This window comes from Mobula birostris, chromosome 2 (assembly GCF_030028105.1).
Source record: "Mobula birostris isolate sMobBir1 chromosome 2, sMobBir1.hap1, whole genome shotgun sequence".
Classification (NCBI taxonomy): Eukaryota; Metazoa; Chordata; class Chondrichthyes; order Myliobatiformes; family Myliobatidae; genus Mobula; species Mobula birostris.
The window spans coordinates 71,844,654-72,133,011 of NC_092371.1; the positions used below are offsets into that span (position 1 = coordinate 71,844,654).

General features: G+C 42.2%; 1 long non-coding RNA gene across 2 annotated transcripts; it reads left to right on the top strand.

Moving 5' to 3' along the window:
* Positions 1-121,486: 121,486 nt before the first annotated feature.
* LOC140208532 (uncharacterized) lies at positions 121,487-228,037 on the top strand. 2 transcript variants are annotated; one of them, XR_011888811.1, is made up of 4 exons: positions 121,487-121,567; positions 152,441-152,547; positions 189,776-189,948; positions 227,518-228,037. It is a non-coding gene; the product is annotated as an uncharacterized lncRNA (long non-coding RNA). The 2 variants fall into 2 exon arrangements; XR_011888810.1 differs by lacking the exon at positions 227,518-228,037 and having other exon boundaries at positions 189,776-190,249.
* The last annotated feature ends 60,321 nt before the right edge of the window (positions 228,038-288,358 follow it).

Consider the following 288,358-nt stretch of genomic DNA (forward strand, 5'->3'; position numbering starts at 1 on the left):
GTGCCTCTCATGTAAATTGCCACTGGCCTCAGCTTGCACTCCATTGGATCAGCTGCCTCAACACTATGCTTTGGACAGCAGAACTCTTCGGAGACACAAGTGCCGCTTGTGTCACTTGTGCCTGCTAGAAGTCTGGAGAAGACTCAGTGGAGGAACTCAATGAGCCAAGCAGCATCCTTGGAAGGAAATGGACAAGCAATGTTTCAGGTCATGACCCTTCATCTCGAGAGGTAGATAGATGGGAGCTAGCTAGTATAAAGAAGTGGAAGGAAGGGGTCAAGTAAGAACTGCCAGGCAATCGGTGGAAGAAGGTGTGACTGTCATAAGCAAATGAGTTGAGGTGTGGGGTAGTGGGTATAAATATTGGGAATCAGTGACTTCTCGCCAAGATTCCATTCCCATTCTTCACTTGCTCGTCTGCTTAACAGAACTCCTCAGCCAAATTTCTATCTCCTGCACTCAATAGGTTCTCTTTGGGCTCCTGGACTTCTTTTTTTCTATTATTATATATTGCATTGTACTGCTACCACAAAGACGACAAACTTCACAACATATGCCGATGATATTAAACCTGATTCTGATTCTGATAATAAAATTTCTGTTTATACTGAAATTTCCCCTAGATTCCCTTGTTTTTCCTTTGCTTGTTCCATTGCCTCTTTTTGCCTTTTTCTTTCCCCATTACTTAATGATTTAATCTTTTCTGCTTTCCATCTTATCACATACATTTTTCGTTGTTTTTTTGTTGTTTGGTCCTTATGCTCCCCCTCCAACTCTATCCCTAAAACTTGTCCTGAAACATTAGCTCTTCCCCACTCTCCATGGTTGTAGCCTGACCTATTGAGTATTTCCTGCCTTTTCTGTTTTTACAATTGCAAGATCATCTCATTTTCTGCCAATTTATCATCAGATTTCTTTGCTTTCTAATATGTTAATACATTTAATTTCTCCCTTCCTGCTTTCCAAAAAATATTTTCATGCTGTGAAACTATTGAATTTTTTTTTTTTGTTCGGCTAAGGAAGTCTTTTGGGAAATCCCTGTCAATATGCCAATATTTTCAGCAGGGTTCTTGGGAGTATCTTTATATCTGCAGGGAATTCCCAACATCTCTGCTCCAAGTAACAGAAGTCTACACAGATATCCAAGAATTTGATTAACTCCATCAGTTATTAAGAGACACTATCTCCGTCAGTGAGGAGTGGCTTAGCTGTACGCATGCACTCAAGTCTTATTCCAGGAACTTCACCCCAAATGTTTAAACTGATATTCCAAGCAGCACTGAGGAGTTCTGCGTTCTAGTTTGTCAGCCGAGATGTTAAGCTGAGATCCACCGCCTGTCACTGCAAATTCTGTTGAAGAAGAATATTGTTCTATGCCAGATGCTATCTCCCTATCAATAGCATGAAACAAATTACCTTCTACTTCCTCCTCTTCTTCACCTCCTTTGTTTCCTTCTCCTTCTCTCCTTCTCCTTTTTCTTCTTCTCCACATCTCCTCATTTTTCTTCTTCTCCCCTTCTTCTTCCTCTCCTCTTCCTTCTCCTACTTCTCTCCTTCTCCTCTTTCTTCTTTTCTTTCTCCATCTTCTTCTCCTTTTGCCTTGTCTCCTCCTTCTCCATCTCCTCCTTTTTCTTCTTCCTGTTCTTCTGCTCTTCCTTTTCCTTTTTATCCTTTCCTTCTCCTTCTCTTTCTCCCTCTCTCCCTCTTCTTCTCCTTATCCTTCTTTCTCTTAATCTTCTTCCTCCTCATAGTCCCTTAGAATTGTAAATGGCTTACTTGTATTTCTGAGTTTTGAAGCTAATGTAGGAAGCACAGAGTCTTTCATAAGTAAAGGAGGAGATGCCTGACAGGTGGCTAGTGAGTAGGTTGTAAGGCTGTGCACTTTTTGGATTGCATTACAAGGTTCTCAATACTACCCTGAATATTTCTTCTCCACTTTGAGTTATCCTGTGTTCACAGTTTCCTGAAGTCACTGGGAATGATGCATTTCTTCAAGGAGTCTTTGAACACAGCTGGACTATTTGCCTTTATACTCTAGAAAGTCTATTCACATGCAGTGTGACATTATTATAGCTTAGGGCATCAGAGTTCAGAGTTCAAATCAGATATCATCTTTAAGAAGTCTTTTTGTCCTTCCCATGCAATGCATGGGTTTTCTCCAGGTGCTTCAGTTTCCTCGCACAGTCCAAAGAGGTGCTGGTTAGTAGATTTACTGGTCATTATAAATTGCCTGTGACCCTCAACCATCAGGCTCTTGAACCAAAGGGGATAACTTCTCCTAACTTCACTTGCCCTATCATTGAAGTGTTCCCACATCCTATGGACTCTCTTTCAAGGATTCTTCATCTTATGCTGTTGATATCTATTGCTTATTTATTTTTTATTATTTCTTCTTTTTTGTGTTTGCAGTTTGTTGTCTTTTGCCCTCTGGTTGAAAGCCCAGGTTGTCGTGCTCTTTCATTGATTCTGCTATGGTTATTATTCTATTACAGTTTTAATGTGTATGCCTGCAGGAAAATGAATCTCACCATTGTATATGGTGGCATATATGTACTTTGATAATAAATTTACTTTGAATTTTGAAATTTGATCTTGTCTGAGTTCCTCCATCAATTTGTGTGAGGTGCCTCTGGATTTCTGTAGGATCTCTTATGTTCATGATTCACATTTTTACTTCCTCCTAAAGCATGGTGCCCTGACTTGGATGAAATATTCCAAATCAGGGAGAAGTAATGTCTTATATAGATTAATCATTATTTCCTGGCTCTCTTACTCTGTGCCTCTACTTACAAAGCAAGGGATTTCATAAGCTAATTCTTCCTTTTCAAACGCTTGTATTTTTGAGTTATGTTATTGTCTCTGCCTCCATGGGCACTTGTGGTAAAACATTCCTGGTTCTAATAATTCATTATTTAATAAACTTTTCTTGTTGTTCCTCCAGCAATGACCCATAACCTTATGTCCTCTCATTACTTATTTACAAGCCAGCAAAAACAATCTTTTGCTATTTATTTCCTTACTTCCAGAACTTTAGAAAATCTACTTTAATCTCCTCATTGTCTTGTACACACAATGTTGATCTGGCATCTTTTTTCCTATGTCTTACTCTGTTAACTCAGGTTCTACCTGAAGCGGTTCCAGGAGCCTATTACCAAGTCAGGTGAACGGTTTGTAGGAGTCAAAACTTGACAATTGTTCTGAGAGGACGGTACATGAATCTACACTCAGTGGTTCCTTCATTAGGTACACCAGTCCAGCTGCTCGTTAAAGCAAATATCTAGTCAGCCAGTCATGTGGCAGCAACTCAATGCATAAAAGCATGCAGACACGGTCAAGAGGTTCAGTTGTTGTTCAGACCAAACAACAAAATGGGGAAGATATGTGATCTAAGTGATTATCACTCTAGAATAATTGTTGGTGTCAGATGCCGTGGTTTGTGTATCTCAGAAACTGCTGATCTCCTGGGGTTTTCATGCACAACAGCCTTTAGAATTTACAGAGGATGGTGATGAAAAACAAAATGAAGCAGCCAATGAGTGGAAGTTCTCTGGGCGAAAAAGTGTTGTCAATGAGAGTGGGCAGAGGAAAATGGCCAAACAACAACAACAAAATAAATCAACAACAGCAAAACAAGCCCTTTTCCCTCCCATTCACTCACTCACACATATTGGTAGTCCCCAGTTCCTGACCTGGGCTAGCAGACTCACAAACCACCAACCTCCAGAACACCAACCTAGGGGTGTTGACCTTTAGACCTCAGTCTCTGGACTCACCGACTATGGTCTTCGACCTTCACACTTTGGCCTCTGGACTCGCCAATTATGGTATTTGACCTTCACACTTTGACCTCTGGACTTGCTGATCCTTGGACTTCAACCTCTGGCTTTGAACTCTGGATTTTACCGATCTCTGGGGATCGATGCCAAGACTCATCAGTCATGGGAATTTGACCTCTGGGTCTCAACCTCTGGGCATATATCGGCCTTCCCCAGCCTGGGTTCACCAGTCTGGGTGTTCTCTGGCCACTGTGTCTCCTGGCTGCATAGATCTCCAATCCCGGAACTCTCCATCCTATTGGACCCCATCCACGGGGCATGCCGACTTCAACAACCGACCACAGGTATTGCTGGTCTCCTGAGACTACTGAGGGCGCTAGACACTACTGGTTCACAAATGTATCCCAGTTGAACTTCCAAATGTGGAGACTAACTAAACTGTGACATATAGCAGCCAGAATCCTGCCTCTCTGACAGTGCGGTTCAACCTCAGCATTCCCCTTCCACAGTACCACACTACTGCTCCAAGAATGTGTCAATTTTTCAACAACTTCCCTCAGTCCCTCTGTCTGTACTGTGCAGCGTACCCTCAGTACTGAGCTTTGCATGCCTTTCCTTCAGATAGTATGGCACTTACTTAAAACTGTTTCTGCACAGTACTGCACTCCCTGTGTACCGGGCCAGGAGCCGCCTGGCTCGGGTCCTGTGTTCCAAGCGTGGAGGAACTGCAGCTGCCTCAGGCTCGTCCAGAGGTGCAGTGACATGCTCATGGCTGTGTTGTGTCTCCAGAGGTATGGCAGAGGAATACTCCAAACCTTGGTGATCTACTGAGGGTGCTACCATTGTGTTCCGGGGCAAATATGACTGGCCACATCTGTCACCTCACTTGCACAAATATGTTTGGATGATTATTGTGGTGGATAGCTCCCCATGACCTTGTCCCAACTTGAACTTTTCCTGTGGGCAAGTAACAAAAGCAAATTCTTTCTCTTTTGCACATTGTTTCTTTGCCAGTCTTTGTTTATACTGTATGTAGTTTTTCTGTAAATTCTATTGTTTCTTTATTTTCCTGTAAATGGCTGCAAGAAAATGAATCTCAATATAGTATATAGTCATAGTCATACTTTATTGATCCTGAGGGAGATTGGTTTTCGTTACAGTTGCACCATAAATAATTAAATAGTAATAGAACCATAAATAATTAAATAGTAATATGTAAATTATGCCAGGAAATGTCCAGGACCAGCCTATTGGCTCAGGGTGTCTGACCCTCCAAGGGAGGAGTTGTAAAGTTTGATAGCCACAGGCAGGAATAACCTCCAATGACACTCAGTGTTGCACCTCAGTGGAATGAGTCTCTGGCTGAATGTACTCCTGTGCCCACCCAGTCCATTATGTAGTGGATGGGAGACATTGTCCAAGATGGCATGCAACTTGGACAGCATCCTCTTTTCAGACACCACCGTCAGACAGTCCAGTTCCATCCCCACAACATCACTGGCCTTACAGATGAGTTATGGTGATATATATGTACTTTGATAATGAACCTTGACCTTGATTTTCTGTGTGATCATGTTGATATTAATTGTCTGTAAGACCCTGTATGTTCTCCCCTTGAACTTGTGGGTGCCCTGGGTACTCTGGTTTCTTCCCACACTCCAAAGATGTATGCGTTGGTAGGTTAATTCGTCACATGAGTGTATTTGGGGGGCTCAGCACATTGGGCTGGAAGGACCTATTACCGTGCTGTATTGCTAAATACAAACGTTTGTAAATAAATAAATAGTGCATTTTAAGAAGTTGCTTAGGAACATATAGACGAGAAAAGTGAATTCTTCATACCATTAGACACTTAATTTTGAAACCATGATTCTCGTGAAAGATGGTTGCTATTTTAAACACTGATATGCTATTTGATTAAAAAAAGGAATTACAATCTAACACTTTCCCTTTTCTCCTTTGTCTGCAACTGCCATTTAGACAGCAGGCCACTTTCACTGTACTAGTAACTTTTGGCACAGCAATCCCTGCCCACCTTTCATTTCTCAGGTTGCTGCCTGAAAGCGATTGACTCTTGGTAGACATTTAACATCCTGAGATGTTCTCTCTCTTTTACCCCTGAGGCACCAGTACCAATTTGGCTAATACCTCTTCAGAAATAGGTTTAGCTTGTCTATTTTTATAACCTCTCTGAGATTTACTTTTTTGTTTTACATTCTTTTCTCCTTTTTATTGGCACAAATAATGTTAGACCTACTTACAAGAGCCAAGGGGGTTTACTTCCATGCTGTAAAATTCATTCATTAGCTTGATTTGTAGCAGATTAAAACGGATAGTCATATCCAACTGCAAGGTTGTGACTCAAAAATAATTGCTTTGGAATTTCAATAGATTTACTGCCTGGAGAATTCTAGATTGAATATAAAAAAAAGCAAGCTTTTTTTTATTTCTGAAAGAACTTTTCAAATAAAGAGACAAAGAACTACTAAATTATATAAAAATACTTCTTTTATTTCTCAATCTTGCAGGTGTCACTGGAAAGATTGGCCTTCACTTCCATCCCCAGTCGCCTTAAGAATGTGGTAATGACTAAATACTCCTGGCCAGTGAGTTCAGGCAAACTGCCGACAGTCTCAACAACTCCACACCCATTCTGTGATCAAATTGAGGCCTGAGTCTTTATAAATGTTGACTGAAGTAGGAACTGCAACACCAGTGGAAATACACTCAGTGCCTACTTTATTAGGTACCTCTTGTACATACACTCAGTAGGGAACATATACCCCACTGAGTATACAGTATGTTTGTGGTCTTCTGCTGCTGTAGCCCATCCGCTTCAAGGTCCGATGTTCTTCTGCACACCACTTTTGTAATACGTGGTGATTTGAATTACTGTCCCATTCCTGTCAGCCTGAGCCACTTTGGCTATTCTCTCACTAACAAGGCATTTTCACCCGCTGCTGCTACTCGCTGGATTTCTTTATTTGCTTTTCAGAGCATTCTTTGTAAACTCTGGAGACCGCGGTGTGTGAAAACCCCAGGAGATCAGCAGTTTCTGAGATACTCAAACCACCCCATCAGATTCCAACAATCATTCCATAGTCAAAGTCACTTAGATCACATTTCTTCCCCATTCTGATGTTTTGTCTGGACAACAGATGAACATCTTGACCATGCCTGCATGCTTTTTGGCACTGAGTTGCTGTCACACAATTGGGTGATTAGATATTTGTGGTTAGATAATGAGCAGGTGTGCAAGTGTAACTAATAAATTGCCCTTTTACTGTAATAGAAATTCTATTTTAGCTGGTACCGAAAGACTTGCCATTGAATGTATTTTATTTGTTCAGTAGATGGGACTGTTATTTGGCTAATGTATTTCCAAATGCATCTTGTTTTAAGTTATTATTTTGTGTCCTTTGGGTTTTATATTGCTGTTTTGGATGACAATGTTGAATGCATGCTTTTCATTATCTGTCAAATTACACAAGAATCAAAAGAGCATGTCGAAGAGACGGGCGAATCTCTCATCCTAGCCCAGATGTTCAAATATGATTTATGCAAAACATTCTCTCCTGCAGATAAGTTAGCATTGTCTATGCACTTCTGAAGAAATCACCCTGCTTGGGGCTAAGAGAATAGCGATATCAAAGGACTCCTATTTAATATTTCAAGTAAAAAAAAATCCTTGCTCTTTATCACCCAAAAGAATGGATGATTAGAAATTGGTACTTTTGTCTCTGAAAATTACAAAAATAAAACCAACACTTCATAATTGATACACGATTAAAAATCAATTAAATAAGACCATCCCATGCAATGTAGTCTATACTTACTGAATATTCAGGATCTCATGTTGCTTGACCATGGTCACAAATAAGGCTCTCCCATGAGATTGTAATGACCTGGATTGCCTCTTCCAATTTTGGGGAATCGGATGTCCCAACTTTGTGTATGTGACTGGAAATCAATTCAAAAAGTCTATTGGAGTCACTAGAATTGAAATGTTTCTGATTGTCACAACATAATTATATTAATCATAATCAAATACGCTCACAGAACAATCAAGAATTAAATATTTTTTATCTCATCTCTGGTGGTGTTCAGTCAGAAAAGTATGAACCATTTCCTATAACTTGGAAAGATTATGGAAGCCAGTCAGTATATTTAATATGTTCCATTATTCAGACATTTCTTCATGTCTAATGAATATTTTACATGACCATTCCTCATTTCAAGGGTATGCCTTGGCATTCTCTTTTAATCTTCCTCACTACCTCTGTACAAAAAAAAGTATAAAGTAAGTATTAGAACCATTTGAATTTGAGGTTGTTGAAATAGTGTTTGCCTATTGGAAAGGAACAAAATTAATTTGTCCGAATCAGGGCTCTGATTCTTAGTGACCTTCACTATAGATTGTACATGACTTTCCCTTTTATTTCAGATCTGCATTTGAAGAGTAATGCACAAAAAAATTGGAGAAACTCAGCAGGTCAGGCATCATCTATAGAGGAAAATTGACAGTCAATATTTCTCGTCAAGAACTTTCATCTGGCTTCAGATCTATGTCCAAATGAAGGGTCTTGACTTGAAATGTTAACTGTCTATCTCCTTCTGTAGATGCTGCGTGACCCAGTAAGTTCCCTTGATGATTTTTCTGTGTGTTGTTCAACTTTCAGCATCTGCAGTCATTCATGTCTGTATTCAACTGAGTTGCTGTGAATCTGAGTTTGATATTTCAGAATCAAAATCAGGTTTAATATCACCAGCATATGTTGTGAAATTTGTTGACTTTGTAGCAGTAGTACAATGAAATACGTAATAATAGAGGGAAAAAAATGGAATTACAGTATATATATATATAAAATCATTAAATTACTTAAGTAGTGCAAAAATAGAAATAAACAAAGCAGTGGGTTCAATGTCCATTGAGATTTAACTTCAAGTAAGGCATATGGTTACAGGGAACCCAACCTTATTTCCACATTGTGTCTGTCTGATAAGCAACTTTCTTTCTTAGAACACCGAATACCGAATATATATGTGGGCACCGCAGGAACAGGCCTGTTAGACCAATGATGTTATGCTGAACTAATTAATCTAGAAAATAAACATATAACTAAACTAATCTCTTCTGCCTACACAATTCCTTTATCGATCCATTCTCTGTACATTTATCTGCCTATCTAAGAGTCTTCCAAATATCTCTGTCATATATGCTTCCACTACCAGCCCTGACAGCCCAGTTAGTCCTCTTTCAGTTAGTCCTGACGAAGGGTCTCGGCCCGAAACGTCGACTGTACCTCTTCCTAGAGATGCTGCCTGATCTGCTGTGTTCACCAGCAACTTTGATGTGTGTTGCTTGAAATTCCAGCATCTGCAGATTTCCTCGCGTTTAAATAACTTCCTGATCCTTGTCATGACCAATAAAAAAAATGTGTGCTAAATGTCTTCTTTATCACACAATCAACATGTACAGCCACTTGTAGGGAGACTTCTTTATAAAGGTTAATGGGTGTGTACTCATCATCCTGTTCAGAGAAAGCATAAAACACTCATTATTACTAATCCTACAGTAACCAGGGGCACCACGGTAGCATGGTAGTCAGTGCGACCCTATTACAGCTTGGCATGTCGGAGTTTGAAGATCAACTCTGGCGCCATCTATAAGAAGTTTATACGTCCTACCCGTGAGTGCGTGGCTTTCTTCCAGGTGCACCAGTTTTCTCTCACGTTCCAGAGATGCTCCGGTTAGTAACAGAATCAGAATTAGGTTCAGTGTCACCAGCAAACGTTGTGACTTGGTTAACTTTGTGACAGCAGACATTGTGTACATGACAAAATTTAAAATATGTGAATTACAATAGGTATATATACTATATATATTTGTGTGTATATAAATTAAATTAAATTAAATAACAAGTGCAAAAGCAGAAATAAAAAAAGTAGTGAGGTTCATGGGTTCAATGACCATTCAGAAATTGGATGGCAGAGGGGAAGAAACTGTTCCTGTCTCATTGTGTGCATGCCTTCAAGCTCCCGTGCCTCCTTCCTGATGGTAACAATAAGAAGAGGACATGTCCTTGGTGATAGGGGTCCTTAATGAGGGACACCGCCTTCTTGAGGCACTGCTCCTTGAAGATATCTTGGATGCTATGGAGGCTAGTGCCCATGATGTAGCTGACTAATTGTATAACTCTCTCCAACTTACGATCTTGTGCAGTAGCCACCACCCAGCCCCCCTTCCAGATGGTGAAGCAGCCAGTCAGAATGCTCTCCATGGCGTATCAGTAGAAATTTGTGAGTGTTTCAGGAGACACTCCAGTCTTCTCAAAATCCAAATGAAATATAGCTGCTGTCTTTCCTTCTTTATAGCTGCATTGATATGTTGGGACCAGGTTAGGTCCTTAGAGATATTGACATCCAGGAACTTGAACTTGCTCACTCTCTCCACTTCTGATCCCTCTATGAGGACTGGTGTAATGAGCAGGTTAACTGGTCATTGTAAATTGTCCTGCAATTAGGTTGCTGGGCTGTGTGGCTCATTGGGCTGGAAGGGCCTGTTCCTCACTGTATCTCTAACTAAATAAAAATAATTTCATTTTCTACTCCCTTCACCTCCCCCACTGATGATTGGCAACAATTATACCAGTGCCTAAGAAGAATAACGTGAGCTGCCTTAATGACTATCATCCCATAGCACTCACATCTACAGTGATGAAGTGTTTTGAGAGGTTGGTCACGACAAGACTGAACTCCTGCCTCAGCAAGAACCTGGACCCGTTGCACTTTGCCTATCGCCACAATAGGTCAATGGCAGATGGAATCTCAATGGCTTTTCACACGGCCTTAGACCACCTGAACAATACAGACATCTATGTCAGGATGCTTTTCATTGACTATAACTCAGCATTTAATACCATCATTCCCACAATCCTGATTGAGAAGTTACAGAACCTGGGCTTCTGTACCTCGCTCTGCAATTGAACCCTTGACTTCCTAACCAGATGACCACAATCTGTGCAGATTGGTGATAATATCTCCTCCTCGCTGACGATCAACACTGCTGCACCTCAGGGGTGTGTGCTTAGTCCACTGCTCTACTCTCTCTACCCCCATGACCGTGTGCTTAGGCATCACTCAAATACTATCCATAAATTTACTGATGATACAACTATTATTGATAGAAGCTCAGATGGAGATGAGAGGGCATACAGGAGAGAGATATGCCAATTGGTGGAGTGGTGTCACAGCAACAACCTTGAACTCAATGTCAGTAAGACGAAAGAGCTGATTGTGGACTTCATGAAGGGTAAGACTTCACAGAGGGATCAGAGGTGGAGAAAGTGAGTTCCTGGGTGTCAAGATCGCTGAGGACCTAACCTGGTCCCAACATATCGATGCAGTTATAAAGAAGGCAAGGCAACAACTATATTTTACAAGGAGTTTGAAGAGATTTGGTATGTCAAAAAATACACACAAAAACATCCATAGATGTACCATGGAGAGCCTTCTCACAGGCAGCATCACTGTCTGGTATGGAGAGGCTACTGCACAGGACCGAAAGAAGCTGCAGAGGGTTATAAATCTAGTCAGCTCCATCTTGGGTACTAGCCTACAAAGTATCCAGGACATCTTCGAGAAGTGATGTCTCAGAAAGGCAGCGACCATTATTAAAGACCTGCAGTACCCAGGGCTTGTCCTTTTCTCACTGTTACCATCAAGTAGGAGGTACAGAAGCCTGAAGGCACACACTCAGCGATTCAGAAACAGCCCTCTACCATCCGATTCCTGTATGAACATTGAACCCATGAACACTACCTCATATTTTTAATATATATTTCTGTGTTTTGCATGTTTTTTAACTATTCAATATGCATATAGTGTCATTTATTTATTTATTATTATGAGTTTTCCTTCTGCTTCTGTATTATGTATTGCATTGAACTGCTGCTGCTAAGTTAACATATTTCACGACAGACGCCGGTGATAATAAACCTGATTCTGATTCTGAGATTCTTCCAGAAATCTCTGCACCAGCAGTTGTTTACAGTAGTCAGTTGGTTAACCGATGCGATGTGAGAGGAACATAGATAGTACTGTTTTCAATACTTTGTCCTATCACATTCAGTACTGATCCCTCTTTAGTTGTAACCTTTAGTGATAGGTCCCGGAATCTATGTTGTAATATTGGCACTAAAAGAAACATGGGTTTTGTCAGACTCTGTGTGGTTCCATCAATTCCACCAAGTACAACAAATAGCCTCCAGGAGTGAAACATATGCAACATGTATTCTGAACAAGGAGATGTGAATTGTTTCAGCTTGCATCCCTTAGCACTTGTTTGTTTTAGAGATTTTGTGGGTAAAAGGCCCCCAAGACACATTGCAGATTGCAATCATTTATCACTTCTAAAGTGCTTCCACATGCTTTGGGATGTTGATAAGTCCCTGACCAAGCTGAGGACCTTGCCATTTTTTGACCCAGCCCATCCATCCAGGACAGTGTATTGGCTGTAAACAGTATGTGGATGAAATTCTAAAGGGTTCCCATTTAGATCTGGCAGTGAGGATGTGGGCTGTTTCAGGAAATGAGATCCTCAGTCACTACATAAAACAATCAAATCTATCAAAGCTGTTGGCATGTCTTCAATATCTCAAGTGGTGTCATATTTTTATTTGAAAGCTGCTGTATAAAAGGTGAAACAAATGCGTACGCATTCTGTTGGATGCATGCTGCTGACTTCATTAATAACATGAGGAATGTCAAGTCACATAATTTTTGTTAAAAGAAATATAGCTTCAAGCTACAAATTCTTCATTCCCTTCCAACTTTGTAATCGTATATTAAGAAAAATATGAACTAGAATCACATGTGTAGTGTAAATATTCTTAATTTTATTTTGGTATGAGCAAATTTATTTTTTATTTGCTTCCTCAGCTCTTCATAGTGATTAACCTTGACATCATCTGACAGCAGCCTCTGGAGAATGAAATGTGTATTGGATGGAGGTCTTTATTGTTCTGGCCATCAGTGCATCTTCAAAGATGAATGAATGGGATATGTGTCTTCCTATGTGAGAGAAAGATGAAGTTCTCTTCCTTTGAAACAGTGCAAACTTTTAATTGCTCTTCAGTTTGGAAAAGGTAACTACAGATACTGACTAACCTGCAGGTAGAGTAGGTAGCGAAGAAGCCAAAAGCAATGTTAAAATTCTTTTCGGGAGGACTAGAATACAATAACAAGGACGTAATGCTGAGGCTTTATAAGGCACTGGTCAGACCATGACTGGAACATTGTGAGCAGTCTTGGGCCACTTATCTGCGAAAAGGAGTGGTAGCATTAGAGAGGGTCCAGAGGAGGTTCACGAGAATGATCCTGGTAATGAAAGGGTTAATGTTTGAGGATTATTTGAATTCTGGGGGCATTATACTCACTGCAGTTTAGAAGAACGAGGTGGAATCTCATTGAAACTTATCGAATGTTGAAAGGCCTAGATGTTTGTTGTTGTTGTTGTTGTTGTTCGTCCTTCGTAGTCGAAGATGACCATGACTTCAAAGTCAAATGGGAGATTGGTGGCTGTGGGTCCGGAGGTGACTGATGAGGCCAATCCGGGCCCTGAAGGCTCGCCCGCATGTGGGACACAAATGGGTGGGTGCTGTCGTGGCAGTGGATGCTGCTCAGGCTTTGTGCACAGCACGCTTTCGTTGCACCTCGATGATGCCTTGATGTTATCTCGCAGAGTTCTCACGTTCCATGAGCCAAGGTTGAGCACCATCACTTTCTTCTTCACTGTTGTAGGTCGACCGCTATGAGGGATCCCCACCAGCCGCGGTAAGCTGGCCAGGGTGAAGTGAAGCGGACTATGTTTGGGGCACCTTTTCCAGCCCTTCTCCCATGGAGGTGAGCAGAGCGATCCTAAAGAGGGCTGCTCAGACACCTAAGGGGCTGCCGAACTCAACTGCTGCTTCGGTCCAGTAGAGAGCGACTCTATGCCCTGGGCCGCCTGTGTGCAGGTTTGTGACTACAGCTTCCAGTGTATCCGTACCTGCTGCTTCGCCACTCCCCCATCGCCACAGGACTTTAGGCTGCGCGTTGGGCTTGAAGTCATGACTTGCGCTTGACTTGGATTAAAGTGAGGGAGAGTTGCGCAGGTCGTCAGCCTCAATCTCTCATCCCGGCCTATCTGGACCCAGTAGCAAGACATAGTCGAGATGGCTGGAGATAGGTCAGGATGCAGTGGATGGCCAGCAGTGTTCTGTGTGTCTCACCGTGCCCTCTTAGCGCTCCACGACGCATTGCTGAGAATCACCTTTCTGCCCGTTGAACCAGTGATGGTTTCTTCCGCCCAGTCCGCCGAATTCAGGCTTTACAAGGTGATCATCCCAACGGCGGAGCAGGCGGAAGAGGAGACATCTCCCAACGGCTGCAAAGGCGGATGAGGATGCCCAACAATGGGTAGGGAGGCTTGCGAGCACGCCGCAAGAACTGCCGTAGACCCACAACACTCAGGGAAAGGCCTAGATAGACTGGACACGGAGGGGATATTTCCAATAGTGGGGGAGTCTAGGATCAGCCCAGAATACAAAGATATCCATCTTGAACCGAAATGGGGAGGAGTTTCTTACGCTGCAGGATGGTGAATTGTGGAATTCATTGCCAAAGATGGTGGTGGAGATCAAGTCACTGGGGATATTTAAAGCAGTGGTTGTTAGGTTCTTAATAGTAAAGGTGTCAAAGGCTACAGGGAGAAGGGAGGAGAATGGGTTTGAGAGAGAAAGTGAATTAGCCATGAACAGACTCAATGGGCCAAAAAGCCTAATTCTGCTCCTCTGCCTTATGGTCTTATGGAAAGGTTTGGACTGCTGGAGAATTCAAATTTTGGGACTTTGAATCTGGGTCCTTTTCTCATGGCATAAAGGAATTCACCCAATTTGGAATTGTTTGGTTTGGGAAAATAAGTTGAACTTAGATTGAGGAACGTTTGTTTTACTGCACTTTGGGTAGGATTCCTGGGATGTGAAAGTCATATTCAGTCCAATGTGTTAAGCAGCGCTTTCAAAACTCAGCTCTGCTGAATCAATGACACTAAGTTTCATAAGATGAGTGCAGTGCATAAATAGAGATGGTATATGCAGAAGGATGAATTGCTGCCTTTTTGTCCAATTATTTTTCTATATCCATATTTAGTGTTTTCTTTATTATTTCATTATTTCCACAGTTTCCTGTTTCCTCAGTTACATTTTTTTGTCAATAGAATTTGTAATAGTTGTACATATCTCAGTTATCATTTGGCTAGAACATAGAACAGTACAAAACAAGAACAGACCCTCTGGAAATGCGTGAACATCACTCTGACTTACACTAATTCTATTATGCCTGTCCATGATCTATATCCTTCTATTCCCTGCATCTTCACATATCTATCTGAGGCCACTGCTGCATCTACTTCCACCACTCCCTCCAGAAGACCGTTCTCGCTACCTACCACTCTGTGTGGAAAAACCTGTCCCCTATATATTTAAATTTCCCACTGCTAACCCCCCAAAGAAAGCTGCTAAGTGTTCTCCCAATTTCCTCTTCCTGAGGTCCTGAATCAATTCATTGGTCTTACTGACATTGAGTGTAATGTTGTTGTGACACCTCTCAAACAACTGATCTATCTCACTCCTGTAGATCTATTCATCACCATCTGACTTGAAGGCCTTACTTTTTTATAAACAGTAGATTCCTTGGAAAACACTGTATTATACCATATTATACAGAAACAGCTTGGCCAAAGATGCAACCACTTCTGGAACAAGAGTCTTTGATATTCCATCTAGTCCTAAGGCCTTTGTTAATCTAGATTTCTCAGCCATTTCTTGATACCATGTGAAGTGAATCAGCTTGGCTGCTTTTCTCTAAGGACGAAGTCAAGGGGGATCATCTACCCAGCACTTTCAGCTGAACATGATTGTAACTGCTTCAACATTTTGTTTAGTGTTTGCATGTTGGACTCTGCAATCGCTGAGGGTGCAGACTTTCTTGAAGTTTCCTCCTCTTCTGAATGGTTTAAATGTCCTCTGCTATTCATGATCAAATGTAATAGGATGGCATTTCTAATGTCTAACTCATCTGCTGGGGTTCTTAGTGATGCAATTAGTAAAATAAACAAGGGGGACCTGATAGGATACAGTATTTGGTGGTGTCTTTGTATTTACAGAAGGCATTCAATGAGATTCCACACAACAGATTGATCAACCAAAACAAAGATTCAAAATTGAAGATTGTTTAATGTCACCTCCAATGCACAAGAGCAAAGGAGAATTAATTAATTGTTACTCTGGATCCGAAGAAGCACAAAAACCACAAGATAAGGAACATAATAATAATAATAATAATAATAATAATAACAATAATAACAATAAATATAAATAATTAAGATAGCTTATATGCATAGATTGCTTGCATGTCCAGAAAGTGATGCTAGGTATAGAAGTGGCTGTGCATAAGGAGACTGAAAAGAAATGAATGTGGTTGAGGATGTGGAGGGGTGGGTTAGGGAGTGGAGGTGCTGATCAGCCTTACTGCTTGGGGAAAGTAATTGTTTTTGAGTCTGAAGATCCTGGAGTGGATGCTATGTAGCCTCCTCCATGATGAAGGTGGGACAAGCAGACCATGGAATGTGGGGGTCCTTCATGATGTTACTGGTCCTTTTCCACCACCTTTCTGTATATAAGACCATAAGACATAGGAGCAGAATTGAGCCATTTGGCCCATCGAGTCTGCTCTGCCATTTAATCATAGCTGATCTTTTATTCCCATCCTCAGCCCCACTCCCCAGCCTTCTCCCTGCAACCTTCAACACCGTGTCCAATCAAGAACCTATCAAGCTCTGCATTAAGTACCTCCAAAGACCTAGCCTCTACGGTTGCCTGTGGTAAAAAGTTGCACAAGTTCACCACCTTCTGGCTAAAGAAGTTTCTCCGCATCTCTGTTTTAAATGAGTGCCCCTCTATCCTGAGGCTGTGCCCTCTTGTCCTTGACTCCCCCATCATGGGAAACATCCTTTCTACATTTACTCTGTCTAAGCCACTCAACATTTGAAAGATATCAGTGAGATCCTCCCCTCTTCCTTCCAAATTCCTGTGAGTATATGTCCTTGATAGCGATATGATACTGGTGATGCTCGGGCAGATTTGATTACCCGTTGCAGAGCCTTCCTGACTGCCGTAGTGCAGTTTCCGTACCATGTAGTGATGCAACTTGTTAGGGTGCTCCCTACTGCGCATCTGTGGAATGGCATGAGTATAAATGTATATAGTCCAGCACTCTGCAGCCTCCTCAGAAAGTAGAGGCATAGGTGAGCTTTCCTTTTAGTGCATAACGTTTTCTGGGATCTTGAGAGATTGTAGGTTGTGTGTGATGTACGCTCCCAGGGGTTTGAAACTGCTTGCAGTTTCCACTGCTGTTCCACCAATGTAAAGGCGGGTGTGAGTTAGTGTGAGTTCTCATGATGACAATGACTACCTCCTTTGTCTTGTTGACATTGAGGAAGAGGTTATTTGCCTGGCACCAGGCCTCAAGCTCTTTCATCTCCTCTCTGCAGGCTGTCTCGTCATTGTTGGTGATGAGCCTCCCTATTGTCCTGTCATCAGTGAGCTTGACAATGTGATTACTCAGGTGTTTGGCCGTGCAGTCATGTGTGAGAGGAGTGGAGAGCAATGGACTCAGTACTCATCCGTGGGAGGCACCTGTGTTGAGGATGATGGGGAGGGAGAGGTGGTTGGGCATCCTGACTACCTGAGGGCTGTTGGTTAGGAAATCCAACACCCAGTTGCACAATGGTATATTTAGACCCAGGAGTAGGAGTTTGTTCACCAAGCTCCATGGGATAGTAGTGTTGGATGCGGAACTGAAATCCAGAAGCAGCATTCTGACATAAGTGTCCTTGTCTAGGTGTGTCAGGACCAGCTACATGACAGACAATATGGCATCTGTCGTAGAGCGGTACTGTCAGGAAGCATAATAGTGAGTGTGCAAAGAGGCAGGAATAAAGTTTCTGATAACTGCCATTACCAGCTGTTTGAAGCACTTCCTGATGATTGTGCCACTGAGTGGTAGTCATTTAGTTCTGAAGGTGTAGAAGTTATTTGGTACGGGGATGACTGGTGGCTTTGAAGCATGTGGGTACAGCAGCCTGGATGAGCGATATATCGAAGATGTCCATGAAGATATCAGTGAGCTGGTGTGTCCAGTCCCTGAGAACTGGGATTCCACATCCCATTCCCATTCTGATATGTCTATCCATGGCCTCCTCTACTGTAAAGATGAAGCCACACTCAGGTTGGAGGAACAACACCTTATATTCCGTCTGCGTAGCCTCCAACCTGATGGCATGAACATTGACTTCTCTAACTTCTGTTAATGCCCCACCTCCCCCTCATACCCCATCCATTATTGCCCATCCTCCCCCTTTCTTTCTCCCTAGGCCTCCCGTATCCTCTCATACCCCTTTTGCCAATCAACTGTCCAGATCTTGGCTCCATCCCTCCCCCTCCTGTCTTCTCCTATCATTTTGGATCTCCCCCTCCCCCTCCCACTTTCAAATCTCTTACTAACTCTTCCTTCAGTTAGTCCTGACGAAGGATCTCGGCCCGAAACGTCGACTGTACCTCTTCCTATAGATGCTGCCTGGCTTGCTGCGTTCACCAGCAACTTTAATGTGTGTTGTAGTCAGTCCAGCAGCTTTACAGTGATTGACTCTCTGCAGGGTCCTTCTCACATCTCCTGCTGTTACAGGTGGTTGCTCACCTGGGAGAGGAGTAGCTTTCATGGCTGGCCTTGTGTTACATGCCTCAAAGTGTGTTTAAATGTTGCTCAGAACATCAGGGAAGGAGGCGTCACTGTTTTTCCTTGTCTCGTCGGCATTGCCTTTGATGCCCAACCACATATGCTGGGGATCATTATCAGACAGGTGTTCTTGAATTTTTTTGTGCATAGGTGGCCTTTGTCCTCTTAATGCCCAAGATGAGGTTTCACCTGGCTGCTGTGAGAGCTGTTCTATCAGCAGACTTGAAGGCAGCATCCTGGGGTTTTAGTAGGGAGCACACCTCAGTGTATAGTTACCATAGATAGAGTGTAGTAAAGATTCCCAAGTCTTGTTCCAGGGATAGCAGATTTATCAATAGAAGATAGATTGAAATAACTGAAAGTGATTTTGAGGCTAGATGGAAGGAGGATGTTTAATTTCATTTCGGAGTTGGGATCTAGTGGTGCGATCTCTGGATAAGTAGCAGGTTTTATAGAACTAAGAAATTTCTTCACTCAGAGATGGGGAGAAGAAGTGTGGAGCTGTAGAATTTTCTGCACTGAAGGACTGTGGAGGCTAATTACTGTATTCATTCAAAAATGAACAGAAGGTGTATACAAAATTATGAGGGGTATGGATAGAGCTGTAACAGAGAGGAAGCCTCTGATATGATGAAGGAAGAGCAACACACACAAAATGCTATCTAGCCTGTTGTGTTCCTCCAGCATTTTGTGTGTGTCTCTCAGATTTCCAGCATCTGCAGATTTTCTCTTGTTTGTGATGATGAAGGAAGCCCTGAACACCATTAGAGATGAACGACTTTCAGTGCTACCTAAATGCCAGTAGCATAATGAGCAGTAAGTAAGAAGATAGAGCTATACAAAATCTTGAGGAGTATAGATATAAGGTACTCAGAATTATGAGGGGTATAGATCAGATTAAGAAACTAAGTCATTGAATATGTTTACGGTGGAGGTTGATAGGTCCTTGAATAGTAAGGGTGTCAAAGGTTACGGGGAGAAGGCATGAGAATGGATTGAGGTGGAAAATAAATCAGCTATGATTGAATAGTGGAGCAGATTCAATAGACCAAATGACCTAATTCAACTCCTATGTCTTGCAGTCTTATGTTCTAAAACAGGGATTGACAGATTTATGGAGATTAAGGGAAAATTGCATCATGGCCATGAGCTTGATGAAGAGTAGGGCAATTTTGTGTGGCTGAATGCTGTTCACCTGCCATAGTTTCTGAAGACAAATTTCTGCCCATGAATTAGATAGGTTTTTACAATAATGGTCAGCATCACTGAGACTTTTCTTTCAAATTCATGTTTTGGCTAAATTTAAATTCTATGGTGGGATTTGAAACCAAAATATTTGTTCATAGTTTCTGCACCTGCTCTAATCACCATACCTCTACTGCCAGTTCATTTAATAAAATGGCTTGAAAACTAATTGAATTCTCTCCTAAATGACTGTAAGCAGAGAAGAACCATTCACTCAAAAAGAGCATGAAGAAAATTGAAAAATAAATAAGTCCTCCGAATCATCTCCTACAGTTCTTGAAACAGACTCATAAAACAATATTGGCATTCACCTACTGTACAACCAGGATAGACCATGGTTTAAGTGTTATTGAAAAGCAAGAACAGAATTGTGGAGTTTGGAATTCTGAAATAAAACAGAGATTTGTTCTGTATTTGATATTTCAATAATATTTGAGTAATCTTGTATATATATTGTTTGATTAAATATTTTTGTTCATTTAAATAATTAATTACAGGTTATATGTATAAATACGTTAAATGCATACATTATCACGCTACCACATGATACGCGTGCACCTCATTTAAAGTAAAGACAAAGATACACCTGCATTCCCGAACTCTGGTGTTTTTCTTTGAATGAGTTTAATGTTTTGAAGTACAGGACATAGCAGAAATACTCAGCAGTCAGGCAGGATCTGTGGAGAAAGAGAGGGAGGCATGCTGAACAGCATGCACTAATGTAAAAATTCAGAAGGAAGAGATTATTAATAAATTACTGTAGATATGGTTATATTTATTTGCAAGCATTGCTACTAATTTTTGGTTAAAGCTATGAACAAAATGAAGAGGCTTTTATATGTTGTTATTAATTTATTTGCACTGTTTGATACTGGCTCTGCAGGTGTGTGTCTGAATTACTAAGCCACATATGCTTTTCATTAAGGAGCAGATGTCTGCCAGCTTTACTGCTGTAAGTCATAACCCTCCTGGTTAGAGAGTTAACCCTCTGCTGACTAGATTACTACAGACTCAAAAATATAAAATGACGATTGTAATGGTGACACTTTTTGTCCAAATGTGTGCTCTGAAATTCTCACGTGAGGACCTTACTCTCATATACACTTGATGATAGTCCACAAGTATACTTACAATGAAATATATTGTCCTATAAGGTCTCCTACCGGACCTAATTTTAACTCCTACTGCAATCTCCCATTTATGCTCTGGAAGATGGTCAGTGATCAGAAACCAGGAGAGGGGAGTGGGGCAGCTGAACAGATGAAATCGCATATTATGGTGAACTCTGATCGATGTCCCATCTCATCCCAGTTTCCACAACTCATTCTGTAATTTGTTAGCATCATTTAGATGAAAATTATTCACTTTGCCAATTCTCCACCCACTTAATATAGAAATACCAGACAGCTGTCAATTAATCAAAACTGAGCATGATGACAGAGCAGTTCTGCTCTCCCTTAGGTCTGGACTGTTGACGCTATCATAATCACTCTTAAAATTCATGAAATCATAAAGTGGTACTTCCACAGAGGAGGCCGGTTGACTTAAATCCATGACAGCTCCTTGTAGAGCAATCTTGTCAGTCACAATTCCCTGCTCTCTTCTCATCCTGCAAATGATTTTCTCTCCAATTCTAACCCAATTCCCTTTTGAATCCCTGACAGATGACTTCCACCAACCTATAGTCAGTGAACACCTTTTCATCACTACTCCCTGCATTAAGAACAATACCCACACTCCCTTTGTATCTTTTGCCCGAAGTTTTATGTCTATTCTCTTTGGTCCCTGAACCATTTACTAATGGCAGCAGCTGCTTTCTATCTGCACAATCTAAACCAGTCACAGTGAGGTCCGCCTCCATCAAATCTCTGCTCGACCTTCTTTGCTCCCCAAACTCAGCTTCTCTTGTCTAATTTGCAAGCTGAAATCCCTCTTTGCAGGAACCAAGAAAACTACCTTTAAATAGAATGAGCGATTTCGATGAACAGATTATCATGTTTGAAACCTGAAAGCAAGATGAATGTATTTCAATTTGGACCTTAAGTTAAAACTACATCTGCTAACTGTATTGGATGCAACAAATCTCATTACGCCATCCAATAAAAGCATAAAAGGGAGGTCTGTTGACATGGTTAACTTTTATTTTTCAACTAACACTACACCACAAAAATAGATTAATCACTTATATATTTTTCAGGTTTGAAACACCCTATGTGAGTTTGACACGTGTTTTTTTGAAGGGAGGGGGCCCTCCATTGGTCAGGATTGACCATGGGTGTTCAGTCCTAGCTGTAGACGCTGTTGGTGCAACGCCAATTCATACGTAAGCCAGTATGCAGGCCAGGGCAGTGCGATATTGAGAGCAAGCTGTTGCCCGTGCAGCAGCTCCCCCTCTCCACACAGCTGATGAATCCAAAGGAATGGCAGAGACAGATGCAGTTTGGCACCAGCAGCATCACAGGAGTTGGTTGAACTCAACTTAGGACTGCCTTAGGGACTCCAGCTCTGGATTTTTCCTTGGTGTTTACTACCAAAGCTTTCCCTGTAAAGGCAGCAGAGATTTGAGATCAGAGTTTTCCTGTAGTTAAATTTCAAATGCAATTAAAAGGCAATCAGAAATTTTCATACATCTCAAAATTTGATGGGCACTTTAAAAATATAAGATTCCCTAGCCCTCAGTTATAACCTCAGACAAAGAGAAATGTATTATGCATATGTGAAGCATTAATTTCCCAATGTTGCCAGCAGTGTCTCCAATTCCTAATGCTCTTTCTTTTGATGGGGTTGAAATCTATTTTCTTCCCATTGTGCCTGTGGCCTTTTCATGTTGAGAGTCGTTAATCTGCTATTCTGCTGATTACTCTTGAGGTGTTTAAGTATTTCTTTAAGTGTCCTAGGATGCCCCATTTTCCAAAGCCTTTTGTTTCCACAATTATTTCAAGTTGTGGAATTTTGGCACAATGCTATCAATTCATTATTTTTAACAGTATTGTGGAACTTTTCATAAATTTGTGCACTGCCAGATATGAAAGGTCCCGGAAGGTCAGTATCCGTTCTACTTTCCAACATAAAGAAAGAGACGTAACACTTAAATCCTTTGTAGGCGTCTTTATTGTATAGTGAAAATGTTGAAGCCACGCTTCAGTTCTGGCCCTTAAATTCTGTGTCAGGCAATTAAGTGCCATGTGAGCTTGTAGTCTTTTAGATCCATTCTTTTTGCCAGTGGAGGGACAGCTGATCAAAGACCCTCTGCCTTCTTTTAAACTATCTTTACATCTGACTTCGACTCCACAGTCAATATCAAAAGTTTGGAAAATTCTTTGTAATTTAATAGTTCAAAAACAAAGTAATCGGTTTTGCAGAAGCTTGAGCAGTTTGGACCCAGGCATGAGGTTGTATTCACACATTCTCTCAGAACTAGATTTGCTTGATCTCAGTGCCAGCTCGCTAAATCTTATTTGGCCCAGTTCATCACGGGTATAAGTAACTCCCCCCACCCACCATTGAGCACATCTACACGGAGTGCTCTTGCAGGAAAGCAGCAACCATCATCAGGAACCCACACATAACAGTCATGCTCCCTTCTCGCTGTTGCCATTAGGAAGAAGCAAGAGGAAACTTCAGAATCACACCAACAAGTTCAGGAATAGTTATTACCCCTCGACCATTAGGTTCCTGAACCAGAGGGGATAACTTTACTCAAGTTCACTTGCCCCATCACTGAACTGTTCCCACAACCAATGAACTCACTTTCAAGGACTTTTCATCTCATGTTCTTGATATTTATTGTTTATTTATTTATTTATCTAATTATTTATTATTATTTATTTTTTCTTTCTTTTTGTATTTGCACAGTCTGTTGTCTTTTGCACTGGTTGTCCACCCTGTAGATGGTTGCCTTTAATTGGAGGCCTGTGATGAGTGCTGTGCCAGAGGGAGCAGTGCTGGGTCCATTGTTATTTGTCATCTATATCAATGATCTGGATGAGAACGTGGTAAACTGGATCAACAAAGTTGCGGATGACACCAAGGTTGAGGGTGTAGTAGACAGTGAAGACTATCAAAGCTTGCAGTAGAATCTGGACCAGATGGAAAAAAATAGACTGAAAAGTGGCAGATGGAATATGATGCAGACAAGTCTGAGTTGTTACTCTTTGGAAGGACCAACTAGAGTAGGTCTCATACGGTGAGCAGTAGGACACTGAGGAGTTGTGGTAGAACAGAGGGATCTGGGAATACAGATCCATAATCCTTGAAAGTGATGTCACAGGACGAAAGGATCATAAGGAAAGCTTTTGCCATATTGGCTTTCATAAATCAATATATTGTATTCATGAGTTGAGATGTTAAGTAGAAATTGTATAAGACATTGGTGAGGCCTAACTTGGTGCATTGTGCGCAGTTCTAGTCACCTACAAGTACCTACAGGACAGAAAATATGATTGAAAGAGTGAAGAGAAAATTTACGTTGCTGGGACTTGAGGACCTGAGTTTTAGGAAAGGTTGAATAGGTTAGGACTATTCCCTAGAATGTGGATAAATGAAGGGAGATTTGATCGAGGTATTCAAAATCATGAAGGGTAAATGTAAGGGTAAATGTAAGTAGGATTTTTCTATGGAGGTTTGGTTGGGTTACAACTAGTGGTCATGGGTTAAGGGTGAAAGGTGAAATGTTTAAGGTGAATTTGGGGGAGAACTTCTTCACGCAGAGGGTGGTGAACAAGCTGCCAGCACAAGTAGTGCATGTGGGTTTGATTTCAACATTTAACGGGATTTGGATAGGTATATGGATGGGAGGGGTATGGAGGACTATGGTCCGTGTGGAGATTAATGGGATAAGGTAGATTAATGATTTGGCATGGACCGGATGAGTAGAAGGGCCTATTTCTGTGCTGTGGTGTTCTATGACTCTGTGAATCTGTGACAACCTACGGACTCATTTTGAAAGACTCTGCAACTTAAGTTCTCAGTATTATTTATTCACTTACTTATTCAATATTATTATTACTTTTTTAGATTTGCACAGATTGTTACCTTTTGAACATTGGTTACATAACAGTCTTTGGGTGTAGTTTCCATAGATGCTATTGCATTTCTTTGTTCTACTGTGAGTGGCTGCAAGAAAATGAATCACAGGGTAGTATATAGTGACATAGACATACTTTAATAATAAATCTACTTTGAACTTGAAGTTTGACTCATGGTGCTAGGGTGGAATAGACAATGTAACAAAATGCTTTCAGTGTTTTAGTCAGTTACTTTAATGGGAAGCTCTGTTAACCTTCCCAAACTAATTGTCATGAATCTGGCAGTAACTTTTGAATGTCAAATCCATGCTTGAAAGGAAGGAAACCTTTTGTGTAGATTCATGGCTGGAATTGTAACTTGAGCTAGGTGCAGCTGAATCAGCAAGAGGAAACTGTCAGGATTCAAAATGCTATTTATATTGAAATACAAGAAGTCATATCACTTTTATTTGCAACATATAGATTAATCTGCCAAGTTATATAGCAAGATATGGTATATTTATTTTGCATATGTTATATAGTAAAATATAAACACAAGAGATTCTTAAGATGCTGGAAATCCAGAGTAACACACCCAAAATGCTGGAGGAGCTCAGCAGATCAGGCAGCTTCTACAGAGAGAAATACAAGTCGGACATAGTGTCCTGATGAAGGGTCTCAGCTTGAAATGTCAATTCTTTTCTCAGATGCTGCCTGACCTGCTGAGTTGCTCCAACATTTTGTGTGTGTTATATACAGTAGCAGGATATAATTATGTTACATACCCAGTCTAGAAGCTACAGTATAGACCCTCACCCTGAACATCCTTTGCCCTTTCATAAGCCATTGGGTAATTTCACATAAGAGGCTCTAATCTAATGGTGTCTCGACGAATTGAGAATCTAATCCTTTACTGAATAAATCAAAGTTGACAGTCAAATAAGATTCCAAAAAAAAAGAAAATCAGTCAGGGCAAGCCAGATGTTAAATTCTTTGGGTAAGGGCAGAGTGAATAAACTGTTCAGGTCCTTTGGGCAGGGAACTTGGCACACTGAACATCTTACTTTAATGCTTGAGTTTCATATTGTTTTTGCTTATCCAGGTGAGGTTTTTGAATAATTGGGAATGGAACACACTCAGTGCCAAGCATTCCCCTGTTAGTTTCATCACAGCTGCCTATTCTGACTGCGCAAATGTATTACAGCTGTGGCTGAGTTGATTATCGCTTGGTTCTGAATTAGAGAGTTAAGGTTTAAATCCCACTCCACACAATTGCTGGTGAAATGTTTACTCCCAACTCACATTAAGTGAGTATGAAATGTACAGGCAGTGACTATTTTACCAGCTACCTCCTGTACACCTGCTCGTTAGTGCAGATATCTAATCAGCCAATCAAGTGGCAGCAACTCAGTGAATAAAACCATGCAGACATGGTCAAGTGGTTCAGTTGTTGTTCAGACCAAACATCAGAATAGGGAGGAGCAACACACAAAATGCTAGAGGAACTCAGAAGGTTGACCAGCATCTATAGGAGAGAAATAAACTGTCAATATTTCAGGCTGAGACCCTTCATCAGGAATGGAAAGGAAGAGAGGAGAAGCCAGAATAAGAAGGTGGGGGGAGGGGGAATGAGTACAAGCTAGAAGGTGATAGGTGAAACCAGGTGGGTGTGGGAGGGGGAGGGGTAAGGAAGTAAGAAGCTTGCAGGTGATAGGTGAGTAAGGTTAAAGGCTAGAGAAAAAGGAATCTGATAGGAGAGGATGGTGGACCATGGGAGAAAGGGAAAGAGGAGGGTACCAGGGGGACATGAAGGTCAGGGGAGGAGAAGAGAAGAGGTAAGAAGGAGGTCAGAGAGGGAAATTTAAAAAGAGGAAAGGGGGAGGCGGAAAAATTACCAGAAGTTGGAGAAATCGATGTTCGTGCCATCCTACCCGGACAGAACATGAGGTGTTGCTTCTCCAACCAAAGATTAGCCTCATCGTGGCAGTAGAGGAGGTCTTGTCAGAATGGGAATGGGGAATGGAATTAAAATGGTTGGTCATCAGGAAATCCTGCTTTTTGTGGAAAGAGCAAAGGTGCTCAACAGAGCAGTTTCCCAATCTATGTCTGCAATCCCCATTCCCAGAACATTAAGGATGTTCTTAAAGTCTTTTTGAAAGTCTGGAAAACCCATTGACTCATGGGAATCCCTTGTTCATAACTTATCAAAGTAGAAAAGAATACTGTACTAGAGAAAGATTTGGGGATTTCAAGTTTCCTCAATGGGATTGCTGTAACTGTGAATGAAATCACCAGAGAAATGTAGCTGGTAGATATTAAAGTCTTTACTTGTGACACACACAAGTTGACAGCCTTTTTTAGTCACTAGACAGAGACAGGCAGACAGGGAGATAGAAGCATAATTAGACAGAGAAAGGGAGACTTCCCGACCCAACATTATAGCACATTTTTATATGTTAAAGAAGAAAGGTAACAGGACAATTTCTACAGTAATAATGCCCACTTAATGCTTCATTTGAGTTACATGTAATTTTTTCAAATTCCTGGGTCTTCCCACCAACACACCCAGAATAAATGCTAATTACTGTGGTCTCTGAGTTTGTATTCATGCAATGGGATGTTGATTGCCTGCATGAACATGCACACATGTATCAGTCAATTTGATGTTCGCTGATCAGCAATTTACTGTTCCGAGCTGCATTCTAAATTCAATCTACAATCCATATTCAGATCTGAAGGTTGGTTGCTGTAGAAATTATTATTTGTTATATACGCTAACTCCAGATATGCCCTTACAAGGATTACACAGAAACTCAGAGAAGATGGTGGAAGGAGCCTATTACCTCCCAAATTACACTCAGGACTGTTCCAGCAAGCAGCATTTGGTAGCTCCTGTAGCACCTGTAGCACCCCTCCTATCGCACAGTCTTTGGGTCCCCTCCCCCAAACTCCACAGAATTGGAATGGGAGCAAATCATCCTCGAAGCTGAGATAAAAGAGGATGGAATTTCACCTCTGATTCAGAAGTTCATGGGTTAGAAACAAACACAAATGTGAGCACAAAGGAAGCAAAAGTTTGGTTGTCTTTTAGATGTGACATAAAATTGAGGTCCTTTGAGAAATTTTGCAGATATATAGATATATTGTGACTATCCAAAGAAGAGCCAACAAGCTCTTTTGACGAGCTGGTTAAGGCTTTTTGCTTAGCACAAAGGAAGAAAATAGCATATTTGATTATCAGCTTCACTATTATTTGTGGGATCTTGCATTGCATAAGTTGGATACCTTGTTGCCCCATGCTCTCAGACAAACTTCATTTAAGAACCAGTCATTAAGATGCACACCACTTTGAGATAATGATCTTTGAGTAATGCAATGAAATATTTAGGTGAATTTTCAACTCTGGGTTTGGAAGTCTGTCAGTAAGGATAGGGCATAAATCCTCAGTTTTAGATTTCACAGCACACTGAACTCGCCTTTCTTTTTCTCTCTTGAGCAGTAGATGGAAATCAAATATTTGGCTAAGAGCCTTGTTTTTGTTATTCTCCCTGCAAAATGTCTTATGTTTCTTTTTTGGGCAGTGACCAAGTGTGGAGCTCCATTGTAGATAGACCACATGTTGACTTCTGTGAAAAATCATTCAATCATACGTTACCAACATCAGAGGATGGTTATTTACTCCCCTTGTGACCTTTTCTACAGTGTGGACTGGAATCTGGTGGAGAACTTAACCAGATTGCTCGCCCTGGGACTATTTCCCATATACTTGCATCAGTCTAGAGTTTCAAAATAATTTGGCTCTAATACAAAAATCATCCCTTTAGAGATTATTTTTTCTTTTACGTTGCAACTTTAACTTTTAGCATTGAACACACATTGTGGTGTAATTAACGTGACATGATAATCTACAATTGCTGGCTATTATTATAAACTTAACTCTGCAGTTGTAGAGATTTTCTGTTTTTGTTGATGAGATTGTAGGGAAGGCAGATTTTATGCTGATGGAATTTTATAGGTCACTTAAGAGTTCAGCTCAGCGGTATTTTGTCAGTTCTTAATGTGACCATGAAAATCTATATAATTTTGTTTTGATTTTCATGATCAAATAAATATTCAGAGCAAAGATTTATTACTTAGCCAAAAGCACTAAGAAAGAAATAAATTATATTATTATCCAACTGGATATTATAAAGCTTAAGAAAGAAATATGCTGATCGCTATTATGGGGTCCATATCCACAAATCCCTCAAAATTGCCACACAAGTTGTTAAGAAGACATATGGAGTGTTGGCCTTCATTATTCAGGACTTGAGTTCAAGAATGAAGGGGTAATGTGGTAGCTCTATAAAGCCTGGGTTAGACCACACTTGTTTTCAGTACTGGTAGCCTCACTATAGGAAGTATGTAGAAACTTTAGAGAAGGTGCAATGAGATTTACTAGGATGCTACCTGGATTGAAGAGCACGTCCAATGAGGATAGACTAAGTAAGCTAGGGCTTTTTCTCTTGGGAGTGAAGGAGGATGAGGGATGACTTAATAGAGGTGTTGAAGCTGATAAGATTTTAAGTGGACAGCTAGAAATTTTTTCACAAGGGTGGGAATGATTAATATGAGATGGCATAAATTTAAGGTGATTGGAGGAAAGTATAGGGAGGATGGTGGGTAGTAGATGTGTGGAATGTGCCAGCAGGGCTGGTTCTAGAGGCAAATACTTGAGGAACATTTACAAGACTCTTAGACAGGCACGTGAATGATAGAAAAATGTGGGCAAGATGGGCTAGATTGATCTTAGACTAGGCTAAAAGGTCGTCACAATATTGTGGACCAAAAGGCCTGCAATGTGCTGTACTGTTCTTTGTTCTATGTGCTATGTCCTATTTTCTATGTTAAAGGCAAAGAAGCCTGCCCAGATTTTCTCTCTGTCCAAAGCTCTGAGGAAACAAACAGCACAACACAGACAAAGGTCTAGCTGCACTGAAATCTCAGCATCAGACTCAAGGGTGTGGGGGAACAACAAGGTTGATTTTCTGCATCCAGACCAGATGAGTTCAGATGAACAGGAACTCCATATAAGGATACACAAAGCACTTTCTAGATAAGGAAGCTGTTTGGACTGGGGGTAACTTATAAGAGTTGCAAAACATAGCAGTTGACTTGTACATAACAAGATCTCACAAAGGGTAAGTGACCACAAGAACTATTTTTATAAGATTTATTGAGGAGAAATTGGCCAGGAAACTATGAAGAACTCCCTGTTCTTTTAGGAGATAATATGCTAGAATCATTTATGTTCATCTGAAATGGTCTCACATCTCAGCTCCCAGTACAGCAGATCTCATTAGTGAATTGACATATCAATCTACATTATGTGAGCCTGATCAAAGACTGAATCTCCTAATTTATAGGACAAGAGCATCAGTATTGAGTCTGGACTAATCCTAACAAACTAATCAGTTAAAGCATTCAGCTGCTTGGGAAGTCTAAGATTACTTTACTTTATTGCTGCCAAACAATTGATACTAGAGCATACAATCATCACAGCGATATTTGATTCTGCGCTTCACATTTCCTGGAGTACAAATCGATAGTAAATAGTAAAAATTTAAATTATAAATCATAAATAAAAAATAGAAAAGGGAAAGTAAAGTAGTGCAAAAAAACCAAGAGGCAGGTCCAGATATTTGGAGGGTACAGCTCAGATCCGGGTCAGGATCCGTTCAGCAGTCTTACCACAATTGGAAAGAAGCTGTTCCCAAATCTGGCCGTACGAGTCTTCAAGCTCCTGAGCCTTCTCCCGGAGGAAAGAGGGACGAAACGTGTATTGGCTGGGTGGGTCGTGTCCTTGATTATCCTGGCAGCACTGCTCCGATAGCGTGCGGTGTAAAGTGAGTCCAAGGACGGAAGATTGGTTTGTGTGATGTGCTGGGCTGTGTTCACGATCTTCTGCAGCTTTGTCTGGTCTTGGACAGAACAACTTCCATACCAGGTTGTGATGCACCCTAGAAGAATGCTTTCTACGGTGCATCTATAAAAATTAGTGAGGGTTTTAGGGGACAGGCCAAATTTCTTTACCTTTCTCAGGAAGTAAAGGCGGTGGTGGGCCTTCTTGACAGTAGACTCTGCTTGGTTGGACTAAGTCAGGTCATTTGTGATATTGACCCCAAGGGACTTAAAGCTTTTGACCTGTTCCACTTGCGCACACTGATGTAAATGGGGTCCTGCGGTCCGCTACTCCTTCTGAAGTCAACAACAAATTCTTTCGTCTTACTGACGTTGAGGGATAGGTTATTGTCTTCGCCCCACGCCACCAGGTTCTTAATTTCCTCTCTGTACTCAAACTCATCATTACCCGAGATACGGCCTGCAATTGTGGTGTCATCAGCAAACTTATATATTGAGTTTGATGGAAACTTGGCTGCACAATCATGGGTGTACAGTGAGTACAACAGGAGGCTGAGTACACAGCCTTGTGGGGCACTGGTGCTCAGAGTGATTGCAGAGGAGAGCTTGTCCCCTATTTTTACAGCTTGGGTCCTGTCTGTGAGGAAATGGAAGATCCAGCTGCAGATCTGAGTGCTAAGGCCCAGATTCCGGAGCTTAGGAATCAGTTTAGGGCGTAAGCATCAGCCGTCACTTGTACAGGAGTGAAGTTCAAGGAAGACATCTACATAGAGCATGAGGTAAAAATCCAGTGATTTCTTCTGTAACTAGCCATTATCCTTGGATGTTCATTCATTTTAAATCAATGGATATAGAGTCATAGAGCACTGCAGCACAGAAAGAGGCCTTTCAGCCCATTTTGACCCTGCTGTAATATTATTCTACCTAGTCCCATCGATCCGCATACAATAGTTCTCCATACTCCTCCCATCCATGCACTTATCCAAATTTCTCTAAAGTGTTAAAATTGAACCCATATCCACCAATTCCACTGGAAGCTTGTTCCAAACTTGCACCAACCTCTGAGTGAAAAAGATTCCCATCGGATTCCCCTTAAATCTTTCACATTTCATCCTTAACCTATGACCTCTCTTTCTAGTCTCATGAAATCTTAGTGGAAAAAGCATACTTCCATTTACCCCTCATAATTTTATTTACTTCTATCAAATCTTGTCTCATTGTCCAGTGCTCTAGGTCCTAACCCTCTTAGCCTTTCCCTGTAACCCGGGTCATCAAGTTCCAGCAACATTCTGATATTTGGTCTGAACCTCTTGACCAAACCCACATGCTTTTATGTATTGAGATGCTGCGACATGATTGGCTCATTATGTGCATTAACAAGCGGATATACCTGATAAAGTGGCCACTGAATGTAATAAATGTGAATGGGAAATTGCAAAACATATTCATACCTTATACTGTAAGGGTCAGCATTAATAATGATGCTTTCATGTATTTATTCAACAGCTTTGATAGGAGATAGCTTTGATTCAAATTAATATATCAAAGATAGCTAAATGGTTGCAAAGGGTGACTTTTTAGTGTATCACCATACTGGAACCTCCTCACAAAGAAAAGCAGTTTCAGGCATTCTTCACCCTAATTATGAGGCCAGATTTTGAACGAATCCCAGGTGCATTAAAGTTCAAAGTCTGCAAGATCCCACGGCAGAAGTTAGATTGCACCAGGATAATATAGCTCCAGAACATGGCAAGTTTTACTTTAAAAAAATCCATATAAATTTCTTGGGAATCGTATAGAATATTTTTAACTGTGAGATGAAGCTCAATGCTTCCTTCCCTGTATTTCCATAATGTTACAAATGATCCCTTCCACTGAGCATTGCCCAAGAACATTGTTGTTGCATGATATTTATCAAGGAGGATGATGTGGTGGATAGAGAGATCATTGTAGAGCATATTAATATGTGAGGGGATTTGGAGGTAAAGAAGGAGGTGGTGCATGGTCTCTTAAAGAACATTAAGGATTATAATTCTCTAGGGCCTGATGGGGTGTTTGCCAATTTATTGTAAGAGACAAGAGAAGAGATTGCTGGAGTCTTGACCCCTCATATCTTCATGCCCTCACAAATGAGGTCCCAGAAAACTGGCAAGTAACTAATATTTTTCCATTATTCAAGAAGGGAATTAGGGATAATCCTATAAAATCTAGACCATCAAGTCTCACAATCGCGTTAGGGAAGTTACTGCAGAGGATTTTTAAGCATTTGGAAATCCATGGCCTAGTTATGGATTGTCAGCATGGCTTTGTGCAGGGCAAGTCATATCTTACTAACTTCATCAACTCTTTGGAGAGATGATGAAGTTAGTGCTGTGGACGTTAAGTGCATGGATTTTAGAAAGGTTTTGACCGAGTTTTTTATGGTGCTTATCCAGAAGATTAAGATGCATCCAAGGTGAATTCACCAATTGGATTCAGATTTGGCTTGCCCATAGATGACAGAGTATAGTGGTTGATGGAATTTATGCTGGCAGGAAGTCTGTGACTAGGGATATTCTGTAGGGATCTCTAATGGACCTCTGCTGTTTGTGATATATATAAATGTCCTGGGTGAAAACATAGATGGGTAGGTTAGTAAGTTCACAGACAATACAAAGATTTATGATGTTGTGGATAGTGCAGGAGACTTATAAAGGGTACAGCAGGGTACAAATCAGTTGCAGATATGGGCAGAGAAATGGCAGATCGAATTTAATCTGGCCAAATGAGAAATGTTATACTTTGGGAGATCGAATCTAAATGGACTATGAAGGGCAAGACACTTAACAATGTTGATATGTAAAGCAATTTGGGGTCAAAGTCCACAGCTCCCTGAAAGTAGCTAGAATTACATAGGACGGTAAAAAAGACATATGGCTGCTTGCCATTATTAATCAAGGGACTGAGTTCAGAAGTTGAGCAGTTACATTGCAGCTTTATAAAGATCTAGTTATGCCATATCTCAAATACTACATTCAGTTCTGGATACCTTATTATAGGAAAGAGATTGAGACTTTTGGAGGGGATGTAGAGTTTTACTGGGACGCTACCTAGATTAGCGGGCATGTGCTATAAGGAGAGCTTGGATAAGGTTGAACTGTTTTCTCTGGAATGGCAGAGGTTGAGGGGAGATCTGAAAGAGGTTTGTAGGAGAGGCATAGATAGAGCAGACTTCTTGTATATTTTCCCAGGTTTGAAATGATCTAAGACCAGAGGGTACGCATTTAAAGTGAGGGTGTTAAGCTCAAAGGAGATGTGTGGAGCAAGATTTTTACATAGAAAGTTTTGGGTGCCTGGAACATGCTGCCAGGGGTGGTGGTGGAGGCAGATATGATGGAAACACTTGGAAGACTTTTAGATAGGCACATAAATGTGCAGAGGGACATGGGCACTGTGTAGGCAGAAGAAATTGGTTTAAATGGGCATTTGATTAGTAAGTTAATTAGTTAGGCTCAACACAGTGGGTCAAAGGACCTGTATCAGTGTTGTACTATTCTGTGGCCTAGGCCAGGATAAGTTATAGTGATGCCTGATCCACAGGCATGCATAATTCCACCAGTCAATAGATAATTATGGGCGAGAAAGGTCTTTCAGACAAATTCACTTCATCTAAGTGAAATGACAAAGTATTTCAATTCAGCATTCAATTAGTTCTAAAGTGATGCCATTTTTTAACATTCATTATTCTACCCATCGTATATTTTGATCACTCCTGTTTGACGAACTACCAGGTATCAGGCTTAAATTTGTCCTTTGTTAGTCTGAGTCTATGGCATTTTGTCTGACTGCCAGATTTTAATTTAAAGTGTATCTTACAGGTTTACCTTTCACTGCAACTCATAGGTTTGTAGAGCTTCCTCCAGCTATCTCCAACTCAGCCTCCATCTTAACCTATTCCTTCCCTCTTCTGTTTAGGGGTTAAAATGTTGAAGGTTTAAATATTACAACTGGACAGCCATGACTATTTCAGAATCAGAATTAGGGTTAACATCACTGAGATTTGTTGAGAAATTTGCTGTTTTGTGGCAGCAATACATAAAGAAACTATAAATTACAACATCCTGCCTGGCCTGTTGACCTGAACCTCCAGGTTTTTGTGTATTTTGCCTCGGATTTCTAACATCTGCAGATTTTTTCGTGAGCTAGTGTTCATGGGCTGGTTTATTGTCCGTTCAGAGATCTGAAGGCAGAGGGAAGGAAGCTGTTCATAAAATGTATAATGTGTGCCTTCAGGCTCCTGTACCTCCTTCCTGTGCCATGAACAAGGCTTCTGGGGAAAGTCACAAGGAAACTTCGTTGATTTGTCCGAGTTAGGGATTGATACTATCATTAGCACCCCAATGTGAATTTAAGATTTGTGTTGAGATAGAAGCTTAGTTTTTGGATTCACTCCTGGTCAGATTTGGAGACAGAATTTTCTAGCTGTACGTGGTAAGTGCTTTCTTTGGAAGCTCTTCATAATCAAGAGACTAGACCCTACAACTACGGCTCCACAAAGTCACTGATCAGCATCATTGAATGTGTACTTTCAGATTTCTGTACCTGCTACCTGATGGTAGCAATGGGAACAGGGCATGACCTGGGTGATGGGGGTCCTTAATGATGGACGTCGCCTTTTTGAGGCATCACTTCTTGAAGATGTCTTGGATTCTGTGGAGGCTAGTGCCCATAATGGAGCTAGCTAAGTTTACAACTCTGCAGTTTATTTTAATCCTGTGCAGTAGACCCCACTCCCCTATACCAGTCAGTCAGAATGCTCTCCATGGGTCAGCTGAAGAAATCTGCGAATGCACTGCTAGCTGGTAAATACCTATGTAAACATATGATGATAGATTGAAGAATCTTTATAAAAGAACCAAACCTAGGTTAGAATTAATCTCATGCTTAACACTTTGCTGCACCCACTTATCAATCTCACCAGAGTTCAGGTCTGTCTGAACTTGGATTCCTAAGTGACTATGTTACTAACAGAAGCAAAGCCATTTTTTTGGTTCTGGCCTTTCTAGCGCAGAGTCATAGATAACACATTATGGAAGCAGGTCACTTGGCCCATCCCATCCATGCTGACCATGGTGCCCACTGCTGTGTCAGCGCACAACTACTTATCAATTAAATAAAAACATGCATGCGGGAGAGGGCCCCTCTGGAACCTTTATATCTTCCACCTCTCAACTTAAGTGTTAAATATTTAGTATCCCTACTCTGGGAAAGACTCATTGTGTTCACCTTATCTAAACCTTTGTGATTCTATACATCTCTTAGGTGCGGTACAGTAGCGTAATGGTTAGCACAACGCTTTACAATACAGGCGACCCAGTTTCAATTCACATCGCTGCCTATAAAACTGAGAAATTGTCGCTGCTTGGCCTTAACACTGCCATGTGTCGCTGGATTCTGGATTTCTTGACAGAGAGACCACAATCATTCTGTGTTGGCAGGAACATCTCTAACTCCATCACGCTGAGCACTGGATCCCCACAAAGCTGTGTGCTTAGCCCATTGCTGTTTACACTGCTAACACGTGACTGTGCAGCCAGATTCAAGGAGAACCAAATCATTAAATTTGCTGATGATACCACAGTGGTGGGGCTCATCAGCAAAAATGATGAAACAATGTACAGGGAGGAGGTTAAACACCTAGAGAGCTGGTGCAGTGATAACAATTTGATGCTTAATGTCACCAAAACCAAGGAGATGATCGTCGATTTCAGACAGTCTCAGCCTGAGCACACACCCCTCTGCATCAGTGGCTCCACAGTGGAGAGAGTGGAAAACATCAAGTTCCTTGGGGTGCAGATCTCGGACAATCTCACCTGGTCCAGGACCACTGGGATTGTGAAACTTGCCCAGCAGAGATTGCACTTTCTGAGGAAGCTTAAACAAGCATCACTCCCCACTAACATCTTAACTACATTCTACAGAGGCGTGGTTGAGAGTGTGCTGACCTTTTGCATCACAACCTGGTACTCCAGCTGCAGTGCTGTCGACAAAAAAGCCTTGCAGAGGGTGGTTAGGGGAGCAGAGAAGGTTATTGGGGTCTCCCTACCTTCTGTCCAAGACCTCTTTCAGAGTCAATGCCTCCAGAAGACACGGTACATCAGTTAAAGACCCCTCACACCCTCTCCATGAACTGTGCGTTCTTCTGCCATCAGGCAAACATTACAGGAGTATCAAAACTAAAACCACAAGGCTACTAAACAGCTTCCTCCCACAGGCAGTCAGACTGCTAAATAGCTGCTCTACCTGACTCTGCTTTGGACACTTTTAACTTGCACTGGACACCTATAACTTGATTGTAACTGACATGTGGCTGTTGTGTTTTACTATTTATTGTTATGTTTATTATTTAGTGTTGCATTTGTTATGTTATAATTGCACTGCTCCTGGGAAACGCTGTCTCATTCTGCCCTGCAGAGTTGATGTACGGTTAGAATGACAATAAAGTTTTTTGAATCTTTGAATCTCTGAATCTTATAAGGAGTTTGTACATTCTCCCTGTGACCAAATGGGTTTCCTCCAGGTACTATGGTTTCCTCCCACAGTCAAAAGACGTACCGGTTGGTAGGGTAATGGGCCATTGTAAATTGTCCCGTGATTAGGTTCAGGTTAAATCAGGCATTGCTGGGTGGCACGGCTCAAGGAGCTGAAAGAGCCTATATCTCAAAAAATAAATAAATAAAATTTGTACACTTCTCATAGGCATATGTACCTCAAAGGTCAATGTAGTTTACTTTGAGTTTTTATTGCTGCACATTAACATTATCCTGGCACTCAGAATGACTTAAGGAGGCTTCCTTTTTCTGCTGTCCCATATCCTGATTACAGATCACATCCGTTCTCTGAAGTGAGGAGATGAAAAAGATATTTTTCTTTTAAAAAACACCATCTTACAAATTGAATTCATAGAACACTACAGCACTGTAAAAGGCCCGTTGGCCAAACTATTATTCTGCCTAGTCACATCAACTTGCATCCGGACCATAGCCCTGCATACCTCTCCCATCCACGTACCTATCCAAAATTCTCTTAAATGTTGAAATTGAACCCCCATCCATCTCTTAAGCTCGCAGTCACTTGTCACTCTCGCCACCCACTGAGTGAAAAAAAATTCCCCCTCACGTTCACCTTTCACCCTTAACCCATGACTTCCAGTCCAGTCTCCAAGTGGATGTACAATAATTCTCATTGGCAAAGGGAATTTCTCAGTAACCTTTCTTGAGAAGCATTAGTGAGAATGGGCTTTATAATTTAAAAAAGTAAGTTCAAACCAGCAGCTCTCTTTAAAAATAATATTTAACTGTCCATCTTTACTCTGTTGATTCAGTATGCAAGAAATGTTTATAATCCTGTATACTGTTGATTTAGCTAAGTAAATTGCTTACACATTTTGAAAGATGCAGCTGCCATAAGCTGGATGTTAACAATTACAAAGATAAACCCCTGAAGCTGTGTAACATTTGAGGACATGCCACTCAAATTCTATAACAAAGCACCTTGTACACTGTCACAGTCGCTGCCCCTCTACAATTTATTTATTTTATTTAGCGATTTAGTACAGAACAGGCCCCTCCAACCCAATGAGCCATGCCACCCAGAGAGCCACCTATTTAACCCTCACCTAATCACAGGACAATTTACAAAGACCAGTCAAGCTGCATCATTGTCTGGTATGAGGGGGGTGGGGTTCTGCTGCACAGGTCCAAAGGAAGCTGCAGAGGGTTGTAAATCAGGTCAGCTCCATTTTGGGTATTAGCCTCCAAAGTACCCAGGACACCTTCAGGGAGTGGTGTCTCGGAAAGGCAGCATCCATTATTAAGCACCTCCAGCACCCGGGGCATGCCCTTTTCTCACTGTTACCATCAGATAGGAGGTACAGAAGCCTGAAGGCACACACTAAGCGATTCAGGAACAGCTTCTTCCCCTCTGCCATCTGATCCCTAAATGGACATTGAATCTTTGGACACTATCTCACTTTTCTTAATATACAATATTTCTGGTTTTTGCACTTTTTAAAAATCTATTCAATATACATATGCTGTAATTGATTTACTTATTTATTATTATTATTTTTATTTTTTTCCTCTTCTATATTATATATTGCATTGAACTGCTACTGCTAAGTTAACAAGTTTAATGCCACACACCGGTGATAATAAACCTGATTCTGATTCTGTTTAGCCAGCTTGTGGTGACTTAGCCAACTACTCCACAATGATATTTACCAAGCCACAACTGAATTCAAGGTTCAAGATTCAAGTTTATTGTGATTTTTTCATGACACAAGTATAAAGAAAACAGAACGATTGTTACCCCGGATCCAGTGCAGCATTAAAAAGAACACAATTAAAAAATCACTATAAATATAAATATAAAAGGCACCCTATAAATGCACTATACAAGTAAATGAGTTTGCCCATATATACACAAGATTACCTGACATACATAGCCTGATTGTACATACACAAAGTGATGTTAAGTGCAGAAGTATCTGTACGTAAGGCAACTCTGACAGAAAATGTTAAAATGACAAAGCAACTCATGTCAAGAGGAACACTTCAGGGTAGTGTGACTCTGGGTAAGTGGATCTCTTGTAGGTAGAATACACCTTCTCTGCCTGTCGTCGACATACATTGAGGCAGCCACGAATTGACAGGTGAAATCATTTTAGAATTCCACATGGCTGATGACGTTGAGCAGGGCAGTGGACAGTGAGTTACACCAGGTGTCTGGAAGTAAACTTGAGGTGGTGACGGTGTGCACACCCTGCAGATAATTATAGGCATGAAATGGAGACTGCAGTGTACTGTGAAAACTACTGCTAGAAGACTAATCACTTCCTATACTTTCTCAATCAAGATTTGTGGATTAGGGAAAGTTACTGGCATGGTTAGAACATTGGCTGATTGGTGGGAGGCAGCGAGTGGAATAAAAGGATCCTCTTCTGGCTGGCTGCCAGTGACTAGTGGCATTCCGCAGGGGTCAGTGTTGGGACCACTTCCTTTTAAAGAGTTATCATATGAGGAACGTTTGATAGCTCTGGATCTGTACTCGCTGGAAAATGAAGGGTGATCTCATTGAACCCTTGCGACTGTTGAAAGGCCTAGACATGGTAGAAACATAGAAAACCTACAGCACAATACAGGCCCTTCGGCCCACGAAGTTGTGCCAAACATGTCTCTACCTTGGAAATTACTAGGCTTACCCATAGCCCTCTATTTTTCTAAGCTCCATGTACCTATCCAAAAGTCTCTTTAAAAACCCTATCGTATCCACCTCCACCACCATTGGCACAGCTCATTCCACGCACTTACCACTCTATGAGTAAAAACTTACCCCTGACATCTTCTCTGTACCTACTCCCCAGTACCTTAAACCTGTGTCCTCTTGTGGCAACCATTTCAGCCCTGGGAAAAAGCCTCTGACTATCCACACGATCAATGCCTCTCATCATCTTATACGCCTCTATCAGGTCACCTCTCATCCTCCGTCACTCCAAGGAGAAAAGGCCGAGTTCACTCAACCTATTCTCATAAGGCATGCTCCCCAATCCAAGAAACATCCTTGTAAATCTCCTCTGCACTCTTTCTATGGCTTCCACATCCTTCCTGTAGTGAGGCAACCAGAAATGAGCACAGTACTCCAAGTGGGGACTGACCAGGTCCTATATAGCTGCAACATTACCACTTGTCTCCTAAATTCAGTTCCACGATTCATGAAGGCCAATACACCATACGCCTTCTTAACCACAGAGTCAACCTGCGTAGCTGCTTTGAGCGTCCTATAGACTCGTACCCCAAGGTCCCCCTGAGCCTCCACACTGCCAAGAGTCTTACCATTAATACTATATTCTGCCATCATATTTGACCTACCAAAATGAACCACTTCACACTTACCTGTTTCCAATTTAAGCTTCGAATTTCCTGCCTGATAGCCTCATAATTTCTTTACTCCAATTAAATGTTTTTCTAACTTGTCTGGTCCTATCTCTCTCCAATGCTATTGTAAAGGAGATGGAATTATGATCACTATCTCCAGAATGCTCTCCCACTGAGAGATCTGACACCTGACCAGGTTCATTTCCCAATAAAATCAAGTACAGCCTCTCCTCTTGTAGGCTTATCTACATATTGTGTCAAGAAGCTTTCCTGAACAGACCTAACAAACTCCACCCCATCTAAACCCCTTGCTCCAGAGAGATACCACTCAATATTTGGGAAATTAAAATCTCTCATCATGACAACTCTGTTATTAGATTAGATTATGAGAACACTCAGTCCTCTTTTATTGTCATTTAGAAATGCATACATGCATTAAGAAATGATACAATGTTTCTCCGGAGTGATATCACAGAAAACAAGACAGACCAAAGACTAACACTGACAGAACCACATCATTATAATACATAGTTACAGCAGTGCAAAGCAATACCATAATTTGATAAAGAACAGACCATGGGCACAGTAAAAAAAAGTCTTAAAGTCCCGAGTCAATTGACTCCCGAGTCCCCGATAGCAGGCGGAAAAGGGAGAAACTCCCTGCCATAAACCTCCAGGCACCGTCAACTTGCCGATATCTTGGAAGCAGCCGACCCCAGCTGACCCTGAGTCTATCCGTCCGAAAGCTCCGAGCTTCCGACCAGCCTCCCGCACGCCATCCTCTGCCGAGCGCCTCCAACCTCTCCCCGGCTGCTGAAACATGCAAAGCCGAGGATTTCGAGGCCTTCAGCTCCGGAGATTCCAGTTACCACACAGTAGCAGCGGCAGCGAAGTAGGCATTTCAGAAGTTTTCCAGACGTTCGGCTGTGCTCTCACGTCTGTCTCCATCAAATCAGAATTGTGCACGGTGCCCTACCTGACAGATAACAGACATTCATCACCGAAGCAGCAGCACGTGTTGTTGCTGTGCCACCATCTTCTCCCCCCTCCCGGGTGTATTATTAAAGGTGTATTATTACACCTTTCCAGGATCTGTTTCCCTATCTGCTCCTTGATATCCCTGTTACTATTGGGCGGCCTATAAAAAACACCCAGTAAAGTTATTGACCCTCTTCCTGTTCCACCCACAGAGACTCCGTAGACAGTCCTTCCATGGCGTCCACCTTTTCTGCAGCCATGACACTATCTCTGATCAACAGTGCCACGCCCCCACCTCTTTTGCCTCTCTCCCTGTCCTTTTTGAAACATCTAAAACCCAGCACTTGAAGTAACCATCCCTGTCCCTGAGCCATCCAAGTCTCTGTAATGGCCACCACATCATATCTCCAAGTACTGATCCACGCTCTAAGGTCATTCGCTTTGTTCACAACACTCCTTGCATTAAAATAGACACATCTCAAACCTTTGGTCTGAGTGTGTCCCTTCTCTATCACCTGCCTATCCTCCCTCTCACACTGTCTCCTAGCTTTCTCCATTTGTGAGCCAGCTGTCTCCTCCCCAGTCTCTTCAGTTTGGTTCCCACCCCCCAAAAATTCTAGTTTAAACTCTCCCCAGTAGCCTTAGCAAACCTCCCCGCCAGGATATTGGTCCCCCTGGGATTCAAGTGCAACCCATCCTTTTTGTACAGGTCACACCTGCTCCAAAAGAGGCCCCAGTAATCCAGAAATCTGAATCCCTGCCCCCAGCTCCTATCCCTCAGCCACGTATTTATCCTCCACCTCATTCTATTCCTATTCTCACTGTCACGTGGCACAGGCAGTAATCCTGAGATTACTATCTTTGCAGTCCTGCTTCTCAACTTCCTTCCTAACGCCCTGTAGACTTTTTTCAGGACCTCTTCTCTTTTCCTATCTATGTCATTGGTACCAATATGTACCACAACCTCTGGCTGATGTGGAAAGGATGTTTCTCATGATGGAAGAGTTTAGGACAAGAGGGCACAAACTCAGAATAGAGGGGCATCCATTTAATACAGAGATACAGAGAAATTTCTTTAGCCAGAGGGTGGTGAACTTGTGAAATTTATTACCACAGACTGTCAGTGTCCGGATCGGCGTCCCTTTAAATTTACCTTGTTTATGTTACGATCTGGACCGTTGATTCCCTGTTTTCCCGTGTCCCTCGACTTTGGTGATTAGAGGCAATTAACACTCGGCTGAACTGGTAGTTTATAGTCTCCGGCTTTCAGCCGTTCGTCGCGGAAACGTCTGCAAAGTCATCTAAGGTACGGTGTGCCGATGTCATCTGGCCGGATCAAGCCTAGTGTCTGCCGAAGCGAGTGCCGGTAATTTGCCTCTCCTCACTGGAGCAACCCTGTCCAGTTACCTCACCAAAGCGAGCCTGCAAAGTTTCCTCACCGAGGTGGGTCCATCAGTCAAACTGCCGGAGGGAATCAAGAACTGCTGTCTACTGTTCCTGGACCAAGTCGAGAGCTCACCACTACCCAGAGGCTCCAAGTCAAGTCCTGGCTCCGGTGGCATTCAAGTACCAAGTCAAGTCCTGTCCCTAGCATCCTCCCAGTTCTGAGTCAAGTCCTGGCCCTAGCGGTCTGTGATTCCTGTCCTACCCCCTTGTCTGAATCACTTCTCTTCCCCTCTCGCTTCTAGCCCTCGTCTGCAGCCCCCGCCTGCACTTCGGTCTAGTTCCATCACCGGAGCTAGATAGGTACTGTCTGGTGTTCATTCGTGTTGGTCTTGTCTTGTCTTGTCCTCACCTCCGTGGGGTAAGTCAAGCCATCTTGCCGTTGCTCCGTGGGGGGTCATGTCTTGTCTTGCCTTGTCCTCGTCTCCGTGTGGTAAGTCAGGCCGTCTTGCCGTTGCCCCGCGGGGAGTCATGTCTTGTCTTTCCTTGTCCTCGCCTCCATGGGGTAAGTCAGGCCATCTTGCCGTTGCCCCGCAGAGGGTCATGAGTCCTGGCCCTATGTCCTGTACCCAAGGAGGGGTCCTGGCTCTCTGTTCTGTGTGTGAGTCCTGGTCCTATGTCCTGTACCCAAGGAGGGGTCCCGATCTGTGTTCTGTGTATGTGTCCATGGTTCAATGTACCTGCTCCCCGAGACCGAGGCTCTGTGTTCCCATGTTCCTCCTCTCCCTAGCCCATGTCATGCCCTTGCCTGGTTCTGGGGTCCGAGCCCAAGGCAAGATCCAGGTACTAGGTCCTTGCCCAGTCTAGGGCTCGGAGTCCATACCCTAGCCTCCTCATGTCTCCTCTAGTTCTGGGAGCCGATTCTGAGTCCAAGCCCGGACCCTTGGTCCCAGCCTAGTCGTAGTCCTGAGTCCTTGTCCAGTTCGCTATTTCCTGCTCCTGCCTTGCTCTCCTGGTATCGAACAATAAACTAAACTTAAGTAACCTCACAAGATGTGTCTTGTATTTGGGTCCACCCTTGCTCCCAATGCCCCACCATTGTGACACAGACAGCTGTGGAGGCCAGATCATTGGGTGAACTTAAGGCAGAGCTTGATAGATTCTGATTGTACATGGCATCAAAGGCTATGGGGAGAAGGCTGAGGAGTGGGGCTGAGGAGGGAAAAAAAGCATCAGCCATGATTGAATGGCAGAGCAGATTTGATGGGCCAAATTACCTAATTCTGCTCCTATGCCTTATGGTTTAATGGCTATTTTATGGTTTAATGAGCAGATCCATACCAAACCAACAGCAGTTGTGCCACAGTTGACCTCCACCCACTACATAACACTGGGGCGAACCAGGCAAATATCCCTGATCCCACAGAAGGTAAAATGTTGAATTAAGCATGCTGTTTTCTCCTCATTGTCAAAATGTCTTCTAAATGTCTAAAATGCCCTCATGACTATATCTGAATCACTAGTTAGGGGGTTTCTTATTAACTTCAGAAGCACCGCTTATCAATGCTTCAATCCTTTTCTAACAATGGAACACAAAGGAATTTAATCCCATTGGATAGTAAAGAGAGTATTCAAGGGGAGTTTGTCCTGTTGTCAACATGCAGTGGACCTGGAGGAAGGCATACTTGACCACTTTGCTAAAAAGTTGCTGACATTGTAACCTGGTGATATTGATGATGATGAGAGGAATAACAGAACAACATTGATCAGGTGCTAAATTGGGTGGAGCAATAACAAATAGAACTTAATCCTGTTAAATATGTAATGTGTCTGATGTGGTCTATATATACATAACAAGATATAACATGAACGGTAGAGCCTAAGGATGCATTGACAAACAGAGAGATCTTTGTATGCATGTCCACAGGGTTCAAAGTGCACATACATCACCATATATAATCCTGAATTTCATTTTCTTGCCAGCGTACTCAATAAATCCATAATAGATTAATAATTACAATAGAATCAAAGAAAGACTGCACTGACCTGAGCGTTGAACCAATGTGTAAATGACAACACATTGTGCAAGTACAAAAAGAAAGAAGTAATAATAATAATAATAATAATAAATAAATCAGCCATAAATATCGAGAAATGAAATGAAGAGTCCTTGAGAGTAAGTCCATAAATTGAGCGTGCATTTCAATGGTGGGGCAAGTGAAGATGAGTGAAGTTCTTCCCTTTGGTTCAAGAACCTCATGGCAGAGGTTAAAACTGTTTCTGAATCCGGTGGTGTGAATCTTGAGGCTCTCGTACCTTCTTCCTCACTAGGCCGAATCCCCTATTTGTAGGATTTTTCGTTCAGGGGCATTGGCATTTCCATACCAGGCTGTGATGCAACTTGGTATGAAAATGTGATACACACATTCCTAAAAGTGACAACAAGGGTGGTGAAGAAATTGGATAGGACACTGTCTTCATTATGTAGGCCGCAGAAGATAAGAGCAGATTCATGGTACAGTTCTATAAGACCTTGGTTCAGCCACAGCTGGAGCATTGTGTACATTTGTGGTTACCATCCTGTAGAAAGATAATACTCTGGCAAAAGTGCAGAAGGGATTCAGTGAGTAAGAGTGCGGCAGTTCAGTTGTGATGAATGATTAGTTAGGCTGGGCTTGTATTCCATATTGTGCAGGATTCAGAGGAGGACCTGAAAGTGGTGCATAAAATAATGAGGCCTGTAAGGAGATTGTACGTTCTCCCCATGACCACACAGGTTTTCTCCAGGTGCTTTGGTTTCCTCCCAAAAACATACCAGTTAGTAGGTTAATTGGTCTTTGTACGTTTGCAGATCGTCCCATGACTAGGCTAGAATTCAATCAGATAAATGTTGGGCAGCATGGTTCAAACAGCTAGAAGGACCTATTCTGCACTGTATCTCAATAAATAAAATAAAAATAACATGTTAAAATTCTATAAATTCACTCCATCAAATAAATGTCTATAAATAAATGTCAGACAATAAATGTCTGTTTGAAGTGTCTGTACGAATTAATAGTTTTGTTGCTAAGCTGCTTCTTATGAAATTCCTTTGTTTTTAACTCTGATAACGTTTTTAACTCTGATAACATTTTTAATTTGGCATTATATTCAGCACAGATATTGTGGGCTGAAGAACTGGTTCCTGTGCTTTAGTGTTGTATGTTCTAGGATAGACTTCGAATGATTTTTGATGAGTTGGCATAAATCAGCAGTGGGAGACTTTTTTTTTATCCCAGCTTTGTACAATTGAAAGCCAACCTAACCCAAAGTGAAAGGTGTTAACGACATTTTATGGGATGTCAAATCATAAACACAAGAGATTCTGCAGATGATGAAGAACCAGAGTAATGCACACAAAATGCTGGATGAACTCACCAGGTCAGGCAGCATCTATGGAGTGGTATAAATGGTTGACATTTTGGGCTGAGACTCTGATTGCCTAAAATGTGGACTGTTTATTCCTCTCCATAGATGCTGCCTGACTTGCTGAGTTCCTCCAGCATTTTCTGTGTGAAACTATTTATTGAATGTTCTGATCACATCAGGCCATCAACCAGGCACGAGCCACTTGACTGCATTTCCTGTCATTTTTTCATCAATTGCATAAGATGAGATTCCCCAAGAAACACTTTTCTTGGAGGATTTCATGAAGGATTTAGATTAAATTATCCTGGGAACAACCCTTGTTGGATATCCCTAGGACTATTAGGCAGCAGTAATGCAATGCTGCACTGGGGCTCCTAAAAGATGAGACCTTTGATTCTTTGCAGCTCATTCCCCATATGGAAACAGACCTCTTCCATTGACACTCTGCTTAGGCTTTCAACCCCACTTCTTGGGTTGAAACTCCAAATGTCTCAAAGGTTGTGACACTAAGTTTCCTCTGATAAGCTCAGCTTCCAAGGTCCAGGCAATTGCCTGAGCTCCCGATACTTTCCACTCTCTAAAATCCCTCATTCCACTGGCCACTTAAGTTCCTTGGCCTGCCGCGGCATCCACCCCTCTTCTCCACCCATAGCCTTTACTCTCTTGTGACTAGACTTGATCTTGATCCCAGGCAAACATGTTTTACGTTTGAAATTTACAGAGGGGTGAGGTTGGGGCAGGGGTTTCGGAGCACAACCGAGATGGCCATCAACACTCCACACAACTGATAGTTTGCTCAGTAATGTAGGTGATCTATAATGTCCAGCAATACACCAGGTGCTGTAGAAACTTTGCAGGTCAGGCAGCACCTGTGGAGGAAAACGGACAATCGATGTCTCAGATCAAGATTACTGTCTGATCTGTTGAGTTTCCACAGCATCTCATGTGCTGCTTCACATTCTAGCATCTGTGGTCTCTTATATATCCAGTAAATTCTCTGCCTGTTAGTTCAGAATCAGAAGCAGATTTATTGTCCATAAAACAATAAAATATAGGATTAGAATTAGGCTATTTAGCCTATCCAGTATGCTTCGCCATTCCATTGTGGCTGATCCTGTATTCCACTCAACCTCATAACCTGCCTTCTTGCTATATCCTTAGAAGCCCTGACCAATCAGGAAACTATCAACTTCCGCTTTAAATATACCCACAGACTTGGCCTCCACTGCAGTCTGTGGCAGAGCATTCCACAGATTCACTACTTTCTGGCTAAAAAAATTCCTCCTTACCTCTGTTCTAAAACAATTTTGAAGCTGTGCCCTCTAGTCGTGCTTACCTCCACCATAGAAAACATCCTATCCACAAACTAGTCCTTTCAGAATTCAGTAGGTTTCAATGTGATCGCTCTGCTTTCTTCTAAATTCCAGTGAGTACAGGCCCAAAGCTGGCAAATGCTCCTCATATGTTAACCTCTTCATTCCTGGAATCATCCTGATGAACCTCCTCTGGACTTTCTCCAATGACAACACATCCTTTCTGAGATATAGGGCCCAAAACTGTTGACAATATGCCAAGAGCGACCTTATAAAACTTCAGCATTATCCCTTTGCTTTTATGTTCTATTCCCATTGAAAAAAGTGCCAGCATTGCATTTGCCTTCTTGACCACAGACTCAACCTGTAAATTAAACCTTCTGAGAGTCTTGCATGAGGACTCCTAAATCCCCCTGCACCTCTGGTGTCACTAATATAACTCATTTTGTGGCAGCTGTACAAAACAGGCATAACAAATAAGTAGAAGTTAACATTGTTGTGCATTTAATATTTCAATAATGTTTGCGTAATCTTGTATATCTATTGGTTGATCAAGCATTCTTGTTTGTCTGGATAATTAATGATGGGTTATTTGTAAAATATGTTAATTACGTAAGTCATCATGCTACCACATGATAAATTGGCGCTGTGCTAAAAGTAAAGATGAAGTTACACCCGTATTTCATACTTTGAATTAATTTAATGTCTTGAAGTTACAAAACATAATATAAATAAAAATAAATAAGGAAATAGTGCAATGGAAGAATAAGAAAGTAGTGTTCATGGGTTCAAGGACTTTTCAAGAATCTGATTGTAGGGAGGCAGAAGCGGTTCCTAAAATGTTGAGTGTGTGCCTTCAGGCTCCTGTACTTCCTCCCTGATGGTAGTAATAAGAAGAGATCATGTCCCTGATGGTGAGGGTCCTTAATGATGGATGCTGTCTTCTTAAAGCATCACCTTTTGAAGATGTCCTCGATGGCGGAGCTGGTTGAGCTTGCGGTTTTCTGCAGCTTTTTTCAACCCTGTGCAGTGGTCTCTCCATAGCTGAGAATGATGCAACCAGTTAGAATGCTGTCCGTGGTACCCCTTTAGAAATCTGCTAGATCTCTGGCGACATACAAACCTCCTAATAAAATATACCGCTGATGTGCCTTCTTTGTAATTGCATCAATATGTTGGGCCCAGAATAGATCTTCAGATACGTTAACACCCAGGAACTTAAGGCTGCTCATCCTTTCTACTGCTGATCCTTTGATGAGGACATGTGTGTGTTCCCTCAATTTCCCTTTCCTGAAGTCCACCATCAATTCCTTGGTCTTACTGCTATTGAGTGCAAGGTTGTTGCGACATCATTCAACCAGCTGATCTATCTCACCTCTGTACGCCTCCTCGTCACCATCCGAGATTCTGCCAACAACAGGTCCGTCGTCGGCAAATTTATAAATGGCATTTGAGTTGAGCCTAGTCACAGAGTCATTGGTGTAGAGAGAGTAGAGGAGATGTCCTCAATAATGCGGAGGCTTGTGCCTGTGATGGCTGAAGCACCTTACGTTCCTGTGCACTGGTGCCTCCACAGCAGATGGTGATGTACAGTCAGAATGCTCTCCATGATGCGTCTGCTGAAATTTGCTGGAGTCTTTGGTGACATACCAAATCTCTTCAAACTCTTAATGACTGGCTTGCCTTCATCACCTTTGCACCCATATGGTGGGCTAGGGTAGATCCTCTGAGATCTTAACGTACAGGAACTTGAAACTGCTCACCCTCATTCATTGTTAATTAGACATGAATTTCACTCATCCAATTTCAGGAATTAACATTATCTGCTGTAGTGTCAGTGACGAAGAATGTGAATCCCACTATTGGATGTCATATGGTAGAAATAAATAAGAACTAACTGATTCTAATAGTGGCCTGTGCAGGACTAGGGAATGGCTGGTGATTTATTTCATTTTACTTCAATATAAGGCCAACAGGAAATTTTAACCAAAATTATTGAAAGCTAGAAACTGAGGCAAAGATTAAAGTAAGGTTATTATTACAGTATATATGCCTCCATATACTACCCTGAGATTCATTTTCTTGTGGCATCGGCAGTAAATACAAAAAAACATAGTAGAATCAATAAAAAAATACACACAAGTGAGACAAACAACCAATGTGCAAAAGCTAACAAACATTGTAAATATAAAAAGAAAACCCAAAATAATAATAATAAATAAATAAGCAATAAATATCGAGAGATCTTGAAAGTGAGTCCATTGGTTGTGGGAATATTTCAATAATGGAGCAAGTGAAGTTGAAGAGTGAAGTTATCACCTTTGGTTCAAGAACCTCATGTTGAGTGGTAACAACTGCTCCTGAATCTGGTGGTGTGAGTTCTGAAGCTCCTGTACCTTTGTCCTGATGGCAGAAGCAAGAAGAGAGCATGACCTGGGTTGTGGGGGTCCCTGGTGATGATGCTGTTTTCCTGTGACAGCACTTTGTGCAGATATTCTCAATGATGGGGTGGGCTTTACCTGTGATGGACTGCGTTGGATCCACTTTTTGTAGGATTTTCCATTCAAGGGCATTGGCCTTTCCATACCAGTCTGTGATGCAGATTGATATGGAAACGTGATACACACATTCTCAAAGGTGACAACAAGGGTAGATACGGTGGTGAATAAATTGGACAGGACACTGTCTTCATTATGTAGGCCGCAGAAGATAAGAGCGTAGAGTCATGGTACAGTTCTATAAGACCTTGGTTCAGCCACAGCTGAAGCATTGTATACATTTTTGGAACAGTTCTGTGTTGGGGTGAGTGAAGTTGAGTGCAGCAATTTTAAATTCCTCACTGTTATTATTTCACTGTCCTGGATGCTGCACATAGTGCTGTTATAAAGAAGGCACAGCAGAGCCTCAACTTTCTTAGTAGTTTGCGAAGATTCAGCATGTCATTTACAACTTTGACAAACTTCTATAGATGTGCGGTGGAGAGTATAGTAACTGGTATGGACACACCAAATACCTTGAATGGAAAAGCCTACTGAAATAATGGATACAACCCAGTCCATCACCAAATTGCTGAGGACATTTACAAGGAGCACTGTCATAGGAAACCAACACTGCAACAGATTCAGGTTCCATGAAGCGTAGAACAGAGCTGAGGGTTGTAACTTTTTTCCTTGTTAACGCAGACTGCTCTTGTGCCTCTGTTTTATCCCAACTGGTATAAATTTAGTGATACATTTAAACTACTGGCTCTAACCCCCTCTGGGCAGCCACTTGCTAATATCCAAAGGCTGGTTAAAATTTCAGTGTTAACAAAACAGCCAGCCCTTTGTTAATAATTAACAGTTTGAAAGGGACCAGGGAGTCCAGCTGCCTAATGTGACCATTTTAAACATTTGCCCTGCTCTGTTTGCAATTAAACTGAATACTTGTTGACACTCGAGCAAATTAACATGTCTGAAGCAATTGGCAATAATCTACAATCCCGTCTACACCTTATCCGCTTTTCTGCCTAATCTGCCATCTGGGACTGTTTGCTCGAGCCTGTACTCAGTTCCATAACCCCTAATAACTGGAGCTAGCAGCAAGTGACGGGAATTGTCTAATTCGTACAAAGCACATATATACTGCTGCAGTACCTTGGCACATGGTCTACTGTGTAACTTCTCTATAAAAGATACTAGGAATTTACAGATCTGTTATTTTGCAAAACAGGATCAGAGAATGACCGATGATGAACCTGACAATTTTCCTTTTAAAATTTAATAACAGATTGGCTCTCATTGAGCTAATTTTAACGAGGAGATTTTGCATTAAAAATGACTTTGTCACAGGAAAGGTCCTCCCCACCATTGAGCACATTTGCAGTGATCGCCACCACAGGAAAGCAGCATCCATCATCAAGGACACTCACCGACCAGTCTATGCTTTCTTCTCACTGCTGCCATCGGGAAAGAGGTCCCTCACCATCAGGCTCCTGAACTTCACTCTCGTCAACTCTGAAGCTATTCCACTACCTATGGAACACACACAAAATGCTGGAAGAACTCAGCAGGCCAGGCAGCATCTAAGGAAAAGAGTAAACAGTTAACGTTTCAGGTCGAGACCCTTCATCAGAATGCTGCTCCCCCTCTGTGATCTCTGCCCCCACCCGTGATCTCTGATCCCCTCTGACTGCCCCCCTCTGTGATCTCTGCCCCCCCCCCATGATCTCTGATCCCCTCTGACTGCCCCCCTCTGTGATCTCTGCCGCTCCCTGGGTGATTGAACCACACAACCTATGGACTCACTTTAAAGGACTCTGCAACTCACTATTTATTTATTTATTCATTCACCTATTTATTTTTTTATTTAGAGCACTTATTTATTATTTTTGTGTTTGCAGTTTGTCTTTTGCACGTTGTTTCATTGTCAGTTTGTGTTGTTTTTCATCAAACCTGATGTAATTCTTTGTATTTACTGTGAATGCCCACAAGAAAATGAATTCCAGCATAGTATATGGTGACATATATGTACTTTGATCATAAATTTACTTTCAACTTGTACTTTGAACTTTGTTCGCGAGTAATGTTTGAAGTTAACCTGTTTTTCATTTCAGGGCTGACCTCATGGTCCCTGCACGTTGTGGTTAGATGACAGTTTTACTGGCAAAGTTGTTTTTCTTTATTCCATATTGTCATAAGACATTAAGCATCATAAATCATAAGATGTTATAAATAGATATCTGAATCACAGGAAAATTTCAAGTACAGAGGTATTATTCCCCAGTGGTTTAGTTTCTAAGCCATTTTCCAAATGGGACTGAAATCCTATGGCTGACGTTTTAGCTGGCCTATGGTCACTGCCATAAAAATTACCCTGCAGTTGGGGTAAAATTGCTCAGAAACTATATTCTTAGATGGTAAAAAGGGCTCTTCATTTTTTGGACTCTCAACTGGTTACCTTTATAGAGATTATTTTGTGGAATTTCTGTCTTTTAAAAAAAATTCAAACATTTTCTCTCCCTCCCCTACCTTCCTATTCTGTTTTTTGGCCCCTTCCTTTCCAGTCCCGATTAAGGGTCATGGCACAAAACTTCGACTGCTCATTTACCTCTATGGATTCCAACTGAACTGTTGAGTTCCTCCAGCATTTTGTGCGTTATTCAACAATTCCAGCCCAATGTGTCTCATCCCAAAGCTTCTTTGAGATTATTTTATTCAAAATAATATATTGCCCATTGGATATAATATACAACATCTACAGTATTATCAGTTATTAACTGTGGTTCTCATTTGATTAGATCAACAACAATTATATCACAGTTGTCAATCCTTGAAGGTGATCAGAACTACTTAGCAATAAGGTATGCATCTCGTTGGTGTCAGCTAGCACTGTTCACAAATAAGAAGTAGGGCTATATAACAATTGAAATACCTCCACAAACTATATTTTATAATTAAGTATTGATCACATCTGTATGCCAGGATCTCAGCATTCTAAAAAACCTTTGCAGCTTTGTAATCTTTTCACAGGATCTCAAAACAATGCAGCTTCTTGACTCGCAGGACTAGGAGTCCTGATGAGGGGTCTCAGCCTGGGAGCTCTACAGTTTACGAGGGGTGATTGGTAAGTTTATGGCCTAAGGTAGAAGGAGATGAGTTATTAACTTCAAACTTTCTGCATAATCACTCAAGTAGTTGAACTACATGCGCATTTAATGAGAGCTGTGTAACTCATCTCCTTCTACCTTAGGCCACGAACTTATCAATCACCCCTGCAGTGGACACTTTCTGGAGGTCCAAGATCCGCGTGCTCCACGACCGTTGGACTAAGCGTGTACATGTAGAAGGGGGCTATGTTGAAAAATAAATGCGCTAGGTTTTCTAAAATTGACTCCTTCTACCTTAGACCACAAACCTATCAATCACCCCTCATATTCTCCTCCATAGTTGCCGACTGACCTGCTGAGCCCCTCCAGCATTTTGTGTGGTGCAGCTTCTTGACTCACACCTTACAAAGGCAGGTTGGATCCCAGCCAACAATTTGCCTTCTCTCTCATCCCCGTCTCTCTGCATCTCTAGAAATCGTAGAGGCATAGATAGATAAAGTAAAACTTTTGGCTCATCAAGTCTGCACCGACCTTCAAACATTCAAAGTTCAAAATTCCAAGTAAATATAGTATCAAAGTATATATATGTCACCATATACTATCCCGAAATTCTTTCTCCTGTAGGTGTTCACAGTAGGTCAAAGAAATACAAACAAAAACTCCGCACAAAGATGTACAGTCCCACAACCTATAGACTCGTTTTCAGAGACTCTTCATCTCATGTTCTTAATATTTATTACTTATTTATTTATTATAATTATGACTTATTCTTTTAGGTATTTGCAATTTATTGTCTTTTGCACACTGGCTGTACGTCTAGTTAGGGCAGCCTTTCATTGATTTTTTCATGGTTATTGGATATATTGAGTATACCCACAAGAAAATTAATCTCAGGGTTGTACATGATGACATATATGTACTTTGATAATAAATTTACCTCGAAATTTGACAAACAATCAACATATACAAGAAGACTACATTGTGTAAATACAAAAAAAGTAATAAAAATACTGAGAATATGAGTTGTAGAGCCCTTGAAGGTGAGTTCATGGGTTGTGGAATCAGTCATATTCATTCATATGCTCTCCTTTCACATTCAACCTCTTTTTCATTCTTCCAATCTTTTCATCAACTCCAGATGGATTCTACCACTCATCTGCACACCAGGGGTAATCTATAATGTAAGTTACCAGCCTGCATGTCTTCGTATGCATTATCAATGCAATCTACCAATTTACATGACTGCGGGATGGGAGAGAAGACAGAGTGCTCAGAGAGGATGTGCAAACTCCACAGGCAACACCTGAGGGAAAGATTGAACTCAGTTTTCTTGTGCTGTGAGGTGATGGCTCTATTAGCGATATCATTTTGTCTCTTGTCACTTGCTACTTGTTTTGAAAAGTATTAAGTTAAATAGGTCACTGGGACCAGACGAGATGTACCCCAGGCCACTGTGGGAAGTGAGGGAGGAGATTGCTGAGCCTCTGGCGATGATCTTTGCGTCATCAATAAGGATGGGAGAAGTATCAGAGGATTAGAAGTTTGCAAATGTTGTTCCCTTATTCAAGAAAGGGAGTAGAGATAACCCAGGAAATTATCGACTGGTGAGTCTTACTTCAGTGGTGGGCAAGTCATTGGAGAAGATCCTGAAAGGCAGGATTTATGAGCGTTTGACATAAATTGATTAGGGATTGTCAACAGGGCTTTGTCAAGGGCAGGTTGTGCCTTATGAGCCTGATTGAATTCTTTGAGGATGTAACAAAACACATTGATGAAGATAAAGCAGTAGATGTAGTGTATATGGATTTCATTAAGGTATTTGATAAGATTTCTCATACGAGGCTCATTCAGAAAGTAAGGAGGCATGAGATCCAAGGAGACCTTCCTTTATGGAGACTTGCCCACAGAAGACAAAGAGTGGTTGTAGATGGTTCATGTTCTGCATGGAGGTCGGTGACCAGTGGTGTTCCGGAGGGATCTGTTCTGAGACCCCTCCTCTTTGTGATTTTTATAAATGAACTGGTTAAGGAAGTAGGAGGGTGGATCGGTAAGATTTCTAATGACATAACATTTGGGGGTGTTGTGGATAGTCTGGAGGGTTGGCAGAGATTACAGCAGGACATCGATAGGATGTAGAACTGGGTTGAGAAGTGACAGATGGAATTCAACCCAGATAAGTGTGAAGTACTTCATTTCAGCAGGTCAAATTTGAAGATAGAATATAATATTAATGGTAAGACTCTTGGCAGTGTGGAATATCAGTGAGATCTTGAGGTCTGTGTCCATCAGACAATCAAAGCTGCTGCACAGGTTGACAGTGTTGTTAAGAACGTGTATTCTGTGATAGCCTTCATCAACCGTGGGATTGAGTTCAACAGCCATGAGGTAACGTTACAGCTATATAAGACCTTAGTTAGACCCCACTTGGAGTACTGCGTTCAGTTCTGGTCATCAACCTCACAGCAGGAAGAATGTGGATATTTAGAGAGAGTGCAGAGGAGATTTACAAGGATGTTGCCTGGATTGGGGAGCATGCCTTATGAGAATAGGTTGAGTGAACTTGGCCTTTTCTCCTTGGAGTGATGGAGGATGAGAGGTGACCTGACAGAGGTGTATAAGATGATGGGAGGCAGTGATTGTATGGATAGTCAGAAGCTTTTTCCTAGAGCTGAAATGGCTAACATGAGGAGGCATAGTTTTAAGGAGCTTGGAAGTAGGTGCAGGGGGAATGTCAGGGGTAAGTTTTTCACACAGAGAGTGGTGGGTGAGTGGAATGCACTGCCAGCAGATATCTTAGGGTCTTTTAAGAGACACTTAGAGAGGTACATGGAGCTTAGAAAAATAGAGGGCTATGCGGTAGGAAATTTTAGGCAGCTTCTAGAGTAGGTTACACAGTCGGCACAACATTGTGGGCCGAAGGGCCTGTAAAGCGCTTTAGATTTTTATGCTCTATGTTCTATGTTGTTACAGTATCTTTTGCACTCAGTGGCTACTTTATTAGGCAAATGTATTTTGTTCTTATAAAAATTATGTACAATTTATGCTTATCTTTTGAATACATTCTGATGTTGCGTTCCTGTGATGCTGCTACAAACACACTCAGTGGCCACATTATTATCTACATGTGTACACTTGCTCATTAATGCAAATCAACCAAACAAGTGGCAGCAACTCAATGCATAAAACACGGTCAAGAAGCTCAGTTGTTGTTCAGAGAAAAGAAATGTGATCTAACTGACCTTGACTGTGGAATAACTGCTGGTGCCAGACAGGGTGGTTTGAGTTTATCAGAAACTACTGAGCTCCAGGGATTTTTATGTACAACAGTCTCTGGAGTTTACAGAGAATAGTGTGAAGAAAACATCCAGTGAGTGGCAGTTCTGTGGGCAAAAAAGCCTTGTTAATGAGAGAGGACAGAGGAGAATAGCTAGACTAGTTCAAGCTGACAGTAAGGCAACAGTAACTCAAATAACCACGCGTTACAACAGTGGTGTGCAGAAGAGCATCTCTGAATGCACAACACATCAAACTTTGAGGTGGATGGGCTACAGCAGCAGAAGACCATGGAATACACACAGTGGCCACTTTATTAGGTTCAGAGTGTACCTAAAGAGTGCACTATAAGGCAAGTTGAATAAACAAGATAGAAAGTTAAACTCAGCAAAAGATGATGCTCCCAAACAAAAACTTGCTAACAAAATGCTGATGATCTCTCACTCTCTCTATGCAATACTGATGGAGGACTAGTCTCTCTGGTAAGTATGATAGCCATTATTTAAAAAAAGAATAATTTTACAACTGATTTTACTTTGTTAAAATCAATGTATTATTTTTGGGTGTTTACTGTACACAAGTTGCCTTTTGAATGGTTCCTTCATCACAGCATTGTTGACACATTAGCTGCAAAATGCTTTGTAACATTATAAGCCTACCAAGAATGCTGGCTAACTTCAAATATTTTTTAAAACCTACCCCTTTATTGTTCTGCATCATTTAGCACTGAATAAAGTTAGTGTTTGAACATGACAATTACCTACACTGCCCTTTCAGAGAAGTTGTTCCTTTGCAGAAGTCTACAGCTAACTGAATAGCATCTCTTCTGTCCTTGATGTTTATTGACCTGTTAGGCCTTTGCACCATTTTCTGGTTACCTGCCACTGAACTACTTTTTCCTTTTCTTTCAGAAACATCAAGGAATTGCTAAAGTAACTCACAGAAACAGGGTGTTGCTGGGGTGGCGATGGTGAAGTCTTTCCTTCTCACTGAATGTTCTTCTGGAGTTAACTGGCTGATGGCAACCAGTTCCGAAAAGTTCTAACATAGCAATTCCAAACATTTAAACCACTAACCTTCCCAGTAATGACCTTAATTTACTCACCACAGTGACATTGTCACATTCTAGTCCAAAGCATTGTTGATTCGACCAGGTTATGCTTTATATTCTGGGTGGGGTCCGGTTTGGAAACCCTTCATCTGGGCCGATTGTTATCAGATTTGAAATGCACTGCAGGCTCTTCTTATTTACTAGCCCAGTCACATTCAGATTCACTTACTTATCACATCAAGGCATACAGTGAAATGCATTGTCTGCATTAACCAGCAGAACCTAAGGATATGCTGGGGGCAGCCCACAAGTGTAGCTATACATTCTGGTACCAACGTAGCATGCCCACAAAGTTTACAGGCAACAAGAACAACAACTCCTGCCCAGTTACCCAGTGGTTTCCATAACAACAAATACCTCCATCAGGTTGGAGGCTACCCAGACGGAATATAAGGTGTTGTTCCTCCAACCTGAGTGTGGCTTCATCTTGACAGTAGAGGAGGCCGTGGATAGACATATCAGAATGGGAATGGGATGTGGAATTAAAATGTGTGGCCACTGGGAGATCCTGCTTTCTCAGGTTGACAGAGCGTAGGTGTTCAGCGAAATGATCTGATATGTCTATCCATGCCTCCTCTACTGTAAAGATGAAGCCACACTCAGGTTGGAGGAGCAACACCTTATATTCTGTCTGGGTAGCCTCCAACCTGATGGCATGAACATTGACTTCTCAAACTTCCGCTAATGCCCCACCTCCCCCTGGTACCTCTTCCGTTATTTATTTATTTATATACACACTTCCTTTTCCTCTCTCCTTTTTCTCCCTCTGTCCCTCTCACTATACCCCTTGCCCATCCTCTGGGCTTCCCCCCTCCCCCTTTTCTTTCTCCCTGGGCCTCCTGTCCCATGATCCTCTCATATCCCTTTTGCCAATCACCTGTCCAGCTCTTGGCTCCATCCCTCCCCCTCCGGTCTTCTCCTATCATTTTGGATCTCCCCCTCCCCCTCCCACTTTCAAATCTCTTACTAGCTCTTCTTTCAGTTAGTCCTGACGAAGGGTCTCGGCCCAAAACGTCGACTGTACCTCTTCCTAGAGATGCTGCCTGGCTTGCTGTGTTCACCAGCAATTTTTATGTGTGCTGCTTGATACAATGAAATACATTGTTTGCATTAACAAACCAACAGAACCTAAGGATGTGCTGGGGGCAGCCCGCAAGTGTAGCTATACCTTCTGGCACTACTGTAGCATGCCCACAAAGTTTACAAGCAACAAGAACAACAACTCCTGCCCAGTTATCCAGTGGTTTCCATAACAACAAACATCTCAGAAACGTCAATAACCATGGAGAAATTCTGGAATGATTCCAGGCTCTCCGCGGTGTTTGGTCATGAATATGTTAAACATAGACCAACATGACCTTCGAAGACTATCCAAATGCTCTATGGGCACTGGGGTGCAGAGAGTGCACCCAGCATATTGACAGGATCCAGCAGTATAGAAATAAACAGAAACATACCAATAAAGCTAAAGGGCTCAATGCCAGCAAGAGAAAGAAAAGGGAAGAAAACCTGCCCAGGCTCTGACTTTTAAATCCTTCCAAAACTATTTAAAATCATGCACAGGCTTGCATAGTGTTTGCAAGGCATACAGAGCGGTGATTGATAATTACTCTGCTTGCCAGTAAAGAGGAGAATTCCTGACTTAATTTGAACAGAAAGAAGACATGGCAGATTGATGCACATATTATCAAAATGGCTCCTTGCATACCAATTAGCACAAAATTGCATTAGCTCGTTCACTACTGTACTCACTAAAACACTGATTCCCATTTAGGGTTCTGTCATTTTTAATATTTTTGAATAGTTATGACATGTCATCAGGCAATGGGTTAGAGGTGGGATGCAACATGTGATTTGGCAGTATTTTGTGCAGTGAGTAAAATCAATTTACTCTTAAAATGGTGTCCATTTAAAAAGCAGAGGAGACGAAGTACAACTACTCTATAAAAGCAATCTAATAACTCCAGAAAAAAATGCAATAAGTGGAGGACAGGTACATTTAAATTATGTATATTAAATCAGTTTTAGTCACTTGCAATACCACCAGCAGCAGACTAATTGGAAGGGAATTCTCTCCTGCTTTTCCATCTTTCCAGAGCATTCATTATATGAAAATTTTAGAACGTAGAATCAACAGCTTGCTCTCCATATTGCACTGCCCTGGCTTGCGTATCTAGGCAACGTCCATGGTCGACCCTGACCAACAGAGGCATCAGAACATGGAATATAGAGCAGCGCTGTGCAGAACAGGCCTTTTGGTCCACAATATTGTGGCAACTTTTTAACCTAATCTAAGTTCAGAGCCCTCCATCTTCCTTTCATTCGTGTGCCTATCTAAGAGTCTCCTAAATGCCTCTTATGTATCTGTTTCTACCACCACCCCTAGAAGAATGATTCATGCTCATGCCACTCTCTGTAAAAATAAGCCTGCCTCTAATATCCCCTTTTTATATTTCATCTTAATACTATGCCCTTTCTGCTCTGGGAGAAGTCTCTGGCTATCCACTCTACTCGTGCCTCTCATCTCTTATACACTTTTAACAAGTCACCTACCATCCTCCTTCATTCCAAAGAGAAAATTCCTAACTCGCTCAACCTTTTCTCATAAGACATGCACTCTAATCCAGGCAGCATCCTGGTAAATCTCTTCTGTACCCTTTCTAAAGCTTCATATCCTTCCTCCAATGAGTGGAATAAAAGTGATCATAATACTCCAAGTGTGCTATAACCAATGTTTATAGAGCTCCAACATTACCTCGCGATTCTTGAACTCATTTTCACATATATTTTCAATGTCTTCAGTAATATCCATGGCTCCACTATTTTCTCCAACTCTATATCTTCAGGTCTGTACTCCTCAAGTTCTGATATCTTGATCATCTTTACATTTAATTTCTTCATCATCAAGGCCAAGAAACAAAGTTCTGGAATTCCGCTAACCTCTTCTGTATTTCTTTTAAGATAACTTATTAAAATAAAATCCTATTATCAAACTTTTGGCCATCAGCCACTTTAAATTCTTAGTCAATTTTGTGTGATTGGTCATTTGGTAATGCTCTCTCTGAAGCACCTTGTTGTGTTGAACATGTTATAATAATGCAAGTTATTGCTTTGTTAAAAATATGAAGTAATTTGTCTAATAATTTTCTACAAAGGTAATTGCTTAAATGTATATTTGGCTACTTGATTTTCTTCAGAACATCTTTTACAGTGGATTGAGAAAAAAATCCATCTTGTTATCAGACTCTTGAATGGACCACTTGTACAGTAAGATGGAATCCTGGCCTCACAATCTACCTCATTATGATCTTGCAATTTATTGTTTACCTGCACTACACTTTTTTCGATTGCTTTTACACACTTTTATTATGCCTTGGTATAGTTTTGCCTTGTTCTAGCTTAATGTGCTGTGTAATGATTTGACCTGTATGAACAATATGCAAGGCATGCTTTTCACTGTATCTTGGTCCATGTGACAATACACCAAAAAAAACACCAAAAACTGCTTACAAAGACAATTCACACAAAATGCAGGAGCAACTCAGGAGATCAGGCAGCATCAATAGAAATGAATAAGCAGACACGGCCCTTCATCAGGACTGGAAAGGAAAGGTGAAGAAGCCGAAATACGAAAGTGGAGAAAGGGGTGGAGGGGAGTACAAGTTGGGAGGTGATAGTTGAGACCAGGTGAATGGGTAGGCAGCTGGGTGGGTGAAAGGGAGATGAAGTGAGAAGCTGGGAGGCGATAGGTGGAAGAGGTAAAGGGCTGTTTATTCTCCTCCATAGAGGCTGCCTGACTTGTTGAATTCCTTCAGCAAATGTGTGTGTGTGTTTGAAGATTTCCAGCACCTGCATATTCTCTTGTGTTTACACAGACAATCCTCTGCTGGGGTGTTTGTCCCTTGAATCACCATGAACTCAGGTGGATCTGGCAAGGAATATAAAACTGCCTGGGATTGTTCAATTGGGTTTTGTCTTTCTTTGGATCACTCATCTGAAAAAAACAACAAATAATCACCGCAATCATAATAATAATTTACAATGCTAAACACAGCCTCATTTCAACAGCTTTGCTAACACCCCAGTCTCCTCAAAGGTAATCTGCTTAGTTGGTTGCCTGCTCCAGAGATTTTCCTTCCTTGATCATTTCTCCCTAAGGAGCCCACAAAGAATTAAGCATATTCTGGGAATTGTATGGTGGGGACATTGCAGTTGGATTCCTTCAAACTGGATCATCTTTGATCATGCCTGGACATAGCTTTCTGGCAGACACTAGAGCTTGGAGCCACAAACATGAAAAACTCAGCAGGTTGATCAGCATTCATGAGGGAGAAGGAATTGTCAAAGTATCAGGCTGAAACCCTGCATCAGAAGTTAAACAAAATACTTTATAAAAGTTTTAATGCTAGGCTTTGACACAAAATGACAGCAGTTCCTCTCAGCATCCCCCCTCCACCCCACACACAGACGCTGCCTGACCCATTGAGTTCTTCCAGCAGATTTTTTGTTGTTACTGTGAAAGTTCTATTTTGTCAGCTGGACATCTAAAATTTTGAAAAGCTTCTATAGATGTGTGGTGGAGATTATATTGACTGGTTGCATCACAGCTTGGAATAGAAACACCAATGCCCTTCAATGGAAAATCCTACAAAAAGTTGTGGATACAGCTCAGTCCATCATGAGTAAAGCCCTCCCCACTACTAAGCACATCTACATGGATCGTGGTTGCAGGAAAGCAGCATCCGTCATAGGAACATAAGACATAGGAGCAGAATTAGGCCATTTGGCCCTTTGGGTCTGCTCTGCCATTTAATCAGAGCTGATCTTTTATTCCTCTCCTCAGTCTCACTCCCCAGCCTTCTCCCCATAACACTCGATGCCGTGTCCAATCAAGAACCTATCAAGCTCTGCATTAAGTACCTCCAAAGACCTAGTCTCTACGGTTGCCTGTGGTAATAAATTCCACAAATTCACCACCCTCTGGCTAAAGAAATTTCTCTGCATCTCTGTTTTAAATGAATGCCCCTCTATCCTGAGGCTGTGCCCTCTTGTCCTTGACTCCCCCACCATGGGAAACATCCTTTCCACATCTACTCTGTCTAGGCCTCTCAACATTCGAAAGGTTTCAGTGAGATCCCCCCATCCTTCCAAATTCCTGCTAGTACAGACCTCGTATGATAACCCTTTCATTCCCGGAATCATTCTTGTGAACCTCCCACCACTTAGCTCATGCTGTCGTCTCACTTCTGCCATCAGTAAGAAGGTACAGGAGCCTCAGAACTCACACCATCTGGTTTAGGAACAGTTATATCCCTCAACCATCAGGCTCTTGAACCAGACGGGATGACTTCACACTACTTCACTTGCCCTATCACTAAACTGTTCCCACAAACTACAGACTTATTTTCAAGGATTCTTCATCTCACATTCGTGAGATTTATTGCTTATTTTTCGTTCTTGCTTTCTTTTTGTATTTGTACAGTCTTTTTTGTCTTTTTCACACTGGTTGTCTGCCTAGTTGGAAGCGGTCTTTCATTGATTCTGTAATTGGATAATAAATTTACATTCAGCTTTGAATTTTGAACTGAAAATTAAAGTAATCAGAGTGAAGTGTTACTTCCTGTCAGTGATGTTTTAATAAAACTGGCTTCACTCATATGCAATCATTCATAAATGCAAATATACAGATGGGTAACTTTAACTTAATTATAAGGAGAATTAGGAGAGTGGGACTCAGAAAATCTCACCGTATTACATCAGAAAAAGAAGGCTTCCATCCATTTACTCCATCTTCACTTCTCACTGCTGCAGGAAAGCAAACAACATAACCAAGGGCCCCTCCAACCCAGCCATTCTCTGTTACACCCTATCCCTTCAGGCAGTGGATACAAAAGGTTGATAGCACATACCTCCAGACTCAAAGGCACATTCTATCCTGCTGATATCAAGCTCTCGAATGGACCTTTCACACATCACAGACAAATCCTCAATCTCCAAAACTACTTCATCATAGTCTTTGCACTTTAATTGTTTGCCTTCACTGCACTTTCTCTATCGCAGCTACATTATCTTTTGCATTCTGCATTCTATTTTCTAGTTATGATTGCAATGTATTTAATTTTGGAGTGACCTGCCTGTATAGAACTGTATTGAGCTCTGCGGCTTCTGTGGGGAGCCAGACAGCAATAGGATTCGAGGTCTTTGGAGCACCCAAAATGGTAAATTGTTGTTTGATGAGAGCTATTAATCGTTTAGAGTTCCTTGTGTTTTTTTTTCTTGAGCACCTCGCTCTTTGTAATGTGTTTTTCTGGTGCTTCTTATTTAAGTTTGGAAGTTTATTTTGATAGCTTTGGGGATTCTTGTATTATTTAAGTGTATGGCCAATTAGTGCTAATTGTGGGGTCCTAGTTTTGAGAATAGTACATGTTGCAATGTCGCTTGGCCGAGCCACCAATGTTGTGTTGGAATTCTTATGAATAAGCTCTGGTCACCACCTGTATGTTGCAGTCTGTCTTTCCTCGCACTTTGGTTCTGACTTCGCCAGTGACAAGAACACACACAAAAGTTTTTGAATGTAGGTTGATATATGTGACAATAATAGATTGGTGTTACTAACGTTAAGTACATGAGTGAGCACTTGAAGAACCACGACCTACAAAACCATGGACCAAGAGCTGGGAAGTAGAATTGAAATGAAGTCCATTTTTTTGGCTGTCATGATCACAATGGGCTGAATGGCCTATTTCTGTGTTGCAAATCTACAATCAAAGAGGAGATAGAAGACCATGAAAGCACACACTCAATGTTTGAGGAACAGCACCTTCCTTTCCACCATCAAATTTCTGAATTGTCCATGAACCCATGACCATGACCACTTCCTCACTATTCAATAGTTCAATTTAATATCAGAGAATTACAACCTGAATTTCTTACTCTTCACTCTCTTTTAGCACTAGCTTTTTCATGTTCCTTATTGTAACTTACAGTAATCTTTTATATATTGCACTGTACTGCTGCTGCAGAACAACACATTTCACAAATTTGTCAGCGATAATAAACCTGATGATGATGTAGACCAATGACTCTACTGAATATTGCCACTCCCTCGAGGACACAAGAATGCAGGTGCTGGAATTGTTACACCTTTATTTGGCAGGTGAGATCCAGATCTAAACATGAGGTGATTAGCTTTTTTAAATAAAGGCCCCAGTCTTCAACTGATGTTCCTCCCTGCAAGGATTCTTCATTTTAGGCCAACAATCACAGTTTCAGCCTCAATAGGAATGTCTTCAGTGATCACAACTTGGTTCGTTGACAGAGAATGCAAGCTCTGCACTGACACTGCAACCAATTATCGTGTTGATGTTCAGAGGCCATATGGCTGCTTCAGAGACTCGGGTCTTCTCGTGGCTCAATTCCTGTTCCAGCAAAATAACGAGCTGGCCTTGCCAACATTTAAATAAATCTGCTTATAAACCTCATTATCATACTTGTAATCCATTCAAATTGTAGGGCCTGTTACTGCCTGCTCCTGACACACTCTATGAGATTCTGCCATAGAAGCAGAGATGGTGAGTGAATGCCTTCTCCTTCCAAATTTATCTCTTTGGCTTCCAGTAAGCATTGTAGGGTGTAATGATAATTCGGTGCGTGGTTACTGATATTATCTTCATGTGTTTTTTTTCTGAACAGGACTGTTTATCTATTATTGCAAATCATACAAATTGCAGAAGATGGAAATCTAAAATAACAAACCCAAGAGATTCTACAGATGCTGGAAATCCAGAATATACTGTATAATATGGGACTACCTTATGTTGTAGGGATATGTCGTTGCATGTGCTATTAGGCACATATTGAGCAAGCGCTATTAGGTGCGTATTGATCTGTACCTGTGTGTTGGATTTCGGTTTCTACCAGTAAAGAACCATGAAACTTAGCTCTTGTCTCCAGTGTTTTCATTAATAGCATTGTTGTGTAGCCAGGCCACATACACAACAAATTGGCGACGAGGTTAATGAACCTACATTGTATTGGAATGCCGCATTTTAATTGATAACAACACTTGGAAGGAGGCAGAGCGAGGCAGCAAGTCTGAAAGGAAATGGGAGCACTGCCGGGGTTGGGAATATCTGGAGACCAAGAGACACAGCCAGAGCCGCAGCACATCCAGCTGAGACCACAGCCGGTGCTGAACCCCAGGGCTCGAGGGTCTGCCTGCCCCAGAAGGGAGATAAAAAGGAGCTACACACACACACCTAGACAGAGTGCGCTCATAGCGCTAGCAAAAAGGTCATGTGTCAAAAAAAAAGGAAGAACAGGGCTAAATTAACATAACAAAGATGACAATGATTGGAACCATTACAGAATTTGATAGTAGCATTGAAAACTGGGTAACTTACATTGAAAGAGTGGAGTTATATTGTGATGTTAATGGTGTTAATGATGAAAAGAAAGCCAGTGTCTTACTTAGTATTATGGGATTAAAAACATACGGCCTGCTACAAAGCTTGTTAACCCCTGAAAAGCCAGCTGACAAAATGTTCAAGCAAATAGTAGACACTCTCCAACAGCAGTTAAACTCCAAACCACTGGTCATTGCAGAAAGATTTAAATTTCACAATCGGAATTAGAGCAAAAATGAAAGCATTTCTGAATATTGTGCTGAATTGCGCAAGTTATCAGAATATTGCCAATTTGGAGCGGGGTCTATTGGACACTTTGAGGGACAGGTTAGTGTGTGGCATGCACTGTGAAACCACACAGAAGAAGCTCCTGTGTGAAAAAGACCTTACCTTAGGGGAGGCGCTGAACATTGCAATATCATTAGAAACAGCCGCACGAGGTGCTTCAGAGATACAACAAAAATCTCTGGAATATGCTACAAATAAAATATCACTGAACAGAAATGAGGGAAAGAAATGTTACCGTTGTGGGAACAAGTCACATGACCCTGAGGACTGTTGGTTTAAAGACAAAGAATGCAGAAACTGTGGCAAACAGGGCCACTTTGGCAGAGTATGCAAAGTTTGTAAACAGCAGAAAAGGGACAGAATACAGAGAAACAAGAAACCCCAGAAAGGAAAATATAACAATGTACACAAAATGGAAGAAAGCAGTTCTGATCAAAACGACTCAGACAAAAGTGAATTGTCTTGTCTGCGACTTCACAGCGTCAAAGAGACAGATGATCGAAGAGTAATATGGATCACCCCTCAAGTGGCAGGCGTGAGACTGAAAATTGAGTTGGATACAGACTCAGCTTTAACAGTGATCTCTGTACATGACTACAAACGACTGTTTTCACAGATACCTCTGAAACAAACTAAACTACTGCTAAAGTCTTACACAGGACAGAAAGTGCGTCCCGAAGGCAAAATTAAAGTGACAATGACCCACTGAGGTAAAACATAACAACTGATCCTCTATGTACTGAAAAAGGGAGGACCACTGTTGCTGGGACATGAATGGCTCAGGAAAATCCAGTTGGATTGGCACAGCATCAAGGCACTAGGTGTGTCAACAAAGGAGGACAGCTTGGCGGGGAAGATGTCCGCAGCTCTCCTCTCACCCATTGTCGACTATTACAATGATGAGGAGGAGCTAGACAGCATCAATGATGAGGACGAACGTAATATCTGTGGCCGCAACTCGAATGAAGATACACAAGATGCAAGGCAGACAGATATTGCCAAAAAGTAGGATGATGAAGACTACCTGGAAGTAAAAATGCAGATGTACCAGGAGAAATTGACATCTTCCAAAGGACAGCTGCAGCAGTTACAGGAAGGCACTTTGCGGGAGTATCAGAAAAGGATGAAGAAACTAGATCAACAATACAAGGAAAGAATATGAAATGCAGAGCTTTTTCTGCAACTGGAGACAGAACAAGTGGAAAGGAATGATATTAAATTGAAAAAAGCAGCAGTGAAGGAATTTGAAGATAAAAAGATAGAGTTAGAAGAAAAGAAAAAGATGATTGAGAATGAGAGGCTAACACTGGAACTCACAGGAGATTCTACGGAGGTAAAGCCAATAATGACGAGGAAACTAAGGAGGAGACCTAATGATCCTGTTCCAATTACAGACAAATGACGAAAGCCTGCACCTGCGCAGTTAAACTACTTGTTAACAGATGAACAGATAATGAAGGTTCTGCGAACTCTCAATAAGCTTAAATCTCCAAAATGACCAGCACCACCATCCTCTCCTGAATAATTTCCTTGGGAAAGATCCATGAAAATTGGTTATCCTTTAAAAGCTCTTGGACAAAATCAATTCCATTCAAACAGAACAGCTTTCGCACAAGGTAAATCTTGAACCAATCATTTCCTCCATTGAGAATCATACTTAATCCTTTGCAGGGAAGTTTCTTTTGCACATACATATTCTGAATCCTCAGCCAATGTGTCTTGGTTTGCACAAGGAAGTTGGGAAACAGCATCAAAACAGAGGCGAATTCTGGCAACAAACTGTAAGGTTTCTATTGTTGTATTTTCACACTTGTGCTGAATGTGCATCTGAAGGAATCCTCCTTCTTGAGCCAGGTATGCAATCTTTTCTTGTACTGTGCACAACTGGAATTTTTCATACATAGAATCCTCCAAACAATTCAGAAACAGTGCATAGAGTTCAGTCTCATTTTCTTGACCAAGATTTGTGTTTTTTTTTACCTTCAGACAGATAGCACTGCAGGTAATCCTTAATATCAGCAAACTGTACTTTAACAGCAGCTTAAGAACAATGGAATGAACAACAGGATTTTGATCAACCGCTTCTTCAAACAGTGAAAGATTACTGGTAAAGTACTGATCTTTCTGTGAGTCATTGGATAGGCCTGACTTTTGAATAACTAGCAGGGACAGCAGATCACCAACCACTTCTTTTGGAAACCAAAGCTACAAAAAATGCATCACACCTCTTGCAAAATATGACTAATTTTGCTACAGCACATATTTCTTCTGTTACTGCTGGTACACAACCATCATCTAGAGAAGTATGGCACAGTGGGCAGAGTACCTCCCCCCCCCTCCCCAGAGGCTTGGGTTATAAATGGGTCTTAGACCAAAAGTAAAAAAAAACTTGTTATAATTTGATATTATTACATTACTTTGTTATGATTTGATATTATTAAGTTACTAAGTAAACAATTGGTAAGTGTTTGTATGTTAAGGGTAAACATATTTGTTTAGTGTAGTGCCCCAGTAAAAAAAACAGTTGATACACTATTAAAATAAAAGGAGAGTAGTGTACTGTATAATATGGGACTACTTTATGTTGTAGGGACACGTCATTGCATATGCTATTAGGCACGTATTGAGCATGCACTATTAGGCGCCTATTGATCTGTACATATGTGTCAAAGTTCAGTTCCTACCAGTAAAGAACCATAAAACTTAGCTCCCGTCTCCAGCGTTTTTATTCATAGCATTGTTGTGTAGCCAGGCCACATACACAACACAGAATAACACAAACAAAATGCTGTTGGAACTCAGCAGATCAGACAGCATCTATGGAAAAGAAAAAAAAAGTTGATATCTTGGGCCATAATAACAGAATGTTCTCAAAATACTGACCATGTCAGCAGCTTCAGTGGTATGAACAAAAGAGTTATAAATTATATCATATCATACAGTATAATTGCAAAGAAAGCACAACAATGTCTCTACTTCCTCAGGAATCTGTGGAGATTGAGCATGTCATCAAAAACCTTGGTAAACCTCTATAGATGTGTGGTGGAAAGTGTGCTGACTGGCTTCATTGCTGCCTGGTATGGGAACACCAAAGCCTTTGAATGGAAAATCTTACAAAGGGTAATGAATTTGGCCCAGTATATTACAGGTGAAGCCCTCCCAACCTCTGAACACATCTACTTGAAATGTTGCTGTAGAAAATCAGCATCCATCGTCAAAGATCCTCACCACCCAAGCCACACTCTTTTCTCACTGCTGCCATCAGGTAGAAGTCACAAGTGCTTCATGACTCATACCACCAGGTTCAAGAATTGTTATTACCCTTCATCCATCAAGCTCTTGAACAAAAGGGGATAACTACACTCATTTTATTTCTGGTGTTCCCAAAGTCAATGGTCTCACTTTAAGGACTCTTTATCTTATTATTTCATGCTCTCATTTTTTATTGCTATTTATTTATAGTTGCATTTGCACAATTTGTTGTTCATTGATCCTGTTTGCAGTTACTGTTCTATAGATTCGCTAAGTATGCCCGCAGGAAAAAGAATCTGAGGGTTGTATGTGGTGACATGTATGTACTCTGATAATAAATTTTACTTTAAACTTTTTTTTTGAACTTTGAAGAGTTTGTATTCAAGATCATTCAGGTCCTTCATCAGAGCTGAGCGTTCGGCGTGCAGAATGCTGGGAAACCTAATTTAACTGCTTATTAATCTTTAATTGAAGTTTCTTTTTGCTTCAGGTTGGTCTCTTCTCCTCTCAAGTCTTTTCAGAGAAAGTACAAAATGTGATTACAAATGCATGCCTGTTTTTCTGATCTGATGAAACTCTGAGCTGTTGAGGTACAAGTGGAATAAATGGATATGGAAATTCACTTATATTTGTTCATGATTCAGGGACTTCTCCATATACTCTTTAATTTTTGTGAGATATTTCCTTCTTTCTTGTTAAGCCACATCCCTATCCATTCCTCTAAAAATGTTATATACTGTGTTTCTTCAGGACGCCCCCCCACCCGCCCCCCACCCCCAGCAATCTCAACTCCAAGGAAAACAGACTCAGCCTGTCCAAAGCGACTGGATAAGGCGAGCTTGTTTTCCTTGAACTGGAGAATACTGAGGTGGGATCCTGAAGGAAGTATACAACATTATGCGAGGAATGGATACATTGGTGGCTTAACAAGAGAGAAGGAAATCTCTCACAACATTTAAAGGGTATCTGGAAAAGCACTTGAATCACCAACGCAAAGAAGGTTATGGGCTAAGTGCAGGTAAGTGGGGTTAGTATAGGTAGGTACCTGATGATAGGTATAGAGATGTTAAGTCAAAGGACCTCTTTTTGTGCTGTATGACACTACAAATTCAGCTTTGTATTCTCAAGGACAGGGAAAATCGATCTAGAGAAGGATCATGGCTTAAAATTTCTACTTTGTTTTTCTCTCAACAGGTGACAAGCTTGTTGAGTTAGGCAGAAATTTTTGTGTTTCTTTGATGTCTACCATCCAGTCCTTCTTCTACTCTAGGGTGATTAGGTACACCGTGCTGAACTAGCAGGGAATGGATTCAGTTGAGATGATTGTTGGATGTTTAAGAAGGCAATGGCAAATGTATCTCCTGGGCAGGTATAGGAGCAACACCTTTAGATTCTGTTCTGGGTAGCCTCCAACCTGATGGCATGAATATCAATTTCTCCTTCCAATAAACCAATTCTTCCCCAAACCCCCTCCTCTGTTCCCCATTCTGACCATTTACCTCTTCTCACTTGCCTATCACTCCCCCCTTGGTCCCATCCTCCTTCCCTTTCTCCTATGGCTCACTCTCCTCTACCATCAGATTCCTTCTTCTCCAGCCCTTGACCTTTCCCATGCACCTTCCAGCTAGCCTCCTTCCCCTTCCCCCTTGCCCCTCCCCCCCCTTTTTCTTCTGGCATCTTCTCCCTTCCTTCTGGGTCCTGAAGAAGGGTTTAGGCTCGAAACATCAACTGTCTATTCATTTCCATAGATGCTGCCTGATCTGCTGAGTTCCACCAGCATTTTGAGTATGTTGCCTTGTGATCCAAGCTGCCGTTCAACTTTGGGGTTTTGCAACGAATGAAGCAGTTGTAATAAGGAGTAGCACAGAAGCACCGCAGCTAGCAGAACACTTTGCATTGCCAGTGCTCATGGTTCCATTCCCTCCACTCTCTGTAGGAGAGTTTGTGCATTCTTCCTGTGACTGCGTTGTTTTCCTCCAGGTGCTCCGGTTACCTCCCACATTCCAAAGACGTGTGGTTTAGTAAGTTGTGAGCATGGTGAGACATCCGGGCTGCCTACTGCACATCTTTGGATTGTGTTGGTCATTGACGGAAATGTTGCATTTCACAGTATGTTTCAATATTTTGATGTATATGTGACAATTAGCACTGATCTTTAGTATTTTCAATCTTTAATGAGAGGTCACTGTTGCACTGTAGTAGTGCAGAAAATATTTTATGTACAATGAGAGCAATTACAGCAATATACAATAAACAGCAATTAGATAGGTAACTTATTTAAAGTGTTGTGGCGACCCACTTTCTGGCACACACGAACCGGCTCACAACAGCGCGCGCAGGCAGAGGGCCGGCCCCAAAAAGGGCGCCAGGCCATCTTCACCAGCAGGGGGAAAATCCCACGTGCAGAAAGGGTCTGGGAATATGCATTCCCCACAGCAATCCCGCCCAGGGAGGGCGGGAACGGGAAGGCTTTAAAGCAGGCCGCGAAGTTTGAGTAAATCTCTTTCATCGCAACTCTAACTCACCGACTCCGTGTGGTTATTCTAGCGCTGTGTGTAGCACACTGCTACAATTGGTGACCCCGACGGCCCAAACGATATTTGGACCAGAGATGACCGACGCTGCATCTGTTCATGCGGTTTCGTTAAAACTGCCAAGCTTCTGGACGCTGCGACCCCAGTTATGGTTCGAACAAGCAGAAGCACAATTCCACATCCGGCAGATAACCTCGGAGTACACTCGCTACTACTACGTGCTGAGCTCACTCGACCAGGAGACAGCTGCACAAGTTGAGGAGTTTATACAGTCGCCCCTGGAGGACGGCAAATACACAGCATTCAAAGCCCTGCTCATAAGGACTTTCGGACTCCCACGGCGCGAACGAGCACGCCGCTTAATGCACCTGGATGGTTTGGGAGACAGGCCGCCGTCAGCATTAATGAACGAGATGCTGGCCCTGGCTGAAGGACACAAACCCTGCCTCATGTTTGAGTAGGTGTTCCTAGAGCAATTGCCCGAGGACATATGCCTGCTGCTGTCCAACGCAAATTTCAGCAACCCCCGGGAGGTGGCGGCCCGAGCAAATGTGCTGTGGAATGCCAGGAAAGAGAGAGGGGCATCCGTCGCACAGATCACCAAGCCGCGTGCCCGACGACAGACCAGACCAGGCCCGGCAACAGAGCCTACAAAACCCGGCGACGGGAGTGAGGAGCCCAACGAACAATGGTGTTTCTACCACCAGTGGTGGGGCACAGAGGCCCGCCGCTGCAGACCACCCTGCAAATTCCCGGGAAACGCCAGGGCCAGCCGCCGCTGATGGCTACGGCGGCTGGCCATCAGGACAGCCTCTTGTACGTCTGAGACAAGCAGTCGGGACGCCGCTTTTTGGTCGACACCGGAGCGGAGATCAGCGTCTTACCTCCAACGAGTTACCACACCCGCAACAGAGAACCGGGACCCACCCTGAGGGCCGCAAATGGCAACACAATACGAACCTACGGCACCCGCACGGTGCAGCTACAGTTCAGCTCCAGCTAGTTCACGTGAGACTTCACACTGGCCGCCGTGGCCCAACCACTGCTGGGGGCAGATTTTCTACGAGCCCACAGCCTGCTGGTCGACCTGCAAGGGAAGCGATTAGTCCACGCCAAGACTTTTCAAACGTTCTCCCTGGGTGAATCACAGTTGCCAGCCCCACACCTGGACTCTATCACGCTGTCCGATGATGAATTCACCAGGGTCCTGGCGGATTTCCCATCAGTACTGACACCACAGTTCACGGCAGCCATGCCCAGACACGGAGTACAGCACCACATCCTGACCCAGGGACCACCCCTCCACGCCCGTGCTCGAAGGCTTCCCCCGGACAAGCTCCGACTGGCGAAGGAGGAGTTCAAGAAGATGGAGGAATTAGGGGTCATACAACGGTCCGACAGCCCATGGGCCTCCCCCCTTCACATGGTGCCCAAGGCAACGGGGGGCTGGAGACCATGCGGTGACTACCGCAGACTGAACGAGGCTACAACACCAGACCGCTACCCTGTGCCGCACATTCAAGACTTCGCAGCAAACCTACACGGCGCAAGGATCTTTTCCAAGGTAGACCTCGTCCGGGGATACCATCAAATCCCTGTACATCCAGACGACATCCCCAAAACAGCACTTATCACCCCATTCGGACTTTTCGAATTCCTCCGAATGCCGTTTGGTCTAAAGAATGTCGCACTGACTTTCCAGCGGCTAATGGACGCGGTGGGACGCGACCCGGACTTTGCATTCATCTATTTGGACGACATCCTCATAGCCAGCAGTAGTTGGCAAGAGCATCTGCCCCACCTCCGCCAGCTCTACTCCCGCCTGAGTGAATTCGGCCTTACAATCAATCCAGCCAAATGCCAGTTCGGACTCGACACCATCGACTTCCTGGGCCACAGGATTACTAAAGATGGAGCAACCCCGCTGCCCGCCAAGGTAGACACGGTCCGCCACTTCCCCGACCCAACACAATCAAAGGCTTGCAGGAATTCGTGGGTATGGTGAATTTTTACCACCGTTTTCTCCCCTCAGCAGCCTGAACCATGCGCCCCCTGTTCACCCTGATGTCAGGTAAGGGCAAGGACATTACCTGGGACGAAGAGGCCGCAACCGCTTTCGTTAAAACCAAAGAAGCCTTAGCAAACGCCGCGATGATAGTGCACCCCAGAACGGACGTTCCTACTGCCCTCACGGTGGACGCATCCAACACAGCGGTCGGTGGAGTGCTGGAACAACTCATCGAGGGTCGCTGGCAACCCCTGGCATTCTTCAGCAAACACCTACGACCACCCGAACTCAAATACAGTGCTTTCGACCGGGAGCTATTGGCACTATACCTGGCAATCCGGCATTTCAGGTACTTCTTAGAAGGTAGGCCCTTCACCGCGTTCACAGACCACAAACCGCTTACCTTTGCGTTCACTAAGGTGTCCGACCCCTGGTCGTCCCACCAGCAGCGACATCTGTCCTACATCTCCGAGGACACGACGGACATCCGGCATGTCTCTGGAAAGAACAACGTCGTGGCAGACGCACTTTCCAGACCTACCATACAGGCCCTGTGTCAGGGGGTGGACTATGCAGCGCTGGCAGAGGTACAGCAGGCAGACACTGAGATCCCCAGTTACAGGACTGCAGTCTCCGATTTACAGCTTCAAGACCTCCCCGTCGGCCCAGGTGAGAGGACCCTATTATGTGACGTCGCTACCGGCCAACCCCGTCCCGTCATCCCAGCAGCCTGGCGCCGGTGGGTTTTCGAGTCCATTCACAACTTAGCGCACCCCTCCATCAGGACAACCGTCCGGCTGGTCGCCAACAGGTTCGTGTGGCATGGACTTCGTAAGCAGGTCAGTGAATGGGCCAAAACATGCATGCAGTGCCAAACGGCCAAGGTGCAGCGGCACACCAAGGCTCCGCCGCAGCGGTTCGAACCCACCCGCCGGAGGTTCGACCACATGCATGTGGATATCGTAGGGCCCCTGCCAGTGTCGCGACGAGCGCGGTACCTCCTAACTATGATAGACCGGTTCACCAGATGCCCAGAGGCAGTCCTGCTCACCGACACCACCTCCGAATCCTGTGCCTGAGCACTGATCGCAACCTGGGTAGCACGCTTTGGGGTACCGGCCCACATTACCTCCGACAGGGGCGCCCAGTTCACCTCCAGCCTGTGGTCGGCTATGGCCAACCTTTTAGGAACACAGCTACACCACACATCTGCCTACCACCCACAGTCGAACGGACTAGTGGAGCGCTTCCACCGTCACCTGAAATCGGCTCTCATGGCCCACCTGGAGGGGCCTAACTGGGTGGACGAGCTTCCCTGGGTCCTGCTCGGAATCCGCACGGCGCCCAAGGAGGATCTGCACACCTCGTCGGCGGAGTTGGTGTACGGCACGCCCCTGGTCGTCCCAGGAGAGTTCATACCAGCCCAAAGGGAGAAAGAGGAAGAACCCACAGCAGTCCTGGACAGACTACGGGAGAGGCTCGGTAACTTGGCCCCCATACCCACTTCACAGCATGGACAGAGCCCAACCTGCGTACCCAAAGACCTGCAGAACTGTAAGTTTCTTTTTGTACGACAGGGCGGACACCCGGCACCGCTACAGCGGCCCTACGAGGGACTGTTTAAGGTGATCAGTAACAACGGGTCCACGTACGTGCTGGACATTGGGGGGAGAGAGGAGGTTTTCACGGTGGACCGACTCAAACCGGCCCATGTGGACTTGGCGCAGCCGGCTGAGGTTCAGGCACCGCGGCGCAGGGGCAGACCACCCAAACAGAGACTGACTGTGGACATTGGGGGAGGTATCGCCGGTTCTGGGGGTGGGGGGGTTATGTGGCGACCCACTTTCTGGCACACACGAACTGGCTCACAACAGCACGCGCAGGCAGAGGGCCGGCCCCAAAAAGGGCGCCAGGCCATCTTCACCGGCAGGGGGATAATCCCGCGTGCAGAAAGGGTCTGGGCATATGCATTCCCCACAGCAATCCCGCCCAGGGAGGGCGGGAACGGGAAGGCTTTAAAGCAGGCCGCGAAGTTTGAATAAATCTCTTTCATCGCAACTCTAACTCACCGACTCCATGTGGTTATTCTAGCGCTGTGTGTAGCACTCCGCTACAGTGTTTCATTTGAGGGCTCTATGGACATTGAGAAAACTTGTCTAGTTTCAATGAGTGGGATCTTTGACATCTACTGGAAAAATGTGATGTAACTTTGGCATTTATATAAAAAGCAAACTGAACCAACCTGGTTAGGGTGTTTTCAGGTCTTTATGTAAACTTTTATTGACATTTTTATTTGGATTTTTTTCTCAGCATGCTTCATAAAATAGTTCATACACCTCTACTGCTGTTGATAGATTTCGCAATGGAAACCTCTGTTTCTGGAATCCTTACAGCAGAACTGGCAGGCAATTGACCTGGTCCAAAGCTACAATATGAGCCCATACCTGACTGTGGAGGCAAACTTTCAACTGAGTTCTTGCACAAAAGAGTTCCCATTTATAGAGAAAGTTCAGCAGGAACAACTAAGCCATGTGAAGATATGACTAACAATGATTCACCATTCAAGATTCAAAATTGTTTAGTGTTATTTCCTGTATGCAAACGTAAGGAGAACAATAATAGTAAAAAACATACACACAATAAATATAAATATAAAAGATAGCTTGCATATATAAATTGATTGTATGTCTATACAGTGACACCAGGCTGTACATATGGTGACAGATGGGAAATAATTAATTAGTGGTGGAGTTAAACAGCATTACTGCTTGGGGAAAGTAACTGTTTTTGACAGTAATTGTCCTGCCATGGATGCTATGTAGCCTCCTCCTTGATGGAAGTGGGAAAAACAGACCATGAGCAGGCTGTGTGGGATCCTTCATGATATTACTGGTCCCTTTCCAGCGTCTTTCTGTATATATGACATTGAAGGTGGGTAGGCTGCTTCCAGTGATGCGCTGGGCAGCTTTGACTACCCGTTGTAGAGTCTTTCTGTCTGCTACAGTGCAATTTCTGTATCAAGCAGTGATGCAGTTTGTTAGGATGCTCTCCACTGAGCATCTGTAGAATGATGTAAGTATGGATGTGCAAAGTCCAGCTCTCTTCAGCCTCCTCAGAAAGTAAAGGTACTGATGAGCTTTCCTGATTGTACAGAATGTGTTCTGGGAATATGAGAGGTTGTGTATGATGTGCACTCTCAGGAGTTTCCAGCTGTCATGCTGTGCTGCTGATGTAAAGTGGAAAGTGGGTGGTGTGGGTTCTCCTGAAGTCTATAACCAACTCCTCTGTCTTGTTGGCAATGAGCCAAGAGGTTATTTGCCTGGCACCAGTGCTCAAGCTCTTCCACTTCCTCTCTGTAGGCCATCTTCTATCATGTCAGAGTTGACAATGTGATTGCTTGGGTGTTTAGCTGTGCAGTCACATTTGAGTAGAATACAGCAATAGGGCCAGCACACAGCCCTGGGGGGCATCTGTGTGCGGATGATGAGGAGGGAGGAGCGGTTATGAATCCTGACTATCAGAGGTTCGGTTGTTAGGAAGTCCAGCACCCAGTTGGTACAGTGATGTATTGAGGCCAAGGAGTAGGAGCTTGTTCACCGAGGTCTGTGGGACAATAGTGCTGAACGTTGAACTGAAATCCAGAAACAGCATTCTGACATTTGTCGTTGCCAATAACTTTTGTTGACATCAACATAATAAAGTACCTGCTTTCAGAGATATATGGCAGGAAAACCATCCAGGAAGGAAGATAATCAATTGGTTGCTTTTGTTTGCCAATATTAGCCAATATACCAATACCCAAAGGTAAAGCCACTCTCATATGAGCCGAGAGCAACACACAAATAATGCTAAAGGAAGGCAGCAGACCAGGCAGCATCCATGGTAAAGAATAAACGGTTGACATTTCAGGCCGAGACAGTTCATCGGCATGGAAAAGGAAGGGGGAAGAAGCCTGAAGGAGAAGGTGGTGGGAAGGGAAGGAGTACAAGCTGGCAGGATTAGGTGAAACCACGTGAGGAGGAAGGTAGGTGGGTGGGGAGATGGGGAGATGAAGTGAAAAGCTGGGAGGTGATAGGTGGAAAAAGTAAAAGGATGAAGAAGGAGAAATCTAATAGGAGACGAGAGCAGACCATGGGTGAAAGGGGGAGGAAGGGGACACCATAGGGAGGTTATAGGCACGTGACGAGAGAGAATGGGTAAGAAGGGAGCCAGAAAAGGGAAGAGAAAAATAGAGAAGGAGGAAGGGAAGAAATGACTGGAACTTGGAGAAATCGATGATCATACCATCAGGTTAGAGGCTATCTAAACAGAATATCACCTTGTATTCCATTTGGTTAGCCTCCATTCTGACATCGGAAACATCCTATTGCGATTGCTAGACCAAGCGGTGATGTATACTCAGCATATTAGGAACAGCTTTCTCCCCCATGCATCATATTTCTAAATGGTCCATGAAGCCATGAACACTACCTCACCATTCCTCTTTTGCCCGATTTTAGTAATTTTGTCCGTCTTGCACTGTACTGCTGTTACAAAACAACAAATTTCATGGCACACAGGTACGTCAGTGATAATAAGCCTGATTCTGAATCTGACTCTGTTGCATTCAGATAGGATGAGCTGATTAACCTCATTCTGGGTAGTGAGCTTCAACAACTATGACTCAGTTCTCACCCCCATCTGTTGTATTTGATCGACTGATGAAAGTGGAACTGTTTATCTCATTCTGCAAGCAATTTGTTTTTCTGGAAGGGCATGATGGCGGGTAAGGGAGCATGCAAGAGGAAACTGAGGCTCCACTTTAAATAAATACCTGACCTCACATTGCACAACACATTAAACAGACATAAACAGGTCACACGACTCATTTTCCTTTATTAACTTCCATCTATTATCCTGTTTCACTAACCATTTTATTTTACCAAAGCTGAACTCCCCAAAGTTCCTGCAGGGCTTTACCAAGAATGCACAGTCAGACATTAATAGTGAGTCTGGAATGTTTGTGGTCTCCAAGGACTGTTTATCACTGCTGTCTACACCACTTCTTCCACCCAAAGAAGAATATAGGACTGCTTCAGCAGAGCCAGTGGACTTTTAATGCAGGATGATGCGGGATTACTTCCCTTTGGAATGGCAGTGTTAACACAACTTAAGGAGAGATTTGTAAACATTCCATCGGCTACTTTAAACAACCAGTAGTTAGACAGAAAAATATTACCATCGCGCCTACAGAGGGATTGCAATTAATAGCATTGTGAAATAAGCCTTTATTAAATGGAAAGTAAAATCTGAATATAGAGTATATCGGTCACTCACAAGAAAATGAGATTAAATTCCAAATAGGAATTCAACTGTGTTTTGAATCAGAATCAGGTTTAATATCACTGACATGTGTTGGGAAATTTGTACAATGCAATATATAAAAAATACTATAAATTACAATAAGAAATATGCACTCAGCAGCCACTTTATTAGCGACCTCGTGTTCCTAATAAAGTGGCCCCTGTCTGTATGTTCATAGTTTGCTGCTACTGTAGCCCATCGCTTCAAGGTTAGATGTGTTGTGCGTTCAGAGATGGTCTTCTGCACACCACTGTTATAACATGTGGTTATTTGAGTTATTGCCTTTGCGTCAGGATGAACCAGTCTGGTCATTCTCCTCTGACGTCTTTCATTAACAAGGTACTTTCCCCTATAGAACTGCCACTCAATTGATGTTTTTTCCATTTTTTGAACCATTCTCTGTAAACTCCAGAGACTGTTGCATGTTAAAATCCCAGGAGATCATCAGTTTCTAGATACTCCAACCACTTTGTCTGGCACCAACAATTATTCCATGGTCAAAGTCACTAAGATCACATTTCTTCCCCACTCTGATGTTTGGACTGAAGCTCTTGACCATGTCTGCATGCTTTTATACATTGGACTGCTGCCACATGGCTGGCTAATTAGAGATTTGCATCATATAGTAACAAGCAGGTGTACAGGTGTACCTAATAAAGTGGCCAGTGAGTGTATATAAAAAAACAAATTAAGTAAGTCGTGCAAAAAAGAGAGCCGAAATAGTGAGATAGCGTTCATGGGTTGGTTTATTGTCTGTTCAGAAACCTAATGATGGCGGGGGGGCACGGTGTGGATGAAGCTGTTCCTAAAAGGTTGATTGTGTGTCTTCAGGTTCCTGTACCCTCCTCCCAGATGTAGCAATGAGAAGAGGGCAAATACTGGGTGACGGGGATCCTGAATGATGGATGTCGCCTTTTGAAGATTGCATACTTCTTATGTGACAAATTTGCAGAGTAAAATCTATTGTAAGACACAGTTGCTCAGTCCACAACGTCCATGGTACATAATGACACGTTGGTTTGGATTCCTCAGTGTTTGTGGCACAACTACACACATCGCCACTCAACATACTGCAAGCACTCCCCATCACTGTTGCAGTATCGGGCTGTAGATATGTGGCTAAGAAAGACGGTGGGCCATAAATAGAAAAGATGGTCTTAAAGTAAGCATCAAGACTATAACAGGAACACCTTACGTGCATCGTTTCTGGAGAAGACAAAGATGAAACCTGATGAGATGCAATGTTGGACTAAATTTCAGCTGACATCAAATACATTGTTGAGGCAGATATTTTGTACTGTCTTTGTTTGGTGTCCATCTCTGACATCACTATTCTATCCCCAATCCAAAGCCAGAGAAGCGGGCTTCCCATTCTCGTGTCTGTCCCCATTCTTCTCTTTGTCTGCTCAAGTCAGCCAGCATCCTTCAGCAATGTTTCTGGTTTAGAATGACCAACTTATGAACTCCAGGCATGACTGCCAAAGCTTGAGTTAGCTTGTGGTTTGGGCAACACCCACATTCATGTCAGCTTAAGTGACACAAGTTGTTAAATAGCCACAACTTGTGTCACTTTAGCAAAGGGAAGTCTGGCGAACACATACCAGTTCACATTGAAGGGTTTGTGGTGGAATGGGTGAGTAGCTATGTCCATAGTCCATAAGACATAGGAGCAGAATCAGGCTATTCTGTCCATCGAATTTGCTCTGCTAGTTCCCTGTGTGTCTCTACTTGTCAACACCTGGGCTCATCACATAGATACAAACATGAAGAAGGCATCCCGGCATCTCTACTTCCTTTGAAGTTTAAGGAGATTCAGGTAAGTCCTCTGGTCCTGATGGAATGCATCCAAGGGTACTGAAAGAAATGGCAGAAGTTACAGTAGAGGCTTTCATGATAATTTACCAAAATTCTTTGGACTCTGGGCAGGTCCCGGCGGATTGGAAGACGGCAAATGTCTTGTCACTGTTCAAAAAAGGATGCAGGCAAAAGGCAAGTAACTATAGGCCAGTTAATTTAACTTCTGTAGTTGGGAAATTGCTTGAAGCTATCATTAAAGAAGAAATAGTGAGGCATCTGGAAAGAAATGGATCCAGCAAGTAGACACAGCATGGATTCAGTAAAGGCAGGTCCTGTTTGACAAACTTACTGGAGTTCTTTGAGGAAAAAACAAGATACAGGGGAACAGATGAACGTTATTTACTCAGATTTCCAGAAGGCATTCGATAAGGAGCTGCATAGAAGACTCGTCCATAAGATAATGATGCATAGAGTTGGGGGTGATGTATTAGCATGGTTAACTAATAGAAAGCGGGGAGTTGGGATATATGGGTGTTACTGTGGTTGACAATCAGTGGTGAGCGGTGTGCTGCAGAGGTCCAGTGCTGGGCATGCAACTGTTCATGAAATACGTTCACGATCTGGAAGAGGGTACTGAGGGGTAGTGTATCTAAGTTTGCTGATGATACTAAAGTGAGTGGAAAAGCAAATAGTGCAGAAGATATGACTGGTATGCAGAGGGATATAGATAGATTAACTGAGTGGGCAAGAGTCTGGAAGATGGAATACATTGTTGGTAAATACGAAGTCATCTGCTTTGGAAGGAAAAATGAAAGAACAAATTATTATTTAAATTGTAAAAAAATTGCAGCATGCTGCTGTGCAGAGGGACATATGAGTGCTTGTGCATGAATCACAAAAGGTTGGTTTGTAGGTGCTGCAGGCTATGAAGAAGGCAAATGGAATGTTGGCCTTTAATTGCTAAAGGGATTGAGCAGGGAGATCATGCAGCAACTTTACGGTGGGGCCGCACCTGAGGAAAGATATACTGGCTTTGGAGGCAGTGCAGAAGAGGTTCAGTAGGTTGCTTCTAGAGATGAGGGGGTTAGACTATGAGGAGAGATTGAGTCGCCTGAGACTGTACTTACTGGAATTCATAAGAATGAGAAGAGATTTTATGGAAACATATAAAGTTATGAAAGGGATAGATAAGATAGAGGCAGGAAAGTTTCTTTCCACTGGTAGGTGAGACTAGAACTAGGGGACATAGCCTCAAGATTCAGGGGAGTAGATTTAGGACGGAGATGAGGACAAACTGCTTTTCCCAGAGAGTGGTGAATCTGTGGAATTCTCTGCCTAATGAAGTGGCAGAGGCTACCTCAGTAAATATATTTAAGACAAGGTTGGATAAATTTTTGCATAGTAGCGGAATTAGGGGTTATGAGGAAAAGGCAGGTAGGTGAAGATGGGCCCATGGCCAGATCAGTCATGATCTTATTGAAAGGCGGAGCAGGCTCGATGGGCCAGATGGCCGATTCCTGCTCCTGTTTCTTATGTTCTTATCTTCTTATGTATATTGTCATTGAAAACTCATGGTCTGGTGTGAAAACTCCATTGCCTAGGAATGCAAGAGGCTCCATAGTGTACTGGAGTCAGCCAGTTCCACCTCAGGTAAAGCTCTCGCCATCACTGAGAACGTTAGAGTGACTTTTGGGTTTAGCACATTTACATTTAGCAAATGACATCTCAGCCACCAACCTTCAAATCCGAATGTAGATTGTAGATTTAATTTAAATGAACAATAAGTTCCTAGAAGCCAGGAATCACCAATTAAAAGTCATTTAGATATCTGTGGTGGGAGTGTGAATCTGGAGGGGTTAAGATTTTGTGTAGTTTCTAAGAAAGCATTGTAAATATAGAAATTGCCTTTGATGTTTAGCACATAATATCGAGCCCCACATTGGGCCAGTGAGATTCTTCAACCTGAAAGCATCTCCATATGATGCCTGCTCTATCATCGTTTTGTCAAACACGTTTTAAAGAAGCCGCTTCATATGCTGCCTGTGCTTTTCTCTGGTGTGACAGGCCACTCACAGACTCCGACTCAGCAGTGATCAAAAGGAAGGCATTCGACGCTGAACTCTCGCTCACCTTCAATGTCTCAATCTTCCTCGACGCTTAAACTGGTGAAATGGAGTTAAACATCGGCTCATGTCCCATCTTAAAGTTTCTTCACCTTGCGGCCATCGGAGTAGGTGCTTACTTCCCAAAATCTTCTCAGAGACAATGAAGCTCAGGATCATTCAAACAAACTCCAGACAATAAATCACAGGCTCTAACAGTTACAGAAACACATATATCATGCTAATTGAGTCTCATTTTGTATTGCTTTTTTGCAATACTATTTTCAGCACTTTTATCACACTAGAATTGCTAACATCACACTTTGACAGGTTGCTAATTCAGTTCATGTGCCAAGTGCATGTAATCAAATTGGGTGATTTACCCTGTGCTGCTGAAAAGGTTCTAAAGTGGGTGAGGGTCAGCAGAGAGGGAACTTCAAATGGGTATTGGCTGTGTCAAAAGCATGGTGAATGAAAATGAGTGTTTGTTTCCCTTGCATCAGATACCAGTAGACTACAGTTGAATCATAAGCAATACACACAAAAGGCTGGAGGACCTCAGCAGGTCAGGCAGCATCCTTGGAAATGAATAAACAGTCAACATTCCAGGCCAAGACCCTCCATCAGCACTGAGGAAGAAAGGGGTAGATACCAGAATGAAAAGGTGGGGGGGGGGGAGGAGGAAAGAGGATAGCCAGGAGGTGATAGGTGAAGCCAGGTGGGTGTGAAAGGTAAAGGGCTGAAGAGGAAGGAATCTGATAGGAGAGGAGAGTAGACCACAGGAGAAAGGGAAGGAGGAGGGGATCCAGGATCATAACAGAATCATAACTTCCATTTTCATCTTTCCTGCAAGGACTGAATTTAGAGTGGAGGATTACTGCAGATTCTCTATGATCTTTGGACCCGTGAACATTTCAGGCAAACCACATCACTAGAGTTTGGAAATAACTTCACTTCATTCAGCAAGAGCATTGAAATTTTCACAACATACAGGCAGTCTTTCTGCAGGCGCTGCCCTTATCCCCACATACCCTGACGTCCAAAGGCATGAAAGACTCCTGCTCAAATAGAAAAGGATGAGAACTCTTAAAGATGTGTGTTTAAGAATATAGGAACATAAAAACAATGGGCCTTATTCAATTCTTAAAACCTTTCACTGTGTTGTTCCATCTTTGCTAAGAATATCAATATACTAAATTTATTTTGAATCCCATGGAGCATGTGGAAACCTTCCAATATCCAGGCAGTTCTTCATTTTTTTTCTTCTTTCTTTCTTTTTCAGGTAGGAGGGGAAGGGTTAAGGGGAGGGGGGAAGGGTTAAGGGGAGGGGGGAGGGTAGACATTATCTTTTCATGTATTCACTTTGAAAACTCAATACTAATAATAATATTTAAAAAAAAGAATATCAGTATGAACAACAGCAGGCAAGGCCGTGGGGCATCAATAGGTTAAATAAATGAATAGTAACAACTTCCACTTACACTGAGACTTTAATATAGCTAAAGGCATTTCACAAAAGTATATGTGATCAAATACTGAATATTGGCCAGTTATTTTAAAAGTGAGGCCTCATTTCTCTCAGAAGGAATAAACTGAGAGTGATGAGACTAGTAAAGAGTTCGATAGGGTAGATGCAAGGAGATAAAAGTCAGTAAATGGAGTTTTGGTAGTCCGTATGCATTACTCCACTGAGCTTTGTCAGATCGAGGTGAATCTGTGGAATTCAGCATCACAGGTGGCTGTGGAGGCCAAGTCATTGTGTATATTCAAAGCAGAGGTCGATAGGTTCTTGATTAGTAAGAGTGTCAAAGGTTACAGGGAGAGGCAGGAGTTTGAGAGGGATAATAAGTCAGTCATGATCCAAGGGTGGAGCAGACTCAATGGGTCAAATGGCATAATTGTACTCCTATGTCTTATGATCCAATGGTTCCTTTACCATCTATGAATAACTAATTTCTACCATATCCGATGAAGGTTTGTTGATCTATAATATTAGCTTCTCTTCTCCCTCCATAGATGATTTTTACTTACTGAGATATAGTGTGGAGTAGGACCTTCTAGCCCTTCCAGTCGCACCACCCAGCAATCCCCCAATTTAATCTGAGCTAATCACTGGACAATTTACAATGGCCAATTAACCTACTAACCGGTACGTCTTTGGACTGTGGGAGAAAACCAAACACCCAGAGGAAAGTCACACAGTCATGGGGAGAATATCTAAATTCCTTACAGGCCTGAGTACTTCAGAAATTTCTGTTTTTAGTTCTGATCTCGATTCCTGCATTTTCACTTTATTTATTTTATTTAGCAATAAAGCAGAGTAGGGCCTTTTGGCCCTTCAAATCAAGCTGTACTAGCAATCCCACATAACCCTGATTAACCTTAGCTCAAACACAGGCCAATTTATATTAACCACCTACCTTACCCACTATGACTTTGGACTGTGGGAGGAAACCAGAGCACCTAGGGAAAACCCATCCATCCCATGGGGAGAACATACAAAGACTCCTCACAGAACAGCAACAGAATTGAAAAATTGCTGGAGTGGTGGGCGGGGGGAGATCTCACTGTGGAATAGTTCATGTCAAATCTGTTTTGAAATAATCTGTACTGAGGTCATACAAACAAAGTTTTTTATTGTATCGTGGTACATGCGACAATACTAAAACAATTACCAATTGCCTATAGGGGCAGCTGGGTAAACAAGAGGAGTGGAAAAAAATCTTAAGAAAACAGCAGATGCTGGAAATCTAAAATAAAAATAGAAAATACTGGAAATACATAGCAGGTCAGACCACATCTATGGGAGGACAGCCATTTGCTTTTGATAGATGAAGCATTCCACATTTTTCCAGAGTCTTGCTGTTGAACAATTGCTGGATGGCAGTGTTGTATAGCAGGAGCAGTTTGGTAGAGGTCTTTTGGCTTGTGTATGTCGAGTGTACGGTCCACTCTATTGCAAACTTGAGTGAATGATCTCATGATGAATTGGACCTCAGGCTCCAAACATGCATATGTGCAAGAATTGGCTACACCTTTGCTGCTCAGTGACTGAGGTTGTGGTAGTCCTACTTCTTGGAAAAAGGTTGAACAGTTTCCTATATTTCCAGTCCCACAGGAAGATTATTGGAGGTGTAATCAAGAGCTTTTGCAATCTCACGTCTTGCAAACACTTAAATTTGGACACACCACAGACTTTGAGAAATCTGGGAATGTCCTGACACTGAGCATGTGTCCCATGCTGTTCACTGAGAAGAAAAATACATAAACGCGTTGGGAATTTCTGCGATATGTTAAAGCACCTTTTGTATGAAATCTGGACACAGTGAGGCATATATAGCATATTGAAACAAACACCTAAGCTTGCAAAAAAATGCAGAAGTGTAACATTTCAAGCCAAGACAAAGTTGGCAGACTTACCTGTCTCTGAAATCCATGCCAGATGTATACCTGTTCTGCAAATATCCAACTCTTCAGGGAATTGAGCTACATATCATACACTGCAATTAAGCTGATCCACCTGATCACAAAACAATCGCACCCATATCCATTTCATTCAGCATGCCTGAACTCCATCCTCAATTATCTATGTGAAGAAGAAACAGAGAATATTTCTATGAAACATATGAGGGGTATAGGTAGGGTAAATGCAATCAGGTTTTTTCTACTGAGGTTAGGAGTGACGAGAACTAGAGGACATGGGTTAAAGTTGAAAGGTGAAGTATTTATTGGGAACATGAGGAGGGGGAGGGAGTCTTTTTCACTCAGAGGATGTTGGTAGTGTGAAACGAGCTGCCAGTAGAAGGGATGCATGCAGGTTCAATTTCAGCATTTAAGAAAAATTTGGGTAAGTACATGGATTGGAGGGATATGGAGGGCTATAGTCCAGGCAAATCTCTGTATGAGCATCAAAGGTTATGGTGAGAAGGCAGGTGAATGGGGATAAGAAAGATATTTAATCAGCCATGATGGAATTGTGGAGCAGATTCAAAGAGCCTCATTGCCTAATTCTGCTCTTAAGTCTAAAGGACTTATTGTCTTTTCACCTTTTGATATTTAGCCAGAGCTCCAAAGTCTGAGTGCTTAAGGAGTTGAAGTTAAAATCCAGTGGGAATTCTCCACACAGGTTTGAACCTTGCTTACAGTACTCCTACTACAGGCTCCAGGACTGATCACTCAACTACCACTTGCAATTTTGGGGTTGGCATGGTAGCACAGTGCTCAGTGTAATGCTTTTCAGTGGCAGTAATGAGAACTCATTTCCAGCTACTCTCTGTAAGGAGTTTGTACATTCTTCACATGACCATGTGGGTTTCCCCCAGCTGCTCTGGTTTCCGTCCACATTCCAAGATCATATGCAATACCAGGTTAATTGGTCACATGGGTGTGATTGGCCAGAGCAGCCTTGTTAGGCCAAAAAGGTCTGTTAGTGGGCTCTATCTCCAAATAAAATAATGTTGAATTTCTGCATGGCTTTAGCACTGGCAACAAAAGTAAACACCCCTTCCCAAATAAATTCCTTCAGCAGCTGAAGATTTCATGATAAATTACAATTAATTTAGTTTTTGTTAATATTCAGTTCCACTTTTTTAATTTCTTGCCTCTACTGTATATTTATTTTAAATGGAAGCATTTAAAATAATAGATGAGTGGACTGCAACTTGGTGAGTAGATTATTTAAATGAGTTGAGTTTGTAGGAGGGGGTAGATAGGTTCTTATCTTACCTATACCCTAGAACTAGGTTAGATACCAGGAAGATTTCATCTTGCATGGTTTCACTGGTGTGCTGAATGTGTTTCCTGATAGAAGCTTCTCAGAGTTCAAAGTAAGTTTATTATCAAAGTACATATACATCACCATATATTACCTTAAGATTGATTTTCTTGCAGGCTTCACAGTAAACAAAGAAATAGAATAGAATCAATGAAGTACAATACAATAATAGTGCAATCACTCGAGTATAGTATTTGCCTAATGGGTTGTCTACTCGTGAGTTCTTAAATGCTTGTAGAGGCCAATTTGGGATCCATATTTTCCAAAATGATAGGGATGATTGACTTAATGGAGAACACCCATGCATGACTTTGTACAACTGTCAGGGCACTGAAGCAGAGACCCAATTGCAGACCATGTACTGTGCACACTGTGATATTTACTGAGTAGTAAATCCAGAGGGGCAACAAAGTCAGCATCAAAGTTCAGGTGGAGGTCAAAAATTCCAGAGAAATCCACAAACCAGAATCGGGAAACAGGCAAAGTTGATACTCAGATGGACAGAGTTCAGATACAAATGCTGGAAAGGCTCAGGAAAATTCACTGGCACAATCTGGCAACAAACAGGTGAAAACACAGGACTAATGTACGCTGAGCAATAAACAGAGAGGCAGATGATTGGTGAATCACAATGAGACAGAAGTGGCAACAAAACAGGTAATAATGAGAAACAGGTGAGAGGTGAAGTACTCAGTAATACAGGGGCCGGAGTAGAGCAGGGGCGGGGACAGGAGCACATGGCAATACAAAACCACAGACTGACGGCTAGGGGGAAATCACACAAAAAGGCAGTTCAACTGGAGGTATTGACAATAACACAGAAAGGCTGATGAATGGGCAGCCACCACAGAGTCCTTACTCAGACCTTACCATCATGGGTGACGCTACCAGGAACTAAGCTCCAAATAGCTAAACTCCAGATAGATATCTGGATCTTGGGAACTCACAAGCTTCTTCACTAAGACAATGTGACAATTCTTGGAAAAGACAAGATAATACATTTAATGATAAAATGCAATAGCCCCTCTGATGAATATAAGCAGTTTATTGCTGGTAAAAATGACCGGGGTACATTATTCAATGTTCTACCTGGACACTGTGAAGGAGCCATGAGTATCACAGACAAAAGAAAACAATAAGTGTCTTGTCTTCTTGATATATTGAAGCCTTCTGGACTCAATATGGAATTCAATAATGAGCTGGGCATTTACATTTAAGAAATTAAATCGATCTAGGTTTTATATAAAAAGGACAAGTCTCAGCAAGCTTCCTTTGTAACAATGACTCGGTTGTCATTGATCCATACATATTGTTGGTTCAGCTTTTTTTCTTTCCACAAGTATCTTGGAAGGAAGAAAATGGACTATTTCTGTTGTTATGTTGTTCTTATTTTGTTGTTTATTGTGTTCTTTTATGTTGTGTGTTGTGTTCTGTGTTGTTCTGCCAAGCATTCATGGCAAGCTATCTATGCTTGCGCAAGTGTCTGGCAATGCATGCAAGCTGCTCCCAGCACATCCTCAGGTGTGCTGGTCAGTAAAGCAAATGACGTATGTCACTGTATGATTCAATGTTGATATAACAAATAGACATGAATCTCGTCTGACCTGCCAAGCATTTCCTACAGTTCAGTCTTTATGCTTCTTAGTTTGAATTTTCTTCTTTCCGCTCTCATTTCACAGCTTTTAAGTTCAGTTGTTTTGTGTTCCCTCTCACTCTCCTTCCTTGCTTGTTAAACTACCAACCAGATAATGTCAGCAGCAACTGAACCAATTGGCCTCACTCAATCAGAGAGTTCTTCTCTGTCCCAATTATGCATTCTTCACCCTCTCAGCAAGTTAAAATTAAAAACATGAGAAAGTCTGCAGAAGCTGGAAATTCAAAACAATACACACAGAATGCTGGAGGAACTCAGTAGGCCAGGCAGTATCTATGGAAAAGAGTAACCAGTCGATGTTTCGGGCTGAGACCCTTCTTCAGGACCGAGTTAAAACTAATTTGCATTCTCTCTTTCATCTGTTCATTCGCTACGTGCCATGTTGTATCACGTGGGTGATCATAGTCTTTCCATGACCGTGATTGTTCTTGGCAAGTTCTTCTTAGAAGTGGTTTGCCATTGCCTTCTTCAGGGCAGTGTCTTTACAAGATGGCTGACCCCAGCCATGATGAACACTCTTCAGAGATTGTCTGCCTGGCATAAGTGGTCACATAACCCGGACTTGTGATATGCACCAGCTACTCATACGAACATCCACCACCTGCTCCCATGGTTTCATGTGATCCTGATCAGGGGGCTAAGCAGGAGCTACACCTTCCCCCAAGGGTTACCTGCGGACTGGTGGAAGGAAGGACCGCCATGCACCTTTTTGGGAGAGAGATATCTCCTCCCTGCCAACTTGGAGCTCTCTTTCACACCTCTAAAAAGAGGGATTTGAGTTTCTCACTCCACAGCTACTACCTGAACTCCTGAGTATTTACAGCATTTTCTCTCTTTGTTTCCAATTTCCAGTATCTGCAGCTGATTGATTATGACCCTTTCCCAGGAGGTTGCTCAACACAATGTGTTATAACCTGCAGGACAATGACCAGTAGCTGGGCAGTAAGACTAACCCACAACCCACCTGGGTTGATATGAGCACCATGGGCTGAACAGCCTCTTTCTGTGTCACAAGTTTTTATTTTCTACTGAGAAAGAAAGCTTTGAATGTGTGAGAGAGATTAACACCTCACCAAAACTGAAACTTTTCAGGAAATGTTGAGTGGTGCATCCAAGCTTGATTTCAATGTTTAAGAGAAATTTGGATAGATACATGGATAGTAGTGGTATGGAGGGCTACAGTCCTCAGATTGAAGAAAGTATCCAGCTTAAATCATTTGGCATGGACTAGATGGGCCAAAGGGCCTGTTTCTGTGCAGTATTTTTCTGTGACTCTGACTCTTAAGTTCTATGTCAATAAATTAAAAGCCTTGAAGTGGATTGAATAACTCAACCAAGTATGTGCCTAATTGGCCTCTTGCATTTGGCTCTTTCAGTTTACATCAAGAGTTCATTTGGCATTCATTTCTAGAAGAATAGAGTATAGGAGCAGGGATATGATGTTGAGGCTCTATAAGGCACTGGTGAGACCTCACTTGGAGTACTGTGGGCAGTTTTGGTCTCCTTATTTAAGAAAGGATGTGCTGACATTGGAGAGGGTACAGAGAAGATTCACTAGAGTGATTCCAGGAATGAGAGGGGTAACATATGAGGAACGTTTGTCTGCTCTTGGACTGTACTCCTTGGAGTTTAGAAGAATGAGGGGAGACCTCATAGAAACATTTTGAATGTTGAAAGGCATGGACAAAGTGGATGTGGCAAAGTTCTTTCCCATGATGGTGGAGTCTAGTACGAGAGGGCATGACTTAAGGATTGAAGGGCGCCCAGTCAGAACAGAAATGCAAAGAAATTTTTTTTAGTCAGAGGGTGGTAAACCTATGGAATTTGTTGCCACAGGTGGCAGTGGAGGCCAAGTCATTGGGTGTATTTAAGGCAGAGATTGATAGGTATCTGAGTAGCCAGGGCATCAAAGGTTATGGTGAGAAGGCGGGGGAGTGGGACTAAATGGGAGAATGGATCAGCTCATGATAAAATGGCAGAGCAGACTCGATGGGCCGAATGGCCGACTTCTGCTCCTTTGTCTTATGGTCTTCTGGTCACACCCATTGTTTTTGCTGCCAATTCGTTACTGGCCCACTTTGCTTGATGTCCAGGGGCACTCTAACTAGTGTTTCCTGATGACACTAGCTGAGGTATTCATAGAGTGAAAGAGTCAGAGCACTACAGCACAGAAACGAGCCTTTCAGTCCATTATTCTGCCTAGTCCCATCAAGCACACCTGGGTGATTGCCCTCCATACCCCTCCCATCCCTGTATATATCCAACATGTCTCTTAACTGTTGAAATCAAGCAAACCCACACCCACCACTTCTGCTGGCTGCTCATCCCACCCTCCGAGTGATGAAATTCCTCCTCAGGTTCCCCTTAAATGTTTCACCTGTGACCTCTCTCCCAACTTCGGTGGAAATAGTCTGCTTGCAAATATCCCTCAGAATTTTGTATACCTCTATGAAATTTCCCCTCATTTTTTGACGCTCCAGGAGATAGACTTGTAACCTATTCAACCTATCCCTATATCTCAGGTCATTCAGTCCTGGCATCATCCTTGTAAATTTTGTCTGTACTCTTTCAATTTTATTAACCTTTCCTGGAGGGAGGTGACCAGAACAGTACACAATGCTCACCAGCGTCTTATACAATCTAGAATGGTAGATTACAGGGATGACAGCAGCTCTCAATTCTCTCCACCTGGAGGATGACAAAGTCATTCAGCATCAAACTACAGGGGCACAGATCTGGGAAAAAGAGTCAGCTTTGTCTTCATCTGCCCTCTGAAATAAGAATTAACAGGAATGCTATGGTTAATTAATGGCCTAACAGCTCGAATTCTGGACTTTTGATCCTGGGACCTAAATTTGCATCCTAATGGAAGCTGTGCACTTACTGTACAATCAAATAATTAAATCAATCCAGATTTTATATAAATAGAAGACAAGTCTCAGCCACCTTGAATCTAGTAGATTATCATAAAGTCATCTGATTGACAAATGGCCTTCAGAAAAGAAAGTCCACCTGGTTTAGCCTGTATATGTCTTCAGACCTAACTTTAACTCAGTTAGGGATAGAAGGATATTACTGGAATTTCCAGTAACATCCACATCCATTTAAAAAGAAATGCCACCCCCATTGTGAAATTACCTCAGAAGCAATCATGGCCAAGCAATCCATTTTGCTTTGCAAGTTGTCAGCTCTGAAGACTGCACCTTGTCCTGTCACAGTTGACCTGGCCATCTTGGTGGGTTGGCTAGGTCACTCGACATCACATCTCACGGTCACATGGTCTGTCACCTTCCGAGTCTCCTGCCAGCTCGTGTCAATCTGTTACTGGCCCTTTTGGCTCGATGCCCAGGGGCTCTCTGAGCTGGTGTTTCCTGAAGACACTGGCTGCTGCTTTCATTCAGTAATGACAGCAACTCTCAATTCATTCAACCTGGAGGTCAGGGCATTCAGTCAGTGTCTGGCTGGCATTTTTTGGCAAGCTATCCTGTTATGAGTTTATTTATCATCACAGTTAAGAGGGGAAAAGAAATCAGCTTGCTCCATCAAGGCCACTAGTAAGACAGAGATCAAGTGCATATCCAGGGAGACATGCCCATTCTGTCAAACCAAACATCTGATGTTAAATCTACTGCTCACAATAAATGGCAATGGAAGTTTTTCATTGTATTGTTTCGAGGTACAATAAACAGAAAGCATTTGTTACCATCAGTCTGTTAAGTTGGTATCAGCTTGAGCTATTGTCCAGCTTCCAAGACTTCCCTCTTTTCGGCAAAACTCTGCATCCGATCTTCAATCAGACAAACAGAGATGAAGCACAGCAGGATTCCAGACTACCGAATGGCTAAATTAGATTATGAAGACACGCAGTCCTCTTTTATTGTCATTTGGTAATGCGTGCATTAAGAAATGATACAATATTTCCTCCGGTGTGATATCACAAAACACAGGACAGACCAAGACTGAAAAAAAATAACAAAAACCACATAATTATAAAATATAGTTACAACAGTGCAACAATACCATAACTTGATGAAGAAGTCCACGAGCACAGTAAAAGTTCAAAGTCTCTCAAATGTCCCACATCTCACGCAGATGGGAGAAGGAAGAAAAACTCTCCCTGCCATACCCGACCACGGTCTGACTCTGAGTCATCCGAAAACTTCAAACTCTGATCAGCTCTGCGACACCGAGTACTGAGCGCCATCTCTATCTGAATGATTCGACCTCCATCTCGGTCGCCAACAGCAGGCAAAGCCGGGGATTTTGAGGCCTTCCCTCCGAAAGATTCCCGACCACGTGGTAACAACAGTAGCGAACGAGCGTTTCAGAAATTTTTCCAGATGTTCCTCTGTGCTTTCACGTCCATCTCCATCAAATCAGAATTGTCCATACGGGCTAGCATATGGTAGAAGAAATTAAATGTGGAGCCGTATGAAGTGATCAGAAGAACAAGGTGATGTCAACTTTAAATTTCAGGGTGTCCCACCACAGGCATTCTGCAGAGGTGGTGGGATATGTTAAGTTGCAGAAAAAAAATATGAGAGGCAAAACTTGGAGAAATTCTATGCAGAAGGTTATGCTATGTCATTTTTAAAGCACTGCTTATGGATAGTGTGCTTTAATTTGTCCATCATATCTTTGGGGTGGGGGTGTGTTAAGTTTTTGGAATTGGTTTTTGGAGTAAGTCTTGTAGATGGTTTTAATGATGAACAATTTACCATACTCCTTACAAAAAGCAAGCCATCCCACAACAGGGGCCTTTAACCACCAATGACTAACATTTCAGGCAAAGAGGTGGGGGGGGGAGAGAGAGAGAGAGAGAGATTCCTTCCCTCACACTCTTCTCACCTTCATTCTCTATCTTGCTTAACCACCCCTTTGCATGAACTTTTGGCCACATCAGCCCTCCTTCCAAATTATTGAGCTAAGTGTCAAAATTGTGTCTGAAGTAACTGATCTGGTATGTTGGCCTGAGGAAAAGCACTGAATATATTGTGGGAGAAGAGGAGAAAAACAAGGAAAAGAAAATATAGAAATATTGGTTAGGTTAATTTGTGGACTGTTTTGGAACCACTTCCTATTCAGATTCATTTATTTATCATATGTACATTGAAACGTAGTAAAATGTGTCATTGTGTTAACGATGTGCTGGGGGCAGCCCAAAAGTATTGCTACACTGGGTGATGGGGTCCGCACTGCTGGATACATCGCCTTTTGAAGGTGTCCTGGATTTTGAAAGGTTAGTGTCCATGATGGAGCTGGCTGAGTTTATAACTCTGCAATTTTTTCTGATCCTGTCCAGTGGCCTCTCCACACAAGATGGTGATGCAACCAATTAGAACACTCTCCATGGAGCATCTATAGAAATTTTCTGGAGTCTTTGGTGATATACCATTTCTCCTCAAACTCAATCTGATGTATGTATTACTATTGTCCAGGTGTCCAAGACTGAATGGAGAGCTAGTGAGTTTGCATCTGCTGTAGACCTATTGTGGCAATAGGCAAATTGCTGAGGCTTCAGTCCTTGCTTAAGCAGGAGTGGATTCTAGCCTTGACCAACCTCTCAAAGCACTTCATCACAGTAGATGTGACTACCACTGGGTGATAGTCATTGAGGTAGCTCAACTTGTGCTTCTTGGGCAGTGGTATGATTATTGCCCTTTTTGAACTCCGACTGCATCAGTGAGAGATTGAAAATATCCTTCAACACTCCCACCACTTGGTTTTCAGAACCCTACCAGGGCCTGAAGCCTTGCAAGGATTTACCCTCTTGAAAGTTGTTCTAACATCAGCCTCTGAGATAGAGTTCACAGGGTCACCCCTTATTGGCACCATTTTATCACCTAAATGCTTCCAAGTGCATCTATTTGTTATGGGTTATGGTTTTAGAGAACCCTTATACTGCAACAAGAGAGTTCCCAGTGGGAGCAGCAAAGGTTGGGGTTGGTAGATGAGCTGCTCCTTTTCTATGATGTGTTTTATTAAAACATCTCTAACCTATTGGGATTCAATTCTGACTCCTGGGCAGTACTTCCTTGGGCAGCTACACCGGTTCACTTCAAACACAGCTCCATGAATACAGGATCCAGAAAACACACCAACTCACATTTCCAGCGAATGCAGTAAAACTTTCTGTTCCCTGGTGTGTATCTTCCATTATCTATCGCTCCCAAGTGTGTGTTCTATACGTAAGAATGTTGTAAGCATCTGGAATGAACATTTCAAGGTCTGGTATTGTCAGAGGTATTGATTTGTAGCAAGAATATCGCGCTGACACCAGCAGAGCAAATCAAACCCTTGCTGCCAATGGAGTAACCTGCTTTACCGTGTTGAAGAAGGTGGCAGATGGATCAAGTTCTCCCTCCATTTATACTAAACTGGACTTTGTTTCTTCTCAGTAGCAAGTCCTTTACAGCAACAACTTTAAGATTTAAAAAAAATGTTTGCTCTGAAGATCAGAGGGTGTTGGACTTGCATGCTGATCTCTCTAGGACTGTTGAGTAGGGTACCAAGCATTGAAAACGTGATGGGCAGCAGCATTTACCAGAAAACATATTTTCTTGCTAGCAAAAAGGAAAACAGATGTCATCTAGCATTTAGTCAGTCTGCCTGAAGCAGATGATTCTTTGTTTACTGTCATATGTTGGTAAGCACAGAACAGCAAATGTAAAAACTATTCTGGTTCCTTCACCGCACAGATTGTTAAAATATCAAGTTTTTACCAGAGCAATTAGCAACACAAACATTCAAGGGTAAACATAAACACTATAATGTGAGCAACACTGAGGCCTGATTCCTATTAAGAACAGTTTAGGATTCCATGGATTCTTATATTAAAGTGACAAAGCAAATCCACTCACAGTTACAATCTGGAGTAAAATCTACAATCCACATTCACCATTTACCACCCTGTAACAAATGACTTGTTTTAACATTCTCCATATTTGATCAATAACATCAATCTAAAACAACATACACAAAATGTTGAAGGAACTCAGCAGCATCTACGGAAATGAATAAACAGTGGACGTTTTGGACCGAGACCTTTCTTCAGTACTGAGAAGGAAGGGGGAAGATACTAGAATAAAAAGGTGAGGAGAGGGGAAGGAGGCTAGCTGGAAGGTGGTAGGTGAAACCAAGTGGGTTGGAAAGGTCAATGGCTGGAGAAGAGGGAATTTGATAGGAGAGGAGAGTGGACCATAGGAGAAAGGGTAGGAGGAGGAGAGCCGGGGGAGATGGTAGGCAGGTGAGAGGTGGTAAGAGGCCTGACGAGGGAATAGAAGAAGAGAGGAGGGGGAGGAATTTTTTTTATCAGAAGGAGAAATCAATATTCATGCCATCACTTTGGAGGCTACCCAGATGGAATATATGGAGTTGTTAGCCAAGCCAGAATTCCTGGCTGTAACAAGGGTGTAACTCTCACACCAAAGAATCAACATGATGACTCCAGATTCCAATGCCCCCTTTCCCTCTCATCTTCCTCTGCCCCTACCTTTCAGTTTCCCACTTTCTCTTGAAACCCTTTAACCTTCCTTTTCCGACCCAGAATAATCCATCATAGGCAATAGTCTCAGCTTTATTCTATTACAGCTCATCCAATAAATACTGAGTCATACATCATGTAACTCCAATTGAGTAAACAGTTGGGTGTATAAAGGGAAGATGAGAGGATGAATACAGGGCCCTGGTGGAGGACAGTGTTGAATGGTGCAAGCTGAATCATCTGCAGCTCAACATCAGTAAGACAAAGGAGATGGTGATGGACTTTAGGAAGACTAAGCCTCCACTGCTCCCTGTTACTATTGATGGTGAGGACGTGGATGTGGTGAGGATCTACAAGCACCTGCAGTGCATCTGGATGCCAGACTTGAGTGGAGCACCAACACAGAGGTTGCAAGAAAAGCCAGAGTCACCTCTGTTTCCTGAGGAGACTGAAATCTTTTGGAGTATGCAGGCGTCTCCTTCACATGTTCTACCAGTCTGTTGTCACCAGTACAGTCTTCTATGCAGTGATGTGCTGGGGCAAAAGCATCAACATAGGTAATCGCAACAGGCTTAATAACTGATTAAAAAGGCTGCCTCTGTTATAGGAGTCAAACTGGGCATGCTGGAAGCTGTGATAAAACAAAAGATCCGACAGAAACATAAAAACATAGAAATCTACAGCACATGACAGGCCCTTCGGCCCACAATGTTGTGACAACCAAGTAACCTACTCTAGAAACTGCCTAGAATTTCCCTACTGCATAGCCCTCTATTTTGCTAAGCTCCACATACCTATCTAAGAGTCTCTTAAAAGATCTTATTGTATCTGCCTCCATCACCTTCACTGGCAGTGCATTCCATGCACCCATCACTCTCTGTGTGAAAAACTTACCTCTGTCATCCCCCTTGTACCTGCTTTCAAGCACCTTAAAACTATGCGTCCTTGTGTTAAGCATTTTCAGCCCTGGGAAAAAGCCTCTGCTAGCCACACGATCAATGCCTCTCATAATCTTATACACCTCTAACAGGTCACCTCTCATCCTCTTCCACTCTAAGGAGAAAAGGCCAAGTCCACTCAACCTATTCTCATAAAGCATGCTCCCCAATCCAGGCAATCCTGGCAATTCTGGATAATGTTCCTCACCTTCTGCATGCCAGCTTGGCTGAACAGAGGACCACTTTCCGTAACAGAATAAGGCAACTGCGGTGCTTCAGGGAGCGCTATATCAGGTCATTCTTCCTGTTGGCCATTAGGCTGTATAATAAATCAACCTATAACTGGGGAAGTGATGACTCCATCCTGTTAGACTGTTTAAGGTAACTTATTTTTTATTTATTCTTTTTACTGATCTTCTAATACTGTATATCTGTGCACTTGAAATGCTATTGTGACACTGTAATTTCCTGTGGGATCAATAAAGTATCTACCAACTTATCTGTCTATATTGTGTTCTGATGAAGGGTCCCGATCTGAAATGTCAACTGTTTATTCCTATTTGTAGGTGTGGCCTGACCTGCTGAGTTCCTTCAGCACTTTGTATATGTTTCTCTGATTTTCTGGCATCTGCAGAATCTCTTGTGTTTACATATCTTCGATTGCCACTATTTTCTTCTTCTGCTGTAGCCAATCTACTTTGAGGATCGATGTGTCGTGCATTCAGAGATGCTCTTCTGCATACCACTGCTGTAATGCGTAGATATTTGAATTGCTGTCACCTTCCTGTCAGTGTGAATTAGTCTGGCCATTCTTCTCTTACCTCGCTGATGAACACGGTGATTTCACCCACCGAGCTGTAATTGTTTTTTTGCTTTTGGAACCATTCTCCATAAATTCTAGATATGTTTGTGCATGAAAATCCCAGGAGGTTATCAATTTCGGAGATGCTCATTGCATGGTCACTATCACTTAGAATCAGAATCAGGTTTATTATCATCGCATGCTTCATGAAATTTGTTAACTGAGCAGGAGCAGGTCAGTGCAATACATGATAATATAAAAAGAAAAAAATATATATAGTTAGATTAAGAAGAGTACAAAACAGAAATAACATAAAAAAGAGGGAGGCAGTGTTTAGGGGTTCAATGTCTATTTAGGAATCGGATGGCAGATGGGAAGAAGCTGTTTCTGAATCATTAGGTGTGCGCCTTCAGGCTTCTGGACCTCCTTCCTGATGGTAACATTGAGAAGAGGGCACCTCTGGGTGTTGGGGGTCCTTAATAATGGATACCGCCTTTCTGAGACACTGCTCCCTGAAGATGTCTTGGATACAATGGAGGTTAGTACCCAAGGTGGAGCTGACTAATTTTACAACTTTCTGTAGTTTCTTTCAGTCCTTTACAGTAGCACCCCCCCCCCGCTATACCAGACAGTGATGCAGCCTGTCAGAATGCTCTTCACAGTACATCTATAGAAGTTTTCAAGTGTTTTAGGTGACAAACCAAATCTCTTCAAACTCCTCATGAAATATAGTCACTATCTTGCCTTCTTCATAACTACATCGATATGTTGGGACCAGGTTAGATCTTCAGAGATCTTGACACCCAGGAACTTGAAATTGCTCACTCTCTCCACTTCTGATCCCTCTATGAGGATTGGTATGTGTTCCTTTGTCTCACGCTTCCTGTAGTCCACAATCTGCTCTTTCGTCTTACTGACATTAAGCGCAAGTTTGTTGCAGTGACATCATTCAGCTAGCTGGTATATTTTACTCCTGTATGCCCGGTTGTCACCACCTGAGATTCTACCAACATTGGTTGTATCATCAGCAAATTTATAGATGGTATTTGAGCTATGCCTAGTCACACAGTCATGGGTATAAGGAGAGTAGAGCAGTAGGCTAAGCACACACCCCTGAGGTGCGCCAGTGTTTCTCGTCAGTGAGGAGGAGATGCTATCCTCAATCCGCACAGATTGTGGTCTTCTGGTTATGCTGTCAAGGATCCAATTGCAGAGGGAGGTACAGAGGCCCGGGTTCTGTAGTTTATCGATCAGGATTGTGGGAATGATGGTATTAAATGCTGAGCTACAGTCGACGAACAGCATCCTGACATAGGTGTTTGTATTGTCCAGGTGATCTAAGGCCGTGTGAAGAACCATTGAGATTATGTCTTCGATAGACCTTGGTCTACGCAAATGTGCGTTAGGTCAATGTCTTCCCCATTCTAATGTTAGGTCTGAACAACCACTGAACCTCTTGACCATGTCTTCATGCTCTTTACGCATTGAGTTGCTGCCACAAGATTGGCTAATTAGATTTTTGTATTAATGAGCAGTTGTTCAAGTGTACCTAATAAAGTGGCCGCTGAGTGTAACTTTGAAGTGATTACATTGATAGAGAATCTTTTATATCTTAATTCAGATTGAGTAATAGTGAGATCACTCAAATCGTGTATGATATTGTGCCTATTGATGGATCCTCAGGAGGCTCCAGATGCCGATCTGAGAACCACATATTTTGGTGCAGTGTGGGCAAGAGTAAGTGGTGGCTGTAGTTAGTGATTCAGTCTTTTGGTTGTACATTCTCTCATTTTGCAGCTGCTACTTGTTCTCTGCATCGCAGCAGAAATCATTTTCATGTAGCACAGCTCCCTCTTGAACAGATTTCCTCCGGGTGTATCTATTGAGTGCCTCTCAAAGTCCCACCCTACATCCCCGTCATGAGAGGTAGAAAGAGGTAAGTCCAGTCTGGTGAAGCTGTATAGGCCAATCTCCTGTACAGTGAATGCAATAGATTACAGAAGCATTGATGAACTCCAACCATACAATCGACTTTAGAGGATGATGGAGACAGGAGATCATTGATGGCTTGTGCTCTACTGGGAGCTAAGGGCCCAAGTAAGTAAGTAAGTATCCATTGTCTCCTCAATTATTAGTTGTATTTATTCAGTCTCATTTTGATGTTATCTTCGAAGTGTTTGCTTTGCCCATCAGTGCCTCAGTGGCTCCTGTTGTGATAATGACCAGATAACCATTTTATTAGAAATGCTGGCTGAAGAATAAAGCCTGACCATACACTGACCCCACTGTCTCAGTCAATAAATGCTGAAGATATACCGACATCACCATGTCAGCCAATAAATGAGGTGGGAGGTATAACTGAAGACCAGTGTTCCATTGGAGAGTAATAGGGTCTGTTTACAGAGCAGAAGAAACAGAAATTATACCTCCTGATAAAGATAATTTTTCCAGAAAAATACAGGGAGTGGAGAATTGTTGATACAAAATAATCCATCTCACTATGTAACCAAGCTTGATTGATAGGAAAATTATCCAACTCTCTCTTCCCTGGCAGTCTACAACATTATGACAGGAGATAATTCACCTGATCTTTTCCTAAATGGTGCCAGGGATCATGCAGTATACCGTTAAGGTTAACCTCCAGGTTGAGTCAGTGGTGAAGAAGGTGAATGCAATGTTGGCATTCCTTTCTAGAGGAATAGGGTATAGGAGCAGGGATGTGATGTTGAGGCTCTATAAGGCACTGGTAAGACCTCACTTGGAGTACTGTGTGTAGTTTTGGGCTCCTTATTTAAGAAATGATTTCCTGATGTTGGAGAGGGTTCTGAGAAGATTCACTGGAATGATTCCGGGAATGAGAGGGTTAACATATGAGGCATGTTTGTCTGCTCTTGGACTGTACTCCTTGGAGTTTAGAAGAATGAGGGGGGGCCTCATAGAAATATTTCAAATGTTGAAACGCATGGACAGAGTGGATGTGGCCAAGTTGTTTCCCACGGTGGAGGAGTCTAGTACGAGAGGGCATGACTTAAGAATTGAAGGGCGCCCACTCAGAACAGAGATGCAAAGAAATGTTTTCAGCCAGAGGGTGGTGAATCTGTGGAATTTGTTGACATGGGCGGCAGTGGAGACCAAGTCATTGGGTGTATTTAAGGCAGAGATTGATAGGTATCTGAGTAGCCAGGGCATCAAAGGTTATGATGAGAAGGCGGGGGAGTGGGACTAAATGGGAGGTTGGATCAGCTCATGATAGAATGGTGGAGCAGACTCGATGGGCTGAATGGCCGACTTCTGCTCCTTTGTCTTATGGTCTTATGGTCTTATTTACTTAATCACCAAGGCAATAGATAAGGCCTCTATTTGATACTTTATCTGAAAGCCTGCACCTCTCGTAGGACTACATTACCTTAATACTTCATTGGAGCATCACCCGAAATATCTGTGCTTTACTCTGGACAATGATATTTAGACGGTGTACTCTGATCTGGAGGGAAGCGTAGCACGAACTGAGCCTCACTGACACTACTGTGGAGGTTTGATCCATTTCTTTTCTGTTACATGTAAATTCCAGTCCAAAGGACAGGGGCATCCAAGCAGTTTCTCAAATTCAGGCTGTTTTACTCTAGAAGAATAAGTACTGTGGGGCACTATGATCTGAATATGATATTACCACATCGATTAGATTGGCAGTTACAAGTCTCTCCTTTGCCACTCACTCTCCAGTTGAGGACAGGTGAACAAACATCTCAGAGTGCAGCAAGGGGATCACCTGTGCAGTAATAAATACTCCCATTACTTGGGAGACTCTGGGCTCATGCCAAACTGTCAGATTTTCCCAGTTTCCAGATATTATTGCTATAGGTCGTCCAATGCTCCTCAAAATCACTTTGTTGCAGTTATAAAGTGACATATTACTGCATTTAAGACTTAGAGGTATGGTACGCCCAGATTTTGAATGGGTTTGCACATTGACCATTTCTTTTATTGAATCTTTCTCATAAATGACGTCAAAATATACACAGGGAAGTCTGTTATAGTGTTCTGAATTGTTTTGAGATACTTTATTACTCTAAGAACTGGAAAGGATGCCAGAGGGAGATTTTGTTATGTATCATTCTGGCAGAGACTGGGTCATATAGTTAACTCTTTCAGTCCCACAACGTGCACTTATAACAATGGGTATAAATTAAAGCAACTTTTCCTTAGCAGCATTTAATTGAGGATAGTTGATCATACCATAAACTGCAAAGGGTCTTCCTTGATTTAATTCCCATCTTTAACTACCTATGGATACACAAGAATGAAAATTATGGCTCTGGAAAGTCAGGAAAATAGTGCTGATGGGACTGAGGAGAGCTTCAGTGTGCCCTACAGCCTCAGAAAAGAGGGGCATCCTTGCAGAAAGCGGGTGAAGAAGAATTTCTTTAACCAGAGAGTGGTGAGTCTGTGGAATTTGTATCACAGGTGGCTGTGGAAGCCAAATTAATGGGTATATTTAAGGCAAAGGTTGATAGGTTCTTGATTAGTCAGGGCATGAAGGGATACAGAGCGAAGGCAGGAAATTGGGCTGAGAGGAAAATTGGATCGAGAGGAAAATTGGATCAGCCATGATAAAATGGCTGAGCAGACTCAATAGGCCAAATGGTCTAATTGTTCTCCTATATCTTATGGTCTTTATATGGTCTAATTCCTCTTCTCTTATTGAAGCTCTCCTGGTGAAGCTACTCCAACAGTGATGTTAGTGCAAGATTTAGACCCAAAAACGATGAGGGATTGACTATGTAATATGTTTCCAGCTCATGATGGTATGTGACTTTGAGGAAAGATGTAGTGTTCACATATGCCTGAAGACCTTGTCCTTCCTGCGTGGTAGAGGCTGCAAGTTAAAGTATTACTGTTGAAGTATCTAGGGTCATGACTACAGAGCTACGACAGGTGATACACTCTTTAGTTGCTGTGTGCCGATGGTAAAGGGAATAATTGTTTTGAAACAGGGTGGGATACCTATGAAGTGAGCTGCCTTATCCTGGACTGGGATTGTACTTCTGGAGAGCTGATGGAACTGTACTCATTTAGACATGTGGAGAGTGCTCCATCACATTCCTGATGTTGCAGATAGCGCATTGTCGATGGTGGAAAGATTGTCAGGAATTGAGTCACTCAGCCTTTCACCTGTTCTATAGGCTATGGCATTTATTTGGATAGTCCAGTTAAGCTACTGGTCTGATGATCCCAATATATTGATGCTGGAGACTTGACAATGGCATTACTACTTAATGCTCCAGGTAGGTGTTTAGAATGTCTCATGTTTTTGACAGAAATAGAAAAGAGAACAATCAGAGAAATTCAGACCAGGACTGAACGCAATATCCCAAGCATGGTCTAACCAGGAGTTTATGGAGATGCAATGTTACATTGCAGTTCTTGAACTCAACCCCCTTGACTAATGAAGGCCTACACACCTTACATCTTCTTAACCATCTGAGCAACTTATACAGAAAAGTTGAAGGTTCTATGGATGTGGAAACCTGAGATAAAAACAGAAGGTGCAGGAACTCCACTTCACTTCTTCCTTGAACAGTGATCTGACTGCTCTCTCTCCATCAGCAGACTCATTCAGCTGGATGACATCATTGTTACATTTAGCAGCATCTTCAACTCTATTTATTTTATCCAAATCCAGGGAATGGTTATAGGAACTAGCATGGATTTTGTCTTTGTCTGTCTCTGTGGGATGTGGACAACTTGCTTCCATCCTCAGCTCTTTCATACATGGACAATTGAAGTTCTGCTCTACACTGCACACACAGAATGAGGAAGTGTCATTACTTTTGCTGCTTAGTCAGACTCTAGTCTCACGTTCACATGGTGAATATCTGACTCTTTCCTTCTCTGTCTTCATTCCACTATCTCCACCTCAGGGGATAGGATCATACCAGCATCTATTATAATTCCTCATCTAACCTTCCTTCTGACCTGTTCTCTTGTGAAAATTCCATTCCAGCCTCTGAGTTTCCCTCCACCAAATCTGTTTAGATGAAACACTGGTTCATAGAATTACTGAGTGAAGATCAAAATAACTGCAAATGCTAGAAATCTAAAATAAAAACAGTAAATACTGGAAATACTGATACATTAAATGCCTCTGAAACATTAGGGGCATTTAAGAATCTCTTAGATAGGCACACAGTTGATAGAAAAATGGAAGGTCATGTGGGAGGGAAGGGTGAGATTGATCTTCAAGAAGGCTAAAAGGCTGGCCCACCATCGTGGGCGGAAGGTCCTGTACCGTGCTGTAATGTCCTATGTTCTATGTAGTCAAGTTACATCGGTGGGAAGAGAAACAGCTTCAGGTCCAAGAACCTTTGTCTGACCAGGGAAACAGAAACAAATCAACTAATTAAGCTGTAAGAAGGATGGGGAGAGGGAAAATATCTCCAACAGGGTAAAACCAGGCTGACTATAGTGATAAATTGTAGACAAGTCTGGTCATTAGGTAAATGGGAACAGTTAGAGAGTGAGAACAAAAGAACGAAAGTGTTGCAAAATGCTGAGCAAGAAGACATACCCGGCAGGGCAGGCTGTGCACATTCTCCACTCCTAGAGAAAAAATTTAGAACTATAGATGGAAAACTAATATAAGTCAGAGAAATCAAGTTTACCTGAAGTAGTAGAATTCTGCACTGGATCTATGAGCTGAAATTTTATTATCACCAGCATGTGTTGTGAAATTTATCAGTAGCAGTTCAATGCAACACATAGTATAGAAGAAAAATAAATAAATAAATAAATCGATTACAGTGTGTGTGTGTGTGTGTGTGTATATATATATATATATATATATACACATATAGATTAAAATTGTGCAAAAACAGAAATAATATTTATTAATAAAATGAAGTAGTGTTCACGGGTTCAATGTCCATTTAGGAATCAGATGGCAGAGGGGAAGAAGCTGTTCCTGAATTACTGTGTGTGTGCCTTCAGGCTTCTGTACCCTCCTACCTGATGGTAACAGTGAGAATAGGGCATGCCCTGGGTGTTAGGGGTCCTTAATAATGGACACTGCCTTTCTGAGACACCGCTCCTAAAGATTGTCCTGGGTACTTTGTAGGCTGGTGCCCAAAATGGAGCTGACTAAATTTACGACCCTCTGCAGACTCTTTCGGTCCTGTGCAGTAGGACCACCCCCCGCCCCCCCATATCAGACAGTGATGCAGCCTGTCAGAATGCTCTCCATGGTACATCTGTAGAAGTTTTTGAGTATTTTTGTTGACACACCTAGTTTCTTCAAACTCCTAATGAAGTATAGTCACTGTCTTGCCTGCCTTATAGCTGCATTGATATGTTGGAGCAGGTTAGGTCCTCAGAGATTTTGACACCAAGGGACTTGGAGCTGCTCACTCTCTCCACTTCTGATCCCTCTGTGAGGATTGGTATGTGTTCCTTCATCTTACCTTTCCTGAAGTTCACAATCAGCTCTTTCGTATTACTGACATTGAGTGCAAGGTTGTTGCTACGACACCACTCCACTAGTTGGCATATCTCACTTCTGTATGCCCTTTCGTTTCTGTCTGAGATTCAACCAACAATGGTTGTATCATCAGCAATTTATAGATGGGATTTGAGCTATGCCTAGCCACACAGTCATAGGTATAGAGAGAGTAGAGCAGTGGGCTAAGCACACACCCTTGAGGTGCACCATTGTTGTTCGTCAGCGAGGAGGAGGTGTTATCACCAATCTGAACAGATTGTGGTCTTTTGTTTAGGAAGTTGAGGATTCGATTGCAGAGGGAGGTATAGAGACCCAGGTTATGTAACTTCTCAGTCAGGATTGGGGGAATGATGGTGTCAAATGCTGAGCTATAGTCGATGAACAGCATCTTAACATAGGTGTTTGTATTGTCCAGGTAGTCTAAGGCCGTGTGAAGAACCATTGAGGTTGTATCTGCTGTTGACCTATCATGGTGATAGGCAAATTGCAGTTGGTTCAGGTCCTCGCTGAGGCAATCTAGTTAAAGCATTTCATCACTGTCGATATGAGTGCTACTGGGCAATGGTCATTAAGGCAGCTCACATTATTCTTCTTAGGCACTGGTATAATTGTTACCTTTTTGAAGTAAGTGGGAACTTTTGCCTATAGCAATGAGAGGTTGAAAACGTCCTTGAATACTCCTGCCAGTTGGTTGGTACAAGTTTTTCAGTGCCCTACCAGGTACTCCATCGGGGCCTTCCACCTTGAGAGGGTTCACCCTGTTTAAAGACAGCCTAACATCGGCCTCTGAGACTCCGCTGTTCCCCAAGCTTGTGTTAGACCTCATTATAACAGTGCAGCATGCTACAGACTGATAGGTCAGAGGTGGAAAAGGATGGAGAACTAAAGGGTCTGGCAATGGGGAGCTCGAGGTCACCAATGCAGATTGAACACTGATGTTCAGCAAACCATTCATCCAATGTGTGTTTGATTTGATCGCTGCAAAGGAGCTCAGATTGGGAACACCGAAATCAGTATACTAGAAGTTTAATTGAAGTACTGCTTCTCCTGAAAAGAAATCTCTGGATGGTATGAAGGAAAGAATCTGAGGGATAGCTGTTGAATCATGGATAGTTTCAAATCAAAATGTCATAAAAGGGGATCACGTTGATGAGAACAGAAGACTCAACCAGGGAAATGAAAAGGAATGATATTTCCAAAATGTTGAAAGGGGAGAAGAGGCAAAGATGTGCATGTCAGTGGGGTTTCTTTGAAGAAAGCAGAAGTTATGGAGAATGATTTGTTGAAGACTGGTGGAGTGGAGCATGAGAACCAGGGAACTTTATCCTTGTTCTGTCCCAGGAGCAGAAATGTGGGACAATGACTTAACGCGGTTAAAGGGCAGCATTCACGTTCCATCTAAGCACATTGCAGCTCTTGGATTCGTTGACAAATGCTTTTATATGGTCAGCCAACTTAACTTGGTTTTAGAAACAAAATGTTGGAAACACTCAGCAGATCAGGCAGCAGATATTCAAAGAGAAAGGGAGTTAACATTTCAAGTAAATAAAAACCATGCACAGATGCTTCCTGATCTGTTGGGTATTTCCAATATTTCCCTTTGTTTCACATTTTTAACTGCTAAATTCTGTTTCTCATTTTTCCGAGAATCATAGAGTCATAGAACACGACAGCACAGAAGTAGCACCTTCAGCCCATGTAGTCTGTGCCAAACTATTAATCTGCCGTGTCCCAAATGTCCTGCACTTGAACCTTCGTCCTCCATACTCCTCCCAACCATGTACCTATACAGATTTCTGTTAATTTTTGAAATCAAACCAGAGTTCACTACTTCTGCAGGCAGTTCATTCCAAAATCTCTCCACCCTCTGAGTGAAGAAGTTCCCTCTTCTATTTCCCTTAAACATTTCACCATTCACCCCTAACCCATGACCTCTAGTTCTAGTCTCACCCAACGCCAGCAGAAAAAAAGCCTGCTTGCCTTTATCTTATCTATACCCCTCATAATTTTGTATACTTCTAGGGAATGATGTCCTAACCTGTTCAACCTTTCCCTATAACTTAGGTCCTTAAGTTCTGGCAACATCAATGTAAATTTTCTCTGCATCTTTCAAACTTATTGATATCTATACATGCTCCTACATGTTGTTTTGTTTTGTTTTTCTCTTACAACCATCAGTCATTTTATAACCAGATAATTCCAACAAACTGTATCACTTGAATGTTGTGCCTCCACCCTATCACAGAGATTCCTTTTGCTCTTTCGACCTGCCTTCTTCTCTACAAATTAAATACTCCTGTTCTCTAAATTAGGGTAGCAGGGTGGAAATGTGTCTCTGCCAAAGGAGATCTCTTCAATAGCCTGCAGGTTACCCTTGGGCAAGGTGTAGCTCCTGATTAGTCCCCTGGTCAGGGTCGTGTGAAGCCGTGGGAGCAGGTTGTTGATAGTCATATGAGCAGCTGGTACAAATTCACAAGCCCTGGTTATTCGACCTCTGATAGCAGGCAGACCTCTGATAATGGCTGGGGACACCCATCTTGTCCAGAAGAAGGCAATGGCAAACTACTTCTGTTGAAAAGTTTGTCAGGAACAATCATGGTGAAAGACCATGATTGCCCATGCCATATGGCACGGCACATAATGAAAATGACGATGATCTCTAAATCATCCAATTCTAATGAGAAGTCATTGACATGGCTTTGTATTTCTAAGTCCACAGATGCTCTCTGACCTGTTGAGTATTCCAGCACTTGCTCTTTTTCCTTTCTGCAATGATACCTGCAGCTTTGGACCTTCAAGAACCCATAAGTGATTCAGGTTAGTATTTATGACCATGGTTACTATTAGTTGATCCCAATATTTTATTCCAATTTTGTCTGTTTACTATTCCGAGCTGCTCTGGAGGGATTTGATCTCTATTTCTCCAGGCCATTATTCTAGCTCTCCAGCTTAGCAGCAGCTAAAATACTCCAAAGAAGTATTGAATCCATTAAATAATTTAGATTCTAAAATAAATTTTCTTCACTGAAGGAAGTGAATCTCCATAGAAAGATATTTCCAGCTTTCAAAGGGATTCAATAATTCCAAAATTAGTGCTGGAAATCAGCAAGGTTCAAGGTTTTAGATTCCTGTAATACACTACTTCTGTTGTATAAGCTGAGGGAGTTTCCTGCTTTTGATACTGCTCCTCCTTGCTGCAGAGTTCATATGTATAGCTTCTGAATGGGAACAGGAGCTGACGCAGTGCCAATGACCCTGGTGGAAGAGCAGCCAGCGAACATTTCCTACATTGTTTGAGCGAGAACAAGAACGAGACTAACTGGACAAGTTATAGAGTCATAAAGCACAGAAAGAGGTCCAACTCATCCATGCCAATCAATCCAAGTGAGATCCATTTGCCCTAGTTTTGGGCCATATACCTTTAAAGCTTTCCTACCCTTAGACCTGTAAATGTACCTTTCAAATATTGTTAATATACAGTACTGGGCAAAAGTCTTAGGCGCACACACACATAAATAGTTATGGTGCCAAAGATTTTGTAGCATACTGTACTAATTTTAATATTTTTGCTACTACAAAAATTAAAACAAATTTCATGACATATGTGCGAGATGATAAACACTTTTTATCATATATAAGGCCATAAGACCATAAGATATAGGAGCAGAATTAGGCCATTTGGCCTGTCAAGTCTGCTCCGCCATTTCATCATGGCTGATCCATTTTTCCTCTCAGCCCCAATCTGCTGCCTTACCCCTGTATCCCTGACTAATCATGAACTTTTGCCTTAAATATACCCAATGCCTTGGCCTCCACAGCCATCTGTGGCAACAAATTCCACAGATCCACTACTCTCTGGCTAAAGAAATTCCTCCTTATCTCCATTCTAAATGGACATCCCTATATTCTGAGGCTCTGGATAGTGGGACATCCATTTAGAACCTGATTCCGATTTAGATCTCTATTGCGGACTAAGGGTGGGAAGGGGGCAGTGAGAGAGTAATCATGGCTGGGAAAAGGGGTAGGGAGAGGGGATGGAGTGGGAAGCACCAGAGGTAGGGGATTGGATGTGTCTGCACACACACCATCCCCTGCCTCTGGTACTCCTTCTCTGCCAGACTCCTCCTGTGGTGCTCCACCCTCATTATTCCCAGTATCCTTTGCTCCCACTACATTTACAAATGGACTCTCTGTTCTACGTTGACAAATACTGTACTGAGCAAAAGTCATAAGCACCCTAGCTATACATGCCCAAAATTTTTGCACAGTACTGTACCATCTTCACCCATATCCTCTGGCACATGAGAGTGTTGTCACTTAGGTTCCTACTAACTCTCTTCTCTCTCACTTTAAACCTACATAGTCCACTTTTTGATTCTGAAATCTTGGAAAAAGACAGTTTGCATTGATTATTCCTCCGTATTTCATGATTTTATGCACTTCCATAAGATCTTCTCTCATTCTCCTATGCTGTAATAATGTATCCTACATTCCATAACTCAGTTGCTTGAGTCTGAGCAACTTCCCCATGAATTTCCTCTGCACTGTTTCCAACCTCATAGAAACTTTCCTGAAGCAGGTAACCAAAATTGAACACAACTTTCCAAAAGCGTCTGCATTAACTTCTTGTACAAATAACACAAATTTTCTAATCATTGCCCTTACTGGTGACAGCCAATGTTCCCCCTAAGGTGTGCACACATGTGCAAGCACACACATCTTTTGCTACTCGCGCACAAAAGGTTGCCACCCTCTACCTCATTGGCATGTTAAGTATATTTCACGATAATGCACAATCACATTTCCTTTTCTGGTTTATGATGTGGACAGTGTTGACAACATGGAGTTTGCAAGGAATTGCCTGCACATTTTAGAATTGGCTTATCGATACTGTTTTTAATGAAGAAATTATTCAGTCCACAGCCTCCTCTACTGTAAAGATGAAGCCACACTCAGGTTGGAGGAACAACACCTTATATTTCGTCTGGGTGGCCTCCAACCTGATAGCATGAACATTGACTACTCAAACTTCCGCTAATGCCCCACCTCCCCCTCGTACCCCATCCGTTATTTATTTGTACACACATATTCTTTTTCTCTCTCTCCTTTTTCTCCCTCTGTCCCTCTCACTATACCCCTTGCCCATCCTCTGGGTTTTTCCCCCGCCCCCTCCCACCTTCAAACCTCTTACTAGCTCTTCTTTCAGTTAGTCCTGATGAAGGGTCTCGGCCTGAAACGTTGACTGTACCTCTTCCTAGAGATGCTGCCTGGCCTGCTGCGTTCACCAGCAACTTTGATGTGTGTTGCTGGTATTTCCAGCATCTGCAGATTTCCTCATGTTTGTATTTATTTATACGTTGTAGCTTTGGTGAATTCTTAAATCATACACTATGGGACAGAGCTCTGTGTGGGCTAAATGAAGGATAGCTGCAGTCCAAACTGATAAGTAGGCAGGGCCTTATGTTTGAGCATACTTGCAAGGTTGTTACCTCAAGAAAAGTGGAACCAGTGCCAACAGATTTGTGCATAGCCAGGCTCAAACATTTGTAGCTTTTAGTAAGAAAACCGCAGCAAGAGTGCCATTCCTCAAGCAAACATAAAGGCAAGGTGAGCCAATTTTGGTTGCAGAAGCAATGACAGCCATTCATCACCTATCTGTTCTTTTAAGGAGGAAAGTTCAGAGTAAATTCATCTTGCAGGCACCCACAAAACAAAGAAACACAATAGAATCTATGAAAAATCACACTCAACAAAGACTGACAAACATTCAATGTGCAAAAAAAAATTTATGCAAATAGTAAAAGAAACATAAACAAACAATACAGAGAACATGAGCTGCAGAGTCCTCAATGGCCAGTCCACAGGCTGCGCAGTCCGTTCAGTGCTGAGGCGAGTGAAGCCGGTCCAGGAGTCTGACGGCTGCAGGGCTACAACTGCTCCCAAAAAGAGTTCTACTTGACAAATAAAGAGACATACAGAAAGACCATATAAAGAGAGAGAGAGACAGAGAGAAGAAAAAACAAATCAGGAAAGTTAATTCAGAAACAGCAGAACTAGTTAGGTGGAGCTGGTGTGTAAAAGTAAGATTACAAGATACATTTTCAAAGAAATGATCAGGAAATGAACGTTGATATTGCTGTTGATTACCCTATCGTTGGACAAGATAACTGCATCAGGAAATCCAGCCAATTACCTTTAACAGAATAAAATGTTATTCATTTAGTCTCATGACACACCTGGTAGCAAGGTTTAGGGCAAGTAAAGTGCATTGTATGCGATGGCAGCCTATCATTACAACTGTTATTAGTCATAGCTGATTGTTCTGAGCGATTAACGTTAATAAGGAAATGTTAGAAAGAAAACAAAAGATCAGTTGGACAGATGCACAGAGTCATGTGGATACTGCACACACATGTCTGGAAATGGTATTACATAATTGTGAAGAAACCTTTAAAGATTTGTTTCCGTCAGCTTCCTTATTACGTCAAGGTCCTATTCCTGAGAAATATTCAAGGGGTGATTTCTCCATAAATCAGAACATCTGCTTTCTACAGTAACCCACGTCAAATTGCTCTACATACACTTCTTATAATTCATTTCTCATTGAATAATCACCATAACACCTCACATAATGAAACTAATAAAGTATATACTGTATCCATTCACTAATGAACCCCACGATAACTGGTTCATGAGAATGATCCTAAATGAAAGGATTAACATATGAGGAGTGTTTGATGGCTCAGGGAGTTGAGAAGAATGTGGCGTGGGGGTGCAGAATCTTATTGAAACCTCTCGAATATTGGGAGGGCTATATAGAGTGGACACAGAGAAGATGTTTCCTGTAGTGGGGGTGTGTGGGATGAGAGGGCATAGCCTCAGAATACGAGGACGTCCCTTCAGAACTGAGATGAGGAGGCATTTCTTTAGCCAGAGGGTGGTGAATCTGTGGAATTCATTGCCACAGATGGCTGTAGAGGCCAAGTCATTAGGTATAGTTAAAGTGGAGGTTGATAGGTTCTTGATTAGTAAAGGTGTCAAAGGTTAAGGAGAGGAGAATGGGGTTGAGAGGGTTAATAAATCAGCCATGATGAAATTGTGGAGCATGCTCAATGGAACAAATGGCCTAATACTTTTCCTATGCCTTATGGTCTTCCAATGCACTGGGCCATCTGAAGCTACAGAGGATAGTGGGCTCAGCCTGATACATCACAGGCACATCCTACACCAACGCTGGTCATATATATGTAATGTACTGCCTCAAGAAGACCAGGGTGTTTTTACCCTGCCTATGCATTTCAGGACCTTATATATCTCTATCAGGTCACTTCTCTGTCATGTATGTTTCAGGGAGCAATGAGGTAGTCCACAACCTCTCCTTGTAACTCAGGTCAGACTCCCAACTTTTCTGCACTCTTTGAAGTTTGATAACATCTTTCCTATAACAGGTGGACCAAAACTGTGCACTGTACTCCTAAAATGACTTCAACAATATTTTATATAACTCAAAATAACTTCCCAACTCCTGTACTCAGGATGAAAGCCAGCATGCCAAATGTGCTCTTCACCACCCTTGTACCAGTGGCGCCACTTTCGGTGAACTATGATCTCCAAGACCTTCTGCTTCTTCAGACTCTGCTTGGCTCTACCATCCATGGATAGTAGGGGTGTGGGGGGCTATTGTCACTGTGCAAGTCAATGGGAGCAGGCAGTTTAAATGGTTTCAGCATTGACTAGATGGACCGAAAGGCCTGTTCCTGTGCTGCACTTATGACTCTATCCACTGGTAAGTCCTATGCTGATTTGATCTCCCAAAATGCAATATCTCACACTTATATGGACTTAAAACATCTGGCAGTACTTCAGACCACATACCTAGCTGATCAAGCTCCCCCTGTAATTTTTCATAACCTTCTACACTATCCACAACACTGTTTATTTTAATATCATTCACAAACGACTCACAGTTTCTTCCCCTCTGCCACTCAATTTCAGAATGGTCATTGAACCAATGAACACTATGTCACTACATACATATGTATACATTTACTGTAATTCACATTTTTTTCTACTATTATCTATTGATGCTGCAAAGACAACAAATTTCATGATGTATGCGAATGTCTGAATTCTGAATGTCTGAATATCTGATTCTGAACTTAATAACCACGCGTTGTGCATTCACATCCAGGTCATTAACTAAAATTTCAACCAGCAAAGGTCCCAGCATCAACTGGTGTGACACACAATTAGGCACAACCATCCAGTCAGAGGAATAACCCTCAGCCATCACCCTCTGCCTCCTACAACTGAGCCAATTATGAATCCCATCCACTATCCCCCTCTGGATCCCACACAATCCAATCTTCAAAACTAACCAGCCATGAGGGACTTTGTTAAATGTCCTGCTGAAGTCCATACAGACAACATCCACTGCCCTACCCTCATCTACCCTCTTGATTACCTCCTCAAAGAACTTCAGAGATTAGTCATCAGTCGCTATGACATGCAGGTGCAACAAACACTATAAAGTATGAATAAGAAGAATTAATATTGTTTAATCATAATTATAATTAAGAATCTGTACTCATGTGACAACATTCCACAGAATTCAATTATTTTCGAAGCTTTACCAGTCAATAATGGCAAGATTGGACAAAGCCCTTTTCTGTGTAATTGGGATTATCTCATTTCCACCACCTTCATGAAAGGCAAAATTTGCATTTCAGGATAAGATTTTATTGTATAACCTTAGTCTGACCTTAGAGAAGTGTATAAAATCATGAGGGGTATAGAGATAGTAAATGCACACAGCCAGGAAAGGGGAAGTAAAATCAAGAGGGCATAGGCTTAAGGTGAGTGGTGAAAGATTTAAAGAGACCGGACAGGCAGAGGGTGGTACATATATGGAATGAGCTGACAGAGGAAGTAGTTAAGGCAGGTGCAATAATAACATTTGAAAAACATTTGGATAAGTTCCTGGATAGGAGGAGCTCAGAGGACTATGGACTAAATGTGGATGAAGGGGACTAGCTTGGTGGGCACGGACGTGGGGCTGAAGGGTCTGTTTCCATTACCCTATGGCTCTATTTGTTTTCAAATGACTACACCACCTCAACACAAAACTCAGTGAAATAGTCTTGGGCTGCAGGAAGATACCAGTAGTTTACAACTTGTGACGTACAAAATCACATTCATTGCAAAAGCAATTAAACGGCCGATTACATCACTGGCGTTCAGGGCAGCGATGAAGGTCTTCCATCTCTCATGGTAGTCAGGGCCTCCTCCATTATATCAGTAGCTTCCTTTTGGTTTTCACTACCCTCAGTCACACAAGTCCTGGGTGGAGCCTCAGGAATATAGTCGCACAAAGATATAGAAGGATTCTTCAAATGCTGTTTCTGTAACAAATATTTTTGACCAGTCAGGATTGTTAGACCTGAGTTGAGCCCCGAACCTGGAGGACCAGTGGACCACTCTTAGTATGGCTTCTAACCTTTGACCTGTTTGGCATGGGTGACCCTACCAAGAGCCAAAGCATAAAGTCCTGACTCCAGCCGACATAGCTCTCTGGATCAGTGAAGCATGCAAGCCTCCAAACCCAATAACAAGGTGTGGTCCTCTTCAAGGATTATAAAAGCAAAGAGAAGAGAAAATGTGCCAGAGGACAGGTGTTACTGAATTTGTAAAATTCCAGATTTATACTGACAGTAACAAAATTGCTTACACTGTGATTTAAAAGAATGAAAATTGTAAATGGAATAAGAATTATCAAATAGCATGAGTTATACAAATAAAACTTGTTCTCTAACTAAAAGTTATCAGAATTATACTCTTACAGAGAAATGAGTTCAAGTTCTTCTTCCTGGAGTGAAGATATTTTGTTGTTTCCAGTTGAAAAGATTTTTCAATTTAACCACAGATCATAAACTCCTATAGACCCTTCAAGGTCTGCATTTGCCATTTCAGATCTTGGTAGATTTTAGAATGTTGAGATGATGAACGTGTTATCTCGATATTTCTGTGACTATGTTCTCAAAGGTGATACTAATTCAGATACGTTTCTTCGTATAGACATGCAATAATTACATTATTACAGATTCAAATTCTCCCCAGGGTAGAAACATAGGCTAGTCATCCCGGATAGATTGTAAATGAGATTCTGTCAGAGCATACCAGTTTTAAATAGGATGATTAGTGTTAGAAGCTATGTACACTGAACAAGTATTGACAGAGATCAACAGGATTTAATAAAAACAAGAGATTATGTAGATGATGGAAATCTTGAGCAACACATAGAAAGTGCTGGAGGAGCTCAGGTCAGGCAGCATCTTTTAAGAGGAACAAACAGTTGGCTTTTCAGGCCAAGACCCTTCGTCGGGTCTGGAAAGGAAGGGAACAGAATCCGGGATAAGTAGTGAGTTTCTCCAGCTCTTTTTCTGTGTTGCTACAAGATTTAATGCCTACATAAACTGACAAGTTTGCAGAGCAACACTTTCGTGGATACCTCTTACAGTCTTGAAGTGGCCATTTCAAGAAGTTTTATCAATACTCATCCTAAATAGATTAAAATCAGCACATAGGATCACAGACAACAGTAGACTGTACAACTGGGGAACTGAGATAGATATCTGCAACCCACAATATACCTGAACAGTTATTGTCAGAAATTGAACCTCATTTCATATCCATCAATTTAAGTACTTCATACGATGCAATAATATCGCCACACCATCCAGCCTCGAACTGAGAGGCCTGTTGTATTCTTAACGGTGTCTTGAAGAAGCAAGTTTTCTAAGGCTGTTCTCTTTATCAGCTGGCTACTTTTTCAAGTATTGGACAATACCACATTCAGTTATAGGATTTATCTTAACAGTGCTGATGAAATGTCACTGACTTCGTATGTGCTTGGGTTTATTAAAGGAAAGAATAAGAAGCTGAAATAAAAAACATTCTCCAGGTGTGCCATTGAGAGCGCTGTAACAATCTGCCTCTCTACCTGGTACAGAAACTGCACTGATGGGGATGGAAAGGCTGTACAACAGGTGTTCAAACCTACCCAATGTATCACTGACATATATGTGAGCCTACCCACTATCAAGGACATATATACAGAAAGATTATGGGAAAGGGCCAGTTACATCATGAAGAATCTCATCCACCCTGTTCATGGACTGCTTGTCCCGTTCCCATCAGGGAGAAGGTTACATAGCATCTATGCCAGGACCACCAGGCTCAAAAACAATTACTTTCCCCAAGCAGTAAGGCTGATGAATACCTCCAAACTGTAACTCACCCCTCCACACTCCCTAACACCATTATTTTATTATGTCCTGTTAGTCACCTTATGTGCAGACACTCCTGTGCCAGTCAACGCTTTATGGACATACAATCTATCTATGTACATAAGCTATCTTATGTATCTATATTTATTGTGTTTATTATTATTATTATTATTATTAATTATAGTAGTAGAAGTATTATTATTTTAGATTTCTTTATCTATTGTGATTTTTTTGTGTTGCATCAGATCCAGAGTAATATTTATTTTGTTCTCCTTTACATTTGTGTAAAGGAAATGACATTAGACAATTTGAATCTTGAAGATCACATGTCATATCTGGACTCTTCTTCGGTTGTTCATCGAAATCCGATGACGACGTCCACTCCTTTAACGGTGAGATCTTTGACGACTTTACAGTCCTATCCTGGACCCACAAGCTCTATTGCAGGTGGGACATGTATATGTGGGAGTGGTGGCAACCATGGCTGCATTTCTCCTGGCTCTCTTCTGCTGTCTTCCGGTTGTTCTTTCCATCTCCAGAATACGAACTCCATCCCTACACAGCTGTAGCCAAGTGGTACGGTCAGCAGCAACATCCTTCAGGTCCTCTGGTCTGATCTTGCACTTCCTTAAAGCATTCTTCATCTGATTTTTATAGCCCTTCTTCGGCCTTCCAGCTGAGCGTCGACCATGATGTAGCTGGCCATATAACACTCTGTGGGGTAGTCGACAAGGGGGCATCCTTATCACGTGCCCCAGCCGCTGCAGCTGACGCTGGGTGATCATGGCTTCAATACTTCCGCAGTTGGTCTTTACAAGTATTTCAGTGTGAGGCACCCGCTCACACCAGGTAATTCCCAGGATGTGCTGGAGGCAGCTTATGTGGAAGTGCTCCAAGGACTTGATGTGACGGCTGTAGGTTACCCAAGCTTCACAGCTATAAAGGAGGGTGATGACACAGACCACTTGGTATACGGCGACCTTTGTGGAGGGACGAAGGCTCCTGTTCTTGACTGACCATTGAGAAAAGACAAGAATAACAAGGTTGGGTGAATATGAGGACCAACAAACAATTATGAAATTCCAAAGTAATGAAGTGGTGAAACAGCACAAGTCTGCCATACTAAATAATAATATGTGTCATTTGTAGGAAAGGTCAGAAGTGTTCACTTTGACCAAGCTAGTGAGAGACAAACCAGAACATATGGTAGAAATATGTAATGATGAATTTCATCCAGAAGTTAACATTTGGCCATCTACTAAAAGAAGACACAAGTCAACAGTGAGTTAATTCAAGATGTCACACATTTGTCAGACCAAGAATAAATGCCATTCCAGAAAGTTAAATTTAGATAAAATGTTCTGCAAAAACCACATGATTGGCTCCATATATATGTGAAGCTCATTTCCAAAGAGGGGAAGTGATGTGGTAACTTTGTGCGTGAGTGAGTCACATGTGCATGTGATGGGACAGCATCATCAAATGTGTGAAAAGGTGCTCGCATGTTAGTTGTTGGTCTGAACTAATATTGTCTCCTGGAGACTATCCCAGGTAGCACCCACCAGCAGTACATGACTGGTTTACAGATTATCTTCAAGTGCACTCTACCAGTCTGTTCTAATGGAAATCACCTTTCTTTTCTTGGCATAGACAAATTAAAATAATAAATGAAGTGCAAACTACAAACATGTTTCTATGGATATGTTTTTTATTTGTGTGATGCTCAGGTTGGAGAGAGTATGTGAAAACTACTGTAGATGTATTGTTTGTAATTGAATGAAGCTTAAGACTCCATTTGATCACAGTCAATTAGACATCTGCAGTTAAAAATAGTTTCCAGGAGACACATGAGACTGCAAAGGCTGGAATCTGGGGGAAAAGCCAAACCACTGGAGGATCACATCAGGTCGAACATCTGTGGGCAGAAAGCAATTGTTGATGTTTCAGGCCAAGACAACGCATCAGGACTGAAAGTAGAGAGGGAAGATAGCCAGTATAAAAGAGGAGAAGGGGAGGGAGGACTCATGTGCTGTTGGGTGGTAGGTGGACCAGGGAGGGATGAGATACAATAAGCAGAGGGAACCAGGTGAGAGAGGGTAGAATTGGGAGCTCGAGGCAAGTGGGTGGTAGGTGGGTGCAGACATGAGAAAAAAGGGGGGTCGGGTTGAACAAGGGAGGGCTCAGTGAAGGCGAAGGCAGATGATGGAAGGAGACAAGTGGGGTACAATGGCTATCAATACTGAAATAAGGAAGGCAAGTAATAATAGAAGCATTTGAGGGAGGGATGAATGTCAGATGGAATTAGGTATTGGTGGGGATAAGACTCAAGGAGAAGAGACTCGGAGGATACGTGCATGGGTGATGGGTAAAATGAACAAATAGAAAAAGAATGATGTGTACCAGTAGGAGTGGGAAAGGAATGCAGCAGGTGTAGTTACCTAAACTGGAAAATTTATTGTTCATATCATTAGTCTGTAGACTACCCAGGTAAATAAAAAGGATTTGTTCTTCTAGTCCAGGAGTTCCCAACATGGGGTCCATGGAACCTTTGCTTAGTGGTTTTGGCATAGCAAAGGTGGAAAACCCCTGCTCTAGTCTGAATTGGATCTTATGCTGGCAATGGAGAAGTTAAGGATGAATAAGTCAGTGTGGGAATTGGAAGTAAAGTTCAAATGACATGTAAGTGGGAACTTGAGATGGACTATTGCAGATGGAACACAGGTGTTCTGCAAGTCAACAATTTCTGTTTCTTTTCCTTGACTCTTGTCCTTACTTGCGGAGTAAATGAATGGAGGTTTAGCATTCCACAGGAATGGCTTCATCAGACAATATTCAGAAATTATATGACGACACCAAGCCTTTGTTTCAAAGGAAAGTCACAGTAAACAAAATGGCTGTAGATGCCAGAAATCCAAAAGAAATACAGCAAGGCAACTTTGCAGCTCTAAATATCAGAAACTGTGCAAATAGCAGATCAGTTCTGGTCAGACCACACTTGGAGAATCGTGTTCAGTTCTGGTTGTCTCATTTTAGGAAAGGCATCAAAGATTTAGAGAGGAGATTTAGAGGATGGTACCTGGATTAGAGAGCATGCCTTATGAGGAGAAATTGAGAGAGCTGGGGCATTTCTCTTTGGATGAGAGGTGACTTGATTAAGATGTGTAAGGTGATAAGAAGCAAAGATAGAATGGAGAGCCAACACCTTTTTCCTAGGGTGGAAGGGGCTAATATGCAATTTAATTGGAAGAAAGTATGGGGGATGTCAGAGATAGGTTTTGTTACACAGAGAGTGGTAAGTGCATGAAACATACTGCCAGGGTTAGTGTTAGAGGCTGATACATTAGGAAGATTTAAGAGACTCTCAGATAGGCGCATAGATGAAACAAGGGCTATATGGGAGGGAAGCATTAGATTGATCTTAGAGTAGATAAAAAGGTTGATATTACATTGTGGGCCAAAGGGCCTATACTGTGCTGTAGTGTTCCATGAAATGCTGGGAATGCTGGAGGTCAGAGATAGTTGCTTCTGTAATCTCATTATACAGGGACTTGTCATTGAGTCTAAGGGCACTCTGTCAATATCCTGCTGAGGAGTAGATGCACTTTGTACAACATTACAACAGCTGTAGCTGCTGCACTGTCATTACTGTGATGTGATCACCAACATTCATTTAAAGAGTAAGTTTAAATAATTTTGTTTTTTTTCATTCACTGCATCTTTAGATTTTTAATTAATTGACAATATTTCTAATGTGTTGTCTAAAAACTTTTTTGTTTAAAAAACTTTTTCATTTAAAAAGCTTAAATCAATGTCATTTGATTATTAGAGGCTTTTGGGAACCCAGGGTGTTAGACCTTAGGGTGCAATGTCAGAAGGCCTGGTTGACAGCAACAGCTCAATGTGCTTATGAAATGCTTGTGGGTCACTGAGGACTGATGACAGAATATGAGGTGCTGTTCTTTTAATTTGTTTTTTGTCTTGACCTGGCAGCGGAGGACTCTGTAGCAGACAAATGGGAAAGGAAAATGGAATTAAAGTGGTTGATTATCAAGAGATCTGGCACTCTGAAATGTCCCAAATATAGACATCATCAGAAATTGCTGAAATCGCTATATAATCCAAAAGATTGCAATTCATCCAGTTCCTTGATCTTCATTGCAACAAAATGGGAACAACTGGGGCCTGAGGAGAAATTTTTTCACAACGAGGGTAGTGGGTATATGAGATGAGCTTCAGAGGAAGTGATAGAGGTGGGTACAATTACAATGTTTAAAAGACATTTGGGCAGGTGCTTGGATAGGAAAGGTTTAGAAGGATATTGACCAAATGCCAGAAAATTGGTTTAGCTTAGACATATTGATCAGTATGGATGATTTGGGCTAAATGGATTATTTCCATGCTGTGTCACTCTATAACTCTATCACATGTGAAGATGATGGAGATGTGGTGTAAATCAGCCTTTCAATCCTTTTTTCTCAATTTATTGGCAATCATGTTGAAAGAGATGTTGAACAATGGCTTCTATTATGTCTGCTCTCTCAGGACCTTGTAAAATATACCATTACACAGTGCAAGGTGATTGTTACTCTGTGTCCTAACCAATGGTTATTCTTCAATTAACATGAATCAAAAGCTGGAGGGAGTTTTCAGTGTGTAAATTGACAACCACGTGTCTACATGATGGCAGTGACACAAATTCCCACTAAAGCCTCCCCTTGTTACAGATAACACGTTTGTCCTATTCTTACTTCCCTTTACCTTCTCTAAAACTTAATTTTTTATTTTATTTCTTTCCCGTTCAGATGATGGGTCTCTGATCAGAAACACTAACCCTCTTTCTCCTTCAGTCAATGCTGCCTGACCAGTTGAGTGTTTCCAGTGTTTTTTTTCCCCTCTGCTTCTATCTTTATTTCAGATTTTCAGCTCTGTAGTTTATTTTTTGGTGCCTTTCAACCAAATTACGCCAGCTGGAGTAAAGAATGAGTCACAGTATGATGTACAAATGTTAATTAATGCTGTTTGATTTTATTGGAATTTCTCTGATCAAATTAATTCAGTGCCTGGAAATCACTTTTCACATTCCCATGTTGCTACATGAAGAGATGATGTTCTACTCACTGAAACTGGAACTGTCATCTCTTCTTGACGACTTGGTTGCTGGGGGCAGTATCTCACTGAACTATATAGGGTGACACCATGTTCAATATGCGGCCTGTAATGTTTGCTGAATTCAGCCAGGTGGCAGTAGGGCTATTGAAAATTGTCTTGAGCATTCATGGCCATTGTAATGACCTCAGTACCTGAGGGCATGGTGGGAGAATGAGGGGAAAGTTGGCCAGAATTCCTGCTACTGATTACATCCGTTGAAGACCTGTACACAGTAGGAATGGTGCTCATCCATGGTGGGCTTTCCAATATCAGTTCCTCCAGCTTTCTGTGTGTTTCTTGAGATTCCAGCAGATGCAGTTTCTTGTGCCATTTGATATATGTATCACACCATAAAGCAGAGAAGAGTGAAGTCCTTTGGCAAGTCCTCAAGGCTGGCCAGAATTAAATGAGAAAGCAAGAAAGAAATTCTGAGCAAGAAAAACAATCTGACAGGAAAATGTGGAATTTGCCTGCTCTGCCCAGCTCCCTTTAAAAGTTCATGCCATCTCTTGTAAGACTGCTGGATTTATTCATGTCACACAGCCAGATGTTCACAAGTCAAAGATCTTTTTTAAAAAAAATCATTGCATATGATGATGTTCAATAGTTCCCAACGTCACAGAAAACTCAAGAATAACAAACAATCCATAGTATCTTTACCATGGTTCTGTCTCAGCACAAGTGTATACCAAAATTAAATTCTGAAGTGAAAATATTGCACCTTACAAACACTTGTAGAGCTAAAGAGTCCCAAGACAATACAGTATCGGCACTTAATTGGCCTAATGTGGTCCCTGCAATGATGACAGTGTTTTTAGCTTGTGTGTGCGTGTGTTCATTTCATAAAGAGCATTTAACCTTATTAAATTCTTCAAAGTTGTTAACTTTCTAGTGACAATGTACAATGTGATTTTTTTTCATTTTTACATTAATAAATAGTTTGAATCTCTATGGCTTTCAAACATTCAACATCAAAATGATATTTAATAAGAACATTTCATAGGTTTAAAATCGTTCCTTTGATCCATGTGAGTTTTTTTATTCTCCCTTCAGACATGTTAACGTACAAAATGACACGGAGACACACACATACACACACACACACACACACACACACACACGTGCGCGCACACACACACACACACACACACACACACACACACACACACACACACAAACAGGAATGAACAGCACTAATACCATAGGGAAACCAGATGTCTGATTTCTTCAGACTCCGTGTTCTTGATCTTTATTTTGGTCAAAGGTTTCAATATTTTAAGAGCTGAGTCAACCAAGTCAGTAGCAATTTGTTAGTGTGGTGAGATTTTAAAACATAAAAATGGTCCTAGAGGTTCATTTTTATTTTTGCACAAGAGGAGAGTTGTGTTTATTTTTCTTAAGTTTACTGATACTATTGCCCGAGTTTAACTCTTCTTGGCTCTGGTCCCATCCACCTTTAGTCCAGATGTTACCATGGCAAAACTCTTGGGCAGTATCTAGGCAACAGAAGGGGGGAGGAGTGAATTGGCTGGAAGCCCAAGGCTTCCTAGGGAAAAAGGAGGATGTCTTTTGCTCTCTCCTACTTTTGCTGTGCAATTTCCTCGAATATTTCATTGTTTTTGTAAGTTAACAGCCCCCATTTTAATAGGGTGACATGTCTTTGAAAAATGTGTTGTTCTTACAGATATTGACTTAAGTATCAAAAGTGGAACTAAATCTATTATCATGCTTTTAAGTTCTTTTCATTAAATGGATTGATTCTAATAGTACACATTGATAAGACCTGCTCATATAAGCTAGTTTGATGCAAACATTAACTACAAAGATATTAGAGAGGCTGTTCAGCAATTTTCAATTAAAATTAAACTGCACTTATGAAATAATGTTCTTACACATTGAAGGTTGCCTGCTTTCCGAGCTGCGGCAATTTTTCCATGTGGAAAATACAGCAATGTGCATTTCAAAATCTTTAAGCTAAAGGCACATAATGTACAAGGATGCTGTTTCTGTGCCCATTACTTTCAAGAACTACACAATGTCCCTAAAACCTCACAGATTAACACCACTCATCCTGTAAACTATCAGAACCTCCTGAGTAGAATACAGGCTGTAACTCAGAGAACAAAATCCTTCCCTAGTAACTCACTTTATCCCAGTTAGAACAAGGACAAATTGTATTTTTTTAAATTCAAAATGAGACATATACTCAGTGGCCACTTTATTAGGTACTGTACCTCCTGTGCCGAATAAGATGGCCCCTGAGACTATGTTCATGGTTTCTTGCTGTTGTAGCCCATCCACTTCAAAGTTCAACATGTTGTGCATCAGAGCTAATCTTCTGAATGCTGCTGTTGTAACATGTAGTTATTTGAGTTATTGTTGACTTCCTGTCAGCTTGAGCAAGTCTGACCATTCTCCTCTGAACTCTTTCATTAACAAGATATTTTTGCTCACAAATCTGTCTTTCGCTGGATGTTTTGTTTTGTTTTATGCACCATTCTCTGTAAATGCTAGAGACTGTTGTACATAAAAACCCATGTGATTCGCAGTTTCTGAGATACTCAAGCCGCCCCATCTGCCACCAACAATCATTCCACAGTCAAAGTCATTTAGTTCATATTTCTTCTCCATTCTGAAGTTTGGTCTGAATAACAACTGAACTTCTTGTCCAGGTCTGCATGCTTTTAAGTATTGAGTTGCTGCCACAAGATTGGCTGAATAAATATTTCCATTAATAAGCAGGTGTACATTGTACCTAATAAAGTGGCCAGTGAGTGTAAATTACTTTGTTAATAAAAACATTGGCACTAACAATTCTCCAATTGTTTCTTCTCTAAAGCCATTGTTCTTTGCTGAAGTACTTTCCAAATATTTACTTATTATTTATTTCTAATTATTGAGGTACAGCGCGGAATAAGCCCTTCTGGCCCTTCGAGGCCCGCCGCCCAGCAACCCACCTATTTAACCCTAGTCTAATTACAGGACAATGTATAATGACCAATTAACCTACTAAGACTAACCGGTACATCTTTGGACCTGCGTTGTTGTGATATGAACAATGTCACCAGAGAGACTCAGAAACTAATGGATATAGATGTGTTTTATTCAACAAAAGTGAACAGTGGGCATCATATTGAGACACTGTTGGAGGAAGAGTCCTCTCGACCCAATATTACATGATATTTTTATACGCTAAAGATCGAAGGGTGCAGCAGAACAATGCTTACTTACAATGTACCTACAATACTTCCACTGAATTACATATGGTTTTCAGACACCTCCTTCTTCACATCCACACTCCAGATACCAAAACTGAATGTTAATCCCCACTGACTCTAGCCTGCACTCATACATATGCAGGTGCTTGATGTCTAATTCTTCTGAGCTGCATTTTAAATCCAATCTGTAGTCCATATTCTAATCTGAATATTGGTTGCTGGTGAAACTGATATTTGCTATGTACCCTAACTCCAGAAAATGCTCTAACAATGCAGTCAAGTTCCTTACAGAGAGTGGCATGAATTGAAAACAAATCACTGGTACTGTAAAGCGTTGTACCAACCACTACAGAACTGTGCATCTGCAGATTTTGGCCATCCCCTCTCATCACAGTGATGGAGTCCTCATATTTAAATAAAAATATTCAGAGGCCAAAAGTCCTTTAACCCACTGCCCCAAAATAATCTGCAGTTTAGCAATCTGTTTGAGGAGTATATTAAACTAACCACAAACCCATCCTGACCAATGGCCGTTTAAATCCAAGAACATTAAGTTTTCAAGACCTGACCCAAGCCGAACCATCCAATTATTGGGGTTGAGGTTTATGCACAATCAAAATGTAGTCAAGCAACACACATCAAAGTTGCTGGTGAACGCAGCAGGCCAGGCAGCATCTGTAGGAAGAGGTGCAGTCGACGTTTCAGGCCGAGACCCTTCGTCAGGAATAACTGAAGGAAGAGTGAGTAAGGGATTTGAAAGTTGGAGGGGGAGGGGGAGATCCAAAATGATAGGAGAAGACAGGAGGGGGAGGGATAGAGCCAAGAGCTGGACAGGTGATAGACAAAAGGGGATACGAGAGGATCATGGGACAGGACGTCCGGGAAGAAAGACAAGGGAGGGGGGGACCCAGAGGATGGGCAAGAGGTATCTTTAGAGGGACAGAGGGAGAAAAAGGAGAGTGAGAGAATGAATGTGTGCATAAAAATAAGTAACAGATGGGGTACAAGGGGGAGGTGGGGCCTTAGCGTAAGTTAGAGAAGTCGATGTTCATGCCATCAGGTTGGAGGCTACCCAGACGGAATATAAGGTGTTGTTCCTCCAACCTGAGTGTGGCTTCATCTTTACAGTAGAGGAGGCCGTGGATAGACATGTCAGAATGGGAATGGGATGTGGAATTAAAATGTGTGGCCACTGGGAGATCCTGCTTTCTCTGGCGGACAGAGCGTAGATGTTCAGCAAAGCGGTCTCCCAGTCTGCGTCAGGTCTCGCCAATATATAAAGGGCCACATCGGGAGCACCGGACGCAGTATATCACCCCAGTCGACTCACAGGTGAAGTGTTGCCTCACCTGGAAGGACTGTTTGGGGCCCTGAATGGTGGTAAGGGAGGAAGTGTAAGGGCATGTGTAGCACTTGTTCCGCTTACACGGATAAGTGCCAGGAGGAAGATCAGTGGGGAGGGATGGGGGGGACGAATGGACAAGGGAGTTGCGTAGGGAGCGATCCCTGCGGAATGCAGAGAGGGGGGGGAGGGAAAGATGTGCTTAGTGGTGGGATCCCGTTGGAGGTGGCGGAAGTTACAGAGAATAATATGTTGGACCCGGAGGCTGGTGGGGTGGTAGGTGAGGACCAGGGGAACCCTATTCCTAGTGGGGTGGTGGGAGGATGTAGTCATTCAGTTTTAGAATTTGTCCAAGACTTCCCACCAATATATGGTTATATTGTAAAATCTTGAGGGTGAGAGTAAGATTCAGCATCAAAATCATGTTTATTACCTGTGTCATATGTCGTGAAATTTGTTGTTTTGTGGCAGCAGTACAGTGAAACATATAAAAATACTATAAATTACAATAAAAAATTATGAAAAATAAATAAGGTGCAAAATGAAAGCAGAGTCGTGAGGTAGTGTTCATAGATTCATTATTTGTTCAGAAATCTGATGGTAGAAGGTAAAAATCTCTTTCTAGAATATCCAGAGTGGGTCTTCAGGCTCCTGTACCTTCTCATCGATGGGGACAACGAGAAGAGGGCCTGCCCTGGACAGTGAGGGTTCTCAATGATGGATGCTGCTTTCTAGAGGATGGATGCCCTTTTTGAAGATATCCTTGATGGTAGGGAGGCTAGTGACCCTGATGGACACTACAACACTCTGCAGCTTTTTCCAATCTTGTACATTGGTGTCTCCATACCAGGTAGTGATGCAACCAGTCAGAATGGTCTCCATCGTACATCTGTAGAAATTTTCTAAAGTGTTTGGTGACATGCCAAATATCCTCAAACTCCTAATGAAATATAGCTGTTGGCAGCCTTCTTCATTATTCCATCAATATGTTGGGCCCAGGATAATTCTTCAGAGATGTTGACACCCAGGAACTTGAAGCTGCTTCCTGTTTCCACTGCTGACCCCTCAATGAGTTCTGTGAGTGCTCCAAAGTTCCCCTTCTTCAAGTTCTGGGTTTCAAACTTCAACATCATTCGGAAGACCAAAGGATATTAAAGGCAAAAGATTTTGAAGAAGCTTGGAAATTGCCTCTATCAATGTCATTCATTAATGATACCTGAATTTTCCTGATTAGTTGCTAGTTAGAACCGATTCCATCAGGATCCTCCTGAATCTTTCAAGGATCAAGGTTCTACTGTCTTTCTGGTTTCTGCCAGGAAGTGAGTGAAGCTTCCCAACATTTACACTTTCACATCCATGATAACATTATGGTCAGTTTAGTGGGCTCTTCTGCACACCACTGTTGTAATGTGTGGCTATCTGAGTTCCGATCACCTCCCTGCCAGCTTGAACCAGTCTCTGCCAACTTATCTCATTCACAAGGCATTTTTTTTGTCCACCAAACTGCTACTCATTGGATGTCCCTTTTTTGTTTTATGCACCATTCTCTGTAAATTCCAGTGACTTTTGTGTGTGGAAATCGCAGGAGATCAGCAGCTTTGGAGATAATCAAACCACTCTCTCTGGTACTAACAATCATTCCACGGTCGAAGTTACTTAGATCGCATTTCTTCTCCATTCTGAAATTTGGTTTGAACAGTAATTGCACCTCTTGACCACACCTGCATGCTTTTATGCATTTAGTTGTTGCCACACGATTGGCTGATTAGATAGTTGCATTAATGAGCAGGTGTACAGGAGCACATAATAAAGTGGCCACTGAGTGTATGTTAACCTTGAGAGTCAAAACCACTTCCGAACAATGAGTAGGAAAAGGGGAAGAATGTGGCAATTAATAATGGGAACTTTATCTCCAGACATATCTGGGTTCCATCCAAAGTTTTAAGTTTTACATTTTGCTCCCAAGCATTTTCAGTGGAGGATATACTCAGGAAATCTGTGACCTGAATATTTTAAATCTTTCAATTTGGAGAACAATGGAATGGAGATTATAGCCAACTCAGTTCCATTTTACCAATGCATAGTGAGTCTAAATAAAAATAGGAGATGATACTTCTCTTGTAATCTGCAATTCACTGAGGTCTTTAATATAAATTATCCTGACTAAGTGAATTTAGCCCACATTATAGATTATAAATAACCTCAATCAGTCATTTCATAAACACAATAAACCAGAGATATTCCCAACCTATCATGCACAGTAACTCACTAAATAAAACTCATTGACCTAGATTTTTTCATCCGTGCCAAGCTACTGATGAATGGTCCACAGAAGACAGCTGAAACGTCTCAACCCAAGCCAGGCTGCAGGACCGGATGGTGTCAGTACCAGGGTGCTCAAAGCCTGTGCCCCTCAGCTATGTGGAGTACTTCGCCATGTATTCAACCTGAGCCTGAGGCTCCGGAGCATTCCTGTGCTGTGGAAGACGTCCTGCCTCATCCCTGTGCCGAAGACACCGCGCCCCAGTGGCCTCAATGACTACAGACAGGTGGCATTGACCTCCCACATCACGAAGACCCTGGAGAGACTTGTTCTGGAGCTGCTTCAGCCTATGGTCAGCCCACACTTAGATCCCCTCCAGTTCGCCTACCAGCCTCAACTAGGAGTTGAGGATGCCATCGTCTACCTGCTGAACCGTGTCTACGCCCACCTGGACAAGCCAGCGAGCACTGTGAGGGTCATGTTTTTTGACTTCTCCAGTGCTTTCAACACCATCCGCCCTGCTCTGCTGGGGGAGAAGCTGACAGCGATGCAGGTGGATGCTTCTCTGGTATCATGGATTCTTGATTACCTGACTGGCAGACCACAGTGCGTGTGCTTGCAACACTGTGTGACCGACAGAGTGATCGGCAGTACTGGGGCTCCACAGGGGACTGTCTTGTCTCCCTTTCTCTTCACCATTTACACCTTGGACTTCAACTACTGCACAGAGTCTTGTCATCTTCAGAAGTTTTCGGATGACTCTGCCATAGTTGGATGCATCAGCAAGGGAGATGAGGTTGAGTACAGGGCTACGGTAGGAAACTTTGTCACATGGTGTGAGCAGAATTATCTGCAGCTTAATGTGAAAAAGACTAAAGAGCTGGTGGTAGACCTGAGGAGAGCTAAGGTACCGGTGACCCCTGTTTCCATCCAGGGGGTCAGTATGGACATGGTGGAGGATTACAAGTACCTGGGGATATGAATTGACAATAAACTGGACCGGTCAAAGAACACTGAGGCTGTCTACAAGAAGGGTCGGAGCCGTCTCTATTTCCTGAGGAGACTGAGATCCTTTAACATCTGCCAGACGATGCTGAGGATGTTCTACGAGTCTGTGGTGGCCAGTGCTATCATGTTTGCTGTTGTGTGCTGGGGCAGCAGGCTGAGGGTAGCAGACACCAACAGAATCAACAAACTCATTCGTAAGGCCAGTGATGTTGTGGGGATGGAACTGGTCTCTCTCACGGTGGTGTCTGAAAAGAGGATGCTGTCTAAGTTGCATGCCATCTTGGACAATGTCTCCCATCCACTACATAATGTATTGGGTGGGCACAGGAGTACATTCAGCCAGAGACTCATTCCTCCGAGATGCAGCACAGAGAGTCATAGGAAGTCATTCCTGCCTGTGGCCATCAAACTTTACAACTCCTCCCTTGGAGGGTCAGACACCCTGAGTCGATAGACTGGTCCTGGACTTATTTCATAATTTACTGGTGTAATTTACATATTACTATTTAACTATTTATGGTTCTATTACTATTTATTATTTATGGTGCAACTGTAATGAAAACCAATTTCTCCCGGGATCAATAAAGTATGACTATGACTATGACTATGACTATTCACTGATGTACTAAGAACAGATTTAGTTATTTTGCCACTAGGAGTTTGAACTTGGTGAGATCCATAACTGATCAAACCATAAAAGCATAAGATATAGGAGCAGAATTAGGCCATTCCATCATGGCAGATTTATTATCCCTCTCAACCCCCTTCTCTTGCCTTCTTCTTGTAACATTTGACTCCCTTACTAATCAAGGACTTATCAATTGCCACTGTTTGTTTATTTTGAGATACAGTGAAGAATAGACCCACCCAGCCTCTTGAGCCATGCTGCCAGCAATCCCCAATTTTACCCTAGCCTAATCAAAGGACAATTTACAATCAAGAGAAAATCTGCAGATGCTGAAAATCAGAGCAACAGACACAAAATGCTGGAGGAACTCAGCAAGCCAGACAGCATCTATGGAAAAAAAGTACAGTTGACGTTTTGGACCGAAACCCTTCGGCAGGGCTGGAGAAAAAAAGCTGAGGAGTAGATCCCATCTTTTAAAACTGCTGAGTTCCTCCAGCATTTTGTGTGTGATGACAATTTACCACGACCAATTAACCTTGTAACTGGCATGTCTTTGGACTGTGGCAAGAAACTGGGACACCCAGGGGAAACCTATGCAGTCACAGTGTCATCCAGTTCTGATATGGCCCAAGTATGGAATGGCAGACACTGAAGCAGGTCAATTGTTCACAGACTTTAGTGCCAACAGTGTTAAAGGGAAAATAAAACAAGAAATGCGGGGCCGAACAGGGCCGTTAACTAAAACTTTCGAAAGGAAAATGAAGCCTACACTGTGGCTGAAAAGAACAACTAAGAATAAAAAAGAATACCATTAGTCTTCAGAGTTAGTTCACTCGACAGTCCAATTTCTCAGGCAAGGTGGAATACAAGTAGGCAGCAAAGTGTTACCGTGTCCAAGACTCGACAAATACTACGGTGGAATGAATGGAGTTAAATACTACCACAATGAAATAATAATTAGCTGACATGTGCATATTCACAAGTGCAATTGCCATATCTGCTGCGCTGCCGAATCCGTGGTTGTGACACACAGGGAGAATGTATAAACTCCTTACAGCAGATGCCAGAATTGAACTCCAATGCCCTGAGCTGTAATGATGTTACACTAACCACTACACTACTGTGGCACATAATGACTTGATCTCCACTGCTATCTGTGGTAATGAATTCCTCGGATTCACCACTCTCTGGCTAAAGAAATTCCTCCTTATCTCTGTTCTAAAGGACTATCCTTGTATTCTGAGGCTGTGCCCTCTGGTCGTAGAATCTCCACTACAGGAAAATCCTCTCCATGTCCACTCTATATGGGCCTTTCAATTTTCAATAGGTTTCAATGAGATCCCCCATCAATCTTCTAACCTCCAACGAGTATGGGACTAGAGCCATCAAACACTGCGTATATGTTAACCCTTTCATTCCCAGGATCATGTTCATGAACCTCATTAATAAAGGACCCAGCACCATAAATGAAGCATTAAGTTGTATCTTTTGGACCAAATTCCTCCCATAAAACAACAGGAAAATGTTTAGCTGGCCGTCGTAACTATCAAGAATGTTGAACAGTTTTGAATTTCCTAAATGCTGTGGAAGATTAAAAAGTACTCAACAACTGCTAAAAATCAAGCAAGAGAAAATAAAAGTAGAGAAACAATTAAAAATTAAACCCTCAAAACTAAGCATTTTAAATCACTTAAGAATACAAGGCTTTCTACTAAGCTCAATTAATTCAAAAAAATGTAAATTATTGCATACTTAATTTGGCCTCACAGCTGTTCACTCCATTCAAATTATCACATCCCACGTCTATGAAATAAATATAACTAAACCTATGAATATAATCAGAAATTCATGAATTTCATATGGCAAGGGGAAATCTTGCTTATCCAGTCATACCTGGTAACATGCAAGTTACAAAGTGAAAGCATAGGGAATGGATGCCAAATGCTAAACACGTTTTAGTGGTCATTGATGCAAAACCTCTCAGGAATTATCAGAATAAAACATGAGTTTCACATAAAGTTGGAATAAATTTCATACATTAAGCTGACTATTTTTTTTGAATTTGTGAAGCAGGTCATAGATAGAGAAATGAGCAAGTTAAAACAATACCTTTGCTTATGAGAAACAAGGAAGTCACATATTATAATGAGAAGGGTAAACACAATCTATGCTTTTGCTATTTATTAATAATCTGATGTAACAAGGACCTGTTGCACCCAGCATCTGTGTAGTTCCAAATTTGTCCATTGAACCCATGACTGGTTACTGCCACAAGGTAAAGAAAGCTCCAATGTGCTAACTATCAGAGAAAAGCAGAAAAGGATATTTTTTTTTTATTTTATTGAGATACAGTGCCCAGCAACCCACCTATTTAATCCTAGCTTAATGACAGAAAAATTTACAATGACCAATTAACCTCCCAACTGGTATGCCTTTGGACTATGGCAGGAAACTAGTGGACCCGGAGGAAACCCACATGGTCATGGGGAGAATGTACAAACTTTTTACAGATAGCGGAGGTAATTGAACCTAGGTCACTGGTACTATAAAGCTATGTGCTAACCACCACGCTATTGTGCTGCTTCATGATTGCCATGATGAGATGGCATAATATGATGATGAAACACGCATGAGAAGGAAGGAGTTGGCGGAACATAAGTCCATAAGATATAGGAACAGAATTAGGACATTCAGCCCATCGAGTCAGCTCCATTATTCCATCATGGCTGATCCTGGATCCCACTCAACCCTCTACACCGTTCCTGCTTCTGCTCAACGCATGATAGCTTTCTCAACTTTATTGGCTAGGAGAGCTAGACTATTGTACTGGAAGGATCCCAATCCACCTACTGTTGTCTTTTTTTGGCTCTCCTCCGTTATGTCTTGTTTAAGTTTGGGGAAAATAAGGAGTCGGACGTTCGATACATCTTTTAAATTTGAGCAAACTTGGCGACCTTTTATTCAATATTTTCATATGATCTAATTCTTTTTATTTTTCCAGTTATTTTTTTCCTCCATGAAGTTTTAGATTTGATCAGAAGGATTTTCCCCTTTTTTTAAACTGTATCCTCAAAATGGACTGCCCAGTCCCCCTTTTTTTTTGTTTTAGGTTAGTTTAGTAGGTTTTTTTTCCTCAATAACAGGAAATCTTGAGCCTTTTTTTTCTATGAACTGTTAAGAAGAGAAGTGCTTCTTTTCTCTCTTTATATTAGCATAATACTATATATGATTTGACAGTGTATATTCCTTTGTTTGTACTATTATTGAAATATGTATTTGAGATAACCTCTCCTCTGGTTTGTATTTATCCTTATTCTTATAAATCAGTAAAAAAAGATTACATGTTATTGCATTTGTTACATTGATAGCTAGGAGGGCTATTTTGTTGAAGTGGAAGGATACATCCACTCCCACTTTGTCACAATGGTTCTCTCAAGTGATGCTATGCCTTAGTTTGGAGAAAATTAAAAGTTGAACCTTTGAACCTATGTTTGATTTTGAGAAAAGATGGAGTTCATTTGCTCGTTATTATCATTTGAGTTAATTGATAGATTTCCTTCATGATCCAATTGTAAATTTTTGGTACTTTTTTTTCTCTTGCTGGCGGTTTGATGTATATCTTTAGAAGCTTTTTGTATGACGCATGGCTCCGGGGTTGAACACTTAATGGTTTTTCCCCCACTTTTTCTTGCTTAGTAGGGGTTTTTTTTAAATCACCAAAATTTTTTCAATCTTTAAAATAATGTTTTTTTTCTTGAAACATTGCAAGTGTTGCTTACTTCGATGTACTCATGTTAATTTTTGGATAATAATAATAAAAAGATTTTAAAAAAAGAAAAAAGATTGAAAGAGAAACCCTGTACACCTGCCTTCTTGCCATATCCTTTGATGCCCTGATCAATCAGGAAATGATCAACTTCTACCTTAAATGTACCTATGGACTTGGCCTCCACCCAGTTTGTGGCAGAGCATTCTACAGACTTACTACCCTCTGGCTAAAAAACATTTTTCCTTACCTCTGTTCTAAAATGTCATCCCTCAGTTTTGAGAATGTGCCCTCTGGTTCTGGAAAGCCCCACCATAGGAAACATACTCTCTACATCCACCTTATCTAGTCCTTTCAACATTCGGTCAGTTTCCATGAGATCCCCCTGCACTCTTCTAAATTCCAGTGAGTATAGGCCCAAAGGTGCCAAATGCTCCTCATATGTTAATCCCCTTCACTCCAAGCATCATCCTTGTGAACCGCCTCTGGACTCTCTTCAATTACAGCACATCCTTTCTGTGATATGGGGCCCAAAGCTGTTGACAATACTTTAAGTGTGGTCTGACTAGTGTCTTATAAAGGTTCAGCATTATCTCAAGCACAAAATAATCTGCAGATGCTGGAATCAAAGCAATACTCACAATACGCTGGAGGAACTCAGCAGGTTGGGCAGCATACGTGGAAAAGATCGGTCGACGTTTCGGGCCGGAACCCTTCATCAGGACTGTAGAGGAAAGGGGCAGAGACCCTATAAAGAAGGTGGGGGGAGGGTGGGAAGGAGAAGGCTGGTAGGTTCCAGGTGAGAAACCAGTAAAGGGAAAGATAAAGGGGTGGGGGAGGGGAAGCAGGGAGGTGATAGGCAGGAAAGGTGAAGAAGGAATAGGGGAAAACACAATGGATAGTAGAAGGAGGCGGAACCAAGAGGGAGGTGGTAGGCAGCTGGGGGAGGGGGCAGAGTGACATAGGGATAGGAGAAGGGAGGGGGAGGGAATTACCAGAAGTTGGAGAATTCTATGTTCATACCAAGGGGCTAGAGACTTCCTAGACGGTATATGAGGTGTTGCTCCTCCAACCTGAGTTTAGCCTCATCAGGGCAGTAGAGGAGGCCATGTACGGACATATCTGAATGGGAGTGTGAAGCACAGTTGAAGTGGGTGGCTACTGGGAGATCCTATCTGTTTTGGCGGCTCCAGTCCGGACCCCGACCCCTCGGACCTCGACTTCTCAGGTCTTCGGCAGGCTGAAGACCCATCCGCCTCTGACTCTGACCCCGACTGGAACTACGGCCTCCCGGACATGGGCACCAGCCCCCGGCGGGCCATAGACTCACTCGCCTCCAACTTCGACCTCAGCTCTGGGGCCCTGCAGGCTACAGGCTCCGCCACCTCCAGCTCCGGATCCATCTTGGACCGAGATCCCGACCCTCTCCAGACCGGGACTGCTCTTACTGTTGCTGGGTCTTACCACCCGTCTTATTCCACCACTACCCTCTTGCCTCCCCGCAACTCCCAACCTTCTCTCTACCCCCATCACCCCTCCATTCCTCTGATCCCTCATCCTCTCCTAACCCCGCTCCCTGAACATCCCAACCCCGCTCCTCCTCCTGAGACCTCCCACTCTTTATCCTCCTCCGACCCCAGCCCCAACCCTTGCCGTGTCTTCACCATCTCCTCTGACCTTCCCCTTTCTGAGGCAGAACATTCTATCCTTAGCAAGAGCCTCACTTTTGTCCCCCTCCGTCCACACCTCAGTGAGTTCCGTACCCACCATGACGCTGAACTCTTCTTCCGTCGCCTACGTCTCCAAGCCTACTTCTTTGGCAAGAACTCCCCTCCCCCTACTGATGACCCCTTCTCCTGTCTTCAACCCTCCTCTTCCTGGACACCCCGCCCAGGCATTCTACCTGCACTCGATCTTTTTATCTCCAACTGTCGCCGAGACATCAACCGTCTCAACTTCATCACTCCTCTCTCCTGTTCCAACCTCACTCCCTCTGAACGCACTGTCCTCCACTCTCTCCACACTAATCCCAACCTCACCATCAAACCCGCTGACAAAGGTGGTGCTGTGGTAGTCTGGTGGACGGACTTCTACCTCACTGAGGCCAAATGGCAGCTCTCTGACACCTCCTCTTACTTACCCCTGGAACAGGACCCCACCAAAAAACATCAAATCATTGTCTCCCATACCATCACTGCCCTTATCAACTCTGGAGACCTTCCATCCTCCGCCACTAAGCTCATAATTCCCACACCCTATACCGCTCGGTTTTACCTCCTCCCCAAGATCCACAAGCCTGACTGTCCTGGTAGACCCATAGTTTCTGCCTGCTCCTGTCCCACCGAACTTGCATCTGCCTACCTGGACTCCATTTTGTCACCCATAGTTCAGTCTCTCCCCACCTACATCCGGGATACATCCCATGCCCTCCACCTCTTCAATAACTTCCAATTCCCCGGTCCCAACCGCTTCGTTTTCACTATGGATGTCCAATCCCTATACACCTTGTTACGTACCCCGTAACTGGGTTGCCAAACCAGCAGAAATGGATCACTCAGTTGGAGTCTGGATTACTAGAAATAAAAAAGTTTTATTAAAGAAACAAGCAACACAGTACTCTAATCAAAAGGATAATATGTACATACATGTACACAGAATTAAGATAACAGGATCAATCAAGCTCTATCGTTGTCTAGGAGTAAATGACCAGTTTCAAAGTGACGCAAAGTTCAGTTCAATTTAGTTCAGTTCATTTCGCAGTAATCGCTGCCGTGGGAGATGGACAGTGGGGGGAAGGAGAGAGAGAGCAAAACGAATGAATATTCAAAACGGCTTCCACACACAGACCTTCGCAGTCAGCTTTCGGGCGAGCCCTTTGTGATGTCATCTGAGGTCACCGACCGTGACCCCCTCCGTTTCCAGATATGACCGTTTCTCTGCGGTGAACCTGGCACCCAGGCAAGGGTGGACACACACCAGGTTCCCGCCGATCGTGCCTTTCCACCCTGTGCGTCTATGGCTTGATTCCGCGATCAGCCGTCCAAAACTTCCTACCGACTTGTAGGAGACGCACGCTTCCAGGGTCTCGTTACCTCGGGGTGTCGTGTGTGTCGCCTTAGCGAACCTGTCCCTTTTTATCCCCCTGCTGGGGTATCGCCTGTCCATCACTTCAAACAGTTCAGGGTTCAAAGGGGGAGCCGATCTTGACAGCTCTCCTTCCGTTACTCTCTCCCGTCCCTTCATTAACATCTCCAAGTGCTGCTCCATTGTTTTCCTTATCTCTCTCTCTCCTGAAGACAGCTGGCAGACCAACTGCTGATCCCACTGGTGCCAGCCCAGGGCAGCTAACATCTTCATTTATGTGTATTCTTGTCACAACCTCCATTCCCCATGAAGAAGGCCTCAAAGCCCTCCGCTACTTTCTGGATAATAGACCTCACCAATTCCCCACCACCGCTACCCTCCTCCGGTTGGTGGAACTGGTTCTCACACTCAATAACTTCTCCTTTGGCTCTTCCCACTTTCTTCAGACCAAGGGTGTAGCTATGGGAACTCGCTATGCCTGCCTCTTCATTGGTTATGCGGAGCAGTCTGTGCTCCAAACCTATTCTGGTACTGCTCCCCAACTTTTCCTTCGCTACATTGACGACTACATTGGTGCTGCTTCCTGCAGCCATGCTGAGCTCGTCAATTTCATCGACTTTACTTCAAACTTCCACCCAGCCCTCAAATTCACTTGGTCTATCTCGGACACTTCTCTCTCCTTCCTCAATCTCTCGGTCTCCATCTCTGGAGACAGACTGTCCACTGACATCTTCTACAAGCCCACTGACTCTCATAACTACCTCAACTATACCTCTTCCCATCCTGGCACATGCAAAAATGCCATTCCCTATTCCCAGTTCCTCCTTCTCCGCCGCATCTGCTCCGAGGATGAGGTTTTCCATTCCAGGACATCTCAAATGTCCTCTTTCTTTAAGGATCGTGGTTTCCCTTCTACTGTCATCAATGATGCCCTCACCCGCATCCCCTCCATTTCCCGCACTTTGGCTCTTACCCCATCCTCCTGCCACCACAACAGGGACAGAATTCCCGTTGTCCTCACCTATCACCCCACTAGCCTCCGGATCCAACACATTATCCTCCGCAACTTCCGCCACCTTCAACAGGACCCCACCACTAAGCACATCTTTCCCTCTCCGCCCCTCTCCGCTTTCTGCAGGGAACGGTCCCTCCGCGACTCCCTGGTCCACACGTCCATCCCCACGGATCTCCCACCTGGCACTTATCCCTGTAATCGCAAGTGCTACACCTGTTCCTACACCTCCTCTCTTGCCACCATTCAGGGCCCCAAACAGTACTTCCAAGTGAGGCAACACTTCACTTGTGAGTGTGTTGGGGTCATCTATTGCATCCGGCGTTCCCGGTGCGGCCTCCTCTACATTGGTGAAACCCGACGCAGGTTGGGGGACCACTTCGTCGAGCACCTCTGCTCTGTCCGCCAAAACAGACAGGATCTCCCAGTAGCCACCCACTTCAACTCTGCTTCCCACTCCCATTCAGATATGTCCATACATGGCCTCTTCTACTGCATTATGAGGCTAAACTCAGGTTGGAGGAGCAACACCTCATATACCGTCTAGGAAGTCTCTAGCCCCTTGGTATGAACATAGAATTCTCCAACTTCTGGTAATTCCCTCCCCCTCCCTTCCCCTATCCCTATGTCACTCTGCCCCTTCCCCCAGCTGCCTACCACCTCCCTCTTGGTTCCGCCTCCTTCTACTACCCATTGTGTTTTCCCGTATTCTTTCTTCACCTTTCCTGCCCATCCTTTCTTCCCCTCCCCCACCCCTTTATCTTTTCCCTTACTGGTTTTTCACCTGGAACCTACCAGCCTTCTCCTTCCCACTCTCCCCCCACCTTCTTTATAGGGCCTCTGCCCCTTTCCTCTACAGTCCTGACGAAAGGTTCCAGCCTGAAACGTCGACCGATCTTTTCCACGGATGCTGCCCGACCTGCTGAGTTCCTCCAGCGTATAGTGAGTGTCAGCATTATCTCCTTGCTTTTATATTCTATTTCCCTTGAAATAAATGCCAACACTGCATTTGTCTTCTTTACCACAGACTCAATGTGTAAATTAACCTCCTGGGAGTCTTACATGAGGACTCCTAATTCTCTCTGCACCTCTGATGTTTGAACCTTCTCCCCATTTAGATAATAGTCTGCACTATTGTTCCTTTTACCAAAATGCATTATCATACATTTCCTAACACTGTATTCCATCTGCCACTTTTTTGCCCATTCTTCCAATTTGTCTTAGTCCTGTTGCAATCGCATTGCTTCCTCAGCACTACCTACCCCTCCACCTATCTTCATATCATCTGCAAATTTTGCCACAAAGCCATCAATTCCATTATCTAAATCATTGACAAACAATGTGAGAAGTAGCAGTCCCAATACTGACCCCTGAGGAACACCACTAGTTACTGGCAACCTACCTGAAAAAGAACCCTTTATTCCCACTCGCTGCTTCCTACCTGTCAGCCATTATGTTATCGATGCCAGTATCTTTCCTGTAACACCATATGATTTTATCTTGTTAAGCAGCCTCACGTGTGGCACCTTATCAAAGGCCTTTTGAAAATCCAAATGAATGACATTCACTGTCTTTCCTTTGCCCACCCTGCTTGTTACGTCCTCATAGAACTCCAACAGATTTGTCAGGCAAGATTTCCCTTTAAAAAAACCATGCTGACTTTGACTCATTTTATCACTAGTCTCCAAGTACCTCGAAACCTCATTCTTAATAATAGACTCAACACTTTCCTAACCACTGAGGTTAGGCTAACTGGCCTATAATTTCCTCTCTTTTGCCTTCCTCCCTTCTTAAAGAGTGGAGTGACATTTGCAATCATCCAGTCCTCCAGAACCATGTGAGAATCAAGTGACTCTTGAAAGATCATGACCAACGCATCCTTTATCTCTTCAGCAACCTCCGTCAGAACACCAGTGAAACTCAACAGTTCAGGCAGCATCTTACATTAGATTAGATCAGATTCAACTTTATTGTCATTGTGCGGAGTACAGATACAAAGCCAATGAAATGCACTTAGCATCTGACCAGAAATGTAAAGAATAGTGTTATTCACAAAATAACTGTGAATAAAAAAAATGCTACAGCACAAAAATATAAAGGTACTGAGACAATACAATACGAATGCAATACTGCTTAGTGCTGTGATGAGAGGTTCAGCAGTGTCACAGCCTCAGGGAAGAAGCTCTTCCTGTGCCTGCTGGTGCGAGGATGGAGACTCCTGTAGCACCTACCGGATGGGAGGAGAGTAAAAAGTCCATGGTTGGGGTGAGATGCAGCCCTGATAATGCTTTTTGCCCTGCCCAGGCAGCATTTATGGTAGATGTTCTCAATAGTGGGCAATTGGGTGCTGATAATCTGCTGAGCAGTTTTCACCACATGCTGAAATGCTTTGCGGTCCAATACGGGACAATTGCCATACCACACTGAGATGCAGTTGGTGAGTATGCTCTCAATGGTACAGCGGTAAAAGTCCGTCAGTATCCTGGGACAGAGGTGAGCTTTCTTCATGCTCCGCAGGAAATAAAGACGCTGTTGCGCCTTTTTGATCAGGATGGAGGAGTTCAGGGACCAGGTGAGATCCTCGGAAATGTGGACACCAAGGAATTTGAAGCTTGATGCAGGCTCCACTACAGTTCCGTTGATGTAGATGGGGATGTGAGTGTGACTCCTGGCATGCCTGAAGTCCACAAATGATCTCCTTGGTCTTCTGGGTGTTAAGGGCCAGATTGTTGTCGGCACACCACGCAGCCAGGTGCTGGACCTCGTCCCTGTAGGCCGTCTCATCAAACCCTCTGATCAGACCAACCACCGTGGTGTCGTCTGCGAACTTGATTATGGAGTTAGAACCATGTACAGGAATGCAGTCATAGGTGAAAAGGGAGTATAGAAGAGGGCTCAGCACACAGCCTTGAGGCACGCTGGTGTTCAGGGTGAGAGTGGAGGAGGAGAGGTTGTCTAACGTAACTGATCGGAGTCTGTTAGTCAGAAAGTCCAAGGTCCAATTGCAGAGGGATACGCTGATACCAAGCTGGCGAAGTTTGGTGATCAGCTTGGAGGGGATCACAGTATTGAATGCCGAACTAAAGTCAATGAACAGCATTCTGACATAAGAGTTGGGGCTGTCCAGGTGGGTCAGGGCAGAGTGAAGCGCCGTGGAGATGGCATCCTCTGTTGACCTGTGGGTGCGATAGGCAAATTGATGGGGGTCCAGGGTAGAGGGCAGACAGGATTTCAGATGTGATAGAGCCAGTCCCTCAAAGTACTTTGCAATGATGGGGGTGAGTGCAACTGGACGGAAGTCATTCAGGCCCGTGGCAGTGGAATGCTTCGGCACTGGCACGACCGTGGCGATCTTTGAGAGGAAGTGGACAGTTAACATTTTGGACTCCACCTCTTCCTTCTATCTTTTCAATATACTATCTCTCTCCCCTCCTTTTTTTTTATTTCAGAGAAGCATAGAACCTTAGAACATTGCAGCACAGAAAACAGGCCATTCAGCCCTTCTAGTCTGTGCTGAAACTTTATTCCGCTAGTCCCATTGACCTGCACCCAGTCCATAACCCACCACACCTCTCCCATCCATGTATCTATCCAATTTATTCTTAAAACTTCAGAGTGAGCCCACATTTACCACGTCAGATGGCAGCTCGTTCCACACTCCCACCACTCTCTGAATGAAGAAGTTCCCCCAATGATCCCCCAAACCTTTCCCCTTTCACCCTAAAGCCATGTCCTCTCGTATTTATCTCTCCTAATCTAAGTGGAAAGAGCCTATTCACATTTACTCTGTCTATACCCCTCATACTTTTGTAAACCTCCATCAAATCCCCTCTCATTCTTCTACGCTCCAAGAAATAAAGTCCTAACCTGTTCAATCTTTCCTTGTAACTCAACTCCTGAAGACCCGGCAACATCCTAGTAAATCTTCTCTGCACTCTTTCAATCTTATTGATATCCTTCCTATAGTTAGGCGACCAGAACTGCACACAATACACCAAATTTGGCCTCACCAATGTCTTATACAACCTCACCATAACATCCCAACTCCTATACTCAATACTTTGATTTATGAATGCCAGGATGCCAAAAGCCTTCTTTACAACCCTGTCTACCTGTGGCGCCACTTTCAGGGAATTATGTATCTGAACTCCCAGATCCTTTTGTTCATCCACACTCCTCAGTGCCCTACCATTTACTGTGTACATCCTACCTTGATTTGTCCTTCCAAAATGCAACACCTCACACTTGTCTGCACTTGAGGAGGAGAAGGAGAAGATGGTGATGTGACGCAGCTTATGCAGTCACTCCGGTGAATGATATCTGTAATCTGTCAAGTAGGGTGCTGTGCACAATCCTGGTTTGATGGAGACAGATGTGAGAGAACGGAGGAACATCTGGAGAAGCTTTTGAAATGCCTTTTTCGCTGCCGCAGCTATTGTGTGATCCAGAATCTCCGGAGGGGAAGTCCCCGAGTCCTTGGCTTTGCTTGTTGCTTGGTGGCCGGGACAGGGTCAAAGTGCTCGGCAGAGATGGTGCTCGGTGTCGAAGGGCTGGCCGGAGGCTCCAAGTTTTCGGACGGACTCAGAGCCAGCTGTGGTTGGGTGCTTCCAATGCATCGATAGTTGTCGGTGCCTGGAGGTTTATGGCAGGGAGGGTTTCTCCTTCTGCTGCCTGCTATCGGGGACTATCGGGAGTCAATTGGAACTTTGAGAATTCTTTTTACCCGTGCCCATGGTCTGCTCTTTATCAAAATATGGTATTACTTTGCAATGCTGTAACTGTATGTTATAATTATGTCAGTGTTAGTCTTTGGTTTGTCCTGGGTTTTTTTTTGTGATATCACTCTGGAGGAACATTGTATCATTTCTTAATGCATGCATGCATTTCTAAATGACAATAAACGAGGACTGAGTGTCCTCATAATCTAAACTAATCTAATCTAAATTCCATCTGCCATTTTCTGGCCCATTTTCCAGTTGGTCCAGATCCCTCTGCAAGCTTTGAAAGCCTTCCTCCCTGTCCACAATGCCTCCAATCTTAGTGTCATCAGCAAACTTGCTGACCCAGTTTACCACATTATCATCTAGATCATTGACATAGACAACAAACAACAATGGTCCCAGCACAGATCCCTAATGCACACCACTAGTTACAGGCCTCCAGTCTGAGAAGTAATCATCCACTACCACTCTCTGTCTTCTCCCACACAGCTAATTTTGAATCCAGTCTACAACCTCTCAATGGATACCTAGTGTCTGAACCTTCTGAACTAACCTCCCATATGGGACCTTGTCAAAGGCCTTACTAGTCCATGTAGACAACATCCACAGCCTTTCTTTCATCTCTTTCTTGGTAACCTCCTCAAAAAGCTCTACAAGAGGAAGGATCTTGACCCAAAGTATCAACTGTCCATTTCCTTCCACAGAAGTTGCTTGATCCATTGAGTTTCTAAGGCATTAGGCATCTCACATCTGCAATGGTGGGCTTATTTAGACTGTACAAGCAAGAAAAAAAGTGAGTCTGTCTTTAGCCTGCATGGTTAGGTGGACTGAATGAAAGATACCTTCTGAAGGAGCATTTTTAGGTTCTTTTGATTCCACAAAATCATACTTGGACTTTGCTGGAGTTAATGTGGCGAATATTGTCTGCCCAACATAAGGAGAGCTCAAGAGGAAGTTTAGCTAGCTCATCCTTGGCAGGCTGCACATGCTTTGGCTGCAAGTTATCAGGGAGTTAAAGACAGATGTACGGTTGAACAATCCAATTCACCACAAAGCCAGCAGAAATAATTCTACATTAATCCTGGATCCTGAAGCCCTGGATCTCCAAGTCTGAAATCCACTGGGAAAGTTGGAGGCCCATTGCCCATGAATCCATTGAAGGCCCAGGGGCCTGTTCCAGGGTTGAAAGACTGTCTGTGTGTGTGTGGATGATGGATGAGAGGGAGGAAAGAGGGTTGTTTTTGCTATTCTGTTGCTTGTGGTGTCCTTTGGTGTTGTGTCCTTTGTTGTTCTGTTGAATATTGTGGGCATGCTATGTTGGTACCAGGTATGTGGTGACACTTTCAGGCTATCCCCAGCACGTTGTGAGCTTGGGCTGATTGTTTATGCAAATACTTCATTTCACTGTATGTTTCAATGTACATGTGATGAATAAATGAAAGTAGATCTGAATCTTTGTACTGAAACATTGGATTTAACTCGGAGTACATTGTAAGATATTTAACCTATATTTTGCTATAATGACTTTGCCAGTCAATGTACTCTTGAAGTGCATTATACGGTAATGCCATCTAGTCATACCTGAGTAAATGTGCACCAACACAGAGTGAAACCAAAAACTCTAAAGCAGCAGAAGGATAAGAACAGCATACACGAAACTCTTTGAGATAATTACAGAGCTGCTCTTGATCAGTCTTGATGGCCCTTTAGAACAGAGATGAGGACGAATTTATTTAGCCAGAGGGTGTGAATCTGTGGAATTCATTACCAAAGACAGCTGTGGAAGCCAAGTCATTAAAGAGGAGGTTAATAGGTTCTTGATCAGTAAGGGTGTCAAAGGTTATGGGCAGAAGGGCAAAAGAATGAGGTTGAGAGGAATAATAAATAATGGATGGAATGTTGGAGCAGACTTGATGGGCTGAATGCATTTGCACAGATTATTGTCTTTAGCACTCTTCTGTGGATCTTTCATTGAACCTGCTCTAGTTACTGTTCTATAGATTTGCCCACAAGAAAATGAATCTCAGGGTTGTATATGATGACATATACTATATGCACTTTGATTATAAAATTTACTTCGAACTTTGCCATAATTCTGCTGTTACTGTTCTTATGGTTATCTGTATAAAATATGTTGAGTTACTGAACAAAGTTGATAACCCCTCACAGAAAAAGGAAAACTTATTCTGATTCAGCACCGTTAATGCAAGACAGTTAGCAATTGATAACTGTCTTGCATTAACGGTGCTGAATCAGAATAAGTCCTGTTGTTTACAGTTAGCAATTGGAGTATTGCATGAAATAAGGTAATATTGCTGTTTGTTGACTATACCTCAGCATTTAACACCATCATTCCCATGGTCCTGATCGATAAGCTACAGAACCTGGGCCTCTATACCACCCTCTGCAATTGAATCCTCGACTTCCTAACCGGAAGACCGCAATCAGTGCGGATGGGTAATAATATATCTTCCTTGCTAATGGTCAAACAATGGCACATCTCAGGCGTGCGTGCTTAGCCCACTGCTCTATACCCGTGATTGTACTGTTAGATATAGCTCAAAGGCATCTATAAATTTGCTGATGGTACAACCATTGTTGGTAGAATCTCAGATGCAGATGAGAGGGTATATATATCAGCTAGTTGAATGGTATCGTAGCAACGACCTTCCACTCAATGTCAGTAGGACGAAAGAGCCGATTGTGGACTTCAGGAGGACTAAGATGAGGGAACACAAACTAATCCTCATCAAGGGATCAGAAGTGACAAGAGTGAGCAGTTACAAGTTGCTTGATGTCAAGATTTGTGAGGATCTAACCTGGTCCCAACATATCAATGCAGCTATAAAGAAAGTAAGTTAGAGACTATATTTCATGAGGAGTGAAAAATTTGGTTTGTCACCTAAAACACTCAAAAACTTCTATAAATGTACTATGGAGAGCATTCTGACAGGCTGCCTCACTGTCTGGTTTGGTGGTTGTGGGGGAGGCGGGCTACTACTGTACAGAACCAAAAGATGTTACAGAACATTGTAAAATTAGTCAGCTTCTCCTCGAGTAATAGCATCTGTAGTATCCAAGACACCTTCAAGAAGCAGTGCCTCAGAAAGGCAACGTCCATTATTAAGGACCAAATGACTCAGGGCATGCCCTCTTCTCATTGTTACCATCAGGAAGGAGGTACAGAAACCTAAATGGGTTCAATCACTCTCAGTGATTCAGGAAAAGCTTCTTCCACTTTGCCATACAATTTCTAAATGGACATTGAACTCATGAACACTAACTCACTTTTTAAAAAATATATATTACTTCTCTTTTTGGACTATTTTTAATCCATTTAACATACATATATACACTTACAGTAATAGATTTACTTATTTTTTCTGTATTATCATGTATTGCATTGTACTGCAGCTGCTCAGTTAACAAGACTCACAACACATGCTGGTGATAATAAACCTGATTCCGATTTTAAGTTAAAAAAAAATCCAATGTTGCCTGAATGAAGAATACTCATTGACTGGAGGTAAGATGTTCATGTTTCTGAATTCCACATGGTGTGGATGTGACCAACAAAATAAACTGGGCTTTCAGAAGGGAATGGCTTAAGTACTTGAGGGTATAATTTAGAGGGATACGAGGTAGAAGGAGGGAATGGGACTGAAACGAAACACTTGCTCTCCCAGGAACCAGCATGCATACAGGTGTAACAGGTATAATTGTACACCATAACAATTATGTGGTTCTATACTTCCAGGACACTTGTCCCATTTAATTGGTTTTACTGACAGGAATAGTGATTATGAGCAGGACCTCATGTGGGCACAATCCAGAGAATGTACTCGTGCATAGAGAAGCAGTGAAAGAAATGGATTACTTTGTGTGGTGAAATACAAGGGAGAAATGAAAACAGAAATTGTGCTTGGCCATGCTGAAAAAAATAAGATAGATATGTAATTGCAATATTCGGAAGATGACCTCAAGAAACTAAAACTTCTTGCCATCTGATTCCTTTGAGTTGTTGGGTAATGGTACAAAATAAAATGGCTTCCCATAGGGAAAGCATATGGTGTTTAAGCTGCAGAACTATGAATGCTTTTACCCGATGTTTGCATACTCCAAGTAGTATCATTGTGATAGTTAGGAATGCAAACTCAACCTGATTACTGCAGAGTCCAATGTAAGTGGCATTATGATTTCCTCTGGATTCAAGTTTCCCAGATGGCAGAGATCGAAGAGCAATTCAAAGGCAGGAAGGTGAATTGATTCAGGTGTTAACAAAAATCAGTGGCATTCATGTTGAAGATGTTATTTAGTATTTCATAATAAAGTATAGATGAATTGAATGAAAATATAAATGGGTTGGTTAGCAATTTTGCAGATGATACAAAGATTAGTGGTATTGTAGAAGATTGACAAAGCATATAGCAGAATACAGATGAGTTGTATTTATGGGCAAGAGAAATGGCAAATAGAGTTTAATTCAGCCAAGTGTGAGGTGTTGCACTTTGGGAGGTCAAATGTAAAGAAATGGTGCACCTTTACTGGCAAGATTATTAACAGTATTGATTTTCATTGGTATTTAGTGAACTGTCCAAAAACTCCTCAAAAGTGGCTACACAGATTGATAGGATGGTAAAGTAGGCATATAGCAAGCTTGACTTTATCAGTTCAGACACTGAGTTCAAGGCAAAGTGCAATTGCGAAAAAAGCACAGCAGCGCCTCGACTTCCTTAGGAGTTTGCAGAGATTCTGCACGAAATCTAAAATTTTGAGAAACTTCAATTGATGTGTAGTGGAGAATATATTGACTGGCTACATCACAGCCTGGTATGGAAACACCAATGCCCTTGAACAGGAAATCCAGAAAAAGTAGTGGATAAGGCCCTGTACAATACAGTAAAGCCCTCCCCACCATTTAGCATGTCTACATGAAATGTTGTCGAAGGAAGTCAGCTTACGTCATCAAGGACACCCCCTCCCATCCCCCATACACACACTGAGGCCATGTTCTCTTCTTGTTACAGCCATCAGGAAGAAGGTTCAGGAGCTTCAAGATTCACTCCATCAGGTTCAGGAGCAACTATTACCCTAACCATCAGACTCTTGAACTAGAGGGGATAACTTCATTCAGCTTCATTTGCACCACCTCTGAACTGTTCCCACAACCAATGGACTTATTTTAAAGGAATGTTTGTGTCATGTTCTCAATATTTATTGCTTATTATTTCTTCTTTTTTCTATTTGCACAGTTAGTTGTCTTTTGCACTCTGGTTGAATGCCCTAGTTGGAGGGACTTTCAATTATCCTGTTATGATTATTTATCAATAAATTTATTGAGTATGCCCACAAGAAAATGATTCTCAAGGTTGTATATGGCGATATGTATGTACTTTGATAGTAAATTTACTTTGCATTTTAAACTTTGAGAAAGTTATGTAGCAAACATATATATCTCCAGTTAGGCTGCATTTGGGGTATTGCATTCGGTTCTGATCACTTCATGACAGGAAGGATATGGAGACTTTGGAAAGGGTATAGAAGGGGTTTGCCAAGATGCTGCTTGGATTAGAGTGCATGTACTTTAAAGACACTTTGGATAAACTTGGGTTATTTTCCCAAGAATGGTAGAGGCTGAGGAGAAATCTGATAAAACTTCATAAAATGATGAAAGGCATAGATGGACAGCCAGTACTTTTCTCCCAGGATCAAAATACTAGAGGATATGCATTCAAGATGAGATGGGGGTAAGTGAAAAGGAAATGTGCAAGGCAAGTTTTATACACAGAGTGGTGAGTGGCTGGAATGCAGTTTGCTATCAAGGTGGTAGTGAAAGCAAATACGATAGAAGTGCTTAAGAGGATAGTAGGTGTATGAGACGTCGAGGGAAGGGTAGCACCTCTGGTGAAGGGGTTTGTTGCATCCATTCCAAGGTAGCTCATTCACTATATCCCCACTGGACACATAGTTCTCAGCTTTGACTCTGAGTAGCTGTTTGCATGCAGTGGTGGCCACACCCAGGTACACTGCATTGACAGGTGGGCTAAACCAGATGAGGGTAGCTGGTGGCCTCATACCCCATTGAGATGGTCAGCTCTAGCAGACTGGACAAATAAGATCTTCAGTGAGATCCAATGGCCAGGAAGGTAGTTCGGCAACACTCCATGGAGAGTGAAGGACATGGCAAGGCACAGAAAGTGTCATGGTCATCCATTGCAACTAAGGAAAACCCCAGTTTGTGACACTTCATACCACTGGAACCGGACTTCTGAGGTCGAGAGAGTGAAACTGCCCTGTGCTACGGCTTTTCCACTTTAAAAACTCTCCTGCACCATAAGACATGACAGACAACCACCACCAGATAGGCACATGAATATTTTAGAGAATGGAGGGATATGGATTTTGTGTAGCCTGAAGGAATTAGTTCAGTTAAGCATTTAATTACAAATTTAATTAGTTTGACAGAATATTGTGTGCTGAAGAGCAGGTTGCTGTGCAGTACACTTCTATGTTCTACGTAGTATTACCACTGTGTAATGGAGTGACTGAGCATCTGTAGAAAATGGATTGTTATGATTTTCCATAACTGAAGACACCCCATCTGTACATGAATCAAGAAACATAAATTAAAATATATATAAATATTATGTTTATTATTTTATTTTTTCACTTAAATTGTGTGAGAGTGAATCACTATTTACTCCAGGGGTTCCTAACCTTTTTTATGCCATGGACCAATGCCATTAAGCAAGAGTTTGTGGATCCCAGGTTGGGAACCCCTGGTATATTCCATATTTCAGTTTATAGTTAGAAACTTGTGAATTCTTTAAGGGTGAATTTCCATTGTAGAGGAAGGGGTGTAATGAGGCGGTGATGGCAATTCACCTCTATTGCCTTGTATGAGTGTCTTCTTACTGTTTTCAACCTGATGGCAGGACCTTGGTTTCCTAAAGATGTCAGTTAATGCAAAGTCAGTGAGTCACTAAATATGACTTGCTCCATGAACTTAAATCCACATTAAGACTCTAATATTTTGTGTATACAAGTAATGTGTACCATTTTTTGATGTAAACTTCTTTAAACCTAAAATATCTTTAGTGGAAAAAAAATGATCTTGTACTTTGGCATGAAGTTACAAGAGGTCATGTTTCAACACACTTCATCTCTATATGTGACTGGTGAATTCTTTCAGAGATGGTGTGCCTTATTTCACAAAGCTTTCAGATCCCTATTTTTAGCAAGTCTTCTACTATCGAACAAATTGTTGTTACTCGTATGTTAATGATGTATTGAATCAGAACCTTTGTAAAAGGGACAATGATGGGACAATATTTCAGTTCAAATTTGAGTTGCCTTTCGATGGGATTTCTGAACTTCTAGGCAAATGTCATTGAACTCAATGGAATTCACATCCTCAGGGAGCTGGAGACGGTCTATTTGACAGCTTCGCAACGTCGTTCTCTTAGTGTTTCTTCATTTCCCTTTTGTAGGTCCACTTCCAGTACGTTTGTGGCTTGGTATGGCATCTCAGCTCTTCCTCCCTCCCCCTTTTCCCATCTTCACTGCTCCACATCCTCTCGTTCCTAATGGTACTAATGATGTATTTGGTTTCCTTCCTCTTGATGGATGAATTATTCAGACAGGCAGTTTTATTTAAAAGGGCTGCCACATTAATAAACAGAAAACAATCTTTCCAAACACTGATTTCCTTTATTGAATGCTTTAGTTTTCGCAAACCGCTCTTCATTCAAAGTATTACAAAGTTAATGTTCAGTTGTTACCAATGGAAGAGAACAAAGTCTTTGTCACTGCAATTAAAACAGAACGTTTTATTCACAAAACAGTGCATGAAACATAAACCTCCCAACTCTCAGTTCCCAGGCCTCAGCTGCACGGTCTTCCTGCGGGAGCATTATCTTTCCTCCTGCCGTGCACAGCCCACTCTGAGCTGCAGAGGAAATGGATCCATCCTGTTTCACAGTGAAAGTGGCAGTAAGAAGGGGCCAAGAAAGCTGTTATTTAAGACACAGTGCACTCAGGGGAAAGTGGGTGGTGCCGTGGATGGCTGCCATAGAGCTGGTATCCAAAGCAAATTCTCAATCATGTGAACTTTTAATTAGATGGGCTGATGATGGTTAGTCTGATAGTGGAATGCAACGGAAACAATGCAATTCTGTCATATCCACCTTCCATCATATCTCTCTTTGTGTCACACATCAGTTTTTAATCAATGTAATAATTACACCACCAGCGCTTTTTTGGTGTTTTGCTGTGATCTTACATCCTGTTACAATGATTAATTGGTTCATCTCTCCTCACAAAGGCATTTAAAAAAAAACATTTGCTTTCTTTCTTGCAAGGAAGGAGATGGGTGAGGACAAAAAAGCTCTGCACTGCAACATCACTGCAAACGCGCAGAGAGTCTGGGAGTCTGGGCCACAAACTGGGGATTGGACGCCCAACGTCTGTGAGTTCAAAGGTCTGGGCTAGAGACTGAGAGTTGGAGGCCCAATGTCTGTGAGTGTGAGAGTCTGTAGCCAAGGACTGGAGGCCCAGAGATGGCATGTCCTGGGGTTAGAGGCCTGTTTGTGTATGTGAGGGGAAGAGTGGGGAAGGGGCTTGTTTTGCTGTTGTTGTCTTGTTTTGTTCTGTTGTTGCTGTTGTTCTTCGTTTTGTGTTGTGTTATGCTGTTGCTGTGTTGAAAACTTTGGCTATGTTAGTGCCAGAATGTGTGACAACACTTGTGGGCTAATCCCAGTACATCCTTGGGTGTGTTGGTCATTGACGTAAATGACACATTTTGCTGTATGTTTCAATCTACATATGATATAGAAATCTGAATCTGAATCTGGAATCTAGCAGTTGGACAGGTTATGTCATTCCAAAGCCAAACAAACCCAGAGTGACTAATCCCTTGTTGAATTTGGGCCTTTAAGTCAAGACAAAGCCAGTTCAAATTGCACATTAGAACATGAGCACATAAGCGGCTAAAGTGGGAATGTTGTGTTGTTGGGAACACCAACCACTGAAATGAAATTTTAACCTGACATCGGTTTACATGTATAACTGCGTATGACAGAGAAGTCAATTTCACTATTTTTCTTTATTCAATCATTGCCTTAAAGCATAAAAATTATGATCCACTTATCAATCATCTTGCTTTTGCGTGCGAGATGTAATGACAAGAGAATGCGACTGTGTTTTATGACTATTCAAAAATATTATGTAGTGATGTTTTCCTACGTCAGACACCAAGAGGTGGAAGTGGGGAGAGGAGATGGCGTGTTTTTAAATGTCATTTTGTTTTAATTATTCAAATTTATTTTAACTGTTAAAGATTAGCTTTATTTGTCCCATCTACATTGAGACGTACAGTGAAATCATTTGCATCAAATCAGATCATTGAGGATTGTGGACCAAAGTGGCACCTGTGAATCACAGTGATGTGTTGAGGGCTGCTTACAAAACTTCTAAATATACTTCTTCTGAATTACTGTCACTGCAATCTGCAGCCTGTAATTTCCCTTTAAACAGTGTACTCTTGCTTGATATTTATTGTTTATTTATTTATTATTATTATTTCCTTTTTGTATTTGCACAGTTTTTGTTGCACTCTGGTTGCTTATCCATCCTGTTGGGTGCGGTCTACTGTTTCTTAGATTTACTGTGAATGCCCACAAGAAAACGAACCTTTGAACTTTGAACTTTGAAGTGTCACAATGCTTATGACACCCTCAACTCTCTAACCCCAACTGTATGTCTTTGGAATGCTTAAGGAAACAAGAACATCCAGAGCAAACTTACTTGGTCACAAAGATACAAACTCCTTATCGGCAACAGCAAGAATTGTTTCCCAATCAGTGATCGTTTGTTGCTGTAATAGCATTACAGCAACCGCTAGGCTAACAAGCTGCGCTTTTTTAAATCTGTTTAAATTGTAGACATTTAAAAAGAGTTGAAGCAAGCTCTGTGAGCAAAAGTTGTCAAGAAACCATAATATGTTCTGGGGCTCAGTATGAGACTTCTCACACATGCTGCACAAAGACTGTTCTTCCTTGTTTAATGTTGATAGCTGTGAGCTACCAGGTCAATTGAATAATTGTGGCTGTGACAGTAAACTACCCTGGGGAATATTGCAGGCAGGGATGGTGCAAGCAGAAGTCATGGCGTGGGTCAAGCGCAATCTGGCCAGGTAGAGATAAATTGGCATTGGCACGATGGCTTTGTGAGGATTCTCACTTTTGAAAGAGTTGAAAGCCATCCAGTAGAACATCTTCTGGAAAATTATTGAATGTTGATGTTAGGGAAGGTATAATTCCAACTTAGCTGTGATATCACACACTTACAACATGCTTGATGGCACTGACAGTCTTGTTGTGATCCTAAGGCTAATATCACTTGTTAGTGTGCTAGAGTAGAAGATGACTTCACTGAATCAATTCTCCAAGCCTCATATTCATCCAGTATATCACTCCATTGTAAATGAAGAACTAAGTTCACTTAATATTTCCTCGGGGAAGTATAACTGAATTTTTAATTCTTGTGCAATTGAGCTGGTAGGTCAACTGAATATCAATGTACTTTCGTTTTCATTCCTAGGTTCACCAAACCTTGACCTTCACCAGAAGAACATTGTACCAGTCCTGCCCTGGCATTTCAACCTAGTAGTTGCATTGCACATAGAAATATGTTGTAAAATGGGGACCTCCGCCAATGCTCTCCAGAGTCGAAACAAATCGTATTCACGTATGCACGGGTAAAGTGTGCATGAGTGACTCAATTCATGAGCCTTTAGTCTGGTAATGTAGAAATAATGACCACTGTCACAACTGGAGCTCTGAAACAGAAACTCTCAAAGGAGGCATATCAGGAAACGTTAGCTCACCATGCATGATCTAACAGCATGGTGTTTCCTTCAGTACTTTAATGGGAATTGTGGCAGCAGTGTTGGGCACATGTGATTAGGACTGGAACAGTCAAGGACCCAGGTAAGGAGAGCACTGACGAAAACACCATTCGGAATAAAGGAAACACAAGGAATTCTGCAGATGCTGGAAACAAGTGGCTGTGGAGACCAAGTCATTGGGTGTATTTAAGGCAGAGATAGATAGGCTCTTAATTAGCCAGGATATCAAAGGGTATGGGGTGAAAGCAGGGGAGTGGGGATGACTGGGAGAATTGGATCAGCCCATGGTTGAATGGCAGAGCAGGCTCGATGGGCCGAATGGCCTACTTCTGCTCCTATATGCTATGGTCTTATGGTCTTAAATTATTCAATGATTTGGCCTCCACAGCCAACAGTGGCAATAAATTCCACAGATTCACCACCCTCTGACTAAAGAAATTCCCCCTCATCTCTGTTCTAAAGGGACATCCTTGTATCCTGAGGCTGTGCCTTCAGGTCTGAGACTCTGGCCAAGACCCTTTATCAGGACTCATGCTGATAATCTAGTCAATGCTGTATGATGGACTGCTTGGTTTACTGTTCTCCTTGGACGCCTATTTTGTGGCATGAATAAGCACAAGAGATTCTGCAGATGTTGGAAATCCAAAGCGACATACACAAAGTGCTGGAGGAACTTAGCAGGCCAGGCAGCAATGATGGAAGTGAACAAACAGATTGCTAACAAGACCAAAGCACTGGGGTGGCACCGTAGCATAGCAGTTTGTGCAATGGCTTTACAGCACCAGCTATCAAGGTTCGATTCCTGCCACTGTCTGTAAGGAGTTTGTACATTTTCCCGTAACTGTGTGGGTTTCCTCTGGCAGCTTTGGTTTCCTCCCACATTCCAAAGATGTACAGGTTAGGGTTAGTAAAGAATGGGCACTCTATACTGGTGCAGAAGCATGGGGACTCTTGCAGGTTGCTCCCAGAATCACCTCAATGATTTGATTTGATGCAAATGTATGCTTTGATGTACGTGTGACAAATAAAACTAATCTTTATAACACACCAGAGGTTATCAAACACTGATATAACACAGACCAGTTGCCAAACTGGAGGGATGAAACAGTTAATTTTTCGGCAAAGAAATGGATACTGAGACTCCCTTTGAAACAGGTCTATTTTTGAGGTGGGATAAAGATGTGTTGAGCTTATCTGCAGGAAGGGACAGCCACTTCATCCGACTCAGAAGTCTCCCACTTAAAGAGTGAGGAATATGAGGACAATTCCGGCACTTTTCCCAAAGGCAGATTACTGCAGCGGAAGTTTCCTGGAACACCAGCCCAGTTTATGAACAATGGACACTTATAAGCATTGCTTCTCTTTCCCATCTGTCATTCACCAGACTGGCAATCCTTTAAAAAAAAGAAAATGGTATACTGGATTTCTGAGATAAAAGGCAGAACAAACTACAGAGGTTATTAAGCACTGACATTTCTTGTTCCTGTATGGAAAATATTGCTGTGAATCTTGTTCATTACAGTTTTTATATATATTTCAGAAATTGTCTTTATTCATAAGAAAAAAATATATATGCAAAGGAAGGAACAATGCAAAAAATTACATCATAGTCATTATATTCATTAAACTTTAAAAAAGGAACACTAACTAGCATAGCACTATAGCCACTCATGGTCTTCCCTGAGGTGTGCTCCTTTCATTGCATGTGGATCTTCCCCACTAGACTCCACATTTCCACGTCCAGTCATGGAAAGACCCTGGATTGCAATCATTCTCTGCAGAGACTTGGCACTGGCTGCACCGAGGTTCATTCCACCCCTCAGCATGTAATCCTTCAGCCTGCAATATGCTGGTTCATTGACCTATATGTGATACGAAAATGATTCCAGGATTGAGCGGCTTGTCATATGAAGAGCATTTGATGGCTCTGGGCCTGTATTCAGTGGAATTCAGAAGAATGAGGGTGACCTAATTGAAACCTATCAAATGTTGAAAGGCCTTGGTAGAGTGGATGTGGGGAGGATGGTTCCTATGGTAGGGTTGTTTAAGACCAGAGGACACAACCTCGGATTAGAGGGGCAACCTTTTAAGATAGAAACATAGAAAACCTACAGCACAATAAAGGCCTTTGGGCCCACAATGCTGTGCCGAACATGTACTTACTTTAGAGATTACCTAGGTGTACCCATACTATAGAATGTTGCATTAAATAGAATACTGAGATTGCTTTAGCCTTACAGTTCCAGTCTCTTCATTTTGGCATTGGTTTATTATTGTCACATGTACCAAGATACAATGAAAATCTAATCTGGCATTCTGTTTATACAGATCAAATCATTACACAGTGCATTGAGCCAGGGTAAAGTAAAATAGTAATGCAGAATAAAGTGTAAATGCTACTGAAACAGTGAAGAGCAAATAAACGATAAAGAGTAAGATCATAAGGGGGTAGATTGTAAGGCCAAGAGTCTATCTGAGAATATAAGAGCTCCATTCAAGAGCCTGACAGTGGGATAGAAGCTCTTCTAGAGCCTAGTGGTACATACTTCAGGTGTTTATATCTTTTTAGAACAGAGATGAGGGGGAATTTCTTTAGCCAGAGAGTGGTGAATCTGTGGAATTCTTTGCCACAGCTGGCTGTGGAGGCCAAGTCTTCGCATATATTTAAGACAGCGATTAATAGATTCTTGATTGGTCAGGGCTTGAAGGGATACGGGAAGGCAGGAGATTGGGGCTGAGAGGAAAATTGGATCTGCCATGATGAAATTGTAGAGCAGACTTAATGGGCCAAATGGCTTAATTCTGCTCCTATATTTTGTGGTCTTATGGACTCCTTTCCCCTCAAAGTGTTTGACTCTAAAATGGTTTAACAAACTTTACAGTTCATGGGGCAATTAGAGACGGAAAATAATTGATCACTTTAGCAGTAATGTCCAGAATTTGTTAATGAATAAAGAAGTACTACAAATATTAACAATAGTTCCCAATGAACAGATCTATAGACTCTTTGCATATGCATTTGAGGCAGTTAGTTAATATTGCATCACTTTGTAATGATTGTCAGACATGTGGCTCACAGTATAGTGGGTGATATTGGATTAAGGGACTTGCACATCATTGACACTGGATTACTTCATTCACTACAATAAGACTTGATTATGGGAGTCATTTAAACACTGTTAAACGAGGAAGAATGCAATGATACTAAAGTTTATGACATAAGATACGACCAAAATCATACAGATTTCAGAGGCAGTAACTAAAATTGCAATAAAATTCTAATACAGTGCCTTGCACAGCATTTATATTTGTGTTATTGAACACTGTAATAAAATAGCAAATGGCCCTGTGTATAATTTATATCGGCATTTTCATCTTTAGAGGGTATTTTAATTGAACTATATAATTCGAAGCATTCACAAGCAGTAAAATACAGCGAGCATAGTATTTAGTGCAAAAGGGTTAAATCCACTCACAGCAACTGTATGCACCAGGTTCTAAGTGTGACAATAAGGGAAACTTGACACTTTGACAGTCAGATGCACCTACAGCAGGCAGCTGAAGATAGGATATAGAAAACGGCATGTGAATTACAAAGATATTTCACTGCCGTGCAGTAATTATGGGGCGATGGGTTGGGGGGAATGAAATCCGTACACGAAGCTAGTGCTGTACACAGATCATTTAATATGGCCCTTTTTGACATGTCATATTAAGCACCTCATGTCAGCAATGGAACACTTCCCAGTACTGACTAAAGTAAACTGGAAACCATTTCTCTACTGACACAGGAAGCACGATTATTTTGAAATGCTTTTATTGATTTGTCTGCTTAGTTCTTCTTCCTCAATCTTACTTGTTTTCTGTCACTCATCGGTTCCCTTGCTGTACTCTCCATTTTCTCTCTCAGTGCGTTACACCTCCTTTGGTAGAGACGTATTTCCACCTTGCCACCCAATGAAGGGTATAATTACAGTAAATGTATGTGGGCTTTTTTTCCATTGAGCTTGGGTGAGAGACGTCATGGGTTAAGGGTGAAAGGTGAAATCTTTAAGGGGAACCTGAGGGGGTGAGAGTGTGGAACAAGCTGCCAGTGGACATGATGGATGTGGATTTGATTTCAATATTTTAGAGAAATTTGGATACTCTAAGCACAAAGATGGGAGGGATCTAGAGAGCAATGACCCAAGAGCAGATCAGTGGGGCTAGGTAGTATAATAGTTTGGCATGGACTAGATAGGCTGAATATCCCTATTCCTGTGATGTAGTGCTCTATAATGCTATACTTGAGCTCAGACACACACTGACACACCAGGATAGAATTCTACCACTCTATCATGTACCAATCTCAGACTGTAAAAATCAGAAAAAATTGACACAGATTATATTTGTTTTGGGTGATCAACAATGACAAATTTCTTGTCCAGTATGTTCAGATCAACTGTTATCCTTACCATCACTCTGGCAAAGATGAAATAATCAACATGGACAGTGGGTGGAACCAGATCTTTTTCTGTTTGGTTTAGTTCCTTGCTGGCTTAACTATAAGCTGTCATTTGAGTAACACACACAAAATGCTGGAGGAACTCAGCATGTCAGGCAGAATCTATGGAGAGGAATAAACATTCAGTATTTCAGGTCGAGATCCTTCATTGGGACTCTCAACTTCTTGGCCCAAAATGTTGATTGTATATTCCTCTCCATAGATGTTTCCTGACCTTTTGTGTTCCTCCAGCAGGTTGTGTGTATTGCTCTGGATTTCCAGCATCTGCAGAATCTCCTGTGCTTATGAGTTGTCAGTTGAGTTCCTAAGTGAGGTTACTTAAAAGCATAAAATGCAGGGTAATATGAATTTGGTTTCATGAACTAGTCCAAGAGAAAGGAAAATAATAACTAGAATTAATGGAAGGAAAATCAAAAAATAACAAGATGGCAGCAGACGAGCTTAACATTCCTTGTGTTGAAAGTGAAACAAATTCTTAACGGAGACTGTAACTCATTTGCAACATTATGGGCTAGATGCCATCCTGCTAAATGTTGGGGCTCTATACCAGTGGCACGGATCGATGGGCTCAACAGCTATTGCCAAGAGTCATAGAGTCAAAGGGCAATATAGCATGGATATGGCATGGATGAGTTCATGCCAACCACAGTGTCCACCCAGCTAGTTACAGCTTCCTGTGTTTGGTTCATATCTCTCTAAGCCTTGTCCTCTCATGTTCCCAGCTGAGTGCTCTTAAATGATAAACAAGAGAAAGTCTGCAGATATGCTGGATATCCAAAGCAACATACACAGAATGATGGAGGAACTCTGCAGCTGAGGCAGCATCTATTGGAAATGAATAAGTAGTTGGCATTTCAGGCCAAGGCCCTTCTTGGCTTGAAGTTTTGACTATCCATTCATTTTCATACATGCTGCCTCACCTGCTGAGTTCCTCCAGCATTTTCTGTACATTGTTCTTTAATGATACTATTGTATCTGCCTCAATCATTTCCTCTGGCAGCTCATTCGACCCTCTCCATGAAGAAGTTTCCCCACAGTACCCTTTAAAATGTTTCCCCTCTCACCCTAAATCTATGACCTCTGGATTTAGTTTCAGCTATTCCAGGGGAAAAAATGTAACCCTCCACCTTATTTATACCTCTCATAATTTGAAACATTTCTATAATATTGCCCCTCATTATAGAATTAATTCCGAGGAATAAAAATCTAGCTTGGCCAATATCTCCCTATAACTCAGCCTCCCTAGTCCTGACAACATCCTCAGAAATCTTTTCTGCATTTCGTCTTTAGCCCTGTCTTCCCTACAAGAAGGTGAAAAAATCTGCCCACTATACTCCAATTTCAACCTCACCAATAACTTGTACAACTGCAACATAATGTTCCAACTCCTGTACTCAATGTCCCATACCGTAATAATTTGATTCTCTGTGTGGCTTGCGGTTAACCCTCAGAACCCCCTGTAGTTAAAAAAAAGCAGGGTGAAAAACAAACTGGGAGGGAATATATTCTCTGTTCTCTTCCCCCTGGGTGCCTTCCTCCTTCCCCTTCTCCTATGGTCCACTCTCCTCTTCTTTCTTCTCCAGCCCTTGACCTTTCCCACCCACCTGGCTTCACCTACCACCTTCCAGCTAGCGTCTTTCCTCTCCACCCATCTTTTTATTCTGGAATCTTCCCCCTTTCTTCTCATTCCTGAAGAAGGGTCTCAACCTGAAATGGTGAATGTTTAGCAACACATATAAACGTTGCTGGTGAACGCAGAAGGCCAGGCAGCATCTCTAGGAAGAGGTACAGTCAACATTTTGGGCCAAGACCTGTCGTCAGAACTAACTGAAAGAAGAGCTAGTAAGAGATTTGAAAGTGGGAGGGGAAGGGGGAGATCCAAAATGATAGGAGAAGACAGGAGGGGGAGGGAGAGCTGAACAGTTGATTGGCAAAAGGGATAGGGGATTGGCGAATGTTTATTCACTTCCAAAGACACCGCCCGATCTGCTGAGTTCCTCCAGCGTTTTGTGTCAATATTCTCAGTCGTTTGAACTGAACGTGCAATGCAGTAGTGACTGCTGATTGTACTCTGCTTCTGAAAGTTGGCTCCATTAAAAGTCAATGCAGCTGCATTTCTGCAATGGAGTGGAATGCACTTCTGCCACTTTTTTGTTCCTTTAGTGCATGATTTGCTTCTCCATGGTGTATGTATAAAGCAAAGTGCCTATTAGGTTATTATCTACCTATTAAACTAAATATATTCAGAAGACAAGGCACACTTTAAATCAGACCAAGTCATATCCATTTTAAACTAAAACTTTGTAAGTAATGTTTATAATAAAAATTGGTGTTTCTGTGACGCTGGTTTCCCAAAACTGCTTCAAAGTATTTAGCAGCTGCAGCATTTCCACCCAGTTAAAGCTGAGTTCCTGAAATAATCTGTGCATTTGGTATGTTCCACTCTGATGCGGCTTTAATGGTGGATAACCCTTCCATTCAGTTTCTGTACTTTAGCGAGAAGCTTGGATGACAGTATTTCTGTCATATTTCCTGCCTTGTACAAGTTTTGCTTCAGTCATCCATATCACTGAGGAAATAATGAGCAGGACAACAGGCAGTCCCTAGCTGTTTCTGCTCGCTGGAAGAATCTTTGCTACAAGATTAAATTGAGCTTAGAAACTGTTCCTTCAGGACTACAGCCACAGAACATGCTCTTGCAATTTGTCATTTTTCGAAGAGCAGTCATCCTCAAGAGATCAACTAAGCCATTAAATATATATTTGTAGACTGCTTGTTGGATGTGGAACATTGCTAACTGGTTGGCTGCATAGTAAGCTAATGTACTTGGCTGTGACGCCTACTGCACTGTCTAGCATCTAACTTTGGTCCCCAGCTAATAAACCAGTTGTGGTTTGAAGCTGCCAAGCTGGCATCTAGCCGCTATTCATACCTGGCAACCTGACATGCAAATACAGTCCCTCATTGCCACTACCGTAATTAGCACTGATCCCAGACTCCAGGATGAAATCTGACTTTAGACACAGCAGGCAATCTGGCACGGAGCTGTTGTCTTGTCACGGGATGGCACACAGCAGAAAGGCATCCAAGCAGTAATCCAGAACTACCTTTGACCATTATCTGACAACATCTGGCTTGTAATCACTCAGTGCTCTGTAACAAAAGATTCCATTAACAACAGCCAAAGCAAACCAGTTTAAGAATTACTCTTTCAGATACTATGCATGAGTACGTAATTCATCACTATTAGATCTCCCGATATACAACGGAAATTAGCTGGGTTTGTAGGTTTTCGTAAATAAAATGACAGAAGTGTTTTACATTTAAGGGAAACCATAATAACTGCTTTAAGTCCACCAAACACAGAACATAAAGTGTAGTAAAATAAACTTCACATCATTATGTCATCACGTGAGACCAGCCTCTTAAAGTGAATCTCAGCTCAGTGTTGGTGGTTGTGAATCATGCATATGTTTTCACCCATTACATTAGCCTACATGTTCACCTATTGCAAGTTAGTTCAGGGTTTTTCAGGTTTGTTGGGGGATGCTGGGGTAGCATGGCTCGAAGGCTGCAAGGTCTTATTTGGCGCTATATCGGTAAAATAAATAAATGAATAAAATAAGCAGGACTGCTTGCAAGATTGGTTTGAGCAGGGCACCATTCAGAGAGGGGTGGGACTGAAGGAGAATGAAAGCAAAATAGTCTTGAGAAGATCTCTTGAGTTTTCCATACATCTTGCGACACATGGAGAATCAAGTATTCTTACAAGGAAAAGGGAGAAGGATTGATTACAAAAACTACTCAAAGAGAGAGAAGGAGACCCCCACAAGGTGCCAGTACATAACTTGACATTAAAAAATTAAAACAAATAACATGTATATCATTTTTGTGTTGCTGGAAATGTAAACTCAAAAATGATTGCTCTTGTTTCTGCATTGCGGCAGTGACTGGATTTCTAAAGTGCCCACGCGTCCGGTGAACATATTGAAATGATTATACAGGGAGAAGGCAGGAAAATGGGGTTGAAAGGGAATAATAAATCAGCCCTGATTAAATGATGGTGCGGAGCTAGTGGACTGGATGGCCTGATTCTGCTCATGTGCCTTATGGTCTTATGGAGTTTGTGAAAAGTATTTGATAAACGGAAGTTCTATCCTTTATTGGAAATGCTTTTACATCTCAGCAGTTGGAAATACTATTGTAAACTTGGTGTTAACATATTAGAGGATCTGTCCTGGGACCAGCACATAAAAGTCATCACAAAGAAGGTATGTTAGTGTCTCTGCTTTCTTAGAAGTTTGCGCAGATTTGGCATGTCATCAAACACGTTGACAAATTCCTATAGATGCACCAGGTGAGCGAGAAACTGAATCAGTGAGGGAGGGGGAAGATAGGTGGGTGAGGAGGGAACATAGTGGAGGGGTGATGGACTAAGAAGATGAGATGAGATACAGTAAGTGTCATCAGATTCCATCTTCATCAGCCCTGTATCTCTTGCACCTGTCATCTCCCAACTTGTTACAACATCTGCACCTCCCCCAACCACCCACCTTCCCCTTTACCAGGTTTCACCTATCACCTGCAAGCTTGTACTTCTTCCCCTTCCCACTTTCTTATTCTGGCTTCTTCCTTCTTAATTTCCAGTCCAGATGAAGAGTCTCGGCCTGAAACATTGACATAGATGTTGCCTCACAAGCCTGAGAAAATCTGTAGGTGCTGGAAATCCAACACAGACAAAATGCTGCAGGAACTCAGCAGGCTACGCAGCTCTGTGGAAAAGAGTAAACAGTCGATGTTTTGGGCCGAGACCCTTCATCAGGACCCAGCATCGAGTTCTGATGAAGGGTCTCAGCCAAAAGCGTCAACTGTTTATTTGTTTCCATAGATGCTGCCTGACTTGCTGAAACACTCAAAGTAACTTATAAGGTTATTAGGGTAATTAGTCATCCCAACCTATCCATACAATCTAACCTTGCTTAAAATTCATTTCTATAAGACAGTTGTTTTGTTGTTTAGTTTTGTTTTTCTCTCAACTTCCATACTTGGTTGAGGTGGAGCCAAAAGGTTTGACAGTAAAAACTCCGTTTCACAGATTTGGAAATAAGTATTTTTCCTCCAAAGTTTTGTCTTCATTTCACAACATTCCAGCTGACTGAGATTCTGGTTTCAATTCTCCATGCTTGCTGTGAGAACATGATACTCCGTCAGGATCAGACTTGGATGACACCCATTGGCCTTTATAAAGTTTACTTTAATTCACCATCTCATTCCCACTCTAACCTCAACAAAGTTCAAAGTTCAGAGTAAATTTATTATCGAAGTACATATATGTGATCATATACAATCCTGAGGTTCACTTTCTTGTGGGCATTCACAGTAAATACAACGAAACACCATAAAATTAATGGAAAATCGGACACAAGGTGGACAAATAACCAATGTGAAAAAGAGAACAATCTGCAAATAAAAAAAATAAAAGAAATAACAATAATAACCAAATAAGCAATAAATATTGAAACCATGAGATGAACAGTCCTTGAAAGTGAGTCCACAGGTTGTGAGAACAATTCAGTGTTGGGGTGAGTGAAGTTATCCCCTCTGGTTCAACAGCCTGATGGTTGAAGGATATTAACTCTTCCTGAACCTGGTGCTGTGGGTCCAGGGACTCCTGTATCTCCTTCCTGATGGCAGAAGTGAGAAGAAAGCACGGACTGAATGGTTGGGTACTTGATAACAGATGCAGTTTTCCTGCGATGCCATTCCTTGTAGATGTGCTCAATGGTGGGAAGGGCTTTACCCATGGTAGACTGGGCAGTATTCACTACTTTTTTATAGGCTTTTCTTTTCAAAATTATTGATATTTCCATATCTTTGCATCCTTGCCTCCTATGCTCCTCTAATGAAACTCAGTGCAAGCCCGAGGATTAATATCTTAACTTTCAGTAAGGTGTGTTTCAGTTTCTTGAATTCAATGTTCAGTTCAACAGTTTTAGATCATAGAGTCATAGAGATATACAGTGCAGAAAGAGGACCTTCAGCCCATCTTGTCAATGTCAGTGATCATGCTTATCTATACTAATCCCATTTGTCTGCATTACATCTATAACCGTCTAGGTCTGCTCATTCAAGTATCTGTTTAGGTGCCCATTAAATGCTGTTCCTGCCTCCATCACCTCCTCAGGCAGCTCATTCCAGATACCAACTGTTATTTGTGTGAAAAATTTGCTCCATAAATCTCATTGAATTCTCCTGTTTTTCACCTTAAACTTTTGCCCTCTGGTGTCAGACACCAGAGATGAGAAACAGATTCTGGCTCTCTATTCTTTCCATACCACTCATAATTTTATATATCTCAATTAAGTCCCATCTCAGCCTCTCTTGCTGCAGGGAAAGCAGACCCAGCCTTTCCAATCTCTCCTGACAACTCAAGTACTCTAATCCAGGCAGCATCCTTGTGAATCTTTTCTGCACCCTCTCTTTTTAAATCAGCTTTCTTTAAAGGATGTTGGGAATGGAGAGGGTGGAGTGTTATGGGAGGGATGGGGGCAATTGGAAGAGAAGCAGTGCCAGGGACAGGAATTTGGAGTGGATGCAGACACACTCAGCCCTGAGACACTAGGCAAGGTCATTTGATTCTAAACAATTGATTTATTGATCATTACAGTATGTCCCTCTGATGCTTCCCACTCCCACCCCTCTCCCTTCCCCTTTACCCAACTATGGTTCCCTTCTTCCTGCCCCTTTCTCATTCTCAGTCCACAATAGAGACCCATATTAGAATCAGGTTTATCATCACTCACATATGTCATAAAATTTGATTCTTTTTGCGGTAGCTGTACAATGCAATACATAAAATTGCTACAGTACTGTGCATACACCTTAGGCACCCTATCTATATACTGTATATGTACCCAAAACTTTTAGACAGTACTGTATATACTTTTACCTAAAGTCTACCTGTTCAACAACACTCCCCAGGACCCTACAATTCATTGTGTAGGTTCCACCTTGATTTAACTCCCAAAAACATAATTCTGCTATTCCCATTTTCACTTCTTCTATACCCATCTCTTATCCCTTTACTGGTCCCATTGGCATCTGTCTTAAAGATAGAAAAGAAAGATGATCATTTTTTGTCACATGTACAGTACATTGAAGCATACAGTAAAATGGATTGTTTGTGTCAACAACCAGCACAATCCGAGTTGTGCTGTGGGCAGCTAGTATATTGCCACACTTTTGGTGCCAAATGTTGTACTAACACTGTCATTTTATTTATTTTCTTCAGTATTTCATTATTTATTAAATATATTTTGTTCATCCTCTGTACCTTAACACTTATCAATTTTCTCCAATGAAGAGCCACTGGATAAAGAGATGCACATTTTTATACCTGTTCCCTCAAAGTGACTTTGTAGGTGAAAAGAGAAGAGTGGCAAAGTCCTAATCCCAAATCATGAGGTTTTATGCAGTTGTTGGGCCCTGAGCAATTTAATAATGTCGGTGGCCAAAAAGTCCCATTCGAAAAATAACTTAAACAACTCTGATGGCTGCCTAAATCATTCCAATGTGTAGCTAAATGTCAAAGTTGACAAGAGCTTTGAATACACCTGAATGCACTGGTGTTAAAAAATGTATTAAAATTCGACAATAGTTAGAATAGAAATATTTAAAAAAAACAACCATGACTAGTGAAAACGGTAATGAAAACTCAATTAACTAGAAACAAATCTATTCAGATCCACGAGGAAATCTGCAGATGCCGGAAATTCAAGCAACACACACAAAATGCTGGTGGAACGCAGCAGGCCAGGCAGCATCTATAGGAAGAAGTACAGTTGACGTCTCGGCCCGAAACGTCGACTGTACTTCTTCCTATAGATGCTGCCTGGCCTGCTGCGTTCCATCAGCATTTTCTGTCTATACAGATGCATTTTTACCCAGTCACAGGAACTGGCCTGCTGTTCTGTGCCAGGTTCGTAGGTGTAATTATAAGCTTGCATTCTGCTCCTGAATCCAGATGGAGTCATACATGGGAGTGCAACTTGAAAATCCCTGGTGGTGCTCCGCCAACAGGTTCTAGAATTCCATGGTTGTTCAGTGGTCTCCAGCTTGCTCATATTTGGGGCTGGGGATTGGTGAATGCCTGCAGTTTGGCATATAGCAAGTGGCATTTCCCAGCAAGTTCCAATCCATCAGCAATGTTTCTCTCCACAGATGCTCTTTGACCAGCAGAATATTTCTCACTTTTTCTTGATTATTGACCCAGTATGTTATTATGTTTGATCAGAACATTTTTATATGTCATTGAAAGTATTATGACTAGAAAAATTGATCCTTGTACAATATAAATCCTTGTGCCCTTGAAATTGCATATTAGATACAGCCGCCTAATGTGCTTGTCTAGATCCCGTTTATCTAGGAAAAGACATTAATTTTCTCAAAATGCATAACTTAATATTCAGTTAGAATAGTTAACAATAAATTTTCAAGTAAAGACTTCAAGAAATTTTATTATCTGAATGAATAATTCCAAATCTAATCTCTTAACAAAGGGAAACTTTGTTGATGACCTTGTAAAATGTAAAAGTGATCCAAGAATATCACTGTGGTCTCCCTCCCTACTATTTGTGACATTTATCGGGAGTGTTGTAGACGAAGGACCCGCTGTACAGAAGGATCAGGACTGAGACTGCCAGACTGGGTAACAGCCTTTTCCCTCAGGCTGTGAGACTAATGAATACCCTGCCACCATCAAGGTCTCGTCACTAGGACACTGAGCTGTTTACTGTTTACCTATGTTGCACACTTCATATGGATTTTGATTTATATTTTATTAACTTATTTGTGGTAATTGTTTGTTTTTGTGCTATGTATGATATACGTATTGTGGCTGCTCCGTGGTCTAGAACAACATTGTTTCATTTGGTTGTATAGATGTACAGTCTGATGACAATAAACTTAAACTTAGTATCTCCTCTACTGATCTTAACACAAATGAATATTCAAATCTTTACACTGTTCATTTAGAACAAAAGTTAAATTAGTATTAGTCTTGTGACTTACAAACACAAAAACCTCAATAACAAACGACAAGCTTGTTGGTTACTGCAAGGGAGAATCTACGACCAGAAGCCATAGCCTCAGAATACAAGGGCATCCCTTTCGAACGCAGATCAAGAGGGAGCTTTTTAGCCAGCAGGTGGTAAATCTGTGGAATTTATCTCCACTGATGGCTGTGGAGACCAAAATATCAAATAGGGTATATTTAAAGCAGAGGTTGATAGGCTCTTGATTAATAATCACATCAAGGATTACAGGGAGAAGGCAGGAAAATGGGGTTAAGAGGGATAATAAATTAGTCATGAAAGAATGGCAGAGCAGACTCAATGGTCCAAAAGGCCTAATTCTGCTCCTATGTCTTATGGTCTTAAACAGTAGATTAAGCCATGGGTCACTGGGACTTATAAATTAGACCGTGAAATGTAAATGGATGCATGTGTTCATTTGACTTAATGACTTTAAAATGGCACCCCTCCTGCCACATTGAATATCAACTCAATTTTTGTATACTCTTTGAGAAACATGTTCACAATGTTTGTACACGGATGCAAATTTATCACCGAAAATGCATTACTGTGTTAACCCAGAGTAAAAGATTAGATTATGAGGACACGCAGTCCTCTTTTATTGTCATTTAGTAATGCATGCATTAAGAAATGATACATTTTGTTCCTCCAGAATGATATCACAGAAACACAAGACAAACCAAGACTAAAAAAACTGACAAAAACCACATAATTATAACATATAGTACAACAGCGCAAGCAATACCATAAGTTGATAGAAGAACAGACCATGGGCACGGTAAAAAAAGTCTCAAAGTCTCTCGCAAGTCCCATCATCTCACGCAGACGGTTGAAGGAAGAAAACTCTCCCTGCCATGAGCTTCCAGTGCCACAAACTTGCCGATGCAGCATCCTGGAAGCACCCAACCACGGCCTGACTCCGAGTCCGTCTGAAAACTTCCAGCCTCCGACCAGCTGTCTGGCACCGAGCACTGAGCACCATCTCTGCCAAGCGCTTCGACCCCAGCCTCAGCAACAGGCAATAGGCAAAGCTGAGGATTTGGGGCCTTTTCCTCTGGAGATTCTCGATCGTACAGTAGCAGCGGCAGCGAAGCAGGCATTTCAGAAGTTTCTCCAGATGTTCCTCCATGCTTCTCAGGGCTGCCTCCATCAAATCAGGATTGTGCACGGCATCCTACTTCACAAATACGATATCAATTCGGAGCGACCGCGCGCACTGCGTCGCGACACCATCTTCTCCTCCCGCCATGTGACAGTTTCCACAACTTTTGATTTAAAAATTCATATCAGTGTAGGTCTGGACTTTCTAGGTGTTATAGAACGATAAGGAACTTTTTGAAGTGTAGGCATTGTAGTAATGTGGAATATGTGACAGAAAATTTACAAATACCAAATACCTGCAAACAAGTGTTATAATGACCATATAATTGGTTGTCTGAGGGATAAATATTGGCCAGCATACAAATGTTTTAACTATTGCTATAGGATCTTTTACATCCTTCAAATGAGAAAACAGGGCCTCTGTTTAACCTCTCTTCTGAAAGGCAGCCTCCTGACCAAATTCTGCATCAGAATAGCAGCCTAGATTATGCGTTCATATCTCTGGAGGCAGAATTGAGCCTTCTGACTCAGAGGTGAAAATTCCTGGAGACAGAGAAAAAGGAAAATTTAAATATCTTCAACATGGAATTGTCCCTTTGGTTTTCTGGTGGGATATTAGCAATCAACCCTCCCCAATATGAAGTACAGAATTAATGACTAAAAATACCTAGTATGGCTAGTTTTACCAGAGCTTCTGCCAATTTACCAATTAAATTATAACAATAGATTGAAAGCAAACCACGAAAGGCCAAGGCTACAATATTACTCTGAGCGGAAGGAAGAAATTCTTTCCTTTGAAGTAAGTTAGGTTTGAATGGAAGTTCTAGAAACAAAAGATTAGCATTTCAACAACTATGTCATTCAGTCCCTGTAACTACCATGTTAGTAGTTTTATGGTTTATGTAATGAAGTGTTTGCAATGATTTTATTTGACATGTGCAGTTGGTGATAGTGCAAAAGTCTGCTTGCCCAGAATTTGCAAATGCATGGAAAACGAGTTCGGTGACTTGGATTAGGTCAAAGTTTGTTTCAATGAAAGTCCATGTCACATTTTACTTTTGCTCTGGAACAGTTCTGAATATTGGCACAGACTCCAGTCTTATCTGATGGACAATTCATCCCAGAATGCTTCAGTGACCCCACTGGGGAACATTATCATGAGTTCATAATAAGTGTGGTCAAGGGTTGCACAGTTAAAGTTTTTACTGTTTGTTTTTTCTTCTCTTTATTTTACTCTCATCTAATTTCCCCCAACAACATAAGCAAAATCAATAGATTACGTATATTGCAAGCACTCACTTGAGAGAATGTTCTGACTTGATTATGATGGGATTTGTAACTGTTTACATCTTCATTATGAGGAATAGTATTAAATCTAAATTATGATTATTCTGCTTGGCTTTATATTGCAGTCAGACAACTCTTTATTGTTGAACAATTTGAATCAATCATACTCACTACTGAGCTGAATGAAGAAAAGGGAAAGTTATTAGCTGTGATCAATCATTCTGAAGACAGCAGATTTTACTAAGTAATTATTAACCAAATATTACTGCTGGTAGATTAATAATTGTTACTCTGGTTAACATATCACAGATATCCTTCCATGCTGCTAATTGGTTTAACTGGATCTTGGCAATGTGAATTTTGTACTTCTCTGTGATGTTCAACAGACTGATTATAACAGAACTAGACCATTTCATAACGTTCAAGTTGGTGTGTACAGCATCACCTTCCAGATTGATGGAACTTTTCTTATTTAACACCCTGGTGCTTTGAAGACGAAGTCCAGGTAAAAGTCAGAAAGGAGTTGGCCTGAAATATAGATTGGTAAATCCTTTGATGTGTACTTTATACATCTGGAAGTTCTTCTCAACAGTTTTACCTGCATGAAGGATTTTATAAAGTATTAGCATCCAAATAAAGAAGTGAAAGAAAATCCTGAAACGAGCTGCAAATAACATGAACAACAAAGGGAATGATGAATCTAAGAAATGCGCTAGAGACAGTGTCCTAGAGAGAGTCAGTAAAGAAGTAAAAAAAGTTGCGTTCTCCAAGCTGTAAAGCAGATTAACACTTCCACCCACTAACCCACCACTCCACCATCATTACTTTTTCATTTCCTGTCAGAGTTACCTTATGTACAGTGAGAAGGTTTATTTCTTGCAGCTGCTATCAGGATAAATGTACAAGAGCCTTAAGACTCACACCAACAGGTTTAGGAACAGTTCCTATCCCGCAACATCAAGCTCTTGAACAAAGGGGATAATTTCACTTAGCTTGACTTGCCCCATTATTGAAATGTTCCTACAACCAATGGACTCACTTTCAAGGACTCATGTTCTTAATATTTTTGATTATTTATTTGTATTACTGTTTCTCCTTTTTGCATTTGCGCGGTTTGTTGTCTTCTGCACGCTGGTTGAAAGCCCTAGTGTGGCAGTTGTTCTTTTCATTGATACTTTTCTATAGATTTGTTGAGTATGCCCACAAGAAGATGAATCTCAGGGTTGTATATGGTAATAAATACCTATTTTGATAATACATTTACCTTGAACTCCTGTGCATAGTGTCACTTTATGAACGTACAAACAATCCATGATAAAAGCTATCTACTATATTTATATATTTTTTTATTATTATATTCTATATCGTACCATGTTTTTTGTGCTGTATCAGATCTGGAGTAGCAACTATTTCATTTTTTACACTTGTGTACCGGAAATGACATTAAATAATTGTGAATCTTGAATCTTGAAAAACAGTGGTGTTAAGGGATAAGGTTAAACGTAATACTATCAAGACTATTTAGATTTTGCTTAAGTGATAAACACCCCAAAACTCTCTCCAGCCCCTAATAATTTCAAAATTGTTATTACAAAGTCCTTGTTGACCTGAATTGATTCCTTATTGATTTTGAATCCCTTAACACAGCGGTCCCCAACCACCGGGCAGCGGACCAGTACCGGGCTGCAAAGCATGTGCTACCGGGCCGCTAGGAAACGATATGAGTCAGCTGCACCTTTCCTCATTCCCTGTCACGCACAGTTGAACTTGAACATAGGGTTGCCAACTGTCCCGTATTTGCCGGGACATCCCGTATATTGGACTAAATTGGTTTCTCCCATTCGGGACCGCCCTTCTCCCGTATTTTCCCTGCTAAAGTAGAGTGTTCCTGTGAAACCTTTTGTGCCGAAATGGCGAGAAGTGAAGAAGCAATTGCCATTAATTTATATGGGAAAAATTTTTGAGCATTCCCAGACCCAAAAAATAACCTACCAAATCATACCAAATAACACATAAAACCTAAAACAATGCTAACATATAGTAAAAGCAGGAATGATATGATAAGTACACAGTCTATATAAAGTAGAAATAATGTATGTACAGTATAGTCAGGAAGATTCAGCCAAATCCGACTTGTGGGGAAAAAATCAGCACGTATGTGCGTGCGCATGTCACCTATGCGCATGTGCACAGAGTTGCCCGCGCTAGGCTCCATGGTCATGGTAGTCTTTCTCGGGGTAAACCCGAGTATCCCATATTCGACTACTACTTTTGTCCCTTATTTGAGAGTGAGAAAGTTGACAACCCTAACTGTAAAAGACATGTTGAGGTGAGTTTAACCCTACTTGAACACCTCCCGCCACCCCCCCCCACCCCGCCGGTTGGCCAGTCCGCAAGAATGTTGTCAATATTGTCAATATTAAACCGGTCCATGGTGCAAAAAAGATTGGGGACCCTTGCCTTAACATCATGGTCTTGTTCTGGTATAATTCCGCAGTATATTCCATGCTCCCAGTCTCAGCTTGAACCATCTATCCTCCACCTCTTCTGTGAATCTATATCATTCATGGCTAAAAAAAATCAATCTCCTTTGGCTTTTTGGCCTATTCCACCTCAATCTCTCTTTTGAAATGCTCTTCTCTTCGTTGCACTATTAATTTAACAATTATTGCTGCCTGTTAGTCATATTTCTGTGAGTTCTATCCTTTATGAGATATCATATGATATTTTCCTATTTATAAGCACGACAGGGTTGCACTTTCAAAGCCCCTTTCTGGCGGTGCAGAAATATGGGTCATGAAGTTAAGTAAATCTTTCTTTAATTCTTTGATTTTATGATACAATGATCCTGAGCCCTGATTCTGATGAGATCATGCAGAAGGCATGTCAGTGGCTATACTTCCGTAGGAGTTTGTGGAGACTTGGTATGTCACCAAGTACCTCAGTAAATTCTTACAGATGTACCAAGGAGGGCGTTCTCACTGATTGGATCACAGCCTGGTGTGCAGTCTCCAATGCACAAGATTGCAAGAGGTTAAGGAGCGTTTTAGACTCAGCCAGCCCTATCATGATGGTTGCTATACATGAATGCTCCGGATGGCTCTTTACGTGATTTGGCAACAACACATGACGAACGTGAGCTCTATAACAACCTACTGATGCTCACCACTAAAATCGAGGCGACAAGACTGCAACTAGCGGGGCACTGTCTACGCCACCCCGAGCTACCTGCCAGCCTAGTCATCATATGGGAGCCCAAGCACAGGAGGATGAACCCTGGGCGCCCCCCCAAGACTATGGTCAACACGCTCCTAGAAGACAGCGGTGCAGCTAATGTAGATGAACTGAACACACTGATGAGGGAGAGGGCGAAGTGGAGAGTCCATCATCGTGCCCGACGCCAGCCCATTAGGCCTGAGTCAATGTAGTAGTAGTAGTACTAGTAGTAGCCCTATCATGGGCACAACCATCACCACTGTCGAGGACATTTTCACAGGTGGTGTCCCAAGAAGGCGGCATCCATCATTAAGAAGCCTCTCAATCCAGGACATGTCCTATTCTCATTCCTCCCACCCGAAAGGAGGTACAGGAGCCTAAAGACTAACAGTCAGATTCTTCCCCTCTTCAATTAGATTACTGAACAGTCCTTGAACCCATGAGCACTGCCTCACTAGTTCCTTTTTATACTACTAAATTGTTCATTTATTTGCAACTTACAGCCATTTTTATATTTTTGCATTGTACTGCTATCGTAAAACAACAAGTTTTATGACAATTGTCAGTGATCAGGGTGGCAGGTGAAAGTACCTCTCTACCAAAAGAGGTGTAAGGCACTCCTTCACTTCATCCTACAGATCACCCTCGGGAAAGGTGTAGCACCTGCTTAGCGCCCCCTGACCAGAGCTATGTGAAGCCAATGGGAGCCGGTGGTGGATATTCATATGAGCAGCTGGTGCGTATCCCAAGTCCTGGTTATGCGACCACTGATGCCAGGTAGACAATCTCTGAAGAATATTGATAATGGCCAAGGTCATACATCTTGTAAAGACACTGCCAGGAGAAAGCAATGGCAAACCACTTCTGTAGAAAAATTTGCCAAGAGCAATGATAGTCATGGAAAGAGCATGATTGTTCATGGCACATAATGAATGAACACGGTCAGTGATAATGAACATGAATCTGATTCTGATTTAATAGTTAGTCCATCTTTAGGCCCAGCAGAGGCTGTGTATTCTTCAACAATCTGTTTATATTTGCTTAGCACTTTGTGACAAAGTTTCCTACAATGAAGTACCTTTGAATGTAGTAATCATATTATTGAAAACTGTCACAGCAGTCCACATGCGGATGTAATGAGACTTACAAAAGGCAGAGTGATAAATGTACAGATCATCTATGGGTAGTGCGACAGGAAATATTGGTCAGAACACCAGGCTGCTTAATAAATACAGTCATAGGTATTTTTGAGTCAAACTGATTGTAAAGAATATGTATTCAGTGAGTTTCTAACCTCTAACAGGGAATCAAGATCTCCTCAGACGTTGAACTAAAATCTGACCTGAGGTCAACCTGATCCAACCCTAGCCTGAGGACATAACTTTTTTGTTACCTGACCCGACCTGACCTGACCTGACACACCACTGGGTCTCTCCAAGCTCAGGCTAGAGAGCAAGTCTCCATATCATGAGTATCTTGGCAATGTAGAGCTGGTAGAGATGTGCTCTTTGTTGCTGGGGGTCACTAAAACCAATGCAACTCATCTTGTAAAGTGGGGAATGATACAGATGAATAGGCTTTCATTAGTTCAGTGCAGCAAGAGAGAGATTTAAAAAAGCAGAGTGGCATCTGTATAGTAGAGCAATACCTGGTGTTAGATTAATTAAAGGCTGTGTGACTGTGGCCCTTAGCACAAACAGCAAAGAATAAGCATCAAGATACTCCTGCCTTTGGCCTTGGAAGAGGGATGTGTCTGCCTACAGGCCGCACATTCCATTCCTAACCCTCAATCCCTGGATTTAATTCAATTCATGATGGTCACCACACATTATTTAATTCCTGGGTTATCACCATGACTAGGAAAGAAGAGTATTATATTAGTCAGAGCCCCCGCTATGAATAACGGCTGTTAAAATACACCAGAGCTCCAAACATGTGGAAAAAAGCTATGGTGTTTCACTGTGCAAGACTGGGTACCACGTCACTGGGGCAGTCACAGATTTGGTTCTTTTTTTTGACTGATGTGAAAGACTTCAGGAGCATAAACAGAAGTAGATTATTTTATCTTGATACAGTATGATTTTGCACTTTCCTATGTTTCGTAAAGAAAGTAAATTACCATGCACGGCCAGCATGCAAGAGTGAGGAACAAGCTGATGTTTGACCAATTTATGTGCCAGGCTAGATTGGAAAGGTTGGGCACAGGCTGACTCAAGGGGGAGGGTCTCAGGCCAGAAAACTTATCGAAGTGGCAGGTCCTGGATCTGAGACCACGGAATGACCCACTGTTCGGCCAATTCAACGGCCGGGCCAGATTGAAAAGGTTAGGGTGTCGGGGCCAGTGTTCAGTTTACTAGTTGGCGAGGTTTACTCGTCCCTGTGCTGAACTAGTCTTGCAACCAACGGGCTCCTAGAACAGTTGTGACTGGCTTCTTGGCTGTGGGCTCACTTTTGTGAACTTTAGTTCTGAATGTTATTTGCTTCTTTTTATTGTTTGCAAGATGTTTTTTTTCCTGAACATTGGGTGTTTGCAAGATGTTTTTTTTCCTGAACATTGGGTGTTTGAAGATCTTTGTTAATGGGTTCTGTTGGGTTTCTTTGTTTGGTGACTGTCTGTAAAGTGTCAAATCTCAAAGCTGTACATAGTATAAATACGTTGATAATATATGTACTTTGCACTTTGAATTAGAAACCATAGAGACACTACAGCACAGAAACAGGCCTTTTGGCCCTTCTTGGCTGTGTCGAACCATTTTCTGCCTAGTCCCATTGACCTGCACATGGACCATATCCTTCCATACAACTCCCATCCATGTATCTGTCCAATTTATACTTAAATGTTAAAAAAGAAGCCGCATTTACCACCTTGTCTGGCAGCTCAATCCACACTCCCACCACCCTCTGTGTGAAGAAGCCCCCCCTAATGTTCCCTTTAAATTTTTCCCCCCTCACCCTAAACCCATGTCCTCTGGTTTTTTTCTCCCCTTGCCTCAGTGGAAAAAGCCTGCTTGCATTCACTCTATCTATACCCATCATAATTTTATATACCTCTATCAAATCTCCCCTCATTCTTCTACGCTCCAGGGAATAAAGTCCTAACCTACTCAACCTTTCTCTGTAACTGAGTTTCCCAAGTCCCGGCAACATCCTTGTAAACCCTCTCTGCACTCTTTCAACCTTATTAATATCCTTCCTGTAATTTGGTGACCAAAACTGAACACAGTACTCCAGATTCGGCCTCACCAATGCCTTATACAACCTCATCATAACATTCCAGCTCTTATACTCAATACTTTGATTAATAAAGGCCAATGTACCAAAAGCTCTCTTTACGACTCTATCTACCTGTGACGCCACTTTTAGGGAATTTTGTATCTGTATTCCCAGATCCTTCTGTTCTACTGCACTCCTCAGGGCCTTACCATTAACCCTGTATGTTCTACCTTGGTTTGACCTTCCAACGTGCAATACCTCACACTGGTCTGTATTAAACTCCATCTGCCATTTTTCAGCCCATTTTTCCAGCTGGTCCAAATCCCTCTGCAAGCTTTGAAAAACTTCCTCACTGTCCACTACACCTCCAATCTTTGTATCATCAGCAAATTTGCTGATCCAATTTACCACCTTATCATCCAGATCATTGATATAGATGACAAATAACAATGGACCCAGCACTGATCCCTGTGGCAGACCACTGGTCACAGGCCTCCACTCTGAGAAGCAATCCTCTACTACCACTCTTTGGCTTCTTCCTTTGAGCCAATGTCTAATCCAATTTACCACCTCTCCATGTATACCTAGCGACTGAATTTTCCTAACTAACCTCCCATGCGGGACCTTGTCAAAGGCCTTACTGAAGTCCATGTAGACAATATCCACTGCCTTCCCTTCATCCACTTTCCTGGTAACCTCCTCGAAAAACTCCAATAGATTGGTCAAACATGACCTACCACGCACAAAGCCATGTTGACTCTCCCTAATAAGTCCTAGTCTATCCAAATGCTTGTAGATTCTGTCTCTTAGTACTCCCTCCAATAACTTACCCATTATTGATGTCAAACTTACCAGCCTATAATTTCCTGGATTACTTTTCGATCCTTTTTTAAACAACGGAACAACATGACCAATTCTCCAATCCTCCGGCACCTCACCTGTAGACACCGACATTTTAAATATATCTGCCAGGGCCCCTGCAATTCCAACACTAGTCTCCTTCAAGGTCCAAGGGAATACCCTGTCAGGTCCTGGGGATTTATCCACTTTAATTTGCCTCAAGATAGCAAGCACCTCCTCCTTTTCAATCTGTACAATCTCCATGATCTCACTACTTGTTTCCTTTAATTCCATAGACTTCATGCCAGTTTCCTTAGTAAATACAGACGCAAAAAACCCATCTAAGATCTCCCCCATTTCTTTTAGTTCCGCACATAGCCGACCACTTTGATCTTCAAGAGGACCAATTTTATCCCTTACAATCCTTTTACTCTTAATATACCTGTAAAACCTCTTTGGTTTATCCTTCACTTTGACTGCCAAGGCAACCTCATGTCTTCTTTTAGCCCTCTTGATTTCCTTCTTAAGTATGTTCTTGCACTTTTTATACTCCTCAAGGATCTTATTTACTCCCTGTTTCCTATGTATGTCATACAACTCTCTTCTTCTTTATCAGAGTTGCAATATCCCTTGAGAACCAAGGTTCCTTATTCCTATTCACTTTGCCTTTAATCCTGACGAGAACATACATGCTCTGCACTCTCAAAATTTCTCCTTTGAAGGCTTCCCACTTACCGATCACATCCTTGCCGGAGAACAACCTGTCCCAATCCACGCTTTTTAGATCCTTGCAGCACACATCAAAGTTGCTGGTGAACACAGCAGGCCAGGCTGCATCTCTAGGAAGAGGTACAGTCGACGTTTCAGGCCGAGACCCTTCGTCAGGACTAACTGAAGGAAGAGCTAGTAAGAGATTTGAAAGTGGGAGGGGAAGGGGGAGATCCAAAATTATAGGAGAAGACAGGAGGGGGAGGGATGGAGCCAAGAGCTGGACAGGTGATTGGCAAAAGGGATATGAGAGGATCATGGGACAGGAGGCCCAGGGGTGGGGGAACCCAGAGGATGGGCAAGGGGTATAGTCAGAGGGACAGAGGGAGAAAAAGGAGAGTGAGAGAAAGAGTGTGTGTATATAAATAACAGATGGGGTATGAGGGGGATGTGGGACATTAGTGGATGTTAGAGAAGTCAATGTTCATGCCATCAGGTTGGAGGCTATCCAGACGGAATTCAAGGTATCAATGTTCATGCATCAATTATTCAGATTTAGCCTTCTTCCAGATTAGAACCTCGACCCAAAGACCAGATCTATCTTTATCCATGATCAAGTTGAAACTAATGGTGTTATGATCACTGGAACCAAAGTGCTCCCCTACACACACTTCTATCACTTGTCCTAACTCGTTTCCTGATAGGAGATCTAATATTGCATCCCCTCTAGTTGGTACCTCTATATATTGATTTAGAAAACTTTCCTGAACACATTTTACAAACTCTAACCCATCTAGACCCCTAACAGTATGGGAGTCTCAATCAATATGTGGAAAATTAAAATCCCCTACCACCACAACTTTATGTTTCCAGCAGTTGCCTGCTATCTCTCTGCAGATTTGCACTTCCAATTCTCGCTGTCTATTGGGTGGTCTATAATACAACCCCACTAATGTGGCCATACCTTTCCTGTTTCTCAGCTCCACCCATAAGGACTCAGTAGACAAGCCCTCTAATCTGCCCTGCCTGAGCACTGCTGTAACATTTTCCCTGACAAGCAATGCTACCCCCCGCCCCCACCTTTCATTCCTCTGCCTCTATCACATTCTGAAATAATAACAGATAAGTTCAACACAACAGCATCTGCAGTGGGAGAAATAGTTAAAATCAGGTGGATTTCATCAAATTTTAGAAGTAATAAGTTTTTTAAGTAAAAGGAGCTAAGGAAACATTAGCGACACTTGACCTGTGCAGCCAATCCTGATCACACACTCCCCAACCCTGTGGGCCAATAACAAGACAGAAGCGGCGTAGGGGCAGGTTCAAAGCCTATGCCATGATGAGTTTCTCACTCCAGTGGAGGAGAGGCTGGTTGAGGTGGCTGGCGGGAGTGTCGGTTCACAAAAAACCAACATTCTGGAATGAAGTCAAACGACAGCGAGTAGTGCATTTATTTTTTTTGAACTTTTTTTACCCAGAGGGTGATTGAAATCTGAAATGCACAGCCTGATGGGGCACAGAATGAAAGGCTCTCACAACATTTAATAAATGTACTCGAATACTTGCATATAAGGCTATCGACAAGGTTCTCGTAAATGGGACTAATATAGATGAGTACTTGATTCTCGGTATGGATATGATGGGCCGAAGGGCCTACTTCTATGCTGTATTATTCTATGACTCTTTAGAATGGAGAGAGACTTAAAGTAACAATTACTGTGCACTTCCTGTTTAAGATGCCGCTGGTGAATCTCAGCGACTTCTGGCTGGTGGCCAATGAAACAAGGAAAACAATTCAATACTTTGTTAATCACCTTTTTTTCTGGAAAATGATCATCACAAACAATAATCTGTAACTTCCCTTTGGATTTGGAGGCGATTTGATGTGGCAGGACTGAGGTGAGTTGAGGTGAGGCAGTGGACCCATCATCATGAGCAAGGAAGACCCAAGGTTCAATCAATTTAAGAGCTGCAGCGAACTGAAAGGTCGGGTACAGGCCAAATTGAGGCAGTGAAGCCCAAACCTCAGTGTCTGGAACCAACGGAACCTGATGTTTGGATAACGACTTAGGCGCTGGGCCAGATTGAAAAGGTCCGGGTGTCGGGGCCAGAGCGAGGGACAGGCCAGTTCAGCACACTGCTCCACTTTGCGCTGAACTAAGGGTCTGTGGACAGACTTTCTTTGTGGACTTCAGTCCAAATGTTATTTGCTTGCGTTTATTGTTTACATGATTTGTTTTTCTTTTCCTCTGCACTTTGGGTGTTTGATGGACATTTTTTTTAATAGGCTCCTTTGGGTTTCTTTGTTTTGTGGCTGCCTGTTAGGAGACGAATCACAAGGTTGTATAATGTATACATACCTTGATAGTAAACGTACTTTGAACTTTGATCCAGTCTTACATATGCTGAAGTGAAACACCATAAGAGGGTTAATCGTAGTTATCCTCTCACAATACAGTGCATTCTCAATACTTAAGCCATGTATTAGCCTGGACTGTAGGTTAAACTTCCAGTTGAGAAAGACATAGCCTTCTGTGCCTTGAACACTCGAGGTGGATTCTGATCTATGCCATCTACAATTACTTTTCCGTTCACTCTCAGTCCATTCTGCGTAATGGACCCAAGGTTCATGTAAGAATCTTTAGTTGAATGCCTGGCATAATTTTCTATTATTGTATTCAGTAACTTTGTCTCCTCAGGCCATTGCTATCAAATATAATACAAAGATGTGACAGAGTCCAGACTGTTAAAGTTGACTTTACTTCCCCTTTCTCTAGTTTTTCTTTCTTTTGTGACGGGGGAATTTCCTTCCTCGTCTCCATTTTTCTCAGATTGTTTTCATTGAGGTTTGAGACAAAAGTAAGCCTTTTTACCTGCAAAGGTTGATAGTTTTCATACGAGACTAACTGGTCAGTTACTGCCATAGCAAAGTAAAAACTTAATAGGACTTACAAGAGGAGAATGGAGAAAACGAAAAGTTCCGTTGCCACATGCACGGGAGCTAAGGGAATCACAGAGCTTCTTAGGTGCAGGTTCAACAAGAGTGGAAAGGTCAAGGTAAAATTAATTTTAAAGCTGATTTTTTAAGCAGGTCAGATGCAAACAAAAGCAAGAAATTCTATGGCGAAAAAGACCTTCACCATCCGGGACATGCCCTCTTCGTATTACTACCATCAGGGAGGAGGTACAGGATGCTGAAGATTCACACTCATTGGTATAGGAGCCGTTTCTTCCCCTCTGCCATCAGATTTCTAAATGATCCACGATGAACCTATGAACACTAACTTGCTATATGTCTTTTGAAATATTTATTTATATTATCATTTAAGTAATCTTTATGCCTTACATTGAACTGCTGACATAAAACAACAAATTTTACATCACACAGTATGTCAGTGATAATAAACCCGATTCTCATTTGCTGCCTCTCTTCCGCAATATCTGCTGCTCTACCACTGTTTTTTCCAGTGTTCTTTGTATACACACCTGAGGTCTGAGACAACACGGAGCTAATTTATTTTAATTTATTCATCCTATAGAGGTGAGGTGTAGAAGTCTTGCTGGCTGCTCACTGTGCAGAACCTACTCTCTCCTTGGCATTACAGGGGCTGCAAAGAAGTGAGCCATCAGGACTGTCACAGAGGCTGCTGAGCAAGCCTCCCGGTGGCTATGAATTGAGAGGTGTGACCCGTCGACCAGTGCTGCTGCGACAGAAGCCAGGGGCATATCAACCCTGGCTGGGTTGCCCAGATGAGAATGTCTGATTTTGAAAGACCTGAAACGCCCAGTGATTCCAGGTTACATCAGTAATGATGTGCCCCAGCACATCCGAGGATGGATCTCAGCATCATTAATGTGCACATCACTGGCAAACATTCATTGCTCATCCCCAAGTGTCACTGAAGTGAGTTCATAGTAAAGAGTCAACTAGATTGTTTGGAGACACGTAGTATAGGTCAAACTGGTACACCATATTTTACCCATTGTGGAGGTATCAAAAACAAGAGAACATGGGTTTAACATGAGAAGTTTTATAGGGTACTTGAGGGATTTTTGTTTTATGTGTGACAGGTAAGGGATGGAAGAATAAATTGGCCTTCTCTCTGCCATTCCATCTTGTGTTTCAATGGGGTCTTCAGTATGGCCAAATAAGAAAGTAGCTATGCTCTGTTGGTTCACTCAAGAGGTGACAATCTCTTTTCATTAATTAACCCTCATCTCCGGAATCAACCTCATGAACCTCCTCCTTCCCTTTTCTCCATGGTCCACTGTCCAGTCCCATTACGTCCCTTCCCCTTCAACCTCTTCCACCTGTCACCTCCTAGCTCCTTACTTCATCCCCCTTCCCCAACCCACCTACCTCCCCCCTCACCTGGTCTCATCTATTAGCTAACAGCTTGTACTCTTCCTCCCCCCACTTTCTCATTCTGGCTTCAGCCCCCTTCCTTGCCTGTCCTGATAAAGGGTCTCAGCCTGAGACACTGACTGTATATTCCCCTCTGTCGATCAGCTGCTTGATCTCCTGAGTTCTTCCAGCATTTTGTGCATGCTGCTCAATATTTCCAACATCTGCAGAATCTATTGTGTCTAAGGTAGACCTTGGAGAAGGACCAGCCAAGTAACCTCCTACTTCAGACTGTCAACTGAGCAACAGTCCTATCTTCTACAAATGAAAATGGTTGTACTGCTGCTGTTGAAAGGTTGGAGTAATTAAAAATAAAAGACAACATTCTGAAAACAATCCATAGACTAGATAACATCTGTGAACGGAAAAAAAGAAATAGAGTTAATATTTCAGACTAGTGACTTTTCACCAGGTCTGAACAAAAGGTTTAACAAACCACTTCTGTAGCCACAGACCTGAGAGCAGAAGAGGTTTATTAAGGTTGAGACATCATTGGTTAAGATTTTCAGAACTCTCCTTGAGTTGACTGAGGATGATTAATTACTTCTTAAATAATTGACATAATTTGTATTATTTCCCACACCTTTAATGGTGTTGCTTAATTTAACCAACGTCTTAAAAATACCCTGTCTCGATCGATGAAACCATTAAACCATCATTTTTCTATCATCCAGCTGCCTATCTAAGGCTCTTAAATGTCCTTAATGTATCTACTTCTACCATCACCCTTGGCAGGGCATTCCACGCACCCACCACTCTCTGTTAGAAACTTACTTCTGACATTCCCCCCCCCCCCCAAGTACATTTCTCAAATCACCTTAAAATTATGTCCCTGGGTATTAACCATTTCCATCCTGCGAGAAAAGTCTTTGGCTGTCCACTTATTCTGTACCTCTTGTTAACTTGTACAGCTCGATCATGTCACCTCAGCCTCCTTTTCTCAAAAGGGAAAAGCCCTAGGTCGCTCAATCTATCCTCATCCTCACATTCCAGATTCTATGGAATTTTGAACCTAATAGCGTGAATATTAGAGACAGGGTGCATCATGCTAACACAAATCTGTCAACAAGCTATGGATTTCTAGGCATGTATTTTTGAGAAGTCAAGCTTTAAGGATTCAACTGCAGTCAGCAAAGAACAGGCACTGCCATTTACTCCATTACACTGTTTCTGTCCACTATTATTGAGAGAAAGTAAGGAGAATTTGTCTTTAAATCACATTGTTCATTACCTCTGGATAACTCCAGTGTTTCTTGAAGTGTGACCACTGGGTAATTCATGGAAACGTGGCTTCAGATTTTTTTCTCAGGTCTCAAGGCCTCAAGGCCTCAAAAGAGCAGTGAAATAAATAAGATCAGATAATCTGTTACTCACCAAAGTTGTATGTTGGCCTGGATGCTGAAAGAAACTTCACTACTTTTCTTTAGTATTGTCATGAGATTCTGCACCTGAAACAACAGAGGAGACAGCTCCATCTTTCATTAGAAAAGCAGTACTTCTGACTACATCTTTTCTTCAGTACCATGCCTGGATTCCATGCACAAATCTGAGAGGTACAGATTGAAATCACAACGCTCTAACTCAGAAACATGATTGCTATCAGAGCACGATTACTGAACCAAGACAACTTTCTGTTAAAATAAGTTTCTTTATTAATGAGTAGTACAGATAGAAATTCAAAATGAACACTCTACACTTCATGAAGTCATAGAACACCAGAGTGCAGAAACATACCCTTCAGCCCATCTAGCCTGTGCTGAACTGTTATTGTCCCTAGACCCATGGACTATAGTCCTCATTAACACTCCCATCCATGTACTTCCAAACTTCTCTTAAGTGTTGCCATTAAACCCATATTCACTATTTCTGCTGGCAGTTTGTTCCACAGCTTTTGAGTGAAGAAGTTCTCCCCTCTATTCTCAAACAAAAGAAAATTTGCAGATGCTGGAAATCCAAGCAATACACACAAAATGCCGGAGGAACTCAGCTGGCCGGGCAGCACCTAGGAATTTACCCATTTGGAATTTCATTTTCAAATAAATCTGCATTATAAAATTAGTCTATATTCAATATACCATACGACCATAGGATATAGGAGAATTGAGTCTGCTCCACAATTTCATCATGGCTGATCTAAACTTCCTTTCAGCCCCAGTCTACTGCCTTCTCCCTCTATCCCTTCATGCCATGACCAATCAAGAATCTATCAACCTGTGGCTTAAATATATGTAAAGACTTGGCCTCCACATCTGCCTGTGACAAAGAATTCCAAAGATTGGTCACTCTCTGGCTGAAGAAATATCATATTTCACCATTTGATAGGTTTCAATGAGGTCACCCCTAATTCTTCTGAATTCCAGTGAATACAGGCTCAGAGCCATCAGACACTCTTCATATGACAAGCCATTCAATCTTGGAATAATTTTCATGAACTTCCTTTGAACCCTCTCCAGTTTCAGCACATCCTTTCTAAGATAAGGGGCCCAAACTTGCTCACAATATTTCAAAAGAGGCTTCACCAGTGCTTTATAAAGTTTCAACATTACGTCCTTGCTTTCATATTCTCGTCATCTTGAAATGAACGTTAACATTGCATTTGCATTCCTCACTGCAGACTCAACCTACAAATTAACCTTTAGGGAATCCTGCCCAAGGAATCCCAAGTCCCTTTGTACCTCAATTTTTTTTGTATTTGCTCTGCATTTAGAAAGTAGTCAAACCTTTCTTTCTTCTACCAAAGTGCATGACCATACACCTCCTGACACTATATTCCATCTGTCATTTCGTTGCCCATTCTCCTAATCTGTCCAAGTCCTTCTGTATGCTCTCTACTTCCTCAAAAGTACCTGTCCCTCCACCTACCTTCATATTATCTGCCATCTTTGCAACAAAGCCATCAATTCCATCATCCAAATCATTGACATATAATGTAAAAAAGAATCGGTCCCAACACAGACCCCTGTGGAGCACCACTAGACATCGGCGGCCAGTCAGAAAAGTACCCCTTTATTCCCAATCTTTGCCTCCTGCCAGACAGCCAATGCTTTATCCATGCTATAATCTTCAGTGTAATACTATGCTCTCATAGCTTGCTAATCAGCTCATGTGTGGCATTTTGTCAAAGGCCTGAAAATCCAGGTACACAAGATCAACCATTTCTCCTTTGTCTATCCTACTTCTTACTTCTTGGCAAAGAATTCCACAAGTTTAAGTAATCCTTTGCACTGCTACAACAGTGGAAATATATTTTATAACCAAGTTTTCTTTGAACATAATGCTTAGTAAGTTGACAATCATAAGTTTTGGGTGTGAAAACCCAAAAAACAAATCACCTTTGCATGTTGTACTCCCCTGTGAAATTTGGTTCTATTGTCTTCATTTGAATTTAGATGCCATGGTATTGCATGTTTAGCATTTGTAGTTGACTTCTCCACGGATCGTCACCTTGTTGTGGTACAAAGGCCTCTAAATTCCTGAAATCCCAAGAGCGATATTGTCTGGAGCTCAGCTTCTGATAGAGTCACCCATGGTGTTAAGGTCAAGGGGGAGGTTCCAGACAACTGAGATCTCCACGGTAGAGCTGGTGACAACACATTACAATGGCGGTGAAGGCAGAGGAAGCCTGTATCAGTGAAGGGTCCCAGGTCATCCTGTATTCTATGCCACCGGACCTTGACCCTGATTTGTCAAGTGCTGTGCGATGGCTGCCCAGGATTCAGCCTCCCCACATTAAACAAAAGTCATGCACTGACGTTCTCCATGGAGTTGCAGATGAATTTATAACCCCTATTGCCTCAGTTCAGGATAATCTTCAGCAGATCATAAAGCTATATACATCGTATGCTGCTTTTTACTATCTGTTCATGCAACTAAGGGTGAATTGCTTGGCCTGGAGTGGAATTTTGATGGAAACCTGAGGCAAGCCAGGCAGATAGTTAGGAAAGACTTCTTTACACAAAAAAGGAGTTGAAATGTGATTCTCTCTCCAACAGAAAACATTGACTATTAGCTCAGTTAAAACATTAAAATGTAATCAAATTATTCTTGTTAGAAAAGAATTTAAATGAATATGAGGCCGCAAGTGAAAGGAGTTCAGATAAAGTTCTGACCTACACAAATTACTCAGTATTCTCAAAACATAGCAATGAAACCGGAAAATATTAACTATGAATTAAATGATTGATGGTGGTTTTAAATCTACAATTAAAGCCAAGCAGATTCACTGTAATGTTAAATTCAAGTAAACAGAGCCTTAACAAAAGAGATGGTTGTTGACTTCAGGAGGACACGGAGCAACCACTCTCCGCTGAACATCAACGACTCCTCCATAGAGATCGTTAAGAGCACCAAATTTCTTGGTGTTCACCTGGCGGAGAATCTCACCTGGTCCCTCAACAGCGGCTCCATAGCAAAGAAAGCCCAGCAGCGTCTCTACTTTCTGCAAAGTCTGAGAAAAGTCCATCTCCCACCCCCCATCCTCACCACAGTCTACTGAGATTGTATTGAGAGCATCCTGAGCAGCTGCATCACTGCCTGGTTCGGAAATTGCACCATCTCGGATCGCAAGACACTGCAGTGGATAGTGAGGTCAGCTGAGAAGATCATTGATGCATTATGAAGGACCTCACACACCCCTCATACAAACTCTTCTCCCTCCTGCCATCTGGCAAAAGGCACAGAAGCATTCTGGCTCTCACGACCAGACTATGCAACAGTTTCTTCCCCTAAGCCATCAGACTCCTCAATACCCAGAGCCTGGACTGACACCAACCTACTGTCCTCTACTGTGCCTATTGTCTTGTTTATTATTTATGGTAATACCTGCACTATTTTGTGCACTTTATGCAGTGTTGGTGCATGGCCAAGTGGTTAAGGCATTGGTCTAGTGATCTGAAGGTTGCTAGTTCGAGCCTCAGCTGAGGCAACGTGTTGTGTCCTTGAGCAAGGCACTTAACCACACATTGCTCTGCGACGACACTGGTGCCAAGCTATATCGGCCCTAGTGCCCTTCCCTTGGACAACATCGGTGGCATGGAGAGGGGAGACTAGCAGCATGGGGAGCTGTTGGTCTTCCATACAACCTTGCCCAGGCCTGCGCCCTGGAAACCTTCCAAGGCACAAATCCATGGTCTCACGAGACTAACGGATGCCTATAAAGCAGTTCTGGGTAGGTCTGTAGTCTGGTGTAGTTTTTGTGTTATTTTACGTAGTTCAGTGTAGCTTTTGTATTGTTTCATGCATGGTCCTGAAAAACGTTGTCTCGTTTTTACTGTGTACTGTACCAGCAATTATGGTCGAAATGACAATAAAAAGTGACTTAACTTGACTTGACTTATAGGCCAAGATATCTCCTCAGAGAAGTGGAGTTGAGGGTTAAAATCTCTTGTAAGATTCAGTCCACTTTCATTTTGTTCTGTGTTGCTCTTTGACCTACATTCAGACCACGTATGTGGTCTGTACTGTAAGGAGTTTGTATGTTCTCCCCAAGACCACTTGGGTTTTCTCTGGGTGTGTCAGTTTCCTCCCACATTCCAAAGGTGCATGGTTAGGGTTAATGAGATGTGGGCATGCTAAGTTGGTAAGCAAAGCATAGCGCAGCTCAATCCTCGCTAATTTGATTTGATGCAAACGGCACGTTTCACTGGATGTTTTGATGTGCATGTGATGAAAGAAGGTAATCTTTATCTTTATAATCTTAACTTTGTCAGATGACAGAGTACCAAAGAAGTTACCTTAATGGAGAATTGACTGAGGCAAATGATTATACCATTGACAGAAAAAGAGAATCAAATACTCCTTTAGGATATCCCTGAAGAGCTTCAATATTAGTACATTCCACTGGGAACAACAAGCACTGGATCATCCTGTGTGGTGTGCCTGCATACAAAATGTTGCTCAGAATCAGAATCAGGTTTAATATAAATCTAATGTTGGCCTTCGAGACAGAGATGACAGGGTCATTGGGTACTGCAGGGATCCTCATAACGTATTTCTATTCTCCCGTTCAATGTCTACATAAAAGGCTTTGCGTTCATCTGGGAGTGAAGCCTCACTGCCATCCTTGATGTTAGATCTCATTTTGTAGGAAGTAATAGCTTCCAAACCCTACCAGAGATGAGGTGCATCCGATCCCACCTCTATCTTCATTCAGAATTGTTCCTTTTTTTCTTGTGATAGCCCTCTCTAAGTCATGCCTAGGCTTCTTGCAGAGTCCTGGATCAGCAGACTTGAATGCCACAAATCCAGCTCTCAGCAGACTACGAATCTCTTGGTCCATCTACGACTTGTAATATGAGGAAGAAATAAGAGGAAGAGAAGAGGAGGAACTTAGGAGGATTAATGGCACCTAAAAGCGATTCCTTTGCTTGCATCTTCACAAACAGCTCTGTTTCGATCCTTAATATCTCTATTTATCTCTTTCAGGGTTCTTTTGAAGACCCGGACCTGGAGTTACGCGCTGAACACGGTTCTTTGTAAGAATAGGACCCGTTCCAGGGTTTCACGACTGGACATTATTCAGCACACCAAGGGCTCAGCCTAAGACCTTAGCTCGCCTTCGGAGGACTCTCGTGGCTCTGGAGACGGGCGGATTGAAGGTCGGTGTCCGGGCAGATTGATGTGTCGTGGGAGTTGAAAGATCTGAGGTTGTGTGCCCAGAGACCCAAGCTCTTTGGGCACAGAGCTTGAAAAAACAGATGCAATGGACTTTTAACATTGTAAACCAGTGAGTTGTTTGTTATATCTCCCCTCTCATTTCGAAATGGAGACATCTCTTTCTCTCTTATTGGGAAGAGAGAGAGCCTATGGTATGTCGAATACCGGGTGAAGAAGTAATCTTTGGAGTGCTACAAGTCTGTGTCTTTGTTGTTGCTTTGCTCACGCTTGAGTGCTCAGTGGTGGGGGCCAATGTTTTTTTGCCGGTGGGGGGAAGGGGCATCATTGCTTGCTGCCGCTTAAGTGTGGGAGGATAGGGGAGCTGGGGGGGACTTTGGAGCTCTAACGTTTAACTGTCATTCATTCTTTGGGGGCACTCCTCTGTTTTCATGGATGGTTGCAAAGAAAAAGTATTTCAGGATGTATATTGTATACATTTCTCTGACATTAAATGTACCTTTGAAACCTTTGAAGATCTTCAGGATTTTCTGATAATCAGCCAGTTATTGCATGGAATCAAAATATTAGTCTTTTGCAAATATCTCTGACTATACGGCTTTGTTGCTCATCCGTGTTGGCCATTATCACAATGAACTCAACATAGTTTTCTTGGTGACTGTTAAGAAGTGGAATGTTGACCTGCCAGTCCACTCAGAATGCAGAATGCCAACAACAAGGATTAATTCAGAAATATGTTTCTCTGTTCTTTGAATGTACATCAAAAATTCACAACTGCAAACATTAAAATTGAAGCCCTACTACCATTTTAAACAGCCTTTGAAATATAACAACTTTTGGACAAAATCAGCTGGCAATTAATTTCTCTTTAAGTGTTAAAGTGTTACCAATTGATCGGGAATACTTTGCTTAATCCCGTAAATGTTGATTAAACTAGAAGTGTTCCAGGCCTTTTCCTTCCATGCAGAAAAACTTTTTTTTTCTTTTTATTTACTTATTCACTCATTCATTCCTTTGTTTATCTATCTATCTATCGAGATACAGCACAGAGTAAGCATTTCTGCCCTTCAAAGCACACCATCCAGCAACCCCCTATTTAATCCTAACATAATCACTGGACAATTTACAAAGAACAACTGATTTACCAACTGGCATGTCTTTGGTCTCTGGAAGGAGGAGACTGGATCGCCGGGAAGAAACCCACATACTCATGGGGAGAATGTGCAAACTCCGTGGTGGGAATTGAACCTGGGTCGCCTGCAGCATAAAGCATTGTGCTAACCACTACACTACCATCCCACCTGGAACTTCATTGTAAAGTACTTCATTGTAAGAAACCTTGTCACAAAATGATAAGTGAATATAAACATACCATTGAAGTATACACAACTATACACAGCATTTCTTAACTGAGCAGCCTTTGGTCTAATGCAAATTTCTACTGTCCCTTTCTATAAGTTCCTAACAATGACTAGCCAAAGTTAATTATCAGCAGAGTGGCACTGCAGAACCACTGCCTCACAGTGGCAGAGAGTGGGTATCAGTTCTTATCTCATTTGCTGTCTCAGTGGAGCTTGCATGCTCTCCCAGTGACTGTGAGGGCTTCCTACAAGTTCTCCCCCTTTCTTCCCACATCCCAAAGATGTGCAGATTAGTAGGCCATTGCAAGTCACCCCTCGTGTATAGGCGAGTGGAAGCAGAATCTGGGAGGAGTTGATGAGATGTTGGGGAGAATAGATGCAGGATGAGTTAATGCAGGATTAATGTAAATGGGTGGATGCTGGTTATTACAGACTCAATGGGTTGAGGGTCCTGTTCTTATATTGCATCCCTCTAAATGACTCTAACTTTCCATAACTTGAGGACCTGTGTTTCTCCATTCCATGAATAACACTGAACATATGGTGAGAATTTACTGCCTTATCTATGGCATTTTGCATTCAACATTAACAAGGTCAAGGAACTGACTGTTGACTTTAAGAAGGAGAAGTTGGGAACGCATACTAATCCTCATGGGTGGGGTCTGTGGTGGAAAGGGTGATCAATTTCAAGATTCTGGGCATCAATATCTCAGAGGGTCTACCCTTGTCCCAACATACTGATGCAATCATGAGAAAGATCACACCAGCGGCTATACTTCAACAGGTGCTTGAAGAGATTTGGTGTGTCACCAAAGACAAGCAAATTTCTACAGATGTACTGCAAAGAACATTCTGACTTGTTGCATCACTGTCTGGAGGCACCGATAAAGTGGAACATAAGAGACTTCAAAGGGTTATAAACTCAGCCAGCTGCATCACGGGCACATGCCACCCTACAGTTGAGGGCATTTTCAAAAATGCCTCAAGGGATTGGCATCCATCCTTAAGGGCTCTCACCATCAAGATATTCTCTCTTGTTGTAACTATTCCTCTTTTGCATTACTTATTTATTTAGTTTTGGCTGGCAGAGTGGAGGCACATCCCCACAAAGGAGGTGTAAGGCGCTCCCTCCCTCCGCTAGCCTGCTTAGCACCTGCTTAGTGACCTCAGTCAGGGTCACGTGAATCCATGGGGGCAGGCGGTGGATGGTCGTATGAACAGCTGGTGCACATCACAATTCCTGGTTATGCGACCACTGGCACCAGGCAGACAATCTCAGAAGAGTATTGATAATGGCTCGGGTCACCCAACTTATAAAGACACTGCCCTGAAGAAGCAAACCATTTTTGTAGAATTTGTCAAGAAAGATCATAGTTATGGACTATGATGTCCACAGCTTATGACACAGAACATTGATGATGATGATAATTTATTTATTTATTTATTATTTCAACATTGTAATTTGTTCTGCCTGTACTGTATTGCTGCCAAAATACAACAAATTTCATGATTAATGTCTGTGTCAATAAACCTGATTCTGAAAGTGATCCTGAATTTTTTTCCCCATATATAAGCGATTGCTGTGTCCAGACCTGGACTGAATGCAGATTAATTTGATTGACCATACGGTAGCAATGTATCCCAGCCAACTGCACTCTCAGGATATGGGTGCCTCGGGCTGGTTCAGCATTTATTCTAATGGGTTTTGAACTGAATGGCTCACTGAAACAATTTAAGAAGGAACCACATTGTGGATATGCCTTCACATTTAAGACAGACTGGCAAGGCTGAAACTGCTCCTTCCTTAAAGAATATTACCTTCCTTCTTCTATTCCCCATTCTAACTTTTACCTCCTCTCATCTGCCTATTACTTCCCCTGGTCCCCCATCCTTCCCTTTCTCCTCAGGTCCACACTACTCTCCTATCAGATTCCTTCATCTTCATTGACCTTTCCCACTCATCTGGCTTCACCCATCACCTTCTAGCCAGACTCCTCCCCTTCTCTCACCTTTTCATTCTGGCATCTTCCCCCTTCCTTTCCAGTCCTGAAGAAGGGTCTCGGACTGAAACATCAACTGTTTATTCATTTCCATAGATGCTGCCTGACCTGCTGAGTTCCTCCAGCATTGTGCGTGTTAGAGGAACTCAGCAGGTCAGGCAGATGTTATTAAAAATAAACACCAAGTAGTTTCTTGCTCACTATCACCATGTTGACAGAAGTTTGTCCTTTATTAGGATCTACTTATTTTAATTAAACTAAACTTTAACGTTAGGTAATTTAAATTCTGCATATTCCATTGTGGGATTTGAAGTCATGCCCCCAACTCATTGCTTCAGGCCTCTTGACTATGTCTAGTTTAGTATCCGTGCATTAGACAACCATTCTCTCCTTCAACACATTTTGATCTGAATACTTTGCCAGTTGGATCTTGTGGAGAAATCGATTGTTCATTAGCTGAATGCACACGAAACGCTGGAGGAACTCAGTAGGTCAGACCTCTATAGAAATGAAAAAACAGTTGAAGTTTCGGGACGAGACCCTTCATGAGGACAGCAGTTTCATCCATTAGATTGTACATTCATTAGGACTGTATATTCATTAGATCATAGTTTTCATGATCAGTAATGGAAGGAGGGTTATTCTAGTCACTCTGTACGAAGGATGGGTTTTTATAGTTACTTCTTATGATCACATAAGCACTGTCACTGAATATCTCAACTTTTGGACACAATCAAATGATTTCTCCTCAAAGGATCAGTTATTTATTTACTTATTACCGGCTGATATGGAATATCTCATATAATTCAACATTTAATTAATGTATAGGTCAGAATATTTCCGTGCATTTATACACATGAGATTGAAAGATAAATTAATCATCATTACCTTTAGTCATACACAGGAAATTACTTTATATCCTTGGCTGATTTGAAACTTTTTTTTGATAATACAAAATGACCAATAATACAAAACCAAGTCTCACCTTGTCCTGCGCCATTCAATCTTAAGTACCTTGTAGCCCCAACCCTAACCCCTCAAAATAATGACTCAGAGGTGCAATTCTCACTCAATGGGGATAAAGTCCTGCTGTATATACAAAATGAGGATCCTGCTAATGCCGCTTAAGTTGACAACTTCTGGTTCTGCTATTGTTAATCCTGGTCAGGAGATATTCAGCGCACCATTATTCAGGTTGGCCTCATCATCTTTCACATGGCACAAGCAAATACTTGTTGCATTGCACAGTGCACTTCCTTTGCACGTTATTTGTTTGTCAGTCTTTGCTTGGGTGTGTTTTTTCATTGATCCTATTATACTTCTTTGTTTTCCTGTGAATGCCTGCAAGAAAATGAATCTCAAGGTAGTATATGGTAATATACATGCACTTTAATAATAAATTTACTTTGAACTTTGAACTGGGAGGGTTTGCTTTCAAACAAGAAGAAACACACAGAAAGGGTGTGACTAATATTCATCTCTTATGGCAACGTTACAGTGATCTGAGCATTCAGTCATAATTATCATTCAAAGGGCCTAACATCTTCAAAGAGATGGAATAGGAAAAGGAAAATTTACAAGGATGTTGCTGTGCCTAGAAGACCTGAGTTATATGCAAATATTGAATAGATTAGGACTTTATTCCTTGGAATGTAGAAGATTAAGTGGAGATTTTATAGAGGTATACAAAATTATGAGGGGTATAGATAGGGTAAATGCAAACAGGCTTTTTCCTCTGCAGTTGGGTGGGACTACAACCAGAGGTTATGGGCTAAGGGTGAAAGATGAAAAGTTAAGGAACCATGAAGGGAAACCTCTTCACTCAGAGGGCTGTGAGAGTGTGGAATAAGCTGCCAGCACAAGTGCTGCATGCAAGCTACATTTTAATGTTTAAGAGAAGTTTAGATGGGTACGTGGATTGTAGAAGTATGGAGGGCTGTGGACCCAGTGCAGGTTGATAAGAGTAGTTAGTTTGGGACAGCATGGGAGCATAGGGGTTAGCATATTGCTTTACAGTACTAACAACCTGGGTTCAATCCCCACCACTGCCTCTAACGAGTTTGTACGCTCTCCTCATGATCATGTAGATTTCCTCTGGGTGCTCCAGATTCTTCCCACAGTCAAAAGATGTGGGAAGGTTGACTGATCATTGTAATTTGTCCCATGATTGGGCTAGGATTAAATTGGGGGATGGCTGGGTGGCATGACTTGAAGGCCTGGAACGGTCTGTTTCACACTGTAGCTCAGTAAATAAATATATAAATGATTCAGCATGGACTAGATGGGCTGAAGGGCCTGTTTCTATGCTGTACTTTTCAATGACCCTATGACTCTTTTGCATATTGCACTGCTTTTGCACATTGAATGTGTGTCAGTCTTTGTGTCATTGATTGTATTGTATTGAAGTTAAAACTGAAAATGTCACTCCACTCTTCAAGAAAGGAGAGAGGCAGAAGAAAGGAAATTATAGGCCTGTTAGTCTGACCTCAGTTATGATGTTAGAGTCGAATATTAAGGATGAGGTCTCAGGGTACTTGGAGGCACATGATCAAATAGGCTGTAGTCAGCATGGTTTCTTCAAGGGAAAATCTTGCCTGACAAATCTGGTGGAATTCTTTGAAGAAATAATAAGCAGGATAGGCAAAGCAGAATTGCTTAACAGGTTACAAGCCCATGATATTACAGGAAAGATTCCAGCATTGATAAAGCAGTAGCTGATTGACAGGAGGCAAGGAGTTGGAATGAAGGGACTTTTCTGGTTGGTTGCCAGTGATTATTGGTGTTCCACAGGGGTCTGTGTTGGGACCAAATCATTTTACGTTATATGTCAATGGTTTAGATGATGAAATTGATGGTTCTGTTGCAAAGTTTGCAGGTGATATGAATGGGGGGGATAGGTAGTTTTGAGGAAATAGAGAGCATACAGAAGGACTTGGACAGATTAAGAGAGTAGGCAACAAAACGGCAGACGGAATACAGTGCTGAGGAGTGTACGGTCATGCATTTTGATGGAAGGAAAGAAAAAGGTGACTATTTTCTAACTGGAGAGAAAATAAAAAAATCTGAGGTGCAAAGGGACTTGGGAGTCCTTCTGCAGGATTCCCTAAAGGTTAGTTTACAGATTAAGTCTATGGTGAGGAAGGCAAATGCAATGTTAGCATTCATTTCAAAAGGACTAGAATGTAGAAGCAAGGGTGTAATGTTGAGACTTTAAAAAGCACTGGTGAGGCCTCACTTGAAGTATTGTGAGCAGTTTTGGGCCCCTTATCTTAGAAAGAATGTGCTGAAACCAGAGAGGTTTCAAAGGAGTTCATGAAAATTATTCCAGGATTGAATGGTTTATTATATGAAGAACATTTGATAACTCAGGGCCTGTATTCGCTAGAATTCAGAAGAATGAGGGGTGACCTAATTGAAACCTATTGAATGTCTTTGATAGAGTGGATGTGGAAAGGATATTTCCTATGGTGGGAGAGTCAAAAACCAGAGGTATTTCTTCAGCCATAGTGGTAAATCTGTGGAATTCATTGCCACAGACAGCTATGGAGACTAAGTCTGTATGTATGTTTAAGGCTGAGGTTGATAGATTTCTCAATTGGTCAGATTATGAAGGGATACGGGGAGAAGGCAGAAAATTGGGGCTGAGAGGAAAATTGAATCAGCACTGATGAGATAGCAGAGCAGACTCAATGGGCCTAATGGCCTAATTCTGCTCCTATATCTTATGCTGTAATGGTCTTCTGATATTCCTTGTTTTCCAGTGAATGCCTGCAAGAAAATGAATCTCAGGGTGATAAATGGTATCATATATGCACTTTGTAATAAATTTACTTTGAACTTTGAACTGGGAGGGTTTTCATTCATAGAAGCAGAACCACATTGCAGGGGTGTGATTAACATTCACCTGTTCTGGTAATGTTATAGTGATCAAAGTGTTCAGTGATAATTATCATTCAAAGGGGCTAACACCAGTATACAGATGGAATAGGAATGAATGCATAGCCCAATCAACACTGAAGTCGACCGAACATTGTCACTAGTACATGTGATCTTGGGAACAGTGATGAAGAATGAAAGGGTGAGCTGGGGTGGTGAGTCAGTCAGGACAGCAGCAAGAACTAAAGTATGAAATATCCGCTCCAGTACAACTTCTAAACAAAAACTATGAAACTGGGCACTGAATTCATCGCAACACACACAAAAAATGCTGGTGAATGCAGCAGGCCAGGCAGCATCTACAGGAAGAGGTACAGTCGACGTTTCGGGCCGAGTCCCTTCGTCAGGACTAACTGAAAGAAGAGATAGTAAGAGATTTGAAAGTGGGAGGGGGAGGGAGAGATCTGAAATGATAGGAGAAGACAGGAGGGGGAGGGATGGAGCCAAGAGCTGGAAAGTTGATTGGCAAAAGGGATATGAGGCTGGAGAAGGGAGAGGATCATGGGATGGGAGGCCTAGGGAGAAAGAAAGGGGGAGGGGGAGAAAACCCATAGGATGGGCAAGGAGTTATAGTGAGAGGGACAGAGGGAGAAAAAAGAGAGAAAAAAAGGGGGAAAAGAAAAATAAATAAATAAATAAATAAATCAGGGATGGGGTACGAAGGGGAGATGAGGCATTAACGGAAGTTAGAGAAGTCAATGTTCATGCCATCAGGTTGGAGGCTACCCAGACGGAATATAAGGTGTTGTTCCTCCAACCTGAGTGTGGCTTCATCTTGACAGTAGAGGAGGCCATGGATAGACACATCAGAATGGGAATGGGATGTGGAATTAAAATGTGTGGCCACTGGGAGATCCTGCTTTCTCTGGCGGATAGAGTGTAGGTGTTCAGCGAAACGGTCTCCCAGCCTGCATCGGTTCTCGCCAATATATAGAAGGCCACATCGGGAGCACCAGACGCAGTATATCACCCCAGCCAACTCACAGGTGAAGTGTTGCCTCATCTGGAAGGACTGTCTGGGGCCCTGAATGGTGGTGAGGGAGGAAGTGTTAGGGCATGTGTAGCATTTGTTCCGCTTACAAGGATAAGTGCTGGGAGGGAGATCGATGGGAAGGGATGGGGGGGGGAACGAATGGACAAGAGAGTCACGTATGTTCAACTGCACATTGAAGTAAATAATGAGGGTTCCTACCTCTCCCACATTCAAAAGCAGTGATTGCTAGACCCCTGAAACCATGGCAGTGAAAATTATGTTCCTCCATCTGTGGATTATACTGTGACACGTACTTAAATTCTACTTGGTATTCACTGGAGAGAGGCTGGAGGGTGAAGGGAGGGATGTACTGATATTCTAGAAATTGGCTGTGTCAGGAAGAAAGAAGAGTTGGAAATATTGGAGTATATGCAGTGGATAAATCTCCAGGGATTGATCTACCTCAGGAGTTAATGGAAGTAAGGGATGAGAAGCCTGGAAGCTGCCGGCTTGTAAGTTTTACATCAATAGCAGGGAAGTTGTTGGAGAAGATTCTGAGAGGCAAGATTTATGTTTGCTTGGAGAGGCAGGGACTGATTAGTAGAGTCAGGAGAGGAAGTCATGTCTCACAAAGCTGTATGAATATTTTGAGGAGATCACCAGGAAAATTGATGAGGGGCCTGTGGGTCTTAGATCAGCATCAACATTGGTGGGATGGTGGGAAATTGAATGTAACCCAACAAGTGTGGGTTAATGCAAACATTTGAAAATCTGCAGACACTGGAAGTAAAAAGCAACAGGTGCAAAATGCTTGAGGAACTTAGCAGGCCAAGCAGCATCTATGGAAATGAATAAACAATCAACGTTTCAGGCCGAGACCCTTCATCAGGACTGGAAAGGAAGAGGAGAAGTCAGAAGTGTAAGGTAACGCATTTTAGGAAGTCAAAATGACTTTAGCACCTGCTTAGCCCCCAGTCATAGTCATGTGAAGCTAAGGGAGCAGGTAGTTTGAGCCGTTCCATACCACAGGTCCTGGTTATGTGACCACTGTCTATAGGCAGACAGTCTCTTAAGGGTACTGATCATGGCTGGGTCACCTGTCTTGTAAAGTTACTTTGAAGGAGAAGCAAAGCGCTTCTGTAGAGAAATTTGTCAAGAACAATCATGGTTATGAGACCATGATAGTCTACATGGTACAACATGGCACATTGGTATGCTTACCATCATAGGCTGAGGCTCTGCATATATAAGTCACGCCTGTACAAAACATTGTTTTTAAGTGTACACTTAGAGTATTCTGTACAGTTCTGATCACCACATTACATGATGCAATCAAGAGAGTGCTGCAGAGATTTGCCAGAAGGTTGCCTGGACAAAGGACTGCAGGTCTAAGGGGAGTTTAGATAGGATGAGTTTCACTGGAATGAAGGAAGCTGCATAATCACCTTGTAGAGCTTTATAAAATTGTAGAGTCAGAATCTATGACAAGATTATGTATACAGCTCACTGTTAATGGTTATTAATCTATAGATTTATTAAGTATGCACACAAGAAAATGAATCTTAGAGTAGTATATGGTGACATATAGGTACTTTGATAGAAATTTACCTTGAACTTTGAACCTTGAGACTGGTGACATACATGGAAAAGGGAATGACAAAGGCATTTAGTATGTTTACGATTCTGTATTGAAACACTTGAGTTTAAAAATTGGGACCTCATGTTACTCTTATACAAAAGATTATTTAGCTGCACCTAGAGAATTTGGTGCAGTTCTTGTCATCAGGCTACAGAAAGGATGTGGTAACATTAGAGAGAATGCAAAGGAATTTTTCCAGCATATTGCCTGGAGTGGAGGGCAGCAGTTATATGAAAAGTGTAAGTGGGCTGGGTTTGGTCTCACTGGAGTGCAGGAGGCTGAAGAGTGAAGTTTATAAAATTATGAGGAACAGGGATAGGATAGAAGATCAGAATGTTTGTCCCATGGTAGAGGAGTCTAAAATTAGAGGACACAAGTTTAAGTGAGGAGCACAAACTTAAAGGATATCTGAGGTATTAGCTTCCCACCTGGATGATGGTGAATATCTGGAATGATCTTTGAGAGAGAGCATTGAAAGAAGATACTTTTACAATGTTTAAAATGCATTTGTTCCAAGTGCTTGGATAGAAAAGGCATAAAAAGATATGGGACTAGTGCTGGCAAATATGGTTAATGTAGATAGACATCAAAGTCAAGTTCAAAGTAAATTTATTATCAAAGTACATTTATGTCATCATATGAGATTAATTTTTTTGCAGGCATTTGCAGGACAACAATGAAATGCAGTAGAATTTATGAAGAACTATACATGAATGGAGCTACACTCAACATGGGACTGGTGGACCAAAACAACCTGTTTCTCTGCAGGATACTTCTATGATTCAATGATATTTGATTGCTTTGTCAAGGGAAATAGGGTTTTCATTTGAGATAATTCTCACTATTATATACATCCATCAGGTTTCCCATCCACCCCACCTTCCTTTTCAATGTCCCAAAGGAAATAAACATCTATTTATCTAATGTTTCCTTACAGCTAAAATTTTCCAGCTTTGGCAAAGTCCTTGTAATTCTCCCCTGCACACTCTCACATCTTTCCTGGGGCTTAGTGACCGTAATTCAAGCAACATTGATAACTGACCTTCTTTATAGGTACCTGGATCCAAAACACTAGAGAAATGCCCCTAATGATGTCTTTGCAAAACCTTCGTTATTTACTCAAAGGATAAGTGAACCAATATTATGTTCCTCTCCAGGCTAACATTACCAACATGAAAACCTCGGTCTCCGAAAATTGTCAGCAGGTTTGTGTATGGTGCATTATTTGCATGTCTGACCGTAGGCTCTTGAATGAACCATTCTATTTCTAGCTCAACCAAGAGAAGAGATTAACAGGCGGTCAGGGATGAAAATATAAGAATGTGCTCAAAGTCTCCTTGAAGAAGTGTGTTTTCCTCATAGACTTGGGAACCTCTGGATCATGACTGTTTGGAGAAGAACCATTTAAAATGGCGATGGAAACTTTGATTCCATGCCCTGGGAAGTCCTGTGTAGGTCACACCTCCTTACACACTATCCATCCGTTATACCAGTTACTACCCCATCTTTGGAAGAGTCTTAAATCATTAACATGAGAAAGTCTACAGATGCTGGAAATTCCAAGCAATGCACACAAAATGCTGGAGGAACTCAGCAGGTCAAGCAGCATTTATGGAAATGAATGGATATCTGATGTTTCGGGCCGAGACCCTTCTTCAGGACACCTGAAGAGTCTGCAGCTCCCACATTGGCCTCATCAGTCCTCTCAGAACCCAGGGAATATAAGTGGAAGCTAGTCATTCTCAAATGCAAGGGAAAGTGTGTGAAGAAGAAGACATAGGAGTCAGAGTGTGATCTCAAATGTACTGTAAAATTATGTATTAATTTATTTATTGATTGATTGAGATACACCACAAATAGGCCCTTCCAGCCCATCAAACTATGCCATCCAGCGACCCCTGATTTAACCACTGCCTAATCACCGGACAATCTACAATGACCAATGAACGTACCAACTGGTACTTCTTTAGACTGTGGGAGGAAACCGGACTACCCGGAGGATTACCACATGGTCACAGGGAGAACATACAAACTCCTTACAGACAGTAACAGGGATTGAACCCTGGTCGCTGCTACTGTAAAGCCTTGCACTAGCCACTATGCTACCGTGCCGCCCAATAACTTAATATTTGCTTTGGGGACTTTATCACAGTTTGAATTTTGTCATGCAAAGGCTGAATAATCCTTTCTAATGTTGCTTTGAAGGGGTTAACACAAACCCCTGCTGTATGATATGGTCTCTAACCCTCTGCTGAACCAACAATGCTTGTTTCAACAGTCTATGTGATAGATATTCTACAAAGCTCTGATTGGTTGGGCGTGTAACAAGAGTGTAACTAGGATAATGTTTATCAAACCAAGGCCATGCTCATCATACAGGAGCAATATTATACAAAATGCTACAAACTTTTTATTTTGCTACATTTATAGCAATCTCATATTAATACTGGCTTTCTGGACAGGTTTGAAAGGACCTATGCTGTTCAATCCAACTATCTACATATGCAATAGTTTCAAATAGCTCGTGGACCAAGTTGAGAAGTTTGCTTGAGAAGTTATCTCATTGCAAGGAATACCAGGCAAAATGCTGATATTTATTTTACTGGTTCATGGTCATGTCTAGCTGAGGTAAAATAAAGAATAAAGTTTAAAATCTATGTAAACCTGTGACCCAGCTGTGGTGGGAGCAGCAATGGGTAAGTAAATTCTGGGCTAAACAGAGATGATAGAACAGGGAGGAAAGCAAATGTGAAGTGTTGGAATAGTCAAAGTTGTGCCTAAGCATGAAAGATAGGCTCAATATAACCATGTTGTAATAAGAAACAGACACGTAAATGGCTCATCTTTCCAGATGGGAAAATGTATAACATATGTCAAAGTCATTACAGTGAAAAAGGAAGCCATTTGTTCTATTGAGTTTGTACTAGCTCCATGTAAAGCAATCCAATTAACCTCATTCCCTGGCACTTCTGCCTCAGTCTTGCAAACTACTTACACTCAAGTGCTTACCCAGTTCTCTATGAAAGCCTGAGTGTTTCTATTTTTAACCACGGCGAGTTTCAGGTGACCAGAATTGCCTACTTAAAAGTGTTTATCAAACATTCTCCCCTGTATCTTTTAGATGAGGGTTTACAAACACAACTTTCAGCAAATGGAGCGCGCTAACTCAGTAGATACTGTAACCTGATCCTAAAGGTCTGCTCACAGTGAAATGACTTGAAAGTGTAACTCTGTTTTCTCTGTCTACACATGCTGCTGAGTGTCACAGAGTCATAGACTCTATGACACTTCCCAATGCTGCAAAGTGCTTCCAGCATTTTCCACAGTCGTTATACTTTGTGAGATGTTAATCTGAATGGGACCAATGCTAACCTAATGGTTTTTGCCACCAATGGCTATGAAGAGAACACTGCAGTCGATATCAATCAACACACATCAAAGTTGCTGGTGGGCGCAGCAGGCCGCGCAGCATCTCTAGGAAGAGGTACAGTCCTCTTCCTAGAGATGCTGCCTGGCCTGCTGCATTCACCAGCAACTTTGATGTGTGTTGCTTGAATTTCCAGCATCTGCAGATTTCCTCGTGTTTGCGACTGTAGTCGATATCTTCATTCCATTTTGACTAATCACGGAGATATGATATCCAAGAGTAAGGGAATATGAATGCAGCTCAGGAAGCAAAGCAACCCTGATCATTATAATAAAGGTCACCATTGCAAGTTGGAGTTGAGAGAGAGTGGAGCTTTTGGGAAACTGAGCAAGGAAAGACTTGAAATTGCATACTTCCTTTCAAGTCACTTTCAGTGAGTCGAAAATCACAGCTAATGTGGGGAATGTGATAGCCAATTTGTTATGGCATGCTCCTGTAAACACCAAAGTGACGATGAGCAGATAACCTGCATTGCTAACATTGGTCAAAGGATACATACTTTCCAAGACACCAGTAAAAACTCTGCTAATCTCTGAGATACTGAATCAGAACCAGAATCAAGTTTATTTTCACTGGCATATGCCGTAACATTTGTTGTGTTGTGGCAGCAGTACATTGTAATACATAAAAGATTACTATAAATTGCAATAAGGAATATAAAAAGAAAAATAAGCAGTGAAAAAGAGGGAGTAGTGTTCATAGAGTGTTCACAAATCTGATGGGAAATCTCTTCTCCAAATTAATTTAGATGGACACAAAAGATGTGAAACAGATAAAAAGCATTCAGGCCTAAGCCTTAAGGTCAGGCTATCACCCAGGCCATGACTTGTCCTCATTGCTGTCACTTGGAATGAGGTAAAGAAGCCTGAAGGCACACACTCGATGATTCAGGTACAGCTCCTTCCCCTCTGCCATCCGATTTCTGAATGGACATTGAATCCATGAACACTATCTCACTACTTTTTTATTTCTATTTTTGCACTACTTATTTAATTAAACCATTATATATATATATATACTCACTGTAATTCATGTTTTTCTATTATTATGTACGTATTGCATTGTACTGTAACTGCAAAGACAACAAATTTCACGACAAATGTTGCTGATATTTATCCCGATTCTGATCCTAAACATCTTCCTGGACCATACATGTAAGTATATTTGCTTTCACTATGATATCAACAGAGGAAGGTTAATCAGAGACAGGAAAAAGCTTTTGAAACCCCACTGTTAGTCTAATATAGCAGCATAAGAAACTTGCCCCTGCATTACATAATTCCAGCAATCCATTGTTGATATAATTCACTCAAGTAATCTTGTCCCCTATACATAATGTTCTGGAGCTCTGTCAAGCAATTAACAAATTCCAAAGATAATTCTAAATAGAATTCTTCACTGTTCACCTTAAACCATCTATAATTTAATGATTCATTGATTGACCTTTACACAGCAATGAGACAGACATTTGACAAGCACTTTGTAGTGAGTTGTGGTTAAAACAGTAGATTTTTTTTCAAAACTTCAAGCTCGGGCTTGCTTCCCCCCAAGACAATGTTTTGTGAAAATAAAACTGTTGACTACACAACAGGTCATCTCTTACAGCATTTCTCGTGTCTGGAATATGATTGTCAGATTTAATTGCTATTCTGGCCATAGTCTTTCAGATTAATGTAGTAAATAAAGGGAAAAATCTTGCATTAATATATTATCATCATGACCTTAGGACATTTCAAAGGAATTGACAGGCAGTAAGGACCTATTTAAGTGTAGTTACAATAGAAATATTTTATTTCTCATTTGTAACCAAGTTGTACACGAGCCAGGTTCAACAATTGCTTATGTTGTAATGATGTGTTTAAGATATTAGGGATAAATTTCCACTCTTCTTCAAAATAGATTGTTAGAACATTTACACGTGTCTGAGAAGATAATAGGGTCCTCCATTTAATCTTACCCAATAGATGACACATCTATCTGTTCAACATTCTCTCAATACTGCCGTAAGATCTAGAGTCAAAGTTCAAAGTAAATGTATTATCCAGGTAGGTATATGTCAACATAAACACAAGAGATTCTGCAGATGCTGGAAATCCAGAACACAGAAGGTGAACTCAGATGAATTCAGAAGGTCAGATCAGGAAATGAATAAACACTCAACATTTTAGGCCAAGACCCTTCATCAGGACTGGAAAGGAAGGGAGAAGGCACCAAAATACTAAGGTGGGGGGAAGGAGATGGAGGACAAACTAGAAGGTGATAGGTGAAGCCAGGTGGGTGTGGAAGGAGAGGATGAAATAGAAAGCTGGAAAGTAAAAGGTGACAAAAGGAAAAGAACTGGAGAAGATTAGATTAGATTAGATTAGATTATGAGGACACGCAGTCCTCTCTTATTGTCATTTAGTAATGCATGCATTAAGAAATGATACAATATTCCTCCGGTGTGATATCACAGAAACACAGGATAGACCAAGACTGAAAAACTAACAAAAACCACATAATTATGACATATAGTTACAACAGTGCAACAATACCATAACTTGATGAAGAACAGGCCATGGGCACAGTAAAAAAGTTCAAAGTCTCTCGAAAGTCCCACATCTCACGCAGACGGGAGAAGGAAGAAAACTCTCCCTGCCGTGCCTGGCCATAGTCCGACTCTGAGTCGTCTGAAAACTGATAAGGGAAGAGAGCAGATTACAGGAAAAAGGAAAGAAGGGGAGCACCATGTGATGGGCAGGTTAGGAGAAGAGGTAAGATGTCAGAGTGAGGAACTAAAGAAGAGGAAAGGGGAATGGAGAAAAACATTACCAGAAGTTGGAGAAATCGATATTCATGCCATCAGGTTGGAGGCTACCTAGACAGAATATAAAGTGTTGTTCCTCCAACCTGAAAATGGCCTCATCATGACAGAAGAGGAGGCATAGACTGGCATGTCAGAACGGGAATGGGGATAGGAATTAAAATGGTTGGTCACTAGGAAGTGGAGTTGCTCGACAAAGCGGTCTCCCATCCTAGGTCAAGTCTCTCCAATGTAGAGGAGGCCACATCAGGAGAATGAGATACAGTAGACGACCCAACAGTTTCACAGCGGAAGTGTGGCCTCACCTTGAAGGACTGTTTGGGGTCCTGAATGGATTTGAGGGAGGAGGTGAATGGGCAGCTGTAGCACTTCTTCAGCTTACAAGGGCAGGTGTCAGGAGAGATATTAGTGGGAAGAGATGAATGGACAAGAGAATAATGGAGGGAGCAATCACTGTAGAAAGTGGAAATTGCAGTGGGGTGGGGAGTAAAGATGTATTTTGTAGTTAGGACCCATTCAAGATGGTGGACGTTGCAGAGAATGATGTGTTGAATGTGGAGGTTTATAGGTGGTAGATAGGTTAAGGTGGCAGGAAGATGGGGTGAGCACAGGTATCTGGTAAATGGAGGAGATGTGGTTGAGGGCAGGATCAATGGTGGAGGAATGGAAAACCTGTTCTTTGAAGAAGAAGGACATCTTTGATGTCCTGGAAAGGAAAGTCTCATCCTGGGAACAAATGTGGCAGAGACAAAGTAACCGAGAAAAGGAATGGCATTTTTACAGGAGACACATGTGAAAAGAACTCTAGTCAAGACCGCCGTGGGAATTGATGAATTTATACAGGATATCTATAGACAATTCGTCTCCAGAGATGAGTCAGGGCGATAGAGAAATGGGAGATAGGTTTCAGAAATGGACCAAGTGAATTTAGGGACAGGGTAGAAATTTGGAAGTTGGATGACCTCAACATGGGTGCATGAAGCATAATTAATAAAAGAAGATCTGTACTTGAATAACATATTATGATATCTGTCAGAAGCAGCTCACGATACTTAAAATCCAATTAATTACTTTTGAAATCCAAGTAATTTGCACTTAGAAAGATCAGAAAAATCATGTGTGTCAAATGGTCAAATTTAGTCTGAGAATGAAATGGAATGAGTCTTTAGCAACCCCTTGGGCTAGCAGGTAATATTACTTCCAAACATCACTTTTTATGGCATGTTCCCTCAGGCCTCCCTAGAAAAGCCATATATTAAGATCTGGAGTTATGTTTGAGCCCAAAACCCTTTAACTTGGGCTTAAAACCACTTCAGATAGAGACAAACTTAAACCTCAGGGTCTTCCTTTTGTTTTTAAACGGATGGAGGAGGAGAAGATGGCGGCGCAACGGCAGCGCGCGCGGCCACTTCGGTAGTGATGTCTGTTATCTGTCAAGTAGGGTACCGTGCACAACTCTGATTTGATGGAGACGGATGTGAGAGTACAGAGGAACATCTGGAAAACTTCAGAAATGCCCGCTTTGCTGCTGCTGCTCCTGTGTGGTAACCGGAATCTCCGGAGCAGAAGTCCCCAAAATCCTCGGCTTTGTGTATTTCAGCAGCTGGGGCAAGGTCCAAGGCACTCGGCAGAGGATGGCGCTCGGGAGGCTGTATTGGTGAGGCTGGTCGGAAGTTCGAAGTTTTCAGACGGATTGACTCAGAGTCAGCTGTGGTCGGCTGCTTCCAAGGCATCGACAAGTTGACAGTGCCTGGAGGTTTATGGCAGGGAGTTTCTCCCTTTTGCTGCCGCTATCGGGGACTCGGGAGTCGATCGACTTGGGGACTTTTGAGACTTTATTTACTGCGCCCATGGTTTGTTCTTCATCAAACTATGGTATTGCTTTGCACTGCTGTAACGATATGTTTTAATTATGTGGTTCTGCCAGTATTAGTCTTTGGTTTGTCCTGTTTTCTGTGATATTACTCCAGAGAAACATTGTATCATTTCTTAATGCATGTATGCATTTCTAAATGACAATAAAAGAGGACTGAGTGTTCTCATAATCTAATCTAAATCTTGCAAATGAGTTGAGATCTTTTGCTGGAATGCCTCAAGAGAAAGTGGGGGGGGAGGGGGAACAAGAGGATCCCGCAACATGACATTTGTTGTTTGGCAGCAGCAGTACAGTGCAAAGACATAAAATTACTACAGATTACAAAATAAACAAATAGTGCAAAAAAAGGAATAATGAGGTAGTGGTCATGAGTTCATTGACCAGCTAAAAATCTACACTGGAGGGGAAGCAGCTGTTTCTAAACCATTGAGTGTAGGTTTCAGGGCCCTGTATCTTCTTTGTGATAGTAGTAACAAGAGGGCAAGTCACAGATGGGGAGGGTCCTTGGTAAAGGATGTTGCCTACCTGAGATGTCCTTAAAGATGTCCTCGATGTTGGGGAGGGTTCTTCCTGTCATGGAACTGACTGAATCTCGAACTCATACAGCCTCTTGCAATCTTCTGCACTGGAACCTCGTAATAGACTGTGATGCAACCAGCCAGAGCACTCTCCACTGTAAATCTACAGAAATTTATGAGTTTTTTGTGATGTATTGGATTTCCTCAAATTCTTAATTGGGTAGAAGCAATGGTGTGCCTTCTTCATGATTGCATCAATGTGTTAGGTCGAGGACAGATACCCAGGAATTTGAAGCTACTCACCCTTTCCATCTCTGACCCCTCAATGAGGATTGGTGTGTGTGCAACCAACTAAAATACTCAAAATCTTCTACAAATGTACCATTGAGAGCATTCTGACTGGCTGCATCACCGTCTGGTATGGGCGGGGCTACTGCACAAGGTCGAAGTAAGTTGCAGAAACCGTGTAAGATTAGTCAGCTCCATCATGGGTACTAGCCTCCATAGCGTCCAAGATATTTTCCAAGGACCGGTGCCTCAGAAAGGCCAAATCCTTTATTAAGGAGCCCCATCACCTCAGGCATGCCCTCTTCACACTGTTACTGTTGAAAGGGAAATACAGAAGCCTGAAGGCATACACTCAGTGATTCAGGGACAGCTTCTTCTCATCTGCCATCCGATTTCTGAATGGGCGTTGAACCCATGAACTACTTTGTTATTTCTGGTTTTTTTGCACTACTTATTTAACTTAACTATTTAATAGGCATATACAGTATACATACAGTTAATGTAACTGTTCTTTTCCTCTATATTTAATTATGTATTTCCTTGTACTGCTGTTGTAAAATTAACAAATTTCATGGCATATGCCAGTGATATAAAACCTGATTCTGATTCCCATTCCTGAAGGCCACTAAGTAAGAAACTAATGCAAAACAGTGCTCTTCAAACATTCCTTTTTATCGTTTTAACTTGTTTTTCTATATTTATAGGTGGTATGTTAGAGATCATTGACAAAGCCAAACAAGTCCAAGTTCATTGTCTAAAGCTTGTTGCCATAACTAAATATGCCTTAGTTGAACTATCCTTAAGAAAACAGCAACTACTGAGAATTCAGCTGTTTTTTGTCTACCAGATGTGATCTGTTGCCTAGGTGACAGATTCTATTGAATATGAACACTAATCACTTAACCCTTACATACTGTTCATATTCTATACCTTCACTGTATGGTCCGGGTCAATTTTGACCCGGCCCCTGAATCCCCTCATAAATACCAAATTTTGAACAACAGATCTATTTAGAATGTATAAATAGCCTATCTGACATTAATAAATGGGTGATTAATCCTTAATTAATGTTTCAGAGATCTAAAATCCATTTCAATAGATACGGGTCAAATTCAACCCAGAGCAGCCTCGATGTACAAAACTTTGTAGCACCTGTACAAAAGTATAACATTTTTAAATATTTTCATTCTTGCGCATTTTGGGTCACTTTAGGAAAAGTCATCAAATTTTGGCTAAAAAAATGGCATTTAGGGTGTTTTTACTACTGTCAAATGTCAAAATGGGTCAACTTTGACCATAACAGTATGTATGGGTTAAGGTCATCCACCTCAATCCGGACATCTTTATTTCCTATGTGACATGGATATCAGAATATACATAGATTCTTATATCCAAGCCTACTTACTTCTAACTTTGTTTCTAAGATATATGATAGAAACATCTCCACTTGCCTGGCTGATAGCAACAGCAACATTGGCCTAACAGTAGAAGACAGAGTATGATGGTAGATGTCTTTTTTGTGATTGGACGCCTAGGGAACATGCCTTCAGGATTCAGTGGAGCCAATTTAGATGAAGATGAGGAGGAACTGCTTTTCCCAGAGAGTAGTTAATCTGTGGATTTCTCTGCCCAGGGAAGAAATAGAGATTTCATCAATAAATATATCTAAGACACAGTTATATAGAGAATGTTTTCATAGTAGGGGAATTAAGGGTTATGGGGATAAAGCATGTACTGTGTATGGAGCTGAGTCCATGTTCAAATCAGCCATTGAATGGTGGAGCAGATCCAATGGGACTAATAGCAAGCTCCTCCTCCAATTTCTTATGTTTATATGAAAGTTGCTCATCCAGTGGAATGCACATCCCGAGAGAGTGGTTGAAGGTGAGTCACTGACATCTATTAAGATATGTCTACATGAGCACCCGAATGTTTCACTGAGGCCTCCTGGAAGGATAGCTGCCAAGTTTAGGTTTGGGTTTGTGATTAATTTGGAAGGGTGCTAGGCTCTGGAGGATGGTTACAAGTCTTGCTTCCCTGCTCTCCAATTCTAGAATTCTATGAATATTCAAGAAGTTTGACACCATGCAGAACAAAATAGAGCAGACATGATGGGCCAAACTCTGCTCCTACTTACAGTCTAAAATGGCCTGTTTGACAAGTATTCCATACACCACCAGAAGGATTAATTCCCTGCACCACTGAGCACCATTGCTTTGGAGTGAAACACCTGCAAAATGCATTACTATTACTTGCATACGTTGCTCAGACAACATCCCTTAAATCAACATCCACACCACCACAATTAATAAATGAGAAAGGTTTTTCCACCTACTCTGTGGTATAAATGGTTCCCGGACTTCCCCATCAGCATGATTTAGATATTTCATCTCTTACGTATAACCCAATGAATAATGTGGGTTTTATTCATTTGCGTAGTGCAGTGGTCCCCTACCTTCAGGCCGCGGACCAATAGCAGGCCGTGAAGCATGCAGGGGTGCAGAGGTAGCTGGAGTGCACTCAGAACATCTTTAAGAAAAAAGCCAAAATAAACAAGCTAATTAATTAGGTGCCACCCAGAAGCCGGTCTTCATTAGAGGAACTGAGGTGGAGAGGGTCAATAACTTTCAATTCTTCGGCATTAAGGATCGACGTTTCTCTCTCTGAAAAGTGTCAGAGGATCTGTCCTGGAACCAGCACGTAACTGTCATTACAAAGAAAGCACGGCAGACACCTATACTTCATTAGAAGTTTGTATAGATTGAACATGTCACCTCGATCCTGACAGCCCTGTCTTACCAGCCTGTCTGGGCTGGTGTTTAAATTGACCAAATAATGGAACAGCTGAAGTCTCCAGCGCCCTGGAAAGAGGAGTGAACATTGCGTAGAGCAAGTGAAATCGGCAATCACCTCTGATCTGGGCCGGCATTTACGTGCTGGGCGGCAACTAATTAACTAGCTTGTTTATTTCGGCTTTTCTTCTTAAAGATATGCTGGGTGCGCTCCGGCTACTGCTGCACCCCTGCATGCTTCACGGCCCGGTATCGGTCTGCGGTCCGGAGGTTGGGGACCACTGGTGTAGTGCATGTACAATTAAATACACTCAGTGGCCACTTTATTAGATGCATCTGTACACCTGCTCGTTAATACAAATATCTAATCAGCTAATTATGTGCCAGCATCTCAATGCACAAAAGCATGCAGGCGCGGTCAAGCAGTTCAGCTTTTGTTCAGACCAATTAGCAGGGTAGGGGGAAGAAATGTGATCTCAGTGACTTGGACCATAGAGTGATTGTTGGTACCAGTTGGGGTCGTTTGAGTAGCTGAAAAGCTGCTGATCTGCTGGGTTTTCACACACCACACCCAGTGAGCAGCATTTCTGTGCATGAAGATGCCTTGTTAATGAGAGAGGTCACAGGAGAATGGTCAGATTGGCTCAAACTGACAGGAAGAAGACAGTAACTCAAATAACCATGTGTTCTAACAATGGTGTACGGAAGAGCATCTCTGAAAACATAACACGCCAAACCTTGAAGTGGATTGGCTGCAACAGCAGGAGACCACACTGGGATTCACTCCTGTACCTAATAAAGTGGCTACTTAGGGTATACTCACGAGGAGCATAGGGAGTGATACCAGTTATAACAGGACAGACAACCTGACATCAGATTTAGATCTAACTTCTAACTTTATTACTCAAAAAAGGATGACATTATTGTTTTTTTATAGCACTTAATTGATTTCCTTCATCCTCATTGCTTTGGATGACATGGCCATAGGTCAGGCTGGTCTGCAGTGATCTGGAATAGTTATATTAATTGATAGCAGTGTTAATGCTGTTGGTAACTTATTAAACATTTATTGAACTGTTCTTGGAAAAACAAAGTTACCAGTTAGAATTACACAATCACACTGTATTATCACTGGCTCCAACAGCATAATTCCCTCAAGTACTGCTCTGAAGCGTGTAATTTGCAGCAGCTATAGTGCTGTGCTGTTATTAACTCACGGTACGCAGGTGCCAAATTCTGCAATTTCATGGAGCACTGTGGCAATTTGGCACTGAAAGGCCTCCGTCCATGTACAGTTACAGCAATCCCCAGAGTTTGTCAAGGAACTGTCACAGAAGCCCAATGAAGAAAAGAAGAGAGTTGGACGCAGTTCAAAGTTGTGAGGAGGCCAGCTTAATTTCAGGAGTAAAACTGTCAGAATTCTCCAAATCAGGTCCTTAATCTTAACCGATCTGAGTGAACAATGCTGAGAAAAGGCCGAGGGCAAGAAATTCATCTTTAATTACTTATGCTAGATGATCAATTTAGTAGCCTCTGCATGTTATACTCCACTTCTCAAATGCATTCCCATGGATGTCACCCCCATTCCAAAGATGTACGTTAGTTGGTCACATGAGTGCAATTTGGTGGTGCTGTCTCATTGGGCCAAAAAGACTTGTTTCCATGCTGTATGTCAAAAACTAAAATAAAAATAACAAAAATGTCAATTGATCCTAGTTTTAGAAAATTATGAGGGGTATGGATAGGGGTAAGTGCACGCAGACTTTTTCCACTGAGGTTGGATGGGAGTATTACTAGAGGTCATGGGTAAAGGGCAAAAAGTTGAAGGGGGGCATGAGGAGAAATTTCTTCACTCAGTGGCTCGTAAGAGTGTGGAACGAGTGCAAGTGGTGTATGCAACCTCGATTTCAATGTATAAGAGAAGTCTGGATAGGTATAAGGATGGTAGGGGTATGGAGAGCTGTGGTCCTGGTGCAGATTAATGGGAGGAGGCAGTTTAAAAGGTTCGGCATGGACTAGATAGGCCAAAGGGCCTGTTTCTGTGCTGTACTTCTCTATGCCTATATAAACCTGCAACCGTGTGAGGTTCCTCTGGGTATACCTGTTTCCTCCCTCATCATAAAAACATACGGGTTGGGTCTCAGCCTGAAATGTCGACTGTTTATTCCCCTCCATAGACGCTGCCTGACCTGCTGGGTTCCTCCAAGATTTCCGTCTTGCTCAAGATTTCCAGCATTTGCAGAACCTCTTGTATTGGAGAATTTAATTTCCACTCTACAGAGTTACAGAATGCCTAGATGGAAGATGTTGTTCACCTTGGTTACATGGGGTTTCACAATGGTAGTGGAGCAAGTCACAGACAGAATGGCCAAAAGAGGGGTCAATTGAGATAAAATATTGAGAAATAAATAATATTCAAAACTGCAGATGCTGGAGATATAGGCTGAGGCTGTGTGGTGTCTGCAAGCTTCGCGACACTCTGCTATGGGCCTGCTCCGCACTTCGTGTCTATAGACTCACTTTTGTTCTGAATGTCATTGCTTGCTTTTATTGTTTGCAGAATTTGTTTTTTTTCTCTCTGTTTGCGTATTGGGTGTTGGTCTTTTTCGTAATTTGGTTCTTTCGGGTTTCTTGTTTTGCGTTGCCGCCTGTAAGCAGACAAATCTCAAGGTTGTATTGTCATACATACTTTGATAATAAATGTACTTTGAACTTTGTAAGATGCTGGAAAACTACACAAGTTAGGAAACATTTGTGCATTTGTGAAAAGAGAAATGATTAACATTTTAGGTTTGAAGCCCTTCATCATAATGTTTCTGTTTCCACAGATGCCCCCTGGCCTGTTGAGTTTTTCCAGCATTTTCTGTTTTTAACCTGAAATGCTAACTCTGTTTCCTTTTACACACACGTTGTCCAATTTGAAACACTGTTAATTGTGCTCGGTGGCATTTTCATTGAATGGTGTATTGCGATGTAATCAATTAGTCAAACATTTAGCAAGACTACTGTTTCCAAGTAGCCTGGCCAGACAAACTGGGAACCCCATTAGCAGTCTCTACTTTCACACATACAGCTTGCTCGGGCTCAGCCATGGCAAGAAATAATAAGGGGCTTTGAGTTCCTGCACACGTTTAGCAGAAACCAGATGGTTCTTTGTACTTGGGGCTGTTTGATGTGTCACAGGTGCCTTGTGTGTGAGTGTGCGGATGAAACTCCTACAGCTGCCAATGCCAAGCACCTTCCTGCAATTATGAGAACTCCCTTTGTGAACGTGCTCCGATGCATTCAGAGCCTGAGGATATGGCCGGGGGAGGAGTCCTGGCTGCAGTATTTACTTATTTATTTTTAAAGCCATGTGCTTGACCTTCCCACTGGAACTTTTGCATACTTCTGAGGATTTAAAATCTCCACTGCTCCAAATTTCCATAGTCCCTCAATTGAAATTCGAACAACGCCTGTTAATCATTCTCTGTGCAAGTGTCCAATAAGAGAGGACATAGTTACAAGTGAGAGGGGTAAAATTTAAAGAAGATTAATGAAGCAATTTTTTTTTTACACAGTGAGAGAACGGAACCTGGAACATATTGCCCGGGGAAGTGGTAGGAACAGATCCACAGCAGCTTTTAAGAGGCATTTAGGCACATGAACTGGCAAGGCATGGAGGGATGTAGAGCACGTGTAAGCAAATTGGATCATGACCAGAAGAAACATTGTGGGCTGAAAGGCCTGTTCTCGTACTGTAGTGTTATACGTTCAATATGAATAACACTACCTCACGACCTTTTATTTCCACTTGTTTGCACTACTTATTTAATTTAACTATTTAATATATATATTCATAATCAACTTTTTCTGTCTATTATTATTTTTTCATTGCTGATGCAAAGTTGACACATTTCATGACATACGCCAGTGATGTTAAATCTGATTCTGAATGATTATGCATTGTTTTATAACAGGCAGTAATGCACAGTTCCGTTTTATTGAAAATATACTCCTTATTCACCTATTCTCGGTATTGTAGCTTCTCTTCTCCTAATGAATTAGACTCAAGCTGAGAGAGTGTACATATGAACTTCCAGGCTATCTGCCAAAGTTGCTCTGTAACCAGTTGCTATGAGGTTTGCCAGACAGCCCTAAGTTGACTTGTTTTCAGCTTGTTTTCCTGCCCACCTCAGGGAAATAAGAAGTGCATCCCCACATAAACATCTCCTTAACTAGTTGTGCAGTGATACTCGGCTAACTAGTACAGCAAGTACAAGATATGGAACGGTTATTGTTTCACAATCTATTCTGCTCATACCCAATTTAAAATTTATTTAACAAATGGATCCATAATTCTCTCAAAATGGCACTGCTCCGAACACATACCAAATACAGCAGTAATAACTAAAGCTTCCAATTACAGGGCAACACAAACAAAATGCTGAAGGATCTCAGCAAGTCAGGCAACATCTAAATAAACAGTGGAAATAAACAGTCAGAATGAATGTTTATGGCCCGAAAATGTCAAACTGTTTACTTCCACAACCATCAGGCTCTTGAACCAGAGGGGATAGCTTCACTCAACTTCACTTGCCCCATCGTTGAAATGCTCTCACAACCGATGGACTCACTTTCCAGGACTCTTTATCTCATGTTCTCAATGTTTATTGCTTATTTATTGTTAATGATTTTTTAAATTTTTGTATTTGCACAGTTCGTTGTCTTTTGTACACTGCTTGAAAGCTCAAGTTAGTGTGGTCTTTCATTAGTTTCTGTTGTGCTTATTGTTCTATGGATTTATTGAGTACACCTGCAAGAAAATGAATCTCCGGGTGACAAATATGTATTTTGATAATAAATTTACTTTGAACTTTTGCGTGTGCTGCTCAAAATTTCCACTACCTGCAGAATCTCTTTGGTCTAGCAATTATAGAGCACCTTTACACAGGAAAACATCACAAGATAAATCGCAGAGTGTTAACACATAATATATGTGTGGGTTAGTAGGTTAATTGGCTGTTGTAAATTGCCCCTAGTGTGTAAGTCTGTGGTAGAATCAGTGGGAGTTGATAAGTAACATGGGTTAGGGTAGGACTAGTGCAAAATGTAAACGCAAGAAATTCTGCAGATGCTGGAAATCCATAGCAACACAGAAAACACAGGAGGAACTCGCAGGTCAGGCAGCAGCTATGGAAATGAACAAGCAGTTGACACTTCAGGCCGAAACCTTTCATCAGGACTGGAATGAAAGGGGGAAGATGCCAGAATAAAAAGGTGAGGGGAGGAGAATACTGATAGCTGGAAGGTGAGAGGTGTGAGCCTGTGTGAATACATGGTCCAGCAGGAAAGAGTTTAAGAATGAAATTAGGAGAGCCAGAAGGGGCCATGAGAAGGCCTTGGCGGACAGGATTAAGGAAAACCCCAAGGCATTCTACAAGTATGTGAAGAGCAAGAGGATAAAACGTGAGAGATTAGGACCAATAAAGTGTGACAGTGGAAACGTGTGTATGGAACCAGAGGAGATAGCAGAGGTACTTAATGAGTACCTTGTTTCAGTATTCACTACGGAAAAGGATCTTGGTGATTGTAGAGATGATTTACAGCAGACCCTGAAAAGCTTGAGCATATAGATATTAAAAAGAGGATATGCTGGAGCTTTTGGAAAGCACCAAGTTGGATAAATCACCGGGATGGAGAAGATGTACCCCAGGCTACTGTGGGAGCCCTGGAAATTATAGACCAGTGGGTCTTAAATCAGTGGTTGGTAAGTTGATGGAAAAGATCCTGAGAGGCAGGATTACGAACATTTGGAGAAGCATAATACAGTTAAGAATAGTCAGCATAGTTTTGTCAAAGGCAGGTCGTGCCTTACGAGCCTGATTGGACTTTTTGAGAATGAGACTAACCACATTGATGGAGGTAGAGCAGTAGATGTAGTGTACATGGATTTCAGCAAGGCATTTGATAAGGTATCCCATACAAGGCTTATTGATAAAGTAAGGAGGCATGGGATCCTAGGGGTCCTTGCTTTGCGGATCCAGAATTGCCTTGTCCATATCCTGCATGGAGGTCGGTAACCAGTGATGTGCCTCAGGGATCTGTTCTGGGATACCTTCTCTTCGTGATTTTTATAAATAACCTGGATGAGGAAGTGGAGGGATGGGTTAGTAAGTTTGCTGATGACACAATAGTTGGGGGTGTTGTGGATAGTGTGGAGGGCTGTCAGAGGTTACAGTGGGACATTGATAGGATGCAAAACTGGGCTGAGAAGTGGCAGATGGAGTTCAACCCAGAAAAGTGTTAGGTTCATTTTGGTAGGTCAGATATGATGGCAAATTATAGTATTAATGGTAAGACTCTTGGCAATGTGGAGGATCAGAGGGATCTTGGAGTCCAAGTCCATAGGACACTCAAAGCAGCTGTGCAGGTTGACTCTATGGTTAAGAAGGCATACGGTGCATTGGCCTTCATCAATCATGGGATTGAGTTTAGGAGCTGAGAGGTAATGTTGCAGCTATATAGGACCCTGGTCAGACCCCACTTAGAGTACTGTGCTCAGTTCTGGTCGCCTCACTACAGGAAGGATATGGAAACCAAAGAAAGGATGCTGAGGAGATTTACAAGGATGTTGCCTGGACTGGGGGACATGCCTTATGAGAATAGGTTGAGTGAACTTGGCCTTTTCTCCTTGGAGTGACGGAGGATGAGAGGTGACCTGATAGAGGTGTAGAAGATGATGAGAGGCATTGATCATGTGAATAGTCAGAAGCTTTTTGCTAGGGCTGAAATGGCTAGTACAAGAGGGCACAGTTTTAAAGTGCTTGGAAGTAGGTACAGAGGAGATGTCAGGGGTAAGTTTTTTATGCAGAGAATGGTGAGTGCATGGAATGGCTGCCGACAATGGTAGTGGAGACGGATATGATAGGGTCTTTTAAGAGACTCCTGGATAAGTACATGGAGCTTAAAAAAAAAGAGGGCTATGGATATCCCTAGGTACTTTCTAAGGTAAGGACATTTTCGGCACAGCTTTGTGGGCCGAAGGGCCTGTATTGTTCGATAGCTTTTCTATGTTTCTATGGTCGAAGATTGAGAAGGCAGCAGTAATCACAGACGGCAAGCTATGAGAGAGAGTCTCACTGAACTCCTGTCCAAGAGAAGATTTAAACTTTTTCAGGGAAGGCATTCGTTGAAGAGGCTTCACAGTGGAACAGGAAATCATAAACAGAGAACCTGCACATGCTGGAGATCCAAAGCAACACACACGAAATGCTGAAGGAACTCAGCAAGTCAGGCAGCGTCCATGGAAATGAACAAACGGTCGATGTTTAATATTTGGCACGGTGTCGTGGTCCAAAGGGTCTGAGTTGTGCTTTATCTGTCAATGACTCTGAAACTCCAGAAGTCATTAAGTATAAAGCTCATGATATATCCTTAATCTCAAAGCTGAAATCACATGTCAACTTTAGCCCAGTTATATAGCACTCTCTTTCCAGGCACTTGTGCACAGAACCTAGACTCCTGCTCCAGCATGTTATTCAGAGGATGCTGCACTCTCAGAGATATCTGAATATCAAAGGTTACTCTCTTAGATGTACAAGATTGCAAAGTGTTATTAAAAGGTTGTATCAAAATTTTCTTAGCTCCTATCTAATATTTATCAGTCAACTAATAGAGGTGAAATGAACACTGATTGTGTTGTGTTTATTATAGTTTGCGGGACATCACTGTGCAGATTTTTATTGTGTTCTCTGAATTACTTCAAAACATTGTTATCAAAGTCTGAAGTGCTTTAGATGGTTTAAGCCCAGGAAAAATGCTAAAAAAGAAACATATGTCTCATTTTTATGTCGTTCTATTAGTTTGTATGTGGGACATCACTCTGTATATTCTTTGATGTGTTCTCTGAATTGCATCAGAAGGGTGTTATCAAAGTTTGAAGTGCTTTAGATGGTTTAAGCCCAGGAAGATGGCTTAAAAAGAAAGGAATGCATGTTTTCTTTTATAGCGAAGGCAGAAAGTGCTGGAAACTCTCAGCATCTGTGGAAACAGTAAGTGCTAATTGAAGAGTCATCTCCATTTCCTCTAGGACAAGAGGGCACAGCATCAGAATGCAAGGACATTCAGGTTACGTCCACACTACGCCGGATAATTTTGAAAACAAAACATTTTCTCTTCGTTTTGACCTTCTGTCTACACTGAAACGACGTTTTCATCCCCCAAAAACGGAGATTTTCAGAAACGGTCTCCAGAGTGAATAAATCTGAAAACGCCTAATACCCGTTGTAGTGTGTATGGGGTAACCGGAGAGATTTAAAAACGCTGTCATGACAACACCACAACAACAATGCTTTTCCTGCTTCTGCTTGGTACTGCGCAAACTGTTATAATGGGCAGTTGGTGTGAACAGCATGAGAGTTAAATTGTAAAGTGAGCATTTTTGACGATTTAAAAACGCTGTCATGACATGCCAGAACAGATAGTCGCAATGCGGCATTTCGTTGTTTTCTTGAACGCAACCACCTGACAATTTCAGAACAGACGGCAACGAGACTGAAGCCAGAAGGATTAGAAATGTACTCACCAAATACTTTGACCCATAGCTTACTGAATAAATAAGTATACTCACTTTGCCCTGTTTTCTGTCCTTGCTTGTATGAAGGTGGTTCACCTACTTATGCAAGTACTTCTCTGACAATAGATGTGTAACAGCCTAATGTAACATTGTATGGAAATACAAGATAACACTGATGCAGACATGTTTTATACATTTAACAAGGTGCTTTTTTAATGCAACAGAGTTAGTCAGTTTTTCAATATTTGTCATCAGCTGGGTCATACTGTCCGTGAACTCCCTGTCGGTTGCCTCCACATGCTCCATTATTTGTTTTTTTTTAGTTTTATGTCCTCCTGCGCGAGAGCCAAGAACAAGTCCTTTTAAGTTTTTCTACTCTGTAACTGGACATACGCGCACCAAGTATACCGTTTCCTCTTCACTTGTTTTCTGTGTATCCTGCGCGTGCCCTGTAGGAGGAGATTCACCCAAATATCCATCTAATGTGGAAGGAGATATTTTGAAAAACGCGTGGGTCTTGGCCTGAAACGTCGACTGCACCTCTTCCTAGAGATGCTGCCTAGCCTGCTGCGTTCACCAGCAACTTTGATATGTGTTGCTTGAATTTCCAGCATCTGCAGAATTCCTGTGGTAGTGCGGACGCCTGTTGTTTTTACTCGAAACTGGCGTTTTCAAAATTATCCGGTGTAGTGTGGACGTAGTCTCAATCAGAAGAGAGGAGGAGGAATTTCTTCCACCAAAGTGTGGTGACTCTGTGGAATTCATTGCCTCTGACAGCTGTGGAAGCTAAGTCATTCTGTATATTTAAAACCGATAGGTTCTTGATTAGTAAGGGTGACAAAGGTTACACTCTTTGCAGGAGAATGGGGTTGGATAGGGATATCAAATTAGCCATAATGGAATGGCAAAGCCATTCAATGGGCTGAATGGCTCAATTCTGCTCCAATGTCTTATGGTCTTATGGCTGAAACATTGATTAGAAATCTTCTATTACCTATCTTACTGAAATGTTGATAAAAATTCATTGTATGTAAATTAACAGAGTCAAATTTTAGAACAGAGTCAAATATATTAACTACTTTCACTAGTATTTTGTGGTTCAAGTTTGGGCATCTGAATCTTATGAGTGGAAATGTCAATGAAGTAATTGCCTTTGTTGAAGAACTAGTAACAATTTTCTTGGTATTTGGTAAATTGGTTTATTATTGTCACATGTGCCGAGGTACAGTGGAAAAACTTTGTTGTGTCTGCCATCCACATAGATCATTTCACAATATCAATGCCCAGAGGCAGTACAAGGGAAAACAAACAAAATGCAGAATAAAATATTGCAGTTACAAAGAAAGTGCAATGTAGGTAGACATTAAGATGCAAGACCATGTCAAAGTAAATTGTGAGGTCATATCTATCCTGGGGTCAGCACGTACTGCGAGTGCCATCACACAGAAAGCACAACAATGACTCTGCTGTTTTGGAATTATGAACGGATTTGACATGTCATCTGAAACTTTGACCAACTTCATTAGATGCACAGTGGAGAGTATCCTGACTGGTTGCATTACAGCCTGGTGCGGAATCACAAAGCTTACAAAAAGTGGTGGACACAGACCAGACCATCACAGGCAAAGGCCTCTTCACCCTTTGAGTACTTCTACAAGGAGCACTACCCACAAGACAGCACCATCCAGGCCATGCTCTCTTCTCACTGCTGCCATCAGAAAGGCAGCACAGTAACCTTAGGGTCAGGGTCAGCAACAATCATTACCCTTCAAGCAGCGTGGATAACTTCACTAACTTCCACTCTGAGCTAATTCCACAACCAATGGACTCGCTTTCTCAATTTTATTTATTTACATAATTGTATATCTTCTGTAGTTGCAAAGTTTATCTTCTTTTGGACATTGGTTGTTTGTTAGTCTTTGTGTGTAGTTTTTTATTGATTCTATTGTATTTCTCTGTTCTACTGTGAATGCCTGCAAGAAAATCTATCTTGCGGTAGAACTGTATATGGTAACACATACAGTATGTATTTTATATGTGCCTAAGATTTTTTCACGTGTTGGCACGTGGCCAAGTGGTTAAGGCGTCAATCTAGTGATCTGAAGGTCGCTAGATCAAGCCTCAGCTGAGGCAGCGTGTTGTGTCCTTGAGCAAGGCACTTAACCACACAGTGCTCTGCGACGACACTGGTGCCAAGCTGTATGGGTCCTAATGCCCTTCCTTTGGACAACATCGGTGGCGTGGAGAGGGGAGACTTGCAGCATGGGCAACTGCTGGTCTTCCATACAACCTTGCCCAGGCCTGCGCCCTGGAAACCTTCCAAGGCTCAAATCTATGGTCTCATGAGACTAACGGATGCCAATAAAAAGGTTTTTTCACAATACTGTAGGTCAATAGGTTTATTGACCGAAGAAAATCTCTCCCAGTTTGTAGGAGAGTGGAGTGGCAGAGGTAATGGAAGATTCTGTGGGAAGCTGATGGTAATGTGAGGGAGAACAAAATGCAGTTAATGTAAGTGGGTGCTTTGAGTTTGATCAGAACTTGATGGGCTGAAAGGCCTGTTTTGGTGCTATATGACTCTTTGACAAGTAGCAGAAAAAAGGCAAAGAAGACGTGTGTGCAAGTGTTCTGTTCTGATGAAGAGTCTCTGCCTAAAACATCAGCTGTTGATTCTTTGCTATATATACTGCTGGGCCTGCTGAGTTCCTCTAGCATTTTGTATGTGTGTATTCTAGATTTCCAGCTTCTGCAGAATATCTTGTGTTTATGGGAGTGATACAGTAAAAGTGGATTGTTCCAATTACTTCAAGGTAGGTTTGTCCCAAAAACAATGGAGAATGGCGTATCAAAAGATCCTGGATAAGCATGCTCTCATAAAGAAAATGGTGAATCGCTCAAATCTGGAAAACAACACAGAGAGTAAGATAGAGCAAAATATGAATGTTATTTTAAGGTAGATGAAATTGACAAGTAAATTAAAATCAGAAAATGCAAAAATATTTTTAAAAATACTCATAAAAGTGGATACATGAGGAAAGGTTAGGCAAAAGGTCCCAAGCCTTTTTTATGCCATGGACCAGGACCATTAAGCAAGGGGTTGGGAGCCTCTGGATTAAACTCTATTAAGGTACTAAAAAGGTGAACAGTGGAGTAGAGGATGTGGCTATTTTTTTTAAGTGAATATACTGTATCCTCACAAAAAGAAGGGCCTGAATCTAATGTTATAGTTGAGAAGGAAGAGAACAAAATATTGGATGAGATATAGATAGTAAAAGAAAAAGATATTAAAATATTTAGTGTATTTTACAGATGATATATCACCTAGCTGAAATACAGTACTGTGCAAAAGTCTTATCACATGTACAGTATAAATAGTTAGGTTGCTTAAGACCTGCACAGTACTGCAATAATTTTATGTATTGCACTGTACCGCTGTCACACAAAAAAACCCACGAATGTCATGACATGTGTGAATGATAAACCTAATTCTGATATGGGTCCCTATTATGGACTGAAAGTGGGAAGGGGGCAGGGAGAGGGGAATCATGGTTGGGAAAAGAGGAAGGGAAAGGAGAGGAAGCAGGAACCATCAGATAGACATTCTGTAATGATCAGTAAGCCACTTGTTTGGAATCAATTGACTTTCCCTGATGTCTCAGGGCTGGGTGTGTCTGTACACACATCACCCCCCACCCCCAGACCCTGGCACTCCTTCTCTGCCACTTGTCCCACACCCCTTCCACTGCATTCCATTCTTTCCATTCCCAACATCAACCAGATTTACAAACTTGCTCTCCACTCCATGTTGATAATTACAATACTGTGCACAAGTCTTAGACACCCTATCTATCTATCTATCTATATATCTATATATATATACTGTAGATGTATACTGTAGTATGTACTGTAGATTGCAGGCTGCTAAAAGATGCAAGTGGGACAAATGCAGAGGCTATTTTTTGCAAACTTTCCTGGGTGCCAGAGGATGGGAGAAGTGTTAATGTTTTAAACAAGTGATTCCGCAGAAGGAAATCAGCAGGTAAGGTAGCATCTAAGGAGAGGAATAAAAAGTTGATGATTTGGACCATAAATCTTCCTTAGGACTTTGTGTGCTAAAATTTCACCATAGTTTATCTCTTCCTGAGTCAGATAAGGGGATTGCAGGCTATGTGCTTCAGCTTCAACTGAATCAATTCTAAGGCACTGTAATAACCATGTAGAATGGCACTCACTAATCAGGAATAATTATCTTAGAATTATAAGGAAGTTTGTTTGTTTGTTTATTTATTTATTGAGCTACAGCACAGAGTAGGCCTTTCTGGTCCTTCGAGCCACACTGCTCAGCAACACCTGATTTAACGGTAACCAAATCATGGGACAATTTACAATGACCAATTAACCTAGGGCTTTGGAATATGGGAGGAAACCAGAGCACCCTGAGGAAATGCATGTGGTCTCGGGGAGAAAACACGAACTCCTTACAGACAGTGGTGTGAATTGAACTCGGGCCGCTGGTGCTGTAAAGTGTTGTGCTAACTACTACAGTACCATGCTGCCCTGATGAACTTGACTGAATTTATGAGGAGATAATAGGAAGAGTCAATGAATTTGATACAATGTACTAGGGTTTTAACAGGACGTTGATTAAGATCCCAGACGGCAGATTGGTCAAAAACTTAACATCACTTGAGATCCAAGTGTGAATTCCAATTGGAGTCAAGATTCTCACTCAAGAATGCAGGCACAATCAATTTGCGCCATTGCTGGGGTAGACTTTGGTCAGATTGAAGCACTGGAGCCTGGGCCTGAGAGCAAGAATCAAACTGATGTTTAGCCAATTTAATCACTGAGCCCGATTAAAAGGCATGAAGGGCAGAGGACGAACCATTGTGCTCCTGGTCTTGCTTCACTCACCTCAGTGCTGAATGTACTCAGCAGCTGTGGCCTGCAGCCATAGAGCTGCTCCTTCACTCATCTTAGCATGGACCATTCTACACGACTGTGGTCTCACTTCCAGGGACTCTGCAGTTCATGTTCTGTGTATTATCTGTTCACTTTTTTATTGTTTGCACAGTTTTTTAAAATCACACTTTGGGTGTTTGACAGTCTTTGTTTTGTTGGGGGTTTTGTGAATTCTATTGTGCTTTTTTTGTTTTGTTGGTGCCTGCAAGCAGATGAATCTCAAGCTTGTACATGATATACATACTTTGACAATAAATTTACTTTGAAATTTTGAACCTTGTAATTGCCTCGTGGCAACTATAAGGAAACAATGGTTGACGATTGAATGGAAATTGTATCAGTGGGGTTCCACAGGCGTTAGCAATTGGTCCTGGCTTTTTTCATTAATGATTTAGTTTTAAAAGTAGGATCTTGTGGCAGTAATGCACCTTATGTTTGTTGCCAGCCCCTATTATACTATACTAGAAGAAAAAAAGAAACAGAATCATGAAAAATAAATTTTCAGATGATATCAAAATTGGACATGGTTGATAGGGTGCAGAAAATCAATCAACTCTAAAAAAGCATGAATTGTTTGACCAATTGGGCAGAAAAGTAGCAAATGGAATTCAACTCAGAGAAGGAAAAAGATGAGGAGAAATGCAAGATTGAAAGGCTGCAGAGAGATGTAGCAGAACAACACTACGTTGTATAAATTTTCACAGATACTATACTTAACTGTAACTGGACAGGTCAATAAAATGGTTAAAAAGGAAAACAATATTCTTGTATTCCATCTGAGTAGCCTCCAACCTGATGGCATGAATATCAAATTTTCTGTCTGGTTTAAAAAAAATCCTCTTTCTATTCTCCACTCTGGCCTCTTACCTCTTCTCACCTACCTATCACCACCACTTGGTTCCCCTCCTCCTCATTCCCTTTCTCCTGTGGGCCACTCTCCTCTCCTACCTAATTTTTTTGTTTCCAGCCCTTTACCTTCTTCATCCACTTGGCTCCCCAATCACCGTCTTGCTATCCTCCTTCCCCTGCCCCCACCTTTTAATTCTAGCATTCCTTTCCAATCTCAAAGAAGGGTCTTGCCTGAAACATCGACTGTTCTATTCATCTCCATTGATGCTATCTGAGCTGATAAGTTCCTCCAGCATTTTGTGTGTGTTGTAAAATATTATTCTTTCCTGTATTAACTTTGCTTTATTAACTGAACTGAAATATGCCTTCTGCTTTTGTGTTTCATATTCTGCGTTTTCACTCATGTTTTTATGGTGCCTTTGGGGGGAGGTGGGCTTTGATGTTTGATGTTTTTTTTTGAATGGGTTGGTTCCATAGTTCTTCTTCATTTTGTGGCTGTCTATGAGGAAGACAAATCTCAGGGCTGTTTCCTGCATGCATACTTTGATACTAAATGTACTTGAATCTTTCAATATGAAGAGGAAGATTATTATATAGCCATACACACTACCAGTTCAACTACTGTTTAAGAATTCCAGTTCTGGATACAATTCAGGAAAAATATGATTACAAACAAGAGAAAATCTGCAGATGCTGAAAATTGACTTTATACATACAAAATGCTGGAGGAACTCAGAAAGCCAGACAGCATCTATGGAAAAGAGTAAACAGTTGATGTTATGGGCCGAGACCCTTCATCAGATATGATTACACTGCAGAGGTTGCTGAGATTAACAAAGAGATTTCCTGGAGTGAAATGTTGTAGTGATTAAAAAAAGGATTGGCCTGGGTTATTTTATTTTGAACAGAGGAGGCTAAGAACAGACTTAATTGAGTTGCTTTACCTGATAAGGAACTGGGACAAATTAAATATTTCCTTTAGTGGAATGACCAAAAAATGAAGAAAGAGATTTAAAGCAATTGGCAGAAAGATATATATGACACTGAGGAAAATATTTTCGCCCAGGAAATGGTAGGGCTCTGGAACTTACTACCAGAAAGGGTAGTGGGGAAGAAAACACTCAGTACTTTGAAAAATGATTTGGCTTACGTAACTAAAGATCTGTGACTAAGATGGCTATGAGCTTAATGTCAGAAGAGGTGATTAAATTTGGTAGCTGTTCCTCAAGTGGTGTGGATACAATGAGTTGTTTGACCTTCTTCTGTGTCATAAATTATTTATCTTACTTTGACTCATGCTCTTGGTATTATATGACCAAGGTCATTACACCTGAAGTATAACTTTTTCACCACTTTATGAAAACATTCTTGTGTTAGCCTTCAAAAATATATAACCTTATTGAGCAATTGCATCAATTACCTCAGTCACTGCACTTCTCTGTAAACACTTTAAACCACTTTTATAATGCCATTTACATCGTAAATAATATGCAGGCTAATATGTATGCACATTTTATTCCATATCCATACTTTAACCTTTAACTTATTTTCATGTAATTCTTTATTCTTTAGGAACACATACGAAATGCTGGAGAAACTCAGCAGGTCAAGCAACATCTATGCAAGGAAGCAGAAGCGAGGCGAGCGGGCGGGAGTCCGTGCCAGGAAAAAAGCAAGTCCTAGCTGGCCGGCTCTCCCGTCCATTCTGCTCTCCAATGTCCGCTCGCTGACAGAATCGGGCCCGCAGTCCTCGGAGTCGCTTGATGCTGGTGGTCGGAGTTGGAAATGTCGTAAACGGTGTGCAAGGAAGCAGAAGCGAGGCGAGCAGGCAGGAGTCCGTGCCAGGAAAAAAGCAAGCCCTAGCCAGCCGGCTCTCCCATCCATTCTGCTCTCCAGTGGACATTAAATTGGACTACATCCGACTCCAACAAAATACTCGGCGGGAGTACAGAAACGGACGTGATCCTGGATGCTGCCATTCAGCTGTTTATTTATACAACAGTTTTCCCCCAAGCCATCCTACTGCCCTCTGCTTTATTGTAATGCCTGCACTGTTCTGTGTACTTTATGCAGTCCTGGGTAGGTCTGTAGTCTAGTGTAGTTTTGTGTTTTGTGTTGTTTTACGTAGTTCAGTGTAGTTTTTGTATTATTTCATGTAGCATCATGGTCCTGAGAAACGTTGTCTCATTTTTACTGTGTACCATACCAGCAGTTATGGTCAAAATGACAATAAAAAGTGACTTGACTTGAAAGGAATAAACAATTGATGTTAGAATTGTTGAAAGTTTTTTTGCTCCAAGTCATACCAACACATCATAGCAAATTCCTATAACATGTAAATGTATATGGCAAATAAAGTTGCTCCTTGATCCTTATTCTTTATGCACATATAGAATTGGACAAATAATGATTTAATCTGAAGTTACCAGGGCCAGGTATTAATTTCTATAACTCAGCTCTACTCAACATTCATCACTGACTTTTGTCTATTGAAATTATCTTGTATTAGCTTGACTTCAAACTTCAAAATGTGCAATAAAAATGACAAGACTTGCAGTGCACCAAGCATGCACTAATGCGAATGAGCTACACTGTGATGTCAGTCTCTTCCTTGTTCAATCCTTGCCTGCAAATAGAAGCTCAAGCATTCATATTCCATTGCAGTTCAGTTCAGTAAATTTTGTGCAGAAATCATTATAAGGGCTTTATAGAGGTTTAATCTGCTTTCTCAAGTTTAAGTCAGAATATGTGAGAAGAGCATCAAAAATATGACTTAGAGCTGTGAACATACTTGCTGTTGCATGCGAATATAATATCAAAGGCATGATTGACATTTGCTAGACATTATAATAGTTTTTGCCTCCTTAATTTTTTTGCTGTTGTCAGACATCATTCATGGTCAGTCTATTAAGCAAGATGAGGGTGTATAGAGTCATGAAAACTATGGCACAGGAACAGGCCTTTTAGCCCATCTAGTCCATGCCGAACTATTTACCTTCAATCTGTATTGGAAGCATAGCCCTCCATACCCCTACCATCCATGTACCTATCCAAATTTCTTTTAAACATTGAAATCGAGCTCATATGCACCATTTGAGAGGGCAGCTTGTTCCACACTCTTACGATGCTCTGAGTGAAGAAGTTTCCTCTTAAACATTTCACCTTTCAACCTTAACCCTTGACCTCTAGTTATGGTCCCACCCAACCTGAGGACTATTACTTTAACTCAGTCGCTATGTGAAAAGAAATAGATCAGACTATCTTCGGGGCTAATAGTATAGTCAGAGATGCCTGCCAACATGACCATTCCCTTTCCTCTCTTTTACCTTCTGGGTGAAGATACAGGAGCTTGAATGCTTGGACGAGCAGATTCCTAGGATGCCCAAGTCTTTTGCACAGTACTGTATTTGGCAATGTGGAGCAGAGAGCAAGCTGGTGAATCTGGCAGGAGCAAAGGATGTCAGGAATGGTGAAGGTGGAGCACCTCCTCTCCTTCACCATTCCCCATTCTTGTTTCCCTCTTATATCTTGTCTTCTTACCTATTCATCACCTTCCTCTGGTACTCCACCCCCTTCCCTTTATTCCATGGTTTTCTGTGTTTTTCCATCAGATTCTCCCTTCTCCAGCCCTTTACCTTTTTCACCAATTAACTTCCCAGTTCTGTACATCACCCACTCCCTCCTCATAGTTTCACCTATTTCACCTATAACCTGCCAATTTCTACTTCTTCCTCCCCCCACCCCACTCCTTCCCCCTTCATTTCCTAGATTGAAGAAGGGTCTCAGCCTGCAACATCGACTGTTTAATTTTTTCCATAGATGATGCCTGGCCTGCTGAGTTCCTCCAGCATTTTGCATGCTTTCTTCCCTACTGCTATCAGGAATATGGTACAGGAGCCTCAGGACTCACACACCAGGTTCAGGAACAGTTATTAACCCTCAACCATCAGGATCCTGAACTAGGGAGGATAACCCTACTCAACTTCACATGCCCCATCACCGAACTGTTGCCACAACCTATGGATTAACTTTCAAGGACTCTTCATCTTATGTTCTCAATGTTTATTGCTTATTTATTTATTATTATTGTTTCTTTTTTATCTTTTCTATTGCACAGTTTATTGTCTTCTGCACACTGGTTGTCCACCTTGTTGGATGCAGTCTTTCAATGATTCTATTATGGTTACTGGATATACTGAGTATGCCTGCAAGAAACAGAATCTCAGTATTGTATATATATATATATATATATATATATATATATATATATATTTCGATAATAAATTTACTTTGAATTTTAAAATGTTGAAATTGAATCCAAATCCACCACTTCAGCAGGCAGCTTGTTCCATACTCTCACCATACTGAGTGAAGAAGTTCCCCGCACGTTCCCCTTAAACATTTCACCTTTCACTCTTAAGCCATGACCTCTAGTTCTAGTCTCATCCAACATCAGTGGAAAAAGTCTGCTTGCATTTACCCTATCTACATCCTCGCAAAAGGTTCCTCAGTAACTTTGATGTTATTTTACATTGGAGATACATTACGGTAACAGACCCTTTCTGCCCAATGAGATCACACTTCGCTACTTTTGAAATGAATTCTTTTGGTTTTACTATCACATTTTTTCAAAGTTTTATCTGGTGTCCTGCATAATATTTATGTCTCAATCAACATTACTTAAAATATGTATATGTTTATCAATATATTGCTGTTTGTTAGATCTTACTGTGAGCAACCTAAAAGACCTTGCTCCAAGCTTGCAACATTGACTGCAGTTCAAAAAGTTGCTCATCAGTTGTAAAGTGTATTGGGACATGCTGAGGTTGTCTTAGCCTCTGTATAAATGCAAGCCCTTACTCTGTTTGTTTAGGCAGCTTTGAATCTCAGTGGTAGCAGTGGGACCAGGATATCTAGCTTCACCAGAAGTTCTGGACAGCGTCCTCAGAACAAACTACCAGGTGACACTGACTCAGACTACAGGAAATGGACAAATGCCCAAGCAGTGTTTATGAGAAGCTGCCCCCATTGCTTTCAGAGAAATTGGAAGATGATATCATAAATAAAAACCAGGTCTCCATGGCCTGTTCCATCTGTCACAGGCACAATGTTTGCTGTGACTCTCAAGTGATGCCGGAAAGAGACAAGCCAGGGCTTTGCTCTGTGATGCCACATGTTTTCTCTGAATTGGCATGCAGCTAGCATTGGGTCTGTTTCAAAGTTGAATGTTGGGCCAATTTTGAACTTTATGTTGATCTGTTTTGAACTTGGATGTTGGCATGTAAACCAACCAGTGCATATAATTCCATTGAATTCTGTGATTATATATCTAGATGCAGAATTAAAGAAAAGATTAGCTTTACATTTCACCTGCACATCAAAAAATACAGGGAAATGTTTAGTTTACGTCATCAACTAACACAGTCCAAGGTTGTGTGTTGGGGGGGGGGGCAGTGCCCACAAGTATCACCTTGCTTCTGGCACCAACATAGCAAGCCTACATAATCATCATCATCATCAGGTGCCATGCCCAGTTTGAGCTTTGACTGCCACAGACCACACACTCCTGTTTCGGGTCAGGTGGATCAATTCATTGGTATTCATTTCCAGTTCTTTGGCTTCTGTCTCCATCATCATTTGTCTTTGCCATTCTCTTGCTTTCTTCCCTTCAATCTTTCCCATAATTACCGTGCATTCTAACTCCTCTTTCCTAATCACATGTCCAATGAAGTCACATTGCCTTTTCATGATCTCATACGTCATTTCTCTTTTTGTGCTTGCTCTGTTCATGACTTCCTCATTAGGCAGCTGCTTGGCCCATGGAGTTCTTATGACGATTCGTATTTTTTTTTACTCCAGATTAAAACATCTGTGGTGAATTGCGCCTTCATTCCCTCTGTACTCCTGTGGCCAAAAGTGGGTGAGAATGTTTTAAGAAAGATAAACTGTATAAAATAGCAACGAATGCGGAGACCACCTGTGTCCATCTGCTCCTTGTAGGAGTCGCTGAAACGCCAGTGATGGTCATTTGAATTCTGTTGTTCATGTACTCTCTACTAAAGCTAGAGTCTTCTCCCCTAGAACATCTCATATGCTTTCTTGCAAGTCAAGTTTCTCATTTATGGAGATAACTATAGGAGCACGTAATTTGCATTGTCCTTTGGAGCTGTACCTCTGCCGTTGATGGAGTGAAATCAGGCCAATAAAACATCAATGCACCTACCGATGGTGAGTCTTAATTGATCCCCATATAGTTCAGGTGATACCATTCTCAGCAGCTGACACCTTGACATCCGTATGCCAGCAACTCGTTATTTTCCTCATCATGGTCAGCAAGGACCAAATTTCAGATGCTGAAAGGCTCAATGACAACTTCTGGCAAGATGCCAGAAACACTCGAAGTTCCTCATGTGCTCTCCTGTTTAAGTGGTATTTGTCGGGAATAAGAGGCCTTCCTTCTGCAAAGATTGAGGAGGTTTCTGCAGGAGCTCAGTGAATAACGCAACTATATGCAATCTGGAGCCATCACTGGAACTAGAGGTTATTTAGTTCACTGTGCTCCACTTCAAATTCAAGAGAACTCCAGCATGCATTTTAGAGTGGTAGAATCATGGAGTCATATGGAACCTTCGGGATGGTCCGCCCAGTTTGAAAATATAATGGTCCTATGAGGGAGCGGAGAGGTGCAGGTCGGAATCCATCTACAAAGTCCGCAGAGGTAGCCAGTTTTTCATCTAATAACTAAATGTATCATAACTAATGACTTATGTCTTATGACTAGTGTCTAATGTCTAGTGTCTTATGACGTATCTTATGACTAATGACAAGTGTCTAAAGACTAGTGACTAATGTCTAATGGCAAATGGTTGATGGAATTAATGGAACTATCAAACTGCCACACCTGCGAAAAATAAAAGGAGGAAAAAGGAAAAGTTGTTTGGTCATTGAGTGGAATCTAGTTAAAAACCTTCGGGTAGACACATTCAATCCCCTTCAAGTGGGGAAGCTGCACGTGTTCAAAGAACAAAAAGAAATCTGACTTGACAGTGAAAAACTGGTTGACCGGGAAACTGGAGGACCAGGAAACAGAAATCTGGGAGCTTTGAGCTGGAACAGCAGGAGCAATAACCTGGAATCCTGAAAAAGAAGAAAATCAAGTTAAGATAAAACAACATCAAAGCATCATTAAAAAGTTGTACTTACCTTCTCTCCTGTGAACAGCCTGCAGATGAAATCAAACATGGCTGATCAAGTTATTGGGAAATCAGTTGAGCAACTCAAGGTAGAGCGAATGACAGCAAAAAGATTATTTTCCCGTCTGGTCAACAGTATTACCAGGCCCTATGAAGACATGTCTGAAGAGGCGCTCAGAGTCAGTTTCAATAAACTCACAACAGAAGCCGAGAAAGCCATGGAAGCCGGTGATGATGTGGAGGCCGGATTCATTGCAGAACTGGAGGTGGAGCTGAACACAGAGGAAGTAGCTGTGTTAACTGAACAGCAAAAAGCCAACCTGGCAAAGACGACAAATGAGTGTGAGGTGAAACTAAAGAAGGTCAGAAGCCTAATCCAGGAGACTCTTTGGACCAACTTTGGAAATGTTGAATTGCTCACAGCACTACAAGCAGCAGAGGATGAATGTGAAAACGTCGCAGCAAAGGAGGTGCATGGTCAGTGGAAAGGATGGATCCCACCAGAGGATCAGAAGGACCTTCAGAGTCACCTAAAGGGGCTCAAACTCCACATCCCCAAGTTGGTTTCCAAGAAGGCCCACTTCATGCAGGCAAGGAGAAGGGAGGATGCTGAAAGACTAATACCGATGGCGCTGGGCTTTTCCTCCAATTTTCCCACGCCAGCCATCAGATTGAAACTGACGGCCCTTCCCAAGTTTACTGGCAGCAAATGTGATTTTCACAGGTGGAGAAAGGACTGGGAAGCACTCCAGAGGCAGGGAGAGCCGACCGGTTCAAGAGAGGTGAAAAAGGTTCAACTACTGGACAGTCTTGACGACAAAATCAGAAGAGACCTTCGCCTCACTACTTAAAACACTGCAGGTGACATCTTCCGTGTTCTAGGATACCGCTATGGAAATCAAACATGCATTGCTATTGAAATAGTGGAAGCGCTACTTTTTGTAACTCTTACCAGCTGTCATAAATCATCAGTCACGGAAAATAGTGGAATTAATTCAAGCTGTGGAGAAGGCACTTCAAGACTTGAGTGACCTTGGAGACACGGGTGTTATCAGAAATCCGCTGGTGACAAAATCAATTGAAAGTAAACTTCCAAAAACTCTCAAGAAGGAATTGCTGGTCTATGTCGCTGACAAGAGAACTGCTGTGGCACCAGATAATCGGTTTGACAGTCTCTTGGAATTCCTCAAAGGACAAGAGAGCATACATGAGCAGCTCGAGCAACTGAGGATGAAGAGCCAAGTAGAAGAGAAACTAGGACTGAGCCAAGACATGCCAGAACCAAGTCCCCCAAGTCAGGTGACGGCCATGCAGGGTCTGTAGTCTGCGGTGATGGAAAGCACAAAAGGAAGCTCTACTTTTGCAAACAGTTTCAAGCGCTAAAGCTACCAGAGAAAAAGGCTGCAGTAAGAAAGTTGGGGGCATGCAAAAGGTGTCTCGAGGTTCATGATGACAGTTCATACTGCAAACCCGCCTATCTGTGTAAAAACCAAGACTGCAAGGATGAGCATACTCCTGAGCATTATTACTATCTGTGCCCCAATGCTGAAATAAAGAAAAGCAGCGCAGGTCAGAAAAAGAGCAAATTTGGTTCAGAGGAAGATAAAAGCAGGAGGAAATATACAGAGGATCAAGAGGAGTTCTTTAGCAAACTTTCACCAGAATAAGCCAAACAATGTCGTGATGTATTTTCAAACAATGCATCCAGAGCCTTCAGCACTGTGAAAGATAAACCGGGCATTCTGGTGGAAAGTGGATTGCAAGGGTGATTATGATGCTTCTCAAGGTCACAGCTAATGCTGGGCAAAAAATTGGGACGTTAATTGACTTGGCTTCAGACACCAATTATATAACGCACAAGGCTGCAAGTAGACTGAACCTTAGAAGTGAGGAACTCACTGTTGTCGTCCATGGAGTTGCGGGGGAGGGGGGAGGGGGGGGGGATGAAGGTTCAGGTGGAGACAAAGCGGTACCTTCTAAAAATCAGAGTAAACACACCCAAGGGCATTCTCAAATCACACCAATTGGTTTGTTATGGACTAGACAGCATTGCAAATGTCCACAAATATTTTTCACCGAAGCAATTGCAGAAATTCTTCCCAGACATACCGCTTGCTGAACTTGTGAGACCCAGAGAAATAAATTTACTCATAAGCCATAGAGAAGGTCAGCTAGTACCTCAGAGAACCAGAGCTGTTGTAGACCTCGTGCTGTGGGACGGACCACGGGGGAAGACGGTCGGCGGAGCACATCCTGATCTCTTTGAGGAGCTGTCTGTGTCAGCCCACATGTCCAAGACACATTTTGCAAGGTCAATGAGAGCGGCTGCTGTAAAGTACGAGGAGCTCACGAGCAGAGTCCCAGAGCAACTTCCACCAAACAAACAGGATGGCATCAAGCTCCAGGAGTCAGGTACTTCAAGCAGCAACTGGGACTTCCTCGAGTGGTGGAAGAGGGATAGTATTGGTGCAGCATGGGAGCCAAAATGCGGGGGTTGCCGCTGCGGAAACTGCCAGCTGGGCTGCAAAGGAATGACTCTTGCTGAGGAGAGGGAACTTGAAGTTGTAAGATGAGGCCTCACCTATGTCACAGGTGACCGCCACAGCAAGGAATCACATTGGCATGCCAGATATCCTTGGTTAGAAGATCCAGCTTCCTTGCCAAACAATAAAAGAACAGTTGAGGCTACATTTCTCTGGACAGAAAAGCAACTAGCCAAAGAACCCGAGTGGAAAGCTGCCTACACTGCTGAAGTGCATGACATGGTTGATCGAAGGGCTGCAATGAAATTGTCCAAAGACACCGTCATCAACTGGAATGGGCCAGTCTAGTACGTGAGTCACCTTATTGCTCCAAATCTGCACTCTGTCACGACCCCAGTGAGACTCGTGTGGAACAGCAGCCAAAAGTTCAGAGGCGTGAGCTTGAACGACCTGCTAATGAAAGGTTCAGATGTCCTCAACCAGATTCACACTGTCCTACTCAGACTTAGGGGTGGAGTATACGCTGCTCTGGGTGACATAAAAAAGATGTACAATTCGGTTTGGTTGGAAGACCGAGAAGTGCACCTGCATACACATCAAAGTTGCTGGTGAACACAGCAGGCCAGGCAGCATCTCTAGGAAGAGGTACAGTCGACGTTTCAGGCCGAGATCCTTCGTCAGGACTCCTGGTCTCGGCCTGAAACGTCGACTGTACCTCTTCCTAGAGATGCTGCCTGGCCTGCTGCGTTCACCAGCAACTTTGATGTGTGTTGCTTGAATTTCCAGCATCTGCAGAATTCCTGTTGTTAGTGCACCTGCATAGATTCCTCTGGTGAGACTCCGAGGATGAGGAGCTGGAGGAATATGCAATCACAAGAGTGAACATTGGAGATAAACCAGCAGGGTGCATTGCGCAGCTAGCAATATGCAAAACTGCTAACCTCCCTCCTTTCACCCACCTCAAAGGGGAGCGGCAGGTGCTGTAACACGACAGCTACGTTGATGACATTCTCACATTCCACAACAACCTTGACCAGCTGAAATCCATCACAGCAAATGTGGAGCAGATTCTGAAGGCTGGAGGTTTCGAGCTCAAGCCTTGGGTCTTTCCTGGGCAAAGTGGGAGGGAAAGAGTACAATGACAAGCTGGAGAAGTCCAGGCAGAAACCATGGTCTTGCCAAACCAAATGCCCAATGGAAACAGCAAGGCACTGGGTCTGGGCCACACAGTAGAGGAGGACAAGCTCCACGTCATGATTGCAATCAATTTCTCGAAAAGAAAGAAAAAAATGAGACTTGGCCAAGACCTTCTACAAGAGCAAATCAGAGACCAGACACCAAACTCCCTGACATGAAGAGAACTGCTCAGTCAAGTATCAGGGCTGTATGACCCAGTTGGCCTGGTAACTCCTGTAAGCAGAAGGGAGCTATTCTGGTACGAAGGGTGTTCTAAGAGGCAAAGGGCGCAAGGTGTCCAGTCAAACACACATGGGACATAGCACTCTCAGATGGCCTCAGGAAGGATGCAATTAAGCTCTTCGAGGAGTACATTCAACTTGGCAAGCTGTCACAGTGGCGGGGGCATTGGGAGCAAGGGTGGACCCAAATGCAAGCCACATCTTGTGAGGTTACTTAGATTTAGTTTATTGTTCAATACCAGGAGAGCTAGGCAGGAGCAAGAGTAGCGAACTGGACAAGGACTACGACTAGGCTGGGACCAAGGGTCTGGGCTTGGACTCGGAATCGGCTCCCAGAACTAGAGGAGACATGAAGAGGCTAGGGTATGGACTCCAAGCCAGAGACTGGGCAAGGACCCAGTACCAGGGTCTTGCCTCGGGCTCGGACTCCAGAACCAGGCATGGTCATGACATGGGCTAAGGAGTGGAGGAACATGGAAAACAGAGCCTCGGTCTCGGGAGAGCAGGTACATGGAACCATGGACACATACACAGAACGCAGAGTTGGGACCCCTCCTAGGGTACAGGACATAGGGCCGGGACTCACACACAGAACAGAGAGCTGGGACCCCTCCTTGGGTACAGGACATAGGGCCAGGAATCATGAACCTCCGCGGGGCAATGGTGAGACGGCCTGACTTACCCCATGGAGGCAAGGACAAGACAAGACAAAACATGACCCCCTGCGGGGCAACGGCAAGACGGCCTGACTTACCCCACGGAGGCGAGGACTAGACAAGACAAGACATGACCCCCTGCGGAGCAACGGCAAGACGGCTTGATTTACCCTACGGAGGCGGGGACAAGACATGACCCCCCGTGAAACAAAGGCAAGATGGCCTGACTTACCCCACGGAGGCGAGGACAAGACAAGACAAACACCAAAGAACAACACAGTTTCTATCTAGCTCCACCGATAGACCGAGGTGCAGGCGAGGGCTACAGACGAGGGCTAGAGGCGAGAGGGGCAGAGAAGGGGGGTAGGACAGGAATCACAGACCGCCAGGGCCAGGACTTGACGAGATACTTGGATGCCACCAGGGCCAGAACTCGACTTGGTACTCGGATACCGCCAGGACCAGGACTCGACTTGGCACTCAGATGCTGCCGGAGCCAGGACTTGGACGTGATACTTGGATGCTGCTGGAACCAGGACTTGGACGTGGTACTTGGATGCTGCTGGAACCAGGACTTGGACGTGGTACTTGGATGCTGCTGGAACCAGGACTTGGACGTGGTACTTGGATGCTGCTGGAGCCAGGACATGGTACTTGGAACCTCCGGGTAGTGGCAAGCTCTAGACTCAGCCCAGGAACAGTAGACATCGGCTCCTGATTCTCTCTGGCGGGTTAACTGATGAAGAAACTTTGCAGCCTCGCTTCGGCGAGGTAACTGGACAGGGTTGCTCCGGTGAGGAAGGGCGAATTGCCGGCACTTGCTTCGGCAGAGACTAGGCTTGCTCCAGCCAGATGACATCAGCACACCGTGCCTTTGATGACTTTGCAGATGCTCCCGTGCCGAACAGCTGAAAGCCGGAGACTATAAACTACCGGTTCAGCCGAGCATTAATTGCCTCTAATCACCAAAGCCATGAGACATGGGAAAACAGGGAATCAATGGTCCGGATCATAATATAAACAAGGTAAATTTAAAGGGACCCCGATCCGGACCATGACACAAGGTAAATTTCACCAGGGCACTGACTCCCCCAGGCTTCACAGAGGAACCCTGGGCAATCATGTTCTCTAATGGAAGCGAGCATGCCTATGGAGCAGTGATTTACCTAAGGTGGACTCAGAACAGGGCTCAATCGTCAGGCTGGTGGAATCTAAACCCAAATTAACTCCCTTGGATCACAAAGGTGATGCTGTCAAAGCAGAGATGTGTGGAGCAGTATTTGCCTCATGCCTGAGAAAGTACTTTGAGCTGCATATCCGAATCCAAGTTGGGAGGTGGCACCATTTCGTTGATAGCCAAACAGTCCTTGGTGCAGTACAGCGAGAAAGCTATGGATATCAAACATTCTTCGCAAATAGGATTGGAGAGATTCAAAACAGTGCAGGGATCCAGGACTGGCGGTGGATTCCTGGTCCACAAAATATTGCTGATGTAATCACCAGAGGAGCCAGCCCCCAAGACCTGGATGAAGACTCAGTGGCAAAATGGGCCAAAGTTTTTGAGTTTTCCAGTGAATGAGTGGCCGATGAAATCAGCCAAAGAACCAGCAGCCACTGCCAGGCAAAGCATCAACAAGTTGCAAAGGAAGGCATTTGTTGCTGCTTTGACAAGGGCCAAGCCAAAGAAACAAGAACCAGCACAAAAACAGTACCAGGTCAAAACAGAACAATGGAGACCGCCTGCAGCGTCAGCCATCCGAAGCCTTGTGGACATCGAGCGGTTCAGTGTTCTAATTTGACTAGTCAAGACAGTTGCATGGATCTGGAGAGCAGCAAAAAAGTTCATTGGACAAAATCAAGCCGTGGACAGTTCAAAGTCGGAGGCAGTTTCTTTGACAGGAGTCATCTCAGTAAGGGGACGAGAAGATGCTCTAAGAGACATTTTTCTAGCAGCACAAGAGGGCGTAACCTTCCCAAGCACCACTACAGACAGGCTGGTAGTCTACAAAAACCAAGACTCTGGGCTGTTGGTTTGCGTGGCCGAGTGCAAATCTTCAAAGAACATCAAGTTGGTGTCCCCATCTTGCCCTATGATGCCTGGGTGTCCACACTGTTAACTTGGGAGGCCCACGATGGGAGTCATGACGGAGTGGCTGGAACCATGCTCAAGATGAGAAGAAAGGCATGGGTCATAAGGGGAAGGAAAATTGCCCAAAAAGTTGTCGATAGCTGCATGCTGTGCAAGAAGGCAAAAGCAAGGAAATGTCAACAAGTATTGGGTGACTTGCCACTAGATAGAACTGAACCTGCTGCACTGTTCCAGTTCACAATGGTGGACCTCTTCGGACCCTACCAAGTAAAAGATGACGTCAAGAAAAGAGTAACACTGAAAGTCTGGGGAGTGGTCTTTTGCTGCATGGCCAGCAGAGCCATCCACACAGAGTTAGTAAACACCCTATCAACCGAAGGATTCCTGATGGCCTATCAAAGATTCACAGCAATCAGGGGACATCCAAGAAAGATCTGGTCAGATTCAGGCACCAATTTCATTGGAGCAAAACCAGTCTTGGAGGAGCTGTACAGATTCCTGGACGGCCTGAATGAAGCAGCTTTACAGGAGACTGCGGCAAGTAATGGAATGGAGTGGATGTGGAAAATCCATCCGCCTGATTCTCCACACAGAAATGGTGCCGCAGAAGCCGCTGTACGCATTGTAAAGAGAGCACTCCAGAGTCTTGGGAAGGAGTCTGGGCTCAGTTACATCGAGTTCCAGGCAGCTCTTCACATAGCAGTCAACCTTGCCAATGAGCGCTCAATTGATGCCAGGGTACAGAGCCCAAAAGACTGTATTCAGTATGTCACATCCAATACTCTTCTACTCGGTCGAGCATCTCAAAGTGGGGATTTCAAAACCTTTGACTTTTCCAGTTACCCCTACAAAAGACTCCGAACAATGCAGTCAGAGGTGACCAAGTTCTGGAGGTGCTGGAGCCAACTCGCTGCTCCTAATTTGTTTGCCAGGAGCAAGTGGCCTACTGCACAGAGGAACGTCACTATTGGGGACATTGTCTGGTTAAGTGAACAAAACGCACTGAGAGGACATTTCAAGCTTGGCAGAGTCGTCAATACTAAATCAGACAGCAAAGGTATCATGAGGGACGTCAACATCAGGATCTTCTCAAGCTACAGTGGTTCTGTGACAAAAGCCCTGAGAGTAACAACAAGGCATCCAATCTCTGATAGGAAAAAAGACAGGATCCAAGCCACCATCCTTCATAGGGACATCAGGCGGCTGGTTGTCTTACTACCTGCTGAGGAACAGATGGAAAGTCAAGTCAACAATACATCATAAGAACACTGAATTGGGACTATCAAGTTTGCCTTTGAAGCTGGCGATCTCCCCAGTGTTTCCATGGGAAGATTGAGTGGGAGGTGTCAAGTCAAACTAGAGTTTCTAGAAAGTATTGGGACCTCGAGGCAAAAAAAAATAAAGTTTGAAAGTGATAGCAAGAATCCACTGATAGACTGGATGGAACCCGCTGCCTGAGTGCTGCCTCTGCCTGGAACATCAGGAGGACCCGGCAGCATCACAGCGGCAGTGCAGGAGCAGCGTTGGAATCTGCGGTAACTTTAGGTAACTTGAGAGACTGTTTCATGAAAAAAAGCACTGTAGTCACTGCGTTTTGGGTCAGCGCGAGCTTCACGTCACGGGGATCATCGCACATAGGCGCTTCTGGGAAATGGCGCGAGGTTTAAGAGGAGCTCAGGAACCTTTGGGAGGGTTCACCCAGTTTGAAAATATAATGGTCCTATGAGGGAGCGGAGAGGTGCAGGTCGGAATCTGTCTACAAAGTCCGCAGAGGTAGCCAGTTTTTCACCTAATAACTAAATGTCTAATAACTAATGACTTATGTCTTATGACTAGTGTCTAATGTCTAGTGTCTTATGACTAGTGTCTTATGACTAATGACTAGTGTCTAAAGACTAGTGACTAATGTCTAATGGCAAATGGTTGATGAAGTATACTCTAACTCCATGTAACCGTCTAGCTGTTCTCTGATAGTCCTTTCCACATGCATATCACCCTTAGTATGAAAAGGTTGCCTATCATGTTCCTATTAAGTCTTTCCATGGGTGGCTGGGGACCTTGCTGATGGATGCTGCTTTCCTGCGACATGCTCTGCATAGATATGCTCAATGGCGGTGAGGACTTTGTCTGTGATGGGCTGGGCTGTATCGAATACTTTTTGGAGGATTTTCTATTCAAAGCATTGGTGTTTCCGGACCAGGCTGTGATGTAACCAGTCAAAATACTCTCTACCACACATCTATAGAAGTTTGTCAATGAAGTCTGCCGAATCTTGGCAAACCACCCAGGCCATGTTCTCTTCTTGCTGCTGCCATCAGGAAGAAGGTACAGGAGCCTCAGCACCCACACCACTAGGTTCAGGAAGACATTACCCCTCAACCATCATGCTCTTGAACCAGAGGGGATAACTTCACCCGCTTGCTCACTGAACTAGTCCCACAGACTATGGGTGCAATTTCAAGGACCCTTCATCTCATGTTCTTGATATTTATTACCTATTTATAATTATAGTTCATTTTGTATTTGCAAAGTTTGTTGTCTTTTACGTCTTGGTTGTTTGTCTATCTTGTTGGGTGTGGTCTTTCATTGATTCGATTGTGTTTCTTGGCGTTACTGTGCCTGTCCCCAAGAAAACAGATTTAGGGTTGTATATGGTGTCATATACTGTTAAGGCATCTGTTAGTCTTGCGAAACCATGGATCTACGCCTGGAAAGTCTTCACTCTCCAGGACGCAGGCCTGGGCAAGGTTGTATGGAAGACCAGCAGTTGCCCACGTTGCAAGTCTTCCCTCTCCATGACACTGATGTTGTCCAAGGGAAGGGCATTAGGACCCATACAGCTTGGCACCAGTGTCATCACAGAGCAATGTGTGATTAAGTGCCTTGTTCAAGGATTCAACACGTTGCCTTGGCTGGGGCTCGAACTCACAACCTTCAGGTTGCTTGTCCAATGCCTTAACCATTCGGCCATGTGCCCACGACCTTATACTGTATGTACTTTGATAAAAAATTTACTTTGAACTTGGAGCTTTTGAAGATCATGAGGGGCATAGATAGGGTGAAAGTACATAGTCTTTTTCCCTGAGAGTGCACGATAAATAAGTGAGCATAAGATTACACCTGCCAAGAGGAAAATCAGTGGCAGCTTATTCATGCAAAGGATGGTGCACTTTTGGAATGAGCTGCCAGAAACAGTGGTTGAGGCAGGCACACGGCATCATTCAAAAGCCATCTAGTTATGTGGATGAGGGTGGATGAGGGCAGATGGGTCTAGCGCACTGGGCAACAGTCAGCATGGATGAGTTAGAACCTATGACTCTGTACTAGTGAATCATGAATACTGTGGTGATACATTTTAGATGGTGCACATCACAGCTGCTGTATAAAGCTGGATGAGGGTGTGGATGTTGAGTGGTGGATAGACTTTGAGTCAATGGTTTGCTTTTGTGTTAAGTTTCTTGTTCCTGGAGCTGCACAAGTTCACAGAAGTAATGATTTGGATTATTGTTTGAAAATATGCACATTTAACCCAAAAGTGACCATTTTCTTTGAATCTAGCATACGATATGTTGGAAATAATTCTGAAGATTTGTAGCTTGGGTTGTCCTCCACTCTTGGCAACTTACTTGCACATGTTTCATCGCCATGCAAGGAGACATTGTCAGTGTGCTGTTGATTGTAGTGCTGATTGTGAGGACACAGCACAATCAACAGTGCACTGATGGTGTCCCCTCACATTGTGATGAAATGTTTGCAAGTAAATTGCCAAGATCACAGAACAACTCAACTCAATCATATGGATGTAATTTTGAAACTTTATAAAGCATTGGTGAGGCCCCATGTGGAGTATTGTGAGCAGATTAGGCCCCTTATTTTGGAAAGAATGAGCTGAAACTGGAGAGGGTTCAGAGGAGGTTCATGAAAATGATTCTAGGATTGAATGGTTTGTCGTATGAAGAGCGCCTGATGGCTCTGGGCCTGTATTCACTGGAATTCAGAAGAATGGGGAGTGACCGCATTGAAACCTGTCAAATGGTGAAAGGTCTCGACAGAGTGGATGTGGTGAGAATGTTTCCTACAGTGGGAGAGTCTAAGACCAGAGGACACAGCCTCAGAATAGAAGGGCAGCCTTTTAGAATGGAGATGCAGAGGAACTCCTTCAGCCAGAGAGTAGTGAATCTGTGGAATTCTTTGCCACAGGCAGCTGTGGAGGCTAAGTCTTCGTGTATATTTAAGCAGAGGTTGATAGATTCTTGATTGGTCAGGGCATGAAGGAATACAGGGAGAAGGCATGAGATTGGGGCTGAGAGGAAATTTGGATCAGCTGTGATGAAGTTGTGGAGCAGACTCAGTGGGCCAAGTGGCCGAATCCTGCTCCTATATTTTAAGGTCTTACATGATATGATGTTTGAAGCATGCTCCAAAATGTGACTGAAGATTAACATGGCCGAACGTACAACCTGGGGCTCTGACAGGGTATTTAAAGGACCCTGAAGGGGGTTTTTTAATCAGGTCTTGAGTGGAATTTTAACATAAGCTAATGGCTGGGAAACAGAAATAATGTTACCTTATCTTTAATTCTGTGATATTGCTGGATAAAATTGGTTTGGTTATGAAGAAAAAGTCCTACCTGATCCCATGGGTTAAGCTAACATTATCCTCTTTGTATTCTTCGTGGTACCCTTACTAAGATGTGTCGCAGAGTTTAAGCTGCAGCTTTCTGAACAGAACATGTAAAGACAAATTATGAAAATAAAAGAGCAGACTGAGACTTTAACAAATCCATGAATTACAAATCCTATGAATATTAATGGCACAATTTTTGTTGCTGAGCTTATTAATGTCGTTACATGCTTGTCTGAACATTCTAACAATAATAGTTGGCTTAGCTTTATGAATATTAATAAGTGTCAGTTGGTTAGTGTAAAATAAATTATCTGCGCTCAAAAGCAATCTTTGATAATTCTGTAAAATACTATTATCAATATAACATTAAAAGTAAATAGGATGTAACAAAACTCATTTTTGCAAGAAGGTGATCTAGTATTTAAGGCTCGGCTTTCTGGCACAATTTATTTATTTTTTTATACCAAAGGAATTCAAAGGGGTTGTTCTCACTGATTTGCAGGGAAATTGGGGATTACAATAAATTGCTGGGATAATTTGTTTTACAGAAGCCCTAGGGACTACAGCATCAAAATCTCAAGAATTCTTTTACACTAAGAAGTTACAATTCCCAATAAACCCATCTTTCTTGAGTTGTTCATGTGGCAATTGACAAAGAACTTTGATGTGCTACCAGGCAGAATTATTTGCTTTCAGAACTCTCAGTTGAAGGAGGTGGGGAAGAAAAGGTTTCTGCCTTTGTTACAGAGAAGCATAATATCATTCTGCTCAGGGTCCAGAAGTCCAGGGGCTTTGAAGTGTCATGAAATCAGGTTATCCCTCTGAATGCAACCACCACCAATTTAATGGCCATTTGGATGGGTGATTAACCAATGGACATAGATTTAAGGCAAATAGTAAAAGATTTAGAGAAATAGAGAAGGCCCCTCTCCACCTTCCCCCCCTAACTGAGAAGCAGCACTCGGTCTGTTTGTACCTGAGGTGAGAAAGGACACTAGCTAGGGTCAACTCACGTAAAGCTGAGTGGCCTCATATCATAGCTGGTTGGGTGTTGAGAAACTGTGCAATTAACAGAGGTTCTAACAGACAACTTCAACTTCTTGCTGGAACAGTCCCCTGTCCTCTTAGGCTTCAAAGTGGCCACCATCATCCTGGTGCCCAAGAGGGAAACAGTGGCCTGCCTCAACGACTATCGTCCAATGGCACAGACCTCAACAATAGTGAAGTGCTATGAGCGGTTTGTTGTAGATGACATTAAATCCTATCTTCCTCCTACAATGGACCCTTTCTAGTTTGCTTATTGTTTAAATTGGTCCACTGATGATGCCATACCCTCTAGACTCCACTCCATTTTGTTCCATTTAAAAAATGGTGCCTCATATACCAAAATGCTGTTTATTGACTTCATCTTTGCACTTAATACGATCATCCCTCAGAAGCTGGTGGGTAAACTGTCCTCCTTGGGTCTCAATACCTTTCTCTGTAACTGGATCTTAGACTTTCTGACAGAAAGGCCACAGTTAGTTCATATTGGCAGAAACATCTCTAGCTCCAGCACTCCCAGGACTGTGAGCTCAGCCCATTGATGCCTGTCCGCACTGCTAGATCCAGTTCAAACTGAATCATCAAGTTCGCTGAAGACACAATAGTGATTGACCTCATCAACAATGGCGATGAGCAGCTGGTAGAATGGTGCAAGCACAATTTGAGTCTCAGTGTGAACAAGACCAAAGAGATATTTATAGCTTTTGAGGAGGTGCAGACTGACCACTCTTCACTGCACATACAAAGCTCCTCTACGGAAAAAGTTAGAAGCACCAAATTTCTGGAAATGCACATAACGGACAATCTAACCTGATCCCTCAACATCAAATCTTTGGTCAAGAAAGTACATTTTCACTTCCTGAGGAGACTGAGGCAAGTGGACTCCCCTCCCCTCACCATCATTCTAATCAATTTTTACAGGAGCACCATCCAGAGTGTCCTGACCAGCTGCATCACTGTCTGGTACAGGAATTGCAAGACATATGACTGCAAATCTCTACTAAAGATTGCAAGAAGTGCTGAGAGGATTATTGGGATCTCTGTTCCCCACTGGAGATATTTATCAGGACCACCGCAGATGCAGGAACATGATCCCTCCCATCCATCCAGCAATCTCTTTGAGCCCCTAGCATCAGGTAGGAGGATCAGAAACATTAAGACAAGAAAGTCAAGTCAAGTCAATCTCATTATCATTTAACTATATACATGTATGTAACAATATAATGTATATAGAAATAAGACAACATATCTTCAAACCAGGGTGTGAAGCACAGTACTACACATAACACATGATAACTTATGAAAGTAAGGATAAAATCTCCAGATGATTCACATAAATAACTGACTAAAGTGCATTAATATTAAATATTGTAAGATATTTTAAAGTGTATTATAAATATGCCTCAGTATTTGTTAATTTATATGTGGTAATATTACTTTATGTGTAATGTATGTGAGCTATATGTACTGTGTTGTGCACCTTGGTCTGGAGGAGCGTTGCTTCATTTGGCAGTATACATGTGTACAGTTAAATGACAATAAATTAAACTTGAACTTGAATTCCTGCTGCTGTCAGTAAGGAGTTTGTACATTCTCCCCGTGACCGTGTGGGTTTCTTCTGGTGCTCCTCTCACATTTCAATGATGTATGGGTTCGTAAATTGTGCCCAAGTTATCTTGGTGCTGGAAACATGGCAACACATCCAGGCTTCCCTCAGTACATCATCACATTGTGTTTCAACATGTACATATAGCAAATAAAGTCAATCTTTAATCTTTAGTCTTTAACCCTAACCCAAAAATAAATGAGCAAGTTCTGGGAACAAGGTCTGAGTGTGACTATCTCACTTTTGCAGATGCAGACACACTAAGCCTAATGGTCTCTTTCTATGGTAATCCTCTATCATCCCATGTAAAGCTACAAACTGTGGGCCATTTCCTATGGCCATAGAATGGCAGGGAGGAAGACAGTGATGGTTGTTATTCACTGACCATGAGCTGTCTATAATGCATGGCTTTTCCAGAAATGTACAGGCCAGCAGTGGACATGAGAGAGACCAGCGACTGAAAAGCCCCTGAGGGTCCTAACAGATAAATATAATTGCAAAAAAAAAGCACGGCAGTGCTTCTATCTCCTCAGGAGTCTGCAGAGATTTGTCATGTCCTCAAAAACCTCGGCAAACTTCCATAGATGTGTGGAGGGAAGTGTATTGACTGGCTGCATTATGGCCTGGTATGGGAACACCAATACCTTTGAGTGGAAATTCCTACAAAAGGTAATGAATTCAGCCCTGTACATGACAAGTAAAGCCCTCCCAACCATTGAGCAAATCTATAGGAAATGTTGTTGTAGAAAATCAGCATTCATTATCAAAGATCCTCACCACCAAAGCCATTTTCTTTTCTCACGGATGCCATCATGTAGAAGGTACAAGTGACTTAGGACTCATACCACCAGGTTCAAGAACTATTACTCCCCATCAGTCTTGAGGTCTCTTGAACAAAAGTATATAACTACACTCATTCTATTTCTAGTGTTCCCATAACTGATGATCTGACTTTAAGGATCTTTACCTTGTTGTTTCATGCTCTTATTATTTATTGCTATTTATTTATATTCGCATTTACACAGTTTGTTGTTCATTAATCCTGTTTACAGTTACTGTTCTATAGATTTGCTAAGTATGCCCACAGAAAAAAAGAATGTCAGGGTTATATACGGTGACATGTATGTACTCTGATAATAAATTTTACTTTGAACTTTGAACTTTTGAACTCTTAGAGGAGAAATCCTGGAGCAGTAAGAGTGATGTCAGCTGGTATTTAGCCAACGTCAAAAAAAGCACTGAAGGACAAGAATGGGACTATTCAGCGATAAGATTAGGCCAATGTTGTTCTCAATCAAAAGGAAATACTGGGATAGGATTGAATTTTGTATAGATAGCTTGGTCGATTAAAACCAAATTAATCCAGTAAAATGTCAACCGTGTAAAACATAAAAGTTGTTAACGAAGATGATTAACTTTCCCCACATTACAATAATAAATAAATATACAGTTCAGTGTTGATAGCAGCGCCTCTGGGCTAAAATTGAATTGCTAAATATTTTCACAGATCTTAGTCCAAGAGCAACACACATAAAATAAAGGCTCTGGGCCCAAAACGTCGACTGTTTATTTCTCTCAATAGACGCGTCTGACTTGTTAAGCTTCCCTAGCATTTTGTCTGTGTTGTTCAAGATTTCCAGAATCTGCAGAATCTCTTGTTCTTCCTCTGTGTGCAATTCATGTAGAGGAGGTCGAGGTTTGCCACTGAATATTCAAATATTTTGAACAGCTACCCATCAGGTGAAATCTTTTTCCCAATGACTCCCACATAAGCTCAGTTTCTGTCCTAGCAGTCAGAGCACAAAATTACTTTTCCAGTGCAGTTTTTCTGTGATCAGGCAGACGGTACCACAGTATAAGAAACAGAGCCATCAGGCTGGGTGACAGCTTCTCCTGTCAGCGTAACACCCTGCTGCCACTCAGCACATACGTGCACCCTGTCCAAATGCCCTACCCCACCCCACTCCTCAACTCAGACACACTCTCATCCTTCACTGGTCACCTTTCATCTTTTGTTGCTGGTGTTTCACATAGTTATACAACCACTTGTTTTATTAAGTAGTACCAGTAACATTATACAGTCCTACATAAAGGTGTACCTCAGACTTTATGTCAACCTGTCAATCTTCAGGCCATGTCACTCCAGGGCTTGTGCTAATATTGGTTTGTGCCTGTGCCATGGATTGTAACTATATGTGCTGTATGTGAATATATGAATGTAGTGTGTCTTGTACCTTGAACCCGGAGGAACAATGTTTCATTTACAAACATGAAAAAATCTGCAGATGCTGGAAATCCAAAGCAACATATATAAGACTCTCAAGGAACTCAGCAGGTCAGGAGCATCTGTGGAAAGGAATAAACAGTCAACGTTTTTGGCTGGAAATGTTGCTTGGCCTGCTGAGTTCCTCCAGCATTGGTGAATGTTTCATTTATCTGTATACATGTGTATGGTTGAATGACAATAAACTTGAATTTGAACTGAAACTTTTTTAAGACTTGTTGAAGCAACATCCATAAATTCAGAAAACTGATAACTCAACTTCAGATCTGCACTCAGAGAACACCTTCCTCACCATCGACAGAGGAAGAAAATTAATATATTTTAGTCATACATCCTGCACAAATAGTGACCAGACAGATGCATTTCCTTTTCTTTATCTCTGTTTGCAGAATTCCCTAATAGCCTTAAGGAGGGGGAATCACAACACAGAAATAAAAATTGATGCTTATCAGAAGACTGAGTTTCTTACATAATTAAGAATGTAAAAGAATGAGAGGGAGCCATTTCATTAGGTGCACTTGTTGACTTTCAATTTGAATGCCATTAGTTCTCAATAGCATTCCTGAGGGAGACAAATAATCTCATGTGCAGAAGTATTTCCTCAGTTTCTGTCTCAAGAAATCGACTTCCTGGCAGCTTGGAGGGGAGTTCTCTCACAGTAAGTAAACTGCTACTTAAAATATTCTTAAAGCAACATTTCTTGATTTTATTAGTCTAATTCAGTACATTCAGGTTTTTGGGAAGTGCTAAAATGTAACTCAAATTTCACCTTGAACATTGCAACTGTGCAGCACCAATATAAAGGTAGTTCCACTCAGTTTAAAACAAAGGATCATGGTGTGGTCTTCATTTGCATGATCAGCATTATATGAATTGAATTTGTCATGGTTTTAGAATGTAACAGGGAAGAGGATCTGACTGCAATGTGAGATGATGATATGTGTGTTGACCATCTTCCAGTGTTGGTCAGGAGCCCGACCAGGTCTGGTAGACTCTGGCACACTTGCCCAGAAGCTGCAAAGTTTGCTGGCTACCATTGTCTCTGGGTCAATGCTTAATTGTTCTATTTTCTGCTTCTTCTTGCCGCTTCCGCTGCCCTCTTGGATAGGTAAATTCTGGAAGTCCAACAGGAAGCTCCCCTTTGTCAGAGTCAATGTCTGCCACCCTTGTACCTCCATTACCTTCATCCATGTAGGAGAGGTATGGATGTCCAGCAAATAATGACCCAGTGGCTAGTTGATCGCATTGTCATCAGTCTGATGAACACGTCCAACATATGAAACATCATTTTTTTCAGGAAATGGAAAAACCTGATGTTTCTCCTTAATGACATGACCACAAGATCATAAGACACAGAAACAGAATGTAGTCATTTGGCCCATTGAGTCCTCTTTGTCAATCCATCGTTGCAGACTTATTATTTCTCTCAACCCCATTCTCCTGCCCTCTCCCCATAACCTTTGATATTCATACCAATCATGAGCCTACCTACCTCCATTTTAAATTTACCATTACTCAGCCTCCACGGACATCTGTGGCAATAAATTCCACAGATTCACCATCCTCTGGCTAAAGAAATTCCTCCTCATCTCTATTCTAAAGAGATGTCCTTCTCTTCTGAGACTGTGTCCTCTGGTCCTAGACTCCCCCACTACAGGAAACATCCTCTCCGTGCCCACTCTATCTAGGCCTTTCGATATTTGATAGGTTTCAATGAGATCACCTTTCATTCTTCAAAACTCCAACAAGTAAAGACCCAGGGTCATCAATGCTGTTGATATGTTAGCCCCTTCATTCCTAGGATCACTCTTGTTAATCTTCTCGAGACCTTTGTCAATGCTAGCACATCTTTTTTTAGATAAGATACCCAATACTACTGAAGAATATTTGTCAACGTACAAAACACAGTGCATAAAATCACAGGCAGCACATATGGTTGCGATCCAGTCACAAAATAATATTTGGCATGGTGACGTCTGTCTCTATCATATGCTAAGCCCAGCAAGAGCTTCTAGACTAGCAAGAAGAGAAGTTTTCATTTATGTAGTATTTTTCAGACTCTTGGCATATCCCAAATTGCTGTGCAGCACATGAAACCCACTCCTGGTGCAGGGTCTTGACCCAAAATTTCATCAATTCCTTTCCTCCCAAGAATACTGCTCAACCCACTGAGTTCTTCCAACAGGTTCTTATTCCAGATTCCAGTGCCTACCATTTCGTGTTCCCAGTGAAACATTGTGTGCCGACAGTGTTGCAGCAAATGCAGCTGCCAGTCTGGTAAAGCAAGGCCCACAATCAGCAATGGCATAATGAGCAGATAGTCTTCTCCGGAGCTGTATAAAGCCCCTGCAGGAAGTTGGGAGCACAACCTTACTCCTTGGATGGCGTGGAGAGATGTTGTATTTTCCAAGGAGAGAGCAGACCTGGGCTTACAAGTTTACCCAAGAAGAAATGCCTTTAACAGCACGCACTCTCTCAGTACTGTACGGAAATGCTTGCACAGACTTCATGAGAGAGTGAGTGGAACCACCAAGTTGCCAGCCCGAAGCCGAGGGAATTAAGCCTCAGCTACCGACCGGACTATCTTCAAAGCACACTTTGAGACAAAAGCTATTCAATTTTATATTGTTAAATTCTGAAGCTAAAATTATGCTCACAGTGTGTCTGAGTTATACGAGGGGTGGTTGATAAGTTCATGGCCTAAGGTAGAAGGAGTCAATTTTAGAAAACCTAGCACATTTATTTTTCCTACATTTACGCACTTAGTCCAGCGGTCGTGGAGCATACGGATCCCTTCTTTGTAGAAGTCGGCATCTTGGACCTCCAGAAAGTGGTCCACAGCAGGGGTGATTGATAAGTTCGTGGCCTAAGGTAGAAGGAGATGAGTTATTAACTTCAAACTTTCTGCATCTTCACTCAAAGAGTTTAACTGCTCGTGCATGTAACAAGAGCTGTATAATTCATCTCCTTCTACCTTAGGCCACAAACTTATCGATCTCCCCTGCTGTGGACCACCTGGAGGTCCAAGACGCTCTTGTTACATGCAGGTGCAGTCAACTCTTTGAGTGATAATGCAGAAAGTTTGAAGTTAATAACTCATCTCCTTCTACCTTAGGCCACAAACTTATCAATCACCCCTTGTATTGTTATTTAATCAATTTATTAAAAACTATAAACTATTATTAATAATACATAGTAGTATAAAGACCTGCTGAGGAGTATTAGAGAATCCAACATTCTCTTGTTTCTACTTTCTGTTCAGATCTGTATTGAATGTAGGACGAAACAGTCTTGTATTTCTATATGCAAATACTATCCCAAAATTATTGTCATTCCCAGGATGTACATGCAAACTGCAGTGGGCAGGGATGAACAATCGGAAACATCTGGCTTTCCGATCATCCCAGCAAAGCTCACTGCGTGCTTCTGGGATCCATATGGTATGAGGAGTTTCAAGTCAACAGGGAGCTGGATTGGGGATCAGGAATCAGCCCGAATTATTCACTTCTAATCTTTGATATTGTGAAGATCAGGTGGCTTTCAAACACCAAGTATATGGTTGAGGCTATACTTTCACACCATAATGTAACATCACACTTCATTTAACATGTGCTGGCTTTTGATCTATTTTATATGTTGTTTGGAGCTGTTGAAAGGATTAATGTTAGCATAAAACAAAAGAAATACTTCAGTTCAAATGGTAAAATAGTTCATTTCTATGACACCTTTCCCCAAACCTTTTAGAATCTGTTACATATTTTTGAACAGCAAGAACGCAAAATATTAAGTTTGCCAGTATTTGAAGGGGCTTTATATTGTTGGGCAATGTCCATAATTTCTTCCTTTTTTCATCGTTTTGAGGTGGAAAATGACGTGGCAGCGAGGAAGACCACCCCTCCTCCAAATGACCAGGTGCTGTGTCTTACCATGGCCGATGTGAGGAGAACCCTGTGCAGGGTCAACCCGCGGGAGGCTGCTGGACCAGGCAATATTCCTGGCAGAGCGCTTAGAGGATGTGCAGACCAGCTAGCAGAGATTCTCACTGATATCTCCAACATCTCCCTGAGCAGCGCCGTCATTCCTACGTGCTTCAAGGCTGCTGCCATCGTCCCTATGCTGAAGAAATCTTGTGTCCTGCCTCAACGACTACCGTCCCGTTGCACTCACATCCATCATCATGAAGTGTTTCGAGAGGCTCGTCATGAGGCACATCAAGACCCTGCTGCCCCCCTCAATGGACCACCTGCAGTTCACGTACCGTTCCATCCGTTCAACAGATGACGCCATTGCCACCACCCTCCACCTGGCCCTCACCCACCTGGACAAAAAAGACATGTATGTTCCAATGCTGTTCATAGACTTCAGTTCAGCATTCAACACAAATATTCCTCAGAAACTGATTGGAAAGCTGAGCCTACTGGGCCTGAACATCTCCCTCCACAACTGGATCCTAGACTTCCTGACTGGGAGACCTCAGTCAGTCCGGATCAGAAGTAACATCTTCAACACCATCACACTGAGCACGGGGGCCCCACAGAGCTGTGTGCTCAGTCCACTGCTGTTCGCTCTGCTGACTCACAACTGTGCTACAACACACAGCTCGAACCACATCATCAAGTTCGCTGATGACACGATCGTGGTGGGCCTTATCAGCAAGAACAATGAGTCAGCATACAGAGAGGAGGTGCTGCGGCTAACGGACTGGTGCAGAGCCAACAACCTGTCTCTGAATGTGAACAAAACAAAAGAGATGGTTATTGACTTCAGGAGGACACGGAATGACCACTCTCCGCTGAACATCAACGACTCCTCCGTAGAGATCGTTAAGAGCACCAAATTTCTTAGTGTTCACCTGGTGGAGAATCTCACCTGGTCCCTCAACATCAGCTCCATAACAAAGAAAGCCCAGCAGCATCCCTACTTTCTGCGAAGGCTGAGAAAAGTCTATCCCCCACCCCCTCATCCTCACCACATTCTACAGAGGTTGTATTGAGAGCATCCTGAGCAGCTGCATCACTGCCTGGTTTGGAAATTGCACCATCTCGGATCGCAAGACCCTGCAGCAGATAGTGAGGTCAGCTGAGAAGATCATCGGGTCTCTGTTTCCACCATTATAGACATTTACACTACACGAGGCATATGCAAAGCAAACAGCATTATGAAGGACCTCATGCACCCCTCATACAAACTCTTCTCCCTCCTGCCATCTGACAAAGGCACCGAAGCATTCAGGCTCTCACGACCAGACTATATAACAGTTTCTTCCCTCAAGCCATCAGACTCCTCAATACCCAGAGCCTGGACTGACACCAACCTACTGCCCTCTACTGTGCCTATTGTCTTGTTTATTATTTATTGTAATGCCTGCACTGTTTTGTGCACTTTATGCAGTCCTGGGTAGGTCTGTTGTCTAGTGTAGTTTTTGTGTTTTTTTACGTAGTTCAGTGTAGTTTTTGTATTGTCTCATGTAGCACTATGGTCTGGAAAAATGTTGTCTAGTTTTTTACTGTGTACTGTTCCAACGGTTATGGTCAAAATGACAATAAAAAGTGACTTGACTTGACTTGACTTGATGGAGGGGAGGTTGGTGACCCTGTTTGTTACCCCTTATGCAAATCCTTGTTTTTGAAGTGTACTTGCTGTGGCCATCTGTGAAGTACCACAATCAAAAACAGTGAGCTTCTACAGAGAGCAGTGAGATGGTGACCACATCATAGGCTTGTAGAGAATTTATGAAGCAGGGCAAAGTCACTTAGCCTATTATCTTTACACTATTTGTTCAAAAAGATGCAAGACTAATGCCTCCTTCCAGCACTGGTGCTGTGGCCCTCCAGCTCACAACACTTCAGATACATGTCCTAAAGCGTTTGGAATTCGAATTGATTTATCAGTGTCACCTGTACTGAGATACAGTGCAAAGCTTCTCTTGCACAGGGTCGAATTCTGTGTTTACAACTTTCTGCAACTTAGAAGTTGCAGAAAGTTGTAAAATTAGTCATCTCCATCACTGGTACTAGCCTCCATAGTATCCAAGACATCTTCAAGGAGTGGTGCCGTTCATTATTAAAGACTCCCATCACCCAGGACATGCCCTCTTCTCATTGTTACCATCAGGAAGGAGATACAGGAGCCTGAAGGCACACACTCAGCAAGTCTGAAACAGCTTCTTTCCCTCTGCCATCAGATACCTAAATGGATATTGAACCCATGAACACAGCCTCAATACTTTTTTTCTTTTTTTGCATTACTCATTTTAACTATTTAATATACATAGATATGTAACACCCTGGGAAAGGTTTCATTGCTAATGTAATGGTCTTTCTGTAGAATCACTGCTAATATATAATGGTCTTTCTGTGGAAGCAGTGTTTAGGTTATGGTCAGAGGTAACGGGTGCTTTGGAATGTGAGCCGTCCAATGTAGGGAGTGTGCTTTCGTGCTGTGTGCCTGACACCAGGGTGATCTGTGTCTTTTGTTTGGGCGGAAATGAAGAAAGAATACGCCGGAGCAGAGCCATGACCTGACGAAGGCCGGGAGATTGAAGGAAGATTGGGGAAGGGGAAACCATGAGCTCCAACTTGTGCACATTAGACTGTTTCATTAAAATGGGCACTGTTCTGCTGATTTGTAACAGGGTAACAAATCAGGCAGCATCCACACAAACAGGAGGTTTTGCACCTCAATTTCACACATTTGGTGGAGCTAGGATTGTCTTCCCTAGACTTACACAGCCGACAGATCCTGAGGGTTACATGTATGATTACCGCAATACAGTTCTTTTTCTATATTTATCATGTATTGCATTGCACTGCTGCTGCAAACTTAACAAATCTCACAACATATGTCAGGGATATTAAACCTGATTTTGATTCTCATTCTGATATATACTGTTCATACAGATCAAATCATTACACTATTCATTGAGGTAGAACAAGGTTAAAGAGTAACAGAATGTAACATCCACAGAGAAAGTGCAGACAGGTAAACGTTAAGGTGCAAGATCATTGGTGGTAGAGGCAAGCACATTAGAGCCATTTAGGAGACTTATATAGGCACATGTATGATACAAAAATGGAGGGAAGAGTTAGGTAGATCTTAAAGCTGATTAAGGACTCCATCATTAAGGACCCTCATCATACAGGACATTTCCTGTTCTCATTACTACCATCCAGGAGGAGGTACAGGAGCCAAAATGCACACACTCAATGAGTGAAGAATAGCTTCTTCCCATTGTTCATTCAATTTCTGAATGGACATTGAATCCATGAATACTACCTCACTACTTTTCTGTTTTTGCGCTACATATTTAATTTAACTTAAAAATATATACTTCATACTGTAATTTACAGTTTTTTATTATTATGTATTGCAATGTACAGCTGCAGCATAATACAAACTTCATGTCATATGCCACTGATACTAAAACCTGATTCTGATTAAAAGGATGGCACTTCATGAGCCTATGGGCCTGTACTATGCTGTAATGTTCTATGTTCTTTGTTCTCTATCGACATAGAGTCACGGTCTGGTCCATTGACTCCTCATTTCAGTTAATTTCCTTTTCCCCGTGTTCCACTGGGCTCCTTGATTAGGGCACCTGATCCTCATTCGAACCAGCAGCATAAAAACTCCGGGTTACATCTACTCGCTGCTGGTTCATCACCTCAGTAGTGCGGTTATGCTTGTTCTGGGCCGCCGCAAATGATTTGAGTCGAAAGCCTGTCATCCGCAGTTCCTGGCTCGAGTTGAGAGCCTGCCGTCCGCTGTTCCTGGGTCGAGTCAAGAGTCTGCCATCCAGCTGAGTTTTGCCAGCTGTTTGCCAGTTCATGTGCTACCCGGAGTAAACATACGAATGGACCATTGTTGTTGGCTTTTGTCGTCTTGCGTCCGGCTGAGTATTGCTGGCCGTTTGCCGCTGCTCTAAGCTGCGATACGAATTGTCTGTCGTTGTTTGGTTTTGTTGCTCGGTGTCCAAGTCTGGTCCAAGTCCCGGCTTGGTGTTCAAGTCAACTCTAAGTCCAGGCTCTGAGTCCAAGTCAACGTTCAAGTTCGTGTAAGAATCCTAACCTGCTCTCCGTGCCTGCGTTCCGCACTTGGGTCCGCTCCAGCCGCTGATTGCAACACATAGATTGTGAGGTCAAGAGGTGACTTTATTGTTTTACATAAGAGAAGTCATCCTTCTCTGACATTCTTTTAGTCTGTCACTCACTCCAACCAGAAACTTAACCATACTGCACTTATGTGAAAAATATATTTCTTCACCTCCCTCTTCATTATTCTATGAAATATTTTGAATTAATGCCTGTTTCTTGTAGACTCCTCTGCTGAGGGAAATGGATCCATCCTCTTCACTCTTAGATTAGATTAGATTAGATTATGAGGACACGCAGTCCTCTTTTATTGTCAATTAGTAATGCATGCATTAAGAAATGATACAATATTCCTCTGGTGTGATATCACAGAAACAAAGGACGGACCAAGACTGAAAAACTAACAAAAACCACATAATTATAACATATAGTTACAACAGTGCAACGATACCATAACTTGATGTAGAACAGGCCATGGGCACAGTAAGAAAAGTTCGAAGTCTCTCGAAAGTCCCACATCTCATGCAGACGGGAGAAGGAAGAAAACTCTCCCTGCCATGCCCGACCACAGTCCGACTCTGAGTCGTCCGAAAACTTCGAGCTCCGATCAGCCCTCCGACACCGAGTACCGAGCACCATCTCTGCCGAACGCTTCGACCTCAGCCTCGGTCGCCAGCAGCAGGCAAAGCCAGGGATTTTGGCGCCTTCCCTCCGGAGATTCTCGATCAAACAGTAGCAGTGGCAGCGAACCGGGCATCTCAGAAATTTCTCCAGATGTTCCTCTGTGCTTCTCACATCTGTCTCCATCAAATCAGAATTGTGCATGGCGTCCTACTTACAAATATGATATCATTTCACCGGAGAGTTGTGCGTGCTGCATCGCGCCGCCATCTTCTTCTCCCATCTTTCTAGAGTCCTTATCATTTTAAACAGATCAGTTAATTCTCTCCTCCAACATAAACAACTTCAGACTAAGTAACACACACAAAATGTTGGTGAAACTCAGCAGGTCCAGCAGCCTTTATGGAAAGGAATAAACAATCAATGTTTCGAGCTGAGACCTTTCAACAGGACTCCAGCCTATCCAATCGTTCCCAGTCCTGGAATATTCTCATAAGTCTTTGCTGCACCCTCTGCAATCCAATTGAACCTTTCTTGCAACATGGTGACGTTGATGTTGTTCGAGGGATAAATATTGGTCTGGGCACCTGAGGGATCACCCTGGAATTCATCTGTTTGTGCTATAAATGATCTACCTGAGAAAGCAGATGTAATTATGCTGCAGTGCCTCTTCAGCTCTCAGCTTCCTCATTGCCACATTACCTGTTTGACCTGATAGAGGCTTATAAAACCCAGAGAGTTGTAGGTAGTCTAGACCAGTGGTCCCCAACCTCCGGGCTGCGGACCGATACTGATCTGCGAAGCATGCAGTGGTGCAGTGGTAGCCGGAACGCACCCAGCACATCTTTGAGAAAAAAGCCGAAATAAACAAGCTAATTAATTAGGTGCTGCCCGGCATATGAAAGGAAATAGACATTGTGTAGGCAGAAGAGATTAGATTAGACAGGTATTTAATAACTAGTTTAATTGTTTTGGCTAAACATCATGGGCTGGAGGGCCAATTCCTGTGCTGTGTTCTGTTACCTCAATTTGGTTCTCCAGATGAGGTTTTTGACTCCCAGACATTCAAAATATCCTCCTTTTTCAGGAAATACGGCTTCCCCTCTGATGTAGTTGATGAACTCCTCACCTCACCAATATCCTTATGTAGGGCATGATGCATGCATTAATGTTTTCCTGCATCTTGGTACACGCATCAATAATAAACCAATTCCAATCCACACCCTGTAATTGAGTGCGTTACTGTTACATTTCAGGGTGTTCTGGAGTTCCGAGTTCAATTCTACCACTGCTAATGAGTGTGCCCTTGATGTATTGGGAAGAATCCATTACTCTCTGTAGCTTCTTACATTCTGCACATTTGAATTGCTGTACTAGACCATGATGGAGCCAGGGCATTTTCAACAGCACTTGCATAAGATGCCACCTGAGAGAGGCAACATTTTGCCAGCAGCCAGGAACAAATTAAAAACACAATTAATTTTCACAGAAGTGTTTGAAACTTGGGAACAGGAAAGGAGGGATGAACTAGGAAACATTACGATCATGGAGAAGTGGTACTGAGCGAATTGTTGGAACCTTAGGCTGCCAAGACAATGATAAACTTCACCCAGAGGAGGGGGGAAAACTGATGTATTGGTTTCATTTACCAAAATTCCTTTGATTCAGTGAAGTTTCCATCAGACTGAAAAGTAGCAAACCAGTGGAAACATTTAGTCAATAAGGGAGACAGAAAAATGGAAACCATGCGTCAGTCAGCTGACATCTGTCACAGGGAAGAATGTTTGAAGCTTTTTTTAAAAGACAATATAGCAGGGCACTTAAAATAATCAAGATAATCATCAGATTCATTGTGGTTTTGTGAAAGGGAAGTCATGATTGACCAACATATTGGAATTCTTCAAAGACAAAAAACATACTGTGAGTAAATGGGAATCATAGATGCACGATATTTAGAATTCCAGTTAAGTATTTGATAGGATGCCACATCAAAAGCTGTGGCAGAAGATGAAACCTCATGCTATTGCTATTAGCACTGATAGAAGGTTGGTTGGCTAGAAGGAAACAGGGAGTAGTTATAAATAGGTCTTTCTTACTGTTTTGCAAAACATAACGAGTGCCGCAGGTATTGCTGAGGGGGCCACAAACTTTCAAATTTATGCAGATAATGTGGATGATGACAACAACGATATAGTTGCTCGATTTGCTGATGGTAGAAAGATAGGTAGGAAAGAAACTTGTGAAGAGTACAGTAAGCATCAGAAGGATATAATTATTATGAACATTGTGTATACCATAGAACAGTACAACACAGAATCAGTACAATTGTACAATGCACAGCCTATGGCTCTCAATGTTTTGCTGAACTAATTAAATGATAATCAAATGCTCAGGTAACTCTCCTTCCAACACAATGTCCATATCCTTCAATTTCCTGTACATCTATGCGCCAGGGGCTCTGACAAAAATATTTCAAATGTCATTAGAAACGGGGATGGTGCCAGAGGATTGGCATATTGCTCATGTTGTTCTATTGTTTAAAAAGGTTTCTAAGAGTAAACCTAGCAATTATCGGCCTCGAGTTTGACGTCAGTGGTGGGTAAATTGACGGAAAGTATTCTTAGAGATGGTTTCATCTGGATAGACAGGGTCTGATTAGGAACAGTCAACATGGATTTGTGCATGGAAGGTCATGTTTGACAAATCTTATTGAATTTTTTGAAGAGGTTACTAGGAAAGTTGACGAGGGTAAAGCGGTGGATGTTTTCTATATGGACTTCAGTAAGGCCTTTGACAAGGTTCCACATGGAAAGTTAGTTAGGAAGGTTCAATCGTTAGGTATTAATATTGAAGTAGTAAAATGGATTCGGCAGTGGCTGGAAGGGAGACGCCAGAGAGTAGTGGGGGATAACTGTTTGTCAGATTGGAAGCCGGTGACTAGTGGTGTGCCTCAGGGATCTGTACTGGGTCCAATGTTGTTTGTCATATACATTAATGATCTGGATGATGGGGTGGTAAATTGGATTAGTAAGTATGCAGATGATACTAAGATAGGTGGTGTTGTGGATAATGAAGTAGGTTTTCAAAGTTTGCAGAGAGATTTATGCCAGTTAGAAGAGTGGGCTGAAAGATGGCAGATGGAGTTTAATGCTGATAAGTGTGAGGTGCTACATTTTGGTAGGACTAATCAAAATAGGACATACATGGTAAATGGTAGGGCATTGAAGAATGCAGTAGAACAAAGTGATCTAGGAATAATGGTGCATAGTTCCCTGAAGGTGGAATCGCATGTGGATAGGGTGGTGAAGAAAGCTTTTTGTATGCTGGCCTTTATAAATCAGAGCATTGAGTATAGGAGTTGGGATGTAATGTTGAAATTATACAAGGCATTGGTAAGGCCAAATTTGGAGTATTGTGTACAGTTCTGGTCACCGAATTATAGGATTAATGTCAACAAAATAGAGAGAGTACAGAGAAGATTTACAAGAATGTTACCTGGGTTTCGTCACCAAAGATACAGAGAAAGGTTGAACAAGTTGGGTCTTTATTCTTTGGAGTGTAGAAGGTTGAGGGGGGACTTGATAGAGGTATTTAAAATTATGAGGGGGATAGATAGAGTTGACGTGGATAGGCTTTTTCCATTGAGAGTAGGGGAGATTCAAACAAGAGGACATGAGTTGAGAGTTAGGGGGCAAAAGTTTAGGGGTAACATGAGGGGGAACTTCTTTACTCAGAGAGTGGTAGCTGTGTGGAACGAGCTTCCAGCAGAAGTGGTAGAGGCAGGTTCGATATTGTCATTTAAAATTAAATTGGATAGCTATATGGACAGGAAAGGAATGGAGGGTTATGGGCTGAGGGCAGGTCATTGGACCAGGTGAGAGTAAGCATTCAGCATGGACTAGAAGGGCAGAGATGGCCCGTTTCCATGCTGTAATTGTTATATGGTTATGTGGTTACATTATACCTAAGAGCCTCTTGAACACCTGCATTATGTTGCCTTTCCCACCACCCCATGCAGCCTATTCCAGGAACCCACCAGTCTCTGACCAAATATTTGCCCCACACATCTCTTTTGAATTCATCCCCTCTCACTTTAAATACATGCCCTCTGGTATTTGTCTTTTCAACCCTGAGTAAAAGATACTGGCTGTCTACTGTATGTGGTAAAAGATCTGGTAAATAGATAATAACTTGGAGATCTTGGAAGTTGTCAATTTGGGCATAAAAAACAAAAAGAGTGAATTATCTAAATTTTTTTAAGGAGATATACTGTATATAGCATGAAATAGACACTTCTGGCCCCTAGAGCCACACCACTCAGCAATCCCCCAATATGTCTAGCAAAAGCATGAGTCAATTTTCAATGGCCAATTAACCAACTAACCAATACATCTTTGGACTGTGGGTGGAAACTGGAGCACCCAGTGGAAACCCATGCAGTCATAGGGGAGAACAGAAAAACTTCTTACTGGCAGTGGCGGGAATTGAACCTGGGTCGCCGGAACAGTAAAGCTTTGTGCTAACCACTATTCTACCACACTGCTGGTATAGGGATTGCAGAGTTCCAGATGGAGCGATCTTGTTGTCCTGCTGTTCAATCTGCAAAAGGTAATACAATGGTACTTTTTATCGCTATGGGACTTCAGTACAAAAGTACAGAAATTGTACCAATTATAAATATCATTGACTGGACTATACCTGGAGTGCCATGTTTAGTATTGGTCTCCATATTTAAGGAAGGATATTAATATGCTGGGTGGCAGGGTGGAAATATATTTCTGCCAAAGCAGGTGTCAGGCACTGCTTCTCTCAACTAATCTGCAGGTCACCCTTGGGCAAGGTGTAGCACCTGCTTAGCTCCCCTAATCAGGTCCATGTGAAGCCATGGGAGCAGGTGCTGGATGGTCATATGAGCAGTTGATACAAATCACAAGTCCTGGTTATGTGATCACTGACACCAGACAGACAATCTCTGAAGGGTATTGGTAACGGCTTGGGTCTCATGTCTTGTAAAGGCACTGTCCAGAAAAAGGCAATGGCAAACCAGTTCTGTCAAAAAAAATGCCAAGAACAATCATGGTCAAGACTATGATCACCCACATCATACGACACAGCACATAATGATGCTGATGATAATGATTAATGTGTTGGAAGCAATTCAGAGAATATTTTTTTAGAGTAACATCTGGAATAGATGGGTTGCCTTCAAGAGAGAGGACAAGTTATAATGGAATTTAGAAAGTGAGAGATGACTTGATTTAAACAAATTAAATCCTGAGGGGTCTTGATAGAGTGGATATAGAGAGGATTTAAACTCTTGTGAGAGAATCTAGATCTGGACGATATGGTTCAAAAATAGTGAATTGCCAACTTTAAGACCAAGATGAAGTGAAATTTATCCCCTCAGAAAGCTGTGAGACAAAGACTGGTGAAAGAAGGATCTTTGAACCTTTAATGCTGAGTTAAGTTGATCCTTGAGCAACAAAGAAACCTGCTGGTAGTTTGAGCAAGATTCATGATGTTGCTAGAGCTGCTGAGTCCTTCCAGCAGATTCAGATTCCATGGGTGGTCAGATAGCATAGCAGTTAAATTTACACTATTTCAACACCAGCGACCCGGGTTCAATTCCTGCTGTTGACTAGTATGTTCTCCTTGTGACAGCATGAGTTCTCTCCAGGCCCTCTGACTTCCTCCCACATCCCAAAGACATATGGGTTAGTAGGTTAATTGGTCACACAGGTGTAATTGGGCTCTCAGGTTCTCTAAGCTGGAAAGGCCTGTTCCTGTGCTGTGTACCTAAATTAAAAAATAATTAACTATAGTCATAGCCATACTTTATTGATCCCGGGGGAAATTGGTTTTCGTTACAATTGCACCATAAATAATAAATAGTAATAAAACCATAAATAGTTAAATAGTAATATGTAAATTATGCCAGGAAGTAAGTCCAGGACCAGCCTATTGGCTCAGGGTGTCTGACCCGCCAAGGGAGGAGTTGTAAAGTTTGATGGCCACAGGCAGGAATGACTTCCTATGATGCTCTGTGTTGCATCTCGGTGGAATGAGTCTCTGGCTGAATGTACTCCTGTGCCCAACCAGTCCATTATGTAGTGGATGGGAGACATTGTCCAAGATGGCATGCAACTTGGACAGCATCCTCTTTTCAGACACAACCGTGAGAGAGTCCAGTTCCATCCCCACAACATCACTGGCCTTACGAATGAGTTTGTTGATTCTGTTGGTGTCTCCTACCCTCAGCCTGCTGCCCCAGCACACAACAGCAAACATGATAGCACTGGCCACCACAGACTCGTAGAACATCCTCAGCATTGTCCAGCAGATGATAAAGGACCTCAGTCTCCTCAGGAAATAGAGACGGCTCTGACCCTTCTTGTAGACAGCCTCAGTGTTCTTTGACCGGTCCAGTTTATTGTCAATTCATATCCCCAGGTATTTGTAATCCTCCACCATGTCCACACTGACCCCCTGGATGGAAACAGGAGTCACTGGTACCTTAGCTCTCCTCAGGTCTACCACCAGCTCCTTAGTCTTTTTCACATTAAGCTGCAGATAATTCTGCTCACACCATATGACAAAGTTTCTTACCGTAGCCCTGTACTCAGCCTCATCTCTCTTGCTGATGCACCCAACTATGGCAGAGTCCATAAGACCATAAGACCATAAGACAAAGGAGCAGAAGTAGGCCATTCGGCCCATTGAGTCTGCTCCACCATTTTATCATGAGCTGATCCATTTTCTCCTCTTTAGTCCCACTCCCCTGCCTTCTCACCATAACATTTGATGCCCTGGCTACTCAGATACCTATCAATCTCTGTCTTAAATACACCCAATGACTTGGCCTCCACTGTTGCCTGTGGCAACAAATTCCATAGATTCACCACCCTCTGACTAAAAAAATTTCTTCTCATTTCTGTTCTGAAAGGGCGCTCTTCAATCCTTAAGTCATGCCCTCTCGTACTAGACTCCACCATCATGGGAAACAACTTTGCCACATCCACTCTGTCCATGCCTTTTAACATTCGAAATGTTTCTAAGAGATCTCCCCTCATTCTTGTAAACTCCAAGGAGTACAGTCCAAGAGCGGACAAACGTTCCTCATATGTTAACCCTCTCATTCCCGGAATCATTCTAGTGAATCTTCTCTGTACCCTCTCCAACGTCAGTACATTCTTTCTTAAATAAGGAGACCAAAACTGCCCACAGTACTCCAAGTGAGGTCTCACCAGCGCCTTATAGAGCCTCAACATCACATCCCTGCTCCTATACTCTATTCCTCTAGAAATGAATGCCAACATTGCATTTGCCTTCTTCACTACTGACTCAACCTGGAGGTTAACTTTAAGGGTATCCTGTACGAGGACTCCCAAGTCCCGTTGCATCTCAGAACTTTGAATTCTTTCCCCATTTAAATAATAGTCTGCCCGTTTATTTTTTCTGCCAAAGTGCATAACCATACACTTTCCAACATTGTACTTCATTTGCCACTTCTCTGCCCATTCTTCCAATCTATCCAAGTCTCTCTGCAGACTCTCTGTTTCCTCAGCACTACCGGCCCCTCCAACTATCTTCGTTCGTCAGCAAACTTAGCCACAAAGCCATCTATTCCATAATCTAAATCGTTGATGTACAATGTAAAAAGAAGCGGCCCCAACACTGATCCCTGCGGAACACCACTGGTAACCAGCAGCCAACCAAAATAGGATCCCTTTATTCCCACTCTCTGTTTCCTGCCAATCAGCCAATGCTCTATCCACGTATGTAACTTTCCCATAATTCCATGGGCTCTTATCTTGTTAAGTAGCCTCATGTGTGGCACCTTGTCAAAGGCCTTCTGAAAATCCAAATATACAACATCCACTGCATCTCCCTTGTCTAGCCTACTGGTAATTTCCTCAAAAAATTGTAATAGGTTTGTCAGGCAGGATTTTCCTTTAAGGAATCCATGCTGAGTTCTGCCTATCTTGTCATATGCCTCCAGGTACTCTGTAACCTCATCCTTGACAATCGACTCCAACAACTTCCCAACCACGGATGTCAAGCTAACAGGTCTATAATTTCCTTTCTGATTCCTTGACCCCTTCTTAAATAGCGGAGTGACATTTGTAATCTTCCATTCCTCCAGAACCATGCCAGAATCTTTCGACTTTTGAAAGATCATCGCTAATGCCTCCGCAATCTCCACAGCTACTTTCTTCGGAACACGAGGGTGCATTCCATCTGGTCCAGGAGATTTATCTACCTTTAGTCTATTCAGCTTCCTGAGTACTTTCTCTGTCGTAATTGTGACTGCGCACACTTCTCTTCCCTGCCACCCTTGAGTGTCCGGTATACTGCTGTCTTCCTCAGTGAAGACTGATGCAAAATACTTGTTGAGTTCCTCTGCCATCTCCTCATCTCCCATTACAATTTCTCCAGCATCATTTTCTATCGGTCCTATATCTGCTCTCACCTGTCTTTTACTCTTTATATACTTGAAAAAGCTTTTGGTATCCTCTTTGATATTATTTGCTAGCTTCCTTTCATAGTTAATCTTTTCTCTCTTAATGACCTTGTTGGTTTCCTTTTGTAAGGTTTTAAAAACTTCCCAATCCTCTCTCTTCCCACTAATTTTTGCTTCCTTGTATGCCCTCTCTTTTGCTTTAACCTTGGCTTTGACTTCTGTTGTCAACCACGGTTGCATCCCTTTTACACTCGAAAATTTCTTCTTTTTTGGAATATACCTGTCTTGCACATTCCTCATTTCTCGCATAAACTCCAGCCTCTGCTGCTCTGCTGTCTTTCCCGCCAGTGTCTCTTTCCAGTCAACTTTGGCCAGTTCCTCTCTCATGCCACTGTGATTTCCTTTACTCCACTGAAATACCGACACATCAGATTTCGGCTTCTCTTTTTCTAATTTCACAGTGAACTCAATTATGTTATGATCACTGCCTCCTAAGGGTTTCTTCACCTCAATCTCTCCAATCACCTCCGGTTCATTACACAATACCCAATCCAGTACAGCCGATCCCCTAGTAGGTTCAGCAACAAGCTGTTCTAAAAAGCCATCTCGCAGACATTCTACAAATTCTCTCTCTTGAGATCCAGTGCTGACCTGATTTTCCCAATCTACTCGCATGTTAAAATCCCCCACAATTATCATAACACTGCCCTTCTGACAAGCCTTTTCCATTTCCTGTTGTAATTTGTAGTCCACATCCCTGCAGCTGTTTGGAGGCCTATAAATAACTGCCATCAGGGTCCTTTTACCCCTGCTATTCCTTAGCTCAACCCATAAAGATTCTGCACCTTCCGATCCTATGTCACCTCTTTCTAATGATTTAATATCATTTCTTACCAATAAAGCCACACCTCCCCCGCTGCCTACCTTCCTATCCTTCCGATACACCGTGTATCCTTGGACGTTCAGCTCCCAGAGACGTGCATCCTTCAGCCACGTCTCAGTGATGGCCACAATATCATACCTGCCAATCTGTAGCTGTACAACAAGATCATCCACCTTATTCCTTATGCTGCGTGCATTTAAGTACAACACCTTAAGACCAGTATTTGATACTTTTTGCTTTGATTTCACTGCAACTCATCCCAATGGCTACAAATTTGCCCCATCACCTGCCTGTCTTTCCTGACATCTTTACTGCTCACTATCTTAGATTTATTTCTGTTTTCCCCTTCCTCCGCTCTATCATTCTGGTTCCCATCCCCCTGCCAAATTAGTTTAAACCCTCCCTAACAGCTCTATTAAACTTTCCCGCCAGGATATTGGTCCCCCTCGGGTTCAGGTGTAACCTGTCCTTTTTGAACAGGTCATACTTCCCCTAGAAGAGATCCCAATTATCCAAGAATCTGAAGCCTTGCCCCCTACACCAGTATCTCAGCCACGCATTCATCTGCCTGATCCGACTAGTCTTGCCCTCGCCAGCACGTGACACAGGTAGCAATCCCGAGATTACTACCCTGGAGGTCCTGCTTCTCAGCTTCCTTCCTAACTCCTGGAAATCTCTCTTCAGGACCTCCTCCTTTGTCCTATCTATGTCATTGGTACCAACATGTACCAAGACAACTGGCTGCTCACCCTCCTCCTTTAGAATATTCAGGACCCGATCCGAGACATCCCGTACCCTGGCACCTGGGAGGCAACACACCATGCGGGTATCTCTGTCAGGCTCACAGAATCTCCTGTCTGTTCCCCTGACTATGGAATCCCCCACGACTACCGCATTTCTCTTCTCCCTCCTTCTCTCCTGCACAACAGCACCAGGCTCAGTGCCAGAGATCCGGTCACCGTGGGCGTCCCCTGTCAGGTCATCCCCCTCAACAGCATCCAGAACAAGATATTTGTTGCTGAGGGGGACAGCCACAGAGGTGCTCTCCGCTATCCGGGCATTTCGCTTCCCTCTCTTGACAGTGACCCAGCTTGCTGACCCCTGTAGCCTAGGGATGACTACCGCCCTGTAGTTCCTGTCTATCACCTCTTCTCTTTCCCTGATAAGCAGTAGGTCATCAAGCTGCAGCTCCAGATCCCTAACACGGTCTCTGAGGAGCTGCAACTCGGTGCACCTGGTGAACTTCTGAAGATGACAAGACTCTGTGCAGTAATTGAAGTCCAAGGTATAAATGGTATCTGCAGTCTGCGGGGAGTATCTGTAAATTGATACTTTATATTCAATGGAGCATAAGGGATATTCTAGGAAATCAGAAATATGAAGCTGAGGTTAGAGTCAGATCACAATGATCTTATTAAATGGTGGCACACTCTTGAGGGGCCAAGTAGTCTAGTTCTCCTAATTCATACAGTTTGCTTGTATCTTCTTTTTTTCTCTCTTTCTCACAGACATCCAACCTTTCAACTGATCCAGAGTTTTATTACTTTATCCCATGTTAAGTCTTTATTGCCAGTCACAGTTGTCTTCAGTTACTTCTGTTGGCTCCCTGTGCCCTATCAAACTGATTTGGTAAAAAGCAAACTGAACTAGTACATTAACTTCGTACAAAAGGAGAGGCAATAACAGGGTGCAGAATAGTGTTACATTGACGGAAAAAGTGGAGTTCAGACAGACAATAAGGTACAAGGCCACAGTGAAGCAGATTGTGAGATCTAGACTTCACCTTTATTGTACAAGATGCCCATTCAAGGTGCCTATAACAGTGGGACTGAAGCTGCCCTTGATACTGGTGGCCTATATTTTTGAAATTTTGTAATTTCTTCCTAATGGAATAGAGGAAAAGAGTCATTCTCTGGTATGGGAGAGGTCTTTGATTATGCTGGCTGTTTTCCCAAGGTAGTGGGAAGTCTAGACAGTCTATGGGGGTGAAGCTGGTTTGACTGATGGATATCCATAATTCTGCATTTTCTCACGGTCTTGGACAGAACAGTTGCCATACAAAGTTGTGATGTTGTGATGCGTCCTATTCAAGAAATTTTCCATTATACTCTTCACAATGAACACTAGATTTCCCTTCACCAGCCTCGCCATTACCACAGCTCTTCCTGCTTTTAAACATCTCCTATATCATTGACCTTTCCAACATCTCTCAAATGAGTGATGTTTCACCCCCAAATGCCAGAGCAAAGCACCATGGAGCATTTCAACAAGGATGCTAAGGACCTATAGGGTTAATTAGACCCCGTGCTGGGACATTGTCCCAAGATCTCTACACTTGATTTAACACCTGACGTAGAATAAGACAATGGGTTATTTAATTTGGCTTGTTTCAAAACAGACAAGCTGATTAAGTTGCTTAGTTCAAGGAAGTTTGCAGACCAGTTGGATAATATAATTTAGCAAAACAATAACTAGTCTACAGTGCAATTACCAGATTTGGAAGGAAATCAAAGATTTCAGGACAGGGCTTATAGAAAATAAAGAGACTTGGAGAGGAGAGGAGAGAAGATGGAAGGGTGGGGTTAGGTAGATGATATTGTGATGGATGAAAGCTCACTTTCTAAACACAGAAGCTTCCTCTTGTAAGATCACAAACAATTGTAAGTAAACTTCCGACTGTGTATCTGTTTTGTTTAGCTTCTGGTTGTAAATGGATATCTGTCTTCAGTTCTTCAAATGGAAATGGAAAGCACTAATCATCTTGAAGTTTAAAACACAGCTGTGCAAATTAGCTCTGCATTTTGGCAGACACTCTGTTTGTAGAATAAAATATAGCTCAATACACCTGGTTTATTGCTGCTTGAGAGATGCAGAATAAGACAATGGGTTATTTAATTTGGCTTGTTTCTAAACAAACAACCTGACTAAGTTGCTTAGTTCAAGGAAGCTTGCAGACCAGATAGATACTGTAACTTAGCAAAGAAATATCTGATCTATTAATGTTGGAAGTTTTATATACTCAAGGAAGTTAGCTTTACAGCATTAATGGTGGATAGCTGAGAACTGTATCTCCAAGAGTTTTTTAGACCTTTGTATAAAAAGGGTATCTAAAGAAAGAACATATATGTGTGAAGTCACTTAAGTGGCAAAGAAACTGCATAAATGTTGAAAGCAGTTCAGACTTATTAGGAATGGGGGAAGGAACATCAAGAAGCATGGATGAAAAATGGGGTGAACAAGAGTCCATTCCTCTGGCTTCAGTTTCTGTGATAAATGAATTGTTCACCTGACCAGGGTGAGACTCCTTGCTTTATGGAAGTTTGGGAACTTCTGCTCTAGTGAGAGTGCTCATAGCTGTTATATCTGATAGGGCTTCAGGTTTTCATTTGAGTTTAGAACTTTGCAGTCAGCAAACCCAATACCATCACAATAGGTTAGACAGGAAGAACCTGAGAAGTAGTGAGTAGGAAGTAGATTCCATAAGACCATAAGATATAGGAGCAGAATTAGTCCACTTGACCCATTGAGTCTGCTCCACCATTTCATCATGGTTGATCCAATTTTCCTCTCGGTTCCAATATCCTGCTTTCTCCCTGTATTCCTTCATGCCCTGAGCAATCAAGAGGCTATCAACCTCTGCCTTAAATATACATAAAGACTAGACCTCCACAGCTGCCTGTGACAAATAATTCCACAGAATTCATAGGAGGCTTAGTCACCTAACTGGCAAAAGTGATGCTGGGTAAAGCCTCAGGTAGCATTAATCCCTGTAGGTAATTCTGTGGGTATTATGAGCGGGCCTTGTAGATGTTAAATTCTGCTTTAGTGTTTGAGCTATCTACCATTTGAATACAAGTGTAACAATTGGATGTTGTCTGATGAAAATGCCAAAAATCAATTCTACTTTAAAACATCTACTGCAACTTGAAAATCGAACACAAAGCAGAAAATGGACGAGCAGAAAAATATCGTGTGTTGTTAATATTTATTTGCAACCCTCACTAATGTGTGAGTGTACTCTACGTGGCCTATAGCTTGCCTTTGACTGTGATCCGATTGAGATCAGCCTTGCCACTGAATCGGGTGATGGTCTTGGGCACTGCTCTAGGGACTTGAGTAAAGATTCAATTTTTGGACAGGATAGAGGAAGGAAAATTTCACTCACATGCAGAGCTCTGATTGTACTGGATAAGGGAAATTGATGCAAATGAATCCAAGCTTAATTCCCAGCTCTTTCATCAAATCTCTGCCAGAACTGGAATGGGAATGCACTGGAAAAACTGTCAATTTTCTTCAGTGTGATCTCAATGAAAGTGATGTCCATGAATAACAGTGGGTGGCTATTTATTTCTTGACCACATGAAAGTTATGCCTCTTGCCAACAGCATCACCATTGACCAGAAACTCAAACAGACTCAGTCACATAAATACCATAACTTCAAGAGCAAATTCGAATCTTGGAATCCTCTGGTGAGTGACTCACTCCGAGGACTGCCCATCCTACCAGGAAGATGGCAAACATCAAATCCTGCCCAGTTGTTTTATCTCAGCCAACATGTACAAATAATTAATTTGGCCACCATACTGTGGGATATTACTGCATCCAAAAAAATTATTGTTGTATTTCCATCTCTGCTTCAGAAGCCCACACAGAAGTCAAATGGGTGGCTTCTCGGTGAAAGTACAGCAATGCCTTTTGTGTTCAATAATTAGTGAAACAATGAAAGTATGTATTGTTGTCAATCATTTATGAAGGTGCTATTTGCTGTCAAGTGTACTTGTTTTCCAGTGACAAATATTGCCATTAAGCAGATGTAAATCACATTCAATGAATCCATTCCAAGGTGTAACTATAAAAAGTTTAAGCTTTGAAACTTCCCTGTAGTACTGTGAGGTGCTTTAAAGGTCTCCCTTCTCACTGGTAACCCACTAAGCTGTTTTTCTAAAGCACTAATGTGAACAGCATGGGTTTGTTTCAACTTGTTCTGTTTTTACAGCACAAGGTGTATCTGTTGACTGAGTAATTTAAGACATCTGCTCTCTATATTGTATAAAATAAAAGTTAGATTAATGGTTCCACTGAACTTTGGTCTTTAAAATGCAGCACTGGGTTGAGGACCATATTCCTTTGTGGTAACCTACTCTTTTAACCTTCAACTATTGAGTAACATTTCAATTGGAACTTGAAACTCAAAGAGATCTGACAGAATTCCAAGATTCCTCTCCCGTGATTATGCTGACATGTTCCATGCATGGGAAATTACACGTATAGTTAGTAGCCACATTATTAGTTACCTCCTGTACCTAATAAAGTGGCTATTGAGTGCATTTTCATGATCTCCTGCTGCTGTAGCCCAACCACTTCAAGGTTCAATGTGATGTGCATTCAGATGTGCTCTTCTACACAAGGCTGCTGTAATACAGGGTTATTTGGATTACTGTCAGCTTGAACCAGTCTGGCTATTCTCTTCTGAGCTTTCTTAAAACTTCTTAAAGTTTTCACCCACAGAACTGCCACTGGCAGGTTGTATTTCTTTATTTTCACACCTTTCTGTAATTTCTAGAGACTGCTGCTAAATTCCAGGAGACGAGTAGTTTCTAGGATACTCAAACCACCCCATCTGGTACATAAAAACATTAAAATTCAGTTATAATACAGTCACTTATAATGCAGTTCTTCCACATTCTGATGTTTGGTCTGAACAACAGCTGAATTTCTTGATCATGTCTGCATTTTTTTATGCATTGAACTGCTGCATGATTGGCTGATAAGATATTGAATTTACTTCATTTATTACATCCTTCACGTATGTGAGGAGTAAAAATCTTTATGCTACATCTCTGTCTGAATATGCAATGTGCAAATTATAGTAATTTGCAATAAGTAGCACGTACAGTAAGAAAAACAACAGAACAGTCAATATAGCTTAGAAATATAATTGTGTCAGTGTGAATTAATGAGTACGATGGATGGTGGAAGAAGCTGTCCCGGAGCCTGTTGGTCCTGGCCCAAATGTTGCAAAACTGCTTCCTGGATGGTAGCAGCTGGAACAGTTTGTGGTTGGTGTGACCTTTTGGCCCTTTTTACGCACCTGTCACTATATATGTCCTGAATAGTGGGACATTCACATCTACAGATGCGCTGGGCTGTCTGCATGACTCCCTGCAATTGAGGGACGTACCGTTCCCATACCAGGCAGTGATACCGCCTGTCAGGATGCTCTCATTTACGCCCCCGGAGAAAGTCCTTAGGATTTTGGGAATCATACCAAACTTTGGGACTCAAGGCTTATAGAAAAAGTAAGGAGGCATGGGATCCAAGAAGACTTTGCTTTGTGGATCCAGAACTGGCTTGCACGCAGAAGGCAAAGAGTGGTTGTAGATAAGTCATATTCTACATGGAGGTCAGTGACCAGTGTTGTGCCTCAGGGATCTGTTCTGGGGCTCCTCCTCTTCGTGATTTTTATAAATGACCTGGGTGAGGAAGTGAAGGGATGGATTAGTAAATTTGCTGATAACACAAAGGATGGGAATGTTGTGGATAGTATGGTGGGCTGTCAGATGTTACAGCATTGATAGGATGCAAAACTGGGCTGAGAAATGGCAGATGGAGTTCAACCCAGATAAGTGTGAGGTGGTTCATTTTGGTAGGTCAAATATGATGGCAGAATATAGTATTAATGGTAAGACTCTTGGCAATATGGAGGATCAGAGGGATCTTGGGGTCCAAGTTTATAGGACACTCAAAGCTGCTGTGCAGGTTGACTGTATGGTTAAGAAGGCATAGGGTGTATTGGCCTTCATCAACCGTGGGATTGAGTTCAAAAGCCAAGAGGTAATGTTACAGCTATATAGGACCCTGGTCAGATCCCACTTGGAGTACTGTGCTCATTTCTGGTCACCTCTCTACAGGAACGATGTGGAATAGAAAGGGTGCAGGGGAGGTTTACCAGGATGCTGCCTGGATTGGGGAGCATGCCTTACGAGAATAGGTTGAGTGAACTTTGCTTTTTTCTCCTTGGAGTGATGGAGAGTGAGAGGAGACCTGATAGTGGTGTATAAGATGATGAGAGGCATTGATCGTGTGGATAATAAGAGGCTTTTTCCCAGGGCTGAAATGGCTAACATGAGAGGGCATAGTTTTAAGGTGCTTAGAAGTAGGTACAGAGGAGATGTCAGGGGTAAGTTTTTTTTTACGCAGAGAGTGGTGAGTATGAATGCGTTGCTGGTGATGGTGGTGGAGGTGGATACGATAGGGTCTTTTAAGAGATTCCTGGATAGGTACATGGAACTTAGAAAAATAGAGGGCTATGGGTAACCTGGGGTAATTTCTAAATTAAACACATGTTCGGCACAGCATTGTGGGCCAAGGGGCCTGTATTGTGCTGCAGGTTTTCTATGTTTCTATGCTTCTTCAACCATCTGAGATTAAAGAGGTGCTGTTGTGCTTTTTTCAGCACACAGCCAGCATGTACAGACCAAGTGAGAGACTTGGTGATGTGTATACTGAGGAACTTAAAGCTGTTCACCCTCTCAACCCCAGATCCATTGATGTCAATAAGAGTGAGCTTGTTTCCATTCCTCCTGTAGACCACAAACAGCTCCTTTGTTTTTGTGACATTGAGGGAGTCATACATCACAAAAAAAGGCTCTTCAACTCATCTGGTCTAAACCAACTAAGATTCTCACCTAAGTTAGTCCCATTTCAGAATCAGAATCAGAATTAGAATCAGGCTTATTATCACTGGCATGCGTTGTGAAATTTGTTAACTTTGCAACAGCAGTTCAATGCAATACATAATATTGAAGAAGAAAAAAATAATAGTAATACATAGATAAGTAAACCAATTACAGTATACGTATATTGAATAGATTAAAAATTGTGAAATAACAGAAATAATATATATTAAAAAAGTGAGGTAGTCTTCAAGGATTCAATGTCCATTTAAGAATAGAATGGCAGAGGGGAAGAAGCTATTTCTGAATCGCTGTGTGTGTGCCTTCAGGATTCTGTACCTCCTACCTGATGATAATAGTGAGAAAGGGGCATGCCCTGCGTGCTGGAGGTCCTTAATAATGGACGCTGCCTTTCTGAGACACTGCTCTTTGCAGATATCCTGGTACCCAAGATGGAGCCCACTAAATTTACAACCCTTTGCAGCTTCTTTCGGTCCTGTGCAGTAGCCCCCCCCCCCACCCCCGAATACCAGACAGTGATGCAGCCTGTCAGAATGCTCTCCACAGTACATCTGTAGAAGTCTTTGAGTGTACTTGTTGACATACACTCATCAAACTCTTCAAAATTCCTAATGAAGTATAGAAGTAATGAATGCTAGTCCTGACGAAGGGTCTCGGCCTGAAACGTCGACTGCACCTCTTCCTAGAGATGCTGCCTGGCCTGCTCTAGTCCTGACGAAGGGTCTCGGCCTGAAACGTCGACTGCACCTCTTCCTAGAGATGCTGCCTGGCCTGCTCTAGTCTTGACGAAGGGTCTCGGCCTGAAACGTCGACTGCACCTCTTCCTAGAGGTGCTGCCTGGCCTGCTGCGTTCACCAGCAACTTTTATGTGTGTTGCTTGAATTTCCAGTATCTGCAGAATTCCTGTTGCTTGCGAAGTATAGATACTGTCTTCCCTTCTTTATAACTGCATCGGTATGTTGGGACCAGGTTAGGTCCTCCGAGATCTTGACACTCAGGGACTTGGGACTGCTCACTCTCTCCAGTTCTGATCCCTGTATGAGGATTGGTATGTGTTCCTTCATCTTACCCTTCCTGAAGTCCACAATCAGCTATGTTTTTCCTCTATCCCACTAAGCCTTTCCTCTATGTACATATCCAAGCACCTTTTAAATGCTGTTAACGTAGCTTCTTCAGTCATTTCCTCTAATAGGCCTTTCTAATATACTGAGCACCCTCTAGGTGAAAAAGTTATCCCTGAGGTTCGTATTATCATAAAGATGGTCCAGGAGCCTACCTTTCAACCATTAGGCTCTTGAACCAAAGGGGATAACTTCTTTCAACTTCACTGACCCCATCATTGAAATGTTCCCACAAGCAATTGATTCACTTTCAAGGATTCTTCACCTCATGTTCTCAAAAGTTATTGCTTACTTATTTAATATTATTATTTCTTCTTTTTGTATTTGCACTGTTTGTTGCCTTCTGTACTCTGTTTGAACACTCCAGTTGGGGGCAGCCTTCCCCATGAGTGTGTTTAACAGCAAAGTGGTTGAGGTTTGAGACCAGAGTTTTCCTTCTCCTAGATGAGCTTCCGACCACAGCTGCCAAACCTCATCTGCCCAAAGTAACTGGTTTTAAGGCACCAGTAACTCACCTTTGCCCCTTCTCCTGTCTGTAGAAACAGTTCTGCTGGGCTTAGTAGCTGAGCCACACTTGAGGGCCTGGAGTTGGTTGTCAGAGGCTATTTGAGGCATATGCTATTGGGAGCATTGAAGAGGTAGTGAAAGCTTATCTCCACTACCTTCCCTGACTAGGGCAACCTAAAAGAAATGAGGTTTCACCAAGGTGAGGCAGGGACTATTGTATCATTAAAGAAACACTAACAGGTACATGGAAGAGTGGGGCTTAGAGGGAAATGGGACAAAAGCATTTGAAAGTTAAAATAGCATGCTACCACAAACAGTATTGCTTTTAGTGACCAGGTTTGGACTAGTTGGGTGGGCGCACTGGTAAGTGTAGACTCATTGAGCCGAATGGCCTGTATCTGTGCTGTTCTGCTCTATGACTGTGTGACCCATAGAATTCCACCAGTGCTTTATATGTTGCACGTAATGAGTATGTTGTCCTATTGATGGCTCATGAGTTTTACATATGACAAAATGGGCAAGGAGGTGGGATAATGTTCAGCGTTTTCCACCTTCCAGAATCAAAATATTACTTTAATGGATGCAGTAAGGATATTGCATGGTCCAACAATATAATGAAGCTAAAATATATTGCGGCTTTAATTTCCTTTTGAAATGGCTGTGGTTTCTGCCTATTGCTGAACACATCCCATGGTAAGTTTTCAGACATTCATATTTTCCATGGAGAGTTGCAAACTTCTTGCAGTTTATTCTGATTTTGAAATCCATATTAAACATAATGTCAGATCCACAGCAGATTAATGATGACTCCATCAGTAAAGTCTGCAACATTTTCCAACAGCACTTTACACCAACAAAATGATTCCATGACTCACTTATTTTAGATCACTTGAAATACGATTCTCCCACATCATCTTTAATCTCTCATTCTCCGGAAGCTGGTGAGTGACAGTGGGATACACTTCCAGAGGAGGTAAAATGGTGGAACCCTTTCAATTCTCTTTTTAATGTGGACAACCCTTTTTCATTAGGCTAAATATATGCATACATCAGAAATGAGCCATTTCCCAGCTCGTTTCATGTTTGAGTGCAAGCCTGGATCAATAGGCATCAAGAATCCTCCCTTTGCTTTTTTCTCTTCTTTGTGTGATATTTTATTGAGAGATGCAGTATGTAAACAGGCCCTTCATATCCAATCAGCCAGCACCATCCCATTGCATCATGGGACCAATTAACCTACTAACCCGTAGACTTTGAAATGTGGGAGGAAAATGCAGCACTCAGAGGAAACCCACAAAGTCGCGGGGTGAATTTACAAACACCTTACAGACAGTGGCAGGAAACGAACCCAAGTCAATGTTGCTGTAAAGCATTATGCTAACCGTTACACATTCGATGTCCCAAAGACATCCAACCTTAGGTGTAAAGACATGAACCACAATTAGTAAACACTGACCAATGTTGAACTCAATGTTAAATAAAGTTGTACACATACTTGAATTGGAACAAAGCAAAATGGGTCTGAACTTTAATTACAGTGATAAACAAAACGGAGATATATTGCCTTTAAAGAAACCTCTTCAGAGCACCAAGAGTCTTGCAACTAATGAACACTCATTCTTTCTACTGGATTATAATTTCACTGTAATGTTGAGGAAGGTGGCCTCTGAGTCAGTTTTGTGTGCTGGTAAGTATGACCTCTCAAAGTCATCAAGAATCTCAGAATATGGAGTGTGTATTTTATTGCAGACCTGCCACAACTGACATATGCGGTCACAATACATGTAACATCATTAAATCACAGGCATATGTGATTCATTTACATATTTACTTTCCAGTATACCGCATCTATCATCGATCATAATTGCAGAGCCACTTTGTGGCATGGATTCATATTCATCATAGCCTCTTTCATCATGCTGATTATCATGTCATATCTAATAACATCCAGTGACCCCGCATTTGTTATGCTCTGTAAACATAAATAACATGCTAGGTTTTCACTGCTCCAATAAAGAGGAATCCTTTATTTTCACTATACTCAATCCTCCACTTCTTTAGGTCTGAGTGTTATATTTTTGTGACCATGAAGTTTAAAGTTCAAAGTACATTTACTTATCAAAGTATATATACATTATACAATCTTGAGGTTCATCTCCTAACAAGCAGCCACAAAACAAAGAAACTGAAAAGAACCCATTGAGAAAAGAAGAACGTCAAGCACCCAATGTGCAGAGAGAAAAAAAAACAAATCATGCAAACAATGAACGCAAGCAAAGAGCATTCCGAGTCCTTCCCCTGACCTTTAGTTCAGTGCAGAACAGAGCAGCAACCTGAACCGGCCTGTCCCTTGCTTCAGGCCCTGACATTCTAACCTTTTCACTCTGTCCCAGAGCTTAAAATCATCGCCCAAACATCGGGTTCTCTCGATTTGATATGCTCTGGGGCCTGGATCCGCCGCCTCAAATCTGCCTGTATCCAAACTTTCTGATTCAGCCTGATGCCTAAATCGTTGTTGTCCACAAAAAATAATGGAAGGAAAGAGTTTTCCACCAGTATAGCGCACAAATGCGTAGGCAATGTGGCAAAGAAGACCACAAGATATGAAACCAGGGGATTTGATGTCATGTTACACCTTTTATTTCCTTTCAGGACATTTCAAAATACTTTAAAATCAATGTGAAAAAGACTAACATAGTGTAGGACGCACAGCACCATTCAATTTATAAAAGCAGCCTCTAACCAATGCACAGATAGTCTGTAATATACACCCAGTGGCCACGTTGTTAGGTACACCTGCACACCTGCTCATTAATGCAAATATCTAATCAGCCAATCACGTGGCAGCAACTCAATGCATAAAAGCATGCAGACATGGTCAAGAGGTTCAGTTATTGTTCAGACCAAACTTCAGAATGGAGAAGTTATGTGATCTAAGTGACTTTGATTGTGGACTGGGTGGTTTTGAATATCTCAGAAACCGCTGATCCCTTGGAATTTTCAGCACAATTGTCTCTGGAGTTTACTGAGAATGGTGCAAAAAACATAAAGCATCCAGATTTTTTCTTGCCCTAAGTTAGAATGTGCACTGCTATCAGGATGATGATGGAAAATTCCCATGACAGAAAAAGTGGACAATGTTTGACCCCTAGATATTCCAGGTCAGATGAGCAGGAGTGAGACAAACTGCCATGTCTGTGCACTATGATGATTTAATCATAAAGCATACGCCACCTCCTCTGCCTTTAAAAGACTGAGCTGCCTTGTATTTGTGCAGAACGGTAAAGCCACCAAGTTGCAGTGCTGCATCCAAAATTGTGGGGGATAGCCACGTTTCCATAAAGCAAAGTACACAGCGGAGGCTGATGTCCCTCTGATACAGCAATTTTGCTCTGAAGTCTTCTATTTTGTTTTCCAAAAACTGCACATTTGCCAGCTGGATAGTCAGGAGTGTGGGTTTAAGACTTTTGCATTTGAATTATACCTGTAGACAGGCGTAAAGTCTTTGCTTCTGTTTTCTTAAATCGAAGCTGCACTTGCGATCCCGAGTCTTCCATACAGGATTGATCAATTTTAAGTATCAATAGATGTTTTAAATATCTTAAAATAATGTTGCTTACTGAACTGCTCATGACTGTGACTGTGTATTTCAGCTGAAATAATCCGGAACAGGAATATTTAATGATTCCCATTGGAGCTGCAGGCAAAGAGTCATCAAATATCGGCGCCATCTTATTGGAAAACTACTCATTACAACTGTGGTGTCCAGAAGAGCATCTCTGCAGACTTTCAAGTGCTTATGATTTTTAAGTATTCATATAATTAAGAACAACAAAGTATAGGGCTTTGGGAGAGTAATGTTACTTCTGGAAGCCAATAGCTTAAATAAAATGTTAAGAGTTTGTGGGTGATGATGTATTGCTTTTGTAAAAAAAAATGGATCATAATGATAAGACATTGCTTACATTTTATTTTGCCCTACCTACAAGAAAAGTAATAGACTTTAATGCATTTTGTGTTGGACTAATGGTCCTGGTGTTACTTTAATACCTCAGTGTATCAAAGATGGCATGCATGCATGATCAAACTCCAGGTCCTAACTTTCTAATCAATCCAGCCTTTTTCTTTCCCCATACATTTACTTTCTGCATGCATTAAATGGACTGCCAAACAGTGATCCACTTACAAACTGACATATTCAAAATTACTTGTGGCTGAAAGTGCTCCATTAAAAATAGGAGAAGCAGAACAATAAATAATTCATTGAAGGGAAAAAAAGCACAGTTTCTCAGAATGGCATTAAAACTTGGAAGGAGTGGTATACTGAATCATCGTATAGCACATCCTTGATTAAAAATGTACGTTTACTGAGAGCCTTCCTTTCTTTATAATTATGAGGCAGGCAAACAAAATGAAAGAATGCATTTATACTTAATTAAACTGACAGCCGCTCAGAACAAAAGGGAGCAGAACCCCTATAGGAAGGTTGTCTACACACACTGGGACTGTAAGTAGGAAGTTTCATTTTCTGTTGTCTTCACATCAGGATGGTGGATTCAAGCAAGACAGAAGGGAAATTATATCACAAAGCCTTCACTTGCACCCAGCTAATTAATGCATATTTTTGTGAAAAATAACCCTGTCAAAAGTTATATTATTAAACCTCAGTTAACTGACAATAGTAACGCTCCAAAGGGACAAGTGGTGTGTCTCCAAAGATGGAATGTGCAGGGAAAAAAAAACTAATAAACTTTGTGTCTCAAATCTCCGACTGAGCGACCCCTGATCCCAATTTATCAAACAAACCAAGGGAAGCAGTGAATGTGGCGATGTTGTATTAAAGAAAAGTGGTGACAACAGCTCCTGGAAATGAAATGAGAGCGAAGAGGCCTAGAGGCTAGGCTCTAGGCGGTAAGGAGAGCTGGAACCTTGTCAACGTTTGTAATCCATTGTAGGCTCATTTTCCAAGTTGCAGTTTTGACAGCATGTTGTGGATTTTAATCAGAGTTCCATCATACTTCAAAGGCAAAACAAAACAAAATTTAATCAATCAACTTTTAAGATTTCCCCTGAAAAATTTTAAGACAAGTTCTAAAACGCTGCCAGCTTCCAAAGGCCACAACCCAATCTCACTGCATAACATCCCACACTGAATTCCGCAGTGTTCCAAATTGCACAGGCTGACAGTCTCCTTGGCAATCATGAAAGCAAATATCCACCCTTTTCTTTATTCCTCAGATCAAATATAGAAGTGCCTGTTTAAATGTGCTTTCATCTTTTGCATAAGCCTAGAAATTCGATCAGTTGATGCTGTTTTATTATGCATGACAGAATCCAAGATCAATATTACCTGGAGTAAGTTGCACTTGTGAGCATTTCCATGTGAAATTGTGCCAATCCCAAATTGACCTGGACATTTCCAGTGGTAATCCACTTTAATACTTCTAAAGTTTCTCTATTATAAGTCATGTATATATTATAGTTCATGTTTTAACCTTTGGCAGTATAAATCAGGGCTCAGAGCTTCACACAACTGTCAAAGTTATAGGACGAGTGGAAGTACAATGAATGACATTCTTCACTGAAATCTTTTGCTGACTTTCGAGAGCTTGACTGGACATCTTTCGAACTGGTTTCCATCTGCTTGGTTATGTTCTGAAGGCTGCAGTGTGCACTAACATTAACCCTGAGTTCCATTTTTTTGGCATCCATCTGTAAAGCTGTTCACTCAGTGACTGCCTTGGTTGTGACACAGTCCATTACTAGAACTCTCAGGAACGTTGTGGGTCCTTAACTCAGAGAGGGCTGGGGCTTCATATTTCATTTCATCATTTCGAGGACCCTTCATCTCATGTTCTCAATATTTATTGCTTAGTTATTTTTTTTCTTTTTCTATTTACACAGTTTGTTGTCTTCTGCACTCTGGTCAAATGCCCTATTTAGGCGGTCTTTCATTGATTTTGTTATGGTTATTATTCTATAGATTCATTGAGTATGCCCCCAAGAAAATGTATCTCAGGGTTGTATATCGTGATATACATGTACTTTGATAATATATTTACTTTGAACTTTGAACTTCTGAAATTTGACTTCAAGGAAGGAGGCACGAGCAAGGCCATCTGCCAAAGATGTCTTCAAAGACACCATTTTATATGGTCTGTCTGCTGAACAATATGTTACTGGGCTTGGGGTGTTTGAGGTTGGAAATTTGTGAAAATCTTTGGGACTTCAGCCATGCTCTTGTGCCTGAATAGTAACTCAGACTTCAAAACTTAGAGCCATAGAGTATGGAAACAGACCCTTTGGCCCAACTAGTCCATGTCAACATAAAGGCCCATCTGAGCCAATCCCATTAGTCCATATTTGGCCCCTAATCCCGATAGACCTTTCCATCCATACACTGTACCAGTCTAAAAATTTTAAAAATTCTTTTACCTGCTTTCATTCTATATACAGACCACGCACCGTGACATATACCGATGATATTAAACCTGATTCCGATTCTGATTCTCATTCTCATTGTTTAAGTGTTATAAATTTAATCTAAACCTGTGCCGTCTGGTTCTTGATTCCCCAACACTGTTTAAAAGACTGGATGCATTCATCCTATTTTGATCCTGAGTATACATCAAGCAAATGATGAGTCCCTGTCTCCTAGCCACTCTGTCAGTCCAGGTCACTGCAGTGACAGAGCAGTTACTGAGGTTCTGTATTCAGAGAGGAACAGCATTGGCCCTCATTGGCACATTGGGCATTGAGAAACTAGAGCACTGCTGCCTCCTCTGAGTCCAGGCAGACAATTAAAAACTGCAATCATGTCCCCCTCAAAGGCATCATTGAACAACACCGATCTCTTCACAAAATGAATGGGGTTCTATTTCCTAAATATCGACTTAGCCATCGTTCATGAGAAGACGGTGAGTGTCAGTTTTTTTCTCTTGGCTGCTCCCTGAGGAAGTTCTGACTTCTCAGTGACTGACACATCCCAGGAGGATGGCTACCCACCCAGCACTCATCCCACACCCCCACCCCCACCAATTTCAGTGGCTTCCATTTTCTCTGCCATTTACTCAGTTGTAATCCTAGAAACCATTAGCCTTCTGAACCAGTGTGGTAACTTCACTCAACACAACACTGAACAAAATCCACAATCTATGGACTCACTTTCAAGGACACTACAACTCATGATCTCGGTATAGTTTATTTATTTATTTATTCATTCTCTCATCCATTTTTAAACATTTTTATTGTTATACAGTGTGGAATAGGCCCTTCCAGCCCTTCAAACTGCTCAACCCATCAATCTTCCGATTTAATCATGGGAAAATTTACAGCGACCGATTAACCTACCAATCAGTATGTCTTTGGACTGAGGGAGGAAACCAGAGCACCTGGAGGAAACCCACATGGTCATGGAGGAATTCAGAAGAATGAGAGGAGGTCTTATAGAAACATAACGTTATGAAAGGGATAGATGAGATCGAGGCAGGAAAGTTGTTTCCACTGGAAGGTGAGACTAGACCTAGGGGACATATCTTCAAGATTTAGGGAAGTAGATTGAGATGAGGAGGATCTGCTTTTCCCAGAGAGGAGCGAATCTGTGAAATTCTCTGGCCAATGGAGCAGTGGAGGCTACCTCAGTAAATGTATTTTAAGACAAAGTTAGATATGTTTTTGTATTGTAGGGGAATTAAAGGTTATGGGAAAGGCAGGTAGGTGGAGATGAGTCCATGGCCAGATTAGCCATGATCTTATTGAACAGGCTCAATGGGCAAGATGACCTACACCTGCTCCTATTCGTTATGTTCTTAATGTATAAACTCCTTTCAAGCAGCAGCAGGAATTGAACCCAGGTCTCTGGTACCGTAAAGCATTGTGCACTACCTTGTTTATTCATTCATTCATTTAATTATTGATTGACTGATTGATTTTTGTTTCTTTTTGTATTTGCACTTATTGTCTTCTTTTACACATGGCTGTTAATCTTTGTGTGTAGTTTTTCATTGATTCTGTTGTATTTCTTTGCTCTACTGAGAATGCCAGCAAAAAAAGTGAATCTCAGAGTAGTATATGATGACATATACATATTTAGATAATAAATTTGCTTTAAACTTTGATTTACTCTACATTCCAGCAACAACAACTAATATACTACCTCGATGATCATGGGATACAGATTTAGGTTTTACTTTATCACTTACATCGGATACAAAATATACACAGGGACTGTTAAAAAATGTGTCTTCTTTGTCAGCATTAGCCTCATCAAAGGAAATATGAGGAAGTTTTAGAGAGACTGCAGAAGATATTTGTCAGGATGCTGCCTGAATTAGAGAATGCCTTCTGAGGAAAAGTTGAACAAGGTAAGGCTTTTCTCTTTGGAGCAGTGGAGAATAATCCCAATTTGATATAAGATTATGAGAGGTATAGGCTGAGTGGCCAGGCAGCACCTATTAATCAGGGCAGCAATGGCCCATACCAGAAGACATTATTTTAAAGCAAGTGGAGGAACCTTTTGAGGGCCATATTGGAGTTAGGCTCTTTACACAGAGATTGGTGGGTGCCTGGAGGGAGGTGGTAGAGACTGATATTACAGAAACATTTAAAAGGCTCTTAGGGAGGCACATGGATGCAAGAAAAATGGAGGGCTATGTGTAGAGGGAAGGGTTAGGTTGATTGTGGAATAGGTTTATATAGATTGGCATGACGTTGTAGACTGAAGGACGTGTACACTGCAGTACTCTTCTGTGCTCTATCAGCTTTGAAACTGGTTTCATGGTGCTGTTGTTGTGTGAAGAAATAAGCGACCTAAAATCACAGATGCAACGAGAATACCAGGGCAATAGTGGAGAACGAAACTAATGAGATCATATTGCTTTTATTAGCTCAGGGACAGCTTGCCACAGAGGTCCAGCAGATGTGTGGACTTCAACGTTGTGCATTGCACACTGCAGAGCTTCACAAGGTGAAGGCAGCAACCTGAGCCTGTTCAACTCCACTGGCTTCACCTCCTGCTGTGATGAAGGGAGGCATCTTCCAGACAAGTAATTGGAGACTCCCTGACTGAGAATCTTCTAGTACGCAGCCAGCAAAGTCCTACCCCAATGCAAACCAAGTGACCTTACCCACTTACCACCAACAGAGTGCAATTATTAGATAGGAGAGCCAAGATGACAAGTCATAGTTACTTAATCCTGACAGCAAGTCCACATAACACATAATAGGGTCATAGAGTCATATTGCATTGAATATGCCTTTGATATGACTTCCATACTGACTGAGATGCCTGTCAATGTAATCTCATTTTCCTGCATTTCAAAGATCAGGGTACCCCTCGTACCCCATCCGTTATTTATTTATATACCTCCCCCTCGTACCCAATCCATTATTTATTTATATACCTCCCCCTCGTACCCCATCCGTTATTTATTTATATACACACATTCTTTTTCTTTCACTCCTTTTTCTCCGTCTGTCCCTCTCACTATACCCCTTGCCCATTCTCTGGGTTCCCCCCCCCCTTTTCTTTCTCCCTGGGCCTCCTGTCCCATGATCCTCTCATATCCCTTTTGCCAATCAACTGTCCAGCTCTTGGCTCTATCCCTCCCCCTCCTGTCTTCTCCTATCATTTTGGATCTCCCCCTCCCCCTCCCACTTTCAAGTCTCTTACTAGCTCTTCTTTCAGTTAGTCCTGACGAAGGGTCTCGGCCCGAAACGTCCACCACACCTCTTCCTATAGATGTTGCCTGGCCTGCTGCGTTCACCAGCAACTTTGATGTGTGTTGCTTGAATTTCCAGCATCTGCAGATTTCCTCGTGTTTGCATGTCAAAGTACATTTAGGTATGCTTTATACAACCTTGAGATTCATCTCCTTACAGGCAGGTGTGAAACAAATAACCACAAAAGGATTCATTAAAACAAATAAAAACTGTCAACCACCCAGTGTGTAGAGAGAGGAAAAGGAAATCATGCAAACAATAAAAGCAAGCAACCAACTTCATGACTGAAGTTCACAATGCCAGGCATCACTGTAGCTGACTTATAAGCCCACTAGTTGGAGGCCACAGCCCCAGTCCAGCACAGATCCAAGCAAATCCTGCGGCCCGTCTCTCACCAAGATATGGGATTTTGCCCATATCCCTCTATTCCCTTTTAATTCAGGTACCCGTCCAAATGCTTTTTAAAAGCTATGATTGTACCTGCTTCCACAATTTCCTTTTCAACTTGTTCTGTATACCGTTCCCACTGTCCGTGCAAAAAGCTTTCCCCAAGATCTTACATATTTCCTCTCTCCCCTTAAGCCAATTTCCTCTAGTTTTAGACTCCCCTACACTTGGAGAAAGACTGCCCTATTTATGTCCCTCATAACTTAATAAACACCTGCAAGCTCATTCCACAGTGTTCCAGTGAGAAGGGGCTATCCAGTCTCTCCTTGTAACTAATGCTCTCCATTCTAGACAGCATCCTGGTGAATCTCTTCTGCATTTTTCTGGTATTACCTCACCCTTTCTATAAAGTTGTGACCATAACTGCACACAGTATTCCTTGCATGGTCTAACTAATGTCTTGTACAGCTTCAGATTGATGTCTACCTTTTATACTCAATGCCCATGTGAAGGCAAGCAAGCTAACCACCTTCTTTGCTACTCTATCCACCATTTTCATAGAGCTATGAACCTGAACCTTAAGATCTCTTTGCTCATCAACACTTCTAAGAACCTTGTCATTTACTGTATGTCCAAGCAGTATTAAATGGCCCAACGTGTATTACCTTGTATATGTTGGATTCTATTTGATCTGCCACATCTTTGCCCAGCTAGTTCTCTGTTAGATTAATGTCCCTCTGTATCTGCCGGCAAACTTCCTCACTATCTACAGCCCCACCAATCTCTGTGTCATCAGCAAGCTTACATATCAAACTACTGACACTCTCATCCAAGCCATTTAAATGAATGAATCTCTCCTTCTCTCTTTCAATTACTTAAATGCTTTGCTACTAGATCTCTGTATTACTTGATGAGTGGTAATTTTCTTAAAGAACATTTACCTCTATGCCAAATTCAACTCTGTCTGAAAGTTTTCACTTTACAGATGGAAACATTGCCTGAGAGTGAAAAAGTTTTAGTTTGCCATTCAGAATTTATTCATTTATTTAGAGATACGGTGTGGAACAGGCCCTTCTGGCCCAATGAGCAATGCTACCCAGCAAACCACTTATTTAACAGTAGCCTGATCATAGGTGGTACGGTGTAGATACGTCTCTACCGAAGGAGGGGTAAGGCGCTCCTTCATTCCACGACCTTGCAGGTCATCCTTGCTTAGACCCCCAGACAGAGTCATAGGAAGCCAGAAGACCAGGTGCTGGATGGCGGTATGAGCAGCCGGTGCAAATCACAAGTCCTGGTTATGTGAACACTGACGCCAGGCAGACAATCAATGAAGACTGTTGATAATGGCTGGGGTCACCTGTCTTGTGAAGACACTGCTCAGTAGAAAACAACGGCAAACCAGTTCTGTAGGAAAAAATGCCAAGAACAATCATGGTCATGGAAAGACCATGATCGACTGTGTCATGCGACATGGCACATAACAAACAAATGAATCACAGGACAATTTACAATGACCAATTAAC